Genomic DNA, 228850 nt, shown 5'->3' with positions numbered 1-228850 from the left:
ACTTCCCGCCAAATTTCCTCCCCAGGGAGGAGCAGCGGTGCTGTGGAACCCCCCCCCCCCCCAACATTTCCTCCTCGATGTCCCCCCAAATCCCCCCCCCCAGGGACCCCCGATGTTCCTTCTCTAATTCCTCTCCCACCCAAAAATCCCCCCCAAGAATCCCCCTCAATCCCTCCCCCAGAGCTGCTGCTGCTTCCCAAATCCCGCTTTTCCCCCCAAATCCCGATTTGGAGCTGTTTTAACCCAATTCCGTGTTTCTTTCGGCGTCGCTGTCCCAGGAGGAGCCGGCGCTGGCTGGAAACGCTCCGGGGCTTCCCTCGGATCCGGCGCTCGGGTACGGAGCGGGGGCTTCAGCCCGGATTTAATTGGATCCTTAACGAGGGGCGAAATGAGCCCCACATCGTCCCTGTCCTCGTCCCATCCTGAAATCCCACAGATCCATCCCAAAACCCCGTGGATCCATCCCAAAATCCCACAGATCCATCCCAAAACCCCGTGGATCCATCCCAAAATCCCACAGATCCATCACAGAATCCTGCAGGTCCATCCCGAAATTCCACGGATCCATCCCCAAATCGCACGGATCAATCCTAAAGTCCCACAGATGCATCCCCAAATCCTGTGGATCCATCCCGAAATCCCATGGATCCATCCCAAAATCCCACAGATCCATCACAAAATCCTGCAGGTCCATCCCAAAATCCCCTGTATTGGTCCCCAAATCCCACAGATCCATCCCCAAACCCCGTGGATCCACCCCCAAATCCCACAGATCCATCCCCAATCCCCGTGGATCCACCCCCAAATCCCTCGATCTCCCAGCTGCCGTTTTGGGGCTGTTTCCCCTTCATTCGTGGGGTTTTCAATCCTCTCGTGATCCCGGATGGATCCCGAGGGGTCGGAGGGGAGCCGGGGTCGATCCCGAGCCGGGGATCCCCCGGAGGGGAGGGGGAGGGGAGGGAAACTGAGGCAGGGCTGGGGGCGCTCCCTGAGCCCCTCCCGCTGTTCCCGCAGGTGATCCCGGGGGGCTCCGGTGATCCCGGGGGGCTCCGCTGATCCCGGGGGGTTCCGGTGATCCCGGGGGGTTCTGGTGATCCCGGGGAGCTCCGCTGATCCCAGGGGGCTCCGGCGGCTCCGGGCCACCGTGAGCGAGGCGCTGGTGGTCAAGGAGGGGTGGCTGCACAAGAGGGGTGAGTGGGGGAGGGGGTGGGGGAGTCTGGGGGGAGTTTGGGGGGAGCCGGGTCTGGCACAAGGCTGGGAAGCCCGAAAGGGATCCCAGAACTGATCCCAAAGTCGATCCCAGCGTCCATCCCGGGATCGATTTCAATGCTGATCCCAACACCCATCCCAGTGCCCATCCCAGTGCCCATCCCAGTGTCCATCCCAATGTCACCCCAGTGCCCATCCCAGTGCCCATCCCAGTGCCCATCCCAGTGCCCACCCCAGTGTAACCCCAGTGTCCATCCCAGTGCCCATCCCAGTGCCCACCCCAGTGTAACCCCAGTGTCCATCCCAGTGTCCATCCCAGTGTCCATCCCAGTGCCCATCCCAGTGTAACCCCAGTGTCCATCCCAGTGTCCATCCCAGTGCCCATCCCAGTGTAACCCCAGTGTCCATCCCAGTGCCCACCCCAGTGTCCATCCCAGTGTAACCCCAGTGTCCATCCCAGTGTCCATCCCAGTGTAACCCCAGTGTCCGTCCCAGTGTCCATCCCAGTGTCCATCCCAGTGTCCATCCCAGTGTAACCCCAGTGTCCATCCCAGTGCCCATCCCAGTGTAACCCCAGTGCCCATCCCAGTGCCCATCCCAGTGCCCATCCCAGTGTAACCCCAGTGTCCATCCCAGTGTAACCCCAGTGTCCGTCCCAGTGTCCATCCCAGTGTAACCCCAGTGTCCGTCCCAGTGTCCATCCCAGTGTCCATCCCAGTGTAACCCCAGTGTCCGTCCCAGTGTAATCCCAGTGTAACCCCAGTGTCCGTCCCAGTGCCCATCCCAGTGCCCATCCCAGTGTAACCCCAGTGTCCATCCCAGTGTCCATCCCAGTGTCCGTCCCAGTGTAACCCCAGTGCCCATCCCAGTGTCACCCCAGTGTCCATCCCAGTGTCCATCCCAGTGCCCACCCCAGTGTCCATCCCAGTGCCCATCCCAGTGTAACCCCAGTGTCCATCCCAGTGTCCATCCCAGTGTCCATCCCAGTGCCCATCCCAGTGCCCATCCCAGTGTCCATCCCAGTGCCCATCCCAGTGCCCATCCCAGTGTCCATCCCAATGTCCATCCCAATGCCAATCCCAATCCCAATGTCCATCCCCCTCCCCTCCTCATTAACCCCTCCCCATTAACCCTTTCCCTCCCCGTTAACCCTTTCCCTCCCCGTTAACCCTTTCCCTCCCCCATTAACCCTTTCCCTCCCCCAGGCGAGTACATCAGGACGTGGTGGCCGCGCTATTTCGTGCTCAAGAGCTCCTTCATGGGCTACCGGGAGCGCCCGGAGGCCCCGGGCCAGAGCCCACCCCCGCTCAGCAACTTCTCGGTGGCCGGTACGGCTCGGGTCGGGCTGGCCACCTGCTGGGACGGGGTGGCCACCAGCCCTTTGGCCCTTCGGCCCATGTGCCCGCTCCGTGCCCCCAGTGCCAGCAGCTGCGGGCGGAGCGGCCGCGCCCCGACACCTTCGTGATGCGCTGCCCGCAGTGGACAGCGGTCATCGAGAGAGCCTTCCACGGGGGAACGGCCGGGCAGCGGTGGGTGCTGGGGGGCAGCGGTGGGTGCTGGGGGGCACCCCCACCCCGGGGGCCCCTCCCCCACCCCCCGGGGCCGCGCGGGACAAACAATAAAAATTTGGGAATTTTGGGGGGGGTTCTTTTTTCGCCTTTTTTTAAGAAGTTCCGGGGTTTTCCTTGACCCCGCCCCCCTCCCCCCCCGTCCCCAAATGTCCCCAAATGTCCCCAAAACTCCCCGGACCCCCCCCTCCCCCCCCAAAATCTGCGCCCCCTCCCCCAAAAGTGTCCCCCCGATCCATCACTCTGCGCTCGATTGCTCCTGCCCATCGCGCACCCCCCTCATGTGACTGGCAGCGCTTGCAGCCAATGGGAAGGAGGGGCGGGGTCAGCGCGGGCCAATCGGAGCGCGCGGCGCGGGAGGGGGCGGGGCCTCGGCGGCGGCGCGAGGCGGCGGCGGGAGCCATGAAGTGAGGGGGGGAGGGGCGGGGGTTGGGGGGGATTTGGGGGATTTTGGGGCGGATTTGGGGGATTTTGGGGGTCCCAGGCTGGGACTGGGGGGAATCGCGGACGTTTTGGGGTTCCGGGGGGGGGGGGGTTTGGGGGGCTGCCAGCCGGGCTCAATCAATCGCAGAGCTCCCAGTCCATCCCAGTTTGTCCCAGTTTGGGCCCACAGGGATCCACAGCCCCTCCCCCCCCCCCCGTCCGCTCAGGTTCTGAAGGGGGCCAGGAGGCCGCGAGACCCCCGGGACCCCCCAAAATCCCCCAAAATCCCTCCAAATGCCCCCAAAATCCCCCCAAATCCCCAAAATTCCCCCTAAATCCCCCAACCCCCCAAAATCCGCCCTAAATCCCCCTAAAATCCCCAAAATCTCCCTAAAACCCCTCAGGATCCACTCTGGATCCCACCAGATCCCCGGCAGATCCCTCAGGCCGGACATGGCCGGGCTGCTGGTGCCGCCCCAAACCCCAAAACCCCCCCAAAGCCCCAAAATCCCCTCAAAAATCCCCGCGATCCCCCCAAAATCCCCAAAATTTCCCCAAAATCCCTCTGGATCCCACCCGATCCCTGGTGGATCCCTCAGGCCGAACATGGCCGGGCTCTTGGTGCCGCCGCAACCCCTTCAAACCCCAAAATCCCCCCCAAAATCCGCCCTAGATCCCCCCCAAAATCCCCAAAATCTCCCTAAAACCCCTCAGGATCCACTCCGGATCCCACCAGATCCCCGGCAGATCCCTCAGGCCGAACATGGCCGGGCTCTTGGTGCCGCCCCAACCGCTTCAAACCCCAAAATCCCCCCCAAAATCCGCCCTAAATCCCCCTAAAATCCCCAAAATCTCCCTAAAACCCCTGGGGATCCACTCTGGATCCCACCAGATCCCCGGCAGATCCCTCAGGCCGAACATGGCCGGGCTCTTGGTGCCGCCCCAACCGCTTCAAACCCCAAAATCCCCCCCAAAGTCCCCCAACCCCCCAAAATCCGCCCTAAATCCCCCTAAAATCCCCAAAATCTCCCTAAAACCCCTCAGGATCCACTCCGGATCCCACCGGATCCCCGGCAGATCCCTCAGGCCGAACCTGGCTGGGCTCTTGGTGCCGCCGCAACCTCTTCAAACCCCAAAATCCCCCCCAAAATCCCCCAACCCCCCAAATCCCCCCGAAATCCCCCCCAAAATCCCTGAAATCTCCCTAAAACCCCTCAGGATCCACTCCGGATCCCACCAGATCCCCGGCAGATCCCTCAAGCCGAACATGGCCGGGCTCTTGGTGCCGCCGCAACCCCTTCAAACCCCAAAATCCCCCCCAAAATCCGCCCTAGATCCCCCTAAAATCCCCGAAATCTCCCTAAAACCCCTCAGGATCCACTCTGGATCCCACCAGATCCCCGGCAGATCCCTCAGGCCGGACATGGCCGGGCTCTTGGTGCCGCCGCAACCGCTTCAAACCCCAAAATCCCCCCCCAAAATCCCCCCCCAACCCCCTGGGGATCCCTCGGGATCCCCCCCGATCCCGGCGGATCCCCCGCGATCCCGCAGGCTGAACGTGGACGGGCTCCTGGTGCTGTTCCCCTACGAGTTCATCTACCCCGAGCAGTTCTCCTACATGCTGGAGCTCAAGCGCACCCTGGACGCCAAGGTGGGAGCCGGGGGCAGATCCTGAGGGATCCCGAGGGATCCGGGGGGATCTGGGGGGGATCTGGGGCCCCCCGTGATGCCCCCGCCCCCCCTCAGGGCCACGGGGTGCTGGAGATGCCGTCGGGCACCGGCAAAACGGTGTCGCTGCTGTCGCTGATCGTCGCCTACCAGCGGGTGAGGGGATCCAGGGGGATCCGGGGGGATCCGGGGGGATCCTGAGGGGTTCTGGGGGGTCCTGGTGGGTCCTGGGGGGATCCTGAGGGGTTCGGGGGGGTTCTGGAGGGTCCTGAGGGGTTTTGGGGGGGATCCTGGAGGGTTCGGGGGGGTTCTGGTGGATCCCAGAGGATCCTGAGGGGGATCTGGGGGGGATCCTGAGGGGTTTGGGGGGATCCTGAGGGGTTTTGGGGGGTCCTGGTGGGTCCTGGAGGGTCCTGAGGGGTTTGGGGGGGATCCTGGAGGGTTCGGGGGGGTTCTGGTGGATCCCAGAAAATCCTGAGGGGGATCTGGGGGGGATCCTGAGGGGCTTTGGGGGGATCCTGAGGGGTTTTGGGAGGTCCTGGTGGGTCCTGGGGGGATCCTGAGGGATTTGGGGGGGGATCCCGGCAGATCCTGGGGGTTCTGGAGGGGTCTCGGGGGGGGTTCTGGTGGATCCCAGAGGATCCTGAGGGGGATCCCGGGGGGATCTTGAGGGGCTTTGGGGCAGCCCAGGGGATCCTGGGGGGTTCTGGGGGAGGCTGGAGGCTCCTGCTGGATCCCGGAGGATCCCGGGGGGGTTCTGGTGGATCCCGGTGGATCCCATTGGATCCCTCCCCCCCCCCAGGCTCACCCCCTGGACGTCTCCAAGCTGATCTACTGCTCCCGCACCGTGCCCGAGATCGAGAAGGTGGGGGCGGGATCCGGGGGGGGAGGGGCGGATCCCGGTGGACCCCGGTGGATCCCGATGGATCCCGGTGGATCCCGCAGGTGGTGGAGGAGCTGCGGAAGCTGCTGGAGTGCTACGAGCGGGAGCTGGGGGAGCCGCTGCCCTTCCTGGGGCTGGCGCTGAGCTCCCGCAAGAACCTCTGCGTGCACCCCGAGGTGGGATCCCGGGGATCCGGGGGGATCTGGGGGGATCTGGGGGGCACCCAGGCTCGGGGGGGCACTGGGGGGGTGCAGGGATCACTGGAGATCCCAGGGATCCGGTGCTGGGGTTTGGGAAGGAGCAGGATCCCTGGGATCTGGGGGGGATCTGGGGGATCCCAGGCTCTGGGGGGGTGCAGGGATCACTGGAGATCCCAGGGATCCGGTGCTGAGGTTCCGGGGGGGGAGGGGATCCCGAGGGGGTCTGGGCGGATCCCGAGGATCTTTGGGATGCGGGTGCTCGGGGGGGGGGGGAAGGAGGGGAGGTTCCGGGGGATCCCGGAGAGTCCTTGGGGAGGACGGGGGATGCGGGGGATGTGGGTGGATCCCAGTGGATCCCAGTGGATCCCAGCAGATCCCGCCCCCAGGTGTCGGCGCTGCGCTTCGGGAAGGAGGGGGGGTCACAGGGATTGGGGTGGGCCCCAGTGGATCCCAGTGGATCCCAGTGGATCCCAGCAGATCCCGCCCCCAGGTGTCGGCGCTGCGCTTCGGGAAGGAGGTCGACAGCCGCTGCCTGGCCCTGACGGCCTCGTACCTGCGGGACCCCCCCGAGGGCCCCCGGGCCTCCTGCGCCTTCTTCCAGGTCTGGGGGGGCCCTAAAGGGATCCAGGGGGGTCCTAAAGGGATCCAGGGGGGTCCGGGGGGGTCCTAAAGGGATCCAGGGGGGTCTGGGGGGGGCCTAAAGGGATCCTGGGGGATCTGGGGGGGTCCTAAAGGGATCCAGGGGGGTCTGGGGGGGCCCTAAAGGGATCCTGGGGGGTCCGGGGGGGTCCTAAAGGGATCCTGGGGGGCCCTAAAGGGATCCAGGGGGATCTGGAGGGGTCCAGGGGGGGGTCCCTGTTCCCCATCGGATCCTTTGAGATTTCCCCCCCCCCATTTGGGCTCTCACTCATTTTGGGGACCCCCAGCCCCACTCTGGGGTGTCTCCTCCCCGTTTTTGGGACCCCAACCCCATTTTGGAGACCTCCAGCCCCATTTTGGAGACCCCCAGCCCCATTTTGGGGACCCCCAGCCCCATTTTAGAGACCCCCAGCCCCGTTTTTGGGACCCCAGCCCCATTTCGGGGTGTCTCCTCCCCATTTTGGGACCCCAGCCCCATTTCGGGGTGTCTCCTCCCCGTTTTTGGGAGCCCAGCCCCATTTTGCCCCTCCCCAGGAGTTCGAGGCGCGGGGCCGGCAGAGCCCCCTCCCCTTCGGGGTTCACAACCTGGACGATCTCCGGGCCCTCGGCCGCCAGCGCGGCTGCTGCCCCTATTTCCTGGCCCGCGCCTCGGTACGGCCTTGGGACCCCAAAAACATCCCAAAATACCCCAAAAACACCCCAAAAATACCCCAAAATCTCCCCCAGCTGCCCCTATTTCCTGGCCCGCGCCTCGGTATGGCCTTGGGACCCCAAAAACACCCCAAAATACCCCAAAAACACCCCAAAAATACCCCAAAATCTCCCCCAGCTGCCCCTATTTCCTGGCCCGCGCCTCGGTACGGCCTTGGGACCCCAAAAACACCCCAAAATACCCCAAAAACACCCCAAAAATACCCCAAAATACCCTCAAAATACCCCCCAAAACCCCTAAAATACCCCAAAATCTCCCCCAGCTGCCCCTATTTCCTGGCCCGCGCCTCGGTATGGCCTTGGGACCCCAAAAAACCCCAAAAACACCCCAAAACAGCCCAAAATGCCCCAAAAATACCCCAAAATACCCTCAAAATACCCCAAAACACCCCAAAAACCCCCCTGATGACCCCAAGTCTCCTCAGGGGATCCCAAATCCCCTCTGGGGACCCCAAACCCTCCCCTGGCCACCCCAAACCCCCCCCTAATGACCCCAACCCCCCCTGGCCACCCCAAACCCCCTTGGCCACCCCAAACCCCCCCCGACCACCCCAAACCTCTCTGGTGACCCCAACCCGCCCCCAATGACCCCAAACCCTCCCCTGACCACCCCAAACCCCCCCCTGGCCACCCCAACCCCTCCCTGGCCACCCCAACCCCTCCCTGGCCACCCCAAACCCTCCCCTGACCGCCCCAAATCCCCCCTGACCACCCCAGATCCTTTCTGATGACCCCAAACCCCCCTGGCCACCCCAACCCCCCCCTGACCACCCCAAACCCCCCCTTAATGACCCCAAACCCCCCTTAATGACCCCAAACCCCCCTGACCACCCCAAACCCCCCCCGGCCACCCCAAACCCCCCCTGATGACCCCAAACCCCTCTGGTGACCCCAAACCCCCCCTGACCACCCCAAACCCCCCCCTAATGACCCCAAACCCCCCCCTGGCCACCCCAAACCCCTCTGACCACCCCAAATCCCCCTGGTGACCCCAAACCCCCCCTGGCCACCCCAAACCCCCCCCTGGCCACCCCAAACCCCTCTGACCACCTCAAATCCCCCTGGTGACCCCAACCCCCCCCCTAATGACCCCAAACCCCTCTGACCACCCCAAACCCCCCCTTGTCCACCCCAAACCCCCCTGACCACCCCAAACCCCCCCTTGTCCACCCCAAACCCCCCTGACCACCCCAAACCCCCCTGACCGCCCTAAACCCCTCTGACCACCCCAACCCCCCCCTTAATGACCCCAAACCCCCTTGGCCACCCCAAACCCCCCCTGGCCACCCCAAACCCCCCCCTGGCCACCCCAACCCCCGCTGACCCCAAGGCCCGGTGGCCGTGGCGCGCAGCTGCCGCTCGCCAGCGCCGTGGTGTACAGCTACCATTACCTGCTGGACCCCAAAATCGCCGGCCTGGTGTCGGCCGAGCTCGCCCGCTCCTCGGTCGTGGTGTTCGACGAGGCCCACAACATCGGTGAGACCCCAAAAACCCACCTGGGACCCCAAAAATACAGTTTGGGACCCCAAAAACCTGCCTGGGACCCAAAAAACATGGCCTGGGACCCCAAAAACACGGCCTGGGACCCAAAAAACATGGCCTGGGACCCCAAAACATGGCCTGGGACCCCAAAACCCGGCCTGGGACCCCAAAACATGGCCTGGGACCCCAAAACACGGCCTGGGACCCCAAAACATGGCCTGGGACCCCAAAAACACGGCCTGGGACCCCAAAACACGGCCTGGGACCCCAAAAACACAGCCTGGGACCCCAAAACATGGCCTGGGACCCCAAAAACACGGCCTGGGACTCCAAAACCCGGCCTGGGACCCCAAAACATGGCCTGGGACCCCAAAACCCGGCCTGGGACCCCAAAAACATGGCCTGGGACCCCAAAACATGGCCTGGGACCCCAAAACCCGGCCTGGGACCCCAAAAACACAGCCTGGGACCCCAAAACCCGGCCTGGGACCCCAAAAACACGGCCTGGGACCCCAAAACATGGCCTGGGACCCCAAAACCACGGCCTGGGACCCCAAAAACCTCACCTGGGACCCCAAAAACACAGCCTGGGACCCCAAAACCCCCCCCCAGACCCCAACCCCCCTCCCAGGACCCCCGGAATGCCCCCAAAACTCCCCCTGAGACCCCCAAAACCCCCCAGGACCCCCAAAACCTCCCCTGAGAGCCCCCCAGACCCCCCAAAGCCCCCCCAAAACTCCTCCTGAGACCCCCAAACCCCCCTGGAGACCCCCAAAACTCCCCTGAGACCCCCAAAACCCCCCCAAGAGCCCTGAAAACCCCCCAAGACTTCCAAAACCCCCCTGAGACCCCTGAAACTCCCCCTGGAGACCCCAAAACTCCCCCTGAGACCCCCAAACCCCCCTGAGATCCCCAAAACCCCCCCAAGACCCCCAAAACTCCCCCCAAACCCCCCCTGAGACCCCCAAAACTCCCTCTGAGACCCCCCCAGACCCCCAAAACTCCCTCTGAGACCCCCCCAGACCCCCAAAACTCCTCCCAGCCCCCCCCTGGAGCCCCCCAACCCCTTTTTTTGGGGTTCTGCCCCCTCCCCCAGACAATGTGTGCATCGAGGCCATGGGAGTGACCATCACCCGCCGGACGCTTGACCGCTGCCAGGCCAACGTGGGCACCCTGCAGAGCGCCCTGCAGCGGTCAGCGGGGCACGGGGGGCTTTGGGGGGGCTTTGGGGGGGTTTGGGGGGTGTTTGAGGGGTTTGGGGGGGTCCTGAGGGGGTTTGGGGGGTGTTTGAGGGGTTTGGGGGGGGTCCTGAGGGGGTTTGGGGGGTGTTTGAGGGGTTTGGGGGGGTCCTGAGGGGGTTTGGGGGGTCCTGGGGGGGATTTGGGGGGTGTTTGAGGGGTTTGGGGGGGGTCCTGAGGGGGTTTGGGGGGTCCTGGGGGGTTTGGGGGGTTCTGAGGGGGGGTCCTGAGGGGGTTTTGGGGGGTTCTGAGGGGGTTTGGGGGGTCCTGGGGGGTTTGGGGGGTCCTGAGGGGGTTTGGGGGGTCCTGAAGGGGTCTTTGAGGGGGTTTGGGGGGGTCCTGAGGGGGTTTGGGGGGGTCCAAAGGAGGTTTGGGGGGTGTTTGAGGGGTTTGGGGGGGTCCTGAGGGGGTTTTGGGGGGTTCTGAGGGGGTTTGGGGGGTCCTGAGGGGGTTTGGGGGGTCCTGAGGGGTTTTTTGAAGGGTTTTGGGGGTCTTTGAGGGGGTTTGGGGGGTCCAAAGGGGGTTTGGGGGGGTCCTGGGGGGTTTGGGGGGTGTTTGAGCAGGTTTGGGGGGGTTCTGAGGGGGTTTGGGGGGGGCCTGAGAGGGTTTGGGGGTCCCAGAGTTGATTTTTGGGGGTCCCGGGGGTGATTTTGGGGTTCCCGGGGGGTTTTTGGGGTCCCAGAGTTGATTTTTGGGGTTCCCAGAGCTGATTTTGGGGGCTCCCCGGGGTGATTTTGGGGCTCCCAGGGGGTTTTCGGGGTCCCAGAGCTGATTTTGGGGTCCCGGCGGTGATTTGGGGGTCCCAGAGTTGATTTTGGGGGTTCCCAGGGGATTTTCGGGGTCCCAGGGTTGATTTTGGGGGGTCCCAGAGTTGATTTTGGGGATTCCCGGGGGATTTTTGGGGTCCCAGAGCTGATTTTGGGGGTCCCAGAGCTGATTTTTGGGGTCCCAGGGGGTTTGGGGGTCCCCGAGTTGATTTTTGGGGTTCCCAGAGCTGATTTTTGGGGTCCCAGAGTTGATTTTGGGGGTCCCAGAGTGGATTTTTGGGGTTCCCCGGGGGATTTTCGGGGTCCCAGAGCTGATTTTGGGGTCCCGGCGGTGATTTGGGGGTCCCAGAGTTGATTTTGGGGGGTCCCGGGGGGTTTTCGGGGTCCCAGAGTTGATTTTGGGGTCCCAGAGTTGATTTTGGGGGTCCCGGGGGTGATTTTGGGGGTTCCCCGGGGGTTTTTGAGGTCCCAGAGCTGATTTTGGGCTCCCCGGGGTGATTTTGGGGCTCCCAGGGGGTTTTCAGGGTCCCAGAGCTGATTTTGGGGGTCCCAGAGTTGATTTTTGGGGTCCCCGAGTTGATTTTTGGGGTTCCCAGAGCTGATTTTGGGGCTCCCCGGGGTGATATTGGGGTTCCTGGGGGGTTTTTGAGGTCCCAGAGCTGATTTTGGGGGTCCCGGAGCTGATTTTGGGCTCCCCGGGGCGGTTTGGGGGCCCGTTGCAGGGTGAAGGAGTCGGACTCGCGGCGCCTGGCGGACGAGTACCGGCGCCTGGTGCAGGGGCTGCGCGAGGCCGGCGCCGCCCGCGACTCCGACCTGGTGCTGGCCAACCCCGTGCTGCCCGACGAGATCCTGCAGGGTACGGGATCCGCTGGGATCCGCTGGGATCCGCTGGGATCCGCTGGGGTCGTGGGAGCCCCCAAACCCCTCGGGATCCCCCCCAAACCCCTCGGGATCCCCCCCAAACCCCTCGGGATCCCCCCCCAATCCTACCCCGAGACCCTCAGGGTCCCCCCGTCCAGAGTCTGACAGAAAGAGATCCCACGAGGTCTGGGATCCACTGGGATCCGCCGGGGCTGTGGGAGTCCCAAAACCCCTCAGGATTCCCCCCAAATCCCTCAGGATCCCCCCAAACCCCTCGGGATCCCCCCAAAACCCCTCAGGATCCTCTCAAACCCCTCAGGATCCCCCCCAAACCCCTCAGGATCCCCCCCAAACCCCTCGGGATCCCCCCAAACCCCCCAGGATCCCCCCCAAACCCCTCGGGATCCCCCCCAAACCCCTCGGGATCCCCCCAAATCCCCCAGGATCCCCCCAAACCCTGCCCAGGGAGACCTTTTGGGGTCTGGGATCCACTCGGGATCACCCAGGACCCACCCGGGATTGGGGGATCCCCCTGGGTTTGGGGGGGTTTGGGGTTTCCCTGTGGATTTTGGGGTGGTTTGGGGGGATTTTGGGTGGTTTTGGGGTGGTTTTGGGCTCTCTCCATAGATTTGGGGGGTTTTGGGGGTCTCTCCATGGATTTTGGGGTGGTTTTGAGGTCTCTGCATCGATTTTAGGGTGGTTTGGGGGGGGTTTTGGGGCGGTTTTGGAGGGATTTTGGGTTCTCTCCATAGATTTGGGGTGGTTTCAGGGGGTTTGGGGGTTTCCTGTGGGTTTTGGGGTCTCCATGGATTTTGGGGTGGTTTTGGGGATTTTTGGGGTGGTTTTGGGGTGGTTTTGGGCTCTCTCCATGGATTTTGGGGCGGTTTTGGGTGGTTTTGGGCTCACTCCATGGATTTTTGGGCGGTTTCGGGTGGTTTTGGGGGGTTTTTGGGCTCTCTCCATGGATTTTGTGGTGGTTTCGGGTGGTTTTTGGGCTCTCTCCATGGATTTTGGGGCGGTTTTGGGTGGTTTTGGGTGGTTTTGGGCTCACTCCATGGATTTTAGGGTGGTTTTGGGGGGTTTTTGGTGGTTTTTGGGCTCACTCCATGGATTTTAGGGTGGTTTTGGGGGGTTTTTGGGCTCTCTCCATGGATTTTAGGGCGGTTTCGGGCGGTTTTTGGGCTCTCTCCATGGATTTTAGGGCGGTTTTGGGGGGTTTTTGGGCTCTCTCCATGGATTTTGTGGTGGTTTCGGGTGGTTTTTGGGCTCTCTCCATGGATTTTGGGGCGGTTTTGGGTGGTTTTGGGTGGTTTTGGGCTCACTCCATGGATTTTAGGGCGGTTTTGGGGGGTTTTTGGGCTCTCTCCATGGATTTTAGGGTGGTTTTGGGGGGTTTTTGGGCTCTCTCCATGGATTTTGGGGCGGTTTCGGGCGGTTTTGGGGTCGCCCCGAGCCGCCTGCCCCCGTTGCAGAGGCCGTCCCGGGCAGCATCCGCACGGCCGAGCACTTCGTGGGCTTCCTGCGGCGCCTGGTGGAGCATCTGCGGGCGCAGCTGCGGGGGCCCCGCGTGCAGCAGCTCAGCCCCCCCGCCTTCCTGCGGGAGCTGCGCGAGCGCGTCTGCATCGAGCGCAAACCCCTCCGGTGCGGGCACGAGAGGGGCCGGGGCCCAGAGAAGGGGGTCGGGAGCCCTAAAAATGGGATCGGGAGCTCTAAAAATGGGGTTGGGAGCCCTAAAAATGGGGTTGGGAGCCCAGAAAATGGGGTTGGAGCCCTAAAAATGGGGTTGGGAGCTCTAAAAATGGGGTTGGGAGCCCTAAAAATGGGGTCGGGAGCTCTAAAAATGGGGTTGGGAGCCCAAAAAAGACGTTGGGAGCCCTAAAAATGGGGTTGGGAGCCCTAAAAATGGGGTTGGGAGCCCAGAAAAGGGGTTGGGAGCCCTAAAAATGGGGTTGGGAGCCCAGAAAAGGGGGTTGGGAGCCCTAAAAATGGGGTTGGGAGCCCTAAAAATGGGGTCGGGAGCCCTAAAAGTCTCAAAAAAGGGGGTTGGGAGCCCAAAAAATGGGGTTGGGAGCCCTAAAAATGGGGTCGGGAGCCCTAAAAATGGGGTTGGAGCCCTAAAAAAGGGGATTGGGAGCCCTAAAAACCCCCAAATATGGGATTAGAAACCCTAAAAGCCCCAAAAAATGGGATTGAGAACCCCGAAAACCCAAAAAAATGGGGGTTTTTGGGGTCCCCGAGGGGTTTTTGGGGTCCCCGAGGGGTTTTGGGGTCCCTGAGTGGTTTCTGGGGTCCCCGAGGGGTTTTTGGGGTCCCTGAGTGGTTTTTGGGGTCCCTGAGGGGTTTTTGGGGTCCCCGAGGGGTTTTTTGGGGTCCCTGAGTGGTTTTTGGGGTCCCTCAGGGGTTTCTGGGGTCCCCGAGGGGTTTTTGGGGTCCCTGAGGGTTTTTTGGGGTCCTTGAGGGGTTTTTTGGGGTCCCTGAGTGGTTTTTGGGGTCCCCGAGGGGTTTTGGGGTCCCCGAGGGGTTTTTGGGGTCCTTGAGGGGGTTTCTGGGGTCCCTGAGGGGTTTTTGGGGTCCCTGAGTGGTTTTTGGGGTCCCTGAGGGGTTTTTGGGGTCCCCGAGGGGTTTCTGGGGTCCCTGAGGGGTTTTTGGGGTCCCCGAGGGGTTTTTGGGGTCCCTGAGGGGTTTTTGGGGTCCCTGAGGGGTTTCTGGGGTCCTTGAGGGGGTTTTTGGGGTCCCCGAGGGGGTTTTGGGGTCCCTGAGGGGTTTTTGGGGTCCCCGAGGGGTTTTGGGGTCCCTGAGGGGTTTTTGGGGTCCCCGAGGGGTTTTGGGGTCCCCGATGGGTTTTTGGGGTCCCTGAGGGGGTTTTGGGGTCCCCGAGGTGTTTTGGGGTCCCTGAGTGGTTTTTGGGGTCCTTGAGGGGGTTTTTGGGGTCTCCGAGGGGGTTTTTGGGATCCCCGAGGGGTTTTTGGGGTCCCCGAGGAGGTTTTTGGGGTCCTTGAGAGGTTTTTGGGGTCCCCGAGGGGTTTCTGGGGTCCCCGAGGGGTTTTTGGGGTCCCTGAGGGGGTTTCTGGGGTCCCTGAGGGGGTTTTTGGGGTCCTTGAGGGGGTTTTTGGGGTCCCCGAGGGGTTTTTTGGGGTCCCTGAGGGGTTTTTGGGATCCCCGAGGGGTTTTTGGGGTCCCCGAGGGGTTTTTGGGGTCCCCGAGGGGGTTTCTGGGGTCCCTGAGGGGTTTTTGGGGTCCCTGAGGGGGTTTTTTGGGGTCCCTGAGGGGGTTTTTGGGGTCCCTGAGGGGGTTTTTGGGATCCCCGAGGGGGGTTTGGGGTCCCTGAGGGGGTTTCTGGGGTCCCCGAGGAGGTTTTTGGGGTCCCTGAAGGGGTTTTTTGGGGTCCTTGAGGGGGTTTTGGGGTCTCCGAGGGGGTTTTGGGGTCCCCGAGGGGGTTTTTTGGGGTCCCTGAGGGGGTTTTTGGGGTCCTTGAGGGGGTTTTTGGGTCCCTGAGGGGTTTTTGGGGTCCCCGAGGGATTTTTTGGGTCCCTGAGGGGTTTTTGGGGTCCCCGAGGGGTTTTTTGGGTCCCCGAGGGGGTTTTTTGGGGTCTCCGAGGGTTTTTTGGGGTCCCTGAGGGTTTTTGGGGTCCCTGAGGGGTTTTTTGGGGTCCTTGAGTGGTTTTTGGGGTCCCTGAGGGTTTTTGGGGTCCCCGAGGGGGTTTCTGGGGTCCCTGAAGGGGTTTTTTGGGGTCCTTGAGGGGGTTTTTGGGGTCCCCGAGGGGTTTTTGGGGTCCCTGAGGGGTTTTTGGGGTCCCTGAGCCCCCGCAATGCTCCCCGGGCAGGTTCTGTGCCGAGCGCCTGCACTCCCTGCTCCGGACCCTCGCCCTCCCCGACGTCGCCGACTTCTCCCCCATCACCCTCGTGGCCAACTTCGCCACCCTCGTCAGCACCTACAGCAAGGGTGGGGGTCCTGGAACGCCCAAAAACCCCAAAAATACCCCAAAAATACCCCCAAAACCAGCCCTGAACCCTCGTCAGCACCTACAGCAAGGGTGGGGGTCCTGGAACGCCCATAAACCCCAAAAATACCCCAAAAATACCCCAAAACCAGCCCTGAACCCTCGTCAGCGCCTACAGCAAGGGTGGGGGTCCTGGAACGCCCAAAAACGCCCCAAAACCACCCCCAAAACGCCCAAAAAACACCCCAAAACCAGCCCTGAACCCTCATCAGCAGCTACAGCAAGGGTGGGGGTCCTGGAACGCCCAAAAACCCCAAAAATACCCCAAAAATACCCCCAAAACCAGCCCTGAACACCCCTCAGCACCTACAGCAAGGGTGGGGGTCCTGGAACGCCCAAAAACCCCAAAAATACCCCAAAAATACCCCCAAAACCAGCCCTGAACACCCCTCAGCACCTACAGCAAGGGTGGGGGTCCTGGAACGCCCAAAAACCCCAAAAATACCCCAAAAATACCCCCAAAACCAGCCCTGAACCCTCATCAGCACCTACAGCAAGGGTGGGGGTCCTGAAACGCCCAAAAAAACCCAAAAAATGCCCCCAAAACCCAAAAAAATACCCCAAAACACCCAAAAACAACCCCAAAACCCACCCAACCCCCGAAAAACACCCCAAAACCACCCAGGGACCCCCAAATCCTCCCCCAAATTGGGCTCAGCACCCTCTGGGGGGTTCAGGGGTTCCCTTTTGGGGTCAGGGGGTTTTGGGGACCCCCCCCAAAAACCCCAAAAACCCCAAAAAGCCCCAAAACCCCCCCAGGCTTCACCATCATCATCGAGCCCTTCGAGGAGCGCGCCCCGAGCGTCGCCAACCCCGTGCTGCACTTCAGGTGGGGATTTTGGGGGATTTTGGGGGGATTTGGGGGATTTTGGGGGATTTTAGGGGAGGTTTGGGAGGATTTAGGGGATTTTAGGAGAGAATTTGGGGGATTTTAGGGGGGATTTGGGGGGATTTTGGCAGAGGTTTGGGGGATTTTAAAGGATTTGGGGGGGATTTGGGGGATTTTAGGGGAGGTTTGGGGGATTTTAAAGGATTTGGGGGGGATTTGGGGGATTTTAGGGGAAGTTTGGGGGGATTTAGGGGATTTGGGAGGATTTAGAGGGGTTTGGGGGGGATTTTGGCAGAGATTTGGGGGAATTTGAAGGGATTTTGGGGGGGGTTGGGGGATTTTGGAGGGGATTTAGGAGATTTTGGGGATTTTAGGGGGATTTTGGGGAGTTTGGGGAGGTTTAGGGGGATTTTAGGTTATTTTATGGGAGGTTTGGGGCGATTTAGGGGAATTTGGGGGGATTTTAGGGAGAGTTGGGGCTTTCAGGGTGGATTTTTGGGGGGTTTTAGGGAGGTTTTGGGGGATTTTAGGGGGGATTTTAGGGAGGTTTGGGGCGTTTCGGGGCGGATTTTGGGGAGGTTTAGGGGAATTTTTGGGGAATTGGGGGATTTTGGGGGATTTTGGGAGGTTTGGGGGATTTTAGGGAGATTTGGGGGGGATTTTAGGGAGGTTTGAGGCTTTCGGGGTGGATTTTTGGGGGATTTTAGGGGATTTTAGAGGGTTTTGAGGAGACTTGGGGCGGATTTTGGGTGAATTTGGGGAGATTTTGGGGCCGCTGAGACCCCCGGGACCCCTCCCCAGCTGCTTGGACGCCTCGATCGCCATCAGGCCGGTGTTCGAGCGCTTCCAGTCGGTCATCGTCACCTCGGGGGTGAGAGACCCCCGGGACCCCCCCAAAATAACCCCGGGACCCCCCCAAAATACCCCTGAGACCCCTGGGACCCCCCCAAAATACCCCTGAGACCCCCGGGACCCCCCAAAATAACCCTGAGACCCCCGGGACCCCCCCAAAATACCCCTGAGACCCCCCCAAAATACCCTGAGACCCCCGGCACCCCCACAAAATACCCTGAGACCCCCAGGACCCCCCCCAAAATAACCCCAGGACCCCCCCAAAATACTCCTGAGACCCCCGGGACCCCCCCAAAATACCCTGAGACCCCTGGGACCCCCCCAAAATAACCCTGAGACCCCCAGGACCCCCCCAAAATACCCCTGAGACCCCCGGGACCCCCCCAAAATAACCCTGAGACCTCCGGGACCCCCCCCAAAATATCCCTGAGACCCCCAGGACCCCCCCAAAATAACCCCAGGACCCCTGGGACCCCCCCAAAATAACCCCGGGACCCCCCCCAAAATAACCCTGAGACCCCCGGGGCCCCCCCAAAATAACCCCAGGACCCCTGGGACCCCCCCAAAATAACCCCAGGACCCCCCCCAAAATACCCCTGAGACCCCCGGGACCCCCCCCAAAATACCCCTGAGACCCCCGGGACCCCCCCCATAATAACCCTGAGACCCCCGGGACCCCCCCCAAAATACCCCTGAGACCCCCGGGACCCCCCCCAAAATAACCCCGGGACCCCCCCAAAATAACCCTGAGACCCCCGGGACCCCCCCAAAATAACCCCGGGACCCCCCCAAAATAACCCTGAGACCCCCCCAAAATACCCCTGAGACCCCCGGGACCCCCCCAAAATAACCCTGAGACCCCCCCAAAAATACCCCTGAGACCCCCAGGACCCCCCCCAAAATAACCCTGAGACCCCCGGGACCCCCCCAAAATAACCCTGAGACCCCCCCAAAAATACCCCTGAGACCCCCAGGACCCCCCCCAAAATAACCCTGAGACCCCCGGGACCCCCCCCAAAATAACCCTGAGACCCCCGGGACCCCCCCAAAATAACCCTGAGACCCCCCCAAAAATACCCCTGAGACCCCCAGGACCCCCCCCAAAATAACCCTGAGACCCCCAGGACCCCCAAAATAACCCTGAGACCCCCGGGACCCCCCCAAAATAACCCCAGGACCCCCCCCAAATAACCCTGAGACCCCCGGGACCCCCCCAAAATAACCCTGAGACCCCCGGGACCCCCCCCAAAATATCCCTGAGACCCCCGGGACCCCCCCCAAAATAACCCTGAGACCCCCGGGACCCCCCCCAAAATACCCCTGAGACCCCCGGGACCCCCCCCAAAATAACCCCGGGACCCCCCCAAAATAACCCTGAGACCCCCGGGACCCCCCCAAAATAACCCCGGGACCCCCCCAAAATACCCCTGAGACCCCTGGGACCCCCCCAAAATAACCCTGAGACCCCCGGGACCCCCCCCAAAATACCCCTGAGACCCCCGGGACCCCCCCCAAAATACCCCTGAGACCCCCCCAAAATACCCTGAGACCCCCGGCACCCCCACAAAATACCCTGAGACCCCCAGGACCCCCCCCAAAATAACCCCAGGACCCCCCCAAAATACTCCTGAGACCCCCGGGACCCCCCCAAAATACCCTGAGACCCCTGGGACCCCCCCAAAATAACCCTGAGACCCCCAGGACCCCCCCAAAATACCCCTGAGACCCCCGGGACCCCCCCAAAATAACCCTGAGACCTCCGGGACCCCCCCCAAAATATCCCTGAGACCCCCAGGACCCCCCCAAAATAACCCCAGGACCCCTGGGACCCCCCCAAAATAACCCCAGGACCCCCCCCAAATAACCCTGAGACCCCCAGGACCCCCCCCAAAATAACCCTGAGACCCCCGGGACCCCCCCAAAATAACCCTGAGACCCCCCCAAAAATACCCCTGAGACCCCCAGGACCCCCCCCAAAATAACCCCAGGACCCCCCCAAAATACCCCTGAGACCCCCGGGACCCCCCCAAAATAACCCTGAGACCCCCGGGGCCCCCCCAAAATAACCCTGAGACCCCCGGGACCCCCCCAAAATAACCCCAGGACCCCCCCCCAAATAACCCTGAGACCCCCGGGACCCCCCCAAAATAACCCTGAGACCCCTGGGACCCCCCCAAAATAACCCTGAGACCCCCGAGACCCCCCCAAAATACCCCTGAGACCCCCAGGACCCCCCCAAAATACCCCTGAGACCCCCCAGATACCCTGAAACCCCCTGGGACCCCCCCAAAATAACTCTGAGACCCCCGGGACCCCCCCAAAATAACCCTGAGACCCCCAGGACCCCCCCAAAATACCCCTGAGACCCCCCAGATACCCTGAAACCCCCTGGGACCCCCCCCCCAAATACCCCCGGGACCCTCTTGGGACCCCCCCTTGAGACCCCCCCAGGACCCCCCAAACTCCCTGACCCCTCCCCCCCCCCCCCCCCAGACTTTGTCCCCCCTGGAATTCTACCCCAAAATCCTGGGTTTCCGCCCCGTTACCATGGCAACCTTCAGCATGACGCTGGCTCGGACCTGCCTGTGCCCCATGGTGAGTGGGGGAGGGGCAGAGACCCCCCCGGGGGGGGTGGGGGAGGGGCAGAGACCCCCGGGGTCACCCCCTGCCCATCCCCCCCCCCCCAGATCGTGGGACGAGGCAACGACCAGGTGGCCATGAGCTCCAAGTTCGAGACCCGCGAGGACATCGGTGGGGCTGGGGGCGTTTTGGGGGGGTCTCAGAGGGGATTTGGGGGGATTTTGGGGAGATTTGGGGGGTCTCAGAGGGGTTTTGGGGAGATTTGAGGGGATTTTGGGGGGTTTTGTGGGGTCTCAGGGGGGTTTTGGGGTGGCCGTGAGCTCCAAGTTCGAGACCCGCGAGGACATCGGTGGGGCTGGGGGCGTTTTGGGGGGGTCTTTGGGGTCTGGGGGGGTCTGGGGAGGGGTTTTGGGGGGATTTGGGGGGATTTTGGGGAGATTTGAGGGGTTTTGGGGGGTCTCAGGGAGATTTTGGGGGGTCTCAGGGGGGTTTTGGGGTGGCCATGAGCTCCAAGTTTGAGACCCGCGAGGACATCGGTGGGGCTGGGGGCGTTTTGGGGGGGTCTCAGAGGGGATTTGGGGGGATTTTGGGGAGATTTGGGGGGTCTCAGAGGGGTTTCGGGGAGATTTGAGGGGATTTTGGGGGGTTTTGTGGGGTCTCAGGGGGGTTTTGGGGTGGCCGTGAGCTCCAAGTTCGAGACCCGCGAGGACATCGGTGGGGCTGGGGGCGTTTTGGGGGGGTCTTTGGGGTCTGGGGGGGTCTGGGGAGGGGTCTCGAGGGGATTTGGGGGGATTTTGGGGGGTCTCAGGGGGATTTGAGGGGTCTCAGAGGGGATTTTGGGGGAATTTTGGGGAGATTTGAGGGGATTTTGGGGGGTCTCAGGGGGGTTTTGGGGTGGCCGTGAGCTCCAAGTTCAAGACCCGCGAGGACATCGGTGGGGCTGGGGGCGTTTTGGGGGGGTCTTTGGGGTCTGGGGGGGTCTGGGGAGGGGTTTTGGGGGGATTTGGGGGGATTTTGGGGGGTCTCAGGGGGATTTGAGGGGTCTCAGAGGGGATTTTGAGGGGATTTTGGGGAGATTTGAGGGGATTTTGGGGGGTCTCAGGGGGGTTTTGGGGTGGCCGTGAGCTCCAAGTTTGAGACCCGCGAGGACATCGGTGGGGCTGGGGGCGTTTTGGGGGGGTCTTTGGGGTCTGGGGGGGTCTGGGGAGGGGATTTGGGGGGATTTGGGGGGATTTTGGGGAGATTTGAGGGGTTTTGGGGGGTCTCAGGGAGATTTTGGGGGGTCTCAGGGGGGTTTTGGGGTGGCCGTGAGCTCCAAGTTTGAGACCCGCGAGGACATCGGTGGGGCTGGGGGCGTTTTGGGGGGGTCTTTGGGGTCTGGGGGGGTCTGGGGAGGGGTTTTGAGGGAATTTGAGGGGTCTCAGAGGGGTTTTGGGGAGATTTGAGGGGATTTTGGGGGTTTTAGAAGGGATTTTGGGGGGTCTCAGGGGGATTTTGGGGTGGCCGTGAGCTCCGAGACCCGCGAGGACATCGGTGGGGCTGGGGGCTCCTGGGGAGAGTTTTGGGGTCTTTGGGGGGATTTTGGGGATGTTTTGGGGTCTCAGGTGATTTTGGGGGTCTCGGGGGGGTCTCTGAGGTATTTTAGGGGGTCTCAGGGGGGTCTCAGAGGGATTTTTGGGGGTCTCAGGGGGTCCCATTAACCCCAAATCCCCCAGCGGTGATCCAGAGCTACGGGCAGCTGCTCCTGGAGCTCTGGGGACTCTTGGAGGGGGATTTTGGGGGGAATTTTGGGGTCTTTGGTGGGGATTTTGGGGTCTCAGGGGATTTTGGGGTTTCTGAGGGATTTTTGGGGGGTCTCAGGGGGTCCCATTAACCCCAAATCCCCCAGCGGTGATCCGGAACTACGGGCAGCTGCTCCTGGAGCTCTCGGCCGTGGTCCCCGACGGCCTCGTGGCCTTTTTCACCAGCTACGTCTACCTGGAGAGCACCGTGGCCTCGTGGTACGAGCAGGTGAGACCCCAGACCCAAAATGTGCTCGGGAGACCCCAAAACCCCCCCAAAATACCCCAAAAACCACCCCAAAATACCCCAAAACCGCTGGGATCCAGGAGAATCCACAGAAACTCCAAAACCACCCCAAAATGTCCCCATCCCTGAACCCTCAGCTGTACCTGGAGAGCACCGTGGTACGAGCAGGTGAGACCCCAGACCCAAAATGTGCCCGGGAGACCCCAAAATCCCCCCAAAATCCCCCAAATATACCCAAAACATTCCCCCAAAATACCCCCAAATCCCCCCAGGACCCCCAAACCCTCCCCAGATCCCCTCAGAGCCCCCCAAGGACCCCCAAAACTCCATCCAGGACCCCCCAAAACCTCCCCAAATCCCCTCAGGACCCCCAAAACTCCATCCAGGACCCCCTGGAACCTCCCCAAATCCCCTCAGGAGCCCCAAATTCCATCCAGGACCCCTCAAAACCTCCCCAAATCCCCTCAGGACCCCCAAAACTCCATCCAGGACCCCCAAACCCCCCCCAGGACCTCCCAAACCCTCCTCAGAGCCCCCCAAGGACCCCCCAAACTCCATCCAGGACCCCCAAAATCCCCCCGGGACCCCTCCCCAGGGCATCCTGGAGAACATCCAGCGGAACAAGCTGCTCTTCATCGAGACCCAGGACGGGGCTGAGACCCCCAGAGACCCCCCCAAAACCTCCCCAAATCCCCTCAGGACCCCCAAAACTCCATCCAGGACCCCCCAAAACCTCCCCAAATCCCCTCAGGACCCCCAAAACTCCATCCAGGACCCCCTGGAACCTCCCCAAATCCCCTCAGGACCCCCAAAACTCCATCCAGGACCCCCCAAAACCTCCCCAAATCCCCTCAGGACCCCCAAAACTCCATCCAGGACCCCCTGGAACCTCCCCAAATCCCCTCAGGACCCCCAAAACTCCATCCAGGACCCCCCAAAACCTCCCCAAATCCCCTCAGGACCCCCAAAACTCCATCCAGAACCCCCTGGAACCTCCCCAAATCCCCCCAGGACTTCCCAACCCCTCCCCAGATCCTCTCAGAGTCCCCCAAGGACCCCCCAAACTCCATCCAGGACCCCCCAAACCTCCCCAAAATCCCCTCAGGACCCCCAAAACTCCATCCAGGACCCCCCAAACCTCCCCAAATCCCCTCAGGACCCCCAAAACCTCCCCAAATCCCCTCAGGACCCCCAAAACTCCATCCAGGACCCCCTGGAACCTCCCCAAATCCCCCCAGGACTTCCCAACCCCTCCCCAGATCCTCTCAGAGTCCCCCAAGGGCCCCCCAAACTCCATCCAGGACCCCCAAAACTCCATCCAGGACCCCCCAAACCTCCCCAAAATCCCCTCAGGACCCCCAAAACCTCCCCAAAATCCCCCTTGTGACCCCCCGGGACCCCTCCCCAGGGCATCCTGGAGAACATCCAGCGGAACAAGCTGCTCTTCATCGAGACCCAGGACGGGGCTGAGACCAGCGTGGCCCTGGAGAAGTACCAGGAGGTGCTGGGGGGGTCCCGGGGGGGTCCTGGGGGGGTCCCGGGGGGGTCCCGGGGGTCCCAGCCCGGGGGTCTCCCCTCATTTGCCGTCCCCCCGCCCCCCAGGCCTGTGAGAACGGCCGCGGGGCCGTGCTGCTCTCGGTGGCGCGGGGCAAAGTGTCCGAGGGCGTCGATTTCGGTGAGGGCTCGGGGGGGATTTTGGGGGGTTTGAGAGGGGTTTGGGGGAGGATTTGGGGGTTTTTGGGAGGTTTGAGGGGGATTTGGGGAATTTTTGGGAGGATTTGGGGGATTTTGGGGGGTTTGAGAGGGGTTTGGGGGTTTTTTTTGGGGATTTTTGGGAGGTTTGAGGGGGATTTGGGGGATTTTTGGGAGGATTTGGGGGATTTTGGGGGGTTTGGGGTTTTTTTGGGGGGTTTTTGGGAGGTTTGAGGGGGATTGGGGGAATTTTTGGGAGGATTTGGGGGATTTTGGGGGGTTTGGGGTTTTTTTGGGGGGATTTTTGGGAGGTTTGAGGGGGATTGGGGGAATTTTTGGGAGGATTTGGGGGATTTTGGGGGGTTTGAGAGGGGTTTGGGGGTTTTTTTGGGGGTTTTTGGGAGGTTTGAGGGGGATTTGGGGAATTTTTGGGAGGATTTGGGGGATTTTGGGGGGTTTGAGAGGGGTTTGGGGGTTTTTTTGGGGGATTTTTGGGAGGTTTGAGGGGGATTTGGGGAATTTTTGGGAGGATTTGGGGGATTTTGGGGGGTTTGAGAGGGGTTTGGGGGTTTTTTTGGGGGATTTTTGGGAGGTTTGAGGGGGATTTGGGGAATTTTTGGGAGGATTTGGGGGATTTTGGGGGGTTTGAGAGGGGTTTGGGGTTTTTTTGGGAGGTTTGAGGGGGTTTTGGGGGGTTTTTTGGGAGGATTTGGGGGCTTTGGCGGATTTTTGGGAGGGTTTGGGGGATTTTGGGAGGATTTAAGAGGGGTTTGGGGTTTTTTTGGGGGGTTTGACAGGGGTTTGGAGGATTTTTGGGAGGATTTGGGGGATTTTGGGGGGTTTGAGAGGGGTTTGGGGGTTTTTTTGGGGATTTTTGGGAGGTTTGAGGGGGATTTGGGGAATTTTTGGGAGGATTTGGGGGATTTTGGGGGGTTTGGGGTTTTTTTTTGGGGATTTTTGGGAGGTTTGAGGGGGATTTGGGGAATTTTTGGGAGGATTTGGGGGATTTTGGGGGGGTTTGAGAGGGGTTTTGGGGTTTTTTTGGGGGATTTTTGGGAGGTTTGAGGGGGTTTTGAGGAGCATTTGGGGGATTTTTGGGAGGATTTGGGGGATTTTGGGGGGTTTGAGAGGGGTTTTGGGGATTTTTGGGGGGATTTTTGGGAGGTTTGAGGGGGATTGGGGGAATTTTTGGGAGGATTTGGGGGATTTTGGGGGGTTTGAGAGGGGTTTGGGGGTTTTTTGGGGGGATTTTTGGGAGGTTTGAGGGGGATTTGGGGAATTTTTGGGAGGATTTGGGGGATTTTGGGGGGTTTGAGAGGGGTTTGGGGGTTTTTTTGGGGGATTTTTGGGAGGTTTGAGGGGGATTTGGGGAATTTTTGGGAGGATTTGGGGGATTTTGGGGGGTTTGAGAGGGGTTTGGGGTTTTTTTGGGAGGTTTGAGGGGGTTTTGGGGGGTTTTTTGGGAGGATTTGGGGGCTTTGGCGGATTTTTGGGAGGGTTTGGGGGATTTTGGGAGGATTTAAGAGGGGTTTGGGGTTTTTTTGGGGGGTTTGACAGGGGTTTGGAGGATTTTTGGGAGGATTTGGGGGATTTTGGGGGGTTTGAGAGGGGTTTGGGGGTTTTTTTGGGGATTTTTGGGAGGTTTGAGGGGGATTTGGGGAATTTTTGGGAGGATTTGGGGGATTTTGGGGGGTTTGGGGTTTTTTTTTGGGGATTTTTGGGAGGTTTGAGGGGGATTTGGGGAATTTTTGGGAGGATTTGGGGGATTTTGGGGGGGTTTGAGAGGGGTTTTGGGGTTTTTTTGGGGGATTTTTGGGAGGTTTGAGGGGGTTTTGAGGAGCATTTGGGGGATTTTTGGGAGGATTTGGGGGATTTTGGGGGGTTTGAGAGGGGTTTTGGGGATTTTTGGGGGGATTTTTGGGAGGTTTGAGGGGGATTGGGGGAATTTTTGGGAGGATTTGGGGGATTTTGGGGGGTTTGAGAGGGGTTTGGGGGTTTTTTGGGGGGATTTTTGGGAGGTTTGAGGGGGATTTGGGGAATTTTTGGGAGGATTTGGGGGATTTTGGGGGGTTTGAGAGGGGTTTGGGGGAGGATTTGGGGGATTTTTGGGAGGATTTGGGGGCTTTGGGGGATTTTTGGGAGGATTGGGGAGATTTTGGGGGGTTTAAGAGGGGTTTGGAAGGTTTTTTTGGGAGGATTTGGGGGATTTTGGGGGTTTTGGGGATTTTTGGGGGGCTTTGAGGGGGGTTTGGGGGATTTTTGGGAGGATTGGGGAGATTTTGGGGGGTTTAAGAGGGGTTTGGAAGGTTTTTTTGGGAGGATTTGGGGGATTTTGGGAGGTTTGAGAGGAATTTTGGGGATTTTGGGGGGCTTTGAGGGGGGGTTGGGGGATTTTTTTGGGGGGGTTGAGGGGGTTTTGTGGATTTTGGGGCATTTTTGGGAGGTTTGGGGGCAGTTTGGGGAGGTTTTGGGGATTTTAAGGGCATTTTGGGGGGTTTTAGGGGCATTTCGGGGTCACTTCGGGGCATTTTAAGTGGAAATTTGGGGGTTTTAGGGGAAGTTCGGCGGAAACGTTGGGGTTTTGAGGAGCGTTTGGGGGATTTTGGGGCCGTTTGGGGTCACTTTGAGGGCTTTAGGGGTAATTTGGGGAGGGGTTTGGGGGTCCCTGACCCCCCTGTCCCCCCCAGTCCATCACTACGGCCGGGCCGTGATCATGTTCGGGGTCCCCTACGTTTACACCCAGAGCCGCATCCTCAAGGTGAGGGGGGGTCCCTGGGGGTCTTTGGGGGTCCCTGGGGGTCTCTGAGGGGTCTTTGGGGGTCCCTGGGGGTCTCTGAGGGGTTCCTGGGGGGTCTTTGGGGGGTCTTTGGGGGGTCTTTGGGGGTCTCTGGGGGTCTTTGGGGGTCTCTGAGGGTTTCCTGGGGGGTCTTTCGGGGGTCTTTGGGGGTCTCTGGGGGGTCTCTGGGGATCTTTGGGGGTCTCTGGGGGGTCTCTGGGGGTCTTTGGGGATCTTTGGGGGTCTCTGGGGGGTCTCTGGGGGTCTCTGAGGGTCTCTGAGGGGTTCCTGGGGGGTCTTTGGGGGTCCCTGGGGGTCTCTGAGGGGTTCCTGGGGGGTCTTTCGGGGATCTTTGGGGGTCCCTGGGGGTCTCTGAGGGGTTCCTGGGGGTCTTTGGGGGATCTTTGGGGGTCCCTGGGGGTCCCTGGGGGTCTCTGAGGGTTTCCTGGGGGGGTCTTTGGGGGTCTCTGGGGGTCTCTGAGGGTTTCCTGGGGGGTTTTGGGGGGTCCCTGGGGGTCTCTGAGGGGTTCCTGGGGGTCTTTGGGGGTCTCTGAGGGTTTCCTGGGGGGTCTTTCGGGGATCTTTGGGGGTCCCTGGGGGTCTTTGGGGGTCTATGGGGGTCTCTGAGGGGTTCCTGGGGGGTCTTTGGGGGGTCCCTGGGGGTCTTTGGGGGTCTATGGGGGTCTCTGTGAGGTTCCTGGGGGATCTTTGGGGGTCCCTGGGGGTCTCTGGGGGATCTTTGGGGGTCTCTGGGGGGTCTCTGGTGGATCTTTGGGGTCCCTGGTGGATCTTTGGGGGTCCCTGGAGGATCTTTTGGGGTCTCTGGAGGATCTTTGGGGGTCTCTGGGGGGTCTCCATCCCCATTTCCCCCCCCCAGGCCCGCCTGGAGTTCCTGCGGGAGCAGCTCCAGGTGCGCGAGGGGGAGTTCCTGACCTTCGACGCGATGCGGCACGCGGCGCAGTGCGTGGGGAGAGCGCTGCGCGGCAAAACCGACTACGGCCTCATGGTGTTCGCCGACAAGGTCTGCGGGGATTTGGGGGGATTTGGGGTGGTTTTGGGTGGTTTTGGGGCAGTTTGGGGCGGTTTTGGGGCAGTTTAGGGGGTTTGGGGGGCTTTGGGGCGGCGCAGTGCGTGGGGAGAGCGCTGCGCGGCAAAACCGACTACGGCCTCATGGTGTTCGCCGACAAGGTCTGCGGGGATTTGGGGTGGTTTTGGGGCGGTTTGGGGTGGTTTTGGGGCAGTTTGGGGCGGTTTTGGGGCAGTTTGGGGCGGTTTTGGGGCAGTTTAGGGGGTTTGGGGGGGTTTGGGGCGGCGCAGTGCGTGGGGAGAGCGCTGCGCGGCAAAACCGACTACGGCCTCATGGTGTTCGCCGACAAGGTCTGCAGGGATTTGGGGGGATTTGGGGTGGTTTTGGGGCGGTTTGGGGCGGTTTTGGGGCAGTTTGGGGCGGTTTTGGGGCAGTTTGGGGGGTTTGGGGGGCTTTGGGGCGGCGCAGTGCGTGGGGAGAGCGCTGCGCGGCAAAACCGACTACGGCCTCATGGTGTTCGCCGACAAGGTCTGCAGGGATTTGGGGGGATTTGGGGTGGTTTTGGGGCGGTTTGGGGTGGTTTTGGGGTGGTTTTGGGGCAGTTTGGGGCGGTTTTGGGGCAGTTTAGGGGGTTTGGGGGGCTTTGGGGCGGCGCAGTGCGTGGGGAGAGCGCTGCGCGGCAAAACCGACTACGGCCTCATGGTGTTCGCCGACAAGGTCTGGGGGGATTTTGGGGGGATTTGGGGGAATTTGGGGCAGTTTGGGGCGGTTTTGGGGCAGTTTGGGGCGGTTTGGGGCGGTTTTGGGGCAGTTTGGGGCGGTTTTGGGGCAGTTTGGGGCGGTTTTGGGGCAGTTTAGGGGCTTTGGGGGGCTTTGGGGCGGCGCAGTGCGTGGGGAGAGCGCTGCGGGGCAAAACCGACTACGGCCTCATGGTGTTCGCCGACAAGGTTTGGGGGGATTTGGGGGGATTTGGGGGGTCCCAGAGGGGATTTGGGGGGGTTTTGGGGCTCCCAGTGAGGTTTTGGGAGGTTTTGGGGTGGTTTTTGGGGTATTTCAGGGTGATTTGGGCACATTCTGGGGCTCCCGGGGCGGTTTTTGGGGTATTCCGGGTTGATTTGGGCACATTTCGGGGCTCCTGGGGTGGTTTTTAGGGTATTTTGGGGGTTCCAGGGCAGTTTTTGGGGTATTTCAGGGTGATTTTGGGGCTCCCGGGGTTGTTTTTGGGGTATTTTGGGACATTTTGGGGCTCCCGGGGCGTTTTTTGGGGTATTTCAGGGTGATTTTGGGGCTCCCGGGGTTGTTTTTGGGGTATTTTGGGACATTTTGAGGCTCCCGGGGCGGTTTTTGGGGTATTTTAGGGTGATTTTGTACATTTTGGGGCTCCCGGGGCGTTTTTTGGGGTGCTTTGGGACATTTCGGGGCTCCCGGGGCGGTTCTTGGGGTGCTTTGGGGTGCTTTTGGGGCTCCCGGGGCGGTTTGGGGGTGCTTTGGGGTGATTTCGGGGCTCCCGGGGAGATTTTTGGGGTGCTTTTGGGGCTCCCGGGGCGGTTTTTGGGGTATTTTGGGACATTTTGGGGCTCCCGGGGCGGTTTTTGGGGTATTTTAGGGTGATTTTGTACATTTTGGGGCTCCCGGGGCGTTTTTTGGGGTGCTTTGGGACATTTTGAGGCTCCCGGGGCGGTTCTTGGGGTGCTTTGGGGTGATTTCGGGGCTCCCGGGGCGATTTTTGGGGTGCTTTTGGGGCTCCCGGGGCGGTTTTTGGGGTGCTTTGGGACATTTTGAGGCTCCCGGGGCGGTTTTTGGGGTGCTTTGGGACATTTTGGGGCTCCCGGGGCGGTTTTTGGGGTGCTTTGGGGACATTTTGAGGCTCCCGGGGCGGTTTTTGGGGTGCTTTAGGACATTTCAGGGCTCCCGGGGTGGTTTTTGGGGTGATTTTGGCACATTTTGAGGCTCCCGGGGCGGTTTTTGGGGTGCTTTAGGACATTTCAGGGCTCCCGGGGTGGTTTTTGGGGTGATTTTGGCACATTTTGGGGCTCCCGGGGCGGTTTTTGGGGTGATTTTGGTACATTTTGGGGCTCCCGGGGCGGTTTTTGGGGTGATTTTGGCACATTTTGGGGCTCCCGGGGCGGTTTTTGGGGTGCCAAGGCCCGCTGCCCGCCCGCAGCGCTTCGCCCGGGCCGACAAGCGGGGGAAGCTGCCGCGCTGGATCCAGGAGCACCTGCCCGAGTCCCACCTGAACCTGACCGTGGACGAGGCCGTGCAGGCGGCCAAGAGGTTCCTGCGGGAGATGGCCCAGCCCTTCCGGCAGGTCAGGATCCCCACCGGATCCCACCGGATCCCAGCGGATCCCCAGCAGATCCCAGCAGATCCCAGCCCTTCCACCTCCTACAGACCCCCCCAATCCCTCCCCCCCCACCCCTGACCCCACCTGGTCCCTTCCCAGCCCTTCTGGCAGGTCAGGATCCCCACCGGATCCCACCGGATCCCAGCGGATCCCAGCCCTTCCACCTCCTACAGACCCCCCCAATCCCTCCTCCCCCACCCCTGACCCCACCTGGTCCCTTCCCAGCCCTTCTGGCAGGTCAGGATCCCCCACCAGATCCCAGCGGATCCCAGCGGATCCCAGCAGATCCCAGCCCTTCCAGCACATGCAGAGCCCCCACACCCCCCTCGCCTCCCCCTGATCCCCGCCCCCTCCCCCCAGCCCTTCTGACAGGGACAGATCCCCCCAGATCCCCCCCCAGTAGATCCCAAAGGATCCCCCCCGATCCCTCCCCAGCCCTCCCAGCAGCTCCAGCTCCCTCTGGAGCCTCCCAGATCCCAAAGGATCCCCCCCCCCAGACCCCCCCCAGACCCCCCAGATCCCCCCAGATCCCCCCAGATCCCGACACCGGATCCCTTTGCCAGGAGGATCAGCTGGGGCTGTCGCTGCTGACGTGGGAGCAGCTCCAGGCCGGGGAGGTGCTGCAGCGGATCCAGGGGATCTCCCAGCAGCTCTGACCCCCCCCCAACCCGAACACCGCCGGGATCCACCCGGGATCCAGCCGGGATCCAGCCGGGATCCCTCCCCCCGCAGCCCCCGGCGCGCTGGCGGCACCGGATCCCTCGGGGTCAGGGGGATCGGGATCCCTCCGGGTGGGATCCGGCCCCTCCCCACAAAGCGCCGCAGCGGCACCGGATCCCTTTTTTTTTTTGGGGGGGGGGGGGAGGGGTCTGGATCCTTCCGGGTGGGATCCGGACCCCCCCCAAAACTCCTGGAGGAGGGACTGGATCCCCCCTCCCCCCCCCCCCAAAATCCCCCCCAAATTTTGTAAATCCCCCCCCCCCCCAAATAAAGGCAGATCCCCCCTCCCCCCATGGCTGCACCCCCTTCATCCCCCCCCCACCCACCAGGACCCCCCCTCCCCAAAATTCCCCCTCCCCCCCCCCTCGGACCCTCTGGGATCCCCCAAAAGTGAGGGGGGGGGGGTCCCCTAAATCTGGGGTGGGGGAGGGGAGCAGTGACCCTCCCCCCGTGCCTCAGTTTCCCCCCCCGAGATATTTGGGGGGGCCAGGGGGGGGCTCTGAGGACCCCTCCCCCCTCAGGGACCCCCCCCTCAGGGACCTCCCCCTCCCCCCCCCTCCGGTTCTGACACCGGATCCCCCCCGGGAAACCGGATCCGACCTAAAAATACCGGGGGGGGGCGGGGCTGGGGGGAGGGGGAGGGGCGGGGGGGGCGGGGCTGGGGGAGCCCCCCCCGCCCCCGGCCTTGAATTGCCCTGACCCCCCCCCCAGGACCGACCCCTCCCCCAATTCCGACTCCCCCCCCCCCCCAGGACCGACCCCTCCCCCAATTCCGAACCCCCCCCCCCCCGTGAGGATTTTGGGGGCTCGGGGGGGGGTCCCAGTACCCCTCCCCCACCCCCCCAGTGGGGTTTGGGGGTGCAGGGGGTGCTCCCCACCCCCCTCCCAGTGCTCCCAGTAACCCTGGGGGGGTCCCGGTTTGGGGGGGGGGGGGTCCCGGTATTTGGGGAGGCCCCGATTTTGGGGGGGGTGTCTCTATTTTGGGGGGGTCCCGGTATTTTAAGGGGTCTCTATTTTGGGGGGATCCCTATTTAGGGGGGGTCCCGGTATTTTGGGGGGGGTCCCAGTATTTTAAGGGGTTCCTATTTTGGGGGGTCCCGCAATTTGGGGAGGTCCCGGTATTTGAGGGGAGGTCCCTATTTTGGGGGGGGGGGGTCCCGGTATTTAGGGGGAGGTCCCTGTTTAGGGGGGGCCTCTGTTTTGGGGGGTCCCGGTATTTTAAGGGGTCCCTATTTTGGGGGGGTCCCGGTATTTGGGGAGGTCCCGGTATTTTGGGGGGGGGTCCGATTTTGGGGGTGGGGTCCTGGTATTTGGGGGGGTGTCCCTATTTTAGGGGGGCTCCCGGTATTTTAAGGGGTCCCGGTTTTAGGGGGGGGGTCCCGGTATTTTAAGGGGTCCCTATTTTGGGGGGGGTCCCGGTATTTGAGGGGAGGTCCCGATTTTAGGGGGCGGTCCCTATTTTGGGGGGGGTCCCGGTATTTGGGGGCGGTCCCCCCGCCCACCCCGCGGCCCCGGGGGGCGGCAGGTGCCGCGTGTTCCCCCCCCAAAGGGACACCCGACACCGGGGGGCGGCTCCGGGGGTCCCCGAGGGTCTCCCGTGCACCGGGGGCTGCCCCGGCAGGGCCCGGCCCCCGCCCGGTTCGGGACCCCCCCGGAGCCCCCCGGGGCCGGACGGGCCGGGGGGGGCTCGGGGGGGATAAAAGCGCCCGTGGGGGTCCCGTTCCCACCGCTCCCCCCCCGCGCCCGGTACCGGCCCGACCCCGACCCGGCCCCGCCGAGCGACCCAGGTAACGTGGGGACCCCCGGGACACCCCCGGGACCCCCATCGGGACCCCCATCGGGACCGGGAGACCTCCGGGAGACCCTCGGGACACCCCCGGCACACCCCCGGGACCCCCATCGGGACCGGGAGACCCCCGGGAGACCCTCGGGACACCCCCGGGACCCCCCCCGGGACCCCCATCGGGACCGGGACCGGGACACCCCCGGGACACCCCCGGGACCCCCATCGGGACTGGGACACCCCCGGGACGCCTCCGGGACACCCCCGGGACCCCCCCCGGGACCCCCATCGGGACCGGGACCGGGACACCCCCGGGACACCCCCGGGACCCCCATCGGGACCCCCATCGGGACCGGGACACCCTCGGGACACCCCCGGGACACCCATCGGGACCGGGACACCCCCGGGACACCCCCGGGACACCCATCGGGACCGGGACACCCCCGGGACCCTCCCCGGGACCCCCATCGGGACCGGGACACCCCCGGGACACCCCCGGGACCCCCATCGGGACCGGGACACCTTCGGGAGATCCCCGGGAGACCCTCGGGACACCCCCGGGACCCCCTTAGGAGCGGTCCGGGACCCCCCTCGGGACATCCCAAGGACCCCCTTTGGGTTCGGGGTCCCCAACCGGGACCGGGACAGCCCCGAGCCCCCCCCAGACCCCAACCGGGACCGGGACAGCCCCGAGCCCCCCCCCAGACCCCAACCGGGACCGGGACAGCCCCGAGCCCCCCCCCCCAGACCCCAACCGGGACCGGGACAGCCCCGAGCCCCCCCAGACCCCAACCGGGACCGGGCCGTGCTTTGGGACGCCCCAAGGACCCCGTTTGGGACCGGGACCGGCCCAGGCGGGACCGGGACCCTCAGGAAGGGTCGGGACGCCCCCGGTGCCACCGGGACCGGGATCGGGATCAGGGTCGAGGTCGGGATCGGGACCGGGACCGGGACCGGGGTCGAGGTCGGGATCGGGACCGGGACCGGGGATCGGGATCGGGATCGGGATCGGGATCGGGTCAAGGACCCGACGGTGTCACGGGGATCCCCCCCCCCCCCCAAGCCCCCGGTCCCGATTCCCCCCCCTCCGGGCTATAAATAGCCCCGGTCCGAACAAGGACCGGACCGGGGAGGCCACGCCCACAGAGGCCACGCCCCTCGGGAGCCACGCCCCCTCGAGGCCACGCCCCGTGCCCGCGGTGTCCCCCCCGGCCGTGCCCTGTCCGCCCCGTGCCCCCCCCGTGCCCCCCCCCGGTCACGGCGCTGTCCCCGCAGTGTCCCCACACCCCCCGTGCCCCCCCGTGTCCCCGCAGTGCCCCCAGTGCCCCCCAGTGCCCCCCAGTGCCCCCCAGTGCCCCCAGTGCCCCCAGTGCCCCCCAGTGCCCCCAGTACCACCCAGTGCCCCCAGTACCACCCAGTGCCCCCAGTGCCCCCAGTGCCCCCAGTGCCCCCCAGTGCCCCCAGTGCCCCCAGTGCCCCCCAGTGCCCCCAGTGCCCCCAGTGCCAGCACCATGCCGTTCAGCAACACCCCCAGTGCCACTCCCGTGTCCCCCCAGTGCCACCAGTGCCCCCAGTGCCCCCCAGTGCCAGCACCATGCCGTTCAGCAGCACGCACAGTGCCACTCCCGTGTCCCCCCAGTGCCCCCAGTGCCCCCAGTGCCCCCCAGTACCACCCAGTGTCCCCCAGTGCCAGCACCATGCCGTTCAGCAACACCCCCAGTGCCACTCCCGTGTCCCCACAGTGCCACCAGTACCACCAGTGCCCCCAGTGCCAGCACCATGCCGTTCAGCAACACCCCCAGTGCCACTCCCGTGTCCCCACAGTGCCACCAGTACCACCCAGTGCCCCCAGTGCCAGCACCATGCCGTTCAGCAACACGCACAACAAGTACAAGCAGAAGTTCTCAGCCGAGGAGGAGTTCCCGGACCTGACCAAGCACAACAACCACATGGCCAAGGTGCTGACCCCCGCCCTGTACCAGCGGCTGCGCGACAAAGAGACCCCGAGCGGCTTCACCCTGGACGACGTCATCCAGACCGGCGTGGACAACCCCGGTGGGTGACCCGGGGGCAGCGGGGTGCCTGGGGGGGCACTGACCCATCTGTGGGGGCACTGACCCATCTGTGGGGTCAGGGGGTGCCTGGGGGGGCACTGACCCATCTGTGGGGTCAGGGGGTGTCTGTGGGGTCACTGATCCATCTGTGGGGTCAGGGGGTGTTTGTAGGGTCAGGGGTTCATCTGTGGGGTCACTGACCCATCTGTGGGGTCAGGGGGTGTCTGTGGGGTCACTGATCCATCTGTGGGGTCACTGATCCATCTGTGGGGTCAGGGGGTGTTTGTAGGGTCAGGGGTTCATCTGTGGGGTCACTGACCCATCTGTGGGGTCAGGGGGTGTCTGTGGGGTCACTGATCCATCTGTGGGGTCACTGATCCATCTGTGGGGTCAGGGGGTGTCTGTGGGGTCACTGATCCATCTGTGGGGTCACTGACCCATCTGTGGGGTCAGGGGGTGTCTGTGGGGTCACTGATCCATCTGTGGGGTCCGGGGGTGTTTGTAGGGTCACTGATCCATCTGTGGGGTCAGGGGGTGTTTGTAGGGTCAGGGGTTCATCTGTGGGGTCACTGATCCATCTGTGGGGTCAGGGGGTGTTTGTGGGGGCGGGCAGGTGTTTGTGGGGTCAGGAGTCTGTCCTTGGGGTCAGGGGTGGGTCCTGTACTGGTCCCAGTGCCCCATACCCAGCCCCATACTGGTCCCAGTGGCCCGTCCCAGTGCCATACTGGTCCCAGTGCCCCCAGGCCACCTGTTCATCATGACCGTGGGTCACTCCCCAGTCCCATACCCAGTGCCATACTGGTCCCAGTGCCCCATCCCAGTGCTATACCCAGTGCCATACCCAGTCCCATACTGGTCCCAGTGCCCCATCCCAGTGCCATCAGTGCCATACTGGTCCCAGTGCCCCATACCCAGTGCCATACTGGTCCCAGTCCCATACTGCTCCCATACTGGTCCCAGTGCCCCATACCCAGTGCCATACCCAGTCCCATACTGGTCCCAGTGCCATACCCAGTGGCCCGTCCCAGTGCCATACTGGTCTGTGCCCCCAGGCCACCCGTTCATCATGACCGTGGGTCACTCCCCAGTGCCCCATACCCAGCCCCATACTGGTCCCAGTGCCCCATCCCAGTACCATACCCAGTCCCATACTGGTCCCAGTGCCCCATACCCAGTGCCATACTGGTCCCAGTGCCCCGTCCCAGTGCCATACCCAGTCCCATACTGGTCCCAGTGCCCCATACCCAGTGCCATACTGGTCCCAGTGCCCCGTCCCAGTGCCATACTGGTCCGTGCCCCCAGGCCACCCGTTCATCATGACCGTGGGCTGCGTGGCCGGTGACGAGGAGTCCTACGAGGTGTTCAAGGAGCTCTTTGACCCCGTGATCCAGGACCGCCACGGTGGCTACAAGCCCACGGACAAGCACCGCACCGACCTCAACCACGAGAACCTCAAGGTGCCCGGGGACGGCTCCCAAAATTTGGGGGGGGGGGGGGGGGGGGTCCCAAAAATTCGGGAGGGGGTCCCCGAAATTTGGGGGGGGACTCAGGAGGGCGGGGAAGGGGCGACCCCGAGGTGTCCCCGGCAATGGGGGCGGCACCGTGGGAGCCCCAAAGGGGGGGAGCCTGAAATTTGGGGAGGGGGGAGGGGGGGGCCAGGGTGTTTTGGGGGGTCGCAGCACCCCCTGAGCGCCATTTTTGGGGTGCCAGGGTGGGGAGGACCTGGACCCCAAGTACGAGCTGAGCACGGGGGGTTTCAGAGGGGTTTTGGGGGGATTTTGGGGGTTTTGGGGGGTGTCAGTCCCGGGGGTTTCTTGGGGCGGTTTGGGGTTTTTTGGGGGGGATTTTTTTGGGGGGGGTTTTGGGGGTCCCAGCACCCCCTCAGCGCCATTTTTGGGGTGTCAGGGTGGGGAGGACCTGGACCCCAAGTACGAGCTGAGCACGGGGGTGTCTCAGAAGGGTTTTGGGGGGGTCTGTGTGGGGTTTGGGGGGATCCCAATCCCGGGGATTTATCAGGAGGGTTTGGGGTTTTTTGGGGGGGATTTTTTTGGGGGGGTTTTTGGGGGTCCCACCCAGCACCCCCTCAGCGCCATTTTTGGGGTGCCAGGGTGGGGAGGACCTGGACCCCAAGTACGAGCTGAGCACGGGGGTGTCTCAGAAGGGTTTTGGGGGGATTTGGGGGGTTTTTGTGGTCCCAGACCCTGGGGTTTCTCAGGACGGTTTGGGGTTTTTTTGGGGGGGTTTTTGGGGGTCCCAGCACCCCCTCAGTGCCATTTTTGGGGTGTCAGGGTGGGGAGGACCTGGACCCCAAGTACGTGCTGAGCAGCCGCGTCCGCACCGGCCGCAGCATCAAGGGCTACTCGCTGCCCCCCCACTGCAGCCGCGGCGAGCGCCGCGCCATCGAGAAGCTCTCGGTCACCGGTAGGGGCGGGGCCTGAGGGGGGCGTGGTCATAGGGGGGCGTGGTCAGATAGGCGTGGTTCGGTGGGCGTGGTCTGAGGGGGCGTGGTATGGCGGGGTGTGGCCAGAGGGGCGTGGTCTGGGACGTGGCACAATGGGCACAGCTCGAGGGGGCGTGGCCTGGGTGGGCGTGGTCTGGCGGGGCGTGGCTTGATGGGTGTGGTCAGATGGGCATGGTCTGGCATGGTCTGGTCAGATGGGCGTGGCCTGGGGCGTGGCATAATGGGCATGGTCCGAGGGGCATGGTCAGAGTGGGCGTGGCCTAATGGGCGTGGTCATAGTGGCGTGATCGGAATTGGGCGTGGCCTGGGTCTCAGTGGGCGTGGCTGTAAGAGCTGGGTGTGGTCACAAGGGGAGGGGTCAATGGGGTGGGGGCGTGGCCTGGAGGGGCGTGGTTCGTTGGGGAGGGGGCGGCAGCAAAGGGAGGGGTGGGCGTGGCCTGGGTGAGTTTGGGGGGAATTTGGGGTGAATTTGGGGTGAGTTTGGGGTGAATTTGGGGTGAATTTCGGGGTGAGTTTGGGGTGAATTTGGGCTGAATTTTGGGGTGAATTTGGGCTGAATTTCGGGGTGAGTTTGGGGTGACTTTGCGGTGAATTTCGGGGTGAGTTTGGGGTGAATTTGGGGTGAATTTGGGGTGAGTTTGGGGTGAATTTGGGCTGAATTTCGGGGTGAGTTTGGGGTGAATTTGGGCTGAATTTCGGGGTGAGTTTGGGCTGAATTTGGGGTGAATTTGGGCTGAATTTTGGGGTGAATTTGGGCTGAATTTCGGGGTGAGTTTGGGGTGACTTTGCGGTGAATTTCGGGGTGAATTTGGTGCTGACCACGTCCTGGGGCAGCCCTGAACAGCCTGGACGGGGAGTTCAAGGGCAAGTACTACCCGCTGAAGGCCATGACGGAGCAGGAGCAGCAGCAGCTCATCGATGACCATTTCCTGTTCGACAAACCCGTGTCCCCCCTGCTGCTGGCCTCGGGCATGGCCCGCGACTGGCCCGACGCCCGCGGCATCTGGTGGGCACCGGGGCTACCTGGGGGGCACCTGGGAGGGGAGCTGGGGGCACCCACGTGGCAGGGAACCCACCTGGGAGGGGAGAAAGGAGCACCCAGAGCCCCGAATCCCACCTGGAACCCACCTGGGATGGGAGAAAGGAGCACCCAGAGCCCCGAATCCCACCTGGACCCACCTGGGAGGGGAGAAAGGAGCACCCAGAGCCCCGAATCCCACCTGGAACCCACCTGGGATGGGAGAAAGGAGCACCCAGAGCCCCAAATCCCACCTGGAACCCACCTGGGATGGGAGAAAGGAGCACCCAGAGCCCCAAATCCCACCTGGGACCCACCTGGGATGGGAGAAAGGAGCACCCAGAGCCCCGAATCCCACCTGGAACCCACCTGGGAGGGGAGAAAGGAGCACCCAGAGCCCCAAATCCCACCTGGAACCCACCTGGGAGGGGAGAAAGGAGCACCCAGAGCCCCAAATCCCACCTGGGACCCACCTGGGACCCACCTGGGATGGGAGAAAGGAGCACCCAGAGCCCCGAATCCCACCTGGAACCCACCTGGGATGGGAGAAAGGAGCACCCAGAGCCCCAAATCCCACCTGGGACCCACCTGGGATGGGAGAAAGGAGCACCCAGAGCCCCGAATCCCACCTGGGACCCACCTGGGATGGGAGAAAGGAGCACCCAGAGCCCCAAATCCCACCTGGAACCCACCTGGGAGGGGAGAAAGGAGCACCCAGAGCCCCAAATCCCACCTGGGACCCACCTGGGATGGGAGAAAGGAGCACCCAGAGCCCCAAATCCCACCTGAGACCCACCTGGGAGGGGAAAAAGGAGCACCCAGAGCCCCGAATCCCACCTGGGACCCACCTGGGAGGGGAAAAAGGAGCACCCAGAGCCCCAAATCCCACCTGGGACTCACCTGGGAGGGGAGAAAGGAGCACCCAGAGCCCCAAATCCCACCTGGGACCCACCTGGGATGGGAGAAAGGAGCACCCAGAGCCCCAAATCCCACCTGGGACCCTCCCGCCAGCCCCGGTTCCTTTTTTGGGGTGGGGTGGGGCTGCACCGCAGAGGCTCTGGGGGTGCTGAGGGGTCTCCCCGGGGTCCCCCCGGGGTCCCCCCGGTGTCCCCCCCCCCAGGCACAACGACAACAAGACGTTCCTGGTGTGGGTGAACGAGGAGGATCATCTCCGCGTCATCTCCATGGAGAAGGGCGGCAACATGAAGGAGGTGTTCCGGCGCTTCTGCGTCGGCCTCAAGAAGGTCGGGGAGGGCTCCTGGGGGGTTTTGGGGGGGTCCTGGGGGGTCTTTGAGGGGTCCTGGGGACGTCAGGAGGGTTTGGGGTGCACGGAGGGTTTGGAGGTGGCGTCTCTGTGGGGATGGGAGGGAGGTGAGGGAGGTGTTTCGGGCCTCAAGGGGGTTCTGAGGGGTTTTGGGGGGGTCCTGGGGGGTCTTTGGAGGGTCCTGGGGGGTCTTTGGAGGGTCCTGGGGGTCTTTTTGGGGGTCTCAGAGGGTCCTGGGGGGGGGTTGGGGGCGTCAGAAGGGTTTGGGGTGCACGGAGGGTTTTGAGGGAGGTGTTCTGGGCCTCAAGAGGGGTTTTGGGGGGGTTCTGAGGGGTTTTGGGGGGGGTCCTGGGGGTCTTTGGGGGGATGTGAGGGGTTTTTTTAGGAAGATGGGGCTGGGAGGGTGTTGGGAAAAGGGGGAGCTTTGGGGACTTTGGGGGACTTGGGGACATTGGGGTGACTTTGGGGACATTGGGTGACTTTGGGGACAGGGAGAACTTTGGGGTCACTGGGTGACTTTGGGGACATTGGGGTGACTTTGGGGACATTGGGTGATTTTGGGGACATTGGGTGACTTTGGGGACATTGTGAGAGCTTTGGGGTCACTGGGTGCCTTTGGGGTCACTGAGGTGACTTTGGGGTGACCTTGGGGTCACCGTGGGAGCTTTGGGGTCACTGAGGTGCCTTTGGGGTCACTGGGGTGACTTTGGGGTGACCTTGGGGTCACCGTGAGAGCTTTGGGGTCACTGGGGTGACTTTGGGGTGACCTTGGGGTCACCGTGGGAGCTTTGGGGTCACTGAGGTGCCTTTGGGGTCACTGGGGTGACTTTGGGGTGACCTTGGGGTCACCGTGGGAGCTTTGGGGTCACTGGGGTGACTTTGGGGTCACCGTGAGAACTTCGGGGATGGTGTCACTCACCCCGTGGGTGCCGCGCCTGTGCCGGGTGTCCCCACCCCATGTCCCCACGCGTGTCCCCACCCGTGTCCTCACCCCGTGTCCCCACGCGTGTCCCCAGATCGAGGAGATCTTCAAGCAGGCCGGGCACCCGTTCATGTGGACGGAGCACCTGGGCTACATCCTCACCTGCCCGTCCAACCTGGGCACGGGGCTGCGCGGGGGCGTCCACGTGCGCCTGCAGCACCTGAGCCAGCACCCCAAGTTCGAGGAGATCCTCAAGCGCCTGCGGCTGCAGAAGCGCGGCACCGGTGGGTGGGGAGGGGGCACCCAGAGACCCCCGGAGTGATCGGGGTGGGGCACAGAGAGACCCAAAATGATCGCGGTGGGGAGGGGGGCACGGAGAGACCCAAAATGATCGGGGAGGGGGCACCCAGAGACCCCCGGCGTGATCGGGGTGGGGCACAGAGAGACCCAAAATGATCGCGGTGGGGAGGGGGGCACGGAGAGACCCAAAATGATCGGGGAGGGGGCACCCAGAGACCCCCGGCGTGATCGGGGTGGGGCACAGAGAGACCCAAAATGATCGGGGAGGGGGCACCCAGAGACCCCCGGAGTGATCGGGGTGGGGCACAGAGAGACCCAAAATGATCGCGGTGGGGAGGGGGGCACGGAGAGACCCAAAATGATCGGGGTGGGGGCACAGAGAGACCCAAAATGATCGGGGTGGGGAGGGGGCACCCAGAGACCCCCGGAGTGATCGGGGAGGGGCACAGAGAGACCCAAAATGATCGCGGTGGGGAGGGGACACCCAGAGACCCCCGGAGTGATCGGGGTGGGGCACAGAGAGACCCAAAATGATCGCGGTGGGGAGGGGGGCACGGAGAGACCCAAAATGATCGGGGTGGGGGCACAGAGAGACCCAAAATGATCGGGGTGGGGAGGGGGCACCCAGAGACCCCCGGAGTGATCGGGGAGGGGCACAGAGAGACCCAAAATGATCGCGGTGGGGAGGGGACACCCAGAGACCCCCGGAGTGATCGGGGTGGGGCACAGAGAGACCCAAAATGATCGCGGTGGGGAGGGGGGCACGGAGAGACCCAAAATGATCGGGGTGGGGCACAGAGAGACCCAAAATGATCGCGGTGGGGAGGGGGCACCCAGAGACCCCTGGAGTGATCGGGGAGGGGCACAGAGAGACCCAAAATGATCGCGGTGGGGAGGGGGGCACGGAGAGACCCCCGGAGTGATCGGGGAGGGGGGATTACAGCCCCAAAATGATCGGGGTGGGGCACAGAGAGACCCAAAATGATCGCGGTGGGGAGGGGGGCACGGAGAGACCCCCGGAGTGATCTGGGGGGGCACGGAGAGACCCAAAATGATCGCGGTGGGGAGGGGGCACCCAGAGACCCCCGGAGTGATCGGGGTGGGGGCAGTGACACCCCCAAATCCCCCTGGGAAACTGGCGGTCAGCGGGTCCTGTGGGGTGGACAGTGGGTGCTCCAGGGGTCCTGTGGGTGTCCGTGGGTGCCCCTGGGTGTCCGTGGGTGTCCGTGGGTCACTGACCCCCTGCCCCCTTTGCCCCCCTGCCCAGGCGGGGTGGACACGGCCGCGGTGGGGCTGTGTGGGGTGGACAGTGGGTACCCCAGGGGTCCTGTGGGTGTCCGTGGGTGCCCGTGGGTCACTGACCCCCTGCCCCCTTTGCCCCCCTGGCCAGGCGGGGTGGACACGGCCGCGGTGGGCGCCGTGTTCGACATCTCCAACGCGGACCGCCTGGGCTTCTCGGAGGTGGAGCAGGTGCAGATGGTGGTGGACGGCGTCAAGCTCATGGTGGAGATGGAGAAGAAGCTCGAGCAGAAGCAGCCCATCGACGACATGATCCCGGCCCAGAAATAGGGACCCCCCCGAGCCCCCCCGGCCCGGCCTCAATAAACGCTGCTGGTCCCCCCCAGTGCCGTGCTGGTCCCGTGGCTGGGACTGCGGGAGGGGGGGGGACAGGAATTTCTGGGGTCCCCAGCAAAGCCAGGGGGGGACCCTCGAACCCTCCAAGACCCCCTGGGAACTTTGGGGAGCCCCAAAAATCTCCCCTGAGCCTCCCCCCAAATCCCATTTCCCCCCCCCCCAAATCCCATCTTTTCCCCAAATCCCATTGATTTTTCCCCAAATCCCATCTTTTTCCCCCCAAATCCCATTTTTTCCCTAAATCCCATCTTTTCCCCAAATCCGATTGATTTTTCCCCAAATCCCATCTTTTTCCCCCACAAATCCCATCTTTTCCCCCCAAATCCCATCTTTTTTTCTCCCTCCAAATCCCATTTTCCCCCCCCAAATCCCACTTGACCCCCCCCAAATCCCATTTCTTTCCCCAAATCCCATCTTTTCCCCAAATCCCATCTTTTCCCCCAAAATCCCATTGATTTTTCCCCAAATCCCATTTTTCCCCCCAAATCCCATCTTTTTCCCCTCCAAATCCCATTTTCCCCCCCAAATCCCATCTCTTTTCCCCAAATCCCATCTTTTTTCTCCCCCCAAATCCCATTTTTTCCCTAAATCCCATTTTTTCCCCCCAAATCCCATCTTTCCCCCCCAAACCCCCCCCCACTTTGCCCTCCCAAACCCCCACTTAGGGGGTCCCCAGAGCAGGGGGGAGGGGGGCTCAGGAATTGGGGGGGGGGTCCGGGGATTCGGGGGGGGTTGGGGGTGGTTCCAATCTTCCCTTTATTCCAACAAATCCCTGGAATGCAGAAAATCCCCCCCAAATCATTCCCGAACCCCAAAATCCCCCAAAATCCCCCAAAAGGGGCGTGGGGAACCCCAAAAGTGCTGGGACCCCCCCCCCCCCAAATCTGCCTGGGGGGCGCTGGGTGCTCAATCCGAGGGGGGGAGGGGGGAAAAGCCCCAAACTGGGGAGGTTTTGGGGTTTTTTGGGGAGGTTTTGGGATTTTTGGGGGGTTTTTTTGGGGGGTTTTGGGGTTTTTTTGGGGGGACTTCTGGGGTTTTTTGGGGGTGGGGATTCCCACTCGCCCTCCCCCAAATTTGGGGCCGTTTTTGGGGTTTTTTGGGGGTGGGGATTCCCACTCACCCTCCCCCAAATTTGGGGCCGTTTTTGGGGTTTTTTGGGGGTGGGGATTCCCACTCGCCCTCCCCCAAATTTGGGGCCTCTTTTGGGGAGCTTTTGGGGTTTTTGGGGGACTTTTGGGGTTTTTTGGGGGGGCTTTTGGGGTTTTTTTTGGGGGGCTTTTGGGGAACTTCTGGGTTTTTTTGAGGGGGGGGCTTTTGGGGTTTTTGGGGGGGCTTTTGGGGTTTTTGGGGAACTTCTGGGTTTTTTTGGGGGGGGGGCTTTTGGGGTTTTTGGGGGTGGGGATTCCTGCTCGCCCTCCCCCAAATTCCCTTTTTTTTTCCCTACAAAAATCAATAAAAATCACCGGGGGGGAGAGGGGCAGAGCACGGATCATTCTGGGGGGGGGGTCGGGGGGTGTTTTTGGGGGGGTCTCAGGCAGGGTAGGGGTCCTTCATGAGGCACTCGCGGTCCTCGTGGCTCGCGGCTCCGGCTCCCGGTGGTCGCGGCTTCCTCCGGCAGCGGCGGAGCCCGAGGCTGAGCCCCGAGGCCAGCGCGGCCCCCGCGGCCAGCAGCCCCCCCAGAACCGGCCCTGGGGGGCACAGAACGGGGGACACCCCGGGATGGGGTCAGGGACACCCCGGGATGGGGTCAGGGACAGCCCAGGGGGGGTCAGGGACACCCCGGGATGGGGTCAGGGACAGCCCGGGATGGGGTCGGGGACACCCCGGGATGGGGTCAGGGACAGCCCCGGGGGGGGTCAGGGACAGCCCCGGGATGGGGTCAGGGACACCCCGGGATGGGGTCAGGGACAGCCCGGGATGGGGGTCGGGGACACCCCCGGGATGGGGTCAGGGACACCCCGGGATGGGGTCAGGGACACCCCGGGATGGGGTCAGGGACAGCCCCGGGGGGGGTCAGGGACAGCCCCGGGATGGGGTCAGGGACACCCCGGGATGGGGTCAGGGACAGCCCCGGGATGGGGTCAGGGACACCCCGGGATGGGGTCAGGGACACCCCGGGGGGGGTTGGGGACACCCCGGGATGGGGTCAGGGACACCCCGGGATGGGGTCAGGGACAGCCGGGGACACCCCCGGGATGGGGTCGGGGACACCCCGGGATGGGGTCAGGGACACCCCGGGATGGGGGTCAGGGACACCCCGGGATGGGGTCAGGGACAGCCCGGGATGGGGTCGGGGACAGCCCCGGGATGGGGTCGGGGACAGCCCCGGGATGGGGTCAGGGACAGCCCAGGGGGGGTCAGGGACAGCCCCGGGATGGGGTCAGGGACACCCCGGGATGGGGTCAGGGACACCCCGGGATGGGGTCAGGGACACCCCGGGATGGGGTCAGGGACAGTCGGGGACACCCCGGGATGGGGTCAGGGACAGCCCCGGGATGGGGTCAGGGACACCCCGGGGGGGGTTGGGGACAGCCGGGGACACCCCCGGGATGGGGTCAGGGACAGCCCGGGATGGGGTCAGGGACAGCCCGGGATGGGGTCAGGGACAGCCCCGGGATGGGGTCAGGGACACCCCGGGATGGGGTCAGGGACAGCCCGGGATGGGGTCAGGGACAGCCCGGGATGGGGTCAGGGACACCCCGGGATGGGGTCAGGGACAGCCCGGGATGGGGTCAGGGACAGCCCGGGATGGGGTCAGGGACAGCCCCGGGATGGGGTCAGGGACACCCCGGGATGGGGTCAGGGACAGCCCGGGGGGGGTTGGGGGAAAGGGGGAAAAGGGAGAGGACAATGGGGGGGGGGGCACTGGGGAAGCATTTGGGGCACTGGGAGGCACTGGGAGGGGTTGGGGGACACTGGGGGACACTGGGAAGCAGTGGGAGGCACTGGGGGACAGTGGGAGGCACTGGGGGGCACTGGGGGGCACTGGGAAGCACTGGGAGGCACTGGGGGACAGTGGGAGGCACTGGGAAGCACTGGGGGGCACTGGGGGACACTGGGAGGCACTGGGGGCACTGGGGGACACTGGGAGGCACTGGGGGCACTGGGAGGCACTGGGAGGGGTTGGGGGACACTGGGAGGGCACTGGGAGGGCACTGGGAGGGGTTGGGGGACACTGGGAGGGCACTGGGAGGCACTGGGAAGCACTGGGAGGCACTGGGAGGCACTGGGAGGGGTTGGGGGCACTGGGAGGCACTGGGGGGCACTGGGAGGGCACTGGGAGGGGTTGGGGGCACTGGGAGGCACTGGGGGACACTGGGAGGCACTGGGAGGGCACTGGGAGGGGTTGGGGGCACTGGGAGGCACTGGGGGACACTGGGAGGCACTGGGAGGGCACTGGGGGGCACTGGGGGACACTGGGAGGCACTGGGAGGGCACTGGGAGGGGTTGGGGGCACTGGGAGGCACTGGGGGACACTGGGAGGGGTTGGGGGCACTGGGAGGCACTGGGGGACAAGGGGGAGGACACTGGGGGGATACTGGGAAGGACTGGGAGGATATTTGGGGGCATTTGGGGGGGCACTGGGGGTAACTGGGAGTAACTGGGAGGGACTGGGAGGCGCTGGAATTCACCTTTGGATGAGAAGAATCTCCGGAATTCTGCGCCGGGATCATCTGGGGGGAGGGGGAAGGAATTTTTGGGAATTAGGGGGGAATTTTTGGGGAATTTTGGGAATTTGGGGGTGGGAATTTTGGGAATTTGGGGGTGGGAATTTTGGGGGGGATTTTGGGGTGGGATTTTGGGAATTTGGGGGCATTTTTTGGGAATTTTGGGGTGGGATTTTTGGGAATTTTGGGGGGGATTTTTTGGGAATTTTGGGGGTGGATTTTTGGGAATTTTGGGGTGGATTTTTGGGGAATTTGGGGGTGGGATTTTGGGGAATTTGGGGGTGGGATTTTTGGGGATTTTGGGGGTGGGATTTTTGGGAATTTGGGGGTGGGATTTTTGGGGAATTTGGGGGTGGGATTTTTGGGAATTTTGGGGTGGGATTTTTGGGAATTTTGGGGTGGGATTTTTGGGAATTTGGGGGTGGGATTTTTGGGGATTTTGGGGGGGATTTTTGGGGAATTTTGGGGGGGATTTTTGGGAATTTGGGGGTGGATTTTTGGGAATTTGGGGGTGGGATTTTTGGGGAATTTGGGGGTGGATTTTTGGGAATTTGGGGGCATTTTTTGGGAATTTGGGGGTGGGATTTTTGGGAATTTGGGGGTGGGATTTTTGGGGATTTTGGGGGTGGGATTTTTGGGGAATTTGGGGGTGGGATTTTTGGGGATTTTGGGGGTGGGATTTTTGAGGAAGTTGGGGCGGATTTTTTGGGGAATTTTGGGGGCGACATTTGGGGAATTTTGGGGGCGATTCGTGGGGATTTGGGGGGTGGGATTTTTTTGGGGGCGGAATTTCGGGGGGGCGTTTTTTGGGGCGGATCGTCGGGAATTGGGGGCAGATTTTTTGGGGGGGCATTTCAGGAGGAAGAACAAAGATTTTTGGGGCCACATCGGGGTGGGATTTTTTTGGACCATTCCCTGCCGGATTTTTGAGCATTTCAGAGCGGGGCTTTCACAGAATTTTGAACGGGGAAATTTCGGGGCGGGGGGTTTTTTTTTGGGGGTTGTTTTTTTTTGGTTTTTTCCCGGAATTTCGCGGGGGGATTTTTTTTTTTTTTTTTGGTGGGGGGAGCGGATTTTGGGGAGTTTTTTGGGGAGGCACCTGGGGGTGGCCGGCAGCGGCGCAGGCACTCCTGCTCGTCGCGGTGGTTGTTGGCGTTGCCGCGGCAGCCGCCGTAGGTGAATTCCCGGCACGAGCGCTCGGCCGGGACGTAAAACCAGCGGGGGAAGGCGGCGCGGCACGGCCCCGGCACCGGGGGGCCCGAGCAGCGCTCTGGGGAGGGGGCACGAGGGGGTCGGGGGGGGTCCCGTGCCCTCCAAACCCCTCCAAAATCCGGAATTTCCCGCTAAATCGGCGCCCGAAAATGTTAAAAATGGAAATTTCCCGCTAAATCGGCGCCCGAAAATGTTAAAAATTGAATTTTCCCCGCTAAATCGGCGCCCGAAAATGTTAAAAATTGAATTTTCCCCGCTAAATCGGCACCCGAAAATGTTAAAAATTGAATTTTCCCCGCTAAATCGGCGCCCGAAAATGTTAAAAATTGAATTTTCCCCGCTAAATCGGCGCCCGAAAATGTTAAAAATTGAAATTTCCCGCTAAATCGGCGCCCGAAAATGTTAAAAATTGAATTTTCCCGCTAAATCGGCGCCCGAAAATGTTAAAAATTGAATTTTCCCGCTAAATCGGCGCCCGAAAATGTTAAAAATTGAATTTTCCCCGCTAAATCGGCGCCCGAAAATGTCGAAATCTGAAATTTCCCGCTAAATCTGCGCCCGAAAATGTTAAAAATTGAATTTTCCCCGCTAAATCGGCGCCCGAAAATGTTAAAAATTGAATTTTCCCGCTAAATCGGCTCCCGAAAATGTCGAAATCTGAAATTTCCCGCTAAATCTGTGCCCAAAAATGACAAAATCCACATTTTCCTGCTAAATCGGCGCCCCGAAAATGTTAAAAATTGAATTTTCCCGCTAAATCTGTGCCCAAAAATGACAAAATCCACATTTTCCTGCTAAATCTGCGCCCGAAAATGTTAAAAATTGAATTTTCCCGCTAAATCGGCGCCCAAAAATGTCGAAATCTGAAATTTCCCGCTAAATCGGCGCCCGAAAATGTTAAAAATTGAATTTTCCCGCTAAATCGGCGCCCGAAAATGTCGAAATCTGAAATTTCCCGCTAAATCGGCGCCCCGAAAATGTTAAAAATTGAATTTTCCCGCTAAATCGGCGCCCGAAAATGTTAAAAATTGAATTTTCCCGCTAAATCGGCGCCCGAAAATGTCGAAATCTGAAATTTCCCGCTAAATCTGTGCCCAAAAATGACAAAATCCACATTTTCCTGCTAAATCTGCGCCCGAAAATGTTAAAAATTGAATTTTCCTGCTAAATCGGCGCCCCAAAATGTTAAAAATTGAATTTTCCCCGCTAAATCGGCGCCCAAAAATGTCGAAATCTGAAATTTCCCGCTAAATCGGCGCCCGAAAATGTTAAAAATTGAATTTCCCCGCTAAATCGGCGCCCGAAAATGTTGAAATCTGAAATTTCCCGCTAAATCGGCGCCCGAAAATGTTAAAAATTGAATTTTCCCGCTAAATCGGCACCCGAAAATGTTAAAAATTGAATTTTCCCCGCTAAATCGGCGCCCGAAAATGTCGAAATCTGAAATTTCCCGCTTAATCTGTGCCCAAAAATGACAAAATCCACATTTTCCTGCTAAATCTGCGCCCCGAAAATGTTAAAAATTGAATTTTCCCGCTAAATCGGCGCCCGAAAATGTTAAAAATTGAAATTTCCCGCTAAATCGGCGCCCGAAAATGTCGAAATCTGAAATTTCCCGCTAAATCTGTGCCCAAAAATGACAAAATCCACATTTTCCTGCTAAATCTGCGCCCCGAAAATGTTAAAAATTTAATTTTCCCCCTAAATCGGCGCCCAAAAATGTCGAAATCTGAAATTTCCCGCTAAATCGGCGCCCGAAAATGTCGAAATCTGAAATTTCCCGCTAAATCTGTGCCCAAAAATGACAAAATCCACATTTTCCTGCTAAATCTGCGCCCGAAAATGTTAAAAATTGAATTTTCCCCCTAAATCGGCGCCCAAAAATGTCGAAATCTGAAATTTCCCGCTAAATCTGTGCCCAAAAATGACAAAATCCACATTTTCCTGCTAAATCGGCGCCCGAAAATGTTAAAAATTGAATTTTCCCCGCTAAATCGGCGCCCGAAAATGTCGAAATCTGAAATTTCCCGCTAAATCTGCGCCCCGAAAATGTTAAAAATTGAAATTTCCCGCTAAATCTACGCTAAAAAAACAATGAAATTCGAAATTTCCTGCTAAATCTGTGCCCCGAAAATGTCAAAATCTGAAATTTCCCGCTAAATCTGAGCCCAAGAATGTCAAAATTTGAAATTTCCCGCTAAATCTGCGCTCAAAAATGATGAAATCTGAAATTTCCCGCTAAATCTGCGCCCAAAAATGTCAAAATTTGGAATTTTCCTGCTAAATCTGTGCCCAAAAATGTTAAAATTTGAAATTTGCCGCTAAATCTGCACCCCAAAATGTTGAAATTTGGAATTTCCCGCTAAATCTGCACCCAAAAATGTCAGAATTCGAAATTTCCCGCTAAATCTGCGCTCAAAAATGACAAAATCTGAATTTTCCTGCTAAATCTGCACCCTGAAATGTCAAAATTTGAAATTTCCCGCTAAATCTGTGCCCAAAAATGACAAAAATCCGGAATTTCCCACTAAATCTGCGCCCGAAAATGTCAAAATCTGAAATTTCCCGCTAAATCTGCACCCTGAAATGTTGAAATTTGAAATTTCCCACTAAATCTGCCCCCAAACGCCTCCAAAATTCAGGAATTCCCACTAAATCGGCCCCAGAGCCCCCCAAATTCCCGAGGGAAATCCGGAGTTACCTGCAAAGGTGGAGTTGGTGGCGGCGGGGCTGGAGGGAGCTGGGGAAAAACGGGAAAAATGGGAAAAATGAGGAAAAAATGGGGGGAAATTGGAAAAATGGGGGGAAATGGGGGAAAAATGGGAAAAAATGGGGAAAAAATGGGAAAAAATGGGGGAAAGATGGGGGAAAAATGGGGGGAAAATGGGGGGAAAATGGGGGGAAATGGGGAAAATGGGGAAAAAATGGGAGGAAACGGGGAAAAAATGGGGGGAAATGGGGAAAAATGGGGGGAAATGGGGAAAATGGGGAAAAAATGGGGAGAAATGGGGGGAAAATGGGGAAAAAGTGGGAGAAAATGGGGAAAATGGAGAAAAAATGGGAGGAAATGGGGAAAATGGGGGAAAATGGGGGGGAAATGGGGGAAAATGGGGGAAAATGGGGGGAAATGGGGAAAAAATGGGGAAAATGGGGGGAAATGGGGAAAAAATGGGGAAAACCGGGGGGGAATGGGGAAATGATGAGGGAAACCAGGAAAAAATGGGGGAAAAACAGGGGAAAATGGGGAAAAATGGGGGGAAAATGGGGGGAAACGGGGGAAAATGGGGAAAAAACGGGGGGAAATGGGGAAAATGGGGAAAAAATGGGGGGAAATGGGGGAAAAATGGAGGATACGGGAAAAAATGGGGGAGAATTGGGAAAAGCGGGGGGAAATAGGGGGGAAACAGGGGGGAAATGGGGGAAAACGGGGAAAAAACGGGGCAAAACCGGGGGAAAACGGGAAAAAAATGGGGAAACCAAGGAAAAGACGGGGGGAAATGGGGGGAAAACGGGGAAAAGACGGGGGAAACCGGGAAAAAAAAGCGGGGAAAACGGGGGAAAACCCAGGGCAAAGGGCACCGACCGAGGGTCGGCATCCAAAAACCACCACGCGGCCCCCAAACCACGGCCCAAAAAAGCCCCAAATGACGCCGTTTGCGGCCCCTCCCCGCGCCCGCCGCTGCTCCCGGTGCCTCCCCGGTGGCCCGGCCGCCCTCCCGGTGGCGGCCCCGCTCTCACCGGGCCCCGGGGCCGGCCCGCAGCTGGCCCGGCACTCCCGCTCGCTGCCGAAGTTGTTCCCGTTGCCGCCGCAGCCGCCGAACACGAAACGCTCGCAGCTCCCGGAGGAGGCGTTGAAAAACCAGCGCGGGATGGAGGCGCGGCAGCGGCCGGTGAGCGCCGGTAACCGGCAGCGGGCTGGGGAGGGACCCGTTAGAGACCCCAAAAACAGCCCAAATCCACCCCAAATCGCACCCTGGGCCGGTGAGCGCCGGTAACCGGCAGCGGGCTGCGGAGGGACCCGTTAGAGACCCCAAAAACAGCCCAAAAAAACCCAAATCCCACCCCGGACCCGGGAGCGCCGGTAACCGGCAGCGGGCTGGGGAAGGACCCGTTAGAGACCCCAAAAACAGCCCAAATCCACCCCAAATCGCACCCTGGGCCGGTGAGCGCCGGTAACCGGCAGCGGGCTGGGGAGGGACCCGTTAGAGACCCCAAAAACAGCCCAAAAAACCCCAAATCCCACCCTGGGCCGGTCAGCGCCGGTAACCGGCAGCGGGCTGGGGAGGGACCCGTTAGAGACCCCAAAAACAGCCCAAAAAAACCCAAATCCCACCCCGGACCCGGGAGCGCCGGTAACCGGCAGCGGGCTGGGGAGGGACCCGTTAGAGACCCCAAAAAAACCCCAAAAAAACCCAAATCCTACCCCGGACCCGGGAGCGCCGGTAACCGGCAGCGGGCTGCGGAGGGACCCGTTAGAGACCCCAAAAACACCCCAAAACCACCCAAATCGCACCCCGGACCCGGTGAGCGCCGGTAACCGGCAGCGGGCTGGGGAGGGACCCGTTAGAGACCCCAAAAACAGCCCAAATCCACCCCAAATCGCACCCTGGGCCGGTGAGCGCCGGTAACCGGCAGCGGGCTGCGGAGGGACCCGTTAGAGACCCCAAAAACACCCCAAAACCACCCAAATCGCACCCCGGACCCGGTGAGCGCCGGTAACCGGCAGCGGGCTGGGGAGGGACCCGTTAGAGACCCCAAAAAAAACCCAAAAAAACCCAAATCCTACCCCGGACCCGGGAGCGCCGGTAACCGGCAGCGGGCTGCGGAGGGACCCGTTAGAGACCCCAAAAACACCCCAAAACCACCCAAATCGCACCCCGGACCCGGTGAGCGCCGGTAACCGGCAGCGGGCTGGGGAGGGACCCGTTAGAGACCCCAAAAACAGCCCAAAAAAACCCCAAATCGCACCCCGGACCCGGGAGCGCCGGTAACCGGCAGCGGGCTGGGGAAGGAGCCGTTAGAGACCCCAAAAACAGCCCAAATTCACCCCAAATCCCACCCTGGGCCGGTGAGCGCCGGTAACCGGCAGCGGGCTGGGGAGGGACCCGTTAGAGACCCCAAAAACAGCCCAAAAAAACCCAAATCCCACCCTGGGCCGGTGAGCGCCGGTAACCGGCAGCGGTTTGGGGAGGGACCCGTTAGCGACCCCAAAAACGCCCAAATCCACCCCAAATCCCACCCCGGCCCCCCGGTAACCGGCACCGCTCTGCGGGAGGGACCCGTTAGCGACCCCCGGGACCGGTTCGGGGGCACCGGACCCCCCAAATCCCCCCCAAAACCCCCGGGACCGGCCCGGGACCGCTCGGGGTGGGGGGTGGGGACGGACCCGTTACTGACCCCCCGAATCTGCCCCGGGACCCCCAAAACTGCCCTGGGACCCCCCAAATCTGCCCCGGGACCCCCAAAACTGCCCTGGGACCCCCCGAATCTGCCCCGGGACCCCCCAAATCTGCCCCGGGACCCCCAAAACTGCCCCGGGCCCCCCCGAATCTGCCCCGGAACCCCCCGAATCTGCGCCCCGCCCCCATCCCCGGGGTCCCCCCGAGCCCCCCGAGCCCCCCGGTACCGGCGAGGGCGGCGGGGCCGGGCTGGGGGGGGTCCTGCCCGAGGCCCCCCGGGACCCCCAGGAGCAGCAGCAGCAGCGGGAGGAGCCGCCCCGCCGCCATCGCAGGTGTGCGCCCGTGACGTCACACAGGTGCGCCGCTGGCCACGCCCCTCCCGGGGGTCACGCCCACTCTCCTGTTGACCACGCCCCACTCCCCCCAGTGGCCACGCCCCCTCTCCATGTGGCCACGTCCACTCTCCATATGACCACACCCACTCTCCTGTTGGCCACGCCCCACTCCCCCAGTGGCCACGCCCACTCCCCAGTGGCCACGCCCACCCCGGAACCGGCCCCGAGCGCGGGAGGGGGATGGGGGGGAGCGGGTAGCGCCCCCTCGCGGCTGAACCCCGCCCGTCCCTAGGCCACGCCCCCCTCGGGGAAAAGCCCCGCCCCTTCATTTGCATGTGAGGCGGGAAAGGCGCCGGGATGGCGGGGGGGGGGGGACTGAGGGATTTTGGGGGGCTCTGGGGAAATAAGGGGGGGGTCGGGGGTCTGGTGGGGTCGTGGGGGGCTCTGGGGGCTTAAGGGGGCTCTGGGGTCTCGTGGGGGGCTCTGGGGGTTTATGGGAGCTCTTGGGGGGCTCTTGTGGGGCTCGTGGGGGCTCTGGGGGCTTAAGGAGAGCTCTTGGGGGGCTCTGGGGACTTTGGGGGAGCTCTTGGGGGGCTCTGGGGGTTTATGGGGGGCTCTGGGGGGCTCTGGGGTTTTATGGGGAGAGCTCTTGGGGGGCTCTGTGAGCTTTGGGGGGCTCTGGGGGTTTAAGGAGAGCTCTTGGGGGGCTCTGGGGGTTTATGGGGGGCTATGGGGGGGCTGTGGGGGCTTGGGGGAGCTTTGGGGGGACTCTTGGGGGGACTCGTCGGGTCGTGGGGGGCTCTGGGGGCTTAAGGGGAGCTCTTGGGGGGCTCTCGGGGTTTATGGGGTGCTCTGGGGGGGTTTCCCACGGTTAAGCCGCGCCCCCGCCCCGCCCCCTCCCGCCAGGCCCCGCCCCCTCGCCCCCTCACCCCCGGGGGGGGGCTCCATAGGGGGCTGGGGGTTATGGGGAGGGGTCTATAGGGACTTTACCGGGGGGGGGGGGCGGCTATAGGGGGGGGTTTCCCACGGTTAAGCCCCGCCCCCGCCCCGCCCCCTCCCGCCAGGCCCCGCCCCCTCGCCCCCCTAGCCCCGGCGGTCGCCCCGGCGCCGCGTCCCGAGCGATGGCGGCGAACCGGGTGGGGCGGCGGCAGGGCCGGCGGGGGGGGGGCGGGGGTCCCGCGGCGGGGGCGGCCTCGGGGGGGCTCTCCCCGGGCCGGGGGTCCTCGGGGGGGCTCTCCCCGGGCCGGGGGTCCTCGGGGGGGCTCTCCCCGGGCCGGAGGTCCCCCGGCCGCAGCCCCGGTGTCCAGCGGCGCGCGGCGCGGGTCACGGTCAAGTACAACCGGCGGGAGCTGCAGCGGCGGCTGGACACGGAGCAGTGGATCGATGGCAGGCTCGGGGAGCTCTACCGGGGACGGGTACCGGGAACGGGAACGGGGCAGGGAAACCGGGAATGGGAACCGGGAATGGGGCAGGGGAACCGGGAATGGCACCGACACCGAGCAGTGGATCGATGGCAGGCTCGGGGAGCTCTACCGGGGACGGGTACCGGGAACGGGAACGGGGCAGGGAAACCGGGAATGGGAACCGGGAATGGGGCAGGGGAACCGGGAATGGCACCGACACCGAGCAGTGGATCGATGGCAGGCTCGGGGAGCTCTACCGGGGACGGGTACCGGGAACGGGAACGGGGCAGGGAAACCGGGAATGGGAACCGGGAATGGGGCAGGGGAACCGGGAATGGGAACCGGGAATGGGGCAGGGGAACCGGGAATGGCACCGACACGGAGCAGTGGATCGATGGCAGGCTCGGGGAAGCTCTACCGGGGACGGGTACCGGGAACGGGAACGGGGCAGGGAAACCGGGAATGGGAACCGGGAATGGGAACCGGGAATGGGAACCGGGAATGGGGCAGGGGAACCGGGAATGGCACCGACACGGAGCAGTGGATCGATGGCAGGCTCGGGGAGCTCTACTGGGGACGGGTACCGGGAACGGGAACCGGGAACAGGAACCGGGAATGGGGCAGGGAACGGGGCAGGGGAACCGGGACAGGGAACGGGGAACCGGGAATGGCACCGACACCGAGCAGTGGATCGATGGCAGGCTCGGGGAGCTCTACCGGGGACGGGAACCGGGAATGGGGATGGAGAACCGGGACCGGGAACGGGGCGGGGGACCTGGGACCGGGAGTGGGGCAGGGAAACGCAGGGGAACCGGGACCAGGGCAGGAGAAGCGGGAATGGGGATGGAGAACCGGGACCGGGGCAGTGAAACCGGGAACGGGACCGGGAAATGGACCGGGAACAGGAATGGAGGCTCGGCGAGCTCTGCCGGGAACGGGTATCGGGAACCGGGGCCGGGAATGGGGAGCGGGATGGGAAATGGAGCGGGGGAACCGGGACCGGGATGGGGATGGAGGCTCGGGAGCTGTGCCGGGGCGGGGACCGGGAACCGGGATGCGGATGGGTCCGGGAATGGGACTGGGAAGCGGGAATTAGACTGGGAAATGGACCGGGAATTGGACCCGGAACGGGACTGGAGAGCGGGAAAGGGACTGGGAAACGGAGCAGGCACTGGGACCGGGACCGGGGCCGGGAACGGGACAGGGAGCAGGGAAACGGAGCAGGAACGGGGCCGGGAACGGGACCGGGCACCGGGATCGGGACTACGAGAGGGACCAGGGAAACGGGCCGGGAATTGGACCCGGGAGATGGACCAGGAACCGGGACAGGGAGCAGGGAAACGGGCCGGGAACGGGGCCGGGAACGGGACCGGGGACCAGGACAGGGACCGGGGACCGGGAACGGGGCCGGGATCGGTTCAGGGACCAGGGAAGCGGGCCGGGATCGGGACCAGGCACCGGGGCAGGGAGCAGGGAAACGGAGCAGGAACGGGGCTGGGAGCAGGGCCGGGGACCAGGACAGGGACCGGGGACCGGGAGCGGGGCCGGGAACAGGGCCGGGATCGGGACCGGGATCGGGTCAGGGAACGGGAACGGGGCCGGGATCGGGGCCGGGATCGGGACCGGGATCGGGTCAGGGACCAGGGACCGGGAACAGGGCCGGGGACCAGGACAGGGAGCAGGGACCGGGAACGGGGCCGGGAACGGGGCTGGGGACCGGGACAGGCATCGGGAACAGGTACCGGGAACGGGAGCAGGGAAACGGAGCAGGAACGGGACCGGGATCGGGACAGGGGACTGGGAAATGGACCGGGAACGGGGCCGGGATTGGGAATGTGGATCCAAACTACGGACCGGGAACGGGATGGGGACCAGGAAAAGGAGCAGGGCCTGGGAATGGGACCGGGAAAAGGAACAGGGAATGGGACAGGGAATGGGAATGGGACTGGGAATGGGACTGGGAATGGGAAAGGGAATGGGATCGGGAATGGGACTGGGAATGGGACTGGGAATGGGATCGGGAATGGGATCGGGAATGGGATCGGGAATGGGACTGGGAATGGGATCGGGAATGGGACTGGGAAAGGGAATGGGATCGGGAATGGGAAAAGGAACAGGGAATGGGAATGGGACCGGGAATGGGACCGGGAATGGGATCGGGAATGGGACTGGGAATGGGACTGGGAAAAGGACCGGGAATGGGATCGGGAATGGGATCGGGAATGGGAATGGGAAAAGGACCGGGACCGGGAATGGGACCGGGAATGGGATCGGGAATGGGATCGGGCCCGGGGATCCAAACCACGGACCGGGAATGGGCCCGGGGCTCCCAGGCGGGATCTCCCCCTCCCCCCCCGTGGGAACGGACAGATGGAAGGGGGGGAGGGGCCGATGTCCCGTTATCCCGAGGGGGGAGGGGGGGTTGGGGGGACACTGGGGGGGGGTTGGGGGGGATTTGGGGACACTGGGGGGGGTGTTGGGGACCCTCGGGGGAGTTGTTGGGGACCCTCGGGGGAGTTGTTGGGGACCCTCGGGGGGGTTTTGGGGACACTGGGGGGGGGTTTTGGGGGACCCTCGGGGGGGTTTTTGGGGACCCTCGGGGGGGTTTTTGGGGACCCTCGGGGGGGGTTTTGGGGACCCTCGGGGGGGGTTTTGGGGACACTGGGGGGGGGTTTTTGGGGACCCTCGGGGGGGGTTTTGGGGACCCTCGGGGGGGGATTTGGGGACACTGGGGGGGGTTTTTGGGGACCCTCGGGGGGGGATTTGGGGACCCTCGGGGGGGGATTTGGGGACACTGGGGGGGGTTTTTGGGGACCCTCGGGGGGGGTTTTGGGGACCCTCGGGGGGGGTTTTGGGGGACCCTCGGGGGGGGTTTTTGGGGACCCTCGGGGGGGGATTTGGGGACCCTCGGGGGGGGATTTGGGGACACTGGGGGGGGTTTTTGGGGACCCTCGGGGGGGGGTTTTGGGGACACTCGGGGGGGTTTTGGGGACACTCGGGGGGGTTTTTGGGGACCCTCGGGGGGGTTTTGGGGGACCCTCGGGGGGGTTTTTTGGGGTCACTGGGGGGGGGTTGTTGGGGACACTGGGGGGGGTTTTTGGGGACCCTCAGGGGAGTTTTTGGGGTCACTGGGGGGGGATTTGGGGACACTCGGGGGGTTTTTGGGGACCCTCGGGGGGGTTTTTGGGGTCACTGTGGGGGGTTTTGGGGACCCTCGGGGGGGGGATTTGGGGACCCTCGGGGGGGGATTTGGGGACACTCGGGGGGGGTTTTTGGGGACCCTCGGGGGGGTTTTTGGGGACACTCGGGGGGGTTTTTGGGGACCCTCGGGGGGTTTTGGGGGCCCTCGGGGGGGTTTTTGGGGACACCGGCGGCCGCGTCCGTCCCCAGGAGGAGGCGATGCCGGACGAGGTGAACATCGATGAGCTGCTGGAGCTGGACACGGACGAGGAGCGAGCCCAGAGGCTCCGGGTGGGAATTTGGGGATTTTGGGGTGGGGACACCTAATTAACACCCCCCCCTCATCACATACACCTAATTAACCCCCCCCCCTCCCCTCATCACACCCAGCCCTAATTAACCCCTCCCCCATCCCCCTTCATCCAGAGCATCCTGAGCTCCTGCACCGCCGACCCCCAGGTACGGGGGGGGGGGAGGGGTAAATTGGGGAGGGGGGGGAGGGGGGAGGAGGAAGTGGGGGGAGGGGTTCACATCCCAAAATTCCCCTCCCCCCACCTCCCCACCCCTCCCCCATCGCGGCTCCAGCCGGGCTTTAAAAGGCAAAAAAATTCGGCAGCGGCGTTTCCGGGGGGGGGCCCCTCCCCCCCCCCCTTTATCTGCGGGGGTGGGGGGAGGGGCGGATGAAGTTAATTAATGAGTCGGGGGGGGGGGTTAATGAGTTAATTGCCGGCAGGAATTCATCGCGCAGCTCCTGGAGCAGCTCCAGGGGCTCCCGAAGCAGCGGCTCCTGCAGGGACCCCTCCCCCACCCCAACCAGGACCCCCTCCCCCACCCCTGACCCCACCCCCACCCGCTGGGAGGGGGAAAATTCGGGAATTGTTGCGTTCCCAAAAGGAATTAAAAAAAAAAAAAAAAAGAGAAAAATCCGTGATGAGAGAGGGGAGCGCGGAGGGACCCCCGGGACCCCCCCCCCAAATAAAACAGCGTCACACGGGGGGGGTTGGGGGGAATTTGGGGGATTTAGAGGGGATTTGGGGGGGGTTTAGAGGAATTTGGGGGGATTTGGGGGATTTAGAGGGATTTTGGGGGGGGATTTGGGGATAATTTGGGGATTTGGGGGGGATTTGGGGGGGATTTGGGGGATTTAGAGGGATTTGGGGGGGGATTTGGGGATAATTTGGGGATTTGGGGGGATTTGGGGGAAATTTGGGGGGATTTTGGGGGAATTTGGGGGGATTTAGAGGGATTTGGGGGGGATTTGGGGATAATTTGGGGATTTGGGGGGAATTTGGGGGGATTTTGGAGGGATTTTGGGGGCATTTGGAGGGAAATTTGGGGGGGTTGGGGTGAATTGGGCGACATTGGGGGGTTTTTTGGGGGATTTAGGGGGATTTGGGGGGATTTTGGGGGATTTGGGGAGAATCTGGGGGATTTGGGGGGATTTGGGGAGAATCTGGGGGATTTGGGGGGGATTTTGGGGATTTAGAGCGATTTGGGAGGGATTTGGGGGAATTTGGGGGGGATTTGGGGAATTTAGAGGGAATTTGGGGAGGATTTGGGGGGATTTAAGGGGGGATTTGGGAGATTTAGAGGGATTTCGGAGGGATTTGGGGAAATTTCGGGGAAATTTGGGGGGATTTTGGGGGGGTTTGGGGGGATTTGGGGGGGATTTTGGGGGAATTTGGGGACACTGGGGGGGCTTGGGGGTCACTTGGGGGTCACACGGGACCCCCAAATCGGGGGGCCCCGCCCCGCCCCCCCCCGGCTCCAGCTGTTGGGAACATCTGGGCAGGAAGCGCCGCCCCTCCCCCCCCCCCTCCCCCCCATTTCCTGCTGCGGTCCCGGAAAAAAACGGAGGGAAAATGACCCAAAAACGGGCAAAAAACCCCCCCGAGAACCCCAAAAACTCACCTGGGACCCCCAAAAACCGCCCCGGGACCCCAAAACCCCCCCCCAGGACCCCCAAAACCGCCCCGGGACCCCAAAAACCGCCCCAGGACCCCAAAAACCGCCCCGGGACCCCAAATACCGCCCCAGGACCCCGAAAATCCCCCCAGGGACCCCCAAATTCCCCCCAGGGACCCCCAAAATCCCCCCGGGACCCCCCAAAAACTCACCCAGGACCCCAAAACTCCCCCCGAGACCCCCCAAATCCCCCCCCCGACCCCTCCCAGACACCCCCAAACCCCCCAAAGCCCCTCTGGGACCCCAAATTCCCCCCCCCAAAATCCCCGGGGACCCCTCAAGACCCCCCCAAATGCACCAAAAACCCCCCGGGACCCCCCAAAAACCCCCCGGGACCCCCAAATCCCCCTCAGGACCCCCCAAACTCCCCCAGGACCCCCAAAACCGCCCCAAGACCCCCCTGGAACCCCCAACCCCCCCCCGGGACCTCCCAAAATTCCCCCCAGAGCCCCCCAGGACCCCCCAAAAGCCCTCCGGGACCCCTCAAGACCCCCCAAAATCCCCCCGGGACCCCCCAAAAAAACCCCCGGGACCCCCCAGGAGCCCCCAAATCCCCCCAGGGACCCCCAAAATCCCCCCCCGAGACCCCAAAATCTCCCCCAGGGACCCCCAAAATCTCCCCAAAATCCCCCCGGGACCCCCAAAATCCCCCCGGGACCCCAAAATCCCCCGGGGACCCCGAAAATCCCCCCAGGGACCCCCAAAATCTCCCCAAAATCCCCCCGGGACCCCCAAAATCTCCCCCAGGGACCCCCAAAATCTCCCCCAAATCCCCCCGGGACCCCAAAATCTCCCCCAGGGACCCCCAAAATCCCCCCGGGACCCCCAAAATCTCCCCAGGGACCCCCAAAATCCCCCCGGGACCCCTCAAAATCTCCCCAAAATCCCCCCAGGGACCCCCAAATCCCCCCAGGGACCCCCAAAATCCCCCCGGGACCCCCAAAATCTCCCCAAAATCCCCCCGGGACCCCCCCAATTTTGAGCCCAGCCTGGTTCATTTGCATATATTTACATATTTATTACACCGTCCCCGCCCCTCCCCCTCCCCGCGGCCCCCCCCGAGGGGCCCCAAAAATTCCCTAAAAAAAAAAAAAAAAAATTCCAAAAAACCAAAAAAAACCCAAACCAAAACAAAACCCCAAAAATCCCAATCCCGAGAAATCCTTTTACAAAAATTCCCGGATTTCCCCCCAAAAAAATGCCCGGGGAAAAAAAAAGGTGGAATAATAAAGCATAAAAAAAGCGGCGGGTTTTGGGTGGGAAAATCCCGGTTTTGGGAGGGAAATCCCAACTTTTGGGTGGGAAAATCCTGATTTTGGGTGGGAAACCTCTGATTTTTGGGTGGAAAATCCCAATTTTTGGGTGGGAAAATCTTGATTTTTGTGTGAGAAAATCCCAAATTTTGGGTGGAGAAATCCCGAGTTTTGGGTGGGAAAACCCTGATTTTGGGTGGGAAAAACTCAATTTTTGGGGGGGTGGGAAAATCTCCATTTTTTTGTGGAAAAATCCGGATTTTTTTGGGTGGGAAAATTCCAGTTTTTTGGGGTGGAAAATCCTGATTTTTGTGTGGAAAAATCCCGATTTTGGGGTGGAAAATCCCATTTTTTGGGTGAGAAATCCTGACTTTTGGGTGGGAAAAACCTGATTTTTTTGGGGTGGAAAAATCCCCATTTTTGGGTGAGAAAACCCTGATTTTGGGTGGGAAAACCCCGATTTTTTGGGGGGTGGGAAAATCTCGAATTTTTTGTGGAAAAATCCGGATTTTTTTGGGTGGGAAAATCTCAAATTTTGGGTGGGAAAATTCCGAGTTTTGCGTGGGAAAATCTCAAATTTTGGGTAGGAAAATCCTGATTTTTTTTGGTGGGAAAATCCCAATTTTTTGGGGTGGAAAATCCTGATTTTTTGGGGTGGAAAAATCCCGATTTTGGGGTGGAAAATCCCAATTTTTTGGGGTGGAAAAATCCCGATTTTGGGGTGGAAAATCCCAATTTTTTGGGGTGGAAAAATCCCGATTTTGGGGTGGAAAAATCCCAATTTTTTGGGGTGGAAAATCCCGATTTTTTGGGGTGGAAAAATCCCAATTTTTTGGGGTAGAAAAATCCCGATTTTGGGGTGGAAAATCCCAATTTTTTGGGGTAGAAAATCCCGATTTTTTGGGGTAGAAAATCCCAATTTTTGGGGTAGAAAATCCCAATTTTTGGGGTGGAAAATCCCGATTTTGGGGCTTTTTCTCGGGCCCCTCTCAGTGGCGGCGGCTGCTCCCAAACTGGAATTTTTTTTTCCCCAAAAAATCCTTTCCCGAGGGTTTTTGTCCCAAAATTCCGCTCCCAAATTGCCCGGAATTGGCATTTTTGGGGTGGGAAAATTCCCCCTTTTCCAGCTCCAAATTCCCCCGAGGGAAAAAGGGGAAAATTCAGGATTTTGGTTCTGTTTTTCCCTTTTTTTCCCGTTTTTTTAAACATTTTGGAGATTTTTGGACGATTTTTTTGGGGTTTCATTTTTTGGAGGTTTTTCTTTAATTTCTTTTTTTGGGGGCTTTTCTTGGAGCTTTTCCAAATTTTTGGGGGGGATTTTTGGGCCATTTCTGCTGCTTTCCCCACGGTTTTTTTGGGTGGATTTTTATCGATTTTGGGGTTTCTTTTTTCCCAGCTCATTTTTAGAGATTCCAAGTTGATTTTTTCCCCCATTTTTCGGCTTTTTCGGTGATTTTGGTTTTTTTTTTCACACGGAATTCTGGAGCTCTCAATTCTTTGATCGTTTTTGGGTGGATTTGAATCTTTTTTTTCCCCAATTTCTTTGATTTTTGGTGCATTTTCGTTCCCATTTTTATTCTTTTCTCAATTATTTTTGTGACTTTGATTTTTCCCATTTTCACTTTCATTTTTTTCATGTTTTTAACCTTTTCCTCTATTTTCACGGCTTTTTTCGGTTCGATTCTTGCCGTTTTCTCCAGGATTTTTGCCCACTTTTAGCCACTTTCGGACTTTTTGCCCCACGATTTTGGGGATTTTTGTGCAGTTCTGATTTTTTCCCTCATTTTCATTCATTTCTACTCGGATTTTTCAGTATTTTCCATGTATTTTTATTGCATTTCGGGTCACTTTTGATCATTTTGGTGCATTTTTGGTGCCATTTCGGACATTTTTCCCCGTTTTGCCTCGATTTTGACGCGTTTGATGTCATTTGGGATTTTTTCCCCATTATTTTTCTCTGGTTTTCTGGGGTTTTTGTGCGATTTTGGGTGTATTTCACATTTCTCCTGCATTTCTGCCCCGTTTCCCCCAGTTTTATCCACCTTTTGTCATTTTTCCCTGCATTTTTCCTGCTTTTCTCCATCTTTTTCTCCATTTTTTATTCTTTTCCCCACTTTCTTTTGCAGTTTCCCCCCATTTTTGACCATTTTCGCCTCATTTTGGATCATTTTCCTCCCATTTCCCAAAGAAAAATCGGAGCGAGAGCCTCAAATCCCCCCAAAATTCTTATTTAATCCATCGGGAAAACGGAACCTCGGGAGCCACCGCTGAATTTTGGGGCAAAAAAATCCAAATTTGGGGTCTCCCCACTGCTCAAACCATCGAAATTTGGTGCTTTTTTTAGCCAAAATTGGGATTTTTTGGGGGAAAACCCCGAGAATTTGGGGGAGAATCCGGGATTTATTTACAATTTTTATGGCTGAGGCCGGGGCAGGGGGGGAAAGGCCCAAAAAGGGACAAAATTGCCCCAAATCGCCCCAAAATCCATCCCAGGAATCCGCGCTGCTCCCGGTGCCAATCCCAGGAGGTTTTGGGAATTTTGGGGAGTTTTCTTTTTTGGGGGTGGATTTAATTTTCTGAGGGGAATTTTGGGATAAATTCGGTGGATTTGGGGTCACATTTGGGGGTTTTGGCTCGGATTTGGTTTTTTTGGGGTCAGATTTGGGTTTTTTGGGGCTGGATTTGGGATTTTTGGGGTCGGATTTGGGGGTTTTGGGTCAGATTTGGGTTTTTTGGGGTCGGATTTGAGAGTTTTGGGTTGGATTTGGGAGTTTTGGGGTCAGATTTGGGTTTTTTTGGGGTCAGATTTGGGTTTTTTGGGGTCGGATTTGGGATTTTTGGGGTCGGATTTGGGGGTTTTGGGTCAGATTTGGGTTTTTTTGGGATCAGATTTGGTCTTGGTGCTGGATTTGGGTCAGATTTGGGTTTTTTTGGGGTGAGTTTGGATTTTGGGGGAGGATTTGGGCTGGTTTGGATCAAATTTGGTGCTTTTGGGCTCAGATTTGACATTTTTTGTGCTGCGTTTGGGGTTTTTGGGGTCAGATTTGGACTTTTTAGGGGCGGCTTTGGATTTTTTGGGGCCATTCTTCATCTTTTTGGGGCCAATTTGCCTCTAATTCCACTTTTTAGGCTGAATCCACCCTTTCAGGGCTCAAATTTCACCTTTTTATGGCCAATTCCCAATTTCCTGGGGCCGATTTTCCCTCCAGCCTCGGATTTTGGGTGGATTTTGGGTTCATCTGGGAGGATTTTGGGTGGATCTGGTTGGATTTGGGTGGATTTTGGGTGGATCTGGTTGGATTTTGGGTGGATTTGGGTGAATCTGGCTGGGTTTTGGGTAGATTTGGGCAAACCCTGCTCGATTTTGGGTGGACCTGGTTGGATTTTGGGTGGATTTGGGCAAACCCCACTGGATTTTGGGCGAACCTGGTTGGATTTTGGGTGGATTTGGGCAAATCCCGCTGCATTTTGGGCGAACCTGGTTGGATTTTGGGTGAACCCCACTGGATTTTGGGTGAATCTGGCTGGGTTTTGGGTAGATCTGGGCAAACCCCACTGGATTTTGGGTGGACCTGGTTGGATTTTGGGTGGATCTGGTTGGATTTGGGTGGATTTTGGGTGAATCTGGCTGGGTTTTGGGTAGATTTGGGCAAACCCCACTGGATTTTGGGTAGATTTGGGCAAACCCTGCTCGATTTTGGGCGAACCTGGTTGGATTTGGGTGGATTTTGGGTGAATCTGGCTGGGTTTTGGGTAGATTTGGGCAAACCCCACTGGATTTTGGGCGAACCTGGTTGGATTTTGGGTGGATTTGGGCAAATCCCGCTGCATTTTGGGCGAACCCAGCTGGATTTTGGGTGAACCCCACTGGATTTTGGGTGAATCTGGCTGGATTTTGGGTAGATTTGGGCAAACCCCACTGGATTTTGGGTGGACCTGGTTGGATTTTGGGTAGATTTGGGCAAACCCCACTGGATTTTGGGTGGACCTGGCTGGATTTTGGGTGGACCTGGTTGGATTTTGGGCAGATTTACCCAAACCCCACTGGATTTCGGGCAGATTTACCCAAACCCCGCTGGATTTTGGGCAGATTTACCCAAACCCCACTGGATTTTGGGCAGATTTACCCAAACCCCGCTGGATTTTGGGCAGATTTACCCAAACCCCGCTGGATTTTGGGCAGATTTACCCAAACCCCGCTGGATTTTGGGCAGATTTACCCAAACCCCACTGGATTTCGGGCAGATTTACCCAACCCCCCCCACATTTCGGGCACGCCCACCTGGATTTCGGCTGCATTTGGGACCTTTCCCACCCCTTGCCCGGCCCTCACTGGCAGAAGGGCGAGGCCGTGGGGTCGAAGCCCTTGAAGACGTCCTTGAGCGAGGCCTTGTCCCCGTCCTCGGGGGGGTCCCTGGCGGGGCTGCCCCCCGGGAAGGGGCTCCCGGCACCGGGCCGGCCGCCGGCCTTGGCCAGGCCGAACACGGGGGGCACGGGGGGCACCGGGAGGTTGTGGAGGCCGGGCTGCCCGCTGCCCCCCTCGCCCGCGCCGCCGGCCTTGGGCCGGGGCCGGTTGTAGCTGTTGTACCTGTCCGTGGGCTCCGGCCGCTCGCCGCCGTCCGGCTGCTCCAGCGCCGATCGCCGCACGAACGGCGGCTCCTTGGCCTTGCCCGGCGTTTTGCCGGTGTCTTTTTGGGATGAATTCCCGTCGTTTTGGGGTTCTTTCCCCGAGCTGGAAGTCCGGGGGTCGTAGAGGCTGATGGCGCTCAGGACGCTGCTCTGGCCGCCGCCTCCCCAGCTCAGCCGGGGGTCGTAGGGAGCGATGGCCGGGCCGGTGTCCGGCGGAGCCGCTTCGGCCGCCCGGGAGCTGCCGCATTCCAGGGATTTCTGCAGCCGGGGGTCGGCGGGGCCCTTGCGCACGCGGGGGTCGCTGGGTTTGTCCCCTCCTCCCGAGGCCGTGACAGTTTTGAGGATCCGCGAGAGCAGCTCGAAGTCGGGCAGCGCCGACGAGCCGGGCTCGCCGCCGGCCGGCCGCTGCTGCTGCCGCGGGTCCGAGGGGCCGCAGGGCGGCCGGAGCAGGCGAGGGTCGGAGCCGGACACGGCCACGGGAAGGGGATCCTGCTTGGGGACGGGCAGCGGGATGAGATCCTCGGGGCTCCAGAGCACGGAGCGGGCGAAGGGCGGCCGCAGCAGCAGCACGTCCTTGCGGATGTGCGAGAACTGCTGCAGCTGCGAGCGCGGGTCCCGCTGGCAGTGCCCGGGAACGGCGTCCAGGGGGATGCTCAGGGGTTTATCCCGCAGGATCCGCTCGCCCTCTTCGTCCTCGGGGATGCTGGAGGTGTTGGCCGGCGGCGCTTTTTGGGGTGGCTCCGCTTTGGGGCCGTGCCGGGCCAGCCGCGGGTCCGAGGGGCCGGGCTCCGGCGGGAGCAGCTCGGAATTCCGGGCCAGCCGGGGGTCGCGGAGCCGGGGGTCGGCGGGACGGGGGGGTCTCTGCAGCCGGGGGTCGCTGGGGGGGTCCCCGGAAGGGTTTTGGGGTCGGGCAGAGCTCTGCTGGCGCAGGGATTTGAGGATGGAGGTGACGCTGCTGCCGCCGTCGTCCTCGTCGCTCGAGTACCAGCTGCCGGGATCTCCTGGGAGAGGCGGGGGAGAAGGAGGGAAAAGTCAGGGAAAGAGGGGGGAAAATAAAAAAAAGGAAAAAAAAAAACCAGCAAAGGGATCCTCCAAAGGATCCTGGGTGAGGGTAAAAAACAAAACAGGGAAGTTCCGGCCCGGCTGCCCCCGTTTTCAGCCCAAAAATTCCCAAAGAAGAGGAAATATCCGGGTTTTCTCCTCCTCCTCCCCCAGAGCTTCCCACTTCCAGGGCTTTTGTTCCCTAAAAAATCCCAGCCCCAGCAGGGCCCTGAGATCCCCGAGAGGCAGAGCCGGGATCGGGGTTGGGATCAGGGATCAGGCACTGGGGATCAGGATCAGGGCTCAGGCTTAGGACCAGGATCAGGGATGGGGACCAGGGACCAGGATCAGGATCCAGGCTCAGGATCAGGGATCGGGATTTGGGGTGCCACAGGATGATCAGGGCTCAGGAGCAGGCTCAGGATCAGGGATCGGGATCAGGATCCAGGCTCAGGATCAGGGATCGGGATCAGGATTCAGGGTGCCACAGGATGGTCAGGGCTCAGGGATTGGGATCAGGGACGAGGATCAGGTTCAGGGATCGGGATCAGGATCAGTGACTGGGATCAGTGACCGGGATTAGGGATCAGGATCAGTGACTGGGATCGGGATCAGGATCAGTGACTGGGATCAGTGACCGGGATTAGGGATCAGGATCAGGCTCAGGGATCGGGATCAGTACCAGGGCCCAAGCTCAGGCTCAGGGCTCAGTGACCGGGATTAGGGATCAGGCTCAGGGCTCAGTGCCCAGACCCAGGCTCAGTGGCCAGGGCTCGGTGGCCAGGCTCGGTGGCCAGGCTCAGGGCTCGGTGGCCAGGCTCAGGGCTCAGTGGCCAGGCTCGGTGGCCGGGCTCAGGGCTCAGTGGCCAGGCTCAGGGCTCAGTGGCCGGGCTCAGGGCTCAGTGGCCAGGCTCAGTGGCCAGGCTCAGGGCTCGGTGCCCAGGCTCAGGGCTCAGTGGCCAGGCTCAGGGCTCAGTGGCCGGGCTCAGGGCTCAGTGGCCAGGCTCAGTGGCCAGGCTCAGGGCTCAGTGGCCAGGCTCAGGGCTCGGTGGCCAGGCTCGGTGGCCAGGCTCAGGGCTCAGCAGCCAGGCTCAGTGGCCAGGCTCAGGGCTCAGCGCCCAGGCTCAGGGCTCAGTGGCCAGGCTCGGTGGCCAGGCTCAGGGCTCAGGGCTCAGTGGCCGGGCTCAGGGCTCAGCAGCCAGGCTCAGTGGCCGGGCTCAGGGCTCAGCGCCCAGGCTCAGGGCTCAGTGGCCGGGCTCAGGGCTCAGCAGCCAGGCTCGGTGGCCAGGCCCAGCGCGCGGTGGCCAGGCTCAGGGCTCGGTGCCCAGGCTCAGGGCTCAGTGGCCGGGCTCAGGGCTCAGTGGCCAGGCTCAGGGCTCAGTGGCCGGGCTCAGGGCTCAGCAGCCAGGCTCGGTGGCCAGGCTCAGGGCTCAGGGCTCAGTGGCCGGGCTCAGGGCTCAGCAGCCAGGCTTGGTGGCCAGGCGCAGCGCGCGGTGGCCAGGCTCAGGGCTCAGTGGCCGGGCTCAGCAGCCAGGCTCGGTGGCCAGGCTCAGGGCTCAGGGCTCAGTGGCCAGGCTCAGGGCTCAGGGCTCAGTGCCCAGGCTCGGTGGCCAGGCTCAGGGCTCAGCAGCCAGGCTCGGTGGCCAGGCTCAGGGCTCAGGGCTCGGTGGCCAGGCGCAGCGCGCGGTGGCCAGGCTCAGGGCTCAGTGGCCGGGCTCAGCAGCCAGGCTCGGTGGCCAGGCGCAGCGCGCGGTGGCCAGGCTCAGGGCTCAGTGGCCGGGCTCAGCAGCCAGGCTCGGTGGCCAGGCTCAGGGCTCAGCAGCCAGGCTCAGCAGCCAGGCTCGGTGGCCAGGCGCAGCGCGCGGTGGCCGCGCTCACCGTCGTCGTGCTGGCGCTCTCCGCGGGCGCCGTCGGGCGCTCTGCGGGCGCCGTCGGGCGGGCGCTGCTGCCGGTGCCGGATGCGCAGGAACAGCGCCCGCTGCGCCGAGGGCAGGAACTCGGGCACGGCCCCGCCGGGCGGGGACCCCTCGGGCCCGAACCGCGGCTCCCCCCCCGCGCCCTCCGCGGCCTCCAGGGCGCCGAAAGCGTCTGGGGGGGAGAGAGCAGCGGGGTTGGGGGGGGAACGGAGCGGAGATTTGGGGGGAAAAGGGGGGGTTTGGGGAAAAAACGGGGATTTGGGGGGAAAAGGGGGATTTGGGGGGAAAAACGGGGATTTGGGGGGAAAAACAGGATTTGGGGGGAAAACGGGGGGGTTTGGGGAAAAAACGGGGATTTGGGGGGACAAACGGGGATTTGGGGAGAAAAACGGGGATTTGGGGAGAAAAGGGGGGATTTGGGGGGAAAAGGGGGATTTGGGGGCAAAAGGGGGGGATTTGGGGGGAAAAGGGGATCTGGGGGGGATCCTGTGCCCACCTGGGGATCCTGTGCCCAAACTGGGAATCCCGTGCCCACCTGGGGGTCCTGTGCCCACCCCGAGGGTCCCGTGCCCACCCCGGGGGTCCCGTGCCCACCCCGAGGGTCCCGTGCCCATCCCCAGCACCCCGTGCCCACCCCGAGGGCCCCGTGCCCACCCCAGGACCCCGTGCCCACCCCCAGGGTCCCGTGCCCACCCCAGCACCCCCTGCCCACCCCAGCACCCCGTGCCCACCCCGAGGGTCCCGTGCCCACCCCCAGCACTCCGTGCCCACCCCAGCACCCCGTGCCCACCCCGAGGGTCCCGTGCCCACCCCCAGCACTCCGTGCCCACCCCAGGACCCCGTGCCCACCCGCAGGACCCCGTGCCCACCCCCAGGGTCCCGTGCCCACCCCGTGCCCACCCCCGGACCCCGTGCCCACCCCCAGCACCCCGTGCCCACCCCGAGGGTCCCGTGCCCACCCCAGCACCCCGTGCCCACCCCGAGGGTCCCGTGCCCACCCCCGGACCCCGTGCCCACCCCGCCCCTCTCACCTGGCTCCCCCATGCCCGCGGGCTCCATGCCCAGCCCCTCCTGGGGGTAGAAGCCATCGTAGAACCCCCCCGGAGCCGCCCCCGGGCCCGGCGGGAGCAGCCCCGAGTGGGGGTGGGGCGGCTCCTCGGGGCCCCCCCCGGCTCCGTAGGGCAGCAGGGGGGGCCCCCCCGGGCCCATGGCGGTGCCCATGGCGGTGCCCATGGCGGTGCCCATCCCCGGGCCCAGCTCCGGGCCCAGCTCCGGGGGCAGGGGGGGGCCGGGGGGACCCCCGGGGGGGCCCGGGAAGCGCGGGGGGGGCGGCCCCGGGTGCCTGGGGGGGGAACAGAGGGGAAATCCAGGGGGGGGTTTTACAGCTCTGCCCCCCAAAGTGCCCCCCAGATACCGCCAGGTACCCCCCAGGTACCCCCCAGATACCCCCAGGTGCCCCCCAGGTGCCCTCACCTGACGCCCAGGTACACCCCCCCCGTCCCCCAGGTATGCCCAGATGCCACCCAGGTACCCCCCAGGTGCCTCCAGGTGTGCCCAGGTACCCCCCCCCCCACCCCCCAGGTGCCCCCAAGTGCCCCCCAGATGACTCCAGGTGCCCCCAGTTGCCCCCAGGTGTCTGCAGGTGCCTCCCCAGGTGTGCCCAGGTGCCCCCAGGTGCCCCCCAGCTGCCTCCAGCTACCCTCCCCTGTCCCCCAGGTGCCCCCAGGTGCCCTCACCTGCCCCGCAGGTACCCCCCAGGTGCCCTCACCTGATGCCCAGGTACCCCCAGGTGCCCCCAGGTACCCGCAGGTGCCTGCAGGTACCCCTAGGTACCCCGCAGGTGCCCTCCCCTGCCCCGCAGGTGCCCTCACCTGACGACCAGGTACCCCCAGGTGCCCGCAGGTGCCCGCAGGTGCCCTCACCTGACGCCCAGGTACCCGCAGGTGCCCCCAGGTGCCCCCCAGGTGCCCTCCCCTGCCCCGCAGGTGCCCGCAGGTGCCCGCAGGTGCCCTCACCTGACGCCCAGCTTCTCGGCCAGCTGCCCCGTGGGCCTCACGACGATCTCGAACAGGGACGGGATCTTCTTGAAGGGATCCGGGGGCGGCTCCAGGGGGTCCCCGGGCATGGGGGGCGGGGGGGGGAGGGGCAGCGGCGGCGGCCCGGGGGGGAGGGGCGAGGGGGGCGCGGGGGGGGGCGCGGGGGGCCGGGGGGGGGTGGGCAGCAGCCCCACGCCCGGGGGCGGCTTGGGCAGGGGGTTGATGCCCTGCTTCTTGAGCTCCTCCACCTCCTTCTCGTCCTCGGCGCCCGCCTCGGCATCGTCCGCCAGCATCTGCGGGGAGCCGGCGGCTGCTGCGGGCACTGGGAGGGACTGGGAGGGACTGGGGGCACTGGGGGAGTGGGGGACTGGGGGGGACTGGGAGGGACTGGGAGGGACTGGGGGAGTGGGGGAGTGGGGGGGACTGGGGGGGACTGGGAGGGACTGGGAGGGACTGGGGGAGTGGGGGAGTGGGGGACTGGGGGGGACTGGGGGACTGGGGGCACTGGGGGCACTGGGGGAGTGGGGGGAGTGGGAGGAGTGGGAGGGACTGGGAGGGACTGGGAGGGACTGGGAGGGAGTGGGGGAGTGGGGGAGTGGGGGACTGGGGGCACTGGGGGAGTGGGGGAGTGGGGGAGTGGGGGGATGGGGGGAGTGGGAGGGACTGGGAGGGACTGGGAGGGACTGGGAGAGTGGGGGAGTGGGGGGAGTGGGAGGCACTGGGAGCACTGGGAGGCACTGGGAGGGACTGGGGGAGTGGGAGGGACTGGGAGGGACTTGGGGGAATGGGGGGAGTGTGAGGAGTGGGGGGAGTGGGAGGGACTGGGAGCACTGGGAGGGCACTGGAAGGGACTGGGAGGGGAGTGGGAGGGACCGGGGGGGACTGGGCGGGACTGGGGGAGTGGGAGGGACTGGAAGGGACTGGGGGGAGTGGGAGGTACTGGGAGGCACTGGGAGAGCAGTGGGAAGGATGGGGAGGGACTGGGGGGGAGGGGGAGGGACTGGGAGGCACTGGGGGGACTGGGAGGGACTGGGGGGCACTGGGAGGGACTGGGAGGGAGTGGGGGGAGTGGGGGGAGTGGGGGAGTGGGGGGCACTGGGAGGGACTGGGAGCATTGGGAGGGCACTGGGAGGGACTGGGGGGGACTGGGGGAAGTAGGAGGAGTGGAAGGGACTGGGGGGAGTGGGAGGGACTGGGGGCACTGGGGGGGACTGGGCGGCACTGGGGGGGACTGGGGGGGAGTGGGAGGCACTGGGAGGGACTGGGAGAGACTGGGGGGCACTGGGAGGGACTGGGAGGGACTGGGAGGGACTGGGGGGAGTGGGGGGATGGGGGCAGTGGGAGGGGACTGGGAAGGACTGGGAGAACTGGGGGGAGTGGGGAAACTGGGGGGACTGGGGCGGGATCCGCGTGGGATCGGGGCGGGAGTTGGGCGGGATCTAGGTGGGATCGGGGCAGGATCCGTGTGGGATCCGTGTGGGATTTGGGCAGGATCTGGGTGGGATCCCTGTGGGATCTGTGTGGGATCCAAGCGGGATCCGTGTGGGATCAGTTTGGGATCCCTGTGGGATCCATTTGGGATCGGTTCGGGATCAGTTTTGGATCCATGTGGGATCCGTTCGGGCTCCATTCGGGATCCATTTGGGATCCGTTCAGGATCCGTTTGGGCTCCGTTCGGGATCGGTTCGGGATCGGTTCAGGATCCGTTTGGGCTCTGTTTGGGCTCTGTTTGGGATTGGTTCGGGATCGGTTTGGGCTCCGTTCGGGATCCATTTGGGCTCCGTTCAGGATCCGTTCGGGCTCTGTTCGGGATCCTTGTGGGATCCATGCGGGATGGGTTCGGGATGGGTTCGGGATCCATGCGGGATGGGTTGGGGATGGGCTGGGGATGGGTTGGGGATGGGTTGGGGATCGGTTCGGGATCCATGTGGGATGGGTTGGGGATGGGTTGGGGATCAGTTCGGGATGGGTTCGGGATCAGTTCGGGATCCATGTGGGATGGGTTGGGGATGGGTTGGGGATCAGTTCGGGATGGGTTCGGGATCAGTTCGGGATCCATGTGGGATGGGTTGGGGATCGGTTCGGGATGGGTTCGGGATGGGTTTGGGATCCATGTGGGATGGGTTGGGGATGGGCTGGGGATCAGTTCGGGATCAGTTCGGGATCAGTTCGGGATCCATGTGGGATCAGTTTGGGATGGGTTTGGGATGGGTTTGGGATGGGTTGGGGATCAGTTCGGGATGGGTTCGGGATCAGTTCAGGATCCATGTGGGATGGGTTGGGGATGGGTTGGGGATGGGTTCGGGATCGGTTTGGGATCAGTTCGGGATGGGTTGGGGATGGGCTGGGGATCAGTTTGGGATGGGTTCGGGATCAGTTCGGGATCCATGTGGGATGGGTTGGGGATCGGTTCGGGATGGGTTCGGGATGGGTTTGGGATCCATGTGGGATGGGTTGGGGATGGGCTGGGGATCAGTTCGGGATCAGTTCGGGATCAGTTCGGGATCCATGTGGGATCAGTTTGGGATGGGTTTGGGATGGGTTTGGGATGGGTTGGGGATCAGTTCGGGATGGGTTCGGGATCAGTTCGGGATCCATGTGGGATGGGTTGGGGATGGGTTCGGGCTCGGTTCGGGATGGGTTCGGGATCAGTTCGGGATGGGCTGGGGATGGGTTGGGGATGGGTTGGGGATGGGTTCGGGATCCATGTGGGATCGGTTCGGGCTCGGTTCGGGCTCGGTTCGGGCTCGGTTCGGGCTCGGTTCGGGATCGGTTGGGGATGGGTTCGGGAGCCCCGCGGGCCGTACCTTGTCGAGCAGGTGCCGGGTGTCGTCGCAGAGCGGCGCGTGCGAGAACATGCAGTCGTCGCCGTTGATGCAGAGCCCCGTGGTGTGGAAGAGCTTGCACGGGAAATCCCGTGGGCAGCGCCCGTCAAGGCAAAGCAACCGCCCTAAGCCTGGCCTGGGGCACTAAACCCGGCTCAGGGGCACTAAACCCGGCTCATGGGCACTAAGCCCGGCTCAGGGGGCACTAAACCCGGCTCATGGGCACTAAGCCCGGCTCATGGGCACTAAACCCGGCTCAGGGGCACTAAGCCCGGCTCAGGGGGCACTAAACCTGACTCAGGGGCACTAAACCCGGCTCATGGGCACTAAGCCCGGCTCAGGGGCACTAAACCCGGCTCAGGGGCACTAAACCCGGCTCAGGGGCACTAAACCCGGCTCAGGGGCACTAAGCCCGGCTCAGGGGCACTAAACCCGGCTCAGGGGCACTAAACCCGGCTCATGGGCACTAAGCCCGGCTCAGGGGGCACTAAACCTGACTCAGGGGCACTAAACCCGGCTCATGGGCACTAAGCCCGGCTCAGGGGCACTAAACCCGGCTCAGGGGCACTAAACCCGGCTCAGGGGCACTAAGCCCGGCTCAGGGGCACTAAACCCGGCTCAGGGGCACTAAGCCTGGCTCAGGGGCACTAAACCCGACTCAGGGGCACTAAACCCGGCTCATGGGCACTAAGCCCGGCTCAGGGGCACTAAACCCGACTCAGGGGCACTAAGCCCGGCTCAGGGGCACTAAGCCCGGCTCAGGGGGCACTAAGCCCGGCTCAGGGGCACTAAGCCCGGCTCAGGGGCACTAAACCCGGCTCAGGGGCACTAAGCCTGGCTCAGGGGCACTAAACCCGGCTCATGGGCACTAAACCCAGCTCAGGGGCACTAAACCCGGCTCAGGGGCACTAAGCCCAGCCTGGGGCACTAAACCCGGCTCAGGGGCACTAAACCCGACTCAGGGGCACTAAGCCCGGCTCATGGGCACTAAGCCCGGCTCAGGGGCACTAAACCCGACTCAGGGGCACTAAGCCCGGCTCAGGGGGCACTAAGCCCGGCTCAGGGGCACTAAGCCCGGCTCATGGGCACTAAGCCCGGCTCATGGGCACTAAGCCCGGCTCAGGGGCACTAAACCCGGCTCAGGGGCACTAAGCCTGGCTCAGGGGCACTAAACCCGGCTCATGGGCACTAAACCCGGCTCAGGGGCACTAAACCCGGCTCAGGGGCACTAAGCCCAGCCTGGGGCACTAAACCCGGCTCAGGGGCACTAAACCCGGCTCATGGGCACTAAGCCCGGCCTGGGGCACTAAGCCCGGCTCAGGGGCACTAAGCCCGGCTCATGGGCACTAAGCCCGGCCTGGGGCACTAAGCCCGGCTCAGGGGCACTAAACCCGGCTCAGGGGCACTAAACCCGGCTCAGGGGCACTAAACCCGACTCATGGGCACTAAGCCCGGCTCAGGGGCACTAAACCCAGCCTGGGGCACTAAACCCGGCCCAGGGGCACTAAACCCGGCCCAGGGGCACTAAACCTGGCTCAGGGGCACTAAGCCCGGCTCAGGGGCACTAAACCCGGCTCATGGGCACTAAACCCGGCTCAGGGGCACTAAGCCCGGCCTGGGGCACTAAGCCCGGCTCATGGGCACTAAACCCGGCTCAGGGGCACTAAACCCGGCTCATGGGCACTAAACCCAGCCCGGGGCACTAAACCCGGCCCGGGGCACTAAGCCCGGCCCGGGGCACGCCCAGCCCACCCCAAGGCTGGGTTTAACCCCCTCTGGCTCCCTTAAGGCCCGGTTTAACCCCGTTTCTGGCTCCTTTAAGGCCCGGTTTAACCTCGTTTCTGGCTCGTTTAAGGCTGGGTTTAACCCCGTTTCTGCCTCGTTTAAGGCCCGGTTTAGACCCTTTCTGGCTCCTTTAAGGCCCAGTTTAACCCCGTTTCTGGCTCCTTTAAGGCCCAGTTTAACCCTGTTTCTGGCTCCTTTAAGGCCCGGTTTAAGCCCCTTTCTGGCTTCTTTAAGACCAAATTTAACCCAATTTCTGGCTCGTTTAAGGCTGGGTTTAACCCCATTTCAGGCTCCTTTAAGGCTGGGTTTAAGCCGGCTTCAGGCTTGTTTAAGGCCAGCCTTGAGGCCATTTCAAAGCGGTTTTAAGCCAGTTTTAGGCCAGGTTCGGGGCAGTGTCAGGCCGGACTCAGGCCAGACTCAGGCCAGGCTCAGGCCGGGTTCAGGCCGGGCTCAGGCCGGGCTCAGGCCGGGTTTAGGCCGGGCTCAGGCCGGCTCCAAGGATATCGTGCATGTAGGGACAGCTGTCGGCGCGCGCGCAGTAGCCCGTGATGTAGAACTTGCACAGCTCCCGCTTCTTGGGCAGCTCGATGTCGTGGCTGAAGTTGCAGTGGTCACCCTGCGGCCACGGGGGGACAGCGGGGATTAAACGGGGGAATAAAGGGGGAAAAAGGGGAATAAAGGGGCAAAAAGGGGGGATTAAAGGGGGGAAAGGGGGAATAAAGGGGGGGAAAGGGGGGAAAAGGGGGAAAAGGGGAATAAAGGGGGGAAAAGGGGGGGAAAGGGGGGAACAAAGGGGGGGAAAGGGGGAAAAAGGGGGCAAAAAGGGGGGAAAAAAGGGGAGGTAAAGGGGGGTAAAGGGGGGATAGAGGGGGGATTAAAGGGGGGATTAAAGGGGGGATAAAGGGGGGATCGAGGTGGGATATAGGGGGAGATAAGGGTGGGATTAAAGGGGGGAAAAAGGGGGGACAAAGGGGAAAAAAGGGGGGATAAAGGTGGGATACAGCTGGAAAAGGTGGGAAAAGTGGGATATGATGGGAAAAGCGGGACACAGGCGGGATAAAAGTGGGATAAAGGGGAGATAAAGGTGGGATAAAAGTGGGATAAAGGAGACATAAAGGTGGGATAAAAGGGAGATAAAAGTGGAATACAGGTGGGATAAAGGGGGGATAAAGGGGGAAAAAGGGGAAAAAGGGGGGAAAAAGGGGGGATAAAGGGGGAATAAAGGGGGGGACACAGCTGGGAAGAATGGGAAAAGTGGGATATGAGGGGAAAAGCGGGACACAGGCAGGGGACAGGTGGGATACAGGGGGGATAAAAGTGGGATAGAGGGGGAATAAAGGGGGGATAAAGGCAGGACACAGGAGGGAAAGGTGGGAAAAGTGGGACACAGGTGGGGTAAAGGTGGGAAAAAAGTGGGATAGAAGTGGGATAAAGGTGGGATAAAGGGGGGATAAAGGCGGGATACAGCTGGGAAAGGTGGGAAAAGCGGGATATGGGGGTAAAAGCGGGACACAGGCAGGGGACAGGCAGGGGACAGGCAGGACCCAGGTGACCGCCCCGAAATCGCCACCCCACGGCTCCGGGAAGGTTCCGGAAGGATTCCCCGGCTCCGGCCTCGCCGTTCCCGGCGGGAATTTGGGGAATGTGGGGCCGGGAAGGCCTTACCCAGGTGCACCTGCCCTCCACGAAGTACTTGCAGATGACCTTGCCCTTCTTGTCCGAGGGCAGGTGGGGCTTGTCGTGCTCGTTGCGCCGGTAGCCGCCCCCGTCCTGCGGGAAAAACGCCGGGAATTGGGGCTGGAACGCCGGGAAAGCGGGAAATCCTCGGCACGGATGGGGTGTGGGGTGTGCTGAGCACAAAATCCCGGGATTTGGGGGGAAAAGAGGGGATTTGGGGGGAAAAAGGGGGATTTGGGGTGTGCTGAGCACAAAATCCCGGGATTTGGGGGGAAAAAGGGGGATTTGGGGTGTGCTGAGCACAAAATCCCGGGATTTGGGGGGAAAAAGGGGGATTTGGGGGGAAAAGAGGGGATTTGGGGTGTGCTGAGCACAAAATCCCGGGATTTGGGGGGAAAAAGGGGGATTTGGGGTGTGCTGAGCACAAAATCCCAGGATTTGGGGGAAAAAGGGGGATTTGGGGGTGCAAAAGACAGGATTTGGGATGTGCTGAGCACAAAATCCTGAGATTTGGGGGGAAAAAAGGGGATTTGGGGGGAAAAAGGGGGATTTGGGGTGTGCCGAGCACAAAATCCCGGGATTTGGGGGGAAAAGAGGGGGATTTGGGGTGTGCTGAGCACAAAATTCTGGGATTTGGGGGAAAAGAGGGGGATTTGGGGGGGAAAAGGGGGATTTGGGGGGAAAAAGGGGGATTTGGGGTGTGCTGAGCACAAAATTCTGGGATTTGGGGGAAAAGAGGGGGATTTGGGGGGAAAAAGGGGGATTTGGGGGGAAAAAGGGGGATTTGGGGGTGCAAAAGACGGGATTTGGGATGTGCTGAGCACAAAATCCTGAGATTTGGGAGGAAAAGGGGGGATTTGGGGTGTTTTGAGGGCAAAATCCCAGGATTTGGGGGGAAAAGGAGGGATTTGGGGTGTGCTGAGCACAAAATCCTGGGATTTGGGGGCGAAAGAGGGACATGCAGAGCACAAAATCCCGGGATTTGGGGGAAAAAAGGGAGATTTGGGACATTTCAAGGGCAAAATCCCAGGATTTGGAGGGGGAAAGGAGGGATTTGGGATGTGCTGAGCACAAAATCCCAGGATTTGGGGGGGGAAATGGGGATTTGGGGGGGAAAGAGGGGGATTTGGGACGTTTTGAGGGCAAAATCCTGGGATTTGGAGGGAAAAAGGGGGATTTGGGGTGTGCTGAGCACAAAATCCCAGGATTTGGGGGGGGGAAATGGGGATTTGGGGGAGAAAGAGGGGGATTTGGGACGTTTTGAGGGCAAAATCGTGGGATTTGGGGGAGAACAAACAGGAAGGAGCCGCCGCCCCGGTGGGAATTGGGGCAGCTTTTGAGGATCCTGGGAGGATCTCTGGGAATCCTGGTGGGAATGGCAGTGGGAATTGGGGCAGCTTTTGAGGATCCTGGGAGGATCTCCAGGAATTGCGGTGGGAATTCCGATGGGAATGGCGGTGGGAATCCCGGTGAGTGGGAATGACGGTGGGAATTGGGGCAGCTTTTGAGGATCCTGGTGGGATTTCCGGGAATCCTGGTGGGAATCCCGGTGGGAACTGGGGCAGTTTTTGAGGATCCCGGTGGGATTCCGGTGGGATTCCCGGTGGGAACGGCGGTGGGAACTGGGGCAGTTGTTGAGGATCCTGGCAGGATTCCCGGTGGGAATTGGGGCAGTTGTTGAGGATCCTGGCAGGATTCCCGGTGGGATTCCCGGTGGGATTCCCGGTGGGAACTGGGGCAGTTGTTGAGGATCCTGGCAGGATTCCCGGTGGGAATTGGGGCAATTGTTGAGGATCCCGGTGGGATTCTCGGTGGGATTCCCGGTGGGAATTGGGGCAGTTGTTGAGGATCCTGGCGGGATTCCCGGTGGGATTCCCGGTGGGAACTGGGGCAGTTGTTGAGGATCCCGGTGGGATTCCCGGTGGGAATTGGGGCAGTTGTTGAGGATCCTGGCGGGATTCCCGGTGGGAATTGGGGCAGTTGTTGAGGATCCTGGTGGGATTCCCGGTGGGATTCCCGGTGGGAACTGGGGCAGTTGTTGAGGATCCCGGTGGGATTCCGGTGGGATTCCCGGCGGGATTCCCGGCGGGAGGAGGCTCTCACCGGCAGCTCGTCGTCGTAGAAGTCGTCGTCGTCGTTGATCCCGGCTTTGCCCATCCCGCTCCGGCCGCGCCCGCGGCCTCTCCCGAGCCCTTTGCTCCCGCGGCCCCGGGGAGCCCGGCCCCGGCCCCGGCTCAGGCCTGGAGGGAGCGAGGGGAGATGGGAATTATTGGGATTGGGAATGGGAATTCCCTGGGATCCAGGCCTGGAAGGAGGGATTGGGAACTGGGAATTGGGAACTGGGAATTCCCTGGGATCCAGGCCTGGAAGGAGGGATTGGGAACTGGGAATTGGGAACTGGGAATTCCCCGGGATCCAGGCCTGGAAGGAGCAAGGGGAGATGGGAATTATTGGGAATTGGGAATGGGGAATTCCCCGGGATCCAGGCCTGGAATGAGCGAGGGGAGATGGGAATTATTGGGAATTGGGAATGGGGAATTCCCCGGGATCCAGGCCTGGAATGAGCGAGGGGAGATGGGAATTATTGGGAACTGGGAATTCCCTGGGATCCAGGCCTGGAAGGAGGGATTGGGAACTGGGAATTGGGAATGGGAATTGGGAACTGGGAATTCCCCGGGATCCAGGCCTGGAAGGAGCAAGGGGAGATGGGAATTATTGGGAATTGGGAATGGGGAATTCCCCGGGATCCAGGCCTGGAATGAGCGAGGGGAGATGGGAATTATTGGGAACTGGGAATTCCCTGGGATCCAGGCCTGGAAGGAGGGATTGGGAACTGGGAATTGGGAATGGGAATTGGGAACTGGGAATTCCCCGGGATCCAGGCCTGGAAGGAGGGATTGGGAACTGGGAATTGGGTGGGAATTCCCTGGGATCCAGGCCTGGAAGGAGGGATTGGGAACTGGGAATTCCCTGGGATCCAGGCCTGGAAGGAGCGAGGGGAGATGGGAATTATTGGGAATTGGGAATGGGGAATTCCCCAGGATCCAGGCCTGGAAGGAGGGATGGGAGTTGGGAATTGGGATTTGGGAATGGGAATTGGGAACTGGGAATTCCCTGGGATCCAGGCCTGGAAGGAGGGATGGGAGTCGGGAATTATTGGGAATTGGGAACTGGGAATTCCCCGGGATCCAGGCCTGGAAGGAGGGATTGGGTACTGGGAATTGGGATTTGGGAATGGGAATTGGGAATGGGGTGGGAATTCCCCAGGATCCAGGCCCGGAATGAGGGATTGCGATGGTGGGATTTGGGAATGGGATGGGAATTCCCAGCCCTGGCCCCGGTTCAGGCCTGAAATGAGGGATTGGGAATTGGGAATTCCCCAGGATCCAGGCCTGGAATGAGGGGAGGGATTTGGGATTTGGGATGTTGGGAATTCCTTGGGATGTTGGGAATTCTCACCCTGGCCCTGCTCCAGGCCTGGAATGAGGGTGGGATTTGGGATTTGGGATGTTGGGAATTCCTTGGGATGTTGGGAATTCTCACCCTGGCCCTGCTCCAGGCCTGGAATGAGGGTGGGATTTGGGATTTGGGATGTTGGGAATTCCTTAGGATGTTGGGAATTCTCACCCCGGCCCCGCTCCAGGCCTGGAATGAGGGTGGGATTTGGGATTTGGGATGTTGGGAATTCTCACCCCGGCCCCGCTCCAGGCCTGGAATGAGGGTGGGATTTGGGATTTGGGATGTTGGGAATTCTCACCCCGGCCCCGCTCCAGGCCTGGAATGAGGGTGGGATTTGGGATTTGGGATTTGGGATGTTGGGAATTCTCACCCCGGCCCCGCTCCTTGCTGCGCCGGTACTGCGACAGCTCCTTGGCGTAGTCGTCGAAGTCGTCGTCGCCCAGCGGCTCCTCGGGGTCGCAGTACTGGGAAAAAACGGGAATTCTCTGGGAATTCCCCGGGAATTCTCCACAGGGAGCGGTGGGGAAGGGGGCAGAGGAACCCAGGGGTGTCCCCGGAGCTCAGCCCCACCCGGCCGTTCCCACCCTTCTCCCGAGGAACCCCAGGATGGGGCTGGGAATCCCAGGATGGGGCTGGGAACCCCAGGATGGGGCTGGAATCCCATCCAGAGCCCCGGGATGGGGCTGGAATCCCATCCAGAACTCCGGGATGGGGCTGGAATCCCATCCAGAACTCCGGGATGGGGCTGGAATCCCATCCAGAGCCCTGGGATGAGGCTGGAATCCCATCCAGAGCCCCGGGATGGGGCTGGAATCCCATCCAGAACTTTGGGATGGGGCTGGAATCCCATCCAGAACTCTGGGATGGGGCTGGAATCCCATCCAGAGCCCCGGGATGGGGCTGGAATCCCATCCAGAGCCCCGGGATGGGGCTGGAATCCCATCCAGAGCCCCGGGATGGGGCTGGAATCCCATCCAGAGCCCTGGGATGGGGCTGGAATCCCATCCAGAACTCCAGGACAGGGTGGGAATTCCATGATGGGACCCCCAGGATGGGGCTGGAATTCCAGGATGGGACCCCCACACCGGGGCTGGAATTCCAGGATAGGACCCCCAGGATGAGGCCAGAATTCCAGGACAGAACCCCCAGGATGGGTCCGGAATTCCATGACAGGACCCACAGGCTGGAGCCAGAATTCCATGATGGGACCCCCAGGCTGGAGCCAGAATTCCAGGACAGAACCCCCAGGCCGGGGCTGGAATTCCAAGACAAAACCCCCAGGCTGGGGCCGGAATTCCAGGACGGAATCCCCAGGACGAGGCTGGAATTCCAGGACAGAACCCCCAGGACAGGGCTGGAATTCCAAGACAGAACCCCCAGGACTGGGCTGGAATTCCAAGACAGAACCCCCAGGACAGGGCTGGAATTCCAGGACGGGACCCCCAGGACAGGACCCCCAGGATGGAGCCAGAATTCCAGGACAGAACCCCCAGGCCGGGGCCGGAATTCCAGGACAGGACCCCCAGACTGGAGCCAGAATTCCAGGATGGAACCCCCAGGACGAGGCCGGAATTCCAGGACAGGACCCCCAGACTGGAGCCAGAATTCCAGGATGGAACCCCCAGGCCGGGGCTGGAATTCCAGGACAGAACCCCCAGGATGAGGCCGGAATTCCATGACAGGACCCACAGGCTGGAGCCAGAATTCCAAGACAGAACCCCCAGGATGAGGCCGGAATTCCAGGACAGAACCCCCAGACTGGAGCCAGAATTCCAGGACAGAACCCCCAGGCCGGGGCTGGAATTCCAAGACAGAACCCCCAGGACAGGGCTGGAATTCCAGGACGGGACCCCCAGGACAGGACCCCCAAGATGGAGCCAGAATTCGAGGACGGAACCCCCAGGACGAGGCCGGAATTCCAGGACGGAACCCCCAGGACGAGGCCGGAATTCCAGGACAGGACCCCCAGACTGGAGCCAGAATTCCAGGACAGAACCCCCAGGACGAGGCCGGAATTCCAGGACGGAACCCCCAGGATGAGTCTGGAATTCCAGGACAGGACCCCCAGACTGGAGCCAGAATTCCAGGACAGAACCCCCAGGACGAGGCCGGAATTCCAGGACAGAACCCCCAGGCTGCAGCCAGAATTCCATGATGGGACCCCCAGGATGGGTCTGGAATTCCAGGACAGAACCCCCAGGACAGGGCTGCAATTCCAGGACAGAACCCCCAGACTGGAGCCAGAATTCCAGGATGGAACCCCCAGACTGGAGCCAGAATTCCAGGACAGAACCCCCAGGCCGGGGCCGGAATTCCAGGACGGAACCCCCAGGACGAGGCCGGAATTCCAGGACAGAACCCCCAGGATGAGGCCGGAATTCCATCCAGAACCCCCAGGATGAGGCCGGAATTCCGGCCGGGAACGCCGCCCCGTCCCCGCTCACCTCCATGTCCTCGTCGTAGGCGTCGTCCTCGTCCTCGGGGTCGCTGCGGCCCCGGCCCCGGCCCCGGGGTAGCCCCCGGCCCCGCATCCCCCCGCGGCCACCGCGGCCCCGGAAGCCCCGGCCCCGGGCGCGCCCTGCGGAGAGAGCCGCGAGTGCCAGAAACGGGGCAAAAACCCTCACAAATCGGGGCTTTTTTTTGAGGTTTGGGGTTCGAGGCACCAAAAAAAAAAAAAAAAAAGGATTTTTTTGGGGGGGGGGGGTTTTGGGGATTTTTCCGAGCGGATCCATGGGAAGATGGGTTTGGAGGGAAGGGAAGGGCGGTTCTGGAGGGAGTTTGGGGTTGGGAGGGTAAAAAGGGGGTTTTTCCTGGGATTGGACAGCGGGTTTGGAGGGAATTGGGGGGTTTGGCCATCAAAAAAAGGCATTTTTGAGGGTATTGAAGGGATTTTGTAACGGTTTTTCCTGGTTTTCCCAGATTTTCTGGGTGCTCCCGGGAACCTCGGAGGTTCTGGGTGGGAATCAGCGGGAATTTGGGAGTTCCAATCCCGTTAATTCCAGCTCCTCGGGGGGGTTGGGGCAGGACTGGATCCCAGGCCGCTCTCCCCGGGTGGAATTCCGGCCTTTTTAGGCCAAAACTCATCGGTTTTCCCGTTTTTTTGGGGGTTTTTCCTGGATTTTCTGGGTGCTCCCGGGAACCTCGGAGGTTTGGGGTGGGAAATTGGGGAATCCTAATCCAGGGATTCCAACTCTTTGGGGAGTCTGGGGGCAGGATTGGATCCCAGGATGCTCTGCCGGGGTGGAACCGGGCGGGTTTTGACCCATTTTGGAGCATTTCTCCAGGTTTTCCCTGCTTTTCCCTGGTTTTTTCCCAGTTTTCCCCCATTTTTCCCAAGTTTTTCCCAGTTTTCTTCAAGCTTTCCCTGGTTTTTCCCAGCTGTTCGTGGTTGTCCCCGCTCTCCCCAGCTGTTCCCAGTTTGTCCCTGGCTGTTCCCAGTTGGTCCCCAGCTGTTCCCAGTTGGTCCCCAGCTGTTCCCAGTTTGTCCCAGTTTGTTCCCAGCCGTTCCCACTGCTCCCATCCACTCCCAGTTTGTCCCAGTTTGTTCCCAGCCGTTCCCAGCCATTCCCACTGCTCCCATCCACTCCCAGTTTGTCCCAGTTTGTTCCCAGCCATTCCCCAGCCATTCCCACTGCTCCCATCCATTCCCAGTTTGTCCCAGTTTGTTCCCAGCTGTTCCCCAGCCATTCCCACTGCTCCCATCCATTCCCAGTTTGCCCAGTTGGCCGCACCTCTGCCGCGCTGGCCGCCGCCGTCCTTGCAGCGCCGGTAGTGGCCCAGCTCCCAGTTTGTCCCAGTTTGTCCCAGTTTGTTCCCAGCCATTCCCCAGCCGTTCCCAGCCGTTCCCACTGCTCCCATCCACTCCCAGTTTGCCCAGTTTGCCCAGTTGGCCGCACCTCTGCCGCGCTGGCCGCCGCCGTCCTTGCAGCGCCGGTAGTGGCCCAGCTCCCAGTTTGTCCCAGTTTGTCCCAGTTTGTCCCAGTTTGTTCCCAGCCATTCCCCAGCCGTTCCCAGCCGTTCCCACTGCTCCCATCCATTCCCAGTTTGTCCCAGTTTGCCCAGTTGGCCGCACCTCTGCCGCGCTGGCCGCCGCCGTCCTTGCAGCGCCGGTAGTGGCCCAGCTCCCAGTTTGTCCCAGTTTGTCCCAGTTTGTTCCCAGCCATTCCCCAGCCGTTCCCAGCCATTCCCACTGCTCCCATCCATTCCCAGTTTGTCCCAGTTTGTTCCCAGCCATTCCCCAGCCGTTCCCAGCCGTTCCCACTGCTCCCATCCATTCCCAGTTTGCCCAGTTTGCCCAGTTGGCCGCACCTCTGCCGCGCTGGCCGCCGCCGTCCTTGCAGCGCCGGTAGTGGCCCAGCTCCCAGTTTGTCCCAGTTTGTCCCAGTTTGTTCCCAGCTGTTCCCCAGCCATTCCCCAGCCATTCCCACTGCTCCCATCCATTCCCAGTTTGTCCCAGTTTGTTCCCAGCTGTTTCCCAGCCATTCCCACTGCTCCCATCCATTCCCAGTTTGCCCAGTTTGCCCAGTTGGCCGCACCTCTGCCGCGCTGGCCGCCGCCGTCCTTGCAGCGCCGGTAGTGGCCCAGCTCCCAGTTTGTCCCAGTTTGTCCCAGTTTGTTCCCAGCTGTTCCCCAGCCATTCCCCAGCCATTCCCACTGCTCCCATCCATTCCCAGTTTGTCCCAGTTTGTTCCCAGCCATTCCCCAGCCATTCCCACTGCTCCCATCCATTCCCAGTTTGTCCCAGTTTGTTCCCAGCCATTCCCCAGCCATTCCCACTGCTCCCATCCATTCCCAGTTTGCCCAGTTTGCCCAGTTGGCCGCACCTCTGCCGCGCTGGCCGCCGCCGTCCTTGCAGCGCCGGTAGTGGCCCAGCTCCCAGTTTGTCCCAGTTTGTCCCAGTTTGTTCCCAGCCGTTCCCAGCCATTCCCACTGCTCCCATCCATTCCCAGTTTGCCCAGTTTGCCCAGTTGGCCGCACCTCTGCCGCGCTGGCCGCCGCCGTCCTTGCAGCGCCGGTAGTGGCCCAGCTCCCAGTTTGTCCCAGTTTGTCCCAGTTTGTTCCCAGCCGTTCCCCAGCCATTCCCACTGCTCCCATCCATTCCCAGTTTGTCCCAGTTTGTTCCCAGCTGTTTCCCAGCCATTCCCACTGCTCCCATCCATTCCCAGTTTGCCCAGTTTGCCCAGTTGGCCGCACCTCTGCCGCGCTGGCCGCCGCCGTCCTTGCAGCGCCGGTAGTGGCCCAGCTCCCAGTTTGTCCCAGTTTGTCCCAGTTTGTTCCCAGCCGTTCCCCAGCCGTTCCCACTGCTCCCATCCATTCCCAGTTTGCCCAGTTTGCCCAGTTGGCCGCACCTCTGCCACGCTGGCCGCCGCCGTCCTTGCAGCGCCGGTAGTGGCCCAGCTCCCAGTTTGTCCCAGTTTGTCCCAGTTTGTTCCCAGCTGTTTCCCAGCCATTCCCACTGCTCCCATCCATTCCCAGTTTGCCCAGTTTGCCCAGTTGGCCGCACCTCTGCCGCGCTGGCCGCCGCCGTCCTTGCAGCGCCGGTAGTGGCCCAGCTCCCAGTTTGTCCCAGTTTGTCCCAGTTTGTTCCCAGCCGTTCCCCAGCCATTCCCACTGCTCCCATCCATTCCCAGTTTGTCCCAGTTTGTTCCCAGCTGTTTCCCAGCCATTCCCACTGCTCCCATCCATTCCCAGTTTGCCCAGTTTGCCCAGTTGGCCGCACCTCTGCCGCGCTGGCCGCCGCCGTCCTTGCAGCGCCGGTAGTGGCCCAGCTCCCAGTTTGTCCCAGTTTGTCCCAGTTTGTCCCAGTTTGTTCCCAGCCATTCCCCAGCCGTTCCCAGCCGTTCCCACTGCTCCCATCCATTCCCAGTTTGTCCCAGTTTGCCCAGTTGGCCGCACCTCTGCCGCGCTGGCCGCCGCCGTCCTTGCAGCGCCGGTAGTGGCCCAGCTCCCAGTTTGTCCCAGTTTGTCCCAGTTTGTTCCCAGCCGTTCCCCAGCCGTTCCCAGCCATTCCCACTGCTCCCATCCATTCCCAGTTTGTCCCAGTTTGTTCCCAGCCATTCCCCAGCCGTTCCCAGCCGTTCCCACTGCTCCCATCCACTCCCAGTTTGCCCAGTTTGCCCAGTTGGCCGCACCTCTGCCGCGCTGGCCGCCGCCGTCCTTGCAGCGCCGGTAGTGGCCCAGCTCCCAGTTTGTCCCAGTTTGTCCCAGTTTGTTCCCAGCCATTCCCCAGCCATTCCCACTGCTCCCATCCACTCCCAGTTTGCCCAGTTTGCCCAGTTGGCCGCACCTCTGCCGCGCTGGCCGCCGCCGTCCTTGCAGCGCCGGTAGTGGCCCAGCTCCCAGTTTGTCCCAGTTTGTCCCAGTTTGTTCCCAGCCGTTCCCCAGCCGTTCCCAGCCATTCCCACTGCTCCCATCCATTCCCAGTTTGCCCAGTTTGCCCAGTTGGCCGCACCTCTGCCGCGCTGGCCGCCGCCGTCCTTGCAGCGCCGGTAGTGGCCCAGCTCCCAGTTTGTCCCAGTTTGTCCCAGTTTGTTCCCAGCCGTTCCCCAGCCATTCCCACTGCTCCCATCCATTCCCAGTTTGTCCCAGTTTGCCCAGTTGGCCGCACCTCTGCCGCGCTGGCCGCCGCCGTCCTTGCAGCGCCGGTAGTGGCCCAGCTCCCAGTTTGTCCCAGTTTGTTCCCAGCCGTTCCCCAGCCATTCCCACTGCTCCCATCCATTCCCAGTTTGTCCCAGTTTGCCCAGTTGGCCGCACCTCTGCCGCGCTGGCCGCCGCCGTCCTTGCAGCGCCGGTAGTGGCCCAGCTCCCAGTTTGTCCCAGTTTGTCCCAGTTTGTTCCCAGCCGTTCCCCAGCCATTCCCACTGCTCCCATCCATTCCCAGTTTGTCCCAGTTTGCCCAGTTGGCCGCACCTCTGCCGCGCTGGCCGCCGCCGTCCTTGCAGCGCCGGTAGTGGCCCAGCTCCCAGTTTGTCCCAGTTTGTTCCAGTTTGTTCCCAGCCGTTCCCCAGCCATTCCCACTGCTCCCATCCATTCCCAGTTTGTCCCAGTTTGCCCAGTTGGCCGCACCTCTGCCGCGCTGGCCGCCGCCGTCCTTGCAGCGCCGGTAGTGGCCCAGCTCCCAGTTTGTCCCAGTTTGTCCCAGTTTGTTCCCAGCCGTTCCCCAGCCGTTCCCACTGCTCCCATCCATTCCCAGTTTGCCCAGTTGGCCGCACCTCTGCCGCGCTGGCCGCCGCCGTCCTTGCAGCGCCGGTAGTGGCCCAGCTCCTTGCCGAAGTCGCCGTAGCCGTCCTTGGGCGCCTCCTCCTCCTCCTCCTCGTCGGCCTCGAAGGCCCCGAACTCGTCGGCCTCGAACTCCTCGTAGCCCCCGTAGCCCTTGGAGTCGCCCTTGGCGTGGCCCTTGCGGGGGCCCTGTGGCCCGTGCGACTGGGAGTACTGGTGGCACTGGGAGCGCGGGCACGGCCTCGGCTCAGCGTCGGCACCGCCAGCTCAGCCCCGCTTAGACCCAGTCCCAGTTAGTCCCAGTTAGACCCAGTCCCTCCCAGTCAGTCCCAGTTACTCCCGGTCAGTCCCAGTCACTCCCAGTTAGTCCCAGTTAGTCTCAGTTAGTCCCAGTTACTCCCAGTCAGTCTCGGTCACTCCAGTCACTTCCAGTCAGTCCTGGTCAGTCCCAGTTAGTCCCAGTTAGTCTCAATCACTCCCAGTTAGTCTCAGTTACTCCCAGTAAGTCCCAGTCAGGCCCAGTCACTCCCAGTAAGTCCCAGTTAGTCCCGGTTAGTTGCGGTCAGTCCCAGTTACTCCAAACCACTCCCAGTTAGTCCCAGTCACCCCCAGTAAGTCCCAGTCACTCCCAGTAAGTCCCAGTCACTCCCAATTAGTCCCAGTCACTCCCAATTAGTCCCAGTCACTCTCAGTTAGTCCCGGTTAGTCCCAGTCACTCCCAGTTACTCCCAGTTAGTCCCAGTCACTCCCAGTTAGTCCCGGTTAGTTGTGGTCAGTCCCAGTTACTCCAAATCGCTCCCAGTTAGTCCCAGTCACTCCCAGTTAGTCCTGGTTAGTCCCAGTCAGTCCCAGTTACTCCCAGTTAGTCCTGGTCAGTCCCAGTAAGTCCCGGTCAGTCTCAGTTACTCCCAGTTAGTCCCAGCCACTCCCGGTTAGTTCCAGTCAGGCCCAGTCATTCCCAGTTAGTCCCAGTCACTCCCGGTTAGTCCCAGTTACTCCCAGTTAGTCCCAGTCATTCCCAGTCATTCCCAGTTAGTCCCAGTTACTCCCAGTCAGTCCCAGTCACTCATGGAGTAGAAGGGACAGTGATTATTCCCACTATTCCCAGTGATTATTCCCAGTATTCCCAGTGACTCATGGCACAGGGGTGGGCTGTATCCCCAGTGATTATCCCCAGTATCCCCAGTGATTATCCCCAGTGATCATCCCCAGTGATCATTCCCAGTTCTCCCAGTATCCCCAGTAACTCACAGGATAGGGGGGGCTGTACTCGCGGTACTTGTGGTGCCCCTTCTCGCCGGGGCTGTGTTCCCAGGGATTATCCCCAGCTGTTACCCCACTATTCCCAGCTGTTACCCCACCATTCCCAGTACTCCCAGTACTCCCAGTTCTCCCAGTACTCCCAGTATCCCCAGTAACTCACAGGATAGGGGGGGCTGTACTCGTGGTACTTGCGGTGCCCCTTCTCGCCGGGGCTGTGTTCCCAGGGATTATCCCCAGGGATTATCCCCACCATTCCCAGCTGTTACCCCACCATTCCCAGCTGTTATCCCCACCATTCCCAGTTCTCCCAGTTCTCCCAGTATCCCCAGTGACTCACGGCGTAGGGGGGGCTGTATTCCCGGTACTTGCGGTGCCCCTTCTCGCCGGGGCTGTGTTCCCAGGGATTATCCCCACCATTCCCAGCTGTTACCCCACCATTCCCAGCTGTTACCCCACCATTCCCAGTACTCCCAGTACTCCCAGTATCCCCAGTGACTCACGGCATACGGGGGGCTGTACTCGCGGTACTTGCGGTGCCCCTTCTCGCCGGGGCTGTGTTCCCAGGGATTATCCCCAGGAATTATCCCCACTATCCCCAGCTGTTACCCCACCATTCCCAGTTCTCCCAGTTCTCCCAGTACTCCCAGTATCCCCAGTAACTCACAGGATAGGGGGGGCTGTATTCCCGGTACTTGCGGTGCCCCTTCTCGCCGGGGCTGTGTTCCCAGGGATTATCCCCACCATTCCCAGCTGTTACCCCACCATTCCCAGCTGTTACCCCACCATTCCCAGTACTCCCAGTACTCCCAGTATCCCCAGTGACTCACGGCATACGGGGGGCTGTACTCGCGGTACTTGCGGTGCCCCTTCTCGCCGGGGCTGTGTTCCCAGGGATTATCCCCAGGAATTATCCCCACTATCCCCAGCTGTTACCCCACCATTCCCAGTTCTCCCAGTTCTCCCAGTACTCCCAGTATCCCCAGTGACTCACAGGATAGGGGGGGCTGTACTCGCGGTACTTGCGGTGCCCCTTCTCGCCGGGGCTGTGTTCCCAGGGATTATCCCCACTATCCCCAGCTGTTACCCCACCATTCCCAGCTGTTACCCCACCATTCCCAGTTCTCCCAGTTCTCCCAGTATCCCCAGTGACTCACGGCGTAGGGGGGGCTGTATTCCCGGTACTTGCGGTGCCCCTTCTCGCCGGGGCTGTACTCGGAGTCGTCGCTGTGCTCGGAGGGCTCCTCGCTGGACGAGGCGTGGCGCTGCCGAGAGCCCGGCCCGCCTCACTCCCAGCCCTGCCCGGCCTCGGGAACTCCCAGCCCGGCCCCCCTCGCCCTCCTCATCCCTCGGGAATCCCCGATTGCCCTGGGAAAATCCCTGATTTCCCTGGGAGAATCCCAAATTTCCTTGGGAGAATCCCAGATTACCCTGGGAAAATCCCCGATTTCCCTGGGAGAATCCCAAATTTCCCTGGGAAAATCCCCAATTTCCTTGGGAAAATCCCCAAATTCCCTGGGAAAATCCCCAATTTCCTTCGGAAAATCCCCGATTTCCTTGGGAGAATCCCCGATTTCCTTGGGAAAATCCCCAGATTTCTTTGGGAAAATCCCCAAAGTTCCTTGGGAAAATCCCCAAAGTTCCCTGCAAAAATCCCCAGATTTCCTTGGGAAAATCCCCAAAGTTCCTTGGGAAAATCCCCAAATTCCTTGGGAAAATCCCCAAATTTCCTTGGGAAAATCCCCTGATTTCCTTGGGAGAATCCCAAATTTCCCTGGGAAAATCCCAGATTTCCTTGGGAAGATCCCAAAATTTCCCTGGGAAAATCCCTATAGTTCCTTGGGAAAATCCCCAAATTTCCTTGGGAAGATCCCCGATTTCCTTGGGAGAATCCCAAATTTCCTTGGGAGAATCCCCAAATTTCCTTGGGAAAATCCCCTGATTTCCTTGGGAGAATCCCAAATTTCCCTGGAAAAATCCCCAATTTCCCTGGGAAAATCCCCAAATTTCCTTGGGAAAATCCCCAAAGTTCCTTGGGAAAATCCCAGATTTCCTTGGGAAGATCCCAAAATTTCCCTGGGAAAATCCCCAAAGTTCCTTGGGAAAATCCCCAATTTCCCTGGGAAAATCCCTGAAGTTCCTTGGGAAAATCCCCAAATTTCCTTGGGAAGATCCCCAAATTTCCTGGGAAAATCCCAAATTTCCTGGGAAAATCCCCAATTTCCCTGCAAAAATCCCCAAATTTCCCTGGAAAAATCCCCAATTTCCCTGCAAAAATCCCTGATTTCCTTGGGAAAATCCCCAATTTCCTTGGGAAAATCCCACCCCATCCCTCCTCAGGGAGAAAATCTGCCCCTCCCCCCCCGGAATTCCCAAAATCCCAGGAATCTGGAAGGGATTTTGGGCATTAGGATACAGAAAATGGGATTTTTGGAGGATTTAAGGCATTTCCTCCCCCCTCCCGGGAATTCCCAAAATCCCAGGAATTCGGAAGGGATTTTGGGCATCAGGATACAGAAAATGGGATTTTTGGAGGATTTAAGGGATTTTCTGGAAAGGGAATTGGGGTCTAATCCACGAAACATTGGATTTCGAGGGAATCTGAGGAAATTTTAGGGAGATTCCAGGATCGAACCACGGCTTTTCCCTGGGATTCCTCGGGAATTCTCAAAAGAATTCTGCAGCTCAGCACACAAAGAAACGGGATTTGAAGGAATTTTCGGAGGGGCGGAAAATGGGGAAAAAAATCCTGGATGAGCCCCGAAATTCCAGAATGTGGGGGGGGCGGGGGGGGAAGGGGCGGAATTCCCAACCTTGTGCTTGGATTTCCGCTTTTTCTTGGATCTCCTCTTCTCCTTCTCCTTGCGCCGCTTGCGCTTCAGCCTCCGGTGGGATTTCTCCTCCTCGGAGTCGCTGCGGTGCCGCTCCCGCCGGGATTGGGGCTGGCCCTGGCACTGGGAATGTTCCGGGGCCTCGTCGCCGCCGTCGTCCTCCAGCTCGCCCTCCTCCAGCTCGCCATCCTCCCTGGAAAAGCAGCGGGAATCGTCCGGCTCGGGGCGGAGGAAAAACCGGGAATCCAAGCGGCTGCAGCTGCTCGGAGCTGGGAGCGTTGCCTGGAATTCCTGAGGGATTCTCCCAAATTCCAGAGGGATTCCTTAAAATTCTGGTGGGATTCCCTAAAATTCCTGTAGGATTTCCCCAAATTCTGGCGGGATTCCCTAAAATTTCTGAGGAATTCCCCCAAATTCCTGCGGGATTCCCTAAAATTTCTGAGGAATTCCCCCAAATTCCTGCGGGATTCCCTAAAATTTCTGAGGAATTCCCCCAAAATTCCTGCAGGGATTCCCCCAAATTCCGGCAGGATTCCCTGAAATTCCTGCAGGATTCCCTGAAATTCCTGAGGGATTCCCCCAAATTCCAGCAGGATTCCCTGAAATTCCTGTGCGATTCCCTAAAATTGTGGCGGGATTCCCTAAAATTCCTGTAGGATTTCCCCAAATTCCAGCAGGATTCCCTAAAATTCTGGCGGGATTCCCTAAAATTCCTGCAGGGATTCCCCCAAATTCCTGCGGGATTCCCTGAAATTTCTGAGGAATTCCCCCAAAATTCTGGCAGGATTCCCCCAAAATTCCTGCAGGATTCCCCCAAATTCCTGCAGGATTCCCGGATTTCTGTGGGATTCCCCCAAATTCCTGCAGGATTCCCTGAAATTCCTGTGCGATTCCCTAAAATTGTGGCGGGATTCCCTAAAATTCCTGTAGGATTTCCCCAAATTCCGGCAAGATTCCCTGAAATTCCGCAGGGATTCCCTAAAATTCTGGTGGGATTCCCCCAAATTCCGGCGGGATTCCCTAAAATTTCTGAGGAATTCTCCCAAAATTCCTGCAGGGATTCCCCCAAATTCCAGCAGGATTCCCTGAAATTCCTGTGCGATTCCCTAAAATTCTGGCGGGATTCCCTAAAATTCCTGCAGGATTTCCCCAAATTCCAGCGGGATTCCCTAAAATTCTGGTGGGATTCCCTAAAATTCCTGTAGGGATTCCCCCAAATTCCGGCGGGACTCCCCCAAATTCCAGCAGGATTCCCCCAAATTCCGGCAGGATTCCCTGAAATTCCGGCAGGATTCCCCAAAATTCCTGGGGGATTCCCCAAAATTCCTGCAGGATTCCCCCAAATTCCTGCAGGATTCCCGGATTTCTGTGGGATTCCACCAAATTCCTGTGGGATTCCCTAAAATTCCAGCGGGATTCCCCAAAATTCTGGTGGGATTCCCTAAAATTCTGGCGGGATTCCCCAAATTCCGGCAGGATTCCCCCAAATTCCTGTGCGATTCCCTAAAATTTCTGAGGAATTCCCCCAAAATTCCTGCGGGATTCCCCCCAAAATCCGGCAGGATTCCCCAAAATTCCTGGGGGATTCCCCCAAATTCCTGCAGGATTCCCCCGAAATTCCTGCAGGATTCCCCCAAAATTCCTGCAGGATTCCCTGAAATTCCTGGGGGATTCCCCAAAATTCCTGAGAGATTCCCCCAAATTCCTGGGGGATTCCCCCAAATTCCTGCAGGATTCCCGGATTTCTGTGGGATTCCACCAAATTCCTGTGGGATTCCCTAAAATTCTGGCAGGATTCCCTAAAATTCCAGTGGGATTCCTCCAAATTCCTGCGGGATTCCCTAAAATTTCTGAGGAATTCTCCCAAAATTCCTGCAGGGATTCCCTGAAATTCCGGCGGGATTCCCCCAAATTCCGGTGGGATTCTCCCAAATTCCTGAGGGATTCCCCAAAATTCCTGCGGGATTCCCCCAAAATTCCGGCAGGATTTCCCCAAATTCCTGAGGGATTCCCTAAAATTCCGGTGGAATTCCCCCAAATTCCTGGGGGATTCCCTAAAATTCCTGGGGGATTCCCTAAAATTCTGGCAAGATTCCCTAAGATTTCTGAGGAATTCCCCCAAAATTTCTGAGGAATTCCCCCAAATTCCTGCGGGATTCCCCAAAATTCTGGTGGGATTCCCTAAAATTCCTGCAGGATTCCCCCAAATTCCTGTGGGATTCCCCCAAAATTCCGGTGGGATTCCCTAAAATTCCAGCAGGATTCCCCCAGATTCTGGCAGGATTCCCCCAAATTCCTGAGGGATTCCCTGAAATTCCTGAGAGATTCCCCCAAATTCCTGGGGGATTCCCCAAAATTCCTGCGGGATTCCCGGATTTCTGTGGGATTCCCCCAAATTCCTGAGGGATTCCACAAATTCCTGGGGGATTCCCCAAAATTCCTGCGGGATTCCCTAAAATTCCTGCAGGATTCCCGGACTTCCAGGGGATTCCCAAATTCCTGAGGGATTCCCCAAAATTCTGGCGGGATTCCCCCAAAATCCAGAGGGATTCCCCAAATTCCTGCCAGATTCCTCCAAATTCCTGCGGGATTCCCCAAAATTCCAGCGGGATTCCCAAAATTCCTGGGGGATTCCCCCAAATTCCTGCAGGATTCCCTAAAATTCCTGAGGGATTCCCCCAAATTCCTGCAGGATTCCCAAATTCCTGGGGGATCCCCAAAATTTCTGGGGATTCCCCAAATTCCTGCAGGATTCCCCAAATTTCTACGCGATTCCCAAAATTCTGGGGCATTCCCGAATTCCTGGGGGATTCCCCAAAATTCCTGGGGGATTCCCGAATTCCTGCAGGATTCCCAAATTCCTGGGGGATTCCCGGATTTCCAGGGGATTCCCAAATTCCTGGGGGATTCCTGAACAAAGCAAAGAGCCCCGGATTCGGCTCCCCCCACCCCGGAGCCGCCGGGAAAGCCCCAAATCCGCCCCTTTTTGCCCCAGAACGAGGCAGCGGCCGCCCGGGAAATCGGGATTGACCCCCTGGAATCCCAAACACGCCGGGAAAAGGGGGAGGAGGGGGTGAAATTCCCCCAAATTCCTGGGATTCCTTCCAGTTATTTCCACCTGAACGCCAAATTCCAGAGGGTTCCGCTCGGGTTTCGGGGATTTGGGAATGGTGGGAGGGCGGAAATCCATAAAAATGGGGTTTTATCCCCAAAATCCACTGGATGGATGAGCTCGGGGGGGGGGGAGGGGAGGGATTTTCAGGATCAGGATGGGAATGGGGGGAATTTGGGAATGCCAGGTTAGGAAGGAGGATTTTGGGATCCTGCAGAGGGGTTTGGGGGGGATGGAGCGTCCTGGGCTCTTCCCAGCGGGATTCGAGGCCGGATCCCTCTGGGATTTGGGTGGAATTCCCAGGGATTTGGGCCATGGGTTCTCCTCATTTTCCAGCTTTTTCCAGGGAGTTCCCAGCTGATCCCGATTTGGGGATCCCGGCCCCAAATCCCTGAGTATCCCAGAAAACCCCGGGTTTAATTCCAGGGAAAAAGCATCAGCCAAGGGAATGAAGGAGCTGCTTCAAACCTCCAACTTTTCCTGGGAATTTGGGAATTTTTTTTTTTTTAAAAATCCCATTTTGGGGGGTTTTGATGCTTTTTTTGTCCCATAAACCCCCAAGGATTTGGGGCTGGATCCTGCTGCCGGCATTCCCAAAATCCCTGGGTTTGGGAGGAAGGAGAACTTCCCAGAGCTACAATTCCAGAGGGTTTTGGGAAATTTCAGGATTTTTGGGACTCAGGAGTGAATCCCAAAGGTTTTCCCTCAGGGAATTCTCACATAAATCCACAGAAAAAAAAACCCCCAGGAACGCCAGGATTTGGGATTGAGCCGGGATAACCCCCCCTTGCTCAGCCCCAAAAACACCTCCAGGGAGCACAAAAATCCCGGGAAAAAGGAAAAGGATGCAAAAAAATCCCTGGGAAAAGAAGAATTCCCAGCGGGGGCGACCCCAAACGGCTCCAGAATCCCGGGAATCCCCATTTTTTATGGATGGAAAAGGCTCTGGATCCCGGAAAATCCAGGCCAGGGGCTGCAAACCCCAAGGAAAAGCCCCCCCAAAAAAAGGAGTTGAATTCCTGTGGTTGGAATTTAGATTCAAAAGTTTTCATGGAATTGGGCAAGAATTCCTTAAAATCCCGGCAGCACAATCCTGAAAATCCTGGCACCCCCAATTCCCGCTTTTCCAGCCCTCAAAAAGGGACAAAATCACCCCAAACTTCCCCGTTTTCCTTCTTTTTTTCCCATTTTCCCTCTCTTTTTTGGGCCTTTTCCCATTTTCCCTCTTTTTTTTGGGCCTTTTTCCCATTTTCCCTCTTTTTTCGGGGGCCTTTTCTCCATTTTCCCTCTTTTTTGGGGGCCTTTTTCCCATTTCCCCTCTTCTTTTGGGCCTTTTCACCACTTTCCCTCTTTTTTTGAATCCTTTTCCCCATTTTCCCTCTTTTCTTTAATCCTTTTTCCCATTTCCCCTCTTTTTTTGAATCCTTTTTCCCCATTTTCCCTCCTTTTCTTTGGAGCTTTTTTCCCATTTTCCCTTTCTTTGAGCCTTTCCCCATTTTCCCTTTTTAAAATCCTTTTTCCCATTTTCCCTCCTTTTTTTGGGGCCTTTTTCCCATTTTCCCTCTTTTTTTCCCAGTTTCCTTCTCCCTCTTTCTTTCCAGCATTTTCCCTCTTTTTCCCCCCCTTTTCTCTCACAATTCCCTTTTTCCTCCTCTTTTTCCCCCCCTTTTCTCTCACAATTCCCTTTTTCCTCCTCTTTCCCCCCCCTTTTCTCTCAAAATTCTCTTTTTTCTCTTGTCCCTCCCCTTTTCTCTCACAATTCCCTTTTTCTCCTCTTTTCCCTCTTTTCCCCCCCCTTTCCTCTCACAATTCCCTTTTTCCCCCTCTTTTCCCCTCCTTTTCTCTCACAATTCCCTTTTTTCTCTTTTCCCTCCCCCTTTTCTCTCACAATTCCCTTTTTCCCCTCTTTCCCCTTTTTCCCCCCTTTTCTCTCTCAATTCCCTTTTCCCCCCTCTTTTCCCCCCCTTTTCTCTCTCAATTCCCTTTTCCCCCCTCTTTTCCCCCCCTTTTCTCTCTCAATTCCCTTTTCCCCCCTCTTTTTCCCCCCTTTTCTCTCACAATTCCCTTTTTCTTCCTCTTTCCCCTCTTTTCCCCCCTCCTTTTCTCTCACAATTCCCTTTTTCCTCTTTTCCCTCTCCCTTTTCCCTCAGAATTCCCTTTTTCCTCCTCTTTTTCTCCCCTTTCCTCTCACAATTCCCTTTTCCCCTCATTTTCCCCTCTTTTTCCTCACCCTTCCTTCCCTTCCCCCGTTTTTCCTCCTCCATTCCCTTTCCCTTCCTTTTCCCTCTTTTCCCTTCAAAAAAACCCCAAAACCTTTGGGATTTTTCCACGATCCAGAGGGGAAATTTGAGGCAGAAAAGCAAAAATCCAGGAGAATCCTCAAACCCAACTCACGAACCCGACCATTCCCACCGGAACCAACGCCGGGAATCCCAATCCCAATCCCAAATATTCGGGATAATCCCACCAAATCCCCCAATTTTGACAACAAAACCCCTGTTTTTGGGGGATTTTTGCAACAGAACCAAGCCCGGAAGGGGCCGGATCAGGTGAAATCAGGAAAAAAGCAGCAGGAAAAACGGGATCCCAGGCACTTTGTGTGGAAAAGCCCCTCTGGAATTAATTAACCCCCTAATGAGCCCTCTCTAATTAACAGCCCGTGGGTGAAACTCCTGGATTTAACTTTTCCCGGGGTTGTTTTGGGGATAGAAACGGGAAAAGGGACCAAACCCAACTCGTGCTTCAACAGAGAACCCGGGGGGGGGGGGGAAGTGTGTGGGGAGGGGGCAAAAATCCCCAGGAATTCCCATTCCTTGGTGGGAAAGGGGCGGAATTCCGGGCTGGAGGGCACGGGCAGGTGTGAGGACACTGAGGTGCTTTTTACCACCTTTTGTCTTTTTTTTTTTCTTTTTTTCCACGACTTTCACACTTTTTTTTGGTATTTTTTTGGTTTTTTTTCCCCCGGTGATTTCCACCAAACTTTTGGACTTTTTTTTTTTTTTTTTGGGGGGTTTTTTTTTGGTGTCGTTTTCTGTGGAAAATCCCGTTCCCGGGTGGAATTCCGGGGCTGTTTCACCTGGAAATGTCCCTTTTTTGGGCTTTTTTTCTCTCTTTTTCTGGGAATTGTGTGCTTTTGTGACTTAGTTCGGGGGGTTTCTGCTTGCTTGGGACACACGGGGGTGGCTTACACCGACTTTACACCGACTTTACACCAACTTTACACCGACTTTACACAGAGCTCGGGAATGGCGAGGGGCCGGGGCTGGGGAGGGGAAAAGGCACCCCAAAAAATCTCCAAATTCCACATTTTCCACTCATTTCCCACCCCGAGCCCACACGGAGAGGAACCGCCTGCCCCGGGCCCCGAAATTCCCTGGATTCGCCTTTTTTTTTAACAGGGATGAGCCCCAAAATTCCCTGGATTTACCTTTTTTTTAAGGAATATTCCCAAACCTCCCTTAATTTGCTTTTTTTCCCCCTAAAAATACCCCCAAACTCCCAGGATTTACCTTTTTTCCCCTAAAAGTATCCCCCAAAACTCCCTTAATTTACCTTTTTTCCCCTAAAAATATCCCCCAAAACTCCCTTAATTTACCTTTTTTCCCCTAAAAATATCCCCCAAAACTCCCTTAATTTACCTTTTTTTCCCTAAAAACATCCCCAAAAATTCCCTTTACTTTTTTTTGCCTAAAAATACCCCAAATTCCCAGGATTTACCTTTTTTCCCCTAAAAATATCTCCCAAAACTCCCTTAATTTGCCCTTTTTCCCTAAAAATATCCCCAACTCCCAGGATTTACCTTTTTTTCCCTAAAAAATACCCAAACTCCCAGGATTCACCTTTTCTTCCCTAAATATCCCCAAAAACTCCCTTAATTTACATTTTTTCCCCCAAAACTCCCGAGATTTACCTTTTGTTCCCTAAAAATACCCCCAAACTCCCTCATTTTGCCTTTTTTTCCCCTAAAAATATCCCCAACTCCCAGGATTTACCTTTTTTCCCCCAAAAATACCCCCAAACTCCCAGAATTCACCTTTTTCCCCTAAAACTACCCAAAACTCCCTCGATTTACTTTTTCTTCCCTAAAAATATCCCCAAAATTTCCCTTATTTTGCCTTTTTTCCCCCAAAATTCCCTCGATTTACCTTTTTTCCCCTAAAAATATCCCCAACTCCCAAGATTTACCTTTTTCCCCCTAAAAAATACCCCAAACTCCCAGGATTTACCTTTTTTCCCCTAAAAATATCCCCCAAAACTCCCTTAATTTGCCTATTTTTCCCTAAAAAATACCCCCAACTCCCAGCATTTACCTCTTTTCCCCTAAAAATACCCCAAAGTCCCTTAATTTACCTTTTCTGCCCTAAAAATACCCCCAAAAGCTCCCCTTATAAAAATATCCCCAAAAGCTCCCCTTAATTTACCTTTTTTCCCTAAAAATATCCCCAAACTCCCAGGATTTACCTTTTTCCCTAATAACTTCCCCAAACTCCCAGGATTTACCTTTTCTTCCTCCTAAAAATACCCCAAAAATTCCCTTTATTAACTTTTTTCCCCTAAAAATACCCCAAAACTCCCTGGAGTTACCTTTTTTCCTAGGAATACACCCCAAACCTCCCTGATTTTACCTTTTTTCCTGGGATTTTTTCACATTATTTGGATTGAACTACAAGGAAAAAAAAGTGGGAATACAGGAAATGGCTCTGAGTTATGGCAGGGAGGGGGCAGAAAAAGAGGGGAAAAAGGGCATTTTGGGGCCAGATTTGGAGATTTTGGGAACATTTTAAGCACTGCAGGTGAACCTGTCCCTATGGGGAAGGGGGGCAACACCCCAAAATCCCACCCAGGGACCCCCAAACTTCCTGATCCCAACTTTTGGGCTGGATTTTAAGGAGGAAATAAAGAACTTATTAAGAACCCCCCCCACCCACACAAAAGAAGGGCTAAACCCCCACCCCAAAAGGGACTAAAACCCCCCAGCACCTAAATCTGCCCAGAAGAGGAGTTAAACCCTCAAAAGAGGGGCTAAACCCCCCAAAAAAGAGCTAAACCTGCCCAAAAAGAACTAGAGCCCCCCCCCCCCCAAGAAATTCAAGGCCCCAAAGAGGAGCCTAAACCTAAACTCCCCCCAAAAGGATTTAAATTCCCCAAAACGGGGGCTAAACCCTCCCCCAAACCTCAAGACCCCCCCCCAAAAGAGGAGTTTTAGCCTAAAACCCCCCAAAAGAGAGGCTGAACCCCCCTGCCCAACACCTCAGAGCCCCCCAAAAAGGACCTAAATCCCCCCCAGGGATCATCCTTGAGCCCCTCACTCCTGTCCCAACCCTCAAATCGCCCCCCAAAAATTCCCCCAAACCCCCTCACACCCCCCGGGGCCTGCACTGCCTTCATCCCCTCTTCCTCCTCCTCCTCCTCCTCAGGACCCCAGACCCCCAAATCCTCCTCTGGCCCTTTCTTCTCCTCCTCCTGAGCACCTCTGAATCCCCTCCCAAAAATCTCTCTCTGGTCTCTCCTCTTCCTCAGGACCCCCTGAGCCCCCTCCCCACAAGGGCCGCCCCTCTTCCTCCTCCTCCTCTTCCTCCCACCTTCCCCCCCCTTCCTCCTCCAATTCCCTTCTGGTCCTTCCTCCTCCTCCTCCTCCTCCTCCGAGCCCCCCGAGCCCGCACCCCACACCCCCCCCTTCCTCGTCCTCCTCAGACCCTCGCGAGTCCCCCCCAAAAATCCCCCTCTGGCCCTTCCTCCTCAGGGCTCCCCGAGCCCCCTCCCCACACCGGGACCCCCCCCACCCCTCCCTCCTCCTTCTCCTCACAACCTCCCGGGCCTCCCCGGAATCCCCCTCTGGCCCTTCCTCACCTTCCTCCTCCTCCTCAAATCCCCCTCAGGCCCTTCCTCCTCCTCCTCCTCCTCCTCAGGACCCCCCCCCCCCCAAATCCCCCTCTGGCCCTTCCGATCCCCCTCAGGCCCTTCCTCACCCTCCTCCTCAGAGCCTCCCGGGCCTCCTCCAGCTCCCCCTCTGCCCCTTCCTCACCCTCCTCCTCCTCAAATCCCCCTCAGGCCCTTCCTCCTCCTCCTCCTCCTCAGGACGCCCCCCCCCCCAAATCCCCCTCTGGCCCTTCCTCACAGCCACCCCCCCCCCCCTCCCCCCGATCCCCCTCAGGCCCTTCCTCACCCTCCTCCTCAGAGCCTCCCGGGCCTCCCCCAGCTCCCCCTCTGGCCCTTCCTCACCCTCCTCCTCCTCCTCCTCCTCAGAGCCCCCCGAGCCCCCTCCCCACAGGCCGCCCCCCCCTCAGCCCCTGGGCCCTGCCTGCCCCCCCCCTCCCCTCACCCTTCCCTCCCGCCGCCCCCTCCCCAAACCTGGTCCGGCGCGCCGGACCGACCCCCAGCCACACAGAGAAGGCGCTCGGGAGAGGCGGTTACTGGACCTTTCGTCCGGGCCGTGATGGTGGCCTTGGAGCGGCGGCGGCGGCCGGGGGAGGCTGCAGCTGCCGTGGCAGGACGGAGAAGGGGGGGTGCAGTGCGGGCTGGGGGGGGAGGCGGCGGCGGCGGGGGGGACACTCGGGCTCTCCACGGCCATGGGCAACGGGCAAGGGGTGGAGAACGTGGGGCACAGTCACTGAACGGCGCGGGGGGCTCGGCCCGGCGGCTCCTCCGCCCGCGCCCCGCGCTCCGCGGGCGGACACACAAAATGGCGCCCGCCCTGAGGCAGCGCCCCGGCGGCCGCCGGAAACACCCGAGCGCAGCCGGAAACACCCGAGCGCAGCCTCTTCGGAGGGTGCCGAATGGTGGCGGGGACGTACGAAGAGCTCGTCGGGCTTTTCCGGTTGATTCCGAGCGTTTCCGAGCGCCTCCAAAGCTCTCCGGATTCTCTCCGAATTCCCTCCGAATGCTGCCGAAGTTCTCCGAATGCTTCCGAAAGCCTCCCCATGTGAAAATTTGCATAAAAACAATCTTAGAGCAAAATTTTACGGGGAGAAAATTTTATTAGGTGATTTTGGACCCTTTTCCCCTCACGGATTGCTCTTTCCCAACCCAAAACCTCTGCCAAAACCACGGTGATGATTGGACTCGTTGTTCGCCAAAAATCCTTTTCCCACCTGGAGTTCAGCTCAGGTCAGGGAATTTCCACGGGTCACGGGATGTTTCTCCACATCCAAATGTCGCTCGGCAGAAAAAAAAACCAACAACCCAAACCCCCAAAATGTCGCGAATTTCCTGAGTTGAAAGGAAAATGTGCGGAAGGTGGGAGGAGCGGGAAGGGAGTTAGGGATCTTCCTGTGACTTGGAAAAAACAGCCTAGATTTTATAAAACCAGGAGAGAAAAAAAACCACCCCAAACCCTATTTTTCTGATTATTGACGGGATTTTTCCATCGGTTTGGCCACTTGGTTTCTTTGGGATGGGGAAATCATGGGATTTCCGCGAACTTCCCCAAAGCTCTCGGAATGTCGCCCAAGTTGTCCAGCGGCTTCCGAAGACTTCCGAACGCCTCCGAAGGTGCGCTCGGAACGTTTCCGAAGGTCTCCCGATGAGGTTGACGGAGATTGACGAAGTCGATGGCGGATGGCGGGAACGCCCTCAAAGAGCGGAGGACGAGTCCATCTCAGCCCGGAGGGAGGGGGGGGAAACAACACGGGCTGTGCCACACGGCGCACGGGGAGGCCCCCAAAACCCGTGACCTCGGCCTCACGCCGTCACACCGGCGTGAAACGGCGGAAGGAGAAACCTCTGGGCGTTGTTTTCTCCTGAGGGGCCGCGAGCACCGGGAGTGGATTCGGTGCTTCCCCCCCAGCCCGAAGGGATGTGGAGCGGCGGCGGGCGCTGCGCGGGGGTTTGCGCGGGCCGCCAGGGGGCGCTGTGAGGCGTCTGAGGGACCGTGAGGGGTCTGGGGGGGTCGTGAGGGGCTTTGAGGGGTCGTGAGGGGCTTTGATGGACCGTGAGGAGCTCTGAGGTGTCGAGAGGGGCCTTGAGAGGTTTGAAAGGTCTGAGGGGCTTTGAGGGGTCGTGAGGGACCCTGAGGGGGTCTCAGGGACCGCCGCGATGGTGGAGAAGGACGAGTCCGGCCCTGGCGGCATCAGCGAGGAGGAGGCGGCCCAGTACGACCGGCAGATCCGGCTCTGGGGGCTCGAGGCCCAGAAACGGTCGGTGCGGCTGGGGGGTTCTGTGGGGAACGTATAAGGGCTTCGGGGGTTCCTATAGGGGTCTGGAGGGGTTCTGCAGGGGCATGGGGGTTCCATATAGGAGCCGGGAGGGATCCCTACAGGGGTCTGGAGGGGCCCTATACGGGTAGGGTGGGCTGTGTAGGGGTTTAGGGGCCCCCTGTAGGAGCTGCGAAGGCACCCTATAGGAGCTGGGGGGCTTATAGGAGCTGGGGGGTCCCTGTATGGGCTTTGAGGGGCCCTATAGGAGGTGGAGAAGCTCTATAGAAGCTTTAAAGAGGTTTTATAGGAGCTCTGGAGGATCTTTATTTAGCCTTGGGGGGGTGGGGTCCGCATATAGGGGTTAAAGATGTCTCTATAGGGGTCTGGGGGGTTCTGTATTCTCATTCCTTAGGATTTATCCCCTCGCGGGGCCGCTCCAGCCCCTTTGGGGTTCTCATTCCGCGTTCCCGAGCCCTTTTCCCACGATTCCCCCCCACAGGTTACGGGCGTCGCGGGTGCTGCTGGTGGGGCTGCGGGGGCTGGGGGCCGAGGTGGCCAAAAACCTCATCCTGGCCGGGGTCAGAGGCCTCACCCTGCTGGACCACCAACAGGTGAGGGGGGGCACACACCTGGGCACACACCTGGGCACACACCTGGGCACACACCTGGGTGTCCCCTGGGCACAGCCTCATCCTGGCTGGGGTCAGGGTCTCACCCTGCTGGACCCTCACAGGTGAGGGGGGGGTGGTTTGGATGGTCCCATTTTGGGATTTAATCCCCAATCCCGAGTTTTGCCTCCCTAAAAGGCTCCTAAAACCCCAACGTTTCACCCCAAAGAAGCTTCTTAAAATAGTAAAGTTTTGTCTTCTAAAAGGTTTCTTAATCCCCAAGGTTTCCCCCCAAAAAAGCTTAAAATAGTGAGGTTTTGCCTTCCTAAAAGGCTCCTAAACCCCCAAGGTTTCACCCCAAAAAATCTTTTTAAAATAGTGAGGTTTTGCCTCTGTAAAGAGGTCCTAAAAACCCTGAGGTTTCACCCCAAGAAACCTTCTTAAAATAGTGAAGCTTTGCCTCCCTAAAAGTCTCCTTAAACCCTGAGGTTTCACCCCAAAAAGCTTCATAAAATAGTGAGGTTTTGCCTTCCTAAAAAGCTCCTAAAACGCCAAGGTTTCACCCCAACAAAGCTTCTTAAAATAGTAAAGTTTTGTCTCCCTAAAAGGCTTCTTAAACCCCAAGGTTTCCCCCCAAAAAAGCTTAAAATAGTGAGGTTTTGCCTCCCTAAAAGGCTCCTAAAACCCCAAGGTTTCACCCCAAAAAATCTTTTTAAAATAGTGAGGTTTTGCCTCTGTAAAGAGCTCCTAAAAACCCTGAGGTTTCACCCCAAGAAACCTTCTTAAAATAGTGAAGCTTTGCCTCCCTAAAAGGCTCCTTAAACCCCGAGGTTTCACCCCAAAAAGCTTCATAAAATAGTGAGGTTTTGCCTCCCTAAAAAGCAGCTAAAACCCCGAGGTTTCACCCCAACAAAGCTTCTTAAAATAGTAAAGTTTTGCTTCCCTAAAAGGCTCCTAAAACCCCAAGCTTTCACCCCAAAAAGCCTCTTAAAACAGTAAAGTTTTGCCTCCCTTCAGGAATAGCCCCAAAACTGGGCAATTTTACTCCTTTCACCCCACCCAGCCCTGGGGAGGGGAGGTTTCCCCTCATTCCCACCCCCTGGAACCCTGATCCCGCTGTCCCCCAGGTGTCCCCGGAGGACACCCGAGCGCAGTTCCTGATCCCCGTGGGGTCCCTGGGCCGGAACCGCGCCGAGGCCTCGCTGGAGCGGGCGCAGAGCCTCAACCCCATGGTGGACGTCAAGGCCGACGCCGAGAGCGTCGAGAGCAAATCCCAGGAGTTCTTCACGCAGTTCGACGCGGTAGCCACGGCCACTCCCGGAGTCACGGGGCGGGGTTGTCCCGGTTTGGGGCGGGGTTGTCCCGGTTTGGGCGGGATTGTCCCGGTTTGGGGCAGGATTGTCCCGGTTTGGGGCGGGATTGTCCCGGTTTGGGGCAGGATTGTCCCGGTTTGGGATGGGATTGTCCCGGTTTGGGATGGGATTGTCCCGGTTTGGGGCGGGATTGTCCCGGTTTGGGGCGGGATTGTCCCGGTTTGGGATGGGATTGTCCCGGTTTGGGATGGGATTGTCCCGGTTTGGGATGGGATTGTCCCGGTTTGGATGGGATTGTCCCGGTTTGGGACGGGATTGTCCCGGTTTGGGGCGGGATTGTCCCGGTTTGGGGCAGGATTGTCCCGGTTTGGGGCGGGATTGTCCCGGTTTGGGCGGGATTGTCCCGGTTTGGGGCAGGATTGTCCCGGTTTGGGATGGGATTGTCCCGGTTTGGGATGGGATTGTCCCGGTTTGGGGCGGGATTGTCCCGGTTTGGGGCGGGATTGTCCCGGTTTGGGATGGGATTGTCCCGGTTTGGGATGGGATTGTCCCGGTTTGGGATGGGATTGTCCCGGTTTGGGACGGGATTGTCCCGGTTTGGGGCGGGATTGTCCCGGTTTGGGGCAGGATTGTCCCGGTTTGGGGCGGGATTGTCCCGGTTTGGGATGGGATTGTCCCGGTTTGGGACGGGATTGTCCCGGTTTGGGGCGGGATTGTCCCAGTTTGGGCGGGGTTGTCCCGGTTTGGGCGGGATTGTCCCGGTTTGGGGCGGGATTGTCCCGGTTTGGGGCAGGATTGTCCCGGTTTGGGATGGGATTGTCCCGGTTTGGGATGGGATTGTCCCGGTTTGGGGCGGGATTGTCCCGGTTTGGGGCGGGATTGTCCCGGTTTGGGATGGGATTGTCCCGGTTTGGGATGGGATTGTCCCGGTTTGGGATGGGATTGTCCCGGTTTGGGACGGGATTGTCCCGGTTTGGGGCGGGATTGTCCCGGTTTGGGGCAGGATTGTCCCGGTTTGGGGCGGGATTGTCCCGGTTTGGGATGGGATTGTCCCGGTTTGGGACGGGATTGTCCCGGTTTGGGGCGGGATTGTCCCAGTTTGGGCGGGGTTGTCCCGGTTTGGGCGGGATTGTCCCGGTTTGGGGCGGGATTGTCCCGGTTTGGGGCGGGGTTGTCCCGGTTTGGATGGGATTGTCCCGGTTTGGGATGGGATTGTCCCGGTTTGGGCTGGGATTGTCCCGGTTTGGGCTGGGATTGTCCCGGTTTGGGATGGGATTGTCCCGGTTTGGGATGGGATTGTCCCGGTTTGGATGGGATTGTCCCGGTTTGGGGCGGGATTGTCCCGGTTTGGGGCGGGATTGTCCCGGTTTGGGTGGGATTGTCCCGGTTTGGGATGGGATTGTCCCGGTTTGGATGGGATTGTCCCGGTTTGGATGGGATTGTCCCGGTTTGGGGCGGGATTGTCCCGGTTTGGGGCGGGATTGTCCCGGTTTGGGGCGGGATTGTCCCGGTTTGGGATGGGATTGTCCCGGTTTGGGATGGGATTGTCCCGGTTTGGATGGGATTGTCCCGGTTTGGGGCGGGATTGGCCCGGTTTGGGATGGGATTGTCCCGGTTTGGGGCGGGGTTGTCCCGGTTTGGGATGGGATTGTCCCGGTTTGGGGCGGGATTGTCCCGGTTTGGGGTGGGATTGTCCCGGTTTGGGGTGGGATTGTCCCGGTTTGGGATGGGATTGTCCCGGTTTGGGATGGGATTGTCCCGGTTTGGGGTGGGATTGGCCCGGTTTGGGGTGGGATTGGCCCGGTTTGGGGTGGGATTGGCCCGGTTTGGGGCGGGATTGTCCCGGTTTGGATGGGATTGTCCCGGTTTGGGGCGGGATTGTCCCGGTTTGGGGTGGGATTGTCCCGGTTTGGGATGGGATTGTCCCGGTTTGGGGCGGGATTGTCCCGGTTTGGGATGGGATTGTCCCGGTTTGGGGTGGGATTGTCCCGGTTTGGGGCGGGATTGGCCCGGTTTGGGGCGGGATTGTCCCGGTTTGGGGCGGGATTGGCCCGGTTTGGGGTGGGATTGGCCCGGTTTGGGGCGGGATTGGCCCGGTTTGGGGCGGGATTGGCCCGGTTTGGGGCGGGATTGGCCCGGTTTGGGGCGGGATTGGCCCGGTTTGGGGCGGGATTGGCCCGGTTTGGGGCGGGATTGTCCCGGTTTGGGGCGGGATTGTCCCGGTTTGGGGCGGGATTGGCCCGGTTTGGATGGGATTGGCCCGGTTTGGGGTGGGATTGTCCCGGTTTGGGGCGGGATTGTCCCGGTTTGGGGCGGGATTGTCCCGGTTTGGGGCGGGATTGTCCCGGTTTGGGATGGGATTGTCCCGGTTTGGGACGGGATTGTCCCGGTTTGGGATGGGATTGTCCCGGTTTGGGATGGGATTGTCCCGGTTTGGGGCGGGATTGTCCCGGTTTGGGATGGGATTGTCCCGGTTTGGGATGGGATTGTCCCGGTTTGGGGCGGGATTGTCCCGGTTTGGGGCGGGATTGTCCCGGTTTGGGATGGGATTGTCCCGGTTTGGGGCGGGATTGTCCCGGTTTGGGGTGGGATTGTCCCGGTTTGGGGTGGGATTGTCCCGGTTTGGGGTGGGATTGTCCCGGTTTGGGACGGGATTGTCCCGGTTTGGGGCAGGATTATCCCATTCTGGGGTGTGGCCGTCGCATTTTGGGTTGGATTATCCCGTTCCAGGGTAGGATTGTCCCATTTTGGGGCAGAATTACCCCCGGTTTGGGTGGGAATGTTGCATTTTTGAGTGGGATCGTCCTGTGTTGGCGCAGGGTTTTCCCATTTTGGGGCAGGATTCTCCCATTTTGGGGCGGGGCCATCCCATTTTGGGGTGGGTTTGTCCCATTTTGGGGCAGGATCCTCCTATTTTGGGGTGAGATTGTCCCGTTTTGGGACCACATCGTGCCAATTTTGCGGGGGAATTGTCCCATCTTGGGATGACTTGCCCCACTTGGGGTGGAATGATCCCATTTTGAGCCAGGTTCATCCCATTCTGGGATAAAACCATCCCTTTTTGGAGCAGGATTGTCCCTTTTTGGGGTAGAATCACCCCGTTTTGGGGTAGAATCACCCCGTTTTGGGGTAGATTCACCCCGTTTTGGGGTAGAATCACCCCATTTTGGGGTAGAATCACCCCATTTTGGGGTAGAATTCCCTGCTAGGACAGGAAAGAAGAACAACCAGCCCCATCCCGCTCTTCCCACTACCCCAGGAAGCTTTTCCCCCATAAACCCCCCCCGGATCCAGGGCTAACATCCCGAATTTCCCCTCCAGGTGTGCCTCACCTGCTGCTCCCGGGAATCCATGGTGAGGATCAACCAGATCTGCCACAAGAACGGGATCAAGTTCTTCACCGGCGACGTTTTTGGCTACCACGGCTACATGTTCGCTGACCTGGGCGACCACGAGTTCGTGGAGTGAGTCTGGGGGTGGAAATGCCCCGAAATCCCGGGATTTTGGGGCGTTCCTGGCCCCATTCCTGGCTTTTCGTGCCCTCAGGGAGAAGCCCAAGGTGGCCAAGGTGAGCGCGGGCGTGGAGGATGGGCCCGAGGCCAAACGGGCCCGGCTGGACCCGGCCGAGACCACCATGGTCAAGAAGGTCAGTGGGGGCAGGGCCGGGGGGATCTGGGGGGGATACGAGCCCAAAAACCCGGGATAGAGCCCAAAAACCCGGAATAGACCTCCCAAAATCCTGGGATAGAGCCCAAAAACCCGGGATAGAGCCCAAAAACCCGGAATAGAACCCAAAAACCCGGGATAGACCTCCCAAAATCCTGGGATAGAGCCCAAAAACCCGGGATAGACCTCCCAAAATGGTCCCAATGGCCCCAAGCCCTTTTGGGGTGGCCCCGAGCCCCTTCTAGGTGGCCCCAAGTCCCTTTTAGGTGGCCTCAAGCCCTTTTAAGGTGGCCCCAAGTCCCCTTTTAGGTGGCCCCAAGTCCCTTTTAGGTTGTCCTGAGCCCTTTTAGGTGGCCCCAAGTCCCTTTTAGGTGGCCCCAAGTCCCTTTTAGGTGGCCTCAAGCCCTTTTAGGTTGCCCTGAGCCCTTTTAAGGTGGCCCTGAGCCCTTTTAAGGTGGCCCTGAGCCCTTTTAGGTGGTCCCAAGTCCCTTTTAGGTGGCCCTGAGCCCTTTTAGGTGGCCCTGAGCCCCTTCTAGGTGGCCCCAAGTCCCTTTTAGGTGGCCTCAAGCCTTTTTAGGTTGCCCTGAGCCCTTTTAGGTGGCCCTGAGCCCCTTCTAGGTAGCCCCAAGTCCCTTTTAGATGGCCCCAAGTCCCCTTTTAGATGGTCCTGAGCCCTTTTAGGTGGTCCCAAGTCCCTTTTAGGTGGCCCCAAGTCCCTTTTAGGTGGCCTCAAGCCCTTTTAAGGTGGCCCTGAGCCCTTTTAAGGTGGCCCTGAGCCCTTTTAGGTGGTCCCAAGTCCCTTTTAGGTTGCCCTGAGCCCTTTTAGGTGGCCCTGAGCCCCTTCTAGGTGGCCCCAAGTCCCTTTTAGGTGGCCTCAAGCCTTTTTAGGTTGCCCTGAGCCCTTTTAGGTGGCCCTGAGCCCCTTTTAGGTAGCCCCAAGTCCCTTTTAGATGGCCCCAAGTCCCCTTTTAGATGGTCCTGAGCCCTTTTAGGTGGTCCCAAGTCCCTTTTAGGTGGTCCCAAGTCCTTTTTAGGTTGCCCTGAGCCCTTTTAGGTGGCCCTGAGCCCTTTTAGGTGGTCCCAAGTCCCTTTTAGGTGGTCCCAAGTCCCTTTTAGGTGGCCCTGTGCCCCTTCTAGGTGGCCCCAAGTCCCTTTTAGGTTGCCCTGAGCCCTTTTAGGTGGCCTCGAGCCCCTTTTAGGTTGCCCTGAGCCCTCCCCGGTGTCCCCAACCCCTCCCTGTCCCCTCCCAGCCGGAATTTCCCGGGCGCAGCGGAACCCCTGGGATTTTGGGATTCCTTTGGAATTCCTTTGGGATTCCTTTGGGATTCCTTTGGGATTCCTGGGGTGCTCGGAATCCGGCTGGGAACGTCCCCTGGGCCGGGAATGTCCCGGGAATGCCACGGGGGGGGGGGGAAGCAGCTGCATCCCAGGAAATCCTCGGGATGCGCTTTTGGGATGCCGGAGCCCACGGGCCGGGGCCGGGCGTTCGTCCCCGGGAATTCCCCAATCCCTGACCCCATGAAATGGGGAGAATTCCCCATTTCCCTGTCCCTGTGGAACCGGGAAAACTCCCAACTCCCCGCTTTGGGATCCCCAGGATTCCCCAGGATCTTATTCCCAAAGATCCCCAGCGGATCCTGCTCCCAAATTCCCACCCCGGCCGTAATTAACGTTTCCTTAAAGCCCTTTAATTGGGGGCACATCCCAAGATTCCCACGGGAATCCCGAGCCAGCCCCGCTCTTTTCCTTCCCTTCATCCCCAAAATCCCTCCTTTTTCCCCCGGAATTCCCAGCGCCTGGAATTCTGCCTGCCCAGGGACATTCTGTCCTTTCCCACACCCAAAATCCCTCCTTTTTCCCCCGGAATTCCCAGCGCCTGGAATTCTGCCTGCCCAGGGACATTCTGTCCTTTCCCACACCCAAAATCCCGCGTTTTTCCCCCGGAATTCCCAGCGCCTGGAATTCTGCCTGCCCAGGGACATTCTGTCCTTTCCCACACCCAAAATCCCGCGTTTTTCCCCCGGAATTCCCAGCGCCTGGAATTCTGCCTGCCCAGGGACATTCTGTCCTTTCCCACACCCAAAATCCCTCCTTTTTCCCCCGGAATTCCCAGCGCCTGGAATTCTGCCTGCCCAGGGACATTCTGTCCTTTCCCACACCCAAAATCCCGCGTTTTTCCCCCGGAATTCCCAGCGCCTGGAATTCTGCCTGCCCAGGGACATTCTGTCCTTTCCCACACCCAAAATCCCGCGTTTTTCCCCCGGAATTCCCAGCGCCTGGAATTCTGCCTGCCCAGGGACATTCTGTCCTTTCCCACACCCAAAATCCCTCCTTTTTCCCCCGGAATTCCCAGCGCCTGGAATTCTGCCTGCCCAGGGACATTCTGTCCTTTCCCACACCCAAAATCCCGCGTTTTTCCCCCGGAATTCCCAGCGCCTGGAATTCTGCCTGCCCAGGGACATTCTGTCCTTTCCCACACCCAAAATCCCTCCTTTTTCCCCCGGAATTCCCAGCGCCTGGAATTCTGCCTGCCCAGGGACATTCTGTCCTTTCCCACACCCAAAATCCCTCCTTTTTCCCCCGGAATTCCCAGCGCCTGGAATTCTGCCTGCTGCGGGATGCCCTGGCCGTGGAGTGGCGCGGGGAGAAGGCGACGGCGGCGCTGCGACGCACGGCCCCCGACTACTTCCTGCTCCAAGGTGAATTCCCGAGCCTTTTCCTTGGGGAAAAAAAAACCACCCCCAAAACCGCCCCGTTTCCACTTTTTTTTTTTTTTAGGGCCTTTCAGGGGGTTTTTTTTTATTGATTTTTCCCACCGGGAGTTCGAATTCCCGGCGGGAATCTGGGGATAAGCGGGAAGAGCTCGGGTGTTGCGGGCCCCGAAATGTCCCCTCCTTGTGGTGGCCCTGTCCTGTACCTGTGTCCCCTGTCCCCGTGTCCCCTCCCCGTGGTGGCCCTGTCCCTGTGATGGTGGCCCCTGTGCTGTCCCTTGTCCTGTCCCTGTGTCCCCTGTCCCCGTGTCCCATCCCCATGGTGGCCCCTGTGCTGTCCCTGTGTCCCCACTGTGTCCCCGTGTCCCCTCTGCTGTGTCCCCTGTGCTGTCCCTGTGTCCCCAGCGTGTCCCTTGTCCCCCGTGCCGTGTCCCCACCGTGTCCCCGTGCTGTCCCTGTGTCCCCCGTGCTGTCCCCGTGTCCCCACTGTATCCCCACCATGTCCCTTGTCCCCCGTGCCGTGTCCCCACCGTGTCCCTCGTGCTGTCCCCGTGTCCCCACCGTGTCCCATGTTGCCCGTGCTGTGTCCCTGCCGTGTCCCCCCGTGCTGTCCCCCCGTGCTGTCCCCCCCATGTCCCCTGTGCCGTGTCCCCTGTCCCCGTGTCCCCCGTGCTGTCCCCACCGTGTCCCCCATGTCCTCACCGTGTCCCCTGTGCTGTGCCTGTGTCCCCCGTGCCGTGTCCCCACCGTGTCCCCCGTGCTGTCCCCGTGTCCCCTGTGCCGTGTCCCCCGTGCTGTCCCTGTGTCCCCCGTGCTGTCCCTGTGTCCCCACCGTGTCCCCCGTGCTGTCCCCGTGTCCCCTGTGTTGTCCCCGTGTCCCCCGTGCTGTCCCCGTGCTGTCCCCGCCGTGTCCCCCGTGCTGTCCCCACCGTGTCCCCACCGTGTCCCCCGTGCTGTCCCCGTGTCCCCCGTGCTGTCCCCGCCGTGTCCCCACCGTGTCCCCACCGTGTCCCCCGTGCTGTCCCCGTGTCCCCCGTGCTGTCCCCGTGTCCCCACCGTGTCCCCCGTGCTGTCCCCGTGTCCCCCGTGCTGTCCCCACCGTGTCCCCCGTGCTGTCCCCGCTGTGTCCCCACCGTGTCCCCCGTGCTGTCCCCGCTGTGTCCCCACCGTGTCCCCCGTGCTGTCCCCACCGTGTCCCCCGTGCTGTCCCCGTGTCCCCCGTGCTGTCCCCGTGTCCCCACCGTGTCCCCCGTGCTGTCCCCGCAGTGCTGCTGCGTTTCCGCACCGAGACCGGCCGGGACCCGTCCCCCCGGAGCGGCGCCGAGGACTCGGAGCGGCTGCTGCGGCTGCGCCGGGAGGTGCTGGAGGCGCTGGGCGTGGGCTGCCAGCTGCTGCCAGAGCACTTCCACAGGTAGGGGACACCTGGGGACACCTGGGGACATCTGGGGGACATCTGAGAACCTTGGAGACACCGGGGGGACACCCTGGGGGACACCTGGGGACACTGGGGGATACCTGGGGACATCCTGGGGGCACCTGGGGACATCCTGGGACACCCTGGGGATACCTGGGGACATCCTGGGGACACCCAGGGGATACCTGGGGACACCCTGGGGACACCCTGGGGATACCTGGGGACACCTGAGAACCTTGGGGACACCCTGGGGACATCCTGGGGGCACCTGGGGACATCCTGGGGATAGCTGGGGACACCCAGGGGATACCTGGGGACATCCTGGGACACCTGGGGGCACCTGGGGACACTGGGGGATACCTGGGGATACCTGGGGACATCCTGGGACACCCTGGGGACACCCTGGGGATACCTGGGGACACCCTGGGGATACCTGGGGACACCTGAGAACCTTGGGGACACCCTGGGGATACCTGGGGACATCCTGGGGACATCTGGGGACATCCTGGGGACATCCTGGGGACACCGGAGCCAGGCAGGGCCAGCCTGGGGCCTTGGGGACACCCAGGGGGGTTCTGTGTCCCTCTCTGGGATTTTGGGGACATCCAGGGGGGGATTTGTGTCACCACCGGGGCCTTTTGGGGGGAAACTGGGGCTTTAAGAAGCTTTTTTGGGGTGAAACTTCGGGGTTTAAGGAGCCTTTTAGGGAGGCAAAACCTCACTATTTTAAGAAGCTTTTTTGGGGTGAAACCTCAGGGTTTAAGGAACCTTTTAGGGAGCAAAACTTTACTATTTTAAGAAGCTTTTTTGGGGTTAAATCTTGGGGTTTAAGGAGCCTTTTAGGAAGACAGAACTTTACTATTTTAAAAAACTTCGTTGGGGTGAAACGTTGGGGTTTTAGGGAGCCCTGCCCTCATTTTTTGGGGTGAAACATCAGCGTTTTAAGAACCTTTTTTTGGGGTGAAACCTCACAATTTTCCAAATTCTCCATTGAGGTCGAACCTTGGGGGTTTTAAAGACCTCAGCCCTCCCTTTTTTGGGCTGAAACCTCAGGCTTTTCTATCGCTCCTTTTGAGAATAAACCCTTGGGCTTTTCAAAGTACCCACCCCCCGATTTTTTGGGCTGAATCCACCCCATTTCGGGATTTTCCACTTCAATCTCTCCCTCCTCCCCCACTCTTTCTTCCCCCTCCCAGCTTCTGCTTCTCGGAGATGGCCCCGGTGTGCGCCGTGGTCGGGGGCGTGCTGGGCCAGGAGGTGGTCAAGGTACGGATTTGGGGCATTTTGGGGGGGATTTGGGGGCGATTTGGGGGTGTCCCTAAATCCCCTGTGACCCCCTCCTCGTGTCCCCCTCCCCTCAGGCCCTGTCCCAGCGGGACCCCCCCCACAACAACTTCTTCTTCTTCGACGGCGTGCGGGGCCAGGGGATGGTGGAGTGCCTGGGACCCCCCCGCTGAGGGGACCCCAAATCGGGGAGGGGTTTTGGGGTGCCCCAAACCCCCCCCCCCGCCCCCCCCGAGGAGTTTTAAGGGGGGAGGGGGGGAGTGGGGTTAATAAAGGTTTTCCTAGAAAAACCAAAAAACCAAAAAACCCGGCTGATTTTGGGGGTTGGAATTTGGGGAGGGAAAGGGGGAGGGGGGGGGGGAATCCCGAAGTTTGGAGGATTTCCAAAAATGTCGTGGACAAATCTCCCCTCCTCTTCCCCCACCAAAAATCCTACAGGCTATCCAAAATCCTACAGAGCCCCCAAAACCCCATGGAACCCCCCCAAAATCCTATAGAGCCCCCAAACCCCATGGAACCCCCCCAAAATCCTATAGAGCCCCCAAACCCTATAGACACCCCCCCAAAATCCTATAGAGCCCCCAAACCCCATAGAACCCCCCCAAAATCCTATAGAGCCCCCAAACCCTATAGACACCCCTCAAAATCCTATAGAGCCCCCAAACCCCATAGAACCCCCCCAAAATCTTATAGAGCCCCCAAACCCTATAGACACCCCCCAAAATCCTATAGAGCCCCCAAACCCCATGGAACCCCCCCAAAATCCTATAGAGCCCCCAAACCCTATAGACACCCCCCAAAATCCTACAGAGCCCCCAAACCCCATGGAACCCCCCCCAAAATCCTATAGAGCCCCCAAACCCCATGGAACCCCCCCAAAATCCTATAGAGCCCCCAAACCCCATGGAACCCCCCCAAAATCCTATAGAGCCTCCAAACCCCCATAGAACCCCCCCAAAATCCTATAGAGCCCCCAAACCCCCATGGAACCCCCCCAAAATCCTATAGAGCCCCCAAACCCCATGGAACCCCCCCAAAATCCTATAGAGCCCCTAAACCCCATGGAACCCCCCCAAAATCCTATAGAGCCCCCAAACCCCATAGAACCCCCCCAAAATCCTATAGAGCCCCCAAACCCCATAGAACCCCCCCAAAATCCTATAGAGCCCCCAAACCCCATGGAACCCCCCCAAAATCCTATAGACCCCATAAACCCCATAGAACCCCCCCAAAATCCTATAGAGCCCCCAAACCCCATGGAACCCCCCAAAATCCTATAGAGCCCCCAAACCCTATAGACACCCCCCCCAAATCCTATAGACACCCCCCAAATCCTATAGGTCCCCAAACCCTGTAAGACCTCCTAAACCTTACAGATGCCCCAAACCCCATAGAACTCCTCCCCCAAATCCTATAGGACCTCTCCAGAGCCTACAGGACCCCCCCAAACCCTATAGACCCCCCCAAATCCTATAGGACCCCCAGATCCTATAAAGAGTCTATAGGACCCCCCCCAAATCCTATAGGACCCCCCCAAATCCTATAGACCCCCCCCAAATCCTATAGGACCCCCCCAAACCCTATAGACCCCCCTAAATCCTACAGGACCCCCAAAATCCTACAGGACCCCCCCAAATCCTATAGGACCCCCAGATCCTATAAAGGGTCTATAGGACCCCCCCAAACCCTATAGACCCCCCCAAATCCTATAGGACCCTGCCAGATCCTATAGGCCCCCCCCCCAAATCCCCTAAAACTCCCCAAAGGCTCCGCTCTCGAAATGAATTTTATTGCAAACAAAGGTACAAAAACGGCACCGACCGTGTACACCCCAAACCGCCCCAAAATTGTACAGAACCCCCCCAAAATGTACAGGGCACCCCCAAAATGTACAGCCCACCCCAAAATTGTACAGGGCATCCCTAAAAATGTACAGAACCCCCCCCAAAATGTACAGGACCCCCCCCAAAAATGTACAGGACCCCCCCCAAAAATGTACAGGGCACCCCAAAATTGTACAGGGCATCCCTAAAAATGTACAAGGCACCCCTAAAAATGTACAGAACCCCCCCAAAAATGTACAGAACCCCCCCAAAATGTACAGAACCCCCCCAAAATGTACAGAACCCCCCCCCCAAAAATGTACAGGGCACCCCTAAAAATGTACAGGACACCCCCAAAAAATGTACAGCCCACCCCAAAATGTACAGGGCACCCCAAAATGTACAGGACCCCCCCAAAATGTACAGGGCACCCCATAATGTACAGACCCCCCCCAAAAAATGTACAGGACCCCCCCAAAATGTACAGGGCACCCCAAAATGTACAGACCCCCCCCCAAAAATGTACAGGGCACCCCAAAAAATGTACAGGGCACCCCAAAATTGTACAGCCCCCTATGTACACCCTATATACAAATGTACAGCCCCTTTTTGGGGGGATTTGGGGGGATTTTGGGGGTCTGCCCCCCCCCCCCCAGCACCATCCAGGGGGGGTCCCCCATATCCCCCCCCCCATAAAAAATATACAGCCCCTCCCTCCCCAAAAACCCCCAAATTCACCCCAAATTCGCCCCATATACAACATATACACACCCCCCCGGGGGGTGGGGGGAATTTGGGGGGTGGTCCTGACCCCCTCCCCCCTCCCAGCACCATTTTGGGGGGGTTCCCCTCATTTTCCTCCCCAAAACCCCCCCAATTTACAGCATTTACAGACCCTTTTTTGGGGTGTTTTTTTTTGGGGGGGGGGGGGGGGGAGGAGCTCCCCCTTCCTGCCACATTTTTGGGGGGGCCCAGCCCAATTTTGGGACCCCTGCCCCAATTTTGGGACCCCCGCCCCAATTTTAGGACGCCCACCCCCCCAAATAAATAAATCACACAAATAAATAAAATTGGGGGGGGGGTGGGTGGGCGCAACCAACTCGGGCGGGGGGGGGAGGGGGAGAGTTGTGCCTTGTCACTTGGGGAGGGCGGGTCACAGATCCCCCTGCTGTCCCCACGAGTGTCCCGTGGGTGTTTTCCTGGTGTTTCTAGGTGTTTTCCAGCTGTTTCCAGCTGTTTCCAGGTGTTTTCCAGCTGTTTCCAGGTGTTTTCCAGGTGTTTTCCAGGTGTTTTCGGGGTCAGTTCCCCCCCCGCGCCGCCAGGGGCGCTGCGGGCGCCGCCCCGAGCCAGGGCGCCACCCAGCGGAAGAGCGGCCCCCAGAACAACCCCCGGCCGCGCCGCTGTGGGGACGAGCCGTAATTAACCGTAATTAACGCCGGTAATTAACGCCGCTCATTAGCGTAACCCCTCCATTACAGCACCTCCCGCCACCCAAAACACAACCCCGGCAGCAGCAGTGCTGGGATGGGGGGAAAAACGAGGGATTTTTGGAGGGATAGCCCAAAAAAAACAGTCGCGTCCCGCCCGGTTTTGGGGGTGTTGCTACGGAATTTTTGGGCGTTTTCCCTAAATTTTGGGGGGTCCCCTCCAATTCCAGCCTCTCCCACCCCTCCCCAAAATGCAGCCCCTGGGAGCAGGAGTTGGAGGGACGGTGCTGGGATGGGGAAAAAGAGAGATTTGGGGGAGGGCGTCCCCTAAAAAAGCCTCCAAAGAGGGGTGTTTGGGCTGATTTTGGGGTGTTCCCACTCAATTTTAGCATTTCTCCCCGAAATTTTGCAGTGTTTCGGAGGAATATCCCACCCAAAATAAGTCGCGTCCCGCCTGGTTTTGGGGGTGTTCCTACTAAATGTTTGGGCGTTTTCCCTAAATTTGGGGGGGGTCCCCTCAAATTCCAGCTTCTCCCACCCCCCAAAACCCACCCGTGGGATGATAGTACTGGGGATGAGGGGAAAAAAAAAAAGGGATTTTAGGGGTTTTCTCCCCAAAAAAAGTTGTTTGCAGGGGTGTTCTGGCTGATTTTGGGGTGTTCCCACTCAATTAGGTGTCTCCCCTAAATTTTGGGGTGTGCCCCCAATTCCAGCCTCTCCCACCCCACTAAAATCCAGCCCTGGGGGAGCAGGACTTGGACGGATGGGGGGGGGGAAAGGAGGATTTTGGGGTGTCCCCCCCCAAAAAAGCTCCCTAAGGATGACCCCCCCCAATTTAAACCCATCCCCCCTAAATTTTGGAGCTCTTAATTTTGGGGGACCCCACCCCAAAATACACCAGAAAACACCAGGAATGGGCTGGGGAAGGAGAAGAATTTTGGGTAACCCCCCCCCCCCCGCTTTAAATTTCCTGGTTCCCCCCCAAATTTTGGGGTGTCCCCCGCCCCCTCCCTCCCCCAAATTTTGGGGTCCCCCTCACCTGGCGCTCGTAGCTGTGCTGGAAGGCGTCTCCCAGGAGCCTCAACCGCGCCCCCAAAATCTGCTCGGGGCTGGGGGGGGCCGCGGGGGGGGGTCCGGGCAGGTGCCCATTGGGGACAGCCCCCCCCTCAATTTGGGGGGTCCCCTCGTGTTCCGCGTCCTCCGTGGGGGGGAAAACACCTGGGGGGGGAGGGGGGGGGGTCAGGATGGGCCACACACCCCCCCCAAAAAATGCGTGGGGAGGGGGCTTCCCATGGAATGGCTCGGGATGGGAATTGGGGACCCCCCCCCCCCCCCAGGAATTGGGGACCCCCAGCCCAGCACTCACCGTGGGGTCCCCAACCATAAAGTCCCAAATTGGGGGGGGTCCCGGGGGGGTCCCCGCAGCTCAGGCGCGTTGAGGGGGGGGTCCCGCGTGGAGGGGGAGGGGGGGGAGGCGCCGCGCCCCCCCCGCCCCCCCCGCAGGCGGGGTGCGAGGGGAGGGGGGCTGGGGGCTCCCCGAGGGTCCCTTCCCGCAGCGGTCTGGCCATCGCTCCCGGGGGGCTCTGCGGGCGACACACGCGTGGGTTCCGATCCCTAAATTGGGGGGGGGGGGTCGTCCACACCTCCCTCCCCCCCCCAAAAAAAAATAAACCCAGCGGCCGCCAGGGGGCGCGGCGGGAGCGGGCGGTGTTTGTAAACAAACCGGGCTGCGACCCCCGGCCACGCGTGGGGACCCCCGCGTGTTCCCCCCCCCCCATCCCACACCGCGTGTCCCACCCCCCCCACGAGACCCCCCCCAGCCCTGCCCGCGCCGTTGGGGGGGGGGGGGGGAAAGGGGCTCAGCGTGGGACCCCCCCCCTCCCCATTTAAAAACCCGCGGGGGTCCGCGCCCCCCACGCCCCCCTCACCCCACGCCCCCCCAGGTCCCTGTCACCCCCGCGTGTCCCCTCCCCCCCCCACCTCCCCACGCTACCGAGGGGCTGCGACCCCCGCGTGGGTCCCCCTCACCCCGAAAAGGGGTGGGGATGGTGGGGGGGGGGGGGGGGGTCGTGTTCCCTCCGTGTCGCGCGTGGGTCCCCCCCCCGTCCCGCGTCGCTCCTCTCACACCCTCCCCCCCCCTTCCCTCCCCACCACCCCCCTCACCCACCCACCCACCCACCCACCCATCCGGGGTGGGGGTCCCGAGGCTCCGCGACCCCCACCCACCCCACGGGGCCGTGCCCGCGTGTTCCCCCCCCCCCCCCAGTCCCAGCCGGGTGTCCCCACCCCCGACCCCCGCGTGTCCCCGTCCCGCGCCGCGTCCGCTCTCCCCTCACCCCCCCCCCCCCCAATTCTGACCCCCGCGACCCCTCCCCACCTTCCCCCGTTCACTGTCCGTCCCCCCCCCCCCCCCCTCCCGCATCAATCCCCGCGTGTCCCCGCGCTGTCCCCGCGACCCCCCGAGCTCTCCCTCTCTCCTCCTTCTCCTCCTTCTCCTCCTCATTCCCGGGGGTCTCCCCTCGCCCCCCTACCCCGTGTGCCCCCCTCGGGACCCCCTCCCCGCACTCACGGCAGCCGCATGAACCGCTCGGGACGGGCGCGTTCGGCACCGGCGGCGGCACCGGCTCGGTCTGGCGGCGGCGGCGCCGCGCGCGCGGGGGGGGGGACACGCCCACGCGTGACGTCACCGCCCGCGCGTGACGTCACCGCCCCGCCCCGCCCCGGACAAGTTCGGGCTTGTGCGGCCGCCCGGGGTGGGGGGGGGGACAGAGAAGGGGGGCGGGGGGGGGGGATCCCCCCCACCTCCCCCTCCCCAAATTGTGATCCACCCCGCCCCAAATTTGGGATAGTCCCCGCTGGAATTGAGAGAATCCTTCCCCCCCCCCCCAAAAAAAAAAATAATTGGGACACCCCCAAAATTCCCACCACGATTTGGGACCTTCCCCCCCCCCCCCCCTCAAAATTCCCGCCATGAATTGGGACTCTTTCCCCCCCCCCCCAAAAATTCCCACCCCGCATTGGGACCTTCCGCCCCCCCAAAATTCCCGCCACGAATTGGGACTCTTTCCCCCCCCCCCAAAAATTCCCACCACGAATTTGCACCTTCTCCCCCCCCCCCCCCAAATTCCCACCACGAATTGGGACCTTCCTCCCCCGCCCCCCCCAAAATTCTGGCAAAACTCCCTAAAATCGCGCCCCCCCACTGACATCGGGACCCCCCCCCCAAAATTCTGACGAAACTCCCTAAAATCCCCCTCCCCCCCCCCAGAGACCGGGACCCCCCCCAAATTCTGACAAAACTCCCCAAAATCGCGCCCCCCCACTGAGACCGGGACCCCCCCCAAATTCTGACAAAACTCCCCAAAATCGCGCCCCCCCCCAGAGACCGGGACCCCCCCCAAATTCTGACAAAACTCCCCAAAATCGCGCCGTCCCCCCCCCTCCCCGACATCGGGACTCCCCCCAAATCCTCACACACCCCAAAACTGCGACCCCCACCCCAAAACAACCATCTCCCGCCCCCCAAAATCCCGGGGGTGCTCGGGGCTCCACGTGGGTCCCGTGTCCCCCCTCCCCACGCGGGGCTTTCCCACCCCCTCTGCCGGGGGGGGGGGTCCCGGGGCGGTCCCGGGGGTCGCCGCAGCCACTCAGCCGCCGCCCCCCCCCCGTTTCCAGGCGAAGCTGCGGCCGCCGCCGCCCCGGTAACAGCGGGAAGGGGCCAACCAGGCGCCGCCGCCGCCGCCAGTCCCCGCCCGCGACCCCCGGGACCCCCGGGACCCCCCCCCAATATCTCGGGACACGCGTGGGAAAGGGGAGGGGGAAGGGGGGGGTGTCACGGCGTGACCTTTGACCTCTGACCGGGGGGGGCTCCCTCCTCCTCCCCCCCCCCCCCCCCCCACGGTCCCGTTCCCCGCCGGTCACGGCGGCCCCGCCCCCCGGGCCCGCGCGCCGCCGCGCCGCGCGGTGATTGGACGGAGCGGCCGCGGCCGCAGCCAATGGGAGAGCGCGGAGCTCGCTGTCTCCAGCGGAGCGCGGGAGAGCGCGGGAAAAAGGGGGGGGGCGGAGGGGACAGAGAGGGGACAGGTGAGAGAGGGGACAGGTGAGAGAGAGAGGGGACAGGTGAGAGAGAGAGGGGACAGAGAGGGGACAGGTGAGAGAGAGGGGACAGGTGAGAGAGAGAGGGGACAGAGAGGGGACAGGTGAGAGAGGGAGGGGACAGGTGAGAGAGAGAGGGGACAGGTGAGAGAGAGGGGACAGGTGAGAGAGAGAGGGGACAGAGAGGGGACAGGTGAGAGAGAGAGGGGGGACAGGTGAGAGAGAGGGGACAGAGGGGACAGGTGAGAGAGACGGGACAGGTGAGAGAGAGAGGGGACAGAGAGGGGACAGGTGAGAGAGAGGGGACAGGTGAGAGAGAGAGGGGACAGGTGAGAGAGACGGGACAGGTGAGAGAGAGGGGACAGAGAGGGGACAGGTGAGAGAGAGAGGGGACAGGTGAGAGAGAGGGGACAGGTGAGAGAGAGAGGACAGAGAGGGGACAGGTGAGAGAGAGAGGACAGAGAGGGGACAGGTGAGAGGACAGGTGAGAGAGAGAGGGGACAGAGAGGGGACAGGTGAGCGAGAGAGGGGACAGGTGAGAGAGAGAGGGGACAGGTGAGAGAGAGGGGACAGAGAGGGGACAGGTGAGAGAGAGAGGGGGGACAGGTGAGAGAGGAGACAGGTGAGAGAGAGAGGAGACAGGTGAGAGAGAGAGGGGACAGGTGAGAGAGAGAGGGGACAGGTGAGAGAGAGGGGACAGGTGAGAGAGAGGGGACAGGTGAGAGAGAGAGAGGGGACAGAGAGGGGACAGGTGAGAGAGAGAGGGGGGACAGGTGAGAGAGGGGACAGGTGAGGGGAGAGAGGGAACAGGGACAAGGGAGAGGGGGGACAGGTGAGAGGGGATGGGGACAGGTGAGGGACAGGGAGAGGTGACGCAGGTGAGAGGGCCAGGTCCGGGCTATAGGGACAGGGCCAGGTGTGGGCACAGGGCCAGGTGTGGGCACAGGGCCAGCTGAGGGGACAAGCCCAGACGCCGGCACAGGTGTGGGGGCAGCTCCTGGCCGCAGGTGCCGGCCATAGGGGCTGCTCCAGGTGCGGCTGCACCTACAGGCTCCGCTATAGGGGCTCCATAGGTGCGGCCAGCGAGGCGCCGCTCCGGGGACACCCGGGGGCTTCCATAGGGTGTCACCCATGGGTGCTGCTGCGGGCACAGCCCCGGCCGCTCTATAGGTGCCCCCGGTTCTCTCTATAGGTGCCCCCGGTTCTCTCTATAGGTGCCCCTAGCTCTCTCTATATGTTCTCTCCAGTTCTCCTTATACGTTCCCTTTATGTCCTACTCGTTTCTCTCGTTTCCCCCCAGTTTGCTCTACAGGTTCCCCCCAGTTTCCCCTATAGCTCCTCCCCAGTTCCCCCCAGTCCCCCCTATAGATCCCCCCCACTTCTCCCAGTTTCCCCCCAGTTTTCCCCCAGTTCCCCCTATAGACGCCTCCCAGTTTCCCCACAGTTCCCCCTACAGATCCCCCCCAATTCTCCCAGTTTCCCCCCAGTTCCCCCTATAGATCCCCCCCACTTCTCCCAGTTTCCCCCCAGTTTCCCCCCCGGTCCCGCTCCCGTTCCCCCCTCCCCCCCCAGTCCCCCCCCAGTCCCGCCTGGCCCCGCCCCCGGCGCCGCGCGCGCCTCGGCTCAGCCAATCAGCGGCCGCGGCCGCGGCCAGAGCCGCAGCTGCCATGGAGACAGCCGGGGGGCGGGGCCAGCGCGGGGCCACGCCCATCGCATGCCCGTTGCCACGCCCACAGGGGGCGGTGCGGGAGGAAACCACGCCCACAAGGGGGGGGGAGTGAGGCTGGGCCGTGGAGGGGACACGGGGGGGACACGGACACGGGGGGGGGACACGGACACGGGGGGACATCAGGGGGACACGGGGGGGACACGGACACGGGGGGGACACCGGGGGGGACACGGGGTGGACACGGACACGGGGGGGACACAGAGTTGGCCATGGAGGGGACACGGACACAGAGGGGACACGGACACGGGGGGGACACGGGGTGGACACGGACACGGGGGGACGTCAGGGGGACATAGAGGGGGCCATGGAGGGGACACGGACACAGAGGGGACACGGGGACAGCAGGGGGGACATAGAGGGGACACGGACACGGGGGGGACATCGGGGGGGACATCAGGGGGGCACGGACACGGGGGGGGACACGGGACATCAGGGGGACATGGGGGGGGACAACGAGGGGGCCATGGAGGGTCCACGGACACGGAGGGACACCAGGGGGCATCAGGGGGACACGGACACGGGGGGGGACACGGGGACATCAGGGGGACACGGACACGGAGGGAGGGGAGGGACAGGGGGGGACATTGACACCAGAGGGGGACAGGAGGACACGGGATGCGCACGAGGGGACCCCGACACGAGGTGGGACCGCCCGGGGATGGACGGAGGGACACAGAGGTGACCCCGACACGGGATAGACAGAGGGTGACAGAAGTGACCCCGACACAGGGGTGGACAGAGGGTGACAGAAGTGACCCCGACACAGGGGTGGACAGAGGGTGACAGAAGTGACCCCGACACGAGGTGACCCCGACACGGGGACGGACAGAGGGTGATAGAAGTGACCCCGACACGGGACGGACAGAGGGTGATAGAAGTGACCCCGACACGGGACGGACAGAAGGTGACCCCGACACGGGATGGACAGAGGGTGATAGAAGTGACCCCGACACGGGACGGACAGAAGGTGACCCCGACACGGGATGGACAGAGGGTGACAGAGGTGACCCCGACACGGGACGGACAGAGGGTGACCCCGACACGGGATGGACAGAGGGTGACCCCGACACGAGGTGACCCCGACACGGGACGGACAGAGGGTGACCCACAGACGGGACGGACAGAGGGTGACCCCGACACGAGGTGACCCCGCCGCGGGGGGTCCCGTGCTGCCCCCGCCGCCCCCTCCCCACTCACTCCCCGTTGCCCTTTTAAGCTCCCCTTTCCCTACGCCCTGCGGGCCCCACAGTGACACCATCGCCCCTTTAAGCGCCGCGCTCCCCACGCCGGAAGCGGAAGTGGCGCCGCACACGTGGGCGGGGCCGCTGCCGGTCCCGGGGCCGCCATGGTGAGTCCGGGGGTCCCGGGGGGGCTCCGGAGGGCCCGGGAGGGCTCCCGAGGGTCTGGGGGCTCCGGGGCTCCGGGGAGGGGGCGATGCGGGGCTCGGCAGAGCCGGGAGAGCCTCTCCGGGAGCCGCCGCGGGGGTCCCTGCCGAGGCTCGGCGGCCGCGGGGGTCCCGGGGGTCGCACCGGGGGCCGCACCGGGGGCTCGGGGGTCCCTCCCGGGCTCCTCCCGGGGGTTCCGCGGCTCCGGCACTTCGGGGGAGCCCTCTGGGGGTCGCTCTGAGGGGTCCTGGGGGGCGGGGTTTTTTTTTTGGGGAGGGGTCTCTCCGGTACCGGGGGTCTCTCTCCGGTACCGGGGGTGGGTGGGTGGGGGGGGGGGCTGCCGGTGACGCCCCCGGCCCCCCCCGGAGGCGGCGGCGCTGGAGAAGGACGCGGAGCTGGACCGGCGCATCGCGGCGCTGCGCAGGAAGAACGAGGCGCTGGTGCGGCGCTACCAGGTGAGGAGGGGGCGAGAGACCCCCCCCCGAAAGAAACCAAACCCCCCCCAAAAGAAACCAAACCCCCCCAAAATAAACCAAACCCCCCCAAAAGAAACCAACCCCCCCCAAAAGAAACCAACCCCCCCCAAAAGAAACCAACCCCCCCCAAAAGAAACCAAACCCCCCCCAAAATAAACCAAAAACCCCCCCAAAGTAAACCAAACCCCCCCAAAATAAACCAACCCCCCCCAAAAGAAACCAACCCCCCCCCAAAATAAACCAAACCCCCCCAAAAGAAACCAAACCCCCCCGAAAGAAACCAACCCCCCCCCAAAAGAAACCAAACCCCCCCCAAAATAAACCAACCCCCCCCAAAATAAACCAACCCCCCCCAAAATAAACCAAACCCCCCCAAAATAAACCAAACCCCCCCAAATAAACCAACCCCCCCCCAAAAGAAACCAAACCCCCCCCAAAAGAAACCAAACCCCCCCCAAAAGAAACCAACCCCCCCCAAAAGAAACCAACCCCCCCAAAAGAAACCAAACCCCCCCAAAATAAACCAACCCCCCCCCAAAAGAAACCAACCCCCCCCAAAAGAAACCAAACCCCCCCCAAAAGAAACCAAACCCCCCCCCAAAATAAACCAACCCCCCCCAAAGAAACCAAACCCCCCCCGAAAGAAACCAAACCCCCCCCAAAAGAAACCAAACCCCCCCGAAAGAAACCAACCCCCCCCCCCAAAATAAACCACCCCCCCCAAAATAAACCAAACCCCCCCCCAAAGTAAACCAAACCCCCCCAAAATAAACCAAACCCCCCCCAAAATAAACCAAACCCCCCCCCAAATAAACCAAACCCCCCCCAAAATAAACCAAACCCCCCAAAAGAAACCAAACCCCCCCCAAAGTAAACCAAACCCCCCCCAAAAGAAACCAAACCCCCCCCAAAAGAAACCAAACCCCCCCAGAGTAAACCAAACCCCCCCCAGAGTAAACCAAACCCCCCCCCAAAAGAAACCAAACCCCCCCAAAAGAAACCAACCCCCCCCAAAATAAAGCACCCCCCACCCCCCCAAAATACCCCCCCAAAATAACCCCCCCTCAAAATAACCCCCCAAAAGAACCCCCCCACCCTCAAAATAACCCCCCCAAAATAAACCAAACCCCCCCAAAATAAACCCCCCCAGACCCAAAATAAACCACCCCCACCCCCCAAAATAACCCCCCCAAAATAATCCCCCCACCCCCAAAAATACCCCCCCCCCCCCAAAATAATCCCCCAAAATACCCCCCCCCCCCCAAGTAAACCCCCCCCCCACCCCCCAAAACAACTCCCACCCAAAATAACCCCCCGGGACCCCCCCCCCAAAATAACCTGCCCCCAAAATACCCCCCCCCCTCCAAAATACGCCCCCCCCTCCATCGGGACCCCCCACCCCAAAAGAACCGCCCCCCCCACCCCAAAATAAACCCCCCTCCAAGAGGGACCCCCCCCTCAAAATACGCCCCCCCCAAAACAACCCCCCGAGACCCCCCCGTGAAACCCCCCCGTCCGGGACCCCCCCCCAAAATAATCCCCTCAGGACCTGCCCCCCCAAAATACCCCCCCCCTCCAAAAACCCCTCTGGGACCCCCCGAACCCCCCCACTCGGGACCCCCCCCCAGAATAACCCCCTGTGCCCCCCCCCGGGGTCCCTGACCCCCCCAAATCCCCCCCCCCCCCCTGGGATCCCTGACCCCCCCCCAAATCCCCCCCCCCGGTGGTCCCCGTGCCCCCCCCGGTGGTTTCAGCCCCCCCCCCGGTGTTCCGTACCCCCCCCCCGTGCCCCCCCCGGTGGTCTCAGCCCCCCCCCCGGGATCCCTGACCCCCCCCCGTGCCCCCCCGGTGGTCTCAGCCCACCCCCCGGTGTTCCGTGACCCCCCCGTGCCCCCCCCGTGCCCCCCGTGACTCCCCGGTGGTCTCAGCCCCCCCCCGTGCCCCCCCCGGTGGTCTCAGCCCCCCCGTACCCCCCCCGTGCCCCCCCCCGGTGCCCCCCCCGATGGTCTCAGCCCCCCCCCCCGGGATCCCTGACCCCCCCCGTGCCCCCCCCGGTGGTCTCAGCCGCCCCCCCCGTGCCCCCCCCGGTGTTCTGTGCCCCCCCGGTGCCCCCCCCGTTCCTCCCCCGGTGGTCTCAGCCCCCTCCCGGTGTTCCGTGCCCCCCCCGTGCCCCCCCGGTGGTCTCAGCCCCCCCGTGCTCCCCCGGTGCCCCCCCCGGTGCCCCCCCCCGTGCCCCCCCCCGATGGTCTCAGCCCCCCCGGTGCTCCCCCCGGTGCCCCCCCCGTGCTCCCTCCGGTGGTCTCAGCCCCCCCCCCGATGCCCCCCCGGTGCTCCCTCCGGTGGTCTCAGACCCCCCGGTGTTCCGTGCCCCCCCCGGTGCCCCCCCCGTGCCCCCCCGTGCCCCCCCCGTGCCCCCCCCGTGCCCCCCCCGGTGTTCCGTGCCCCCCCCCGGTGGTCTCAGCCCCCCCGGTGTTCCGTGCCCCCCCCGGTACCCCCCCCCGTACCCCCCCCGTGCCCCCCCCGTGGTCCCTGACCCCCCCGGTGCCCCCCCGGTGCCCGCAGGAGATCGAGGAGGACCGGCGCCGGGCCGAGCGCGAGGGGGGGGCCGTGACCGCGCGGGGCCCGCGGCGGGGGGGGGACAGAGACCCCCCGGGCCCCCCCCGCGGTGAGCGGGACAGGGGGGTTGGGGGGATTTGGGGCTTTTTGGGGGAATTTGGGGGAATTTGGGGCTTTTTGGGGCTTTTTGGGGGGGTCTCGGGGGGAACTTTGAGGTTTTGGGGGGGGAAATTTGGGTTTTTTGGGGGGGGGGATTTGAGGTTTTTGGGGGGTCTCGGGAGGAGTTTGGGTTTTTTGGGGGGGATTTGGGGTTTTTTGGGGGGGATTTGGGGTTTTTGGGGGGGGGATTTGAGTTTTTTTGGGGGGGATTTGAATTTTTTTGGAGGGGGGAATTTGAGTTTTTTTGGGGGGGAATTTGAGTTTTTTTGGGGGTTGGGATTTGAGGTTTTTTTGGGGGGGGATTTGAGGTTTTTGGGGGGGGGAATTTGAGGTTTTTTGGGGGGGGATTTGAATTTTTTTTGGAGGGGGGAATTTGAGTTTTTTGAGGGAGGAAATTTGAGGTTTTTTTGGGGGGGATTTGAGGTTTTTTTTGGGGGGGGGATTTGAGGTTTTTGGGGGGTCTCGGGAGGAGTTTGGGTTTTTTGGGGGGGATTTGGGGTTTTTGGGGGGGGATTTGAGTTTTTTTGGGGGGGGATTTGAATTTTTTTTGGAGGGGGGAATTTGAGTTTTTTTGGGGGGGGATTTGAGTTTTTTTGGGGGGGGGATTTGAGGTTTTTGGGGGGGGATTTGAGTTTTTGGGGGGGGGAATTTGAGGTTTTTTTGGGGGGGGATTTGAGGTTTTTTTTGGGGGGGGGATTTGAGGTTTTTGGGGGGTCTCGGGAGGAGTTTGGGTTTTTTGGGGGGGGGTTGGGGTTTCTTGGGGGGAAATTTGAGGTTTTTGGGGGGGGATTTGAGGTTTTTTTTGGGGGGGGATTTGAGTTTTTTTGGGGGGGATTTGAGGTTTTTTTGGGGGGGGGATTTGAGGTTTTTGGGGGGGGATTTGAGGTTTTTTTTTGGGGGGGATTTGAGGTTTTTTTGGGGGGGGATTTGAGGTTTTTGGGGGGTCTCGGGAGGAGTTTGGGGTTTTTGGGGGGGGCAATTTGGATATTTTTGGGGAGGATTTGGGTTTTTTTGGGGAGGATTTGGGGTTTTGGGGGGGTCTCGGGGGGAACTTTGAGGTTTTGGGGGGGGAAATTTGGGATTTTTGGGGGGGAATTTGGGGTTGTTTTGGGGTGAATTCGGGATTTTTTGGGGGCGGAATTTGGGTTTTTTTGGGGGGGGATTTGGGGTTTTTGGGGGGGAGAATTTGGGGTTTTTGGGGGGCGGAATTTGGGTATTTTTTGGGGGGAATTTGGGGTTTTTGGGGGGGAGAATTTGGGTATTTTTTGGGGGGAATTTGGGGTTTTTATGGGAGGGGGATTTGGGGTTTTGGTGGGGGGAGAATTTGGGGTTTTTTTGGGGTGAATTTGGGGTTTTTTTGGGGGTGAATTTGGTTTATTTGGGGGCAGAATTTGGGTATTTTTTGGGGGGAATTCGGGGTTTTTTTGGGCGGAATTTGGGGGTTTTAGGGGGGAATTTGGGATTGTTTTTGGGGGGGGGGGTTGACCCTGACCCCCCCTCCCCATTTTTGCCCCCCCTCCCCCCCCCAGGACAAGCGGAGCCCCAAGGAGAAGAAACCCCCGGGACCCCTCCCCAAAATTTCGGGGCGCCCCCCGCGGGGGGGGGGGAGGGGCGGGGGGGGCCCCCCGGGGCCGTTTTGGGGGGGGGGGCCCGGGGGGGGGGCCCGGCCCCGGCGGCCCCGGGGGAGGGGGGGGCCCGGGGGGGGCGACGGCGGCGACAGAAAATCCCAGGTGGGGTTTGGGGGGAATTCGGGGGATTTGGGGAAATTTGGGGGGTCCGGGGGGGGTTCAGGGGAATTGGAGACCCCCCGGGGGGGGGGGTTGGGGGGGATTTTGGGGGGGTTTGGGTGGGATTTGGGGGTGATTTGGGGTTGGTTTGGGGCTGATTTTGGGGTGAATTGGGACTGTTTTGGGGCTGATTTTGGGTGGGGTTTTGGGCTGATTTTGGGTGGGATTTGGGGCTGATTTTGGGTTGAATTTTGAGGTGATTTGGGGTTGATTTGGGGCTGATTTTGGGTGGGATTTGGGGCTGATTTTGGGGTGATTTGGGGCTGATTTTGGGTTGAATTTTGGGGTGATTTGGGGTTGGTTTGGGGCTGATTTTGGGGTGAATTGGGACTGTTTTGGGGCTGATTTTGGGTGGGATTTGGGGCTGATTTTGGGGTGAATTGGGACTGTTTTGAGGCTGATTTTGGGTGGAATTTGGGGCTGATTTTGGGGTGATTTGGGGCTGATTTTGGGGTGATTTTGGGGCTGATTTTGGGGTGATTTTGGATGAAATTTGGGGCTGATTTTGGGGTGATTTTTGATGGATTCTGGGCTGATTTTGGTGCGGATTTTGGGGTGATTTTGGGGCTGATTTTTGGGGCTGTTTTGGGGCTGATTTTGGGGTGATTTTGGATGGATTTTGGGGCTGATTTTGGAGCTGATTTTGGATGGAATTTGGGCTGATTTTGGGGTGATTTTGGATGGAATTTGGGGTGATTTTGGGGCTGGTTTGGGGTGATTTCGGGGCTGTTTTGGGGTAATTTTGGTGCTGATTGTGGGGTGATTTTGGATGGAATTTGGGCTGTTTTGGGGCGATTTTGGTGCTGATTTTGGGGCGATTTTGGGGCTGATTTTGGGCTGATTTTGGGTATTTTTGGGCCCCAGGAGTGGGAGCAGCGGCGGCTGCAGAACATCGAGCAGATGAACGAGGAGATGGAGAAAATCGCCGAGTACGAGCGGAGCCGCAGGGTGAGGCACCAGTACGGACCAGTATAAACCAGTACAGACCAGTATGACCCGCTACAGGCCAGCACAGAGCACTTCAGGCCGCCCTAAACCAGTACAAACCAGTACAAACCAGTTAGCCCCCAGCAGAGCTCTGAGGAGCTCCCAGTTAAGTCCCAGTAACCACCAGTACACACCAGTAACGCCCCGAACGCGCACCGGTTCTGTCCCAGTACGCACCAGTTACCTCCAGTAACCGCTTGTAACCCCCACCCAGTGCTCCCAGTAAGCTCCAGTAAGCACCAGTTACGTCCCAGTAACCACTGGCTCGCCCCGCTTGGCTTCCAGTAACTCTCCCAGCGACCACCAGTTACCTCCCAGTAACGCCCAGTCCCCTCTCAGTGCCTCCCAATCCCCTCCCAGTCCCCTCCCAATCCCTCCCAATGCCTCCCAGTCTTCTCCCAGTAACCCTGAATCCTCTCCCAGTGCCTTCCCAGTCCCTCCCAGTTCCCTCCCAGTGCCCCCCAATCCCCTGCCAGTCCCTCCCAGTGCCCCCCAATCCTCTCCCAGTGCCTCCCAGTGCCCTCCCAGTAACCCCCAATCCCCTCCCAGTCCCTCCCAGTTTCCCCAGTGCCCTCCCAGTGCCCCCCAATTCCCTCCCAGTCCCTCCCAGTCCCTCCCAGTGCCCCCCAATCCCCTCCCAGTCCCTCCCAGTTCCCCCCAGTCCCCTCCCAGTGCCTCCCAGTGCCCTCCCAGTAACCCTGGATCCACTCCCAGTCCCTCCCAGTTTCCCCAGTGCCCTCCCAGTGCCCCCCAATCCCCTCCCAGTCCCTCCCAGTTCCCCCCAGTCCCCTCCCAGTGCCTCCCAGTGCCCTCCCAGTAACCCTGGCTCCCCTCCCAGTCCGTCCCAGTCCCTCCCAATCCCCTTCCAGTGTTTCCCAGTGCTGTCCCAGTAACCCTGCCCCTCCCAGTCCCTCCCAGTCCCTTCCCAGTAACCCTGTCCCCTCCCAGTTCCCCCCAATCCCCTCCCAGCCCCTCCCAGTGCCTTCCCAGTAACCCTGAGTCCCCTCCCAGTTCCCCCCAATCCCCTCCCAGTCCCTCCCAGTCCCTCCCAGTGCCTTCCCAGTAACCCTGAACCCCCTCCCAGTTCCCCCCAGTCCCCTCCCAGTCCCTCCCAGTCCCTCCCAGTGCCTTCCCAGTAACCCTGAACCCCCTCCCAGTTCCCCCCAGTCCCCTCCAATCCCCTCCCAGTCCCTCCCAGTAACTCTGAACCCCCTCCCAGTCCCCTCCCAGTCCCTCCCAGTAACCCTGAACCCCCTCCCAGTCTCCTCCCAGTCCCTCCCAGTAACTCTGAACCCCCTCCCAGTTCCCCTCAATCCCCTCCCAGTCCCTCCCAGTGCCTCCCAGTAACCCTGAATCCCCTCCCAGTCCCCCCCAATCCCCTCCCAGTGCTTCCCAGTAACCCTGAACCCCCTCCCAGTCCCCTCCCAGTGCCTCCCAGTAACCCCAGTGTCCCCCAGGACGGGGTCCCGGAGAAGAATCCCGTTCGGAATTTTCTGGACGATCCCCGGCGCTGCGGCCCCGAGCCGGGGGGGGGGCCCGGGGGGGGCTCCCGGCGCCACGGCCGCAACTGGGGGGGCCCCGACTTCGGCAAGGCCACGGCGGGGGTGGGTACCCCAAAAACGCCCAAATTCACCCCAAAATGTTCCCGGAATTCCCCCAAATGGGCCCGGGGTGGGGCGGGGGGGGAGGGGTCCTGGGGGGGGATTTGGGAGGGTTGGGAAGAGTTTGGGGGGGGGGGTCTGGGGGGATTTTGGGGGGTTCTGGGAGGGACTGGGAAGGGACTGGAAGGGACTGGGAAGGGACTGGGAAGGGATTGGGGGGGACTGGGAAGGGACTGGGAGGAACTGGAAGGGACTGGGAAGGGATTGGGGGGGACTGGGAAGGGATTGGGGGGGACTGGGAAGGGATTGGGGGGGACTGGGAAGGGACTGGAAGGGACTGGGAAGGGATTGGAGGGACTGGGAAGGGACTGGGAGGGACTGGGAAGGGATTGGGGGGCACTGGGAAGGGACTGGGAGGGACTGGGGGGAATTTTGGGGCGTCCTGGGGGGTTCTGGGAGGGACTGGGAAGGGATTGGGGGGGACTGGGAGCAACTGGGAAGGGATTGGGAGGGACTGGGAAGGGATTGGGGGGCACTGGGGGGAATTTTGGGGGGTCCTGGGGGCTTTTTTGAGATTTGGGGGGTCCTGGGGGGGTTTTGAGGATTTTCCCCCCTTTTCTGCACTTTTCCCCCATCCCAGCCCCTTTTCCCCGGGAATTTCTCCGTTCCCCGGGAATTTCTCCTTTTTTCCCAGGAATTTCTCCCTTTTCCTTGGGAATTTGTCCCTTTTCCTCTGGAATATCTCCCTTTTCCCAGGAATTTCTCCCTTTTCCCCCATCCCATCCCTCTTTTCCCCCAAGAATTTCTCCTTTCCCCAAGAATTTCTCCTTTTTCCTTGGGATTTTCTCCCTTTTCCTGGGAATTTCTCCCTTTTCCCCGGGAATTTCTCCGTTCTCCCCCATCCCATCCCTGTTTTCCCTGGGAATTTCTCGTTTTTCCCCAAGAATTTCTCCCTTTCCCCGGGAATTTCTCCTTTTCCCCGGGAATTTCTCCTTTTCCCTGGGAATTTCTCCCTTTCCCCAGGAATTTCTCCCTTTCCCCGGGAATTTCTCCTTTTCCCCAGGAATTTCTCCCTTTCCCCGGGAATTTCTCCCCTTTCCCCGGGAATTTCTCCCTTTCCCCGGGAATTTCTCCTTTTCCCTGGGAATTTCTCCTTTTCCCCAGGAATTTCTCCCTTTCCCCGGGAATTTCTCCCTTTCCCCGGGAATTTCTCCCTTTTCCCGGGAATTTCTCCTTTTCCCCAGGAATTTCTCCCTTTCCCCCGGGAATTTCTCCCTTTTCCCGGGAATTTCTCCTTTTCCCTGGGAATTTCTCCCTTTCCCCAGGAATTTCTCCCTTTCCCCGGGAATTTCTCCCTTTCCCCGGGAATTTCTCCTTTTCCCCAGGAATTTCTCCTTTTTCCTTGGGATTTTCTCCCCTTTCCCCGGGAATTTCTCCTTTTCCCGGGAATTTCTCCTTTTCCCGGGAATTTCTCCCTTTCCCCAGGAATTTCTCCCTTTCCCCAGGAATTTCTCCTTTTCCCCGGGAATTTCTCCCTTTCCCCAGGAATTTCTCCTTTTCCCCAGGAATTTCTCCTTTTCCCCGGGAATTTCTCCCTTTCCCCGGGAATTTCTCCCTTTCCCCGGGAATTTCTCCTTTTCCCCAGGAATTTCTCCTTTTCCCTGGGAATTTCTCCCTTTCCCCGGGAATTTCTCCCCTTTCCCCGGGAATTTCTCCTTTTCCCCGGGAATTTCTCCCTTTCCCCGGGAATTTCTCCCTTTTCCCCCATCCCATCCCTGTTTTCCCCAGGAATTTCTCCCCTTTCCCCCGGGAATTTCTCCCCTTTCCCCCGGGAATTTCTCCCCTTTCCCCGGGATTTTCTCCCTTTCCCCAGGATTTTCTCCCTTTCCCCGGGATTTTCTCCCTTTCCCCGGGAATTTCTCCCTTTCCCCGGGAATTTCTCCCTTTTCCCCCATCCCATCCCTGTTTTCCCCAGGAATTTCTCCTCTTTCCCCAGGAATTTCTCCTTTTCCCCAGGAATTTCTCCCTTTCCCCGGGAATTTCTCCCTTTCCCCGGGAATTTCTCCCTTCCCCCCGCCCCGGGCTGGTTTTTTCCCGGGATTTGGGGCCGATCCGTGACCTCGGCCCCCTCCCCAGGCCCGGCGGGGGCTGCCGCGGCCCCCCCTGGACCCCACGCTGTGGATGACGGGCCGGGAGCGGGCGGAGTACGAGCGCTGGAAACGGGAGCGGGAGCGAATCGACCGCGAGCGGCTGCAGCGGCACCGGGACCCGGCCGGGGCCTGGCGCAGGGAGTGGGACGCGCAGAAACCCGACGGGATGTGGGTCCGGGGGGATTTGGGGGGGATTTGGGGGGAAATTCGGGGATTTGGGGGTTCTAGGAGGGAGGGGGACACGCAGAAACCCGACGGGATGTGGGTCCGGGGGGAAATTTGGGGGGAAATTCGGGGATTTGGGGGGGATTTGGGGGGAAATTTGGGGATTTGGGGGTCCTGGAGGGAGTGGGATGCGCAGAAACCTGACGGGATGTGGGTCCGGGGGGAAATTCGGGAATTTGGGGGGAAATTCGGGGATTTGGGGGGAAATTCGGGGATTTGGGGGGTCCAGGAGGGAGGGGGACGCGCAGAAACCTGACGGGATGTGGGTCCGGGGGGAAATTCGGGAATTTGGGGGGAAATTCGGGGATTTGGGGGGAAATTCGGGGATTTGGGGGGTCCAGGAGGGAGGGGGACGCGCAGAAACCCGACGGGATGTGGGTCCGGGGGGAAATTCGGGGATTTGGGGGGAAATTCGGGGATTTGGGGGGAAATTCGGGGATTTGGGGGGTCCAGGAGGGAGTGGGACGCGCAGAAACCCGACGGGATGTGGGTCCGGGGGGATTTGGGGGGGATTTGGGGGGAAATTTAGGGATTTGGGGGTCCTGGAGGGAGTGGGACACGCAGAAACCCGACGGGATGTGGGTCCGGGGGGATTTGGGGGGGATTTGGGGGGAAATTCGGGGATTTGGGGGGAAATTCGGGGAGGGGGACGCGCAGAAACCCGACGGGATGTGGGTCCGGGGGGAAATTCGGGGATTTGGGGGGAAATTCGGGGATTTGGGGGTCCTGGAGGGAGGGGGACGCGCAGAAACCCGACGGGATGTGGGTCCGGGGGGAAATTCGGGGATTTGGGGGGAAATTCGGGGATTTGGGGGTCCTGGAGAGAGGGGGACGCGCAGAAACCCGACGGGATGTGGGTCCGGGGGGAAATTCGGGGAATTGGGGGAAAATTCGGGGATTTGGGGGTTCTAGGAGGGAGTGGGACGCGCAGAAACCCGACGGGATGTGGGTCCGGGGGGATTTGGGGGGGATTTGGGGGGAAATTCGGGGATTTGGGGGTTCTAGGAGGGAGGGGGACGCGCAGAAACCCGACGGGATGTGGGTCCGGGGGGATTTGGGGGGAAATTCGGGGATTTGGGGGGTCCTGGAGGGAGTGGGATGCGCAGAAACCCGACGGGATGTGGGTTTGGGGGGAAATTCGGGGAATTGGGGGAAAATTCGGGGATTTGGGGGGAAATTCGGGGATTTGGGGGGTCCTGGAGGGAGTGGGACGCGCAGAAACCTGACGGGATGTGGGTTTGGGGGGAAATTTGGGGGGAAATTCGGGGATTTGGGGGGTCCTGGAGGGAGTGGGACGCGCAGAAACCCGACGGGATGTGGGTCCGGGGGGAAATTCGGGGGGAAATTCGGGGATTTGGGGGGGATTTGGGGGGAAATTTGGGGATTTGGGGGTCCTGGAGGGAGTGGGATGCGCAGAAACCCGACGGGATGTGGGTCCGGGGGGAAATTCGGGGATTTGGGGGGAAATTCGGGGATTTGGGGGGAAATTCGGGGATTTGGGGGGTCCAGGAGGGAGTGGGACGCGCAGAAACCCGACGGGATGTGGGTCCGGGGGGAAATTCGGGGAATTGGGGGAAAATTCGGGGATTTGGGGGGAAATTCGGGGATTTGGGGGTCCTGGAGAGAGGGGGACGCGCAGAAACCCGACGGGATGTGGGTCCGGGGGGATTTGGGGGGGATTTGGGGGGAAATTCGGGAATTTGGGGGGTCCAGGAGGGAGTGGGACGCGCAGAAACCCGACGGGATGTGGGTCCGGGGGGATTTGGGGGCAAATTCGGGGGAAATTCGGGGATTTGGGGGAAAATTCGGGGATTTGGGGGGTCCTGGAGGGAGTGGGATGCGCAGAAACCCGACGGGATGTGGGTCCGGGGGGATTTGGGGGCAAATTCGGGGATTTTGGGGGTCCTGAAGGGAGGGGGACGCGCAGAAACCCGACGGGATGTGGGTCCGGGGGGATTTGGGGGGAAATTTGGGGATTTTGGGGGTCCAGGAGGGAGGGGGACGCGCAGAAACCCGACGGGATGTGGGTCCAGGGGGATTTGGGGGGGATTTGGGGGAAAATTCGGGGATTTGGGGGTTCTAGGAGGGAGGGGGACGCGCAGAAACCCGACGGGATGTGGGTCCGGGGAGATTTGGGGGGAAATTCGGGGATTTGGGGGGGATTTGGGGGGAAATTTGGGGATTTGGGGGTCCTAGAGGGAGGGGGACGCGCAGAAACCCGACGGGATGTGGGTCCGGGGGGATTTGGGGGGAAATTCGGGGATTTGGGGGGAAATTCGGGGATTTGGGGGTCCTGGAGGGAGGGGGACGCACAGAAACCCGACGGGATGTGGGTCCGGGGGGATTTGGGGGCAAATTCGGGGATTTTGGGGGTCCAGGAGGGAGGGGGACGCGCAGAAACCCGACGGGATGTGGGTCCGGGGGGATTTGGGGGGGATTTGGGGGAAAATTCGGGGATTTGGGGGGAAATTTGGGGATTTGGGGGGTCCTGGAGGGAGGGGGACGCGCAGAAACCCGACGGGATGTGGGTCCGGGGGGATTTGGGGGGATTTGGGGGAAAATTCGGGGATTTGGGGGGGATTTGGGGGGAAATTTGGGGATTTGGGGGTCCTGAAGGGAGTGGGACGTGCAGAAACCCGACGGGATGTGGGTCCGGGGGGATTTGGGGGGATTTGGGGGAAAATTCGGGGATTTTGGGGGAAATTCGGGGATTTGGGGGGTCCAGGAGGGAGGGGGACGCGCAGAAACCCGACGGGATGTGGGTCCAGGGAGATTTGGGGGGAAATTCGGGGATTTGGGGGGTCCTGAAGAGAGGGGGACGCGCAGAAACCCGACGGGATGTGGGTCCGGGGAGATTTGGGGGAAAATTCGGGGATTTGGGGGGTCCTGGAGGGAGTGGGATGCGCAGAAACCCGACGGGATGTGGGTCCGGGGGGATTTGGGGGAAAATTCGGGGATTTGGGGGGGATTTGGGGGGTCCAGGAGGGAGTGGGACGCGCAGAAACCCAACGGGATGTGGATCCGGGGGGATTTGGGGGGAAATTCTGGGATTTGGGGGGGATTTGGGGGGTCCAGGAGGGAGTGGGACGCGCAGAAACCCGACGGGATGTGGGTCCGGGGGGATTTGGGGGGAAATTCTGGGATTCGGGGGGGGGAAGTTCTGGGATTTTGGGGGAAATCTGGGGATTTTGGGGGTTCCAGGGGTCACCTGGGAAGTCGGGGGGGGGGGAATTTTGGGGGTCTTGGGGTGAATTTTGGGGTCCTGAGATGAATTTTGGGGGTTCCCAGGTGAATTTTGGGGTCTTGGGGTGAATTTTGGCGTCCTGGGATGAGTTTTGGGGGTTCCCAGGTGAATTTTGGGGTCCTGGGGTGAATTTTGGGGGTCCTGGGATGAATTTTGGGGGTTCCCGGGTGAATTTTGGGGTTCCCAGGATGAATTTTGGGGGTCCTGGGATGAATTTTGGGGGTTCCCGGGTGAATTTTGGGGTCTTGGGGTGAATTTTGGGGGTCCTGGGATGAGTTTTGGGGGTTCCCGGGTGAATTTTGGGGGTCCTGGGATGAATTTTGGGGGTTCCCGGGTGAATTTTGGGGTCCTGGGATGAATTTTGGGGTTTCCCAGGTGAATTTTGGGGTCCTGGGGTGAATTTTGGGGGTTCCCGGATGAATTTTGGGGGTCCTGGGATGAATTTTGGGGGTTCCCAGGTGAATTTTGGGGGTTCCCGGGTGAATTTCGGGGGTTCTGGGATGAATTTTGGGGGTTCCCGGGTGAATTTTGGGGTCCTGGGATGAATTTTGGGGGTTCCCAGGTGAATTCTGGGGTCCTGGGGTGAATTTTGGGGGTCCTGGGATGAGTTTTGGGGGTTCCCAGGATGAATTTTGGGGTCCTGACATGAATTTTGGGGGTTCCCAGGTGAATTTTGGGGGTCCTGGGATGAATTTTGGGGGTTCCCAGGTGAATTTTGGGGGTTCCCAGGATGAATTTTGGGGTCCTGAGATGAATTTTGGGGGTCCTGGGATGAATTTTGGGGGTTCCCAGGTGAATTTGGGGGGCTGACCTTTGACCCCTCCCCTCCCCCCCAGGTTCTCGGGGGTCCCGGAGGAGCCGGAGGGGGGAGGGGACCCCAAGCGCCCCCCCCCAGCCCCCCCCACGCTGGGGGATTTCCTGCCCCTCCCCCACCCCCCCCGGCGCAGGAGGGGCCGCGGGAGGGGGGGGAGACCCTACAGGTGAGGGGGGGGATTTGGGGGGGGGATTTGGGGATTTTGGGGGGGGTCTGAGGGGGATTTGGGGGATCCTGGGGAGGATTTGGGGGGGATTTGGGGGGGTTCAGAGGGGATATGGGGGGATTTGGGGGGGTCTGAGGGGGATTTGGGGGGATTTGGGGGTATTTTGGGGGGATTTTGGGGGGATTTGGGGGGGTTCAGAGGGGATATGGGGGGATTTGGGGGGGTCTGGGGAGGATTTGGGGGTTCCCGAGGGGATTTGGGGGGGGGTTGGGGCGATTTGGGGGGGATTTTGGGGGGATTTGGGGGAGTCCAGAGGGGATTTGGGGGGGTCTGGGGGGGATTTGAGGGATCCTGGGAGGATCCTGAGGGGATTTTGGGGGGTCTGAGGTGGATTTGAGGGGGGCCAGAGGGGATTTGGGGGGATTTGGGGGGGTCTGGGGAGGATTTGGGGGGTCCCGAGGGGATTTGGGGGGGGGGTTGGGGCGATTTTGGGGGGATTTGGGGGGTCCTGAGGGGATTTGGGGGGGTCTGAGGGGGATTTTGGGGGGATTTGGGGGGATCTGGGATGGATTTGGGGGATCCTGGAGAGGATTTGGGGGATCCTGGGGGTAATTTGGGGGTCCTGGGAGGGTCTGGGGGGGGATTTTGGGGGGGGTCTGAGGGGGATTTGGGGGGTCCTTGGGGGGATTTGAGGGATCCTGGGAGGATCCTGAGGGGATTTTGGGGGGTCTGAGGGGGATTTTGGGGCGATTTGGGGGGAATTTGAGGGGGTTTGGGGCGTCTGGGGGGGATTTGGGGGATCCTTGGGGGGATTTTGAGGTCCTGGGGGGTCTGAGGGGGATTTTGGGGGGTCCTGGGAGGATCCCGAGGGGATTTTGGGGGGATTTTGGGGGAGTTGGGGAATCCTCTCCTCCTTCCTTTTCCCGTGACTTTTTTTGGGAATTTGCCTCATTTTCCCCTGGATTTTGGGCTGAAATCCCCCCTTTTCTTGTGGATTTTGGGCTGAAATCCCCCTTTTTCCATGTTTTTTCCTGGGAATTCCCCTTTTTCCCGTGGATTTTGGGGTTTAAATCCCCCCTTTTCTTGTGGATTTTGGGCTGAAATCCCCTTTTTTCCATGTTTTTTCCTGGGAATCCCCCTTTTCCCTGGATTTCGGGCTGAAATCCCCCTTTTTCCCTGGATTATGGGGTTTAAATCCCCCTTTTTCCCCGTGGATTTTGGGGTTTAAATCCCCCTTTTCCCGTGGATTTTGGGCTGAAATCCCCCTTTTTCCCGTGGATTTTGAGCTGAAATCCCCCTTTTCCCCTGGATTTCGGGGTGAATTCCCCCCTTTTTCTATGGATTTTTCTGGGAATTCTCCCTTTTCCCCTGGATTTGGGGCTGAAATCCCCCCTTCTCTTGTGGATTTTGGGCTGAAATCCCCCTTTTTTCCATGTTTTTTCCTGGGAATCCCGTTTTCCCTGGATTTTGGGCTGAAATCCCCCTTTTTCTTGTGGATTTTGGGCTGAAATCCCCCCTTTTCCCGTGGATTTTGGGCTGAAATCCCCTTTTTTCCATGTTTTTTCCTGGGAATCCCCCTTTTCCCTGGATTTTGGGCTGAAATCCCCCTTTTTCCCGTGGATTTTGAGCTGAAATCCCCCTTTTTCCCGGGGATTTTGGGCCGAAATCCCCTTTTTCCCCTGGATTTTGGGGTGAATTCCCCCCTTTTTCTATGGATTTTTCTGGGAATTCTCCCTTTTCCCCTGGATTTGGGGCTGAAATCCCCCCTTCTCTTGTGGATTTTGGGCTGAAATCCCCCTTTTTTCCATGTTTTTTCCTGGGAATCCCGTTTTCCCTGGATTTTGGGCTGAAATCCCCCTTTTTCTTGTGGATTTTGGGCTGAAATCCCCCCTTTTCCCGTGGATTTTGGGCTGAAATCCCCCTTTTTCCATGGTTTTTCCTGGGAATCCCCTTTTCCTGTGGATTTTGGGCTGAAATCCCCCTTTTCCCGTGGATTTTGGGGTTTAAATCCCCTTTTCCCGTGGATTTTGGGCTGAAATCCCCCTTTTCCCCTGGATTTTGGGGTGAATTCCCCCCTTTTTCTATGGATTTTTCTGGGAATTCTCCCTTTTCCCCTGGATTTGGGGCTGAAATCCCCCCTTCTCTTGTGGATTTTGGGCTGAAATCCCCCTTTTTCCCCTGGATTTGGGGCTGAAATCCCCCCTTTTCTTGTGGATTTTGGGCTGAAATCCCCCTTTTTCCCCTGGATTTGGGGCTGAAATCCCCCCTTCTCTTGTGGATTTTGGGCTGAAATCCCCTTTTTTTCCCTGTTTTTTCCTGGAATTCCCTTTTTCCCTGGATTTGGCCCCTTCCCAGTTTCCACGACGATCGCTGGGAGCCGCAGCCGGAGCCGCCCCCGGAGCCCGAGAGCCCCGAGGTGACCCCGGGGGGGGGGGAGGGGACTGGGGACCCCCCCGAGGATTTGGGGACCCCCCCTGACCCCTCCCCCACCCCCCCCAGGCCCCCAGAATTCCCAGTTCCCCCGGAATTCCCAGTTCCCCCGGAATTCCCAGTTCCCAGGAGGACTCGGACCAGTGGGAGGACGTGAGCGGGGACGAGGAGGAGGAGGAGGAGGAGGAGGAAGGGCCCGGGGACCCCCCCAGTGCGTCCCAGTTCAAACCAGTAACCCCCAGCGACCTCCCCAGTGCGTCCCAGTTCAAACCAGTAACCCCCAGTAACCCCCAGCGACCCCCCCAGTGCGTCCCAGTTCAAACCAGTAACCCCCAGTAACACCCAGCGACCCCCCCAGTGCTTCCCAGTTCAAACCAGTAACCCCCAGCGACCTCCCCAGTGCGTCCCAGTTCAAACCAATAACCCCCAGTAACCCCGAGCGACCTCCCCAGTGCGTCCCAGTTCAAACCAATAACCCCCAGTAACCCCCAGCGACCTCCCCAGTGCGTCCCAGTTCAAACCAATAACCCCCAGTAACCCCCAGCGACCCCCCCAGTGCGTCCCAGTTCAAACCAATAACCCCCAGTAACCCCCAGCGACCTCCCCAGTGCGTTCCAGTTCAAACCAGTAACCCCCAGCGACCTCCCCAGTGCGTCTCAGTTCAAACCAGTAACCCTCAGTCACCCCCCAGTGCGTCCCAGTTCAAACCAATAACCCCCAGCGACCTCCCCAGTGTGTCCCAGTTCAAACCAGTAACCCCCAGGGACCCCCCCAGTGCGTCCCAGTTCAAACCAATAACCCCCAGCGACCTCCCCAGTGTGTCCCAGTTCAAACCAGTAACCCCCAGGGACCCCCCCAGTGCGTCCCAGTTCAAACCAGTAACCCCCAGTAACCCCCCAGTGCGTCCCAGTTCAAACCAGTAACCCCCAGCGACCCCCCCAGTGCATCCCAGTTCAAACCAGTAACCCCCAGTAACCCCCCAGTGCGTCCCAGTTCAAACCAGTGACTCGCAGTCCCTCCCAGTTCATCCCAGTGTCCCTCCCAGTCCCTCCCAGTTCATCCCAGTTCATCCCAGTCTCTCCCCTCCAGGACCGCCCCCCCCCGCCCCTCCCCCGCCTGAGGGGGGGGTCCCGGAGCCGCCCCTCCCCCCCCCAGAGACCCCGGAGCCCAGCGGGACCCCCCCCGACGGTACTGGGGGAACTGGGAGGGACTGGGAGGGACTGGGAAGGGTTGAGGGGTTACTGGGAGGGACTGGGAAGGGTTGAGGGGCTACTGGGAGGGAACTGGGAGGGGTTGGGGCGTTACTGGGAGGGACTGGAGGGGTTACTGGGAGCACTGGGAGGGAACTGGGAAGGGTTGGGGGGTTACTGGGAGGCACTGGGAGGGAACTGGGAGGGGTTGGGGGGTTACTGGGAGGCACTGGGAGGGAACTGGGAGGGGTTGAGGGGCTACTGGGAGGGAACTGGGAGGGAGCTGGGAGGGGTTGGAGGGTTACTGGGAGGAACTGGAGGGGTTACTGGGAGCACTGGGAGGGACTGGGGTGTCACTGGTCCATACTGGGGGGTTACTGGTTGTCACTGGGAGGTCACTGGGGGGGGGGTTAGTACTGGTTTGTACTGGTGTGTACTGGTTTATACGGTCCGTAGTGGTCCGTACTGGTTTATACTGGTTTATATTGGCTTATGCTGATATGTACTGGTTTATTCCAGTCCATACTGGTTTATACCAGTTCATACTGGTTTGTTCCAGTCCATACTGGTTTATACCAGTCCATACTGGTTTATTCCAGTCCATACTGGTTTATACCAGTTCATACTGGTTTATTCCCGTTTGTACCGGTACGCACTGGTTTATACTGGCCTGTACTGGTTTATACCGGTCTGTATTGGTTTATACCGATCCGTACTGGTCCGTACTGGTTTATACTGGTCTGTACTGGTCCATACTGGTTTGTATTGGCTTGTATTGGTTTATACTGATCCAAACTGGTTTGTACCGGTACGCACTGGTTTATTCTGGTCTGTACTGGTTTATACCGGTCTGTACTGGTTTATACCGGTCCATACCGGTCCATACCGGTCCATACTGGTCCATAGTGGTCCACAGTGGTTTGTACTGGCTTATATTGGTTTATACCAGTCCATACTGGTTTGTACTGGTATGCACTGGTTTATACCAGTCCGGACTGGTTTACACCGGTTTGTACTGGTTTATATTGGTTTGTACTGGTTTATACCAGTTCGTACTGGTTTATAACGGTCCATACTGGTTTGTACCGGTTTGTACTGGTCCATACTGGTTCGTACTGGTCCATACTGGTTTGTACTGGTTTATACCAGTCCATACTGGTTTGTACCGGTACGCACTGGTTTATACCGGTCTGTATTGGTTTGTACCGGTTCGTATTGGTTTATATTGGTTTGTACTGGTCCATACTGGTTCATACTGGTCCATACTGGTTTGTACTGGTCTGTACTGGTTTATACCAGTCCGTACAGGTTTGTACTGGTCCGTACTGGTTTGTACCAATCTGTACTGGTTTGTACTGGTCCGTACCGGTCCATACTGGTCCGTACTGGTCCATACTGGTTTGTACTGGTATGCACTGGTTTGTACCGGTCCGTACTGGTTTACACCGGTTTGTACTGGTTTATATTGGTTTATACCAGTCCGTACTGGTTTATACCAGTTTGCACTGGTTTATACTGGTCTGTACTGGTTTGTACTGGTCCATACTGGTTTGTACTGGTTTATACTGGTTTATACTGGTTTATACCAGTCCATACTGGTTTGTACCGGTACGCACTGGTTTATACCAGTCTGTACTGGTTTGTACCCGTTCGTACTGGATTATACTGGTTTGTACTGGTTTATATTGGTTTATACCGGTCCATACTGGTTTGTACTGGTACGCACTGGTTTATACCGGTCCGTACTGGTCCGTACTGGTTTGTACCAGTCCGTACCAGTCTGTACTGGTTTGTACTGGTCAGTACCGGTCTGTACTGGTCAGTACCGGTCCGTACTGGTCCATACTGGTCCGTACTGGTTTGTACTGGTGCTCACTGGTGCCGTTCCCAGCAGGGCCGGGGGTGGAGATCTCGGATTTCCAGAGGGTTCGTTTCCGTAAGAGCTCCCCTCCCCCCCCGTGGCCCCGCTGACCCCGGGACCCCCCAAAATCACCCCAAAATCACCCCAAATCACCCCAAAATCACCCCAAATCACCCCAAATCACCCCCAAATCACCTCCAAATCACCCCAAATCACCCCAAAATCACCCAAATCACCCCCAAATCACCCCAAATCACCCCAAAATCACCCAAATCACCCAAATCACCCCCAAATCACCCCAAATCACCCCAAAATCACCCCCAAATCACCTCAAAATCACCCAAAATCACCCAAATCACCCCAAAATCACCCAAATCACCCCCAAATCACCCCAAAATCACCCTAAATCTCCCAAAAAAATCCCCCCCAAAACCCCCCCAAAATCACCCAAATCACCCCAAAATCACCCAAAATCACCCCCAAATCACCCCAAAATCACCCAAATCACCCCAAAATCACCCAACCTCCCCCAAATCACCCCAGAACCCGCAAAATCACCCAAACCCCCCCAAAATCACCCAAAAACCTCAAAATCCCCCCCCAACCACCCCAAAAACCCCTAAAATCACCCCAAAATCCCCCCAACCCCCCAAAATCACCCCCAAACCCCCAAATCACCCAAAAACCTCAAAATCCCCCCCCAAATCCCCCAAAACTCATAAAATCACCCCAAAATCCCCCAAAACTCGTAAAATCACCCCAAAACCCCCCCCAAAAACCCCCAACCCTCCCCAAATCACCCCAAAATCACCCCCGGGACCCCCCCAAAAACATCCAAAAACCCCAAAATTCCCCCCAGGAGCCCCCCAGGACCCCCCGGGTTCGGGTCAGTCCCTCCCCCTTCTCCTGGAGCTGCTGGAATGGCACAGCTGGGCACACCTGGGCACACCTGGGCACACCTGGGCACACCTGGGCACACCTGGGGGCACCTGGGCACAGCTGGGCACACCTGGGCACAGCTGGGCACACCTGGGGGCACCTGGGGGCACCTGAGACACAGCTGGGCACACCTGAGATACAGCTGGGCACACCTGGGCACACCTGGGGGCACCTGGGCACAGCTGGGACACACCTGGGGGCACCTGAGACACAGCTGGGGCACACCTGAGATACAGCTGGGCACAGCTGGGGGCACCTGGGGCATACCTGAGACACAGCTGGGGGCGCCTGGGCACACCTGAGACACACCTGGGCACACCTGGGGGCACCTGGGCACAGCTGGGACACACCTGGGGAACACCTGAGACACAGCTGGGGGCGCCTGGGCACACCTGGGGCACACCTGGGGGCACCTGGGCACAGCTGGGAGCACCTGGGGCACACCTGAGACACAGCTGGGCACACCTGGGGGCACCTGGGCACAGCTGGGACACACCTGGGGGCACCTGGGCACACCTGGGGGCACCTGGGCACACCTGGGCGCTGCTGCTTCACTTTTTGGGGTCTCCGAGGGGTCTTTGGGGGCTGTGGCTGCCTGGAGCTGCTGGACTGACTCACCTGGGCACACCTGGGGGCACCTGGGGGCACCTGGGAGCTGCTGCTTGCCTCGGGGCTCTCACCTGGGCACACCTGGGGGCACCTGGGCACCGCTGCTTTGCTTTTTGGGGTCTCTGGGGGGGTCTTTGGGGGCTGTGGCTGCCTGGAGCTGCTGGACTGACTCACCTGGGCACAGCTGGGCACAGCTGGGGGCACCTGGGATCAACCTGAGTTCATCTGGGCACACCTGGGAGCTGCTGCTTGCCTCGGGGCTCTCACCTGGGCACACCTGGGGGCACACCTGGGGGCTCACCTGTGCCCAGCTGGCAGCTGCCGCGTGCCCCGGGGCTCCCACCTGAGCTCACCTGGGCTCCCCTGGGCACATCTGGGCACATCTGGCTGTACCTGGGCACATCTGGCTGTACCCGGCTGCTCCTGCATTAAACTCCTCCCGCCCCCGAGCGAGCCCGGGCGTGGTTTTGGGGCTGGGGGGGACCCCAAATTCACCTGGGGGACCCCAAATTCACCTGGGGGGGACCCCAAACTCACCTGGGGGGGACCCCAAACTCACCTGGGGGACCCCAAATTCACCTGGGGGGGACCCCAAATTCACCTGGGGGGTCAAAACCCACCCGGGGGACCCCAAATTCACCTGGGGGGGGTCAAAACCCACCTGGGGGGGACCCCAAATTCACCTGGGGGACCCCAAATTCACCTGGGGGGTTCTGTGTGCCCCTCCCCCCCCCATCAGGTAGGGCCCTTCCTGGATTTTTTGGGGGGGGGGGGAATCCCCTTTTCCCGGGATTTTGGGTCCTTTTCCCGGGATTTTGGGATTTTTGGGGGGGGGTCTCCAGCCCCTCACTCCCCTCCCCCCCCCCCCCTTTCTCTCTCTCCCCCCGCAGGAGGACCCAGCGACCCCCCCCAGGTGTGACCAGGGGGGACCCCAAAACCTCCCCGAGCCCCCCCAGGTGTGACCGGCACCGGGGGGGGACCCCAAAAAACCCCCCTGGGGGGACCCCAAAAAACCCCAAAATCCCCCCCGGGGGGGCCCCAAAAAACCCCCTCGGGGGGCCCCAAAATCCCCCCGGGGGGACCCCAAAAAACCCCAAAATCCCCCCCTGGGGGGACCCCAAAAAATCCCCCCCGGGGGGGCCCCAAAAAACCCCAAAATCCCCCCTGGGGGGACCCCAAAAACCCCCCTGGGGGGACCCCAAAAAACCCCAAAACCCCCCCAGGGGGGTCCCCAAAACCCCCCCCCGTGGGGGGACCCCAAAATTCCCGCCCCCCCCCCCAAAGGGGATTTTGGGGTCCCCCCCCCCCAAATTTGTCTTTGCCAAAATAAAAGTCCCGAAATGTCTCCGGCCTCGTCCTTGATTTTTGGGGTTTTGCACCTCCCCTCTCCCAAAAATCCCAAATTTCGGGGGTTTTCCCCCCCAAAAAAAGCTCGATTTTGGTTAATCCCACCCCCCGAAAAAAAAAACCCAACAAATTTCGGAGTTTTTCCCCCCAAAAAGTTCAATTTTAGTGAAAACCGCCCCCCCAAATCCCCAATTTCGGGGTTTGTTTCCCCAAAAAAGCTCAATTTTAGTCCGCACCCACCCCCCCAAAAAACCCCAAATTTCGGGTTTTTTCCCCTCAAAAAAGCTCAATTTTAGTTAACCCCCCCCCCCCCCAAATTTCGGGTACTTTCCCCAAAACCCCCTCAATTTTGTTTAAAACCCGCCTCAAAAAAACCCCAAATTTCAGGTATTTTTCCCCAAAAAAGCTCAATTTTAGTTAACCCCCCCCAAAAAAATCCCCAAATTTCGTGGGTTTTTTCCCAAAAAAAAGGTCAATTTTGATCCATCCCCCCCCCCGGAAAAAAAAACCCAAATTTCGGAGTTTTTCCCCCAAAACTGAATTTTAGTTAAACACCCTTCCCCCCCCCCAAAAAAAAATCCCAAAATTTCGGGTATTTTTCCCCAAAAAAGCTCAATTTTAGTTAACCCCCCACCCTCCAAAAAAACCCCAAAATTTTGAGGGTTTTTTCCCCCTAAAAAAGCTCAATTTTAGTTAAACACCCCCCCCCAAAACCCAGATTTTGGGTATTTTTCTCCAAAAAAAGCTCAATTTTGGTTTATCTCCCCCCCCAGAAAAAAAAACCTCAAAATTCGGTTTTTTTCCCCAAAAAGCTCAATTTTAGTCCACACCCCCCCCAAAAAACCCCCAAAATTTCGGGTATTTTTCCCCAAAACCCCTCAATTTTAGTTAACCCCCCACCCCCCAAAAAAACCCCCAAATTCCGGGTATTTTTCCCCAAAAACCCTCAATTTTAGTTAACCCCCCACCCCCCAAAACCCCCCAGATTTTGGGTATTTTTCCCCCCAAAAAGCTCAATTTTGGTTAATCTCCCCCCACCCCCCCCCGAAAAAAACCTCAAAATTCGGATTTCTTCCCTAAAAAAAGCTCAATTTTAGTCCACACCCCCCCCCCCCAAAAAACCCCAAAATTTCGGGTATTTTTCCCCAAAACCCCTCAATTTTAGTTAACCCCCCACCCCCCAAAAAAAACCCCAAATTCCGGGTATTTTTCCCCAAAAAACCTCAATTTTAGTTAACCCCCCACCCCCCAAAACCCCCCAGATTTTGGGTATTTTTCCCCCCAAAAAGCTCAATTTTGGTTCATCTCCCCCCCCAAAAAAAACCCCAAAATTCGTATTTTTCCCCCCAAAACCCCTCCATTTTATCTAAAACCCCCCACATTTCGCAGGGGGGGGGTCCCTAAACCCCTCCCCTCCCCCCCCCGGTTTTTTGGGGGTTCCCCCGCCCCCTCCGGCCCCTCCCCCCCCCCCCTTTTTGGGATTTCCTGCTCCCCTCCCCCCCCCGGGATAAAAGCGGGGGGGCCCCGCCCGGAGCGGCCGCGGCGGCTCCAGGTGAGGGGGGGGAAGGGGGGGGGGGGTTTTGGGGACCCCTCCCCGCCCAATTTTGGGGGGTCCCAGCCCCATTTTGGGGGGGTCTCGGCTCAAATTTGGGGGTTCCCGCTTCGTTTTTGGGCTCTTTTGGGGGGGGTTTTGTTCTCCCGGGGGGGGGGGGGCGGGGTTGGAGAGCCGGAGACCCCTCCCGGCCTGGAATTTGGGGGGGGGGGGGGTCTTCAGATCAGTTTGGGGGGGTCCCAGCCCAAATTTGGGGGGGTCTCAGCCCAAATTTGGGGGTTTCCAGCCCGAATTTGGGGCTTTCCAGCCTGAATTTGGGCATTTCCAGCTCGAATTTGGGCATTTCCAGCCCAGTTTTGGGGAGGTTTTGTCCTCCTGAGGGGGTTGAGGGGACCCCTCCCAGTCCGGCCCAGTTTAGGGGGGGTCTCCAGACCAGTTTGGGGGGGTCCCAGCCCAATTTTTGGGTTCCCCAAACCCATTTTTGGGGGGTTTCCAGCCCCGTTTTTGGGGTTTTCCAGCCCAGTTTTGTCCTCCTGGGGGGGCTGAGGGGGCCCCTCCCAGTCCAGCCCAATTTTGGGGGATCCCAGCCCCATTCTGGGTGGTCTCAGCCCAATTTTTGGGGTTCCCAGCCCCATTTTTGGGTGGTCTCAGCCCAATTTCTGGGGTCTCTGCCCCGTTTTTGGGGGCTCCCAGCCCCATTTTTGGGGTCTCTGCCCCGTTTTTGGGGGCTCCCAGTCCAATTTTTGGGATCCCAGCCCCATTTTTGGGTGGTTCCAGCCCCATTTTTGGGATCTCAGCCTCATTTTGGGTGGTTCCAGCCCAATTTTTGGGGTTCCCAGCCCCATTCTGGGGTTCCCAGCCCCATTTTTGGGTGGTCCCAACCCCATTTTTGGAGGTCCCAGCCCAGTTTTTGGGGTTCCCAGCCCAGTTTTTGGGATCCCAGCCTCATTTTGGGTGGTTCCAGCCCAATTTTTGGGGTTCCCAGCCCCATTTTTGGGTGGTCCCAGCCCCATTTTTGGGGTTCTCAGCCCAATTTTTGGGATCCCAGCCTCATTTTGGGTGGTTCCAGCCCCATTTTTTAGGTCCCAGCCCCATTTTTGGGGTCCCAGCCCCGTTTTGGGTGGTTCCAGCCCCATTTTTGGGGTTCCCAGCCCCATTTTGGGTGGTTCCAGCCCCATTTTTGAGATCCCAGCCCCAGTTTTTGGGGTCCCAGCCCCGTTTTGGGTGGTTCCAGCCCCATTTTTGAGGTCCCAGCCCCATTTTTGGGGTCCCAGCCCCGTTTTGGGTGGTTCCAGCCCCATTTTTGGGGTTCCCAGCCCCATTTTTGGGGTCCCCACCCCGTGGGGGAAGGGTGGAGCTGCCCTTCCCCTCCCCCCCCGTTTCCTCTCCCAAATTCTTGCGCCATAGAGGGGGGGAGGGGAGAGGGGGGTGAGGAAACGCCTCTTCCGGGGGGGTCTGGGGAGGGGCCGGGACACCCCCAGCAGGGTGGGGACACCCAAAAATGAGTCTGGGGACCCCAAAATGGGGCTTAGGACCCCAAAAATTGGTCTGGGGACCCCAAAAATGGGGCTGGAGACCTCAAAAATGGGGCTGGGGATCCCAAAATGGAGCTGGAGACCCCAAAATGGGGTTGGAGACCCCAAAATGGGGCTGGAGACCTCAAAAATGGGGCTGGAGACCCCCCAAGACACCTTGGTCACCTGGGGGGGGGGGGTTGGGGGTCTTTTGGAAAGGTCTTTGCACCCCAAAATCCCCCTTGACCACCTGGACAGGTGAAGACCCCACCTTGGGGTGGGTTCAGGGGTTTTTTGGGAGGTCCTTGACCACCTGGACAGGTGGGAGGTGGCCTTGACCAAGGTGTGGTTGGGTTTGGCCACCTTTGGGAAGGTCCTTGACCACCTGGACAGGTGAAGACCCCACACCTTGACCAAGCCGTGGTTGGGTTTGGTCACCTTTGGGAGGTCCTTGACCACCTGGACAGGTGAAGACCCCACACCTTGACCAAGCCACGGTCAGCTTTGGTCACCCAACCAACCCCTTGACCCCTTGACTGCCACCCCGCCCCGCCCACAGGTGTCCCCGGCCTCGCCATGGCCGCGCTGCCCACGCCCTTCTCCTACGCCTGGGACAGCAGCTGGAACGACACCTGGAACGACACCTGGAACGACCCCTGGAACGACACCTGGAGTGACCTCTTCGACCTGGACGTGGCCGAAGTGCCCCTGGGCCACCGCTTCGTCCTGGCCCTCTACGCCCTCATCTTCCTGCTGGGCGTCCTGGGCAACAGCGCCGTGCTCTGGGTGACCGTGACCGAGCTGCGCCGGACGGTCAACGGCGTCTGGTTCTTCCACCTGGCCCTGGCCGACCTCCTGAGCTGCCTGGCGCTGCCCTTCCTGGCGCTGCCGCTGACCACTGACCACCACTGGCCCTTGGGCCGCCTGGCCTGCAAGGTGCTGCCCTCGCTGACCGTGCTGGCCATGTTCGCCAGCGTCCTGGTGCTGACGGCCATCAGCGCCGACCGCTGCGCGCTGGTCACTCGGCCCGTGTGGTGCCACAACCGCCGCACGCCCGCGCTGGCCAGAGGGGCTTGCGCCGGGGCCTGGGTTCTGGCCGCGCTGCTGACCGTCCCCTCCTTCATCTTCCGCACCGTCCGCCTCGACCTCTACTCGGCCAAGGCCACCTGCGTGCTGTCCTACGGCGCCGTCCGGCAGCACCAGCGTAGCACCGAGCTGACCACGGCCATCATCCGCTTCCTCTGCGGCTTCCTGGGACCCTTCGTGGTCATCTCGGGCTGCTACGGCCTCCTCTTGAGCCGCGTGCGGGCGCGGGGGCTGGGCCGGTCCCAACGGGCCACCAGGACGGTGCTGGTGGTCATCGTCAGCTTCTTCGTGTGCTGGCTGCCCTACCACGTGGTGGGGCTGGTGCTGGCGGCCAGCGCGTCGGACACCGCGGCCTTCCGGGGCGCCCAGGCCGCCGACCCCGCCGTGGCCGGCCTGGCCTACGTCAACGGCTGCGTCAACCCGGTCATCTACCTGGCCATGGGGCGGGGCCTGGGCGCCCAGGTGAGGCGCTCGTGGCGGGCGCTGCTGCGGGGGGTGCTCAGCGATGACCCCCCCAGCACGGCCACGGACAGCCGGGGCCGCAGCATGGCCACCACCGAGGAGGTCAGCGAGGGGGTGTGAGGGCGGCCGGCGGCAGTGGCATCGTCATCGCCATCGCCATCGCCATCATCATCGTCATCATCATCGCCATCGTCATCGCCATCATCATCGTCATCGTCATCGCCATCATCATCGCCATCATCATCGCCATCATCATTGTCATCATCATCATCATCATCATCGCCATCATCATCGCCATCATCATCGTCATCATCATCGTCATCGTCATCATCATCGCCATCATCATCGCCATCATCATCGCCATCATCATCGCCATCATCATCGTCATCGTCATCGCCATCGTCATCGCCATCGTCATCGCCATCGTCATCGGCGGCGGCGTTTTGGGGGTTCCACCACAGCAGTGGAAAAGGTGCGAGGGTGGGAGGAAGGTCAGGTCGTCATCATCTTCATCGTCGTTGTCATCGTTGTCGTCTTCTTTGTCATCGTCATCATCTTTGTCGTCGTCTTCATCAGCATCGTCATCTTCATCATCACCATTGTTGTCATCTTCATCACCATTGACGTCATCTTCATCACCATTGTCGTCATCTTCACCATTATCGTCATCTTCATCACCATTGTCATCTTCATCACCATTGTCGTCATCTTCATCACCAGTCGTCATCTTCATCTTCATCATCATCGTCAGCATTGTCATCTTCTTTGTCAATGTCATCATCTTCGTCATCGTCATCATCTTCATCGTCATCATCTTCGTCGTCATCATCTTCATCGTCATCATCTTCATCATCATCATCATCATCCTCATCATCATCACCACCATCATCTTCATCATCCTCATCCTCATCATCCTCATCTTCATCATCGTCATCGTCATTTTGGGGGTTCCACCACAGCGGTGATAAGGGGTGCAAGGGTGGGAGGAAGGTGGAGATCATCATCATCATCTTCATCATCGTTGTCATTGTCATCTTGTCATTGTCATCATCTTCATCATCATCGTCGTCACCATCATCATCCTCATCATAATCTTCAGCATCATCATCCTCATCTTCATCATCGTCACCGTCATTTTTTGGGGTTCCACCACAGCGGCGGCACTGGGGCGCGAGGGTGGGAGGAAGGTCACCTCGTCATCTTCATCATCCTCCTCCTCATCATCTTCTTCTTCATCACCTCCTGCTCCTCATCTTCATCACCTCCTCCTCCTCATCTTCTTCATCACCTCTTCCTCACCTCCTCCTCCTCATCTTCATCACCACCTTCTCCTCCTCATCTTCTTCTTCCTCACCTCCTCCTCCTCATCTTCATCACCTCCTCCTCATCTTCATCATCACCTCCTCCTCTTCCTCCTCATCTTCATCACCTTTTCCTCATCTTCATCACCTCCTCCTCATCTTCTTCACCTCCTCCTTCTCCTCCTCTTCTTCTTCATCACCACCTCCTCATCTTCATCACCTCCTCCTCATCTTCATCACCACCTCCTCCTCATCTTCATCACCGCCTCCTCATCTTCATCACCTCCTCCTCCTCCTCATCTTCATCATCACCTCCTCCTCATCTTCATCACCTCCTCCTCACCTGGGGTCCCCCCCACCCCATCCCCCTCCCATTTCCCCCCCTCCCCCCTCAGGTGACCCCCCCCGGTCCCCGTGTCGTCCCCCCCCCCCCCCAATAAATGCGGAACTGCCCCGCCCCCACTTCCCCATTTTTGGGGCTTTTTCGGGCGTTTTCAGGGCAGGAATTTCGCTGACTCAGCGGATCTGGGGCTGCTGCAGGAAACGTCCCGGAAAGGGGGGGGAGGGGACACTTGGGGGTGGGGGGGACACTTGGGGGGCACTTAGGGGACACTTGGGGACACTTGGGGACAGTGGGGGGACACTTGGGAACACTTGGGGGACACGGGGATGGTTTGGGACACTTGGGGACACTTGGGGGACACTTGGGGACACTTGGGGGACACTTGGGGATGGTTTGGGGACATTTGGGGATGGTTTGGGACACTTGGGGACGGTTGGGGACACTTGGGGATGGTTTGGGACAATTGGGGGACACTTGGGGGACACTTGGGGACAGTGGGGGGACACGGGGATGGTTGGGGACACTTGGGGGACACTTGGGGACACTTGGGGACACCTGGGGACACTTGGGGACACTTGGGGACACCTGGGGACACTTGGGGACATTTGGGGACACTTGGGGACACCTGGGGACACTTGGGGACACTTGGGGACACTTGGGGACACTTGGGGACGGTTGGGGACACTTGGGGATGGTTTGGGACAATTGGGGGACACTTGGGGACAGTGGGGGGACAGTGGGATGGTTGGGGACACTTGGGGATGGTTTGGGACAATTGGGGGACACTTGGGGACAGTGGGGGGACAGTGGGATGGTTGGGGACACTTGGGGGACACTTGGGGACACTTGGGGACAGTGAAGGGACACTTGGGGGGCACTTGGGGATGGTTTGGGACAATTGGGGGACACTTGGGGGACACTTGGGGACGGTTGGGGACACTTGGGGACGGTTTGGGACACTTGGGGAAAGTGGGGGACACTTGGGGACACTTGGGGGACACTTGGAGGGACACTTGGGGATGGTTTGGGACAATTGGGGGACACTTGGGGACACTTGGGGACAGTGAAGGGACACTTGGGGGACACTTGGGGATGGTTTGGGACAATTGGGGGACACTTGGGGACACTTGGGGGACACGGGGATGGTTTGGGACACTTGGGGACACTTGGGGGACACCTGGGGACACTTGGGGGACACCTGGGGACACTTGGGGACATTTGGGGATGGTTTGGGACACTTGGGGATGGTTGGGGACACTTGGGGACACTTGGGGACACTTGGGGACAGTGGGGGGACAGTGGGATGGTTGGGGACACTTGGGGGACACTTGGGGACACTTGGGGACAGTGAAGGGACACTTGGGGGGCACTTGGGGATGGTTTGGGACAATTGGGGGACACTTGGGGGACACTTGGGGACGGTTGGGGACACTTGGGGATGGTTGGGGACACTTGGGGATGGTTTGGGACACTTGGGGACAGTGGGGGGACACTTGGGAACACTTGGGGGACACGGGGATGGTTTGGGACACTTGGGGACACTTGGGGGACATTTGGGGACACTTGGGGGACACCTGGGGACACTTGGGGATGGTTTGGGACAATTGGGGGACACTTGGGGACATTTGGGGATGGTTTGGGACACTTGGGGACGGTTTGGGACATTTGGGGGACACTTGGGGACAGTGGGGGGACACGGGGATGGTTGGGGACAGTGGGGGGGACACTTGGGGGACACTTGGGGACACTGAAGGGACACTTGGGGACACGGGGATGCTTTGGGACACTTGGGGACAATGGGGGGACAGTTGGGGACACTTGGGGGACACGGGGACACTTGGGGATGGTTGGGGACACTTGGGGGACACTTGGGGACAGCGGGGGTGGGGGGACACTTGGGGACAGTGACGGGACACCCAGGGATGGTTTGGGACACTTGGGGGACATTTGGGGACACTTGGGGACAATGGGGGGGGGTGGCCCTGGGGACAATGAGGGGCTGGGGACACTTGGGGACAATGGGGGACAGGGGGTGGCTCTGGGAGCACTGGGGGGGCTGGGGACACTTGGGGACGGTTGGGGACACTTGGGGGACACTTGGGGACACGGGGATGCTTTGGGACACTTGGGGACACTTGGGGACGGTTGGGGACACTTGGGGACAGTGGGGGGACACTTGGGGACATTTGGGGATGGTTTGGGACACTTGGGGGACACTTGGGGGACACTTGGGGACGGTTGGGGACAATGGGGGGACAGTGGGGGGGGGATGGGTGGTGCTGGGAGTGGGATCTGGGGCTGGGATTGATGGGATTGGTGGGAATGGGATGGAACTCAGGGATTCGGGAATTCAGGGATCCAGGGAATTCAGGGAGGGGTGGGATTCAGGGAATTCAGGGATTCAAGGAATGGGATGGAATTCAGGGATTCAGGGAATTCAGGGATTCAGGGATTCAGGGAATGGGATGGAATTCAGGGATCCAGGGATTCAGGGAATTCAGGGAGGGGTGGGATTCAGGGATTCAGGAATTCAGGGGTTTCAGGGAATGGGATGGAATTCAGGGATCCAGGAATTCAGGGAGGCGTGGGACTCAGGGATTCAGGGATTGGGATGGAATTCAGGGATTCAGGGATCCAGGAATTCAGGGATTGGAATTCAGGGATTCAGGGATTGAGATGGAATTCGAGGATTCAGGGACTCAGGGATCCAGGGAATTCGGGGATGGAACTCAGGGATTCAGGGATTCAAGGATCCAGGAACTCAGGGATCCAGGGAATTCGGGGATGGAACTCAGGGATTCAGGGACTCAGGGATTCAAGGATTCAGGGAATGGGCTGGAATTCAGGGATCCAGGGAATTCAGGGATTGGGATGGAACTCAGGGATCCAAGACCTCAGGGATCCAGGGAATTCAGGGATCCAGGAACTCAGGGATCCAGGACCTCAGGGATCCAGGGAATTCAGGGATCCAGGAACTCAGGGATTCAGGGAATTCAGGAACCCAGGGAATTCAGGGAATTCAGGGATCCAGGGAGGGGTGGGATCCAGGGAATTCGGGGATCCAGGAATTCAGGGATTCAGGGATTGAGATGGAATTCGAGGATTCAGGGACTCAGGGATCCAGGGAATTCGGGGATGGAACTCAGGGATTCAGGGATTCAGGGACTCAGGGATTCAAGGATTCAGGGAATGGGCTGGAATTCAGGGATCCAGGGAATTCAGGGATTGGGATGGAACTCAGGGATCCAGGACCTCAGGGATCCAGGGAATTCAGGGATCCAGGAACTCAGGGATTCAGGGAATTCAGGAACCCAGGGAATTCAGGGAATTCAGGGATCCAGGGAGGGGTGGGATCCAGGGAATTCGGGGATCCAGGGATTCAGGGAATTCAGGGTTTCAGGGATCCAGGGAATTCAGGAACCCAGGGATTCAGGGAATTCAGGGATCCAGGGAGGGGTGGGATTCAGGAATTCAGGGATGTAACTCAGGGATCCAGGACCTCAGGGATCCAGGGAATCCAGGGATCCAGGAACTCAGGGATTCAGGGATCCAGGACCTCAGGGATCCAGGGAATTCACGGATCCAGGACCTCAGGGATCCAGGGAATCCAGGGATTCAGGGATCCAGGGAACTCAGGGATCCAGGACCTCAGGGATCCAGGGAATTCACGGATCCAGGAACTCAGGGATCCAGGGATCCAGGGATTCAGGGATCCAGGGAACTCAGGGATCCAGGGAATTCACGGATCCAGGAACTCAGGGATCCAGGGCCTCAGGGATCCAGGGAATCCAGGGATTCAGGGATTGGGATGGAACTCAGGGATCCAGGGAATCCAGGGATTCAGGGATCCAGGGAACTCAGGGATCCAGGGAATTCACGGATCCAGGAACTCAGGGATCCAGGGATCCAGGGCCTCAGGGATCCAGGGAATCCAGCGATCCAGGCGGCCGAAATCCCAGGAAAAGCCCCATTCCCAACCCCCTGAAATTCCCAGCACGGCCCCTCCCCCCGCCCCTCCCCGCGGCCGCAGCGCGGGGGGAGGGGGAGGGGCGGGGGCTCCTCCTCCTCCTCCTCTTCCTCCTCCTCCTCCTTTTCCTTCTTTTCCTGCTCCTCCTTTTCCTCCTTTTCCTGCTTTTCCAGCTTTTTTTCCTCCTCCTCCTCCTCCTCCTCCTCCCGGGATCGCTCCCGGCCATGGAAGGCTCGGGACCCCCGGGGGGGGCGCGGGGGTCGCCGCCCCCCTGAAGCCACGGCGGGAAAGGTGAGTTTGGATCGGGGGGGAAAAAAAAAAAATCGGGAAAACCTGGGATAATCCACCCCCCCAAAAAAATCCCCCCCAAAAAAACCCCCAAAAAACCGGGATAAAATTGGGGAAAAATCGTGGAAAAAATCGGGGTAAAATCGGGGTAAAATCGGGAAAAAAATCGGGGTAAAATCGGGATAAAATCGGGAAAAAATCGGGGTAAAATCGGGATAAAATCGGGATAAAATGGGGGTAAAATCGGGAAAAACCCGGGATAAAATCGGGATAAAACCGGGAGAAACCGCATCCCCCCCCCCCTTCATCCATCCCCCTCCCCGCTTTTCCAGCCGCGACCCCTCCCAAATTTTCCAGCTTTTTAACCCTTCCCTGGAAAAGCCCGAACGCGGCTCCCAATCTTTTTTTGGGGGGATTTTGGGGTTTTTTTTGGGGGGGAGGGGTTGGATTTTTTTTTTAGGGACCGTTCCAACCCCATCCCATAAATCCGCCGTGTCATCGCCGCTTTTCCAGGTGTGGCTTTTCCAGGTGTGGCGCTTCCAGGTGTTCCCAAGGAACCATCCCCACCCTCCCTTCCCCCTCCCCCCACCGCGGGATTTTCCCGAATTCCGGCGAATCCATGGAAAAACGCGATTTGGGGGGGTTCCTATTTTTCTTTTCCCGTTTTTTTTTTCTTTTTCCCAGCGGGTTTTTTCCCGGTTTTTCCCCCCCGGGATGGCGCCCGGCACCTGCAATTCCCGATTTTTTTTCCTGCCTTGCTCCAAGCAGGGCGCGTCCTTCCCGCGTTGCGGCGCCGCGGTTGGAATTCTGCTCCCGAAAAATCCTTGGGAAAAAAAGCCCCTTAAAAAATCCCTGAAAAATCCCTCCCCAAATCCCACAAAAATCCCTTTTTTGGGGTTTTTTTGGTTGGTTTTTTTTTTTTTTTTGGGTTTTTTCCAAGTCCTTTGGAAGAGCTCCGGGAAGAAGGGGCGGCCGTGTCATTGAGGGCCGATCCCGCCGGGAATCGCTTCCCGAGGAAAACCGAGATGGAAAATGCGAAAAAAAAATCCGATTTCCCCACTCCGAACCAACCCCAAAATTCCAACGTTTTCATCGTTGTTTTTTTTTTTTAAATTGAATTTTCCCCGGGAATTCTGCAGCCCCGAGGGGGAAATTCCTACTGGGGATCCCCGGAAGAGCCTGAAAAATTCGCTTTTCTTCCCAGGAAAATCCCGGTTTTTTAATATTTTTTTCAGGGAAAAAAAGGGATTTTGAAGGCGTTTTGACCTTTAAGGTGAGACATTCCAGGGATGCTCCATTTTTTCCCCTGGATAATCGGAATTCTCCGGCACCTGGATGAGATTCCCCCTCCCCCTCTCTCCTTCAGCCCCCTTTTCCTTATATAATTTAGACCAGAATTCCACATTTTTCATCCCGGCAATGATTTTCCACGTTGGGAATCCAGGGATTTTGGTTGGCTTTTTTTAAAAATTCCTGGATTCTCTGCTTCCAAAGGAATTTTCTCCCAAGGCCTTGGGCCACACCTGGATTTTTGGCAACGTGCACCCGGCAATGGAGCTTTGGGGCTTGGAAAAGTGGGAGGAAAATCCCTTTTTCCACCTGGGAATGATCCCAAAATTGGTCAATCCCTGCTGGTTCTGCGATGGGTTTGGATTTGGGCCTGGATTTGATGGAATTTCTGGGAATTTGGAATGGTTTGGGTGGGAAAAAGGGACCTTGAAGGGGGATCCTGTTCCCTGGGCAGGGAAAATGGGATCTGGGGAGGGAAGAGGAAGGAATGTTACTGGTTTGAACTGGGAAAATCCCACATTCCCAAGGTTTTGGGGCAAAACTCTTGGAAGAAGGGTGGGTTGGAGGCTTTCCCCCCTCAAATCTTGGGATTTGGGCCTTGGCACTTCCCTCTTTCCCACTTATCCCTCAGAAATCTTGGAATTTGAGCTTGGCCTACTCCAAATCCTCCTTTTTCCCCTCAAATCTGGAAATTTTGGCCCTGACAGACCCCAAATCCCACTTTTTCCACTCCAAAACCCTGGAATTTTGGGCTCAGCCCATCCCTCTTTCCCAGTTTTCCCCTCAAATCTGGAAATTTTGGCCCTGGCAGATCCCAAATCCCACTTTTTCCACCCCAAAAACCTGGAATTTTGGGCTCAGCCCATCCCTCTTTCCCACTTTTCCCTCAGAAATCCTGGAATTTTGGGCTTGGCCTACTCCAAATCCTCCTTTTTCCCCTCAAATCCCGGGATTTTGAGCTTGGCACGTCCCTTTTTTTCCCACTTTTCCCCTCAAATCTTGGAATTTTGGCCCTGACAGACCCCAAATCCCACTTTTTCCATCCCAAAAAACAGGAATTTTGGGCTCAGCCCATCCCTCTTTCCCACCTTTCCCTCAGAAATCTTGGAATTTTGGGCTTGGCCTACTCCAAATCCTCCTTTTTCCCCTCAAATCCCGGGATTTTGGCCCTTTTCCCCCCACTTTTCCCCTCAAATCTTGGAATTTTGGCCCTGATAGACCCCAAATTCCCCCTTTCCCACTCCAAAAACTTGGAATTTTGGGCTCAGCCCATCCCTCTTTCCCACTTTTCCCTCAGAAATCTTGGAATTTTGGGCTTGGCCTACTCCAAATCCTCCTTTTTCCCCTCAAATCCCACTTTTTCCACTCCAAAAACTTGGAATTTTGGGCTCAGCCCATCCCTCTTTCCCACTTTTCCCTCAGAAATCCTGGAATTTTGGGCTTGGCCTACTCCAAATCCTCCTTTTCCCCTCAAATCCTGGGATTTTGAGCTTGGCACATCCCTTTCTTTCCCACTTTTCCCCCTCAAATCCTGGGATTTTTGATGTTGGCCTACTCCAAATCCCACTTCTTTCCTCAAATCCCGGGATATTGGCCCTGACAGACCCCAAATCCCACTTTTTCCATCCCAAAACCCAGGAATTTTGGGCTCAGCCCATCCCTCTTTCCCACTTTTCCCTCAGAAATCCTGGAATTTTGGGCTTGGCCTACTCCAAATCCTCCTTTTTCCCCTCAAATCTGGGAATTTTGGCCCCTTTTTTCCCACTTTTCCCTTCCAATCTTGGAACTGAGCCCAAATCCCGACGTTTTTCCTTGGAATTCTCTCGGAAAAGGGGAAAAGCCTCGTTCTCCTCAGCCTGGAGGAGCGACGGGCCAGGAAATTCCCAGGAATTGGGGAAAAAGGGAAATTCCCGGCGATTTCAGGGAATCCGCCCGGAGCTTTTGGGATTTGGGAATTTTCCCTTCGTTTCGGATGATGTTTAATGAGTTTTGTTTCGATTCTTTTCTTCTTTCTTCTAATTACTGTTATTCCGGCTCTTCTTCCTTCTAATTAACGGGAATTAATTATTCCTTTATTTCCGAGAGGTCTTTGAATTCTGAAATCCTTTTTATTGCTCTTCTTTGAAATCTTGTCACCGAAGTTGAGGATTGCAAGTCATTAATTTGAATTATTAAATTCAAAGCGAGGATTGAAAGTCATTAATTATTATTATTTATTATTATTATTATTATTATTATTATTTCTTTTGCAATGATCAGTTTTCCATTCATTGGGAATTTTGATTCTCATTTTTGCCCTTTTTCGTTGGAGTTGATTCCTGATTTTCGGTTTTAAAACGGCCACAATTTGTCGTTCTTTGGCATTTTTCTCATTTTTGCCCTTTTTCGTTGGGATTTATTCCCGCTCCTTTCTCACGGTTTCAAGTTTGAATTCCTATTTCCATATTTTATTCTGTCCCTTTTTTGTTCTTTTCCGCCCATTCCTGTTTCAAATTCTTTCTTTTATTTCGATTTTTCTTCATTTCTTATTTTGTCATTATTTGATTTTTATTATTCTATTTATTTTAATTGTCATTATTCTAATTTATTTTAATTTTATTTATTTTGTCATTATTTAAATTTTCTTTATTTTGTCATTATTTTAATTTTCTTTATTTTAATTTTCTTTATTTTAACCATCTTTATTTGACTTTTATTATTTTAATTTTCTTTATTTTAATTGTCATTATTGGACTTTTATTAGTTTAATTATCATTATTTTAATTTTATTTCTTTTACTTTTACTATTTTAATTTTCTTTATTTTAATCATCTTTACTTGACTTTTCTTATTTTAATTTTTATTACTTTAATTTTCTTTATATTAATTGTCATTATTTTTTTATTATTTTAATTTTCTTTATTTGAATCATTAATTGTCATTATTTTAATTTTCTTTGTAATTTGACTTTTATAAATTTAATTTTCTTTATTTTAATTGTCATTCTTTTACTTTTGTTTTAATTTTCTTTATTTTAATCATGATTTTGTCTTTATTTTACTTTTCTTATTTTAATTTTTCTTATTCTAATTGTCATTATTTTTTTATTATTTTAATTTTTATTTTGTCATTATTTGACTTTTATTATTTTAATTTTTATTTTGTCACTTTTAATTTTCTTTAATTGTCTTTATTTTACTTTTATTTTAATTTTTCTTATTTTAATTTTCTTGATTTCAATCTTCCTTATTTTCATTCTCATTATTTGACTTTTATTATTTTAATTTTATGTTCATTATTGGAATTTATTTTCATTTTTATCATTTTGTCATGACGTTGCTTTTATGATTCGAAATTTAATGATTTCATTTCCATTTCCTTCCTTCATCCTTTTCATTCCACCCTTTTAAAGGATTTGGAATTAAAAATTCACACTCATTTATTCATTTTGAATATTTTGATTTGTTCTTATTTCAAGTAGAGTCTGAAATTTGATTTCATTTCAATTTTAGTTCGATTTTAATGAAAATTTTCTTTACCTTTTCTTTACATTTTATTCAAATTTAAAGACAATTCGAAACTTCATCCGAATTTTAATGGTTTTCTTGTCTTTTTAATTTTTTCCTTGATTTTTGGGCGGTTTTCCCCCCAATTTTGGATGCATTTCCCCCATTTTGGGTGGATTTTTGCCCACTTGGATTCTCCAGGTTCATCCCCAGCCCCATCTCTCATCCCAAGGCTCATCCCAAGATTTTTTTTGGGAGGATTTGAGGCTTTTCATGGAGTTTTTATCCAGCTGGGATTGGGGTTGGAGCAGCTGCTTCTTCCAGGGGGGAAAAGTGAGAAAACATCCCAAAAAAACCTCCAAAAAATGTGGGAAAATCTTCCAAAAAAACCTCTAAAAAGTGGGAAAATCTTCCAAAAAACCTCCAAAAAAAAAAAAGTGGGAAAATTATCCCAAAATAAATCCCAAAATGTGGGAAAATCGTCCCAAAAAACCCCCCAAAAGTGGGAAAATCTTCCCGAAAAAAGCCCCCAAAAATGTGGGAAAATCATCCCAAAATAAATCCCAAAAAGAGGGAGAATCATCCCAAAATAAATCCCAAAATGTGGGAAAGTCGTCCCAAAATAAATCTCCAAAAGTGGGAAAAACATTCCCAAAATAAACCCCAAAAAGTGGGAAAATCATCCCAAAAATCCTCCAAAAAAAAGTGGGAAAATCTTCCCAAAAAAACCTCCAAAAATGTGGGAAAATCATCCCAAAAAACTCCAAAAAAGTGGGAAAATCATCCCAAAAAACCCCAAAAAGTGGGAAAATCATCCCAAAACCCCCCGGGAACAACAAAACCCCAAATTCCCTTTTTTGGGGGTTTTTCCCTTGGATTTCCCGGGAATTTGGGGCCGATTCCCCTCCCCCCACCGGAATTTCCGGAAGAATTCGGCTTTGGGGAGAATCCCCAGGGATTTTCCGCTCCTTTTCCCAGGTTTTTTTGGGAGGTTTCTTGGCCGTGGCCCAGATTTGGAGGAAAATTCGGGAGGAGTGGAGCCAGGTTGGAAAAATTCCAGGGGGTAATGGAGGGGAAAAAATGGGAATTCCGGCGGATTTGGGGAGGCTGGGAGGAATTGGAGGGGGAATTCTGCCAGTTTTTCCCAAATTCATCCCCATTTTCCTGGAATTTTCCCAGTTTTTCCCGATTTCCACCCCATTTTCCTGGATTTTGCCCAGTTTTTCCCAAATTCATCCCCATTTTCCTGGATTTTGCCCAATTTTTCCCAAATTAATCCCCATTTCCATGGAATTCTCCCATTTTCCCCCAAATTAATCCCGATTTTCCTGGATTTTGCCCAATTTTTCCCAAATTAATCCCCATTTTCCATGGAATTTTCCCAATTTTTCCCAAATTAATCCCCATTTCCCATGGAATTTTCCCAGTTTTTCCCGATTTCCACCCCATTTCCATGGAATTTTCCCAATTTTTCCCCAAATTAATCCCCATTTTCCTGGATTTTGCCCATTTTTTCCCAATTTCCACCCCATTTCCATGGAATTTTCCCAATTTTCCCCCAAATTAATCCCCATTTTCCTGGATTTTGCCCAGTTTTTCCCAAATTAATCCCCATTTTCCATGGAATTTTCCCAATTTTTCCCAAATTAATCCCCATTTCCATGGAATTCTCCCAATTTTTCCTCAAATTAATCAACATTTTCCTGGATTTCTCCCATTTTTCCCAAATTCATCCCCATTTTCCTGGAATTTTCCCAGTTTTTCCCGATTTCCACCCCATTTCCATGGAATTCTCCCATTTTTCCCAACTTCATCCCCATTTCCATGGAATTCTCCCATTTTTTCCCAATTTCCACCACATTTTCCTGGATTTTGCCCAGTTTTTCCCAAATTAATCCCCATTTTCCTGGATTTCTCCCAGGTTTTCCCAACTTCATCCCCATTTTCCTGGAATTCTCCCATTTTTTCCCCAAATTAATCCACATTTTCCTGGATTTCTCCCATTTTTCCCAACTTCATCCCCATTTTCCCGGAATTTTCCCATTTTTTCCCAAATTCCACCACATTTTCCTGGATTTCTCCCAATTTTTCCCAAATTAATCCCCATTTTCCTGGAATTCTCCCATTTTTTTCCCAAATTAATCCACATTTTCCTGGAATTCTCCCAGGTTTTCCTCTCAGGATGGAATCTTGACCCTAAACCCGGTTTTAACCCCCAAAACTCCACCCATCCCCCCAAACCCCTCCCGAATTCCACCGTATTTCCACATTTTCACCGATTTTCACCGATTTTCCCCCGTTTTTCCCGCCCAGGCTCGGGATTCTCCTCACAACGGAGTTTCCTCGACCTCTCAGGATGGAATTTGACCCTAAACCCGGTTTTAACCCCCAAAACTCCACCCATTCCCCCAAACCCCTCCCGAATTCCACCTCATTTTCACCGATTTTCACCGATTTTCACCGATTTTCACCGATTTTCCCCGTTTTTCCAGCCCAGGCTTGGGATTCTCCTCACAACGGAGTTTCCTCGACCTCTCAGGATGGAATTTGACCCTAAACCCGGTTTTAACCCCCAAAACTCCACCCATCCCCCCAAACCCCTCCCGAATTCCGCCGTATTTCCACATTTTCACCAATTTTCCCCATTTTTCCTTCTCAGCTTTGGGATTTTCCTCAGGATGGAGAAATCCCAGGATGGAATCTTGACCCTAAACCCGGTTTTAACCCCCAAAACTCCACCCATCCCCCCAAACCCCTCCCGAATTCCACTGCAATTTCACCGATTTTCACCGATTTTTCCCATTTTTCCAGCCCAGGCTCGGGAATTTCCTCAGGATGGAGAACTGGACACCTCTCAGGATGGAATTTGACCCTAAACCCGGTTTTAACCCCCAAAACTCCACCCATTCCCCCAAACCCCTCCCGAATTCCACCTCATTTTCACCGATTTTCCCCCGTTTTTCCAGCCCAGGCTCGGGAATTTCCTCAGGATGGAGAACTTCTGGACACCTCTCAGGATGGAATTTGACCCTAAACCCGGTTTTAACCCCCAAAACTCCACCCATCCCCCCAAACCCCTCCCAAATCCCACCTCATTTTCACCGATTTTCCCCCGTTTTTCCAGCCCAGGCTCGGGATTCTCCTCACAACGGAGTTTCCTCGACCTCTCAGGATGGAATTTGACCCTAAACCCGGTTTTAACCCCCAAAACTCCGCCCATCCCCCCAAACCCCTCCCGAATTCCACTGCAATTTCACCGATTTTCACCGATTTTGCCCCGTTTTTCCAGCCCAGGCTCGGGAATTTCCTCAGGATGGAGAACTGGACACCTCTCAGGATGGAATTTGACCCTAAACCCGGTTTTAACCCCCAAAACTCCACCCATCCCCCCAAACCCCTCCCAAATCCCACCTCATTTTCACCGATTTTCCCCCGTTTCTCCAGCCCAGGCTCGGGAATTCTCTCCCCCCCGGCCGACGATGGAAAATCTCCTGCTCCCGCTCCTGATTTTCACCACCACGGCCGCCACGACTTCTTCTCCTCCTCCTCCTCCTCCTCCTCCTTGCCCCAAGCGCTGCTCGTGCCAGAACCTCTCGCCGTCCTTCACCATCCTGTGCACCAAGACCGGCCTCCTCTTCGTGCCGTCCGGCATCGACCGGCGCACGGCCGAGCTGCGCCTCATGGACAACTTCATCACCACCCTGCGCAAGCGCGACTTCGCCAACATGACGCAGCTGATCCACCTGACGCTGTCGCGCAACACCATCAGCCAGATCATGCCTTACGCCTTCTCCGACCTCAAGGGCCTCCACGCCCTCCACCTGGACAGCAACCGCTTGACGTCGATCAACGAAGAGCATTTCAAGGGGTTGATTAACCTCCGCCACTTAATTCTCAGCAACAACCAGCTCAGCTTCATCTCGCCCAGATCTTTGGATGATTTCCTGGAGACCATCGAGGATCTGGATTTGTCCTACAACAACCTGGTGGACGTTCCGTGGGCGACGGTGGCCAAGCTGTCCAACGTCAACACGGTGAGTTTGGATCACAACCTCATCGAGTTTGTTCCCGAGGGGATTTTTTCCAACCTCCACAAGCTGGCCCGGTTGGACATGACCTCCAACAAGCTCAAGAAGATCCCGCCGGATCCGTTGTTTTCCCGCATCCCCGTCTACGCCAAATCCAAAGGTTCCCCGCTGACCTCGCTGGTGCTGAGCTTCGGCGGGAACCCCCTGCACTGCAACTGCGAGCTGGTTTGGCTGCGGCGCTTGACGCGGGAGGACGACCTGGAAACCTGCGCCTCGCCGCCGGAATTGATGGGAAAATACTTCTGGAGCATCCGGGAGGAGGAATTCGTCTGCGAGCCGCCCATGATCACGCACAGAACGCCGAAACTGGTGACGGCCGTGGGCCAGAGCGCGTCGCTGAAGTGCAAAGCCGTGGGCGACCCCGATCCCTACGTGCGCTGGATCGCTCCCGACGGGAAGTTGGTGGCCAACACGTCGCGGACGGTTTCCTACGAGAACGGCACCTTGGACATCTTGGAAGCGGCGCTGGGGGATCAGGGAACGTTCACCTGCATCGCCTCCAACGCCGCCGGAGAGTCGACGGCGCCCGTGGAATTCCGGGTGACGCCGGACGCCAACGGCACCGAGTGCGAGGAGGAGGAGGCGGGGAAGAAAGGGACGGCGGGGCCGGAGCCGTCGGATATCCTGATTTCCGCCAAATCCAGCTTTTCCAACGATTCCAAGCTGGAGAAAGGGGACAGGGGTGGGGTGGTGGTGGCCGAGGTGACGGCGACGTCGGCGCTGATCCGGTGGCCGCCGCAGGAGCAGCTGGAAGGGCTCCGGATGTACCAGATCCAGTACAACAGCTCCGGGGATGAGATCCTGGTTTATAGGTGAGGATTGTCCTCCCGGGAAAAAAAAAAAAACCCAACAAATTTGGGATGGGAAGGGGTGGAAAAGGTGGTGAGGGGAAGGAAGGGAGGTGGAGAAAAGGTTGGGAAAGGGTGTGGAGAGTATGGGAGAAGGGTTGGGAAAGGGGTTGGGAAATGGGAAATGGGGTGGGGAAGGGTCGGGAAATGTGGAAAAGTGGCTGGAATCCATGGGAATAGGGGTGAAATCCATGGGAAAGGGCTGGAAATCCATGGAAAAGGGATGAGATCCATGGAAAAGGGCCTGAAACTATGGGAAAGGGCTGGAAATCCATGGAAAATTGGGCTGAAATCCATGGAAAAAGGGCTGGAAATCCATGGGAAAAGGGGCTGGAAAAGGGGCTGAAATCCACGGAAAAGGGGCTGGAAAGGGGGCTGAAAACCTGGGGGAAAAAGGGGTGAAAACCATGGGAAAAAGGGCTGGAAATCCATGGGAAATGGGGCTGGGAAAGGGGCTGAAATCCATGGGAAATGGGGCTGAAATCCGTGGGAAATGGGGCTGAAATCCGTGGGAAAAGGGCTGAAATCCATGGGAAAAGGGGCTGGAAAAGGGGCTGAAATCCATGGAAATGGGGCTGGGAAAGGGGCTGAAATCCATCGAAATGGGGCTGAAATCCATGGGAAATGGGGCTGGAAAAGGGGCTGAAATCCATGGGAAATGGGGCTGAAATCCATGGGAGAAGAGGCTGGAAAAGGGGCTGGAATCCATGGGAAAAGGGGCTGGGAAAGGGGCTGAAATCCATGGAAATGGGGCTGAAATCCATGGGAGAAGAGGCTGGGAAAGGGGCTGAAATCCATGGGAAATGGGGCTGGAAAAGGGGCTGAAATCCATGGGAAAAGGGGCTGGGAAAGGGGCTGAAATCCATGGAAATGGGGCTGAAATCCATGGGAAATGGGGCTGGAAAAGGGGCTGAAATCCATGGGAAAAGGGGCTGGGAAAGGGGCTGAAATCCATGGGAAATGGGGCTGGAAAAGGGGCTGAAATCCGTGGGAAATGGGGCTGAAATCCATGGGAAAAGGGGCTGGAAAAGGGGCTGAAATCCACGGAAATAGGGCTGGGAAAGGGGCTGAAATCCATGGGAAATGGGGCTGGGAAATGGGGCTGAAATCCGTGGGAAAAGGGGCTGGAAAAGGGGCTGAAATCCATGGGAAAAGGGGCTGGGAAAGGGGCTGAAATCCGTGGGAAATGGGGCTGAAATCCATGGGAAAAGGGGCTGAAAAAGGGGCTGAAATCCATGGGAAAAGGGGCTGGAAAAGGGGCTGAAATCCACGGAAAAAGGGCTGAAATCCATGGGAAAAGGGGCTGGAATAAGGGGCTGAAATCCACGGAAAAAGGGCTGAAATCCATGGGAAAAGGGGCTGGGAAAGGGGCTGAAATCCATGGGAAAAGGGGCTGGGAAAGGGGCTGAAATCCATGGAAATGGGGCTGAAATCCATGAAAAATGGGGCTGAAATCCATGGGAAATGGGGCTGAAATCCACGGGAAACAGGCTGCAATCCACGGGAAATGGGGCTGAAATCCATGAAAAACACGGCTGAAATCCATGGGAAACAGGGGCTGCAATCCACGGGAAACAGGGCTGAAATCCATGAAAAACACGGCTGAAATCCACAGAAAATGGGCCAAAATCCCCGAAAAAATCGCCGGAAATCCCCCAAAACCCCACTGCCCTCCCTTTCCCCCTTTCCCCTTGGCTCTCGCAGGATGATCCCGGCCCCCAGCGCCTCCTTCTCGCTGTCGGACCTGGCCCCGGGCCGCGATTACGAGCTCTGCGTGCTGGCCGTGTTCTCGGACGCTCGGACATCGCTGCCGGCCACGCGGCCGCTGGGCTGCTCGCGCTTCTCCACGCGGCCGGAATCGCGGCCGTGCCGCTCGCTGCAGGCGCAGTTCCTGGGAGGGACCATGATCATCGTCATCGGCGGCATCATCGTGGCCTCGGTGCTGGTGTTCATCTTCATCCTCCTGATGAAGTACAAGATCCACAACAACCACCCCAAATCCAAAGGGAAATCCAACGTCTGCTCGCAGACCAACGGCTCCCAGAGCGGCTCCATGGGCAGGTCCAGCTCCAAGCTGGCCGAGAGGAGGGAGAGTTGGAGTTTGGAATGTTCCGGAGGGCTCGGGGACAAAGGGGAAGGGGTGGAGGTGGGGTCGTGAGGAGGAGGAGGAGGGGAGGGGGGGGGGCGGGGGATGGAGCGTCGGGAATTGCTCCAAGGACACGTCTGGAGCTTCTGGAATCGCTCTGGGAGCTCTGGGATCGCTCTGGGAGCTCCAGAACCAATCCAAGGACACCTCTGGAGCTTCTGGAATCGCTCTGGGAGCTCTGGGGTCACTCTGGGAGCTCCAGAACCATTCCAAGGACACCTCTGGAGCTTCTGGGATCGCTCTGGGAGCTCCAGAACCAATCCAAGGACACGTCTGGAGCCTCTGGGATGGCTCTGGGAGCTCCAGAACCATTCCAAGGACACCTCTGGAGCCTCTGGGATGGCTCTGGGAGCTCTGGGATCACTCTGGGAGCTCTGGGATCACTCCGGGAGCTCCAAAACCACTCCAAGGACACCTCTGGAGCTTCTGGGATGGCTCTGGGAGCTCTGGGATCGCTCCAAGGACACCTCTGGAGCTTCTGGGATCACTCCAGGAGCTCTGGGATCACTCTGGGAGCTCCAGAACGACTCCAAGGACACCTCTGGAGCTTCTGGAATCGCTCTGGGAGCTCTGGGATCGCTCCAGGAGCTCTGGGATCACTCTGGGAGCTCTGGGATCACTCCAGGAGCTCCAGAACCATTCCAAGGACACCTCTGGAGCTTCTGGAATCGCTCTGGGAGCTCTGGGATCGCTCTGGGAGCTCCAGAACTATTCCAAGGACACCTCTGGAGCCTCTGGGATCACTCCAGGAGCTCTGGGGTCGCTCTGGGAGCTCCAGAACCAATCCAAGGACACGTCTGGAGCCTCTGGGATCGCTCTGGGAGCTCCAGAACCAATCCAAGGACACGTCTGGAGCCTCTGGGATCGCTCTGGGAGCTCCAGAACCAATCCAAGGACACCTCTGGAGCCTCTGGGATCACTCTGGGAGCTCTGGGATCACTCCAAGGACACCTCTGGAGCCTCTGGGATCACTCCAGGAGCTCTGGGATCACTCCAGGAGCTCCAGAACGACTCCAAGGACACCTCTGGAGCTTCTGGGATCACTCCAGGAGCTCTGGGAGCTCCAGGATCACTCCAAGGACACGTCTGGAGCCTCTGGGATGGCTCTGGGAGCGCTCCAGGAGCTCTGGGGTCGCTCTGGGAGCTCCAGAACCATTCCAAGGACACCTCTGGAGCTGTTTGGACACCTCTGGGATCGCTCCGGGAGCTCCAGAACCTCCGGAACCGCTCCGAGAACCCATCCAGAGCCTCTCCAGAACCGCTCCAAGGACCCCTCCAGAAGCACCCAGACACCTCTGGAGCGGCTCCAAGGCCTGCAGAACCTCCTGGAACTGCTCCAGAACCTTCAGAACGGCTCCAGAACCTCCTGGAACTGCTCCAGGGACTCCTCCGGAGCTTTTCCAACCCCTCCAGAACCTCCGGAGTTACCCCAGAACCTCCCGGAACCTCTCCAGAACCTCCTGGAACCGCTCCGGAACCGCTCCGGGAGCTTTTCCCGACGCATCCGGAACCGCCCAGAACCTCTGGAGCGGCTCCAAGGCCTCCAGAACCTCCTGGAACGGCTTCAGAACCTCCTGGAACAACTCCAGAACCTCCTGGAACGGCTTCAGAACCTTTGGAACAACTCCAGAACCTCCTGAAACGGCTCCAGAACCTTCAGGAACTGTTCCAGAACCTCCTGGAACTGCTCCAGAACCTTCAGGAACTGTTCCAGGACCTCCTGGAACGGCTCCAGAACCGCTCCAGGAGCTTTTCCCGACGCGTCCAGAACCGCCCAGAACCTTCTGGAGCCAGAACCTCCAGGAAACTGCTCCAGAACCTCCAGGAAACGGCTCCAGAACCTCCTGGAACTGCTCCAGAACCTTTGGAACAACTCCAGAACCTCCTGGAACTGCTCCAGGGACTCCTCCAGAGCTTTTCCAACCCCTCCAGAACCTCCCGGAACCTCTCCAGAACCTCCTGGAACCTCTCCAGAACCTCCTGGAACCGCTCCGGGACCGCTCCGGGAGCTTTTCCCGACGCATCCGGAACCGCCCAGAACCTCCCGGAGCGGCTCCGGAAGCTCTCCCAGGACACCTCCGGACTCATTCCAAGGCTTCCAGAACCTCGGGAGCCGCTCCGGAGCCGCTCCCAGGACTCCTCCGGAGTTGGATTTTAAGCTTCACTCTCGTCTATTTTTAAGCTCAGATGGTTTCAAAGATATTTTTTTAGATCCTTGTCCACGGACATCCTTCGGGAATTTTCTTTGGGAATTTCGGATCCGTCCCCTTCCCTCCCCCGAGCCTGGGACTCCCAAAAGGGATTTTTTTTTTTTTTTTTTTTCTGAGATTTTTTTGGGGGTTTTTTTGGGAATTTTTATGATGTTTTTAAGGATTTTTTTTTGGAATTTTTCTGAAATTTATTTGGAATTTTTGGGGAATTTTTTGGGATTTTTTGGGGATTTTTTTGGGAGTTTTTTGGGAGTTTTTTGGGAATTTTTTGGGATTTTTTTGGGAATTTTTTGGGAGTTTTTTGGGAATTTTTTTTGGATTTTGGGGGAATTTTTTGGATTTTTTTTTTGGATTTTTTTTTTTAAATGTTTAAAAAATTATTTTGGAATTTTTTGGGGGGATTTTTGGGAATATTTTTCGTAATGTTAAACCATTTTTTTTTATTATTTTTTTTGAAATTTTTTGGGAACGTTTAAAAATTTTCTTTGGAATTTTTGGAATATTTTTTGGGATTTTTTTTTGGTTTTTAAATTTTTTTGTTGTTGTTTTTGGAATGCTTAAAAAATCTTTGGGATTTTTTTTGGAACTTTAAAAATTTTTTTGGATTTTTTTTCGATTTTTTTTTTTTGAATGCTTTTTAAAAAAATTTTTTGGAATTTGTTGGAATTTGTTGGGAATTTGTTTTATGGAATTTTTAATATTTATTTATTTATTTAGGGGGGAGGATTTTTTTGGAATTTGTTGGAATTCCTTGGAATTTTTAATACTAATTTATTTATTTATTTATTTATTTATTTGGAGAGGGGAGGAATTTTTTTGGAAATTTTTTTGAATTTGTTGGAATTTTTTTGGAATTTGTTATTTGGAATTTTTAATATTCTTTTATTTATTTATTTATTTATTTGGGGGGGGGGGGAGAATTTTTTTTGGGAGGATTTTTTGGGGGATTTTTTCATCGTTGGTTTTTTTTTTTTCCCCCCGGCATTGGATCCGAGACTTTTTTTGGTAAAAAAAAAAAAGGAAAAAAAAACCAAAAAAAGATTAAAAAAAGACAAAATAACACCAAAAAAAAAAAACAAAAAAAAAAAAAAAGGGAAAAAAAAGGAAAAAGAAGAAAATCCCGGGAATTTTTTTTCGGTTTCAAATCCAGCCGGGAATCCCCTCGGGATCCCCCCGGAAACAAAAAAAAAGGGGAAAAACCGCTGGAATTCTTCATCGCTCCGAGGATTTGTTATAAAAATTCTTAATTTCGCAATTCTGAGTGGGTTTTTTGGGGGGAATTCGGGGGGATTTGGGGTGGAGAATTCTGAGAGAGCCTGAAAAAGTTGGAGAATGGGAAAAAATGGGGGGAAATGGGGGAAAATGGGGGGGAAATGGGGGAAATGAGGAAAAATGGGGGGAAATGAGGAAAAATGGGGGGGAATGGGAAAAATGAGGAAAACTGGGGGAAATGAGAAAAAATTGAGGGAAAATGGGGGGGAAATGAGGGAAAAATGAGAGAAAATGAGGAAAAATGAGGGAAAATGGGGGGAAATGAGGAAAAGGGAGGAAATGGAGAAAAATGGGGGAAAAACGGGAAAATTAGGCAAATGGGGAAAAATGGGGGAAAATGGGGGGAAAATGGAGAAAAATGGGGGGAAATAGGAAAATGAGGAAAAATGGGGGGAAAATGGGAAAAAAATGAGGGGAAATGGGGGGAATTGGAGAAAAATGGGGAAAAAATGGGGGGAAATGGGGAAAAAATGGGGGGAAAATGAGGAAAAAATGGGGAAAAATGCAGGAATTGGAAAAAATGGGGAAGAATGGGGGAAATGAGGAAAAATTAGGAAAAATGGGGGAAATGGGGGAAAATGGAGAACATTTGAGGGGAAAATGGGGAAAAATTGAGGGAAAAATGGGGAAAATGGGGGAAATGGGAAAAAAATGAAGGAAAAGGGGATTTGAGGAGTTCTGGGAATGGTGGTGAAGAGGATCTGATGAACTTTAGGGAGGAAATGGGGAAAAATGGGAGGGAAATGGGAAAAATGGGGGGGGGGAATGGGGAAAAAAAGGGAAAATGGGGGGAAAATGGAAAAAAATGGGGGAAAATGGGGAAAAATGGGGGAAAAAAGCTCTTTGGGTGTTCCTTGGATCCATGGATGGGACATTCCAGGATTTTCCTGCAGCTCCAGCAGAATTCCAGGGATTCAGGTGGGTTTTTGGGATCCCCAGGTGGAATTTTGGGGCCCTCAGGTGGAATTTTGGGATCCCCAGGTGGAATTTTGGGACCCCAGGTGGAATTTTGGGACCTTCAGGTGGAATTTTGGGGCCCTCAGGTGGAATTTTGGGGCTCCCAGGTGGAATTTTGGGGCCCTCAGGTGGAATTTTGGGGCTCCCAGGTGGAATTTTGGGATCCCCAGGTGGAATTTTGGGACCCCAGGTGGAATTTTGGGACCTTCAGGTGGAATTTTGGGGCTCCCAGGTGGAATTTTGGGACCTTCAGGTGGAATTTTGGGATCCCCAGGTGGAATTTTGGGGCTCCCAGGTGGAATTTTGGGGCCCTCAGGTGGAATTTTGGGGCTCCCAGGTGGAATTTTGGGGCCCTCAGGTGGAATTTTGGGGCTCCCAGGTGGAATTTTGGGACCGCAAGCCCTCTGAAATTAAGATTAAAACCCCCAAATCCCCCCAAAATTCCCCAAATTCCCCCAAAATTGAGGATGCAAAGACCCCAAACCCTCCCAGGGCAGCGTTTCTTGAAGCCACCACAAACCACGGGAATTTTGAGGGGAAAACTCAAGAATTTCGGAATTTTTTCAGGATTTGGGGGATCCAGAGGAACCCAACCCCCCCAAAATTTGCGATAAACCCCAAACCTCCCCCCCCAAAAATCAACACAAAGGCCCCAAACCCTCCTTGAATTCCATTTATTGGCGCGACGGAAACGGAGGGGAATTTTTTGGGGGGGAAAAGGCTGGAATTCCGGGATTTTTCCTGGGAATTTGGGGCAGATTCCCGCTCACCTGAGCAGGTGGAAGGTGAGCCAGTACATGAAGAGGGGCTGGGCAGCAGCGATGGCCATGGTCAGGTACATCCGCAGCTGGTTCTTGGCACCGCGCACCAAAACCCCCTCGGCCGCCGCCTCCGAGAGCAGCTTCAGCCTCAGCGTCCGGATCTGGGGGAATTCGGGGGAAATTTGGGGTTTAGAACGTTGGGATCAACAGCTCAGGTCCTCAAAACCCCCCAAAATCCCCAAATTCCCACAAAATCCCCACATAAACCTCCAAAAAAAGTCCTAAAATCCCTCAGAATCCACCCCAAACCCCCTCGGCCGCCGCCTCCGAGAGCAGCTTCAGCCTCAGCGTCCGGATCTGGGGGAATTCGGGGGAAATTTGGGGTTTAGAACGTTGGGATGAACCTCTCAAGTCCTCAAAACCCCCCAAAATCCTCAAATTCCCACAAAATCCCCACATAAACCTCCAAAAAAAGTCCTCAAATCCCTCAGAATCCACCCCAAACCCCCTCGGCCGCTGCCTCCGAGAGCAGCTTCAGCCTCAGCGTCCGGATCTGGGGGAATTCGGGGGAAATTTGGGGTTTAGAACGTTGGGATGAACCTCTCAAGTCCTCAAAACCCCCCAAAATCCTCAAATTCCCACAAAATCCCCACATAAACCTCCAAAAAAAGTCCTCAAATCCCTCAGAATCCACCCCAAACCCCCTCGGCCGCTGCCTCCGAGAGCAGCTTCAGCCTCAGCGTCCGGATCTGGGGGAATTCGGGGGAAATTTGGGATTTTAAACTTTGGGATGAACCTCTCAAGTCCTCAAAACCCCCAAAAATCCTCAAATTCCCACAAAACCCCCACATAAACCTCCAAAAAAAGTCCTCAAATCCCTCAGAATCCACCCCAAACCCCCTTGGCCGCCGCCTCCGAGAGCAGCTTCAGCCTCAGCGTCCGGATCTGGGGGAATTCGGGGGAAATTTGGGGTTTAGAACGTTGGGATCAACACCTCAGGTCCTCAAAACCCCCCAAAATCCCCAAATTCCCACAAAACCCCCACATAAACCTCCAAAAAAAGTCCTCAAATCCCTCAGAATCCACCCCAAACCCCCTCGGCCGCCGCCTCTGAGAGCAGCTTCAGCCTCAGCGTCCGGATCTGGGGGAATTCGGGGGAAATTTGGGATTTTAAACTTTGGGATGAACCTCTCAAGTCCTCAAAACCCCCAAAAATCCTCAAATTCCCCAAAAAACCCCACAAAAATCTCCCCAAAAAGTCCTCAAATCCCTCAGAATCCACCCCAAACCCCCTCGGCCGCCGCCTCTGAGAGCAGCTTCAGCCTCAGCGTCCGGATCTGGGGGAATTCGGGAAAAATTTGGGGTTTAGAACGTTGGGATCAACACCTCAGGTCCTCAAAACCCCCCAAAATCCCCAAATTCCCACAAAACCCCCACAAAAACCTCCAAAAAAAGTCCTCAAATCCCTCAGAATCCACCCCAAACCCCCTCGGCCGCTGCCTCCGAGAGCAGCTTCAGCCTCAGCGTCCGGATCTGGGGGAATTCGGGAAAAATTTGGGATTTTAAACTTTGGGATGAACCTCTCAAGTCCTCAAAACCCCCCAAAATCCCCAAATTCCCACAAAAACCTCCAAAAAAAGTCCTCAAATCCCTCAGAATCCACCCCAAAACCCCCTCGGCCGCCGCCCCTTCAGCCGCCGCGATTTTTATGAATTCCCTGGAATTTTGAGCCAATTCCTCAGGATTTTGGGATCTCAAGAAACTGCGGGGTGGGGTCCCCCCAACCTCCCAAACCCCAAAAATGAGACAAAACCCCTAAAATCCCCCAAAACTGAAGGCAGAGCCCCCAAATCCTCTCCGAGCGTCGTTTCGAGGGCGCGACTTTTACGAATTCTCTGCAATTTTCACCAAATCCCTCGGAATTTTGTGACTCCCAAAGAATCCAACACACCCCCCCCCACCCCAAAAACCCCCCAAAACCCCAAAAAACCCCAAAAACCCCCCAAAACCCCCGAAAAAACTCACCATAAACACGAAAATACTCAGACAACACCAACTCAAGGCCACGTAGTACCCGGGCCTACCCAGCACCAAGCCAGCCACGAGGCCTACGATCATCCTGAGGGGAAAACACCCAAAACCGTGGGATTTCACCCCAAAAAAATGGGGGAAAACCCCTAAAAATCAGCTCACCCCACGTATTTGTAACCAGCGAAGGCCACGAGGTCGATGGGGGTCAGGTCTGTGGTGATGGTGACCAAATAAAGGCTCAGGAGGACGCTCAGAACTTCCAGGACCAGCCAGGCCAAGGCCGAGCTCGCCACCAAACCGAGGCTGTCCGGCGAAAATCTGGGAATTTCACCCCAAAAAAAGTGGGATGGGAGAAGGATTTGGGGGTTGGGAGGGAGGAGAAAGAGGGGGGATAAAAAATTGGGGGAAAAAACGGCGTTTTTTGTACCTGTTTTGGGTGCCCAAAGCGAGGCCGGCCAGGAGGATGTAGGTGAGGAAGGCCATGGCTGTGAGGGGAAATTAGGGGGAATTTGGGGAATTTTGGGGGGATTTGGGGAATTTTGGGGGGATTTTTGGAATTTTGGGGGGTTGGGAGGGTGGGGAGGGGATTTGGGGTGGATTTGGAGAGGTTTGGGTTCTTTTGGGGGTATTTTAGGGGGGTTTTGGGGGAATTGAGGATTGGGAATTTGGGTGTTTTAAGGAGGATTTTTTGGGGGGATTTTGGGGAGGATTTTGGAAATTTTGGGGAGGATTTGGGGAATTTTGGGGAGGATTGGGGAATTTTGCGGGGTTGGGAGGGTGGGGAGGGGATTTGGGGTGGATTTGGAGAGGTTTGGGTTCTTTTGGGGTTTTTTTGGGGTATTTTAGGGGGGTTTTGGGGGAATTGAGAGTTGGGAATTTGGGTGTTTTAAGGAGGATTTTTTGGGGGGGATTTGAGAGGATTTTGGGGAGGATTTGGGGAATTTGGGGAGGTTTGGGGAATTTTGGGGGGTTGGGAGGGTGGGGAGGGGATTTGGGGTGGATTTGGAGAGGTTTGGGGTTTTTTGGGGTTTTTTTTTGGGGTATTTTAGGGGGGTTTTGGGGGAATTGAGGGTTGGGAATTTGGGTGTTTTAAGGAGGATTTTTTGGGGGGGATTTGAGAGGATTTTGGGGAGGATTTGGGGAATTTGGGGAGGTTTGGGGAATTTTGGGGGGTTGGGAGGGTGGGGAGGGGATTTGGGGTGGATTTGGAGAGGTTTGGGGTTTTTTGGGGTTTTTTTTTGGGGTATTTTAGGGGGGTTTTGGGGGAATTGAGGGTTGGGAATTTGGGTGTTTTAAGGAGGATTTTTTGGGGGGATTTGAGAGGATTTTGGGGGTTTCAAGAGGTTTGGGGGGGTCTTGAGAGGGTGGGGAAGCGATTTTGGGGTAGAACTGGGGGAATTTGGGGCATTTTGGAGGGGATTTTGAGGGAGTGTGGGGGGAGATTTGGGGATTTTTGGGGTGGATTTAGGAACTTTTGGGCATTTTAGGGGATCCCAAGAGGTTTTGGGGGGGTCTTAAGAAGGAAGGGAGAGAATTTTTGGGGGGGGACCGGGGTTATTTTGGGGGGGTTTTGGGAGGATTTGAGGGGGAATTTCGGGAGAATTTGGGGGTTTTTTTTGATTTTTGGGGTGTCCTGGGGGTTTTGGGGGTGGTTTTGGGGGGTTTTTGGGGGTCCCAGGGGGGTTTTGGGGGTCCCTACCCGGGATATAAAGGTCAGGGGCGTTGACATCGAAGCGGGGGGCGACGGGGGCGTCCTGTTGGTACCGGACCTGCCAGTCCTGGGGGGGGCTGGGGGAGTGAGAAACTCCCCAAAACACCCCAAAATCCCTCCAAACCACCCCAAAATACCCCCAAACCACCCCAAATATCCCAAAACCACCCCAAAATCCACCAAAACCACCCCAAAATCCCTCAAAACACCCCAAAATCCCTCAAAACCACCCCAAAATACCCCCAAAACCCCCCAAAACCACCCCAAAATCCCTCCAAACCACCCCAAAATCCCTCAAAACCACCCCAAAATCCCCCAAAACCACCCCAAAATCCCTCCAAACCACCCCAAAATCCCCCAAACCACCCCAAAATCCCTCAAAACCACCCCAAAATACCCCCAAAACCCCCCAAAACCACCCCAAAATCCCTCCAAACCACCCCAAAATCCCTCCAAACCACCCCAAAATCCCTCAAAACCACCCCAAATTCCCTCAAAACCACCCCAAATTCCCTCCAAACCACCCCAAAATCCACCAAAACCACCCCAAAATCCACCAAAACCACCCCAAAATCCACCAAACCACCCCAAAATCCCTCAAAACAACCCCAAAATCCCTCAAAACCACCCCAAATTCCCTCAAAACCACCCCAAAATCCCCCCAAACCACCCCAAAATCCCTCAAAACCCCCTAAAATAACCCCGAGTATCCTGAGATCCCTCCAAAAACCCCAAATTATCCCAAATTCCCCCAAATCCAGCCCAAAAGAAACCCCAAGCTGCTCCTAAAATCTCCCAAATTGCCTTGAAATGGCCCCAAATTATCCCCAAACTCCCCCAGATACCCCCAAAATGCTCCAAAACACCCCAAAATACCCCCAAACCAACCCAAAACACCCCCAAATACCCCAAAGCCCCCTAAAACACCCCAAAACTGCTCCTAAAATCCCCCAAATTCCCCCAAATTGCCCCCAAATCCCCTGGGATCCCTCAAAATCCCAAATCCCCCCAGAACAGCCCCAAAACGCCCTCAAATCCCCCAAATCCACCCCAAAACCCCTCCAGGACCCCCCTAAACCCCCTCCCAGTTGCTCCCAGTAACCCTGAACCCCCTCCCAGTCACCCTGAGCCCCCTCCCAGTCCCTCCCAGTCCCTCCCAGTAACCCTGAGCCCCCTCCCAGTAACCCTGAGCCCCCTCCCAGTAACCCTGAACCCCCTCCCAATCACCCTGAACCCCCTCCCAGTCCCTCCCAGTAACCCTGAACCCCCTCCCAGTACCCTCCCAGTCCCTCCCAGTAACCCTGAACCCCCTCCCAATCACCCTGAACCCCCTCCCAGTCCCTCCCAGTAATCCTGAACCCCCTCCCAGTACCCTCCCAGTCGCTCCCAGTAACCCTGAACCCCCTCCCAATCACCCTGAACCCCCTCCCAGTAACCCTGAACCCCCTCCCAGTACCCTCCCAGTCGCTCCCAGTCACCCTGAACCCCTTCCCAGTCCCTCCCAGTAACCCTGAACCCCCTCCCAGTCGCTCCCAGTCCCTCCCAGTCGCTCCCAGTCCCTCCCAGTAACCCTCAATCCCCTCCCAGTGCCCTCCAGGTCCCCCAAAACCCCCTCCCAGTAACCCTGAACCCCCTCCCAGTCCCTCCCAGTAACCCTGAACCCCCTCCCAGTCCCTCCCAATCACCCTGAACCCCCTTCCCAGTCCCTCCCAGTCCCTCCCAGTCCCCTCCCAGTACCTGATGCCCGAAGGGGAACACGAGCAGCCGCAGTTTCTTGCCCACGTACGCCGTGTCCACGGCGAAATAATACTTCAGCCTCGCCACGGGCACCCACCGCCCGAGCTGCGGGGCGACACCGTGCGCGTTCCCCCGGGGTTTTTTTCCCCGGTTTTTGCCCGTTTTTCCCCTTTTTCCCCCCCATTTTCCATCGCTCCCTTCCCCACTCACGTTCTCCTCCACGAGGTCCCGGCCGTGCGAGGCCAAGCTGCTGCCGTAGGCCGCGGCCAAAGTGGACACGGGCTCGCCCAGGAAAGCACCGGGAGGGGGGAACGGCGATGAGGCGGAGGAGGAGGAGGAGGAGGCCGAAGGAGGCGGCGGAGCCCCGAAACCGCGGCCCGGGGAAGCTCCGCTGGCGCTCGTATCCTCGAAGAGAGGCCGCGGATCGGCCAAGCGAGCGGGGCCGCGGCGTTTGGGGGCTGGGAGAAGGGGGAAAGGGGAGGTTTGAGGGGGTTCGGAGCCCCAAAATTCCCTCACGGGACCCGCCCGAAACTCACGGGGAGCGGCGGGGTCCATGGCGGCGGCGGCACTTCCGGGTTCGGCTACCGGGAGTCACGTGGGGGGGGAAAAGCGGGGTTGTGATTGGGTGAGAGGGCGGAAGTTGTTGGCGGGGAGAGGAAGTTGTGCCCGGAGTTAAGATGGCGGCCGCGTTAAGGTCGCTGTTGCCATGGTAACGCGGCGTGCGGCGGCCTAGTGAGTGCCCGGAGTGTCCTCAGGATGCCACAAAAACGTTCCTAAGATGTCACCGGTGTCGTGATGTCGCCAGGGGTGTCACGGGTCCGGTAGGATCCGTGGCGGCGGCACTTCTGAGTTTGGCTACCGGGAGTCACGTGGGGGGGGGAAAGCGGGGTTGTGATTGGGTGAGAAGGCGGAAGTTGTTGGCGGGGAGAGGAAGTTGTGCCCGGAGTTAAGATGGCGGCCGCGCCACGCTGGTTGCCATGGTAACGGGGGGTGCGCTTGGGCCTAGCGCCAGCCCAGGGTGTCCCCAGGACCGGGATGTCCCCGGGATGTCCCCGGGATGTCCCCAGGGATGTTCCCATGGCCATGATGTCCCCAGGATGTCCCCAAAGCCGTGGTGTCCCCAGGATGACTCCATGGTGTCCCCAAGGCCGTGAGATCCCCAGGATGTCCCATGAACGTCCCCAAGGTGTCTCCATGGATGTCCCCTTGGTGTCCCCAAAGCCGTGGTGTCCCCAGGATGTCCCCTTGATGTCCCCAAAGCCGTGGTGTCCCTGGGATGTCCCCGTGGTGTCCTTTGGTGTCCCCTTGGTGTCCCCAAAGCTGTGGTGTCCCCGTGGTGTCCCCAGGATGTCCCCAGGGATGTTGCCATGGTGTCCCCAGCATCTCCCCAAAGCCGTGGTGTCCCCTTGGTGTCCCCGTGGTGTCCCTAAAGCCGTGATGTCCCCAGGATGTCCCCAGGGATGTTTCCACAGCCATGATGTCACCAGGATGTCCCCAAAGCCGTGGTGTGCTCAGGGATGTCCCCAGGATGTCCCCATGGTGTCCCCATGGTGTCCCCAGGATGTCCCCAGGATGTCCCCCTTGGTGTCCCCTTGGTGTCCCCGTGGTGTCCCCCTTGGTGTCCCCAGAATGTCCCCTTGATGTCCCCTTTGATGTCCCTGTGATGTCCCCTTTTGATGTCCCTGTGATGTCCCCTTGGTGTCCCCTTTGGTGTCCCCTTGGTGTCCCCTTTGATGTCCCCATGATGTCCCCTTTGGTGTCCCCAGGGTGTCCCCTTTTGATGTCCCCAGGATGTCCCTTTGGTGTCCCCTTTGGTGTCCCCTTGATGTCCCCTTTTGATGTCCCCGTGGTGTCCCCTTTGGTGTCCCCATGATGTCCCCTTTTGATGTCCCCAGGATGTCCCTTTGGTGTCCCTTTTGATGTCCCTGTGGTGTCCCCTTTGGTGTCCCCAGGATGTCCCCTTGGTGTCCCCCTTGGTGTCCCCGTGGTGTCCCCCAGCCCCTCCCCCACGTCCGGTGTCCGTCTGTCCGTCCGTTCCCGACGGCCCCGGGGCGGCTCCGGCCTCGCGCCGCTCCCGTGAGAGCCCCGTGACAGCCCCGTGACCCCCCCGGCGGCTGGGGGCCGGTCACACCAGTGAGCCCAGTATGGGCCCTCCCAGTTAACCCAGTACGGACTGCCCCAGTCACACCAGTGAGCCCAGTACGGGCCCTCCCAGTTACCCCAGTACGGACTGCCCCAGTCACACCAGTGAGCCCAGTACGGGCCCTCCCAGTTACCCCAGTACGGACTGCCCCAGTCACACCAGTGAGCCCAGTACGGGCCCTCCCAGTTAACCCAGTACGGACTGCCCCAGTCACACCAGTGAACCCAGTACGGGCCCTCCCAGTTACCCCAGTACGGACTGCCCCAGTCACACCAGTGAGCCCAGTACGGGCCCTCCCAGTTACCCCAGTACGGACTGCCCCAGTCACACCAGTGAGCCCAGTACGGGCCCTCCCAGTTAACCCAGTACGGACTGCCCCAGTCACACCAGTGAACCCAGTACGGGCCCTCCCAGTTACCCCAGTACGGACTGCCCCAGTCACACCAGTGAGCCCAGTACGGGCCCTCCCAGTTACCCCAGTACGGACTGCCCCAGTCACACCAGTGAGCCCAGTACGGGCCCTCCCAGTTAACCCAGTACGGACTGCCCCAGTCACACCAGTGAGCCCAGTACGGGCCCTCCCAGTTACCCCAGTACGGACTGCCCCAGTCACACCAGTTAACCCAGTACGGGCCCTCCCAGTTACCCCAGTATGGGCCCTCCCAGTTACCCCAGTACGGACTGCCCCAGTCACACCAGTGAGCCCAGTACGGGCCCTCCCAGTTACCCCAGTACGGACTGCCCCAGTCACACCAGTGAGCCCAGTACGGGCCCTCCCAGTTACCCCAGTACGGACTGCCCCAGTCACACCAGTGAGCCCAGTACGGGCCCTCCCAGTTACCCCAGTACGGACTGCCCCAGTCACACCAGTGAGCCCAGTACGGGCCCTCCCAGTTAACCCAGTACGGACTGCCCCAGTCACACCAGTGAACCCAGTACGGGCCCTCCCAGTTACCCCAGTACGGACTGCCCCAGTCACACCAGTGAGCCCAGTACGGGCCCTCCCAGTTACCCCAGTACGGACTGCCCCAGTCACACCAGTGAGCCCAGTACGGGCCCTCCCAGTTAACCCAGTACGGACTGCCCCAGTCACACCAGTGAACCCAGTACGGGCCCTCCCAGTTACCCCAGTACGGACTGCCCCAGTCACACCAGTGAGCCCAGTACGGGCCCTCCCAGTTACCCCAGTACGGACTGCCCCAGTCACACCAGTGAGCCCAGTACGGGCCCTCCCAGTTAACCCAGTACGGACTGCCCCAGTCACACCAGTGAGCCCAGTACGGGCCCTCCCAGTTACCCCAGTACGGACTGCCCCAGTCACACCAGTTAACCCAGTACGGGCCCTCCCAGTTACCCCAGTATGGGCCCTCCCAGTTACCCCAGTACGGACTGCCCCAGTCACACCAGTGAGCCCAGTACGGGCCCTCCCAGTTACCCCAGTACGGACTGCCCCAGTCACACCAGTGAGCCCAGTACGGGCCCTCCCAGTTACCCCAGTACGGACTGCCCCAGTCACACCAGTGAGCCCAGTACGGGCCCTCCCAGTGAACCCAGTATGGGCCAGTTACACCAGTGTGAACTGCCCAGTCACACCAGTATCAGCCCCCCAGTCACACCAGTATCAGCCCCCCCAGTTACACCAGTATGGGCCAGTTACACCAGTGTGGACTGCCCAGTCACACCAGTATCAACCATCCAGTCACACCAGTATCAGCCCCCCCAGTCACACCAGTACAGGCCAGTTACACCAGTGTGGATTGTCCAGTTAACCCAGTATCAGCCCCCCCAGCCACACCAGTATCAGCCCCCCCAGTTAGCCCAGTATGGGCCCTCCCAGTTAACCCAGTACGGGCCAGTTACACCAGTGCAGTCTGCCCAGTCACACCAGTATCAACCATCCAGTTATCCCAGTATCCGCCGTCCCAGTTACTCCAGTATGAACTGTCCTGCTCATCCCAGTAACCCCCCCTCCCAGTTCCTTCCAGTCCCCCCAGTGCCTCCCAGTTCTCCCCAGTGCCCCCCATTCCCCCCGTCCCTCCCAGTCCCTCCCAGTCCCTCCCAGTCCCCCCCAGTTCCCCCCGGGCCGGACGTTGTAGTTGGGGTAGGGGGGATCCCACTCCCGCCACTGGGCGGGAACTGGGGGGAACTGGGAGGGACTGGGGGGGGGGGCACTAGGAGGGAACTGGGAGGGACTGGAATGAGCAGGAATGGGAGGGACTGGGAGGGACTGGGAGGAACTGGGATGAGCAGAGGCGGCGGCGGGCGGGGGTCGGAGCGGGGCCGACACCGGTGAGGGGCGGGAGGGGGTCCCGGGGGGTCCCGGGGGTCGCTGAGGGGGTCCCGGGGGTCTTTAAGGGGTCCCGGGGGTCGCTGAGGGGTCCCGGGGGTCACTGAGGGGTCCCGGGGGTCCTTGAGGGGGTCCCGGGGGTCTTTGAGGGGGTCCCGGGGGTCTTTAAGGGGTCCCGGGCGTCACTGAGGGGGTCCCGGGGGTCGCTGAGGGGGTCCCGGAGGTCGCTGAGGAGTCCCGGGGGTCTTTGAGGGGTCCCGGGGGCCTTTGAGAGGGTCCCGGGGGTCGCTGAGGGGGTCCCGGGGCTTTGAGAGGGTCCCGGGGGTCTTTGAGGGATCCCGGGGGTCTTTGAGGAATCCCGGCGGTCCTTGAGGGGGTCCCGGGGGTCGCTGAGGGGGTCCCGGGGGTCGCTGAGGGGGTCCCGGGGGTCCTTGAGGGGATCCCGGGGGTCGCTGAGGGGGTCCCGGAGGTCGCTGAGGAGTCCCGGGGGTCTTTGAGGGATCCCGGGGGTCCTTGAGGGGGTCCCGGGGATCGCTGAGGGTCCCGGGGGTCGCTGAGGGGGTCCTGGGGCTGAGGGGTCCCGGGGGTCTTTGAGGGATCCCGGCGGTCCTTGAGGGGGTCCCGGGGGTCGCTGAGGGGTCCCGGGGGTCTTTGAGGGATCCCGGCGGTCCTTGAGGGGGTCCCGGGGGTCTCTGAGGGGGTCCCGGGGCTGAGGGGGGGGCCATGGGGCGGGGGGCGCTGTTTTTGGGGGTCGCCTACGCGGGGTTGGTGCTTTTGGGGGTCCTGGGGCTGCGGGCGCTCGAGGGCCCCCCCGGGACCCCCGGGACCCCCGAGGCCGGCGAGTGGGACGTGCCCAGCGCCCTCCTGTTCATCGTCACCCTCCTGACCACCGTGGGTGAGACCCCCGAGACCCCCGAGACCCCCAGGGGACCCCCAGGGGACCCCCACCAAATCCAGGACCCCCCAGAACCCACCCAAGGTGTGGGGGACTGCCAGGAGCACCAAGACCCCCGAGACCCCCTGGCACTTCGGGGCCCCCGAGATCCCCAAGAGCCCCGAGACCCCCCAGGACCTCCCCAAGACCCCCGAGACCCCCAAGATACCCCAGGGCCCCCAAGACCCCCCAAGACCCCCCTTCCACCCCAAGACCCCCAAGACCCCCCAAGATTCCCAAGAACCCCGAGACCCCCATGACCCCCCAGGACTCCCCAAGATTCCCAGGACCCCCAAGACCCCCAAGATACCCCAGGACCCCCCAAGACCCCTCAAGACCCTCAAGACCCCCAAGACCCCCCAGGACCCCCCAAGATTCCCAGGACCCCCAAGATTCCCATGACCCCCAAGTCCCCCCAAGAACCCCATGACCCCCAAGACCCCCCAGGACCCCCCAGACCCCCAAGAACCCCAGGACCCCCAAGACCCCCAAGACCCCCCAAGACCCCCCACGATACCCCAGGACTCCCCAAGATTCCCATGACCCCCAAGACCCCCAAGAACCCCAAGACCCCCCAGGACCCCCGAAATCCCCAAGACCCCCAAGACACCCCAAGAGCCCCCAAGACCCCCCAGGACTCCCCAAGATTCCCATCACCCCCAAGCCCCCCAAGACCCCCAAGAACCCCAAGACCCCCAAGACCCCCCAGGGCCCCCAAGAACCCCAAGACCCCCAAGAACCCCAAGACCCCCAAGATACCCCAGGACCCCCAAGACCCCCCAAAACCCCCAAGACCCCCAAGATACCCCAGGACCCCCCAAGACCCCTCAAGACCCCCAAGACCCCCCAGGACCCCCCAAGAACCCCAAGACCCCCAAGAACCCCATGACCCCCAAGAACCCCAAGACCCCCAAGACCCCCAAGAACCCCCAAGACCCCCCTTCCACCCCAAGACCCCCCAAGACCCCCAAGATTCCCATCACCCCCAAGACCCCCATGACCCCCAAGACCCCCAAGACCCCCAAGACCCTCCAAGACCCCCAAGAACCCCAAGAACCCCAAGAACCCCAAGATACCCCAGGACCCCCAAGACCCCCCAAGACCCCCAAGAACCCCTTCCACCCCAAGCCCCCCAAGACCCCCCCAAGCCCCCCAACCCCCCACCCCCCACCCCATGGGCGAGTCGGGGTCACCCCCTGACCCTCGCCGTGTCCCTCCCCCCAAGGCTACGGCTCGGTGACGCCGCTCTCGGCCGCCGGCAAATCCTTCTGCGCCGCCTACGCCGCCCTGGGCGTCCCGGCCACCATGTTCCTGCTGGCGGCCACCGCCCGCCGCCTCGGTGGTCCCCTGGCCCGGCGGCCCCGGGGCTACCTGCAGGCTCGTTGGGGCTACGGCCGGCGCGGCGCCGCCCGTGCCCACCTCCTGGGCCTCGTGGCCGTCGCCCTGGTGCTCCTGGTGCTCCTGCCGGCCGCCGCTTTCTACCTGGTGGAGCCCACCTGGACCTACCTGGACGCCGTCTATTTCTGCGTCATCTCCCTCTGCACCGTCGGCTTCGGCGACCTCGTGCCGGCCCGGCAAGCGCAGCAGCCGCTGAGGCAGCTCTACCAAGTGGCCGTGGCCGGTGAGTTTTGGGGCTTGCGGAGAGGCCTCTCGGGGTTTTGGTTGAGGGTTGGGTTGGGTTTTGGTTGAGTTGGGGTTTTGGTTGGGTTGGGTTTTGATTGGGTTGAGTTGGGGTTTTGGTTGAGTTGGGTTTTAGGGTTTTGGATGGGTTTGGGTTGAGTTGAGTTGGGTTTTGATTGGGTTGAGTTGGGTTTTGGTTGGGTTGAGTTGGGCTGGTTGAGTTGGGGTTTTGGTTGGGTTGGGTTTTGATTGGGTTGAGTTGGGTTTTGGTTGAGTTGGGTTTTAGGGTTTCAGATGGGTTTTGGTTGGGTTGAGTTGGGTTTTGGTTGAGTTGGGTTTTAGGGTTTTGGATGGGTTTTGGTTGGGTTAAGTTGGGTTTTGGTTGGGTTGAGTTGGGTTTGGGTTGAGTTGGGTTTTGGGGTTTCAGATGGGTTTTGATTGGGTTGAGTTGGGTTTTGATTGGGTTGAGTTGGGGTTTTGGGGTTTTGGATGGGTTTTGATTGGGTCGAGTTGGGTTTGGGGGTTTTGGATGGGTTTTGGTTGGGTTGGGTTGGGTTTTGGATGGGTTCCAGTGGGTTTTTGGGGTTTTGGATGGGTTTTGATTGGGTCGAGTTGGGTTTTGGTTGGGTTGGGTTGGGTTTTGGTTGGGTTGGGTTGGGTTTTTGGGGTTTTGGATGGGTTTTGATTGGGTCGAGTTGGGTTTTGGGGTTTTGGATGGGTTTTGGTTGTGTTGGGCTGGGTTTTGGATGGGTTGGGTTGGGTTTTGGGGTTTTGGATGGGTTTTGATTGGGTTGAGTTGGGTTTTTGGGATTTTGTTGGGTTCTGGATGGGTTCCATTGGGTTCCAGTGGGTCCCATTGGGTTCCAGTGGGTTGAGTTGGGTCCCGATGGCTCCCGATGGGTCCTGATGGGTCCTGATGGGTCACATTGGGTCCTGATGGCTCCTAATGGGTTCCACTGGGTCCCGATGGGTTCCGTTGGGTTCCGTTGGGTCTCGATGGCTCCTGATTGGTTCTGTCGGGTTCCGTTGGGTTCCGTTGGGTTCCGTTGGCTCCCGATGGGTTCCATTGGGTTCCGTTGGGTCTCGATGGCTCCTGATGGGTTCCGTTGGGTTCCGCTGGGTTCCGTTGGCTCCCAATGAGTTCTGTTGGGTTCTGATGACTCCTGATGACTCCTGATGGGTCCTGGTGGGTCCTGATGGGTCCTGATGGGTCCCGTTGGGTTCCGTTGGCTCCCGATGGGTTCCATTGGGTTCCGTTGGGTCTCGATGGCTCCCGATGGGTTCCGTTGGGTTCCGTTGGGTTCCGTTGGGTTCCGATGACTCCCGATGGGTTCCACTGGGTCCTGATGGGTTCCACTGGGTCCCGATGGGTCCTGATGGGTTCCGTTGGGTTCCGTTGGCTCCCAATGGGTTCCGTTGGCTCCCGATGGCTCCCAATGGGTTCCGTTGGGTCTCGATGGGTCCCGTTGGGTTCCGTTGGCTCCCGTTGGCTCCCCTCGCGCCCCCTCACGCCCCCGACGCCGCGCCGGGTCCCTCACGCCCCTCCCCCGCAGTGTACCTGCTGCTGGGGGTCACGGGCGTCCTGCTGCTGGCCCAGACCTTCCGCCACGTGGCCGAGCTCCACGGCCTCCCCGGCGCCGCCGCGGCACCGAACGACGACGACGCCGGCGCCGGCACCGAGGAAGGGGCCGGATTGTTGGAGGGGACGAGGGACGGGACCAAAGCAGCTCAGGGAGGGGGGCACGGGGCGGCGGGGGGGGGCGGCAGCGGGTAGCACCAGTGGGGGGGACACTGGGGATACTGGGGGGCACTGGGAGGGGACACTGGGAGGGGACCCGGCACAATAAAGGGTCCCCAAAGGCGCTTGGGTTCGACGGCTTCATTCTGGGGGGGGGTGGCCAGTCTTGGGGGAGGGGGGAGGGGTCCCAGTTCCATGGGGGGGGTCCCAGTTCCATGGGGGTCCCAATTCTGAGGGGGGGTTCCAGTTACATTGAGGGGGGGTCCCAGTGCCAGGAGGGTCCCAAATTCCATGGGGGGGGGTCCGAATTCCATGGGGGGGGATCCCAATTCTGGGGTGGGGGCTCCCAATTCCATGGGGGGGGATCCCAATTCTGGGGTGGGGGCTCCCAATGCTGGGGGGTCCCAATCCCATGGTGGGGGGGTCCCAGTTCCATGGGTGGGGGGGTTCCCAGTTTTGGGGTGGGGGTCCCAGTTCCATGGGGGGGGTCCCGGTTTTGTGGGGAGGGGTCCCAGTAATACTGGGGGGGGTCCCAGTTCCAACTGGAAACCCCCCCCCAAGTGGTTCCAGTCACATTGAGGGGGGTCCCAGTTCCATGGGGGGGTCCCAGTTCTGAGGGGGTCCCAATTCTGAGGGGGGGTCCCAGTTCCATCGGGGGGGATCCCAATTCTGGGGGGGTCCCAATCCCATCGGGGGGGGGTCCCAGTTCCATGGGGGGGGGGGGTCCCAGTGCCCGGAGGGTCCCAAATTCCAAGGGGGGGGGGGTCCCAATTCTGGGGGGGTCCCAAATTCTATGGCGGGGCGGGGGGGAATCTCAATTCTGGGGGGTCCCAATTCTGGGGGGGGTCCCAAATCTGGGGGGGGTCCCAATTCTGGGGGGGGTCCCAATTCTGGGCTGGGGGGTCCCAATCCAGTGGGGCTCATCCCCAACCCCCCCCCCCCCAAAAACCAAAATGAGGAGGGGGCCAACCCCCCCAAAACGGCCTCATTTTCTAGAAAACCTTTATTCAGTAAAAATGAGGGGTGGGGGGGGTCCCCAAATCCCCCCTCCCTTGGGTTGGGGGGGGGGGTGGGGCGGGGTGGGGGAGGGGGGGGTCATGGTGGGGGGGGGTCAGGATGAACCCCTCCCCCTCCCTCCCCCCCCCCAAAAAAAAAAAAAAAAATCCTTTATATTGATTTTGCTGGGTTTTATCTCCAAAACCGCCACGCAATAAATATGGGGAGGGGGCTTCAGGCGGGGGGGAGGGGGCAGCGGGGGGGGGGGTCCCGCACCGGGGGGGTCCCGGGGGGGCACAGGCAGCGGAAGGAGCCGGCGGTGTTGAGGCAGCGGCCGGGGCCGCACGGGGGGGGCAGCGCCGAGCACTCGTCCACGTCTGGGGGGGGGGGGAAATTTGGGGTTAAAAGGGGAAAATTTGGGGTTTTAGGGGGAAATTTGGGGTTAAAAGGGGGGGATTTGGGGTTAAAAGGGGGGGATTTGGGGTTAAAAGGGGAAATTTGGGGGGTATTTGGGGTTAAAGGGGGGATTTGGGTTTTTAGGGGGAAAATTTGGGGTTAAAGGGGGGGAATTTGGGGTTAAAGGGGGAAATTTGGGGTTAAAAGGGGGGGATTTGGGGTTAAAGGGGGGAAATTTGGGGTTAAAAGGGGGGGATTTGGGGTTAAAGGGGGGAAATTTGGGGTTAAAAGGGGGGGATTTGGGGTTAAAAGGGGGAAATTTGGGGTTAAAAGGGGAAATTTGGGGTTAAAAGGGGGGGATTTGAGGTTAAAAGGGGAAATTTGGGGGGTATTTGGGGTTAAAGGGGGGGATTTGGGGGGGAAATTTGGGGTGAAAAGGGGGGGATTTGGGGTTAAAAGGGGAAATTTGGGGTTAAAGGGGGGGATTTGGGGTTAAAAGGGGAAATTTGGGGGGTATTTGGGGTTAAAGGGGGGGATTTGGGGGGGAAATTTGGGGTTAAAAGGGGGGGATTTGGGGTTAAAGGGGGGGAATTTGGGATTTTAGGGGGAAAATTTGGGGTTAAAGGGGGGATTTGGGGTTAAAAGGGGGAAATTTGGGGGGGATTTGGGGTTAAAGGGGGGGATTTGGGGGGGAAATTTGGGGTTAAAAGGGGGGGATTTGGGGTTAAAAGGGGATATTTGGGGGGTATTTGGGGTTAAAGGGGGGAATTTGGGGTTAAAAAGGGGGATTTGGGGTTAAAAGGGGGGGATTTGGGGTTTTTAGGGGGAAAATTTGGGGTTAAAGGGGGGGATTTGGGGTTAAAGGGGGGGATTTGGGGGGGAAATTTGGGGTTAAAAGGGGGGGATTTGGGGTTAAAGAGGGGGAATTTGGGATTTTAGGGGGAAAATTTGGGGTTAAAGGGGGGGATTTGGGGGGTAAATTTGGGGTTAAAAGGGGGGGATTTGGGGTTAAAAGGGGATATTTGGGGGGTATTTGGGGTTAAAGGGGGGAATTTGGGGTTAAAAGGGGAAATTTGGGGTTAAAAGGGGGGGATTTGGGGTTAAAAGGGGGGGATTTGGGGTTTTAGGGGGGAAATTTGGGGTTAAAAGGGGAAAATTTGGGGTTAAAGGGGGGGATTTTGGGGGTATTTGGGGTTAAAGGGGGGGAATTTGGGATTAAAGGGGGGGATTTGGGGTTTTAGGGGAGAATTTGGGGTTAAACGGGGGATTTGGGGTTTTTAGGGGGAAAATTTGGGGTTAAAGGGAGGGATTTGGGGTAAAAGGGGGGAAATTTGGGGGGTATTTGGGGTTAAAGGGGGGGAGTTTGGGGTTAAAAGGGGGGATTTGGGGTTTTAGGGGGGAAATTTGGGGTTAAAAGGGGAAATTTGGGGTTAAAAGGGGGGGATTTGAGGTTAAAAGGGGAAATTTGGGGGGTATTTGGGGTTAAAGGGGGGGAATTTGGGATTTTAGGGGGAAAATTTGGGGTTAAAGGGGGGATTTGGGGTTAAAGGGGGGGAATTTGGGATTTTAGGGGGAAAATTTGGGGTTAAAGGGGGATTTGGGGTTAAAAGGGGGAAATTTGGAGGGGATTTGGGGTTAAAGGGGGGGATTTGGGGGGGAAATTTGGGGTTAAAAGGGGGGGATTTGGGGTTAAAAGGGGATATTTGGGGGGTATTTGGGGTTAAAGGGGGGAATTTGGGGTTAAAAAGGGGGATTTGGGGTTAAAAGGGGGGGATTTGGGGTTTTTAGGGGGAAAATTTGGGGTTAAAGGGGGGGATTTGGGGTTAAAGGGGGGGATTTGGGGGGGAAATTTGGGGTTAAAAGGGGGGGATTTGGGGTTAAAGAGGGGGAATTTGGGATTTTAGGGGGAAAATTTGGGGTTAAAGGGGGATTTGGGGTTAAAAGGGGGAAATTTGGGGGGGATTTGGGGTTAAAGGGGGGGATTTGGGGGGTAAATTTGGGGTTAAAAGGGGGGGATTTGGGGTTAAAAGGGGATATTTGGGGGGTATTTGGGGTTAAAGGGGGGAATTTGGGGTTAAAAGGGGGAAATTTGGGGTTAAAAGGGGGGGATTTGGGGTTTTTAGGGGGAAAATTTGGGGTTAAAGGGAGGGATTTGGGGTAAAAGGGGGGAAATTTGGGGGGTATTTGGGGTTAAAGGGGGGGAGTTTGGGGTTAAAAGGGGGGATTTGGGGTTTTAGGGGGGAAATTTGGGGTTAAAGTGGGGGATTTGGGGTTAAAAGGGGGAAATTTGGGGGTTTTTTTCCCAGGGATTTTGGGGAGGGGTCTCGGGGTATTTTTGGGGAGGTTTCTCAGGATTTACGGTGCTTTTCAGGGCTTTGCAGCTCTCAAGATTTGGGGATTTTTTTTCAGGATTTGACGTTTTTTTCCGGGATTTTGGGGTTCTCAGGAATCGGGTTTTTTCCCAGGGATTTTGGGGAGGGGTCTCGGGATGGGTTTTTTTTGGGGAGGGGTCTCACCGAGGCAGTCGAGGCGGGCGGGGTCCAGGCGGAATCCGGGGTCGCAGGCGCAGGTGAAGGCGTCGCCCACGCGGACGCAGCGCCCGTGGGTGCAGCCGCTCAGGACCCCGCACTCCTCATCCTGCGCCCCTAAAGTGGGGAGGGGGCTTCAGAACCAAAAAACCCCAAAAACCCCCCAAAAATCCACCCAAAGAACCCCAGAAAACCCCAAAACCCGAATAAAAACCCCCAAAAATCCACCCAAAGAACCCCAAAAAAACCCCAAAACCTGAAAAAAAACCCCAAAACCAACCCAAAGAACCCCAAAAAACCCAAAACCCGAATAAAAACCCCCAAAAATCCACCCAAAGAACCCCAAAAAACCCCAAAACCTGAAACACCCCCCAAACCAACCCAAAGAACCCCAAAAACCCCCGAAACCCAAAAAAACCCCAAAAAACAACCCAAAGAACCCCAAAAAACCTCGAAACCCCCCCAAAAAAACCCCAAAGGAATCTCCCAAAGTCCCCATCCTCATCCTGCACCCCTAAAGTGGGGAGGGGGCTTCAGACCCAAAAAAACCCCCAAAACAACCCAAAAATCCACCCAAAGAACCCCAGAAAACCCCAAAACTAGAAAAAAAAAACCCCCAAAACAACCCAAAGAACCCCAAAACCCCCCGAAACCCCAAAAAAAAAACCCCCAAAACAACCCAAAGAACCCCAAAAAACCCCAAAACCCCCCAAAAAACCCCAAAACCAACCCCAAAGGAATCTCCCAAAGTCCCCATCCTCATCCTGCGCCCCTAAAGTGGGGAGGGGGCTTCAGACCCAAAAAACCCCCCCAAAACCCACCCAAAGAACCCCAAAAAAACCCGAAACCCGAAAAAAACCCCCAAAACCAACCCAAAGAACCCCAAAAAACCCTGAAACAACAAAAAAAACCACCCCCAAAACAACCCAAATAAGCCCAAAAACCCCCGAAACCCAAAAAAACCCCCCCAAAACCCACCCAAAGAACCCCAAAAAACCTCGAAACCCCAAAAAAACCCAAAAACAACCCAAAGAACCCCAAAAAACCCCAAAGAACCCCAAAAAACCCCCAAACCAACCCCAAAGGAATCTCCCAAAGTCCCCATCCTCATCCTGCGCCCCTAAAGTGGGGAGGGGGCTTCAGACCCAAAAAAACCCCCCCAAAACCCACCCAAAGAACCCCAAAAAAACCCAAAACCCGAAAAAAACCCCCAAAACAACCCAAAGAACCCCAAAAAACCCTGAAACAAAAAAAAAAACACCCCCAAAACAACCCAAAGAAGCCCAAAAACCTCCGAAACCCAAAAAAACCCCCCCAAAACCCACCCAAAGAACCCCAAAAAACCTCGAAACCCCAAAAAAACCCAAAAACAACCCAAAGAACCCCAAAAAACCTTGAAACCCCCCCCAAAAAACCCAAAACCAACCCCAAAGGAATCTCCCAAAGTCCCCATCCTCATCCTGCACCCCTAAAGTGGGGAGGGGGCTTCAGACCCATAAAACCCCCCCAAAACCCACCCAAAGAACCCCAAAAAAACCCAAAACTAGAAAAAAACCCCCAAAACAACCCAAAGAACCCCAAAAAACCCTGAAACAAAAAAAAAAACACCCCCAAAACAACCCAAAGAAGCCCAAAAACCTCCGAAACCCAAAAAAACCCACCCAAAACCCACCCAAAGAACCCCAAAAAACCTCGAAACCCAAAAAAAAAACCAAAAACAACCCAAAGAACCCCAAAAAACCTTGAAAGCCCCCCCAAAAAACCCCAAAACCAACCCCAAAGGAATCTCCCAAAGTCCCCATCCTCATCCTGCACCCCTAAAGTGGGGAGGGGGCTTCAGACCCAAAAAACCCCCCCAAAACCCACCCAAAGAACCCCCAAAAACCCCGAAACCCGAATAAAACCCCCAGAACCAACCCAAAGAACCCCAAAAAACCCTGAAACAAAAAAAAAAACACCCCCAAAACAACCCAAAGAAGCCCAAAAACCTCCGAAACCCAAAAAAACCCCCCCAAAACCCACCCAAAGAACCCCAAAAACCCCCGAAACCCCAAAAAAAACCCCCAAAACAACCCAAAGAACCCCAAAAAACCCCAAAACCCCCCAAAAAACCCCAAAACCAACCCCAAAGGAATCTCCCAAAGTCCCCATCCTCATCCTGCGCCCCTAAAGAGGGGAGGGGGCTTCAGACCCAAAAAAACCCCCAAAAATCCACCCAAAGAACCCCAAAAAAACCCGAAACCCGAAAAAAACCCCCAAAACAACCCAAAGAACCCCAAAAAACCCTGAAACAACAAAAAAAACACCCCCAAAACAACCCAAAGAAGCCCAAAAACCCCCGAAACCCAAAAAAACCCCCCCAAAACCCACCCAAAGAACCCCAAAAAACCCCAAAACCCGAATAAAAACCCCCAAAACAACCCAAAGAACCCCAAAACTCCCCCAAAACCCCCAAAACTCCCCCAAAATCCCCCCAAAACCCCCCAAAATTCCCCCAAAAAACCCCCTCACCTTCCTCCTCCTCCTCCTCCTCCTCCTCCTCGGGGGTCCCGAGCGCTTGGAAATTCCAGGGGGGGCCCCCTCGGGGGTCCGGGGGGGGCTCGGGGGGCTCAAATCGGGGTCCCCTCCCCCTCTGGGTGCCCAAAACTCCCCGGGGGTCCCCAAAATCCTCGTAGCGAGGGGGGAGGGGCGGTGGGCGAGGGGCGGAAAGGGAGGGGTCGCCCACCCCTCCCCCAAGCCGGGGGTCGTAGCCCAACCCCCCCCCCCCGAAAGGGAAGGGCTCGGGGTGGGGTCGCAGCGCCCCAAAAAATTCGGGGGGGCCCCCGTAAGGGAGGGGCCCGAATTGGGGAGGGGGGAAGTGGGGGGGGGGAGGGGGGAAATTTGGGGAGGGGTCGTAGAGGGGGGGGGCGAAGTTGGGGGGTCTCAGGACGTTGCAGAGGAGCTCGAAGTCGTCTGGGGGGGGAGGGGAGAGAAAAAAAAACGAGAGGGGGGGGGTGAACCCCGAAATTTGGGGGAGGGGGAGGAGGGGGGGGTGAACCCCGAAATTTGGGGGGGGGGGTGAACCCCGAAATTTGGGGGAGTTGGGGGGGGTGAACCCCGAAATTTGGGGGAGGGGTGAACCCCGAAATTTGGGGGAGTTTGGGGGGGGTGAATCCCGAAATTTGGGGGAGGGGGGAGGGGGGGTGCCCAAATTTGGGGGGAGGGGGAGGAGGGGGGTGAACCCCGAAATTTGGGGGAGGGGGAGTCGGGGGGGGTGAACCCCGAAATTTGGGGGAGGGGGAGGGTGAACCCCGAAATTTGGGGGAGTTTGGGGGGGGTGAACCCCGAAATTTGGGGGAGGGGGAGTCGGGGGGGGTGCCCAAATTTGGGGGGGGGGAGTTTGGGGGGGGTGAACCCCGAAATTTGGGGGGGGGGGTGAACCCCGAAATTTGGGGGGGGGTGAACCCCAAAATTTGGGGGACGGGGGGTGAACCCCGAAATTTGGGGGAGGGGGAGGAGGGGGGGGTGAACCCCGAAATTTGGGGGAGTTTGGGGGGGTGAACCCCGAAATTTGGGGGAGGGGGAGGAGGGGGGGTGAACCCCGAAATTTGGGGGAGGGGGAGGAGGGGGGGTGAACCCCGAAATTTGGGGGAGGGGGGAGGGGGGGTGCCCAAATTTGGGGGGAGGGGGAGTTTGGGGGGGGTGAACCCCGAAATTTGGGGGGGGGGGTGAACCCCGAAATTTGGGGGGGGGTGAACCCCAAAATTTGGGGGACGGGGGGTGAACCCCGAAATTTGGGGGAGGGGGAGGAGGGGGGATGAACCCCGAAATTTGGGGGAGTTGGGGGGGGTGAACCCCGAAATTTGGGGGAGGGGGAGGGGGGGTGCCCAAATTTGGGGGGAGGGGGAGGGGGGGTGAACCCCGAAATTTGGGGGAGTTGGGGGGGTGAACCCCGAAATTTGGGGGAGTTTGGGGGGGGTGAACCCCGAAATTTGGGGGGGGGGTGAACCCCGAAATTTGGGGGAGGGGGGAGGGGGGGTGCCCAAATTTGGGGGGAGGGGGAGGGGGGGTGAACCCCGAAATTTGGGGGAGGGGGAGGGGGGGGTGAACCCCGAAATTTGGGGGAGTTTGGGGGGGGTGAACCCCGAAATTTGGGGGAGGGGGAGGAGGGGGGGGTGAACCCCGAAATTTGGGGGAGTTTGGGGGGGGGTGAATCCCGAAATTTGGGGGAGGGGGAGGAGGGGGGGTGAACCCCGAAATTTGGGGGAGGGGGGAGGGGGGGTGCCCAAATTTGGGGGGAGGGGGAGGGGGGGTGAACCCCGAAATTTGGGGGAGTTTGGGGGGGTGAACCCCGAAATTTGGGGGAGGGGGAGGAGGGGGGGGGTGAACCCCGAAATTTGGGGGGGGGGGTGAACCCCGAAATTTGGGGGAGGGGGGGTGCCCAAATTTGGGGGGAGGGGGAGGGGGGGTGAACCCCTAAATTTGGGGGGGGGTGAACCCCGAAATTTGGGGGAGTTTGGGGGGGGTGAACCCCGAAATTTGGGGGAGGGGGGGTGAACCCCGAAATTTGGGGGGAGTTGGGGGGGGTGAACCCCGAAATTTGGGGGAGGGGGAGGGTGAACCCCAAAATTTGGGGGAGTTTGGGGGGGGTGAACCCCGAAATTTGGGGGAGGGGGAGTCGGGGGGGGTGCCCAAATTGGGGGGGGGGAGGAGGGGCGTTGAAATAGGGGAGGGGGGTTTTGAGGGGATTTGGGGAGAATTTGGGGGAAATTTGAGGGGATTTTGGGGGGATTTTGGGGGTTTTAGGGGGAATTTGGGAGGGTTTGGGAGGATCTGGGGGGTTTTGGGGGTAAATTTTGGGAGAATTTGGGGGGATTTGGGGAATTTGGGGAGATTTTGGGGGATTTCGGGGGATTTTGGGGAAATTTCGGGGAAATTTGGGAGAATTTGGGGGGATTTGGGGAGAATTTGGGGGGATTTGGGGGTTTGGGAGGATTTTGGGGGTTTTGGGGGACGGGGGGAATTTTGGGGGATTTCGGTGGATTTTGGGGGGCATTTAGGGGGGATTTGGGGGGATTATGGGGATTTGGGGGGGATTTAGAGGATTTTGGGAGAATTTGGGGGGATTTGGGGAGTTTAGGGGGGATTTTGGGGGAATTTGGGGGATTTAGGAGGGATTTGGGGGGAATTTGGGGGGATTTAGGGAATTTGGGGGGATTTCGGGGGATTTCAGGGAAATTTCGGGGAAATTTGGGAGAATTTGGGGGGATTTTGGGGGGATTGGGGGGAACTTGGGGGATTTTGGGGTAGATTTGGTGGATTTGGGGGGGATTTGGGGGAATTTGGGGGAACTTGAGGGAATTCAGGGGGGATTTTGGAGGAATCTGGGGGGGATTTGGGGGGAATTTTGGAGGAATTTGGGGGAATTCGGGGGATTTTGGGGGATTTCGGGGGAATTTCAGGGGATTTTGGGGGAATTCGGGGGATTTTGGGGGCAATTTCAGGGGATTTCGGGGAATTTCGGGCCCAATTTAAGCCCTCTCCCATCACCCCTTTCCCCTCCCAGTGCTCCCAGTGCTCCCAGTACCCATACTGGTCCCAGCCCCTCCTCATTCCCCTCCTCCCCCCGGTACCGGGGGTGAATTTGGGGGGTCCCGGGGGGTCTCGGGGGTCTCACCGGAGTGGGGGGCGGGGCACAGCGCGCAGTCCATGCCCCACACCGGGACTCCCAGTGCTCCCAGTGCTCCCAGTACCCATACTGGTCCCAGCCCCTCCTCATTCCCCGCCTCCCCCCGGTACCGGGGGTGAATTTGGGGGGTCCCGGGGGTCTCACCGGAGTGGGGGGCGGGGCACAGCGCGCAGTCCATGCCCCACACCGGGACTCCCAGTGTTCCCAGTGCTCCCAGTACCCATACTGGTCCCAGCCCCTCCTCATTCCCCTCCTCCCCCCGGTACCGGGGGTGAATTTGGGGGGTCCCGGGGGGTCTCGGGGGTCTCACCGGAGTGGGGGGCGGGGCACAGCGCGCAGTCCATGCCCCACGCCTGCCCGTACAGGCAGCAGCACTCGGTGTAGGTCACCTGCCCCGCCCGCCGCGGCCGCCCGCACACCAGGTCCGGCCCCACCTCCTGCCAGCACACGGCCACGGACCCCTCTGGGGGAGTTAAAATTTGGGGGGGGGGTCTTATTTGGGGGGTCGCGACCCCCAAAAGTGCAGCCCCGTTAATGGAAATCCCCAAAAAATCGCCGTTAATGGGGACCCCAAATAACGCCCCCCACCCCAAAAGGTGGTCCCAGCTCCTGCCAGCTCACGGCCACGGACCCCTCTGGGGGAGTTAAAATTTGGGGGGGGGTCTTATTTGGGGGGCCGCGACCCCCAAAAGTGCAGCCCCGTTAATGGGAACCCCAAAAATCGCCGTTAATGGGAACCCAAAAATCCCCGTTAATGGGGAATCCCAAAAATCGCCGTTAATGGGAGACCCCAAAAATCGCCGTTAATGGGACCCCAAAAATCGCCGTTAATGGGAACCCCAAAAATCGCCGTTAATGGGGAAACCAAAAATCGCCGTTAATGGGAACCCCAAAAATCGCCGTGAATGGGGAATCCCAAAAATCGCCGTTAATGGGAAACCCCAAAAATCGCCGTTAATGGAACCCCAAAAATCGCCGTTAATGGGAACCCCAAAAATCGCCGTTAATGAGGACCCAAAAATCGCCGTTAATGGGAACCCCAAAAATCGCCGTTAATGGGACCCCAAAAATCGCCGTTAATGGGAACCCCAAAAATCGCCGTTAATGAGGACCCAAAAATCGCCGTTAATGGGAACCCCAAAAATCGCCGTTAATGAGGACCCAAAAATTGCCGTTAATGGGACCCAAAAATCGCCGTTAATGGGAACCCAAAAATCGCCGTTAATGGGGGACCCCAAAAATCGCCGTTAATGGGAAACCCCAAAAATCGCCGTTAATGGGAACCCAAAAATCGCCGTTAATGGGAACCCCAAAAATCGCCGTTAATGGGAACCCCAAAAATCGCCGTTGATGGGAACCCCAAAAATCGCCGTTAATGGGAACCCCAAAAATCGCCGTTAATGGGGGACCCCAAAAATCGCCGTTAATGGGGAACCCAAAAATCGCCGTTAATGGGAACCCCAAAAATCGCCGTTAATGGGAATCCCAAAAATCGCCGTTAATGGGAACCCAAAAATCGCCGTTAATGGGAAACCCCAAAAATCGCCGTTAATGGGGAACCCCAAAAATCGCCGTTAATGGGAAACCCCAAAAATCCCCATTATTGGGGTCCTTCGTGGGGAACCGCCCCCCATCGATCCCCCCCTCCCCTAATGGGGACCCCCGATATCGGGGACCCCCAAAACTCCTTCTAACCCCCCTAAAACCTCTCCTAACCCCCCTAAAACCGCTCCTAATCCCCCTAAAACCTCTCCTAACCCCCCCAACTCCTCCTAAACCCCTCCTAACCCTCCTAAAACCGCTCCTAACTGCCCTAAAACCGCTCCTAACCCCCCTCAAGCCCCTCCTAACCCCCCTAAAATCCCTCTAAACCCCCCTAAAACCCCTCCTAACCCTCCTCAAACCTCTCCTAACCCCCCTAAAACCCATCCTAACCCCCCTCAAACCCCATCCTAACCCCCTAAACCCCTCCTAACCCCCCTCAAACCTCATCCTAACCCCCCTCAAACCCCTCCTAACTCCCCTAAAACCCCTCCTAACCCCCCTAAAACCCCTCCTAACCCCCCTAAAACCCCTCTTAACCCCCCTCAAACCCCTCCTAACCCCGCTAAAACCCATCCTAACCCCCCTCAAACCCCTCCTAACCCCCCTCAAGCCCCTCCTAACCCCCCTCAAACCCATCCTAACCCCCCTCAAACCCCATCCTAACCCCCCTAAACCCCTCCTAACCCCCCTCAAACCCCTCCTAACCCCCCTCAAACCCCTCCTAACCCCCCTCAAGCCCCTCCTAACCCCCCTCAAACCCATCCTAACCCCCCTAAAACCCCTCCTAACCCCCCTCAAGCCCCTCCTAACCCCCCTCAAACCCATCCTAACCCCCCTCAAACCCCTCCTAACCCCGCTAAAACCCCTCCTAACCCCGCTAAAACCCCTCCTAACCCCGCTAAAACCCCTCCTAACCCCCCTCAAACCCCTCCTAACCCCCCTCAAACCCATCCTAACCCCCCTCAAACCCCATCCTAACCCCCCTAAACCCCTCCTAACCCCCCTAAACCCCTCCTAACCCCCCTCAAACCTCATCCTAACCCCCCTCAAGCCCCTCCTAACCCCTTTCTACCCCCCAAAATCCCCTCGAACCCCCCCTAAACCCCCCAAACCTGGGTCCCCTCACCCCTCCCCGATATCGGGGACCCCCCCGGCCCCCCAAAACCCACCCGGGCTGGAGTCGTTGGCCACGCAGCGGCGCTGGGAGGGGTCGAGGATGAGCGGGGGGGGGCAGGAGCAGAGGTACGAGCCCACCGTGTTCACACAGAGCCCCCCCAGGCACGGCTCGGCCTCGGCCGCCGCGCACTCGTCGTTGTCTGGGGGGGGGGAAATGGGGTTTAGGAGGGGTTTAAGGGGGGTTAGGAAGGGTTTGGGGGGGTTAGGAGGGGTTTGAGGGGGGATTTGGGGCAGTTTAGAGGGGATTTGGGGGGTTAAGGGGGAGTTTAGGCGGGGTTTGAGGATGGGGAGGGGGCTGTAGGGGCGGTTTGGGGAGGGTTAGGAGGGGTTTGGGGGGGTTAGGATGGGTTTAGGGGGATTAGGAGGGGTTTTCGGGGGATTTTGGGGGGTTTAGGCGGGGTTTGAGGATGGGGAGGGGGCTGTAGGGGCGGTTTGGGGAGGGTTAGGAGGGGTTTGGGGGGGTTAGGAGGGGTTTAGGGGAGTTTAGAAGGGGTTTGGGGGGGTTAGGAGAGGTTTACGGGGGATTAGGAGGGGCTTTCGGGGGGATTTTGGGGGGTTTAGGGGGGATTTTGGGGGGTTAAGGGGGAGTTTAGGCGGGGTTTGAGGATGGGGAGGGGGCTGTAGGGGCGGTTTGGGGAGGGTTAGGAGGGGTTTAGGGGGGTTTAGGAAGGGTTTAGGAGAGGTTTAGGGGGGATTTTGGGGGGTTTAGGGGGGATTTGGGGGGTTTAGGGGGGATTTTGGGGGGTTTAGGGGGGATTTGGGGGGTTAAGGGGGAGTTTAGGCGGGGTTTGAGGATGGGGAGGGGGCTGTAGGGGAGGGTTAGGAAGGGTTTGGGGGGTTTAGGAGGGGTTTAGGAGGGATTCTGGGGGGGTTTCGGGGGATTTTGGGGGGTTTAGGGGTGTTTAAGGAGATTTTGGGGGGTTTAAGAGGGATTTTGGGGAGGTTTGGGGAGATTTAGGAGGGGTTTGGGGGTGCACACAGGTCCTGGCAGGTACAGACGGACACAGACAGGTCCTGGCAGGTACAGACGGACACAGACAGACACAGACAGGTCCTGGCAGGTACAGACAGGTACAGACAGGTCCTGGCAGGTACAGACGGACACAGACAGACACAGACAGGTCCTGGCAGGTACAGACAGGCACAGACAGGTCCTGGCAGGTCCTGACAGACACAGACAGACACAGACAGACACAGGCAGGTCCTGGCAGGCACAGACAGACACAGACAGGTCCTGGCAGGTACAGACAGCTACAGACAGGCACAGGCAGGTCCTGGCAGGTACAGACGGACACAGACAGACACAGGCAGGTCCTGGCAGGCACAGACAGACACAGACAGGTCCTGGAAGGCACAGACAGGCACAGACAGACACAGACAGGTCCTGGCAGGTACAGACAGGCACAGACAGGCACAGGCAGGTCCTGGCAGGTACAGGCAGGCACAGACGGACACAGGCAGGTCCTGACAGGCACAGACAGGCACAGACAGGCACAGGCAGGTCCTGGCAGGTACAGACAGCTACAGACAGGCACAGGCAGGTCCTGGCAGGTACAGACGGACACAGACAGACACAGACAGGTCCTGGCAGGCACAGGCAGGTCCTGGCAGGTACAGACAGACACAGACAGGTCCTGGCAGGCACAGACAGGCACAGGCAGGTCCTGGCAGGCACAGACGGACACAGACAGGTCCTGGCAGGCACAGACAGGCACAGGCAGGTACAGACAGGTCCTGGCAGGCACAGGCAGGTCCTGGCAGGCACAGACAGCTACAGACAGGCACAGGCAGGTCCTGGCAGGCACAGGCAGGTCCTGGCAGGTACAGACAGACACAGACAGGTCCTGGCAGGCACAGACAGGTACAGACAGGCACAGACAGGTCCTGGCAGGCACAGGCAGGCACAGACAGACACAGGCAGGTCCTGGCAGGTACAGACAGACACAGACAGGTCCTGGCAGGTACAGACAGGTACAGACAGACACAGACGGACACAGACAGGTCCTGGCAGGTACAGGCAGGCACAGACGGACACAGGCAGGTCCTGGCAGGCACAGACAGCTACAGACAGACACAGACAGGTCCTGGCAGGTACAGACAGACACAGACAGGTCCTGGCAGGCACAGACAGGCACAGACAGGCACAGGCAGGTCCTGGCAGGTACAGGCAGGCACAGACGGACACAGGCAGGTCCTGACAGGCACAGACAGGCACAGGCAGGTCCTGGCAGGTACAGGCAGGCACAGACGGACACAGGCAGGTCCTGGCAGGCACAGACAGGCACAGACAGGTCCTGGCAGGCACAGACAGGCACAGACAGGCACAGGCAGGTCCTGGCAGGCACAGGCAGGTACAGACAGACACAGGCAGGTCCTGGCAGGCACAGACAGGTACAGACAGACACAGGCAGGTCCTGGCAGGCACAGGCCGGTACAGACAGGTCCTGGCAGGCACAGACAGGCACAGACAGACACAGGCAGGTCCTGGCAGGCACAGGCAGGTCCTGGCAGGTCCTGGCAGGTGCCCGGCGCTCACCCACGCACTGCAGGTGCTCCTGCTCGAAGTAGAAGCCGCTGGGGCAGTAGCAGCTGAAGGCGGGGGCGGCGTTCACGCAGACCCCCCCCCGGCAGAGCGCGGGCGCGAACAGCGCGCACTCGTCCACGTCTGGGGGGGGGGGAAGGGGCAGTCAGGGGAGGGGGAGCTGGGGGACACCCCCCCCCATCCCCCCCATCCCCCCCAAACCACAGCGACCCCCCCCAGGGGGAGGGGGGACACAGGGACCACCCAGGGACCCCCCCAGAGCCCCCCTGGGACCCCCCCCCATGGGCCGGGGTCTCCCCAAGGACCCCCCAAGACCCCCCCAGGGCTGGACCCCCCCCCGAGACCCCTCCCCAAGGGTGTGAGGGGCTCAGGGACCCCCCAAGAACCCCCAGGACCCCCCAAGGACCCCCCAGGACCCCGGGGACCCCCCAAGACCCCCCCAGGGACCCCCGCAGGGACACGGGGACCTCCCAAGACCCCCCAGGGACCCCCAAGACCCCCCCAGGACCCCTCCATGGACACGGGGACCCCCCCAAGACCCCCCCAGGGACCCCCAAGACCCCCCCAGGGACCCCCCATGGACACGGGGACCCCCCAGGACCCCCCCAGGGACTCCCAAGACCCCCCCAGGGACACGAGGACCCCTGAGGACCCCCCAGGGACCCCCAAGACCACCCCAGGGACCCCCCAGGACCCCCCAGGGGCTCGGGGACCCCCAGGGACACGGGGACCCCCCAAGACCCCCCCCAGGACTCCCCCCAGGGACCCCCAAGACCCCCCCAGGGACCTCCCAGGACCCCCCAAGACCCCCCCAGGGACACGGAGACCCCCCCGAGACCCCCCAGGGACCCCCAAGACCCCCCCAGGGACCCCCCATGGACACGGGGACCCCCCAGGACCCCTCCAGGGACCCCCCCAGGGACCCCCCCCAGGGACCCCCCCATGGGCCGGGGTCTCCCCTGGGGGGTCCGGACTCACCCGCGGGGGGGCCCTGGGGACCCTCGGGGACTCGGCCGGGCCCGTGGGGACACAGGGACAGGTGATCCTCTGGGGGGGGGAGGGGAAATGGGGGGGGTCAGGGACCCCCAAAATTCTGACCGGGACCCCCCCCCTCCCCAAATTCTTCTCGTGCAACCCCTCCCCTTTTCCACACCCCAAATTCATCCCAAATTCACCTCAAAATTCATCTCAAATTCACCCCCAAATCCACCCCAAACCCACCCAAAATCCACCCCAAATCCGTCCCATTCCCCACCCTCAAACCCACCCCAAATCCACCCCAAATCCACCCCAAATCCACCTCAAATTCACCCCAAATTCACCTCAAATTCACCTCAAATTCACCCCAAATTCACCTCAAATCTCCCCCAAATTCACCCCAAATCCATCCCATTCCCCACCCCCAAATCCACCCCAAATTCACCCCAAATTCACCTCAAATTCACCCCAAATTCATCCAAATTCACCCCAAATTCACCTCAAATCTCCCCCAAATTCACCCCAAATCCATCCCATTCCCCACCCCCAAATCCACCCCATTCCCCAAATCCACCCCAATTCACCCCAAACCCACCCCAAATCCACCCCAAATCCCACCCCATTCCTTTTGGGGTGTCTTTCACCTGTGCCAGGTGTGGGGCAGGGCTGCCCGGGGCACTGTGCCCCCCAAGTCCACCCCAAATCCACTCCAAATCCACCCCAAATCCACCCCAAACCCACCCCAAATCCACCCCAAATCCCACCCCAAACCCACCCCATTCCTTTTGGGGTGTCTTTCACCTGTGCCAGGTGTGGGGCAGGGCTGCCCGGGGCACTGTGCCCCCCAAATCCACCCCAACCCCACCCCAAATCCACCCCAAATCCACCCCAAATCCGTCCCATTCCCCACCCCCAAATCCACCCCAAATCCACCCCAAATCCACCTCAAATTCACCCCAAATTCACCTCAAATTCACCTCAAATTCACCCCAAATTCACCTCAAATCTCCCCCAAATTCACCCCAAATCCATCCCATTCCCCACCCCCAAATCCACCCCAAATTCACCCCAAATTCACCTCAAATTCACCCCAAATTCATCCAAATTCACCCCAAATTCACCTCAAATCTCCCCCAAATTCACCCCAAATCCATCCCATTCCCCACCCCCAAATCCACCCCATTCCCCAAATCCACCCCAATTCACCCCAAACCCACCCCAAATCCACCCCAAATCCCACCCCATTCCTTTTGGGGTGTCTTTCACCTGTGCCAGGTGTGGGGCAGGGCTGCCCGGGGCACTGTGCCCCCCAAGTCCACCCCAAATCCACTCCAAATCCACCCCAAATCCACCCCAAACCCACCCCAAATCCACCCCAAATCCGTCCCATTCCCCAAACCCACCCCAAATCCACCCCAAATCCCACCCCAAACCCACCCCATTCCTTTTGGGGTGTCTCTCACCTGTGCCAGGTGTGGGGCAGGGCTGCCCGGGGCACTGTGCCCCCCAAGTCCACCCCAAATCCACTCCAAATCCACCCCAAATCCACCCCAAACCCACCCCAAATCCACCCCAAATCCCACCCCAAACCCACCCCATTCCTTTTGGGGTGTCTCTCACCTGTGCCAGGTGTGGGGCAGGGCTGCCCGGGGCACTGTGCCCCCCACGCCCACCCCAGGGTGCAGCAGCACTGCGGGCGAGTGACGTTTGGGGCCAGGAGCCCGCAGGCCCTACTGAAGCACGAGGCCAGCGCGGAGCCGGGCGGGTTTGGGGCCGTTTGGGGCGTTTGGGGGATCTGTGGGGTCGGGGCGGCTCCGCAGCGGCCGCTGATGGGGTCGAATTCCTGCCGGGAATCGGGGCACAGGCACAGGAAGGAGCCCTCGACGTTCTCGCAGCGCTCGGCCCCACAAACCCCGCGGAGGGTCTGGCACTCGTCCACGTCTGCGGGGTTTGGGGTCGGGATTTGGGGTTTGGGGTTTGGGATTTGGGATGGGAAATGGGGTGGGATTTGGGGTGGGAATGGGGGATTTAGGGACGGGATGGGCAGAGATTTAGGGACCGCGGAGGGTCTGGCACTCGTCCACGTCTGCGGGGTTTGGGGTCGGGATTTGGGGTTTGGGATTTGGGATTTGGGATCAGGATTTGGGATTTGGGATGGGATTTGGGGTGGGAATGGGGGATTTAGGGACGGGATGGGCGCTCGGCCCCACAAACCCCGCGGAGGGTCTGGCACTCGTCCACGTCTGCGGGGTTTGGGGTCGGGATTTGGGGTTTGGGATTGGGATTTGGGATTTGGGATGGGAAATGGGGGAATGAGGGCACCGGGACTGGGATGGGGCCACAGGGAGTGGGATTCGGGTGTCCCCAGGGTGGTGGCCATGTCCCCAGGGTGGTGGCCGTGTCCCCAGGGTGGTGGCCATGCTGGGCAGTCTCATAGCCAGGGTCGCAGTCGCACTTGGATGGGACTGGGGACACTGGGACCAGGATTTGGGTGTCCCCAGGGTGGTGGCCATGTCCCCAGGGTGGTGGACGTGTCCCCAGGGTGGTGGCCATGCCGGGCAGTCTCGTAGCCAGGGTCGCAGGCGCACTGGGATGGGACTGGGGACACTGGGATGGCCACAGGGGCCACAGGGAGCGGGATTTGGGTGTCCCCAGGGTGGTGGCCATGTCCCCAGGGTGGTGGCCATGTCCCCAGGGTGGTAGCCATGCTGGGCAGTCTCATAGCCAGGGTCGCAGTCGCACTGGGATGGGACTGGGGACACTGGGACCGGGATTTGGGTGTCCCCAGGGTGGTGGCCGTGTCCCCACGGTGGTGGCCGTGTCCCCAGGGTGGTGGCCATGCCGGGCAGTCTCGTAGCCGGGGTTGCAGGCGCACTGGGATGGGACTGGGGACACTGGGATGGCCACAGGGGCCACAGGGAGCGGGATTCGGGTGTCCCCAGGGTGGTGGCCGTGTCCCCAGGGTGGTGGCCATGCTGCCAGAGTGGTAGCCATGCCGGGCAGTCTCATAGCCAGGGTCGCAGTCGCACTTGGATGGGACTGGGGACACTGGGACCGGGATTTGGGTGTCCCCAGGGTGGTGGCCATGTCCCCAGGGTGGTGGCCATGCTGCCAGAGTGGTAGCCATGCCGGGCAGTCTCGTAGCCAGGGTCACAGTCGCACTGGGATGGGACTGGGGACACTGGGACCAGGATTTGGGTGTCCCCAGGGTGGTGGCCGTGTCCCCAGGGTGGTGGCCGTGTCGCCAGCCCACGGTGGCCATACCCACGCAGTGGTGGCCGTGCCGGGCAGTCTCGTAGCCGGGGTCGCAGGCGCACTGGAAGGAGCCGGGCAGGTTGTGGCAGGTGGCGTGGGGGCCGCACAGGGTCCCGTTGGAGCACTCGTCCACGTCTGGGGCGGGAACGGGATTGGGGTCAGCCGGAGCTCCTTGGCCACCCCCCGGCCATGGCCCTGGTCCCGGTGTCCATCCCAGTCCCGGTGTCCATCCCAGTTCAGTCCCGGTGTCCATCCCAGTTCAGTCCCAGTGTCCATCCCAGTTCCGGTGTCTATCCCAGTTCAGTCCCGGTGTCCATCCCAGTTCTGGTGTCTATCCCAGTTCAGTCCCGGTGTCCATCCCAGTCCCTGTGTCCATCCCAGTTCAGTCCCGGTGTCCATCCCAGTCCCGGTGTCCATCCCAGTTCAGTCCCGGTGTCCATCCCAGTTCAGTCCCTGTGTCCATCCCAGTCCCGGTGTCCATCCCAGTTCAGTCCCGGTGTCCATCCCAGTCCCGGTGTCCATCCCAGTCCCTGTGTCCATCCCAGTCCCTGTGTCCCCATCCCAGTCCCTGTGTCCATCCCAGTCCCTGTGTCCCCATCCCAGTCCCTGTGTCCCCATCCCAGTCCCTGCGTCCCCATCCCAGTCCCATATCCCGTGTCCCCAAATTCCGATTCCCTGCCATCCCCAGCCCTGAATCCCGGCTGGCACTTGGGATCAATCCCCATCACCCCATATCCCAAATCCCTATATCCCAATCCCAAATTCCGATATCCCAATCCCAAATTCCGATATCCCAATCCCAAATTCCCAACTTCCCAATTTACCAAATCCCTGTCTCTCACCGACGCAGTCCCCGCCGCGGCCGGGCTGGAATCCCGGCTGGCACTCGGGATCAATCCCCATATCCCAAATTCCCATATCCCAAATTCCCACATTCCCGAATCGCCGTCCCTCACCCACGCAGTCCCCGCCGTGGCCGGGCCGGAATCCCGGCTGGCACTCGGGAACGCAGCGATAGGAGCCGGGAATGTTCTCGCACCGCTGGGCCCCGCAGAGCCCGGCCCCGTACTCCTGGCACTCGTCCACGTCTGCGGACACCGGGATGGGGACATCGGGATGGGGACATCGGGATGGGGACATCGGGATTGGGACAGCGGGATGGGGATACAGCGGGATGGGGACACAGCGGGATGGGGACAGCGGGATGGGGACACAGCGGGATGGGGACATCGGGATGGAGACATCAGGATGGAGACATCGGGATGGAGACATCGGGATGGGGACACAGCGGGATGGTGACATTGAGATGGTGACATTGGGATGGGGACACAGCGGGATGGGGACACAGCGGGATGGGGACACAGCGGGATAGGGACATCGGGATGGGGACACAGCAGGATGGTGACATTGGGATGGGGATATCGGGATGGGGACATTGGGATGGGGATATCAGGATGGGGATATCAGGATGGGGACACCGGGATGGGGACACAGCGGGATGGGGATATTGAGATGGGGACATTGGGATGGGACATTGGGATGGGGACACCGGGATGGGACATTGGGATGGGGATATCGGGATGGGGACATTGGGATGAGAACATTGGGATGGGGACACCGGGATGGGGACATTGGGATGGGGACACAGCGGGATGGGGACACAGCGGGATGGGGACACACCGGGAACCCGTGGCTCCAGGCTGGGAGCAGCCCCCAGACCACCCCGATCCCTGTGCCCATCCCAATTCCCGTGTCTCCGTTCCCATCCCGGTCTCCCAGTCCCCATCCCGGTCTCCCAGTCCCCACATCCCCATATCCCCATTCCCATCCCACTCCCCATGGCCCCATTTCCAATCCCAGTTCCCATATCCCCATCCCCAATCCCAGTTCCCATATCCCAATCCCAGTTCCCACATCCCCATATCCCACATCCCAATCCCAAATTCCCAAATTCCCAAATTCCCATATCCCCATATGCCATATCCCAATCCCAAATTCCCAAATTCCCATATCCCCATATCCCAATCCCAATATCCCATATCCCCATATCCCAAATTCCCATATCCCCATATCCCAATCCCAAATTCCCATATCCCCATATCCCAATCCCAATATCCCATATCCCAATCCCAAATTCCCATATCCCCATATCCCAATCCCAATATCCCATATCCCCATATCCCAAATTCCCATATCCCCATATCCCAATCCCAAATTCCCATATCCCCATATCCCCATATCCCAATATCCCATATCCCAATCCCAAATTCCCATATCCCCATATCCCAATCCCAAATTCCCATATCCCCATACCCCCATATCCCAAACCCAAATTCCCATATCCCCATATCCCAATCCCAAATGCCCATATCCCAAACACAAATTCCCATGTCCCCATATCCCAAATCCCAATCCCAAATCACAATCTCATATCCCCATATCCCAAATTCCCATATCCCAAATTCCCATATCCCAAATTCCCACATTCCCGAATCGCTGTCCCTCACCGACGCAGTCCCCGCCGTGGCCGGGCCGGAATCCCGGCTGGCACTCGGGAACGCAGCGATAGGAGCCGGGAATGTTCTCGCACCGCTGGGCCCCGCAGAGCCCGGCCCCGTACTCCTGGCACTCGTCCACGTCTGCGGACACGGCCGGAGCCTCCGGACCCATCCCAGAGTCCGGACATTCCGAGTGACCCCATCCCAGCCCATTCCCGGCCATCCCCTCACACTGGACACGGCCGGACCCATCCCAGAGTCCGGACATTCCAAGTGACCCCATCCCAGCCCATTCCCGGCCATCCCCTCACACCGGACACGGCCGGACCCATCCCAGAGTCCGGACATTCCAAGTGACCCCATCCCAGCCCATTCCCGGCCATCCCCTCACACCGGACACGGCCGGACCCATCCCAGAGTCCGGACATTCCAAGTGACCCCATCCCAGCCCATTCCCGGCCATCCCCTCACACCGGACACGGCCGGACCCATCCCAGAGGCTCCGAGTGACCCCATCCCAGCCCATTCCTGGCCATCCCCTCACCCTGGCACTCGGCCTTGGCATCGTCCGTGCGGAACCCGGCCGGACACTGGCACTGGAAGGAGCCGTCGGTGTTGAGGCAGCGGCCGCCGGCGCAGACGTCCCCGCGCTGGCACTCGTCCACATCTGGGATGGACAGGGGACACCAGGACTGGGATGGACATGGGGACACTGGGACTGGGATGGGCATGGGGGCACTGGGATGGACATGGCGACACTGGGATGGACATGGCGACACTGGGACTGGGATGGACATGGGGGCACTGGGATGGACATGGGTACACTGGGATGGACATGAGGGCACTGGGACTGGGATGGACATGGGGACACTGGGATGGACATGGGGACACTGGGACTGGGATGGACATGGGGACACCGGGATGGACATGGGGACACTGGGATGGACATGGGGACACCGGGATGGGCATGGGGACACCGGGACTGGGATGGGCATGGGGACACCGGGACTGGGATGGACATGGGAACACTGGGATGGGCATGGGGACACCGGGACTGGGATGGACATGGTGACACTGGGATGGACATGGGGGCACTGGGATGGACAGGGGACACCAGGACTGGGATGGGCATGGGGACACTGGGATGGACATGGGGGCACTGGGACTGGGATGGACATGGGAACACTGGGATGGGCATGGGGACACCGGGACTGGGATGGATATGGCGACACTGGGATGGACAGGGGGGCACTGGGATGGACAGGGGACACCAGGACTGGGATGGGCATGGGGACACTGGGATGGACATGGGGACACTGGGACTGGGATGGACATGAGGACACTGGGATGGACATGGGGACACTGGGACTGGGATGGGGACACCGGGACTGGGACAACCCTGGGGACACTGGGACTGGGACGGGGACGCTGGGACTGGGACGGGGACGCTGGGACTGGGATGGAGCTGGGGACACTGGGACCGGGATGGGGACACTGGAACAGGGACGAAGACACCGGGACAACCACGGGGACACCGGGACCGGGACGGGGACACCAGAACTGGGACAACCACGGGGACACCGGGACGGGAACACCAGGACAGGGACACCGGGACAACCACAGGAACACCAAAACCAGGACAACAACCCCAACCACCCCCTCCCCCCAAAAAAAACCACCACAACCCCAAGCCCCCCATGACCACCACCACGCCCTTGGGTGTCCCCATGAGGTGCCACCCCCGGGGCACCCGTGTCCCCCTCTGTCCCCCCACCGGCGCAGGCGGTGCCGTCGGCGGTGCCGGCGAAGCCGTCGGCGCAGAGGCAGCGGAAGGAGCCGGCGGTGTTGACGCACTCGCCGTGCGGGAAGCAGAAGTCGCCCTCCAGGCACTCGTTGACGTCTGCGGGGCCACCAGAGGGTCACCAAGGATGGGGTGGTGGCACCGCCGGGTTGTCCCCGATGGGGCTGGGGGGTCCTCGCTCACCCTGGCAGGCGGTGGCGCCGGCCGTGGCGCGGTAGCCGCGGTGGCACTCGCAGCGGAAGGAGCCGGCGGTGTTGAGGCAGCGGCCGTGGGGGGCACAGGGGGAGCCCCCCGAGCACTCGTCCACATCTGGGGGGACATCGGGGGTCACTTGGGGACACCCGGGGGTCACCTCGAGTCATGGGGGCACCACAACGGGGTGGCCACAGGAGATATGGGGTCTCCAAGACCTCCAAGTCATGGTGACCCCAAGTTGTGGTGACCCCAAGCTGTGGTGACCCCCTCCGGTGTGGTGACCCCAAGCTGTGGTGACCCCAAGCTGTGGTGACCCCCTCCGGTGTGGTGACCCCAAGCACTCGTCCGCATCTGGGGGGACATCGGGGGTCACTTGGGGACACCCGGGGGTCACCTCGAGTCATGGGGACACCACAACGGGGTGGCCACAGGAGATATGGGGTCTCCAAGACCTCCAAGTCATGGTGACCCCAAGTTGTGGTGACCCCAAGCTGTGGTGACCCCAAGCACTCGTCCGCATCTGGGGGTCATCGGGGGTCACTTGGGGTCACCCCAAGTCATGGGGACACCATAGCGGGGTGGCCACAGGAGATACGGGGTCTCCAAGACCTCCAAGTCATGGTGACCCCAAGCTGTGGTGACCCCATAACAGAGTGACCAGAGGTCATGGTGACCCCAAGTTGTGGTGACCCCAAGTTGTGGTGACCCCAAGCACTCGTCCACATCTGGGGGGACATCGGGGGTCACTTGGGGACACCCGGGGGTCACCTCGAGTCATGGGGACACCACAACGGGGTGGCCACAGGAGATATGGGGTCTCCAAGACCTCCAAGTCATGGTGACCCCAAGTTGTGGTGACCCCAAGCTGTGGTGACCCCCTCCGGTGTGGTGACCCCAAGCTGTGGTGACCACAAGCACTCGTCCGCATCTGGGGGGACATCGGGGGTCACTTGGGGACACCCTGAGTTGTGGGGACACCATAGCGGGGTGGCCACAGGAGATACGGGGTCTCCAAGACCCCCAAGTCATGGTGACCCCAAGCTGTGGTGACCCCATAACAGAGTGACCAGAGGTCATGGTGACCCCAAGTTGTGGTGACCCCCTCCGGTGTGGTGACCCCAAGCACTCGTCCACATCTGGGGGGACATCGGGGGTCACTTGGGGACACCCGGGGGTCACCTCGAGTCATGGGGACACCACAACGGGGTGGCCACAGGAGATATGGGGTCTCCAAGACCCCCAAGTCATGGTGACCTCATGGAACAGTGACCCCATGGGGTGGTGACCTCTCATGGGACCCCAAGATGGTGACCCCCAAAATCATGGTGGCTCCATAAAGTGATCATGGTGACCTCAAATTATGGTGACCCCGTGGGGTGGTGACCTCTCATGGGACCCCAAGATGGTGACCCCCAAAATCATGGTGACCCCATGAAGCGATGACCCCAAATCATGGTGACCTCAAGTTATGGTGACCCCTTGGCGTGGTGACCTCTCATGGGACCCCAAGATGGTGACCCCCAAAATCATGATGACCCCATGAAGCGATGACCCCAAGTCATGGTGACATCATGGAACGGTGACCCCATGGGGTGGTGACCTCTCATTTGGGGGGTCTCTGGTGGCACCGAGGTGGCACCGGGTGGCCCCGGGGGGTACCTGCGCAGCGTCCCTGTCGCAGGCGGAAGCCGTCGGGGCAGGGTTGGCACCGGAAGGAGCCCGGGGTGTTGACGCACTCCTGGCCGGGACACGCCAGGTGGTTCTCGCACTCGTCGATGTCTGAGGGGACATCAGGGGACATCGGGGGGGACCCCGAGTCATGAGGACCCCCCCCAGGACCCCAAATCACAGGGATCCCATAACAGCGTGACCACGAGTTGTGGTGACCCCATAACAGTGGTGACCCCAAGTCGTGGTGACCTTTAGGTGTGGTGACCCCAAACCATGGTGACCCCAAGTCATGGTGACCCCAAACCTTGGTGACCCCAAGTTGTGGTGACCCCAAGTTGTGGTGACCTCATAACAGTGACCCCAACTCATGGTGACCCCAAACCGTGGTGACCCCATAACAGTGACCCCAACTCATGGTGACCATTTGGTGTGGTGACCCCATAACAGTGACCCCAAGTTGTGGTGACCCCAAATCCTGGTGACCCCAGCTCATGGTGACCCCGTAATGGTGACCCCGTAACGGTGACCCCAAGTCATGGTGACCCCAAACCGTGGTGACCCCAACTTGTGGTGACCCCAACTCATGGTGACCCCAAACTGTGGTGACCCCGTAACAGTGACCCCAACTCATGGTGACCCCAACTCATGGTGACCCCATAACAGTGACCCCAACTCATGGTGACCCAAAACCGTGGTGACCCCAAGTTGTGGTGACCCCATAACAGTGACCCCAACTCATGGGACCCCAAACCCTGGTGACCCCAAGTCATGGTGACCCCAAGTCATGGTGACCCCATAACAGTGACCCCAAACCATGGTGACCCCAAACCCTGGTGACCCCATAACAGTGACCCCAACTCATGGTGACCCCAAACCATGGTGACCTCAACTCGTGGTGACCCCAAACCCTGGTGACCCCATAACAGTGACCCCAAACCATGGTGACCCCAAGCCATCGTGACCCCGTAACAGTGACCCCAACTCATGGTGACCCCAAACCATGGTGACCCCAAACCATGGTGACCTTTTGGTGTGGTGACCCCATAACAGTGACCCCAACTCATGGTGACCCCAAACCCTGGTGACCCCATAACAGTGACCCCAAACCTTGGCGACCCCAACTCATGGTGACCCCAAACTGTGGAGACCCCAAGGACCGCTGATCCCAAGACCCCCTCCCAGTGCCCCCAGTGGCACAGAGACCCCTCCCCATCACCCATCCCAGTGCCCCCCACTCACCCTGGCAGGGCTGGTCACCCCCGGAGCCCCGGTAGCCCCCCGGGCACACGCACTGGTAGCCCCCGGGCCGGTTCTCGCAGCGCCCGTGGGCGCAGGGCGGGGGGCTCTGGGCGCACTCGTCCACATCTGGGGGGGCACAGGTGGGGTTTGGGGGGTTACAGGTGTGCCCAGGTGTGCCCAGGTGAGGTTTGGGGTGTGCCCAGGTGTGCCCAGATGTTCCCAGATGTGCCCAGGTGAGGTTTGGGTTGTGCCCAGGTGTGCCCAGGTGAGGTTTGGGTTGTGCCTAGGTGTGCCCAGGTGTGCCCAGGTGAGGTTTGGGTTGTGCCCAGGTGTGCCCAGGTGTGCCCAGGTGAGGCTTGGGTTGTGCCTAGGTGTGCCCAGGTGTGCCCAGGTGAGGTTTGGGGTGTGCCCAGGTGTGCCCAGATGTTCCCAGATGTGCCCAGGTGAGGTTTGGGTTGTGCCCAGGTGTGCCCAGGTGAGGTTTGGGTTGTGCCTAGGTGTGCCCAGATGTGCCCAGATGTTCCCAGATGTGCCCAGGTGAGGTTTGGGTTGTGCCCATGTATGCCCAGGTGTGCCCAGGTGAGGTTTGGGTTGTGCCCAGGTGTGCCCAGATGTGCCCAGATGTTCCCAGGTGTGCACAGGTGAGGTTTGGGGTGTGCCCAGGTGAGGTTTGGGTTGTGCCCATGTATGCCCAGGTGTGCCCAGGTGAGGTTTGGGTTGTGCCCAGGTGTGCCCAGGTGTGCCCAGGTGAGGTTTGGGTTGTGCCCAGGTGTGCCCAGGTGTGCCCAGGTGAGGTTTGGGTTGTGCCCAGGTGTGCCCAGATGTGCCCAGATGTTCCCAGGTGTGCCCAGGTGAGGTTTGGGTTGTGCCTAGGTGTGCCCAGGTGAGGTTTGGGTTGTGCCCAGGTGTGCCCAGGTAAGGTTTGGGTTGTGCCCAGGTGTGCCCAGGTGTGCTCAGGTGTGCCCAGGTGAGGTTTGGGTTGTGCCCAGGTGTGCCTAGGTGTGCCCAGGTGTACCCCAGGTGTGCCCAGGTGTACCCAGGTGAGGTTTGGGGTGTGCCCAGGTGTGCCCAGGTGTGCCCAGGTGTGGCGCTGACCTCGGCACTCGGTGCCCGCGGGCTCGGAGGTGAAGCCGGGCCCGCAGAGGCACCGGAAGCTGCCCACGGAGTTCTCGCAGCGCCCCGGCGAGCAGGGCGGGGGCACCTGGCGGCACTCGTCGATGTCTGGGGGGGCACAGGTGGGCACAGGTGGGCACAGGTGAGCTCAGGCGGGGCTCCGAGGGGCACAGGTGGGGTCTGGGCTGTGCCCAGGTGAACTTTCGGGCTCCCGCTGACCTCGGCGCTCAGTGCCCGCGGGGTTTGGGGGGCCACAGGTGTGCCCAGGTGTGCCCAGGTGAGCTTTAAACACCCCCAAATCCCCTTAACCACCCTTTAAACACCCCCAAGACTCCTTTAAAGGCCCCAAAACCCCCCAAAATCCCCCCTTGGGACCCCCCCCGGAGCCCCCTCCCCACTCACCCACGCAGTGGGTGCCCCCAGGACCCCTTTGAACCCCCCCAAAACTCCCCCAAATCCCCCCAAAACCCCTTTGAACCCCCCCAAAACTCCCCCAAATCCCCCCAAAACCCCCCCAAATCCCCCCCAAACCCCTTTGAACCCCCCCAAAACTCCCCCAAATCCCCCCAAAACCCCCCGAAATCCCCCCAAAACCCCTTTGAACACCCCCCAAACTCCCCCAAATTTCCCCCAGGACCCCTTTAAAGACCCCCAAACCCCCCAAAATCCTCCCCGGAGCCCCCTCCCCACTCACCCACGCAGTGGCTGCCCCCAAACCCCCTTTGAACTCCCCCAAAACGCCCCCAAATCCCCCCAAAACTCCCCCAAATCCCCCCAAAACTCCCCCAAATTTCCCCCAGGACCCCTTTAAAGACCCCAAAACCCCCCAAAATCCCCCCCCGGAGCCCCCTCCCCACTCACCCACGCAGTGGCTGCCCCCAAACCCCCTTTGAACTCCCCCAAAACGCCCCCAAATCCCCCCAAAACTCCCCCAAATCCCCCCAAAACTCCCCCAAATCCCCCCAAAACCCTTTGAACACCCCCCAAACTCCCCCAAATTTCCCCCAGGACCCCTTTAAAGACCCCAAAACCCCCCAAAATCCCCCCCGGAGCCCCCTCCCCACTCACCCACGCAGTGGCTGCCCCCAAACCCCCTTTGAACTCCCCCAAAACGCCCCCCAAACCCCCCCAAAACTCCCCCAAATCCCCCCAAAACGCCCCCAAATCCCCCCAAAACGCCCCCAAATCCCCCCAAAACTCCCCCAAATTTCCCCCAGGACCCCTTTAAAGACCCCAAAATCCCCCCCCGGAGCCCCCTCCCCACTCACCCACGCAGTGGCTGCCCCCAAACCCCCTTTGAACCCCCCCAAAACGCCCCCAAATCACCCCAAAACTCCCCCCAAATCCCCCCAAAACTCCCCCAAATTTCCCCCAGGACCCCTTTAAAGACCCCAAAACCCCCCAAAATCCCCCCCCGGAGCCCCCTCCCCACTCACCCACGCAATGGGTGCCCTGGGGGCTGAGCCAGAAGCCCCCCCGGCACAGGCAGGTGTAGCCCCCTCCCCCCCGGGGCACGCAGCGCCCGGGGCCGCACACGCCGGGGTCCCGCTGGCACGGGGACACTGCGGGGAGATTTGGGGGGAATTTGTGGGATTTTGGGCAATTTGGGATTGGGGTTTGGGATAAGGGACAGAGACACGCATCAGGATCCCCCCCAAAACCCCTCCAGGACCCCAAAATTCCTTCAGGACCCCAAAACTCCCCAAGAAGCCCCCGCACACGGCGGGGTCCCGCTGGCACGGGGACACTGCGGGGAGATTTGGGGGGAATTTGTGGGATTTTGGGCAATTTGGGATTGGGGTTTGGGATAAGGGACAGAGACACGCATCAGGATCCCCCCCAAAACCCCTCCAGGACCCCAAAATTCCTTCAGGACCCCAAAACTCCCCAAGAAGCCCCCGCACACGGCGGGGTCCCGCTGGCACGGGGACACTGCGGGGAGATTTGGGGGGAATTTGTGGGATTTTGGGCAATTTGGGATCGGGGTTTGGGATAAGGGACAGAGACACGGATCAGGACCCCCCCTCAGAGCCCCAAAACTCCTCCAGGACCCCAAAACTCCCCCAAGACCCCTCCCCTCATAAACGCCGGGGTCCCGCTGGCACCGGGACACTGCGGGGATGATTTGGGGGGAATTTGTGGGATTTTGGGCAATTTGGGATCGGGATTTGGGAATTCGAGGGTCGGGAACTGGGATACGGATCTCCCCAAACCCCCTCCCCCCCCGCTAGTTCCCCCCAGGACCCTCTAGGACCCCCCCCAAACCCTCCCCAAATTCCCCTAAAACCAACCCGAACTCCCCAAATCCCCCCGAATCTTCCCCCAAAATCCCCCCAAATCCCCCAAAATTCCCCCAAATCCCCTCCTTACCTGGCTCCGGGGGGGGCAGGGTGGGCAGGGCCCCCCCAAAATCGGGGCTGGGCCGGGGCACCACGATGACCTCGGGGCCGGGGGGGGGCGGCGGGGGGGGCCGGGGGGTCCCGAACTCGGGGGGCTCCGGGGCTGGGGGGGGGGGGAAGAGGTGGGGGAGGGTCAAATTTGGGGGAATTTGGGGGCTTAGGAGGGGTTTTAGAGGGATTTGGGGGGGGGTTGGGGGAGGTTTAGGGGGGTTTGGGGTGGATTTGGGGGGTTAGGAGGGGTTTTAGGGGGGATTTGGGGTGGATTTGGGGTGGATTGGGGGGGTTTTGGGGGAGGATTTGGGGGTTTAGGAGGGGTTTTGGGGGAGATTTGGGGGTTTAGGAGGGGTTTTAGGGGGATTTGGGGGGGTTGGGGGAGGTTTAGGGGGGTTTAGAGGGGATTTGGGGGGTTAGGAGGGGTTTTGGGGGAGGATTTGGGGGTTTAGGAGGGGTTTTAGGGGAGATTTGGGGGCTTAGGAGGGGTTTTAGTGGGATTTGGGGGGGTTGGGGGGAGGTTTAGGGGGGTTTGGGGGGGTTTTGGGGGGTTAGGAGGGGTTTGGGGGGGATTTGGGGGTTTAGGAGGGGTTTTAGGGGGGATTTGGGGTGGATTTGGGGTGGATTGGGGGGGTTTTGGGGGAGGATTTGGGGGTTTAGGAGGGGTTTTGGGGGAGATTTGGGGGTTTAGGAGGGGTTTTAGGGGGATTTGGGGGGGTTGGGGGAGGTTTAGGGGGGTTTGGGGGGGATTTGGGGGTTTAGGAGGGGTTTTGGGGGGGTTAGGAAGGGGTTTGGGGAGGATTTGGGGGTTTAGGAGGGGTTTTGGGGGGATTTGGGGACGTTAAAGGGGATTTAGAGGGGAATTTGGGGGTTTAGGAGGGGTTTTAGAGGGGTTTGGGGGGGTTGGGGGAGGTTTAGGGGGTTTTGGGGGGGATTTGGGGGTTTAGGAGTGGTTTTGGGGGGGATTTGGGTTTTTTAAAGGGGGTTTTGGGGGAATTTGGGGGTTTAGGAGGGGTTTAGGGGGGATTTGGGGGCTTTAAAGGTAGTTTAGGGGGGAATTTGGGGTGGTTTGGGGGAGGTTTAGAGGGGATTTGGGGTTTTAGGAGGGGTTTAGGCAGGAATTTGGGGGTTTAGGAGGGGTTTGGGGGGGATTTGGGGGTTTTCGAGGGGGTTTGGGGGATTTGGGGTGGTTTGGGGGAGGTTTTGGGGGAGGCTTTATCTCAAGTTTAGGGAGATTTAGGCGGGGTTTAAGGGAGTTTTGGGCGTTTTGGGGCAGTTTAAGGAAGTTTTGGGCCATCAGGGGTTTCGGGGGGGGGGGTTCGGGGAGGTTTTAGCTCAAGTTTAGTGGGATTTAGGCGGGGTTTAGGGGAGTTTTGGGCGATTTAGTGGAGTTTAGAGGCGTTTTGGGGCTGTTTAAGGAGGTTTAGGGCCATCAGGGATTTCGGGGGGGGGGGTTCAGGGGTGTTTTGGGGGTGTTTCGGGGGGCTTTTATCTCAAGTTTAGTGGGATTTAGGCGGGGTTTTGGGCGATTTAGTGGAGTTTAGAGGCGTTTTGGGGCGGTTTAAGGAGGTTTAAGGACCTCAGGGATTTCGGGGGGGGGGTTCAGGGGGGGTTTTGGGGGGTCCGCGGGGGTTTTGGGGGGCTCACAGGCGGTCGGGGGGGCGCGGGGGGGGCCCAGCGGGACCCTGGTCACGTCCTGGCCCAGGAATTGGGTGTTGATGCGCAGGTCCGAGGCCGAGTAGTGGTAGCCGGGTCCCGCCGGGCAGATCTCCTTGAACCCCTCTTTTTTTGGGGTCGGGGGGGTCAGAATTGGGTCGGGGGGGTCGGATTTGGGTCGGGGGGGTCGGATTTGGGGGGGGGAACACCCCAAAATTTACACCCGGGGGGTAAAATCGGCTGGGAAAGGAGGGGGGAAAAGGGTCTGGGGGAGGGGGCAAAAATGGGTCTGGGGGTGGCCAGAAATTTGGGGAGGGGTCCCAGGAATGGGGGGGGGGGTCAGGGTTTGGGTCGGTGGGGTCGGAATTGGGGGGGGGGGGGCACCCCAAAATTTGCAGCCCGAGGTGCCCCGGGGGGAAGAATTGGTCAGGGAAAGGGGGGGGCAGGAATTTGGGGAGGGGTCCCGGGAATTTGGGGGAGGGGTCCCGGGAATTTGGGGCAGGGGTCCCGGAATTTTGGGGGAGGGGTCCCGGAATTTTGGGGGAGGGGTCCCAGGATTTGGGGAGGGGTCCCAGGATTTGGGGAGGGGTCCCGGAATTTTGGGGGAGGGGTCCCAGGAATTTTGGGGAGGGGTCCCAGAAATTTGGGGAGGGGTCCCAGGAATTTGGGGAGGGGTCCCAGAAATTTGGGGGAGGGGTCCCAGGATTTGGGGAGGGGTCCCAGAAATTTGGGGGAGGGGTCCCGGGAATTTGGGGGAGGGGTCCCGGGAATTTGGGGCAGGGGTCCCGGAATTTTGGGGGAGGGGTCCCGGAATTTTGGGGGAGGGGTCCCAGGATTTGGGGAGGGGTCCCAGGATTTGGGGAGGGGTCCCGGAATTTTGGGGGAGGGGTCCCAGGAATTTTGGGGAGGGGTCCCAGGAATTTGGGGAGGGGTCCCGGGATTTGGGGATGGGTCCCAGAAATTTGGGGGAGGGGTCCCAGGATTTGGGGAGGGGTCCCAGAAATTTGGGGGAGGGGTCCCGGGAATTTGGGGGAGGGGTCCCGGGAATTTGGGGGAGGGGTCCCAGGAATTTTGGGGAGGGGTCCCAGAAATTTGGGGAGGGGTCCCAGAAATTTTGGGGAGGGGTCCCAGGAATTGTGGGGAGGGGTCCCAGAAATTTGGGGACGGGTCCCAAAAATTTGGGGGGGGATCCCAGGAATTTTGGAGGAATCGGGGCGGATTTTTGGGTGGAATTTGGGTTTTTTTGAGATCCCCAAACACCGGATTTTTTTAAAATTTTTTTGGGGGTGTTCTCCCCAAATTGGGGGCTCTCCCAGAAATTTGGGACAACCCAGGAATTTTTAAGTTTTTGGGGTGGGGAGATCCCAGGAATTTTGGAGGAATCCGGGGCGGATTTTTGGGTGGAATTTGGGGTTTTTGAGATCCCCAGATCTCGGATTTTTTTTATTTTTTTGGGGGGGTTCCTCCCCAAATTGGCGGCGCTCCCAGAAATTTGGGACAACCCAGGAATTTTTAAGTTTTTGGGGTGGGGAGATCCCAGGAATTCTGGGGGGAATCGGGGCGGATTTTTGGGTGGAATTTGGGTTTTTTTGAGATCCCCAGACACCGGATTTTTTTAAAATTTTTTTTGGGGTGTTCTCCCCAAATTGGCGGCGCTCCCAGAAATTTGGGATAACCCAGGAATTTTAGATTTTTTATTTGGGGGGGATCCCAGGAATTTTGGAGGAATCCGGGCGGATTTTTGGGTGGAATTTGGGGTTTTTGAGATCCCCAGATCTCGGATTTTTTTTATTTTTTTGGGGGTGTTCTCCCCAAATTGGCGGCGCTCCCAGAAATTTGGGACAACCCAGGAATTTTAGATTTTTTATGTGGGGGGGATCCCAGGAATTTTGGAGGAATCGGGGCGGATTTTTGGGTGGAATTTGGGGTTTTTTGGGATCCCCAGACACCGGATTTTTTTTTTTTTTTTTTTTTTTTTTTTTTTTTTTGGGGTGTTCTCCCCAAATTGGCGGCGCTCCCAGAAATTTGGGACAACCCAGGAATTTTTAAGTTTTTGGGGTGGGGAGATCCCAGGAATTCTGGGGGGAATCGGGGCGGATTTTTGGGTGGAATTTGGGTTTTTTTGAGATCCCCAGACACCGGATTTTTTTTAAATTTTTTTTGGGGTGTTCTCCCCAAATTGGGGGCGCTCCCAGAAATTTGGGACAACCCAGGAATTTTTAAGTTTTTGGGGTGGGGAGATCCCAGGAATTTTGGAGGAATCCGGGCGGATTTTTGGGTGGAATTTGGGGTTTTTGAGATCCCCAGATCTCGGATTTTTTTTATTTTTTTGGGGGGGTTCCTCCCCAAATTGGCGGCGCTCCCAGAAATTTGGGACAACCCAGGAATTTTTGATTTTCTATCTGGGGGGGATCCCAGGAATTTTGGAGGAATCGGGGCGGATTTTTGGGTGGAATTTGGGTTTTTTTGCGATCCCCAGACACCGGATTTTTTTTAAATTTTTTTGGGGGTGTTCTCCCCAAATTGGCGGCGCTCCCAGAAATTTGGGACAACCCAGGAATTTTTTTCTAGCGGGGGGGGGGGTGTGGGGAGAAAACCCAGAACTCCAAAACGCAACGCAGGCGGGATTTTTGGGTGGAATTTCGGGGTTTTTTTCGGGGGAGGGTCCCCAAACCCCGGATTTTTTCCCCGATGCCGGGTCTGGGGGGGGTCCCCATGAATTGGGGGGGGGTCTCACCGGATCCGAAGGGGGGGCAGAGCAGGCAGGAGCCCCCCCAGGCTTTGCCCACGCGGCTGCAGCAGCAAACCTGGCGGGTGATGTTGCGCAGGGTGGGCAGCGCGCAGCCGCCCCCCTCCCGCAGCAGCCGGAAACACGGCCCGCGGGCCTCGGACAGCACCTGCTGGGCTGGGGGGGCACCTGGTGAGCTCCTGGAGCCCTCCCAGTTCGGACCAGTTCATCCCAGTTTGGCCCAGTTTATCCCAGTCCGTCCTATCCCAGCCCAGCGCGGCCCCGCCCCTCCCGGACCAGGTGGAATTGGGGCCCCTCCCGGGGTTCTGGTGGCACCTGCTGAGCTGGGGGGGCACCTGGTGAGCTCCTGCAGCCCTCCCAGTTTATCCCAGTTCATCCCAGTTTATCCCAGTTTATCCCAGCCCGTCCTATCCCAGCCCAGCGCGGCCCCGCCCCTCCCGGACCAGGTGGAATTGGGGCCCCTCCCGGGGTTCTGGAGGCACCTGCTGGGCTGGGGGGGCACCTGGTGAGCTCCTGGAGCCCTCCCAGTTCGGCCCAGTTTGTCCCAGTTTATCCCAGTTTGTCCCAGTTCAGCCCAGTCCGTCCTATCCCAGCCCAGCGCGGCCCCGCCCCGCCCGGACCAGGTGGAATTGGGGCCCCCCCAGAGCATTTGAGGGACGTTTTTGGGGTTGGGGAGGCACCTGGAGCCCTCCCAGTTTGTCCCAGTTTAGCCCAGTTTAGCCCATCCCATTCCCAAACCGCCAAATCCCACAAACAACCCCCAAAAATCCCATAAATGACCCCAAACCCCCACAAATAACCCCAAAAATCCCACAAATGACCCCAAAAACCCCAAAACCCCAGAAATGACCCAAAATCCCCCGAAATGACCCCAAAAGCCCCTCACAGATGCAGCTGGAGCGGGACGAGTCCAGCAGGAATCCCAGCCCCAACCCCAGCCCCATCAATCACATCCCATTCCCATCATCCCAAACCCCACAAAACCCCACAAAGGACCCCAAAAACCCCCAAACCCCCAGAAATGACCCAAAATCCCCCGAAATGACCCCAAAAGCGGCTCACAGATGCAGCTGGAGCGCGACGAGTCCAGCAGGAATCCCAGCCCCAATCCCAGCCCCATCAATCACATCCCATTCCCATCATCCCAAACCCCACAAAACCCCACAAAGGACCCCAAAAACCCCCAAACCCCCAGAAATGACCCAAAATCCCCCGAAATGACCCCAAAAGCGGCTCACAGATGCAGCTGGAGCGCGACGAGTCCAGCAGGAATCCCAGCCCCATTTACCCCCTTAATCCCATTCCCAAACCTCCAAATCCCCCAAAACCCCACAAATGACCCCACAAATGACCCCAAAAACCCCAGAAATGACCCAAAACCCCCCGAAATGACCCCAAAAGCGCCTCACAGATGCAGCTGGAGCGCGACGAGTCCAGCAGGAATCCCAGCCCCAATCCCATTCCCACCACTCCAGATCCCATTCCCATCATCCCAAACCCCACAAAACCCCACAAATAACCCCACAAATGACCCCAAAACCCCCAGAAATGACCCAAAATCCCCCGAAATGACCCCAAAAGCGCCTCACAGATGCAGCTGGAGCGCGACGAGTCCAGCAGGAATCCCAGCCCCATTTACCCCCTTAATCCCATTCCCAAACCTCCAAATCCCCCAAAACCCCACAAATAACCCCACAAATGACCCCAAAACCCCCAGAAATGACGCAAAATCCCCCGAAATGACCCCAAAAGCGCCTCACAGATGCAGCTGGAGCGCGACGAGTCCAGCAGGAATCCCAGCCCCAATCCCATTCCCACCACTCCAGATCCCATTCCCATCATCCCAAACCCCACAAAACCCCACAAATGACCCCAAAAACCCCCAAAACCCCACAAATGACCCAAAATCCCCCGAAATGACCCCAAAAGCGGCTCACAGATGCAGCTGGAGCGCGACGAGTCCAGCAGGAATCCCAGCCCCAATCCCAGCCCCATCAATCACATCCCATTCCCATCATCCCAAACCCCACAAAACCCCACAAATGACCCCAAAAACCCCCCAAACCCCCAGAAATGACCTAAAACCCCCCGAAATGACCCCAAAAGCCCCTCACAGATGCAGCTGGAGCGCGACGAGTCCAGCAGGAATCCCAGCCCCAATCCCAGCCCCATCAATCACATCCCATTCCCATCATCCCAAACCCCACAAAACCCCACAAATGACCCCAAAAACCCCCCAAACCCCCAGAAATGACCCAAAACCCCCCGAAATGACCCCAAAAGCGCCTCACAGATGCAGCTGGAGCGCGACGAGTCCAGCAGGAATCCCAGCCCCAATCCCATTCCCACCACTCCAGATCCCATTCCCATCATCCCAAACCCCACAAAACCCCACAAATGACCCCAAAAACCCCCCAAACCCCCAGAAATGACCCAAAATCCCCCGAAATGACCCCAAAAGCGGCTCACAGATGCAGCTGGAGCGCGACGAGTCCAGCAGGAATCCCAGCCCCAATCCCAGCCCCATCAATCACATCCCATTCCCAAACCTCCAAATCCCCCAAAACCCCACAAATAACCCCACAAATGACCCCAAAACCCCCAGAAATGACCCAAAATCCCCCGAAATGACCCCAAAAGCGGCTCACAGATGCAGCTGGAGCGCGACGAGTCCAGCAGGAATCCCAGCCCCATTTACCCCCTTAATCCCATTCCCAAACCTCCAAATCCCCCCAAAACCCCACAAATGACCCCACAAATGACCCCAAAAACCCCCCAAACCCCCAGAAATGACGCAAAACCCCCCGAAATGACCCCAAAAGCGGCTCACAGATGCAGCTGGAGCGCGACGAGTCCAGCAGGAATCCCAGCCCCATTTACCCCCTTAATCCCATTCCCAAACCTCCAAATCCCCCAAAACCCCACAAATAACCCCACAAATGACCCCAAAACCCCCAGAAATGACCCAAAACCCCCCGAAATGACCCCAAAAGCGCCTCACAGATGCAGCTGGAGCGCGACGAGTCCAGCAGGAATCCCAGCCCCAATCCCAGCCCCATCAATCACATCCCATTCCCATCATCCCAAACCCCACAAACAACCCCACAAATGACCCCAAAAACCCCCCAAAACCCCCAGAAATGACCCAAAACCCCCCGAAATGACCCCAAAAGCGGCTCACAGATGCAGCTGGAGCGCGACGAGTCCAGCAGGAATCCCAGCCCCAATCCCATTCCCACCACTCCAGATCCCATTCCCATCATCCCAAACCCCACAAAACCCCACAAATGACCCCAAAAACCCCCAAACCCCCAGAAATGACCCAAAATCCCCCGAAATGACCCCAAAAGCGCCTCACAGATGCAGCTGGAGCGCGACGAGTCCAGCAGGAATCCCAGCCCCATTTACCCCCTTAATCCCATTCCCAAACCTCCAAATCCCCCAAAACCCCACAAATAACCCCACAAATGACCCCAAAACCCCCAGAAATGACCCAAAACCCCCCGAAATGACCCCAAAAGCGCCTCACAGATGCAGCTGGAGCGCGACGAGTCCAGCAGGAATCCCAGCCCCAATCCCAGCCCCATCAATCACATCCCATTCCCATCATCCCAAACCCCACAAACAACCCCACAAATGACCCCAAAAACCCCCCAAAACCCCCAGAAATGACCCAAAACCCCCCGAAATGACCCCAAAAGCGGCTCACAGATGCAGCTGGAGCGCGACGAGTCCAGCAGGAATCCCAGCCCCAATCCCATTCCCACCACTCCAGATCCCATTCCCATCATCCCAAACCCCACAAAACCCCACAAATGACCCCAAAAACCCCCAAACCCCCACAAATGACCCAAAATCCCCCGAAATGACCCCAAAAGCGGCTCACAGATGCAGCTGGAGCGCGACGAGTCCAGCAGGAATCCCAGCCCCATTTACCCCCTTAATCCCATTCCCATCATCCCAAACCCCACAAAACCCCACAAATGACCCCAAAAACCCCCAAACCCCCAGAAATGACCCAAAATCCCCCGAAATGACCCCAAAAGCGGCTCACAGATGCAGCTGGAGCGGGACGAGTCGAGCAGGAAGCCCGGCGGGCACAGGCAGGCGAAGCCGCCGCGGGTGTTGGTGCAGAGCCCGTGCTGGCACAGGGTCCCCTCCTGGCACTCGTCCACGTCTGGGGGGCGAGGGGACAAAAAGGGGGGCGGGGGTCGGGATCCATTTAGCCCAAAATCCCCCAAAATCGCCCCAAAATCCTCACTCCATCCCGGAGCGATCCCAAGAAGTTCCCGGGGCCGGAATCGGGGCGCTCACCCTCGCAGGAGCCGTTGCGGCGCTGGAATCCCGGCGGGCACGGCTCTGCCGGGGGGGCACCGGTGTCACCCTGGGCACCGCGGGGACACCGCGGGGACACCTTGGGGCACCTGTGGGGCACCTTGGGGCACCTGTGGGGTACCTTGGGGGGGACACCTGTGGGGCACCTGTGGGGCATCTGTGGGGCACCTTGGGGACACCTGTGGGGACAACTGTGGGGCATCTGTGGGGCACCTGTGGGGCATCTGTGGGGCATCTGTGGGGCACCTTGGGGCACCTGTGGGGCATCTGTGGGGCATCTGTGGGGCACCTTCAGGGGGGACACCTGTGGGGCATCTGTGGGGCACCTGTGGGGCACCTTGGGGACATCTCTGGGGCACCTGTGGGGCACCGCTGGGGCACCTTGGGGACACCGCGGGGACACCTTTGGGGCACCTTTGGGGACATCTCTGGGGCACCTCTGGGGCACCTTTGGGGCACCTTGGGGACACCGCGGGGACACCTGTGGGGCACCTTGGGGGGGGGACACCTGTGGGGCACCTTTGGGACACCTTTGGGGCACCTTTGGGGCACCTCTGGGGCACCTTTGGGGCACCTTTGGGGCACCTCTGGAGACACCTGTGGGGCACCTCTGGGGCACCTTTGGGACACCTTTGGGGCACCTCTGGGACACCTTTGGGGCACCTTTGGGACACCTCTGGGGCACCTTTGGGGCACCTTTGGGACACCTCTGGGACACCTGTGGGGCCACCTTTGGGGCCACCTTTGGGGCACCTCTGGGGCACCTCTGGGACACCTCTGGGACACCTTTGGGGCACCTTTGGGACACCTTTGGGGCACCTCTGGGACACCTCTGGGACACCTTTGGGGCACCTTTGGGGCCACCTTTGGGGCCACCTTTGGGGCCACCTTTGGGGCACCTTTGGGGCACCTCTGGGGCACCTTTGGGGCACCTTTGGGACACCTCTGGGGCCACCTTTGGGCCACCTTTGGGGCCACCTCTGGGACACCTTTGGGCCACCTTTGGGGCACCTCTGGGGCACCTCTGGGGCACCTCTGGGGCCACCTTTGGGGCCACCTTTGGGGCACCTTTGGGGCACCTTTGGGGCACCTCTGGGGCACCTTTGGGGCCACCTTTGGGGCCACCTTTGGGGCACCTTTGGGGCACCTCTGGGGCACCTTTGGGGCACCTTTGGGACACCTCTGGGGCCACCTTTGGGCCACCTTTGGGGCCACCTCTGGGACACCTTTGGGCCACCTTTGGGGCACCTCTGGGGCACCTCTGGGCCACCTCTGGGACACCTCTGGGGCACCTTTGGGGCACCTTTGGGGCCACCTTTGGGGCACCTCTGGGACACCTTTGGGGCACCTCTGGGGCACCTTTGGGGCACCTTTGGGACACCTCTGGGGCCACCTTTGGGCCACCTTTGGGGCCACCTCTGGGGCACCTTTGGGGCCACCTCTGGGACACCTTTGGGACACCTCTGGGACACCTTTGGGGCCACCTTTGGGGCCACCTTTGGGGCACCCCCCCTTTGTCACCTTTGTCACCTCCCCGTCCTCACCTTGGCACCCCCACCCGCACCCCCCGGCTGTCCCCGTGTCCCCCCGGTGTTTGTCACCCTCCGGTGCCCCCCGGTGCCCCCTCCATGTCCCGGTGCCCCCCCGGTGTTTGTCCCCTCCCGGTGACCCCCCCGGTGTCCCCCCCGTGTCCCTCCGGTCCCCCCGGTGTTTGTCCCCTCCCGGTGCCCCCCGTGTCCCGGTACCCCCCCCCCATGTCCCCCGGTGTTTGTCACACCCCGGTGCCCCCCCAGTGCCCCCCCCGTATCCCGGTGCCCCCCCCATGTCCCCCCCCGGTCCCCTCGGTGCCCCCCCCGTGTCCCGGTGACCCCCCCGGTGTCCCCCCGTGTCCCCCCGGTGCCCCCCGGTGTTTGTCACCCCCCGTTTCCCCCCCCGTGTCCCGGTGCCCCCCCCCAGTCCACCTCGGTGTTTGTCACCCCCCCGGTGCCCCCCGGTTCCCCCGGTGTTTGTCACCCCCCCCCGTGTCCCGGTGCCCCCCCGGTGCCCCCCCCCATGTCCCCCCCATGTCCCCTCCCGGT

General features: G+C 59.3%; 15 protein-coding genes across 33 annotated transcripts in view; 7 read left to right on the top strand and 8 right to left on the bottom strand.

Annotated features, from left to right (window-relative positions):
* Nucleotides 1–3151: 3151 nt before the first annotated feature.
* ERCC2 (ERCC excision repair 2, TFIIH core complex helicase subunit) lies at nucleotides 3152–30628 on the top strand. Of its 3 annotated transcripts, XM_082299588.1 has the most exons (23): nucleotides 3152–3184; nucleotides 4752–4851; nucleotides 4947–5024; nucleotides 5671–5733; nucleotides 5814–5927; nucleotides 6442–6552; nucleotides 7125–7241; nucleotides 8654–8777; nucleotides 9880–9976; nucleotides 11511–11644; nucleotides 13122–13290; nucleotides 15474–15592; nucleotides 16410–16479; nucleotides 17281–17350; nucleotides 19825–19926; nucleotides 20019–20082; nucleotides 21800–21921; nucleotides 23348–23440; nucleotides 23542–23614; nucleotides 26319–26389; nucleotides 27285–27428; nucleotides 29599–29742; nucleotides 30342–30628. In XM_082299588.1, exons 1-23 carry the CDS (start codon nucleotides 3180–3182, stop codon nucleotides 30432–30434), a joined length of 2277 nt encoding a protein of 758 aa, XP_082155714.1. In that variant the 5' UTR covers nucleotides 3152–3179; the 3' UTR covers nucleotides 30435–30628. The 3 variants fall into 3 exon arrangements, with proteins under 3 accessions (XP_082155714.1, XP_082155712.1, XP_082155713.1); XM_082299586.1 differs by lacking the exon at nucleotides 3152–3184 and having other exon boundaries at nucleotides 3536–4851; XM_082299587.1 differs by lacking the exons at nucleotides 3152–3184; nucleotides 23348–23440 and having other exon boundaries at nucleotides 3536–4851.
* Nucleotides 30629–32134: 1506 nt separating this feature from the next.
* Nucleotides 32135–41924, top strand: LOC309583888 (creatine kinase M-type). Of its 2 annotated transcripts, XM_082299754.1 has the most exons (9): nucleotides 32182–32285; nucleotides 34024–34031; nucleotides 34115–34336; nucleotides 35638–35792; nucleotides 36624–36756; nucleotides 37631–37802; nucleotides 38935–39058; nucleotides 40095–40284; nucleotides 41691–41924. In XM_082299754.1, the coding sequence occupies exons 3-9, from the start codon at nucleotides 34144–34146 to the stop codon at nucleotides 41867–41869; spliced, it is 1146 nt and encodes a 381-aa protein (XP_082155880.1). In that variant the 5' UTR covers nucleotides 32182–32285; nucleotides 34024–34031; nucleotides 34115–34143; the 3' UTR covers nucleotides 41870–41924. The 2 variants fall into 2 exon arrangements, with proteins under 2 accessions (XP_082155881.1, XP_082155880.1); XM_082299755.1 differs by lacking the exon at nucleotides 34024–34031 and having other exon boundaries at nucleotides 32135–32285; nucleotides 34106–34336.
* Nucleotides 41925–43465: 1541 nt separating this feature from the next.
* Nucleotides 43466–52541, bottom strand: LOC309583851 (BPTI/Kunitz domain-containing protein-like; the record flags this gene model as incomplete). Its single annotated transcript, XM_082299678.1, has 5 exons — nucleotides 43466–43623; nucleotides 46700–46873; nucleotides 49517–49555; nucleotides 50554–50730; nucleotides 52442–52541. 5 exons carry the CDS (start codon nucleotides 52539–52541, stop codon nucleotides 43466–43468), a joined length of 648 nt encoding a protein of 215 aa, XP_082155804.1.
* A 1129-nt stretch (nucleotides 52542–53670) lies between these two features.
* On the top strand, nucleotides 53671–57970 carry LOC309583850 (protein phosphatase 1 regulatory subunit 14A-like; the record flags this gene model as incomplete). The annotated part of the gene is made up of 5 exons (XM_082299677.1): nucleotides 53671–53685; nucleotides 53779–53964; nucleotides 57343–57423; nucleotides 57559–57591; nucleotides 57866–57970. The coding sequence occupies 5 exons, from the start codon at nucleotides 53671–53673 to the stop codon at nucleotides 57968–57970; spliced, it is 420 nt and encodes a 139-aa protein (XP_082155803.1).
* Nucleotides 57971–60105: 2135 nt separating this feature from the next.
* Nucleotides 60106–61446, bottom strand: LOC309583849 (uncharacterized protein; the record flags this gene model as incomplete). Its single annotated transcript, XM_082299676.1, has 2 exons — nucleotides 60106–60469; nucleotides 60785–61446. The coding sequence occupies 2 exons, from the start codon at nucleotides 61444–61446 to the stop codon at nucleotides 60106–60108; spliced, it is 1026 nt and encodes a 341-aa protein (XP_082155802.1).
* A 2523-nt stretch (nucleotides 61447–63969) lies between these two features.
* ZC3H4 (zinc finger CCCH-type containing 4) lies at nucleotides 63970–100840 on the bottom strand. Of its 3 annotated transcripts, XR_014227180.1 has the most exons (15): nucleotides 100559–100840; nucleotides 91010–91220; nucleotides 89354–89461; nucleotides 86930–87158; nucleotides 82163–82296; nucleotides 80089–80182; nucleotides 78363–78499; nucleotides 76248–76352; nucleotides 75087–75198; nucleotides 72780–72889; nucleotides 69952–70265; nucleotides 68968–69278; nucleotides 67899–68108; nucleotides 64214–65980; nucleotides 63970–64140 (listed from the first exon to the last, which is right to left on the bottom strand). XR_014227180.1 is itself a non-coding variant. In XM_082299752.1 (14 exons), the coding sequence occupies exons 1-14, from the start codon at nucleotides 100708–100710 to the stop codon at nucleotides 64680–64682; spliced, it is 3528 nt and encodes a 1175-aa protein (XP_082155878.1). In that variant the 5' UTR covers nucleotides 100711–100840; the 3' UTR covers nucleotides 63970–64679. The 3 variants fall into 3 exon arrangements, 2 of the variants coding, with proteins under 2 accessions (XP_082155878.1, XP_082155879.1); XM_082299752.1 differs by having other exon boundaries at nucleotides 63970–65980; XM_082299753.1 differs by lacking the exon at nucleotides 67899–68108 and having other exon boundaries at nucleotides 63970–65980.
* Nucleotides 100841–102045: 1205 nt separating this feature from the next.
* On the top strand, nucleotides 102046–113534 carry SAE1 (SUMO1 activating enzyme subunit 1). The gene is made up of 9 exons (XM_082299739.1): nucleotides 102046–102274; nucleotides 102774–102885; nucleotides 104010–104183; nucleotides 107517–107659; nucleotides 107742–107841; nucleotides 110455–110560; nucleotides 111839–111983; nucleotides 113183–113252; nucleotides 113348–113534. Exons 1-9 carry the CDS (start codon nucleotides 102174–102176, stop codon nucleotides 113441–113443), a joined length of 1047 nt encoding a protein of 348 aa, XP_082155865.1. The 5' UTR covers nucleotides 102046–102173; the 3' UTR covers nucleotides 113444–113534.
* A 2755-nt stretch (nucleotides 113535–116289) lies between these two features.
* Nucleotides 116290–119226, bottom strand: LOC309583800 (uncharacterized protein). Its single transcript, XM_082299613.1, has 4 exons — nucleotides 119090–119226; nucleotides 117887–118103; nucleotides 117560–117738; nucleotides 116290–116493 (listed from the first exon to the last, which is right to left on the bottom strand). The coding sequence occupies exons 2-4, from the start codon at nucleotides 118086–118088 to the stop codon at nucleotides 116392–116394; spliced, it is 483 nt and encodes a 160-aa protein (XP_082155739.1). The 5' UTR covers nucleotides 118089–118103; nucleotides 119090–119226; the 3' UTR covers nucleotides 116290–116391.
* A 3058-nt stretch (nucleotides 119227–122284) lies between these two features.
* Nucleotides 122285–146216, top strand: CCDC9 (coiled-coil domain containing 9). 13 transcript variants are annotated; one of them, XM_082299631.1, is made up of 13 exons: nucleotides 122285–123692; nucleotides 124098–124184; nucleotides 126768–126870; nucleotides 128450–128650; nucleotides 129572–129666; nucleotides 131152–131298; nucleotides 133432–133613; nucleotides 137751–137894; nucleotides 140250–140310; nucleotides 140394–140535; nucleotides 141414–141512; nucleotides 143406–143440; nucleotides 145814–146216. In XM_082299631.1, the coding sequence occupies exons 1-13, from the start codon at nucleotides 123690–123692 to the stop codon at nucleotides 145883–145885; spliced, it is 1371 nt and encodes a 456-aa protein (XP_082155757.1). In that variant the 5' UTR covers nucleotides 122285–123689; the 3' UTR covers nucleotides 145886–146216. The 13 variants fall into 13 exon arrangements, 7 of the variants coding, with proteins under 7 accessions (XP_082155757.1, XP_082155756.1, XP_082155755.1 ...); XM_082299630.1 differs by having other exon boundaries at nucleotides 140394–140577; nucleotides 143409–143450; XM_082299629.1 differs by having other exon boundaries at nucleotides 140394–140577; nucleotides 143406–143450.
* LOC309583785 (uncharacterized protein) lies at nucleotides 143457–145296 on the bottom strand (the record flags this gene model as incomplete). Its single annotated transcript, XM_082299589.1, has 4 exons — nucleotides 143457–144466; nucleotides 144508–145127; nucleotides 145191–145200; nucleotides 145277–145296. The coding sequence occupies 4 exons, from the start codon at nucleotides 145294–145296 to the stop codon at nucleotides 144172–144174; spliced, it is 945 nt and encodes a 314-aa protein (XP_082155715.1). The 3' UTR covers nucleotides 143457–144171.
* Nucleotides 146217–149912: 3696 nt separating the features above from the next.
* On the top strand, nucleotides 149913–151302 carry C5AR1 (complement C5a receptor 1; the record flags this gene model as incomplete). Its single annotated transcript, XM_082299675.1, has 1 exon — nucleotides 149913–151302. The coding sequence occupies one exon, from the start codon at nucleotides 149913–149915 to the stop codon at nucleotides 151002–151004; it is 1092 nt and encodes a 363-aa protein (XP_082155801.1). The 3' UTR covers nucleotides 151005–151302.
* Nucleotides 151303–151597: 295 nt separating this feature from the next.
* On the bottom strand, nucleotides 151598–152549 carry LOC309583847 (uncharacterized protein; the record flags this gene model as incomplete). Its single annotated transcript, XM_082299674.1, has 2 exons — nucleotides 151598–152047; nucleotides 152529–152549. 2 exons carry the CDS (start codon nucleotides 152547–152549, stop codon nucleotides 151598–151600), a joined length of 471 nt encoding a protein of 156 aa, XP_082155800.1.
* A 12488-nt stretch (nucleotides 152550–165037) lies between these two features.
* LOC309583846 (leucine-rich repeat and fibronectin type III domain-containing protein 1-like protein) lies at nucleotides 165038–170798 on the top strand (the record flags this gene model as incomplete). The annotated part of the gene is made up of 3 exons (XM_082299673.1): nucleotides 165038–166458; nucleotides 168199–168648; nucleotides 170159–170798. The coding sequence occupies 3 exons, from the start codon at nucleotides 165038–165040 to the stop codon at nucleotides 170796–170798; spliced, it is 2511 nt and encodes an 836-aa protein (XP_082155799.1).
* A 2940-nt stretch (nucleotides 170799–173738) lies between these two features.
* Nucleotides 173739–179895, bottom strand: YIF1B (Yip1 interacting factor homolog B, membrane trafficking protein). 2 transcript variants are annotated; one of them, XM_082299637.1, is made up of 8 exons: nucleotides 179856–179895; nucleotides 179530–179777; nucleotides 179320–179424; nucleotides 177571–177649; nucleotides 176299–176356; nucleotides 176034–176189; nucleotides 175866–175959; nucleotides 173739–174001 (listed from the first exon to the last, which is right to left on the bottom strand). In XM_082299637.1, exons 1-8 carry the CDS (start codon nucleotides 179872–179874, stop codon nucleotides 173846–173848), a joined length of 915 nt encoding a protein of 304 aa, XP_082155763.1. In that variant the 5' UTR covers nucleotides 179875–179895; the 3' UTR covers nucleotides 173739–173845. The 2 variants fall into 2 exon arrangements, with proteins under 2 accessions (XP_082155763.1, XP_082155764.1); XM_082299638.1 differs by lacking the exon at nucleotides 179320–179424.
* A 9376-nt stretch (nucleotides 179896–189271) lies between these two features.
* LTBP4 (latent transforming growth factor beta binding protein 4) overlaps nucleotides 189272–228850 on the bottom strand; it is a gene marked incomplete at both ends in the record, with an annotated part of 41402 nt that continues 1823 nt past the window's right edge. Inside the window, 22 exons of the mRNA XM_082299672.1 lie at nucleotides 189272–189414; nucleotides 191950–192078; nucleotides 194602–194913; nucleotides 197940–198092; nucleotides 200344–200490; nucleotides 202887–203015; nucleotides 205491–205811; nucleotides 207135–207260; nucleotides 208082–208213; nucleotides 209633–209764; nucleotides 210168–210290; nucleotides 211398–211523; nucleotides 211608–211733; nucleotides 213279–213398; nucleotides 214530–214655; nucleotides 215625–215750; nucleotides 217079–217204; nucleotides 218013–218144; nucleotides 219680–219814; nucleotides 222426–222593; nucleotides 226492–226614; nucleotides 226752–226796. Of these exons, the coding sequence (XP_082155798.1) occupies nucleotides 189272–189414; nucleotides 191950–192078; nucleotides 194602–194913; nucleotides 197940–198092; nucleotides 200344–200490; nucleotides 202887–203015; nucleotides 205491–205811; nucleotides 207135–207260; nucleotides 208082–208213; nucleotides 209633–209764; nucleotides 210168–210290; nucleotides 211398–211523; nucleotides 211608–211733; nucleotides 213279–213398; nucleotides 214530–214655; nucleotides 215625–215750; nucleotides 217079–217204; nucleotides 218013–218144; nucleotides 219680–219814; nucleotides 222426–222593; nucleotides 226492–226614; nucleotides 226752–226796 (3200 nt within the window). The remainder of the gene's footprint in view (nucleotides 189415–191949; nucleotides 192079–194601; nucleotides 194914–197939; nucleotides 198093–200343; nucleotides 200491–202886; nucleotides 203016–205490; nucleotides 205812–207134; nucleotides 207261–208081; nucleotides 208214–209632; nucleotides 209765–210167; nucleotides 210291–211397; nucleotides 211524–211607; nucleotides 211734–213278; nucleotides 213399–214529; nucleotides 214656–215624; nucleotides 215751–217078; nucleotides 217205–218012; nucleotides 218145–219679; nucleotides 219815–222425; nucleotides 222594–226491; nucleotides 226615–226751; nucleotides 226797–228850) is intronic.

Source organism: Coloeus monedula (assembly GCF_965178545.1).
Source record: "Coloeus monedula genome assembly, chromosome: 33".
NCBI classification, from domain to species: domain Eukaryota; kingdom Metazoa; phylum Chordata; class Aves; order Passeriformes; family Corvidae; genus Coloeus; species Coloeus monedula.
Note: the sequence above shows the minus strand (reverse complement) of the source record. Positions and strands in the feature narration are given on the sequence as shown.

What these genes read in the sequence shown, in the direction of transcription:
- ERCC2 (XM_082299586.1), top strand. Translation starts at nt 3,964, where the DNA reads ATGGCCGGGCTCTTGGTGCCGCCCCAACCGCTTCAAACCCCAAAATCC. An exon ending in CTGCAGAGCGCCCTGCAGCG is followed by an intron (nt 9,977 to 11,510) that starts GTCAGCGGGGCA and finishes GGCCCGTTGCAG; the next exon opens with GGTGAAGGAGTCGGACTCGC. An exon ending in TCATGGTGTTCGCCGACAAG is followed by an intron (nt 27,429 to 29,598) that starts GTCTGCGGGGAT and finishes GCCCGCCCGCAG; the next exon opens with CGCTTCGCCCGGGCCGACAA.
- LOC309583888 (XM_082299755.1), top strand. Translation starts at nt 34,144, where the DNA reads ATGCCGTTCAGCAACACGCACAACAAGTACAAGCAGAAGTTCTCAGCC. An exon ending in CCCGACGCCCGCGGCATCTG is followed by an intron (nt 37,803 to 38,934) that starts GTGGGCACCGGG and finishes CCCCCCCCCCAG; the next exon opens with GCACAACGACAACAAGACGT. An exon ending in TCTGCGTCGGCCTCAAGAAG is followed by an intron (nt 39,059 to 40,094) that starts GTCGGGGAGGGC and finishes GCGTGTCCCCAG; the next exon opens with ATCGAGGAGATCTTCAAGCA.
- ZC3H4 (XM_082299752.1), bottom strand. Translation starts at nt 100,710, where the DNA reads ATGGCCGTGGAGAGCCCGAGTGTCCCCCCCGCCGCCGCCGCCTCCCCC. An exon ending in TCTACGACGACGAGCTGCCG is followed by an intron (nt 76,353 to 78,362) that starts GTGAGAGCCTCC and finishes TTTTTCCCGCAG; the next exon opens with GACGGGGGCGGCTACCGGCG. An exon ending in AGAGCGCCAGCACGACGACG is followed by an intron (nt 65,981 to 67,898) that starts GTGAGCGCGGCC and finishes CGCCTCTCCCAG; the next exon opens with GAGATCCCGGCAGCTGGTAC.
- SAE1 (XM_082299739.1), top strand. Translation starts at nt 102,174, where the DNA reads ATGGTGGAGAAGGACGAGTCCGGCCCTGGCGGCATCAGCGAGGAGGAG. An exon ending in CCCTGCTGGACCACCAACAG is followed by an intron (nt 102,886 to 104,009) that starts GTGAGGGGGGGC and finishes GCTGTCCCCCAG; the next exon opens with GTGTCCCCGGAGGACACCCG. An exon ending in AGACCACCATGGTCAAGAAG is followed by an intron (nt 107,842 to 110,454) that starts GTCAGTGGGGGC and finishes CGGAATTCCCAG; the next exon opens with CGCCTGGAATTCTGCCTGCT.
- LOC309583800 (XM_082299613.1), bottom strand. Translation starts at nt 118,088, where the DNA reads ATGGCCAGACCGCTGCGGGAAGGGACCCTCGGGGAGCCCCCAGCCCCC. An exon ending in TTATGGTTGGGGACCCCACG is followed by an intron (nt 117,739 to 117,886) that starts GTGAGTGCTGGG and finishes CTCCCCCCCCAG; the next exon opens with GTGTTTTCCCCCCCACGGAG. An exon ending in AGCACAGCTACGAGCGCCAG is followed by an intron (nt 116,494 to 117,559) that starts GTGAGGGGGACC and finishes TCGTCCCCACAG; the next exon opens with CGGCGCGGCCGGGGGTTGTT.
- CCDC9 (XM_082299626.1), top strand. An exon ending in CCCCCCGGGCCCCCCCCGCG is followed by an intron (nt 126,871 to 128,449) that starts GTGAGCGGGACA and finishes TCCCCCCCCCAG; the next exon opens with GACAAGCGGAGCCCCAAGGA. An exon ending in CGGAGCCCGAGAGCCCCGAG is followed by an intron (nt 140,311 to 140,393) that starts GTGACCCCGGGG and finishes CACCCCCCCCAG; the next exon opens with GCCCCCAGAATTCCCAGTTC.
- YIF1B (XM_082299637.1), bottom strand. An exon ending in GCTGGTTACAAATACGTGGG is followed by an intron (nt 175,960 to 176,033) that starts GTGAGCTGATTT and finishes TTTTCCCCTCAG; the next exon opens with GATGATCGTAGGCCTCGTGG. An exon ending in TGAGTATTTTCGTGTTTATG is followed by an intron (nt 174,002 to 175,865) that starts GTGAGTTTTTTC and finishes GAATTCCCCCAG; the next exon opens with ATCCGGACGCTGAGGCTGAA.